The sequence below is a fragment of the Mesocricetus auratus genome, unplaced genomic scaffold (assembly GCF_017639785.1).
Source record: "Mesocricetus auratus isolate SY011 unplaced genomic scaffold, BCM_Maur_2.0 Super-Scaffold_6730, whole genome shotgun sequence".
Classification (NCBI taxonomy): domain Eukaryota; kingdom Metazoa; phylum Chordata; class Mammalia; order Rodentia; family Cricetidae; genus Mesocricetus; species Mesocricetus auratus.
In genome coordinates, this window is record NW_024429184.1 from 48,507,195 (window position 1) to 48,781,663 (window position 274,469).

The 274,469-nt window shown below is 38.7% G+C and overlaps 3 protein-coding genes across 15 annotated transcripts; 1 reads left to right on the top strand and 2 right to left on the bottom strand.

Annotated features, from left to right (window-relative positions):
* Positions 1–11,863: 11,863 nt before the first annotated feature.
* Positions 11,864–58,206, bottom strand: Cpne3 (copine 3). 10 transcript variants are annotated; one of them, XM_040741351.1, is made up of 16 exons: positions 58,068–58,206; positions 46,390–46,522; positions 45,528–45,707; positions 44,517–44,591; positions 42,696–42,767; positions 37,108–37,191; positions 34,664–34,753; positions 30,184–30,282; positions 28,819–28,905; positions 27,380–27,439; positions 26,760–26,893; positions 24,331–24,385; positions 22,200–22,251; positions 18,621–18,754; positions 16,983–17,219; positions 11,864–14,074 (listed from the first exon to the last, which is right to left on the bottom strand). In XM_040741351.1, the coding sequence occupies exons 2-16, from the start codon at positions 46,423–46,425 to the stop codon at positions 13,964–13,966; spliced, it is 1,506 nt and encodes a 501-aa protein (XP_040597285.1). In that variant the 5' UTR covers positions 46,426–46,522; positions 58,068–58,206; the 3' UTR covers positions 11,864–13,963. The 10 variants fall into 10 exon arrangements, with proteins under 10 accessions (XP_040597285.1, XP_005066868.1, XP_012966429.1 ...); XM_005066811.4 differs by having other exon boundaries at positions 46,383–46,522; XM_013110975.3 differs by having other exon boundaries at positions 46,383–46,522; positions 58,064–58,174.
* A 5,678-nt stretch (positions 58,207–63,884) lies between these two features.
* Positions 63,885–96,799, top strand: Rmdn1 (regulator of microtubule dynamics 1). Its single transcript, XM_013110940.3, has 10 exons — positions 63,885–64,090; positions 68,097–68,214; positions 77,657–77,744; positions 79,399–79,558; positions 88,092–88,181; positions 90,484–90,539; positions 92,032–92,119; positions 93,341–93,371; positions 96,009–96,142; positions 96,676–96,799. The coding sequence occupies exons 1-10, from the start codon at positions 63,965–63,967 to the stop codon at positions 96,712–96,714; spliced, it is 930 nt and encodes a 309-aa protein (XP_012966394.1). The 5' UTR covers positions 63,885–63,964; the 3' UTR covers positions 96,715–96,799.
* Wwp1 (WW domain containing E3 ubiquitin protein ligase 1) lies at positions 95,898–195,133 on the bottom strand. 4 transcript variants are annotated; one of them, XM_040741367.1, is made up of 25 exons: positions 194,995–195,133; positions 178,225–178,320; positions 165,982–166,075; positions 158,804–158,942; positions 158,123–158,247; positions 152,317–152,454; positions 152,154–152,220; positions 151,721–151,905; positions 143,417–143,744; positions 135,285–135,380; positions 134,218–134,392; positions 131,753–131,807; positions 131,581–131,665; positions 131,332–131,460; positions 130,049–130,124; positions 129,782–129,853; positions 126,393–126,481; positions 122,100–122,259; positions 118,846–118,979; positions 118,608–118,748; positions 115,660–115,780; positions 113,902–114,006; positions 110,222–110,318; positions 109,427–109,499; positions 95,898–96,151 (listed from the first exon to the last, which is right to left on the bottom strand). In XM_040741367.1, coding segments are annotated over exons 3-25 (2,661 nt in total). In that variant the 5' UTR covers positions 166,052–166,075; positions 178,225–178,320; positions 194,995–195,133; the 3' UTR covers positions 95,898–96,150. The 4 variants fall into 4 exon arrangements, with proteins under 4 accessions (XP_040597301.1, XP_040597299.1, XP_040597298.1 ...); XM_040741365.1 differs by having other exon boundaries at positions 95,898–99,132; XM_040741364.1 differs by having other exon boundaries at positions 95,898–102,673.
* Between the last annotated feature and the right edge of the window lie 79,336 nt (positions 195,134–274,469).

Below are 274,469 nucleotides of genomic sequence, written 5' to 3' on the forward strand. Positions count from 1 at the left end.
AGTACAAAAAAGCCAAGAGAACAACAATTTAGAGTCAAAAATTCTGAAAAGGAAAATTTGTATAGAACCGAGCATAGTTGCTATAATCCCAGCACTTGGAGGCAGAGGAAGGAAAATGGCAAGTTCAAAATAAATGAACACGTAAAAAGTTGCACAGAAGACTGGTGGTGGTGGTGCATCCCTTTAATCCTAGCACTTGAGAGGCAGAGGCAGAGACAGGAGGATCTCTGTGAGTTCGAGACCAACCTGGTCTATAAAAGCTAGTTCCAGGACAGCCTCCAAAACCACAGAGAAACTCTGTCTTGAAAAACAAAAAACAGGGCCGGGTGGTGGTGGCACACGCCTTTAAATCCAGCACTCAGGAGGCAGAGGCAGATGGATCTCTGTGAGTTACAGCCAGGCTGGACCGACAGCCTCAAAAACCAAAAAATAAAATAAAATAAAGAAAACAAAACAAAACAAAAAAGAAGTTCCACAGAAAGAAATTCTGAATATCTGGGGCTTGGGCCTCCCTCTGACGAGGCTGCTGCAGGCCTGAAGTTTGGGCCTATGTCTGACACTGCTCCTGGATCTGATGCCGGTGATTCCCTTGACGCTGCTCTGGGCCTGAAGTTCGGGCCTTCTGATTTTTTTAACGTATTCACAAATACATTTGTCTGAAACACAAAGGTATATTTTATATAGATTTCTCCAAGAGTCTTTATCTCCGAAACATTCACTAATACGACCTAGTTTTTGATACAGATAATCCTCCATACCTTAGTGCTCTACTCCCTCAGGGTTTACGTCAACCGAGGATTTATTAATTCCCCAAAAACATTTATTTTAGTTGTCATATAAGTATAAATATAAAGGGCTTTTCATCAGGCCAAAGGCATCTCTGTCCAATCTATACCTGGATCTCTCTGGTCAGAAGAAAAATGTACAAGCCTATAGTCCAAATCTGTAGTTTTTGCTAGGACTCAAAGGTGTAAGTATGTTCCTGCTGTTTAAGAGATACTCAAATATCTGTCTTTTCTGCAATGTGGATTGCAGTACAGATTGATAATGCTAAAACTTTTAGGCCCTTTTGTATAATAAACTTCATTTAAGATTCAGAGGATCAAAAGTCATAAAGCTTGGATCCACTTCTCAAAGGTCAAAAGGATTCCATCTGTCTGTTCCTAAGGATGGGATTTTCTCCCCTGGTCCCCCCTTTTAGTGATCAGGAACTCCCACCCGTCATGATCACTAAAACTATGGGTCTAAAGAGTTCCAATTAAATATGTTAGTTTTAACTTCTGTTCCCAGTTTAAACATGTCTCAAACGTGTTTCCACTTCTGGCAGATGCATCTGAGCATCAGTTACTGACTACAGTCTGCTCCTAGACTATGGAGCTCTGGATTTGCTGCAGGCATAAACCAGTTCAGCAGATGTGAACACTCCCTGTTTCTTCAGTAGAGTCTGCGAACCAGATGCTTCTGATAGATACCCTATTACCTGAATTACCTTTTTTGATTTTGACTAACATTTCAGCTTTCTTGGGTCCCTAGCTGCACCCCAAAGTCAGCAGGAAGTAGCATAAGAAAGAATATGTCACCCCCTTTCCCCTGGTTGACTTGCTAAGTCAAAAGGAAACTCCCTTACAACAGATGTAAATGTCACTCCCTCAGAAAAATCTGTCAGCTAATGGCAGGGCCTGTTACTGTGCCTTGGAGCCCCTAACAGGCAGGACTCAGGATTGTGTCCTGTCAGCGGTACTTCTAGAAGGGGAGAATGAAGGGACTAGCCCCTGCTTTAGTAGCCCTGATAGGCTACAGAAAAGACTCAACATGTGCTTGCCTGACCTTCCTGGGCCTGCCCTAGTCACCGGGAGGTCAGATGCCCTCCTCGTGGCAAGGAACCAATCAGAAGTCAACTGGGAGGGCTGTGCTTCACGGCTCTGGGTGTGCTTTATGGAGAGTGCACAACAGTGATGTGCAGAGCATAGCAACCACCCTGGGAGGGCCCATGGGCCATAACAACCAGTTGACCAATCAATACAAGACAGGTGGTCCATTCCCCAAAGCACACCAATCCTAAGACTGTTGCATACCACTAGAGACTCCCCTTATGTTGCTCTATAAGATCCCTTCCTGTGGTTCCCCTGGGTCTTTCTCCAATCAACCACCTCAATATATGGATGAAGGGCCTGAGCTAATGGGGATAGCTCATTAAACAATAAAAGACTCTTTGCTTTGGAATAAGAAATAAAAATAAATTCCCCCAAAGCTATTGACTAATTGTCTTCAAGATGGACGGTTTATCTTCCAATGTTCTATCTGAAGTCTCACTGCCATGGACAAAGACTTCCCACTGTTTTTGATGCAGAATAACCATCGATCATTATCCCCAACTTCCCATAACTGTTGCGCCAGTGAGCATGTGTGAGATAACTACGCCTCGATGGGCCTGACAGCTGACCTAGAGCATGCACAATAGATATCTCCTGACAGCCAGTTTGGGTCGGCAGAGGGCCAGATGAGAGATGACATGAACCTATGGACAGTGTACACATCACCTCAGCAGATGCCAGCACAGTAGATCTCCTCCACTGGGGCAGGGGTGATGGGTTTATAAGGCTCACCCCTTCCTGGAATAAACTGAGCTTGTTGTTTCAACTTGTTCCTGATGCCGGTTCATTGGTGTAGTGCCTACTTTCCCCCATGCCCAAGGGACACCCATCTAGATCCTGCAACAGGCATGTCTTGCCTGGCCAGTTATTAGAGTAATAACTAATCCACAACTGAGTACTATTGGTGGTGGGAATTCTGGCCCAGCAGCCTACTTAGCACTTTCACCATGAAAGTTAGCTATCAGAGAAGCAGCTTCTATTTCAGTTCCAACATGATTTCTCTATGTCCTAATACCAGAACATTTAGTGTTCTGAAATAGGGTCATACTATTTAGTTCTGTTTGGAAGACAGCCACAGTGGCAATTGTTTGTATTTGAAGGATCTACATGACCAAAACTCAGAGATGGTAGTCCATCCTGGCACTGGGACTTGCATCTATTAAGGCCATAAAAGCAGTGCGTCAAGGGGAAGAACCCTGGATGGCACCACAGGTCCAACTCATACCTCTTAGATGCTCAAAGCTGCTACTCACCCTGCCTTGGGATTTAGCCACCAAAATTTAGACTTTAAGAACCCACAGACCTCAGCTGTAGAATGAGATGGATTGACAAACCATCTAGTTCAGTACAAAAACTTCATTGTAGAAACGGAATCTGGAGTCACCAGGTTTAGCACTTATCTTAGCCGAGAGTCAAAACCCAGACACTCAAAATTTCCCAAAGATTTATTTTTTCATTCTTCATTGATCACTCACCCACATGCTTGTCTTTTCTGAGCCCATATAGTCTATGCTCATTAATCATTTGTCTAATCAATAAGTAGTCTACTGAATTCCTGGATAACTAATGATGCATAGATATTTGATAGCCCTTTCCCACCACACCCAAATCTGACCTCAGTGTAAGGCAGAATGGGCTAGTTAACTGAAATTTATACTAATAAGATTTTCAGAGAAAAAGAAAGCAATTATGCATTTAGCACAAGCAAAATATAGCTCTTTATTGAATTTTAAAGCTTTTAGACTTTTTATTTCATGTGCATGTGTGTACCTGAGTGTATGTATATACCCAGTGTACACGAAGATGTCTCTGGAGGCCAGAAGAGGGTGTCAAATTCCCTGGAACTAGAATTACAGGCTGATATAATGTGGGTGAAGACAATGGAACCCAGGCCTGCTGTAAAACAGCAAGTGTTCTTAATTGCTTAGCCATCTCTATAGCCCCTACATTTCTTTTACTTTGGACACAAATGTCTATTTCAATGAGTAATTTCCTTTGGTTTACAGAAGTTATTTCCATGTTCTTTACTCAAACTTGTAATACATAGTTATCTTCTTTATTATGTTTATCCACAACCCTTAAAGACTTTGCATAACCTATAAACTGTTCACTAGCCTTTAACAATGCCCAACTCAAGGCTAGGGATGTAACTCAGTAGAAGAGTGTTTGCTTTGGGTGGGCAAGGCCCTGGGCTCAGTCCCCAGAACATTGTAACAATCCTAGTTCTACCTTATGTTGTCAGCCCTTTAACTACTTTGGAGGATTCAGCCATCCTATTTGGGATCAACTTTAAAAACTCTTACTCCAATGAATTGACTGTGGTGACCTGAAGTAGAGCCTTATCTGACAAGAGGGCTTCTTTTTCTAATCCAAGAAATTTCTCACTCATTTATCAAAAAGTGAGCCTGGACTTGACAGAAGTACAGAGCACCAAAGACACAAAGAAAGTAGAAATGAGAACAGTCAGAAGCCTACACTCAGAGTTGGTACATCGATTGCTCTACCACAGTCTGGGGTGGTAAATCACCAGTGTAAGCCAAAAGACCAGCCCAGATTCACCAAGTTGAAAAATAATAACTACTTTCTTATAGGAGGACTCATGAGCCACATTGCAAAGCAACTAGATCTTCCTTAGGATTATGAGCATTTTTTCCCATCTATCACTCAGGCACAGTTGTCATGAAATACAGAAAGAATCCCTACTTAATGAGTAGTTTGGGGTACACATATTCCTGTTTGAGACAGGTCTACTTTTATAGGCCTATTTATGAGATTCAATTTTAATTTTTGTCCTGTATTTTTGTTTGCTAAATCTTGCAAGCTTATACTTAGGTCATGTTGAAAAATAAGAAAACTTTTCCTTCGTCTAACAGAGACAGAACTTTGTATTAGAAATTACTTTACAGCGTACTTCATAAAAGTTAGGTTAAATGGACCCAAGTCTGTAAGATCTAAAGAGAGGAGTCACATGACCCCAGTTCTGTAGAGAAAACTTCTGACTTAATACTGATATTAAATAATTCTAAACGAATATGCATCAAATGGATTCATTTTGGTTATACATTAGATAAAACACTGTGCACAGAACTCCAATAAGGAAAAATGTACTTTTGCAATTTGAACATGTTTCATATCTGCAATAATTCTGTTGCCTTCCTAGGAGAATTCTTTGTAAATCTTCAGCAGCTATTAATCATTACTCCACTTTGTAATTTATTATATCTAATCAAATCAAAGATACGTGAAATTCATGTTTTAAGCACGTTATCCATTTAACACTGTAGTAAAAGTTGATGTTTTTCCCTATGAAATTTTATGAGTGGCTATATTTTTCAGACTATAACTTTTGTGACTGGGACGGATGGTACAAAGGTCAAGCAAATGAGCATCATTAAGCAATACAATCTGACATTTCTAGGCAACAATTCCCTTGAATGAGGAAAGGGACAGATGCCTGAGAGATCGCAGTCCCTCACTCTGTCCCTTCCCGCCTCCAGTCATGCTCATTGGGAATGACTATGTTACAAATTTCTGAGAACTCTCTCCCTTGGAAATTGTAGGAATGTAGGCTGGAGTGTGTGGTGCCTTCTAAGGGTTACTAACCAGACTGGTGATGTGGTTTCTCACATCCAGCGGTAAATGCACTAACCTTATGACTGCCTCCAGAATCAGAAACTTGAAAGGAAATTCAGATTCCTACTCACACTCTCATTTAAAGGTAGAATGAGATCCTATAATCCTGTATTCTGCATTGTGAAAGAGTATAGTAAATTTCAAGGGCAAGGGGACTCATTTTTGTTTTCAAACATGAGGATGAGGGGGTGATAAATGTAGCTCATTGTAAAAGAACATTTTCACTTCTTGGGGTCAAATAATGACCAAGCTTACTTTTCTATGGCTTGTTTTTCTTTTGGCTTGTCCCACAAAAATGAACTAATTACAGATTTCACCAAAAAGTAGGACCATATGAAAGACTTAGTGTAGTTTTTAGTGTCACATTTCTAAGAGCAAAGGTATTTAGTTATAAAACAATGGCTGTTACAGCACACACTCATTCTTTATCCTAACATTGGCCAATCTGTTTGCCTGCTATCCCTTGGCACTGGTAACTCTCTGAAAGCCTCTCTTGTTTCTATACTATAACACCCTATGCAACCTTCACCCCCAGATGAAATGCCAAAAACCCATGCAGCCATCCCACATCTTCCCATTGCCTTCAGTGTGCCTGTACTGAGAGCCTGTCTGGAGGTTCTAGAAGGGAGGGTTTAAGATCATATTCCCTATTCAGAGGAAGAGTCCTTTTCTATCAGGAAGGCCATCCTCTTCTGCCAAGGGCACAGCTTCATGAGGGACATGCATGAAATGGTAAGGGAGGATGGGGGCATTTGTTTATCCAGTGGAATGACAGGTGTCACAGCCAGATCACCTTCACATTAGGTTCCTTGTACTGAATGAAAAAGATGTTCATGTTTTAAGTTGTGAAATTTTCTGAAAACAGTTAACTCCTATCATTGTTTATGTACGAGTCCCTCCTCCTATTATTCTTTTCCTTTAATTCTGTTTTCTTTCTTTCTCTCCCATTGCTCTCTCTGTCTGTCTTAAGACAGGCTCTTACTATGTAGCACATGCTGTTCTGATGGAGACCAAACAGATTTAGAGGGTCCAGGCAGCCTGGAACATTAAATGGATAGATTGAAAGTTTGTACATACAATATTAGAAAACACATCTATCAAGTTGCTGTTATAGTAACCATTTCTTTTCACTGTTACCTTAATTTGTGAAAACAAACTCTCAGTTCAGAAACACTGAAGGCAATAGAAAGGTGTGGGAGGGCTACATGGGTGTTTTGGCATTTCATCTGGGGTTGCATAGGGTGTTATAATGTAGAAAAAGCAAGAGAGACTTTCAGAGAGTTATCAATGTCAAAGGCACAGTAGGCACGTGTGGCAGGCTCTGCAAACACCAGGGCTGGCAAAGTAATGATACGTGTGAGGCAAGAAGGAAGTCTGGTTCAGCATGACTCAGTAGCCAGTCTTAGTTCAAACTTCCAGTGTCTGACACCAGGCAGTTTATTTTAGGCATATTTAAGTATAGCATAATTTTGGAGAAAAGCATCCTTAGGATAATTAACTTGTTCCCATGTGTACAACAAAGCTTAAGACACAATTAGATTGAAACTCTTTACAAAGTACTTATGATCTCTTCCATAAAGTTGGGTTCAATTGGCTGAGAAACACTGCTGAAGCTAAGGTGTAGGGAGAATGAATGAGATAAGCATAAAGCCAGATAAACATAAAGTCAGATGTGGTCAGACCCTTCAGATAACACCAAGGTCACGTAGGCTATTAACTAATTCTGCTCCATTTGTAAAGTACATGTGACATCTCTCATAAGAATGGGTTCTTTTGACTGAGAAACACTGCTGATGATAAACATGTATGGAGAAAGAGTCTGGAATAAACATAAAAGTTTCAGGGAGTCAGGTGTGGTCTGGCCCTACAGATAGCACAGGTCACCAGGCTAACAACTACATCCATTCCTAGCCTTCTGGGCAGAAGACAGGTCACACACCTCTTCCTTTCAAAAGACAACTAGTGTGTTCAACATTCCTAGTTTCACTAGTGTTTATCTGTGAGGACAAGGACCTCATGTCCTCTACAGGCAATAGATTGAGCATTTTTAGGATAAGAAGATAATTTCATGATCCTCCTGCCTCAGCATTCAGAGTATTAAATAGGAAAAATGTAAACAAAGTGGGATGGTGTTTGGCCATGGTGGTGGTGGTGGTGGTGGAAAAACTGGAAGACCAACTTCAACAAGGTGATCAGCAGAAGTCTCTGTTGGTGATGCTTGAGCAAAGACTTGTAGAAAGAGAGAAAGGAGCAAGGCACTCAAGTGACTGTAGAAGTTTTCAGGAAGGGGCAATGACAAGCTGGGCATAGTAAAGCAGGAACAAGGTTGAGACAGAAGGGTCAAGGCAGTGACTATCAGGAAAGAAATTTAGAAAATTAAGGAGCAAGAGGGGCCATGCCAAGAGAAATAATGAAGATGAAAGATGTGATGGAATTAGTACACCAAAGGCCCTGATGGATAAAGATTTGTTAGAGTCGTGGCAATAGAAGGAATGTGAGGGAAGGCAGGTTGGTACTGGAAAATGGAATACTACACCTAAACACAGGTATATTTTTGATGTGGGTGTGTGGAAATAGGGTGGAGGTGGAGAGATAGCTTCTTGGTATGAGTGTGCACTGCTTGTGCACAGGATCTGAGTTCCGTTCCAATCCCCACACCTAGCAGTTCATAACAGAGTGCAACTCCAGTTCAAGGGTCCTGACATCCCCTTCTAGCCTCCGCAGGCACTTACATTCACGTTAAGATACCCGCAGGAAGGCACACATATACACATAATTTTAAAATAAAAAAATCTTAAAAAAATATAGAGGGGTTTGTTATACTACTATATAGTTTAGGCTGAACTAGTTCACTAGAAGGAGAAATATACTGTAACTTATGATTAACATTCAAAGTTGAAAGCCTTAAAAAGGAGGGAAAACTATCTCAGAGCAGAAGGGATGGCCAGAGAAATTGCACCCCCAGTAGTAGAAAAAAATCAGGAAGAGGAGATAAGCCACTACTTGATAAGGCTGCGGTAGACCTAATGCATGTTCTTTATGAAAGACAAGTTAGGACTAAAAAAAAAATGGAGAGTTCAGAAAAAACACCAATATAAAGATTTTACTAACAAATGGCCTAGTTCCTGAGGGAGGAGGGTCTGGGGCTAGAAGGAAGTGGGATATTGGAGTCAGCTTTGTTTTTGCATAGCCCCTTCATTTTCATATTAGATCATAAGCTTTGGAGATAATCAGATTTCTCACTTAAAAAAAAAACTCTTTTGTTGGTTGCCAGTAGCAAGCAACTCAGTAACTATCTATGCAAGAGGAAAATAAATATGTTTACAGGATGGTGGAATGAGAGTGGTTTCCATATACACATCCTTGGTCTTCCATTGGTGAAATGTCAGTGAAAATGTTTGGTAAGAATTAGGTGTGTCGCTGGGCATTGGTGGCGCACGCCTTTAATCCCAGCATTTGGGAGGCAGAGGCAGGCGGATCTCTGTGAGTTCAAGGCCGGGCTGGTCTACAGAGCTAGTTCCAGGACAGTCTCCAAAACAATACAGAGAAACCCTGTCTCGAAAAACAAAAAAAACAAAAAACAAAAAAAAAAAAAAGAATTAGATGTGTCACTGGGGCTGGGCTTTGAGATTTCAAAGTTTCTCTCTCTGTCTCTGTCTCTCTCTCTCTTTCTGCCTTATTCCGTGGATCAGGATGTAGATTCCCTGCTACTAATCCAGTGCTATGCCTGACCTCCTGCTGCCATCATGGGGTCTAACCCTCTGGAACCATGAGCCCTAATAAATATTTTCTTATATAAATTACCAAATTACCTTGATTATGGTGTCTCTTCACAGATACAGAAAAGTAACTATGATGGGTGTGATGGTTGAAGAAAACAGAATATTCTCCTTGGGCTCCCTAAGTCCTAGAATTCTAAGTTCTGCTCTGAAGATCAGAGCTGTTTCTAAACTTGGTGCCTTGTGAATCTACTAATGACTCAAAGATCTAACTCTCTTAGCCCAAGCTGTACAAAAAAAAAAGTCACTTGAAATGTCTTATCCATTATTTCTTTGCTGGGGGTGGGGAAGCATAGGGAGTAATAGCTAAGACAATTTCCAAGGTACTTTACAACTCCTGTGATTTTTCTAGGGAATTTGACAAAACATAGTGATGAATAGTAACAAGGGTGATGATTTTGTCATAAGCAAGATTGGCAACTTTAGAGATCTGTGTAATTACCAGGTGTGTGCCAACCTCTGAACCATTGAAGGATCTGATGAGATGGCCCCTGTTAAGAGAAGCTTTTTCCTTGAGAGGGAGCCGTTCCGCCCGCCTGGTTCCAGATCTGCATCAGTCCCAAATAAACACACAGGAGGCTATATTCATTATGAAGCTGTTGGCCTTGCTTGTTTCTTACTGGCTAGCTCTGACTTAAGTAATTACCCCATAATTGTTAATCTAAGTATGTCTCTTACCAGAGAGGTTTCCGGGCTTCCTACCCCAATGGCGTTACATCTCGACTCTCTGTGTTTCTCCTTCCCAGAATCCTCCTGGACTCCTAGTCCCTCCTATCTAGATTCCCTATTGGCCAGACAGTGCTTTATTGGCATAAGACTTCCCCAACAGGCCCCAACTGATGATTTGATACAGAAGCAGCCGTGTAGGCAGGCAAAGAATCCAGAAACAGACCCAGAACCAAGTGTGTGATCTAAAAGCTGAGTCACACCAAAACACTGCCAACTCCCTGGCTTGTGTGTCACTGTGGTCAGAATTGAGTTTGGCCATTTTCTTTCAGCCCATCATATGAACTAAACCTCTAAAACTATAAGCCACCTCGATTAAATGTTTTCCCGAATGGAAGCCTAGGGAGGTCATTGTATAAACTGTGAAGGTAAAGCCTGCATTACCTTTGAGACCTCAAGATGCCACAGTGGTGGGATACCCGCTGAAGAAAACTGCTAACAGGGAGTGGAACCAGCCCAAGAGAAAGAGGTATGTTACAGTCAACAAAGCTGAAATGAGATGGAGTTCTGAAGAGCATTTTGACATCAGACATTAAGATGCAGAGTTTGGAGTTTGCCCACATGATTTCCAGTCTTGCTTCACTCCAGTATTTCCTCACTATGCTTCTTTCCTTAAGTTTTGGAATGGTAATGTATATCCTGTCCCAGTATATGTTAGAAGAATGTGATCTGTTTTTTTTTAATAGGGGATTATAGTTGAGGTTGCATCAATCTCAGAAAAGACTTTGAATTTTTATGCATTATTGAGAGTGTGATAGACTATGGGGACTTCTGAAGTTAGACTAAATGCATTTACATTATGATACTGTTATAACCAATAGGGCCAGGGAGTGGAATGTGAGTTTCGAATGAAGTTGGCCTCCATAAGCTCATAAGGAGTGGCACTATTAAGAGCTGTGGTCTTGTTGGAACAAGTATGGCCTTGTTGAAGGAAGTATGCCACTGTAGAAGTGGGCTTTGAAATCTCCTATGCTAAAGCTATGTCCAATGTGGACAGACTCCTTTTGCTACCTATGGATCAAGATGTAGAACTCTCAGATCCTTTTTCAATACCACGTCTGCCTGCATGCAGCCATGTCCCACCATGATAATGAACTAAGCCTCTGAAACTGTAAGTGACCCCCAATTAAATGTTTCCTTTGTAAGAGTTGCTGTGGTCATGGTGTCTCTTCACAGCAACAGAAACCCTAGGACAGCTTCATATTTGCTGCTTAACCTTTAATTATCAGTTACCATTTAGTTCTTGGCCCTACTGAGTTGTTAATACTTCCATCACAGGTATAGTCCAGTCGCATTGTGGTAGTGGGTTCCAGATGCAAAGGGTAAGTTCAGCTCAGTTTCTTCTCCCTGTCTCTCATGTGTTCACTGCCCTTCTACCATGTGATGGCACAGCAGAGGCCCCCTGCATCACACTTTTAAATTTCCCAGCCTGGGTAATAAGTTACTCAGTCTATGGTGGTTTTTCAATGGCATCCCCAAATTAAACTGATTTCCTATTTACTTCTAACTTTTTCTATTATTTTTCCTATATATGGTAAATTAGTGCACAAATAAGTGTGTGCAGGATGCACAGGCCAGAGGACACCGAGTGTTCTCTATTGCTCTCACTGAACCTGGAGCTCGCCAGTTCTCCACCAGGCTAACAGCCAGAAGTCCCAGCAATCCTGTATCTGTACCCTCCGGTGCTAAGGTTGTGACCATGCTTGCCTTATTGCAGGGGTAAAGGGGTCTGAACTCAGGTCCTCAAACTTACATAGCAAATGGTCTATCCACTGATCCATTTCCCTAGCTCCATTTTCTATTATTTTGGTAAGATGTAGAGAAAAAAAATGAAAACAAAACACAGCCATGTTACATCAAGAAGTAACTTTATCCAAAGGGAATTTACACAGAAGATATATTTGACATGAATTCATGTATTGGTAAGTTATACACATACTGTGCCATACACAGCCACACAACTGCTTACAACTTTCACCCAACTGCTAGCTTACCTTACACCACCTTCATGAAAAACAAACTAGAGAGTATTCTTGAAGATGGTTTTCTAGGAAATGTATGAATGGAGCAAAGCAGCAGCAATGAGGCCCTGAATCTGCTTTGGAAAAGCCCATCAAGCACTATCTAAAGTGAAGATATGTAAATCCCTCAAAGACTTAAAAGTTTTAATGGCCTTTAAAAAAAAATCAATCATAAACAGAAGATGAGTAGACAAGGCCAATGGAAACACTTTCTGAATAAATGCATGTGAGAAATCATGTCTATGCATGGCATGACCATGTATGTACCTATGTGGTTATAGAGAAATGAAAGTCAATTTGGTGATTTTCATTCTAGATTGTCACTTTAAGAATGAATGGCAGCCGGGTGGTGGTGGTGCACGCCTTTAATCCCAGCACTAGGGAGGCAGAGGCAGGCGGATCTCTGTGAGTTCAAGGCTGGGCTGGACCGACAGCCTTGAAAACAATACAGAGAAACCCTATCTTGTAAAACCAAAAAAAAAAAAAAAAAGAATGAATGAATGGCATTTGTTCAAATAGTGGCACAACAAGGAAAATAAATATTTGAATACAAAACACTATAAAATAGCATAGATTGAAGTTGAGTGCTGAAACTAAGAGTTGTATAAAATGACAATTTTATAAGTTGTAAATGCTCCTATTTCAAACTGCAACTAATACATGGATTAATTTGCCAGGATCACAGCTCTTACAAATAACATATCTATAAAAACCCAATAAAGTTGAGTCATTTAAAGAAAAACCATTTTAAAATTCTGGTAAGCCAGAATATAAAATGGTTAAAGACCAAATGGCAGGAAGATGGATGCCAGAAGCCTAATAAAAACACGAAGGGCCTATAGTTCTGAGTACCCTCTGGGGCTGAGCAAGCCAGTGAGCCCTGCTTCAGAGCCAGAGAAGCCCCTCGGCTACCACTTAACATACACTGAGAATCTGTAAGTCATTTCTGTATTGGCTCCCACTGTATACCAAAGAAAAGTCCTGAACACCACTGTGCCATGCAACACCAATAAACCTCAGGTTACTTAATGTACTATGAATTATAGCCATTTTACTACACAGACTAACTTTTTTTCTGAGAGCATGCAGGGAACCAAGACACAGGCAGCAGCAGAGGGACTCAGTCACACTGACAGGAGCGCTGACTGGTGCTGGACATCCACTTAAGAGTATGTAACGAATACACAATTCTAAATGTTAAAATGTTACTCATGATTGGCCACTGCACAGACAGGCAAAGTATCTGACATCCAGAGTTTCAGGCAAATGCTACAGAATCCATTCCAAAAAATGTGGTGGTCAAGAAGCAGTTCAAAGGGTAAAGTTGAGATAATTCTATTCTTCAAAACAAGCATATTAACTCCACACTATTTAAATGTGGCAGTTAGAAAAGGGTATTGTTTTTCTTTTTAAACATTCTATCAGGTTTTATGATTAACATAATACATCCTGGACTTAGGAACCAGTACATTATTGAAATGAAAATGGAATTGATTAATAAATAATTCAAACTATATGTTTAAAGAAAATGAAAATACTATTTTTAAAAGGCAAAAATATCTTTAAAAAAAAGAACTATACAAATCAATGCACAGGACCATAGCAAGAAAAGAATAAAAATGATCTCTCCCAATTATGCCATTAGATAGAGGAAATGGATTTCTTTTCCCACATCAAATTCAATTCCAAATAGAGCTCTGAAAGTTTCTATAAATCACTAACAATCACTGAATTTATTGATCAGTTATGGACTTGCTACTGTCCTCTTCAAAAAGTATAAAATGTTTTAACCAGGTAAAACACATATAAAAAGTTGGGTTTATATGAGGAACACTGGGGGTGAAATGCACATAAAGTAGATATATCATTCTGCATAAGAGATGACATTGTTCCATACAGCTTATGAATCCTGGAGTTTTCCTGGCTTCTTCTATTTTGCAGCTGGGTTTTTGGGAGGAAGGAGTTTGCATGTGTTGAAGTAGCCCACCACCTGCTGGGGAATCTCTGCCAAGACACTCTGAGCAAGTGCTTCTTTTGGAGCCTTGAGGAAAAACAAAATCACAGTTATTACCAACTAGAGACTTGCTGGCTTGCTTATTTGTTTGTCTCTTGTAGCTCATGCTGGCCTTGAACTCACTATGCAGTCAAGCAAGACTCTGAACTCTCCATCCTCCTGACTCTACCTAGAAGTACAGGCATACACAATCACATCTAGCTGATATATTGGCAGCTTGATTAAAAAAAAGGCTAAAGATAACTCAGCAGTCATTAAGATGTAGTAAGTAATTCCCAACTTCTAGGCTTGTACCTTAGGAACAGTCCACATAATATGGGAAAAGTAATAGATGCTATTTATAATTATCATGATTATCATTGCTTATGTGTCAAGTTCTTTGGTGCCGGCCATTTCATATTTGATAGTTCTGCTGTTGTTATGGCTCTTATGTTTTGAGGCAGGGTCTCATTATATAGCCCTGCCTGGCTTGGAACTCACTATGTAGATCAAGCAAGACTTCAACTTACAGAAATCTGCCTGCCTCTGCTTCTGCCTCCCAGGTGACCTTGATAGCCTTTCTGTCTCTGTTTGCTGAGTGCTGAGACTATAGGTGTGTGGTAACATGCATGGTCTATTTTTTTTAATGTATCTTTAACTTTTCCTTTTTCTGAGAGTCATGTTAAAAGACTGTTATATTTGTGCCTAAAGACTTTATGTCAGTCATACAAAGAGTGTATTACTTATTCTCATAATTACTAAATGCAATCCCCATTTTAATTACCTACAATACTATAAAATAATTTTAAAAGGAGTTTTGGGTATCAGCCACCATTCTGAAATGCATGTATCTAATATATTATGCTTTATGAAACACTGTCTTTGATTACAGGAAAGGCATAAGTTTAAACAACACTGATTCTGAATGCTTCTTTTCCCAAGCAATGTCCATGTAAGGCCTTCATATCAGCTTTTGTAAAGGCACTAGATACTGTTTTTAAGGTTTGTTCATGAGGATTCCATGCTATGGATGTACCATAGTTTTCTTCCTTATTTACCTGTTGAAGGACATCTGGGTTGTTTCCAGCTTTTATCTGTTATGCATAAAGTTGCTAAATGCATAAACATTCACACATGGGTTTTTATTTGATATGTATATATCAAATAATATATATATGTATATATATATGTGTGTACTTCATATGCCATTATCTTTAAATCCTCCCATGTTCCTCTCAAAATGGTCAGCATGGTCTACACTGAGAATTTCTGATCAACATGGAGACTGTCTCAAGAATTTAAAAACCAAACCAAACTAAAGAGGAATGCATGCAACAACCTGGGCTACTCTAAGAGGAATCAAGCTAAAAGAAAAAAAGCCAGTCTTATAGCTCATATACAGTATGATCCCATTTATGTAAAATCTTTTTTGTTTAGTTGTTTGTTTTCTGAAATAATGAAATAATAGAAATGAACACTTTAGTGGTTTACATGGGCTAAGGAGGCACAGGTGTATATGGGAAGTATATGCATCACTGAAAGCACAATATAAGGGCTCCCTGTGGTGCTGAATCATAATTAGAACAATGTACATATCCTGGCTGTGATCCTATAAAATATTCTACAAGGTATTAACACTGGACCAAGCTATGCACAATATCTTCTAAGAGATTTTTATCTGATTTTGTTTGTTTGTTTTGTTTTTGAGATGTGTCTCCCTATGGGACCCTAGGTAACTTGGAACTCACTATATGGTCCAGGCTGGTCTTAGAGTGAGAGAATTAAAGATGTATTAACATACCCTGCTTCTAAGAGCTTTTCAGCAAGCAAGCACATTCTCCTAGAGTTTCTGTTCTTACAAAGTGGGACTTATCTTGATTGCCCATTCAGTAGGATCTTGAATCACCTGGAACATAAACTTCTGGGCCTACCTGTTTCCAGAGTAGTTTAACTGGAGAGGATGAGTAGACCTCCCCCTGAGTATGGTGCTTTATACCAGGAGTCGGAGTCCTGGACTAAGTAAAAAGCAGAAATTGAGCTGAGCATCTGAGCTGGCTGGTTTGTGTTAACTTGACATAAGCTAGAGTGATAGGAGAGGAGAGAGCTCAACCGAGAAAATGCTTCTGATCTTACGATCAGGCTATAGACAGCCTGTAGAACTCACTCATTTTTTCTTCCTTTCTTTCGTTTTTTTTTTTTTTTTTTTCCAAGACAGAGTTTCTCTGTGTAACACTGACTGTCCTAGAACTCACTCTGTAGACAAGGCTGGCATTGAACTCACATAGATCATCCTGCCTCTGCCTCCCTAATGCCAGGATTAAAAGAGTGTAACACCAACACCCAGCGTAGAGCGTTTTCTTAATTAATGATTGACATTGGAGGGTCCAGCCCACTGTAGGTAGTGTTGTCCCTAGGTTGGTTGTCCTCTGTTCTAAGAGAAAGCAAGCTGAGCAAGTCATAAGAAGCAAGCTAATCGTCAACATTCCTGTGATCTTTGCTTCAATTCCTGCCTCCAGGTCCTCCCTGCATGATGGACTGTGATATGGAAATGTAAGCAAAATAACCTTTCTTCCCCACGTTACTATAGGTCATAGTTCTTATCACAGCAATACAACACCTAACTAACACAGCATCCAAATTCATCCTCTCTGCTTGACTATGGATGTACTGTGACCAGCTACCTTAGACTTTTTCTGCCATGCCTTTCCCACCAAAATGGACTAAGAGCCAAAGGAAAGATTTCCTTCCTCAAGTTGCCTTTGCCAGTAATTTCACAACTAAGAGGAAAGTAATTAAAACAAAAGTAACAAAAAATCTTAACATACTTATAACAATATCATTTTAAGCTTATCATATCGTTATAGCAAAAGCACAAAAGATACAAAAATGTCCAATCACATGCAAAAGCAAAAGCACCCTGAAGGTCTGTGTTTAAGTCAGAAGGAATGGTACTCACATTCTGGAACTGTCTGAAGGGCACGAACTGAACAATATCCCTTATGGCCACCTCTCCTGATGGAGAGCGGAGACTTCCTCCATCACCATCAAGGAACTCCATGGCACTGAAGTCAGCGCCCCCAACTCCCACAATGATGATTGACATCGGCAGCTTGGAAGCGTTGACAATAGCATGTCTGGTTTCATCAAGGTCTGTGATGACGCCATCAGTGATAATCAAGAGCACAAAGTATTGCTGCCAAAAAAGTAAATATGTCTACTGAGCAGGTGAAGGTCAAAGTGAAAGGAGTGATCGAGGTTAATGAGTCATGGGTCTCACTCATTTTCACTGCCAGCCTGTATCTAGGATACCATCTGCTTAAAATACCCTGTAATTCTCTGATGACAAGGATCAACTTTTGTAGAATCTGAAGATTCATTAGAAGTGCAACACACCAAATAATAGGTTGAAAAAAATACACAGAAGACATCTAAATGTCAAAGACAAACCTTTCAAGTAAGCAAAGGAATAAACATTCATTAAACTGAACAAGTCAAAGACTGGAGCAAGGGAGCAAATGAGAACTCCATTCTCAACAGATCCAAAACTCACAAAGAAGGATTATCTACCCGGCTAAAGCACATGCTTTAAAAAAAAATTGTCTTGTTTGATATTTTCTAGTGTAGTAAAATGTCACATAAAGTTGTGATTTTATTTTTTTGGGGGCCAGTTAAGTCTAAGATAGGAATAAGATTTATGACAGTGACTTACAAGTATGGGAATGTTTTCTCTAACCCAGGCACTGTGCACTTTACATGAGTGAGGCAATAACAGCAACTGATAAAAAGGCCTTCATGTGAAGTATGTTTCTTTTTCTTTTAATTTAATTTAAATTAGAAACATGCATGCTGCACATGTCAATCCCAGTTCCCTCTCCCACTCCTCCTCCCTTGTCCGTCCACCAACCCTGTCCTAGCCCTGGCCCAATCCCCACATCATTTCCCAGGGAGGGTGAGGCCTTCCTTGGCGGGATCTCCAGAGTCTGCCATTTCATCCAGGGCAGGACCTAGGCCATTCCCCATGTGTTCAGGCTAAGAGAGCATCCCTCCATGTGGAATGGGCTCCCAAAGTCCATTTGTACACCATGGTGAACACTAATCTACTACCCAAAGCCCCAGAGATTCCTGAGGCCTCCTCACTGACACTACATTCATGGAGTCTGGATCAGTCCCTGTTGGCCTCTCAACCATCAGTCTGGGGTTCAAGAGCTCCTCCTTTTCAGGTCAGCTGTCTTTGTGGGTTTCACCAGCACAGTCTTGACCCATTTGCTCATCACTCCTCCCTCTCTGTCACTGGGTTCCAGTAGTTCAGTTCAGTGTTTAGCTGTGGGTATCTGTCTCTGTGAAGTATGTTTCTAAAGGTTAAGTAATAGCCCTTCCTGCCTTTGGAAGAATCTAAGCAAATTACTTCCAAAGCCCGAGAAAAGACTCATAAATACAAGCATTATTTTTAGTGACCATTAATAACAATAGATACCTCTCCCCTAATTATACCGTCACTTCTTTCTCTTCACTTAGTATCCTAACAAACTCAGTAAACTGTATGACAAGCAAGTACCAACCACACCCTTCCTGCTCCTGAACCTAGAGCACTTACAGATGCTGTCTGCTGCTGTGTGGCTGCAGCTGCAAATCTGGCCACGTGATTGATAATTGGAGAAAAATTAGTTGGTCCATAGAGTTTTATCTGAGGAAGACAGGTCCGATAAGCCTCTATAATGCCTTGGATTCCTAGATCAAAGAAAGTAATATTAAAAATCCTCAAATATAATTTGTTAATCCACAGTACTGGGAAGCACAATTATATACATATCAGGTTTGGTAAATGATGGATATTATCCTAGATCTAGGGAGGAGGCAGTATCAAAATCACCTTGACTATATATAGTGAGTCTCTATCACAACTACAAAACAAAATAAATGAAGCAACAAAAAGTGTTTTGACTAGGGAAGAATTCCACATTCAAGAGTTTTTCATGGTTATACTTCATTATAAATAGCTACAAACAGCCTCTCAAAGCAGAAAGCACAGAGGGTACTTATACTCATGCATAACTTTGATGTTTCTGATGAAAATGGTGCAGCATCTTACAACTGTTAAGCAGAAAGAAAAAAATTATTGAGATGAACTCATTTGTACATGTGATCAAAGTTCTATAAAAATATAAGGTTATAAGGCTGATTAATTCTAGTTAACTAGGTGATACATGTAAAGGTCAGACATGGATGGTATAGTGGACAGCATTAGTTTTATTCGCATAAGTTGTTTCTTGCATTTTGCTATAGAAATAAAACAGTTGGGCCTGCCAGTCTTATGAAAAACAAGCTGGACAGGGCTATATATGACTCAAGAGTATAAGTGTGCAGGGCCCCAGAGTCTACACAGATGCTTTAAGAACCATTGCCTGCTTTCTCTAGCTCTTGTACTCTTTTCCTGGGTCACAGCAACAGCAGGTGAAGAGCTGCTCCTTCAGGCTGAGTCCCAGACTATGAAACTTGGAGCTGGGTGAGGTGATACATGTATAGTTCCAGTACTCAGGAAACTGAGGTAGGAAAATGCCAAGTTCATGGCCTGAACTACACTGCAAGACCCTATCTTATAAAAAACAAACTAAAAAAGAAACATGGAGAACAGTTGTGATCTAGCTACAAGTCAAATATTTCTGTTCAAACAACATGGCCTGGTGAGTTGGCTAGTATCCTGGTGAAAATGCAGTTTACAAATTAGTATCCTAGGTATGCATGTGTTGATTCTATCCTCAATGATGCTACAAATCTTAATTCCCTGCACTGCTTTGAAACCACAGAAACTTGTCTATGGTGTATTTTAAAGAAAGTTTTATTTTCTTACTTTAGTATTTTACATTTTCATTCACCTGTGTGCAGGGTATGTATGTGGTGTGTAAGTATGGTACACACAACTGAATGTGCAGGTATGCATGCTTGTGCATGCCACACAGACACCAGAACAAGGTGTATTCCTCCATTGCTCTCCATTTTTCACTGTGAAACAGGATATTATACGAACCATTTTGGTTAGTCTGGCTAGCCAGCAAATTCTCAAGATCTACCTGTCTGTGCTTTTTACATGGGTGGCTGGTATTTTAACTCAGGTCCTCATGTTGTGCAGAATGTACTCTTATTCACTGACCTATCTCCTCAGACCTGTAGAAAACTTTTAAGTCAAAACAGGTTTCTTGCTTTAGATCAAGGACAAGAATGAAACACCAGTTCTCTCCTCTTAAAATTTAAGAGTTCCAAAAAAACCTCATTTTGGTCATATTGAACTTAGAAACAAGTATAGTGTGATAATAATTCATAAATAGATGTGATTTTACATGTATAAATTGGCAGTGTAACTAGTAGTTAGTCCAGCAGTTATAACAATATTAACCATATCTAGCAACATCAGTAACTGCAGTGGAATACACTATAAAAACAGCATATAATTTCTGCAACAATAGTTGTAGTGGTTTAAAAAAGAATGGCCCCTATAGGCTCATAGATTTGAATGCTTGGTCACAAGGGAGTGGCACTATCTGAAAGGATTAGGAGTGTGGCCTTGTGGGAGAAGTCCATTACTGGGGTGGCTTTAAGGTTTCAGTAGCCCATGCCTAGCCCAGAGTCTCTCTTTCCCCTCTGCCTGCAGATCCAGATGTAGAACTCTTAGCTACCATGTCTACTTGCATGCCACCATGCTCCCCATAATGGACTCAACTCTGAAACTCTATGCAAGCCCCAATTAAATGCTTTCTTTTGTAAGAGTAGCCATCCTTGTCTCTTCACAGCAATAGAACATGGATAAAGACAAAAGTATTTTCCTCATTTGTATTATTATGCTTGCTTTGTACCCTGAAGGTTTTAACAATTTACTCTCTTCACAAATATAAAGTCTCCAACTACTCACCTAAAACTGCACAATACTGAACTCCTTCCTTGCATTAAAGCAATAAATGAAATGGTTTTTTTTCTAGGGAACTAGACTCAATGATATCTTTTAAAAAGGGAATTTAACTTTGGTGTCTTAAAATAGGTTACTTTTTCTATATAGCATATCTTTGATCTATAACCAAATTGGTTGTTTTTCCAGACTATAAACCTAAAGTGAAAAGGCTATTTGCTTGATGAGCTGACCAAGGATGGGTTCACACTACTTACAGAGCAAAAAACTTCTAAAATGACATAAGTCATCTATATTCCAAAACAATTCCAATCTCAGATAAGCACCAAGAACATTTCTTATTTTATTTTTAACAAATGGTTTTACAAACTTTATCATTAAAAACTTAAATAAAATCAGACACCAAGAAGAACACACTAACAAAAGCACATCTTTAAAATAAACTCAATTACAAATATCTAGACATGAAAGAGGTCACAACCATGTACCAAAAGTGCCTCAAAGGAGTACTGAATTAATTAGTATAGAAAAGGCATCTTAGAACAAAGAAGAAAATGTTTAAGAAAACTGCCCCCATAAGCGGCCCTGTGATCTTCCAACTTGTGATTATTTACAAAGAGAAGGAAAGAATACCTTTGTCTCTAAAAGCTATGCACTTCGTAGATGCTAAAAAGGGACCCTTTGCAGAATATCAATTTAGATCCTAGAATTTTAATTAGTGTCTCCAACCCCACACCTACCTTTCCTGCTCCGAAACATTCAGTCTTACATAATTTAGTAGGAGTCTTGGTATTTCAGGTTGGTTGTTCAATCTGACTTTTCAAATTATTTTAAAGAGGAAGCACTTGTACATCTGAAGTATAAAGTCAAACATGAAATGAAAGACAAGCACCAGCTTCCTGCTGTCGACAGAGACGTGTTAGGAGCTCAGCTCTGTTCTTGTCACTGTCCTAGAATACTGTGCAAGTGCAAACAATGTGAAGACTGACACTTCTCTTGAGAAGAGTGATTGCTGCTCTCAAAGTTCTCTCCAGTCTTCAATACTCAACTCATTTATGGAGTTTATTTTATAGTCAATTTACATGTGAAAATACCTTTACTTTATCATCCGAATACTGATTTGCCCCATAATTATCTTTACCACTGTAATCACCAAGCTGGGCCAATTTTTCTAGTATATACAACAGAAAGTTAAATTGGTCACAACCTGAAAGTTAGAGATGAACTGAGCAATTCTAACCTGAAAAAGTGGTCTGACTTTTTGGCTTTACTTACCATTACAGTAGGGATTAGATGGGTTAAAGTTTATCGGAAATTCATGAGACACCTGTCAAGAGAAAAAAAAAAAAAAAAGGCTGGTGAGGCCTCTGTTTTGCTAGTCCAGAAAAAAACTTTGAAAGGTAATTTCCTGTCAGCTCAACCCTATCCAGGCCTGAGCGGGTGGGGGACACAGATGACTTTTTGGTTTGGAGTAGCAAATCAACTAGAAGCCTGCCTAATGCCTCTGGCACAAGACATGCAAGAGACAAAAAGCAACAGCTCCACACCATGCCTCATAACTGGGGGAAGCAGGACTCAACCATGCCCCGCCCGTGACCCAACCAAGAGCTGTGGCACTGGGCAGTAGGGCACCATTATGATGAGCAAGTACAGGGTGGGGAAATGGAAGAGAGGGAGTGGGGGGGGGCAGGACAGGTGCAAATTTGAAGAGGCAACAGTGGTGAGGATGTGAATGGCCTGCTAGTCACCTGAGTGACATTTGGGCCTGGCTATACCCAAGGGCCAGATCTTTGTCTGAGGGCCTGAAGCACTCAAGGGGTCCTGAATTGATGTCTGTGGCTCCTGATATCACTGAGGCCTGTGAGGGGTCCTTCAGTCTGGGCCACCACCAGAAGCCATATTGGTGTCCAAGGGCCATGCTAGCACAGGGGCCACACCAATCTGGGTGGCCTTAGATATTCCCTAAGGCCACGGTGATAGCTTGGCCAGGGCTGCTGCTGACAACCTTGTCTGGGTCCATGATCCTACCACAGCTTGGGCATAAGTTGATGCACCTTGCCCAAAGGACCAGGGGGAGGCTTCGTGGATGCCCAAGGTCTGGGCCAAAACCTGTGACCACCTTGGTGTCTGAGGGCTGGGTCACTGCCAGGGCCAAGACAATTGAAGTCATCTGGGTCCATGGCCCTGGCTTAGCTGAGGTCTGTGTTGATGTCCTTGGTTCCTGAGACCACTGAAGGCCAGGCCAACAATCTAAGCTACCACCTGGGGCCATGCTTGTGTCCAAGGGCCACAGCACCATGGGGGCCACGCTGATCAAGTGGTCTGGGCTGCTGCCTAGGACTATGTCTGGGTCCGTGTCTAATCAGACAGGCCTGGGCCTATGGCCCTATCTGGGTCTGTGTCCTTGCAGTAGCTGGGATCTGGGGTGATGTCCATGGTTTCTGTTACCACGGAGGGATCTGCAGATGCCCAGGGTCCAGTCAGCTGTCTGAGACCATATTAGTACTTGACTGCCATGCGGCCACTGGGACCATACTGATCCCTGTGGCCTAAAATCCCTGTAACCTATGGTGACTTCTAGACCTGAACTGCTGCCAAAGGCCATGTCTGAGTCTATGGTCCTACAGCAGCTGGGGTGTCAGTGATATTCTTGGCCTGTGTTAGGGCGGAGGTGGGGGGGCATTGGAACTATGTTATGCTGAGCTGGCCCCACCCCTCAGGAGAGAGCTGCCCTCTCCACCATCATCCTCCAACCCCCACTCCCCACATCACCCCATCCCTCACCACAGGCATGCATCTCACCTGGGCAATACACTAGTGCTGGCCCTTTTGTCAGGAACACAGGTGAGCCAGTTTTGAGGGCAGACTCTTTGTCTGCCACAAAGAGGCATAGGTGAAAGAAAGATGCCCTTCCCACTTGCTACCTGTGGTAGTGAGAGAGCTGGCCCTAGGGTCACTAGAGTGAGAGAACTAGCTTTCCTCCTCACCAGCTGGAACACACAGGAGAGCATCCCATCAGAACTGACCCAGTTGTCAATGCACAAGTGGGCCTGCCCTCCAGGCATGAGAGTAGAAGAGCTGACACCCAGCCCCCACCCCACCACCTACAGCAGTCAGGAGACAGGGCCCTGCAACTTGCCTGGGCAAAACAGTAGAGCTGGCCCTGGTGGTGTAAGTGTGGGTTACCTAGACCTGGATCTGAGACCTAAGAGCAGGAGAACTGGCCCCATTCCTTGCAGTAGGCCACACTGGGTTGTTTGTTTTGTTTTGGGTTTTTTCTTTTAAATTTAACTTTGTTCTGGGGGGAGGTTGCAAGGGCAGATTAGAGGGGACAGGAGATAAGTGAGACTGGAATGCATGATATGAAATCCACAAAGAATCAGTAAAGTAAAAGAAAAAAAAGTACCTGCCACTGAGGAGGCACCTGAGCTCCAAAGCCGAAAGCTGGAAACATCTTGTCACTAAAAAAGAAAAAAGATCAAACAATTTTTTGCTAAAAAATGTATTTATTAATACTAAAAATAGTATGAGCTTTTATATTTTAAAAAATTCAAAGCCATAAAAAATTGTAAACAAAAAATTACCTAGCACTCCCTATACTAATGCCAATGCTACACTGGAAAACACTAATTTTCAATGTGCTTTTTTAGAAGGCTATGAAGCAAAAACAGCAGCTTCCCACCAACAGCACTCCCCCTTTAATAACAGACACTTGAGGCGGTGACTACTCTTACTCTAACCAGGTGGCTAGGTTCTAAGCCTAGGGAGATATGAGTAGAAGAATTTTTTTCAGCAGCATCAAATCACAGCTCTAAGACAAAACACATATGTACTTCTAGACCAATTTCTCCTCTTCCAAAGAAGAGCAGAGATCTTGTCACCATGAATAGAAACTATAAGTTGAGTATGGCAAAAAGTCCAACAGTCCTGAGCTTACTGCTATTTTGCAAGTTTGATTTGTTGAGGAGTTATCTACTTCAAGTTTACAATATGTGTGGGTTATCATATTTTGCAAGCATGAACTGTGTATTCAAATTCACTATGTAGCTCTCTGGCTGTCTTGCAACTTACTATGAAGACCAGGGTGGACTCAAACTCTGCCTCTGCCTCCCAAGTTCTGGGATTAAAGGTGTGCACCACTATGCTGCTGTTACAATCCCTTCCTCTTAGATGTTATTCTCACTAAATTCACATACATTTACACACAGGTCTATTTCTTAACCTATATGCTTGGTTCATTTGGTCAAGTATACTCTACATATAATATAATAAATTATAAAAGCTGCTAGAGCAGGACTTAGCGTTATTCAGAGATTAAAAGCACTTGGTTCCCAGTACTTACATGGTAACTCACAATCTTCATAATGCATCCTTCTTCTGACCTCCACAGGCACCAGGCACACACATGGTACACATATACTCATACACATAAACACTCATACACATAAAATTAGTAAATCCTTTTAAAAGTTTAAAAGAAAAACCAAGCAAAGAAACTGCTAAAGGAAATCCCTCTTGCCTTTGTCCCTCCCTCCCTTTGTTCCTTTAGAAAAGTGTCTGATGATTCTGAATCCTATCTAGAGAATTTTAAGACTCGTTTTGTCAGGATTCTACTGAAATTCTGATTTAAACTGATTAATTGTGAAAGATATTTCATTTCACATCATTATTTCTTCAGTACAACTTTGTAAATCACTAAAAATCTGAGCTATTTTACAAAAAATTCTATTCATTTCTATGACTTGTACTCTGATCTTTATTCACTGAAATTGTTAGTGAGTATAATTTACCTCATTAGCTTAATTTGACAATACAATTTTGTTGTGGCTAGTGAGAAATTAATTTTTTTCTTATTTTGTATTTGCCCCTTTTTCTGAACTCTGGATACTTTCTAATTTTTAAAACTTTACTCCTTTAGGTTTGAATTTATTAATTACACTTTTTTAAGAACTCATGTGTGAAACTACCCCGGCCTGGTACCCTTTTCGGGAGTGGTTCTTTGATGACCTGTTAATTGCCATCAATGGCTCATCATCTATTCAGACTAATAAAATGATCTCTGGCACAGGCAAGCTATTAAAAGAAATTTACTATCATTATTATTATTTTTAGTAGTAGTAGTAGTAGTAGTCATACAGTTCTATGACTGAGAATTGAACCCATGATTTTGCACAGACTAGGTACTAGTTCTACAATTCAAAATGCACCCAGGTCCCCAAATCTACTCAACGTCTACCTACTGAAAATTCATTCAGAATACTTTGTAGCAATTAGGCTAAGAAGCTTTTTAGTCTCATCAAAAGCTCCAGTTTAAAAATATTTTCAGCAGAGTGTGGGATGCACTTCTTTAATTCCAGTACTTTCAAGGCAAAAGTAGACAGACCTCTGATTTCAAGGTCAGGCTGGTCTACATACTGAGTTCCAAGCCAGGGAGGGATATAATGAGACTTTTCTCAGAATTAATAAATAAATATAATTTCATTATTGAGAGGAACATGTATATATTTTGAGAACAATTTTATTACTATTTATAAGATTATTATCATCTAGATTTTAATCACATATACAACTTACCCCTGATTAAAACTCCAAGAAATTAAATCCAATAAATGAGTCTTGCTGACTTCTGCCAACCATTAAGTGCAGAAGCTATATAGAACACATTATAACTAGTCACAGCAAGTGTGAAGTTCAAAGAGCAATAAAAAGATGAGACATTTGAGAAAGAATGCTGTTCTAACATCCAAATTGTCCCACACTAGCTGATGAAACAGAAAGTGCCCTTTCTAAGGAATTATGAAATATGTACTTGTGTATCTCCAAAATTATACTCACGTATCATAATCTTGGATTACCAATCCCACAGACCAGATGGCAGTCAGGTACTCATTAACACCATTAGGGCTGATGTAATGCAGGGAATCTGAAGACCTGGGGTCACCATTGGAGCCGGTGAAGTCCACTCCCACCTGCCAAGACAAAAGTTCTTACTAAAGTAAAGGGAGGGCTACCTGAGCTCGAGGTCCAAGAGAATGTCAGACAAGAGTTCAAAGCATCCCTGAGTCTCTATTGCCATCTCCTAACAAATGCCCACAGCATTTCTACAAACAATTCAACAGGCCTCAGCATGACTCTTTTACTAGACTGAAGAATCATGAACCACTGCATGTAATGACCCATATTTGGGGGCTGTTTTTCCATGTTTGTTTTCTATTCCTTAAATTGCTTCAGGATATGCATATCTGCTTTCTCTAAAGAGGGAGAGATTATTCATCAACTCATCAACCTAGTCAAAATTTCCATGATGAACCTAGATGGTCCATGAGGAAATCATGTTAAACAGATCATGTAAATTTCATAACAAAGGCAGCGTGACAGTAAAAGAATTCTGCAAAATGGAGGTGGGGGGCAGGCAACATCTAACAGCCAATGCTAGAAAACTCAGTATTACTTACAGTAAAATTCAGCTGGCACCCTCCCATGATGTAGTCAAGAAATGTGCATTCTACAGTAATCTAAAAACAAAAACACATGTATGTTAAAGCTAAACTCTGCCAGTGATGGGGCACACCTTTAATCTCAGCATTTGGGAGGCAAAAGCAGGCAGATCTCTGAGTTTGAGGTTAGTTTGGTCTACTGAGCAAGTTCCAGGACAGCCAGGGCTAAACTGAGAACAGTGTCTTGAAAACCAAAGGGGGAAAAAAATAAGCAGAACTCCCCATCTGCACAAGAGAAACGAAGGGCTATGTGGTGATATATTGTTTATGATCTAATAAAACTTGCCAGACGATCAGAATGCAAAGCTAGCCACAGCCATAGAGGCCAGGCAGTGGTGGTACATACCTTTAATCCCATTAGTCACACTAATTAGCCGTAGAGACTGGGTGGTGATAGTGTGTGCCTTTATTCCCAGCACTAGAGAGTTACATATAAGACAGTATCAGGGTCCCATGTGGCATTTAGTCTCAGTGAGTCTGAGGAGCAACTCAGTGAAGATGCAATATGAGGCCAGGATTGCCCTTTTGGTCTAAGAGGTAAGAGCTAGTGGCTGGCTACTTTGCTTTCTCTGATCTTCAGCTTGAACGCCAGTATCTGTCTCTGGGTTTTTATTATTCATGCTACAAGGCTCCTTGGTATACATATATCAGAGTTTGTAAGCTGAACATGACATGACATAAATACGTGGAATCAACCTCACATTTGAGCATATAGAACTCCTCCCCAAAATGTCAGGACTTATAAAGACTTTACTACAACTTAAGCAGTATTAAGGTTAAAATATCAGAAGAAGGGCTCACAATGTCTGGCCCTTCCTGAGAATTTACAAGCTGTTAATGACTGAAGGAGTGAGAGACACTTTATTCAGGAGTCACCACTGGTATGCTACTCATGCTCCTGTAAATAACCCTAGCAAAACTCACTGAGTTAACCACATACATGCATGCCTGTGTGCACAGACGCGCGCACACACACACACACACACACACAGTAGGGGGGCATGAAAGTAAAAGGAGACTAGTTGGGAAGATTGGTTCCCAGCACCCACATGGAGGCTCACAACTATCTGTAATTCCTGATCCAGGACACCTCATACCCTCTTCTGTTCTCAATAGATCGCTGCACACATGTGCATACACCTCACACATAGTCTACATTCCTACATGCAGGAAAAACACTCATATACATTAAATAAATCTATAGACATATATATGTTAAAAGTTTTCAAACTTGAAGCCGAGTTACTTGAAAATTTTATTATTTCAAATCCCATTTTTCCCCAAGATGATCACATGCTCATGAGATTGAGCTACTTAAAGTACTTGTTTGATGTAAAACCACACTGATACAAAAACTCCGAAAGTGAACTCAGTACAAGTGGCCAAGGACAACTGACCTCACAGTGCTTTACACTGATAACACCTGAATTCTTGTAGCTTTTTTTCTTTTGCCTCTTTTTTTCATTTATGCATTCATATTCAACCTGTGTGAGAAGAAAATGAAATGGTAAATTTTTCACTAGCAATAACCAAATGAATTTTAATGAACCTTTTCCCTTAAAATCAAATCTTAAAAGAAAAAGAAAAAAGGAACTAAACGTTAATGTTGTGAGCAATGCAAAACAAAAGCATGCTAAGGGAAAAAAATGAACAGAATAGAAATACACAAAGTCCATCCTGTGGTCACAAGAAATTAAACTTCTAATAAATAGAAACTTGATAAGAATGGCAGTCTCAGGTGCATGAATCTTGAGCCTAAGGTATTTCCTTACCAAAAGATACACTCCTCACAGCCTTTTGTTCTCTGTGGAAGTGTAACAGGCTCTCAGACCTTAGCACAACTGACTCCATGATGGAAGTACCGTTCAGTCCATAAAACTTAGCAAATAGACAGCACCACCAGCCAAAATGAAAACAAAGACATAATTTATCAAAGTCCATAGCTCTGGGAAAGTCTCTAAATGCACTACCCTTGCTTTTTGGCTTCTGCAGTTCTGCTGCTGGCTACCCACTCTGAATGAAGTATGTCAACCCTGAACATGTTTTTTGTGCTTAAAAGCACCAAGAAAGGTTCTGTGCCACAATGGAATCTCGAACACCCTGTGCGGTCACCAGTCCACTAACAAAGGCTTTCTATGGTTTAAATCCATGTCTGAGCAGCTTTCTCTGGTAGATTCCCCATAAGGGAAACCTTTCCAGGTTTCAGAATCAATGACTACCATGGTTTACTTAAATTAGTGCATCAACGACTTACCCCTAATTTTTATATTTTAGATGCTGCAAGGAAGGGTGAAGTCCTTCCATGAAGGAACAGGAAGGGTACACATGTAGATCACAGGACATATGTCCTGCTTAGTCCATCATAGAGAACTCACAGCTACCACTGAAGCTGATCGTGCTCTGTCTTCCCTATGTGGGCAAAGCATTGCTTCATCCAAGCCCTGGACTATAATATTTTCCCTTCCTAGACACAAGAGGAAAGGCTATTTCCACTCCTAGATATGATACACAATGGTCTTTGCTTTCTTCCCTGTAGTTTGGAGCCCTCACCTAGCATTGGTCACCATTACATGGTGACCACTCAATAAGACATATACCTCATGTAAGAATTTTTGATGACTGTTACATAAATGTTAAAGATTTTTAAGATTTAATGCAATATAGCACAAAACCATGATAAACTAATTGCCAAGCCTAAGAAAAGCATAAAATAATGAACAGGTAAACTATAGTGCTTCTATAACCGCAAACGTATAACTTACAGGGGAGTTTCTGGAGGCTTCTTTGAGTTTTGTCATGGTGGTTTGAAATGTTCCAATAAGATCATGTGATCCATCATTGTCATAGTCATAACACTCTACCTGGATTTAAATATAATAAAAGTATACAAAAATCAGTATAACTATATTAAAAAGTATTGGCTATAATAAAATGTGCTGTTTTAATTACAATAAGGGAAAAAACCCCATAATTTCAGTGTCTAATTGGAGGAACATCTATTCCTCCAATCTATCTAGAGAAGCAATTCTGAAGCATATTCAAACCACAGTTATCCAGAGAACAGGACCTAGATTACAAAAGATGAAAACCACAAATATGGACACCATTTCACACAGGAAGCAGTTCCCAGTTACTCTACTGTGCTCTCTGTAGATGCGGATAGAAGACTAAATGCAATTATGCCTAGTCTTTCATTTGCTTTACTTAATTATCACTGTATAAGACCTAGAAGCCACTATCCTAACAGCTAAAAATGACACAACTAAGTCCTAGATAATTTAGAGTTACAGGAAACATGTCTGATCAGCTACAATCCAAGGAGGCTGAGCTTATAATTATGAGTTAGACATGATAGTCAGAGTTGGTCTGAAGATTGGAAAGCTTACAACATAAAGGAAAACTCTAGGATGAGAACAGTCAGCTCACCAAAGTATCCACGCTAGGTCACACTTACTCTGATCCCATGTATGAAGGAAGAAATGTCGATTTCTAGAGATCTAACCTCAGATCTGAATCTTATTCAACTCACATTACTTCTTCCCCTTTTCTCCTTCCCACCCTGCCTGTCTCAGAAAAAAAAAATGTTTGCTCTTAGTAGGGATTTTGTTTGTTTGCTTGTGTGTGTGTGTGTTAATTGGCAGATGGAAGAAAAAGTAAATATTCACCAGAATGCTAGAACTTTCCAATGGGAAAATAAGGTGCTGTGTTAAAGGCAAGCTAAAAAAAAAAACGAAGACAGGGATGTGAACTTCTAACACATAATTTCAACACATCAATTCATTTACATGGATATTTAATGTATATACAGTGCATTTTCTCTAGCTAGACCAAAGAGTTAACAAAGAATGGAGATGCTGCTATTATCAGTCCCATTTTTCAGAAATGGGTCTTGAAGGAATTAAGGGCAAAAAGCCATCAGATGCATCTTGTGTGGTAAGCGACAGGGACAAAGTAAAATCTCACACCAAAGACACTTCTGGAGACTGCACTTCAAAGCAGAAGTGTCCAACAAGAAGAGTCTGCATCTGCCTTGGTGAGAGCTGCACCAGACTTCCCACCTCCATGAGGTTGCAGTGACCCACCAAAGTACGACACATTTCTTCTCAGTTCTACATACTGACTGCTTTTCATAAACTAGATGTCTTTGTTCGGGTTTCTGTTGCTGTGATTCAACACCAGGACCAAAATCAATGTGGGGAGGGAAGGGTTTATTTCACTTCCACATCCCTGTTCTTCATCAAACGAAGGAAGGACAGGAACTCAAGCTGGATAGGAACCTGGAGCCAGGAGCTGATGCAGAAGCTATGGAGGTGTACTTGCCTACTGGCTTGCTCCTCATGGTTTATCCAGTCTATTTTCTTACAGAACCCAGAACTACCTGCCCAGGGGTGGCACCATCCACAATGAGCTGAGCCCTACCACATCATTCATCAATCAAGAAAATGCACCACAGCCTTGCCCATACGTGAATCTAGTGGGGGCATTTTCTCAAATGAGATTTCCTCTTTCAAAATGACTCTAGTTGGTGTCAAGTTGACATAAAATAAGCCAGTACACTTAAGTCTTTCATTCATTACCTGTATTTTCATTATCTTTTAGAAACACTTAAAATCAATCAATCGATCGATCAATTAATCAATCAAAATGGGCACATTCTAGAATTGCAAAGTGCCTTGTTTAAGGAAATGTCTTATAGATATTTTTGGACATGACCAAATTTGACAATTTGACTCCTGTCCTACATATTCAATACCCAATTTTAAACCAACTACCTTTATCTGAGTAACACTGTCAAGGGAAAAAAAATAATTGATTTTTTTTCTTAAAGGAAGCAAAAGTTCAAGAAGGCAGAAAACCAACCATCTTAATTCTTGAATGAGATCACTTTTATCAGACATTCTTAAACTACAGCAAAATGAAACTTTATATTTTAGATTCCACAGAAATAACTAAGATTTGGTTATACCTTAGTAAGGACTAAAACATTAAAAGAAAAAGTTTAGACCAATTAAAACTTAAGGAAGTAGAAACTACATCTTTACACTTTACCCTCCAATTCTGATTACTCACTACAGGAAATAAATGGAAAAGCTCCTTCTTGTCCTTTCAAGGCCACCTAACATCCTCAATGCCCAAGTATGTACAGACCAAGGCTGAGGTAAGATGAGTCATACCATCTTTCTTTCTTTGCAGCAATTTAAACACCAGTACTATTCACTATGTAAGCAACAGTATGTGAAAAACTTGTAAAATTTAAATGTATGCATATATACACAAGAACACATGTATATATGTAAAAAAACTGCACACACCACACAATGTTCCTCACTTTAGGCAAGGTGGCAGCATGCATGATTATTTCTCTTCTCTCTTCATCTTTTAAAAATAATACATGCTAGAGTGACAACACAATGGAACCCACAGAAAATTCTGACTTTATTCTCTGGTCTGTAATTCTTTACCATATCTTTAAGTAATATCCAAGTAGTATGTAAATTGCAGATGTGTGCCTATCTGATATTGCAAAGAAATACAGAACTAGAGAACTAAAGTGAGTGATGATGGAGCAAACCAAGTGTGTATCACTAAAACCAGAGAGACTTAAGAATGGAAGACATTTATCAGACAAAGCTCAGAAAATCAGTTTACTTACTAGAGCAAATTGGCCCTGCAAGCATGCCACTGTGAGCAAAAAATGTTTTAGAAACATGGTTTTGTTATTAATTTGTCAGAAACAATCAAATAGTCAAGTCATAAACTTCTGTACTCTCTAGATTTGTCTTTAAGTTAGAATTTGTAGCTACTTTGATAACATATAATTCATAGTATATTTACATATTTATACCATACCTATATTTTCACTGCTCTTTGACACATCATACAAATCACACTTAACAATAACTTTTTAAATTCCCTATGAGCTAGGGACAACTCCTTCCAAAGCTCAGAAATTTTAGTGGCTTTTAATAATAGCAGCATCTCTGCTGCTGTTTTACCCATTACAATGTTTTCACTTTCAATATTCTATTTATTCTCGTGTACAGTAGAAATTACTATCTACTTTACCAGCAAGGAGGTTACGTGACCTACTCAACATCCTTTACCTGGTTAAACAGCTAAATTGAAATGTAAGCTATGATCTGACCCCAAACCATGCTGTTATGTTATCCTGTTTCCTATCATATTTCCTGGTTTTACTGTATTAATTACAATAAGGAACACCAACAAGACCTTCATCTGTTGAGGTGTAAAGGTAAGAAGTTTTTTAGAAGGATTTGTGTTAAGACAGACTCTCAGCTGAGTTTGATCCTCAGACAGAACTCATCTATAGAAAGGAAAGCATGTTGGTGGTTTACACACACACACACACACACACACACACACACACACACACACACAGAGTGCTTTAGTGTGTGTGTTCAATGACTGATTGGTTAGGGTTTTACTTTGTTTGGTAAATAGCTACCAATAAAAACATTTAAAGTAGCTGTAGAGACATGATTTGCTTTTCCTTTTCCCTAAATGCCTCCACTGTTTTTCTGCATAACAAGAGGAAGGTTCTGAGATCTCAGAATAACTAGCACCTGCTTTTATTTTTTTAATCAAGTTAAAATGAAAATTACGCTGCACTCTTAAACATTAAGTCAACATATTAGACAACAACTATAGTCAAATACGTATGCCTATAATATCATTTTTTAAATGCTACCTTACATATTGATTTTAGATAGTAGGTAAAAATTTATTCATTAGTAAGAGTTATATATAGTGTCTGAGTTGTTATAGTATGCCTTAAGTTTTTTACTTTACAATGGCGTAAAGGTGACACCATTCAGTAGACACTACTCTGGTGTTGAATTTTAATGTTTCCCTGCACTAGCAACATGTGATGATTCTCTTGTAATGCTGGACAGTGGCAGCAAGCCAAACCTGTAGTCAGTCAGCCACAGGATCACCATGGTAAATACCAACACTTAATAGTATATACTGGGTTGCTGTAATTTCATAAGTTAGGTATGTTAAATGTACTTCAAATATAATTTCTTCCCTGCTGTACTCCCTTTCCTCCCTTCTTTCCTTTCTCCCCGTCTCTCCCCTCAAACACAGGGCCTCAAGATCACTAAGCAATCATTAACCAAGCTACACCTTTAGTCTAACAGGAGGATTTCTACATATGATTTGTTTATTAGGACATAATCCCATAGTAAACTACATACTACCTGAGTAATAATTTCAAATTACCTTAATGGTTTTGTCCATATCCCCATAGCACAGAGAGTTAAGAGAAATTTTAAAAGGCTTCCACACAGGATTCAGGTTGTTTTTGATAACCTGCAAAGAATAAAGGATGTATTAGAACATGCAGTTCCTTAGTATCTTTCTCTGGGTTCTTCCTACATTCTTACACTCATTCCTCACCCTATCACTCAACTGTTTCCAAGAAAAATTAGTAGGATAACTGTAGTACATTCTGAGTAAAGAAGAAAGGTGTTTGGAAAATATCTACCTAATAACAATGTATACTTAGAAATGGTAGCACATGGATTTTTTGAAACAAGGCATTTCACCATAGTCCCAGAGGATTAAAAAATAGAGCCAGATAATAATGAACCTTATGAGTCCTGGGAAAATAACTCAGCAATTGAGAGATGTGGCACTCTTCCAAAGGACCCAAGTTTGATTCCCAGCACCCACATGGTGACTCAGAACCATCTGTAACTCCTGTTCCAAGCCATCCAATGTCCCCTTCTGACCTCTACTGACACTGTGTGCACATAGTACATAGACATATATGTAAATAAAACACCCATATACAATTTAAAAATATTAAAAAGATAACCTTGCTGGGCTGAACATGAATTGGAAAATTAAATATAAATATTACATAGACATACAAAAATGACATCCTAGTATAGATTAACACATCTAGCACTCAGATCTTGATGTCTACTTCGTATGATAAGAACTGGCCCCTATTAACTCCGAAACAGAAGAAAATATTAGCATAAAAATATAAACATTCTATCAATGCTGAAAAACTTAGGATCCATTGAAGAAGTACTCCTTCATCAAATTTGGATTTAAGCAGTACAAATATTAGTATATGATGACAATCTGTGATTTTAAAATGAAAAGGAAAAATGCTTGCTAATGTAGACATAATGATCGCAGTGGCTTAAGCAATATGTCCTCCACAGTCAAAGGTGTTTGAACACTTACTTTCCTCTTGGCACGACTGTTTACGTAGGTTAAGAAGGTGTGGCATTGCTAGAGGACATATGCTCACTGGAGGAAGGTTTTGATGTTTCAAAGACACAACATTCCCAGTTCACTCTCTCTACTTCCTGCTTGAGGTTCAAATGCAAGCTCTCAGCTTCCACTTCCAGTGGTCAAATCTCCACTCATATCCCTCTGAAACTGTAAATCCCAATAAGCCCTTCCTTCAATAAGTTGCCTTCATCATGGTGTTTTATCACAGTACTAGAAGAGTAATTAATACAATGGTGATTTGAGGAAAACAAGACTCACTACTGTATAGCCCCAATACAATGGACCAAACCAAGGATCATCAGTGGTTGCTGAAACCACTGGGAAAAGTGCTAGAGAAAAGCAATTCATGCATCCTCAAAGTATCACACCACAAGTACCTTACAAATTATAAACAGAAAACACAGGACTTCACGACTCTCAGAGCTGATGATCACTAGCTTTAACAAACTGCCTGACATCATCAGCACTGTGTAGTCTGAACACCATGAATGGAACATATGGAGCATTCTTGACACAATGTTTCATGTGGATCTAGTTGTGAGAAAATACTAGAATCCATTCTAGTCTCAATAATTTAAGCTGTTCCATGGTATCCAAGTATAGGCAGGTAAAAATAAGCTTATAACTGTGAGCCTACTGGGAAAATGTACAACGTGAGCCTTTCTTTGGACCTAGACAAACACAATCTATATAAAATGTGCTCAACTCAGAGGAAATCTTGGTATGAATGGCATTAGTAAATAGATGGCAATTTTCTTAGGTACAGTGAAACAGCAAGTCCTGATTTTTTTGAGAGAGGGTATCGTAGGCTGGCTGGGCTGGAACTTAATTTGCAGACAAAACTGGTTCATACAGCTCTGTCTGCCTCCAGAGTACTGAGACTAATGGTGTGTGTCCCCACTTCTGGCTGCTTTTACTCCTGAAAGAGTCTGATGCAACATTTAAAGGGAATCTAGATGTAAGCTTATAGCTTACATCAGGATGGTTTTCCAAAGGAAAAATAAATTGTCTTCGTGTGTGTGTGTGCGTGTGCGTGTGTGTGTGTGTGAGAGAGAGAGAGAGAGAACAAGCAAGAATATATTTAGTATTCTTTATACAATGTTAAGTTTTTCAAAAATGAAAACAATTAAGCATGGCAGTATGTCTTTTTTAAGAGAAAAGAGTAAGCAAATAAGAATATTGATATATCTCTGATTTCATGTAAATCTGAATTAAAATGAATATTTTCTGTGAGTTTGAGGTCAATCTGGTGTATACTGTAAGTTCCAGGACAGACAACCCTATAAGAAAAAACCATGTTCCAAAAACAACTGTGTGTGTGTGTGTGTGTGTGTGTGTAGAGAGAGGTTTTTTAAAATTCTTGTTGTAATAATGCCAAAAAAACAACATTTCTACTTTTAGATTCAAGTACTTACTTCTGTTCGGTGAACCATCAGCCAGTGGCCATCTGAGGTCTGCTTGTGAAACTCCAGGTATGGATCTGACTTTCCAAACAGATCCTACATTTAAACAAACAGCTTTCACTCTCTTATGAAACCACTTATACATGTTATTCATACAGACATACATGCATACATGTATGTGTTTATATAACCACTCAAGTCCAACTCTATAGTGCAGTTATACCAGTTGCAAATATCAATCCCATCATGTCTTAACACTAACTTAGAAATGTGCAGAAGTGGGCAGGAGCAATGACTAGGCCATTAAAAGCTAGACTCACAACCAAAAATACAAGAAATGCACAGAAGTATACTAGGGAGGAATATTAAGGCATTTGTGATGAATAATCCTGTGTATCAAAAACATGGCACTTTAAAATACATTAACAAAATGTGCTTTGGTTTAATGTCAGCATTTTAAGTGTCCATTCAGACAGTATTAAACATATAAATGATGTCCCAAACAGTAGCCATATCAACTCTAGGAGATACAGGGTAGTTAGCCATGGGAAAGGAGACCGGAGGGCTTTAGTAACTTTTCCAAGGTTACACACTTTATTCATTGATAGATTTGGACTTTAACTATGTATCTCTGCCTTCCATAGCTGACTCCCTTTCATCAACTCTAAACTTTTTTTTTCACATGAAGAAGCAGAGGTAGACATAGAGTACATAGTAGAAGTCAAAAGCACAAACTATCTTCTATACCCTGTGTACCTCACCACAGTATTCCTATACAGGGCTTAGGCACAGTGAAGACTCAAAAGTGCTTATTCCTTGTCTTCATCACATGCAGATACAATACTGGCATGATGGACAAACTCCTCTATCAGGTGATCACTCTTTGGCTTATCTTCATTTTGAAACATACATATTGCTAAGTTCATATTACTTAAGTTTTTCTGAAAGTAGATGGGGGCACTTCTTAATACCTCATGCTATACATGTAGATTTGTCACTGTACTGAAGATTTATTTAGTCTTGAACTAGCCTCAGTATTTAATTACAACCTAAGCTAGGGCTGGAGAGATTGCTCAATGGTTAAGAGCACCTGAAGCTCTTTTAGATGTCCCTGGTTTAGTTCCCAGCACCCCCATCAGGCAGCTGAAACCAGCAGTAACTCCAGTGCACACACATATATGAAGGCACTCAAGACATATACATAAACAAAATAAAATATTTTTCTCCAAAAGACCTTTGATAGGACTATTTCTCCCTTGAGCAAATTTAATGTCAAACAAATAACATATTTGGTACAGTGAGAAATAATAAGACAACTAGAGGGAACTTTTTTTTACCTTTTTTCTAAGAATCTTAAGTAAATGAAAGATACTTTTATGTGATCTCATTTTCTATAACTGATAAGAGTCTTAACAGATAAGTTAACTTAAGAAAACATACACATTACATGCTTTGTGACTTATCTGAAAATAATCCCATGAAAAAAGAAAACACACTTATTATATTAGCACTTTGAAGGTCAAAAAGCAGTCCTTGTTTGAAAGTTCATTAAGCTGTCCATATTGATAGTAATACAGGAGGTAAGTGGTCTTGACCGACTCTAGGACATGCTAATGTAAAACAAAAGGATGAAAGAAGCATGTGCGAACAGTGCTAGAATAGTCATGAAGGGGAATTCTGAGTGCTTGTGAGAAAACTCCAAGAAAACAAGGCTCCAGGTTCTTCATAAACACAGAATTGTTCTTGGAATGTTTCCATGCTCCTTCCAGATGTAGCGGATAGTAGTGTGTTGACTTTATATGCCTTTGTGCCTTGTCTTTGTGCTTGAAAACCTTAGGTGATTTTTATTAAGCCTTGGAGTATAAATTCTCTGATGCTCTGAATAATGTTGGGTATTGCATTTAGTCTGCCTAATTTTAGTCCCCACTCTACCAGGTTCACTCCGCCAACTAGAGCAGTAAACAGTATGAACCTACTAAACTAGATTTACTTCAGGGCTGATGAATGGATAATTAAATACAAACCCAAACACAACTATGTAAATATATAGAGAATATGTACAAACATGCAAGTATGTGTGAATACCTATGTATACAGTTATGTACAAGTTTGTGAACATCTATGTGTGTATGTACACATACACATATGTAAAATCTTAGGTTTTTATGAAATTAAAGCCATAAAAAATAACATTTAAAAAACATTAGAGGAAAGAAGCAAGAACAGAAAGGAAGAGAAGCTAAATCTCTTCAGTGTACTTTGTTTTATAGATGTAGGTTTGAAACTATGGGACTTGTTTCTTTAGAGACAGTTGCTCACTACGTAGCTCAGGAGCCTCAAATTTGTACTATTCCTACCTGTTTCCTGAGTGTCAAGTCTACAGTATAACGGCCACACTTGGCTTACTTAGAATGTAATGATCCTTTCTCCTTTTGTGTATTAAATTAGAGCTATACACATACAGATAGGCAAGCACTCTACCACTGAACCATACACCCGATTTTTCATGATTTTAAATCAAAGTTTTTTAAAGCAATTCCTAATATCAACTGCAAAATCAAATTATATGTCACTGTGATAGAAATTAATTATTTCATTAAAATGCAAGAATTTAACTACACTTGAGTGGAATACATATGTCTTAGCTCATGTTGTAATACAAGTACCACTGATAATTTATTCTGAAATAAGTAGTATCTTTAAGAATTGTGATTTTTCAGCATAAGAGAAAAGAAGTAGACTAGCAAAAGAAGTAAATCCCTCTGAGTCTGTATTTGAAATGGAAATATCTGTATAAATTATGATTTAGATTTTTATTTTTGAGATCAGATCTAACTATGTAGTCAAACTGGTCTTAAACTCAGGAGTCTCTTGCTTCTGATAACTGAGTGCTGGTATAACAGGCATATACACTATACCTGGCCATTTAGTCTCATTCAAGAAACTGTCAGGCATGGTGGCACATGCTTTTAATCCCAGTACTTGGGAGGCAAAAACTAGAAGATCTCTGTGAGTTCAATGTTAGCCTCGTTTACATAGTGAGTTTCTAGACTACATAAAGAGACCATGTGTCAAAATAAATAAATAAATAAACAACTACATACATACATACATACATACATACACACATACATACATAGAAAATACCTTTCCTATCATGCATGGTGGTTCATACCTATAATCTCAGTACTTGGGAGGCAGAGGCAGGAGGACTGCCATGAGTTTGAGGTTAAAAGAAGAAAAATGTTTAAAAACCAGTGGTAGGAGTTGGAGACATGATGACTCAGCAGTCAAGACTTGCTGTGCAGCTGTGGTCCAGAGTTAGGTTCCCAGCATACACATAACAAGTCAGGCATCTCACAGACATCTGTAACTCTAGATCTGAGGGATCCAGTGCCCTCCTGTTGCCACATTTGCATATAGGCACATATATTTATACACACACATAAAATTAATCTTAAAATGGACATTTTCTCTGGGTCTATATGCACTAAAAGTGCTAGAAACACACCCCGAATGACAGCACCAGCAAATAGTAAGCACCTCTACCCCAGTGTGGCCCCAAATATGCAACCACTAAAATGAGATCAGGCTCCTTTTAATGTCCCAGTCTGGGGCAGAAGTTACGTAACATTAACTGGAACCATACTGTTCTCTGACAGAAATAAAACAAGGGGACTATCTACAGATTCCTGTTTGTACCAAAGTGTCTCAAATCTGAGGCTGGGGTTGGGATAATTTGAATATCAACCAGAATTCCATGTTGTAATTAGCAGTTATTAATATTTAAATCCATGAATTTATAGTTATTTAAAGAATAAAATAAAACACAAAATACTTAGGGGCCACATCTGGAGGATGCTAGGGATCAACTTATTCAGGGAGAAAAAGTAGAAGTATATAAAGAGTAACAAATGTTTTGTCATTCCTGTAAACAACACACTTCAGGGATCAATAATCAACAGATAAATATTGGGGCTGGATAGAAGGTTCAGCACTTAAAAGTATTTGTTACTCTTGCAGAGGACCCAGGTTCAATTACCAGCACCCATGCAGCAACTCACAACCATCATAATTCCAGTTCCTGGGGAGCTGAACATCTCTTGTAAACCACCACAGGCTTGCTTCATGCACACAAATACACAAAGGCAAAAGACATACACGCATAAAATAAAATAAATAAATGTAATAACATACCCCTCAAATAAGAGAGGGGAGGGAAATATTTAGTTTGGGGAAATGTCTCTCTATAGAAGCATTTTACTAAGAAATGGAGTCCTGGTAGAGTAAGGTAACTATCATCAATAGACATTAAAATCACCAAATATACAAGCGCCTGGTAGAGTTATACATCACAATTGATGAAACCGTCTTTCCAACAATACAAAACACCATCAGATCAGCTTACTGAAATAAGGAAATAAAGAATAAAGCATGAAAAATGATGTCACAGGGATTTATCAAGCCATATGCTGAATGTACAAACTTCTATAGGACAATGGAATCTGCTTCCTAACTGTATGAATAGAGAGGTGAATGGAGGAATGGATGTGGAGTGAGGAAGAAAGGAAGGAGGAAGTGAGACAGGTGACAAGAAAAGACATAACAAAAAATTTATAGATCAAAACTTATCTTAAGAGGCATTTTAAATAATTACACTTTAAAGCATCTTTAGAAACACACCAAAATATTCATGCTCAAAATGGGAAGAGGGAAAATGGATAAAGACAACCAAAATTCACTAAGAATCAAAGCTGTCAGAGATGGGTGACAGAACGTGGTATTTGTTGGATGTTTTTTTGCTTGTTTGTTTGTCTTTTGTTTTTCTAGACAGGGTTTCTCTGTGTAGCCCTCGCTGTCCTGGAACTAGCTCTGTAGCCAGGCTGGTTCAAACTCACAAAGATCTGCTTGCCTTTGCCTCCTGGTGTTGGACTAAAGGTGTGCGCCATCACTACCCAGATTTTGGATATTTCTTTGTTTTGTTTTGAGACAGGGTAGCACCGTCATTATGTAGCAATGGTTGATCTGGAACTCACTCTGTAGACTAGGCTGGTCTGAACTCATAGAGATCTTCTCGCCTCTGCCTCCCAAGTGCTGTGATTAAAGGTGTACATGACCACACAAGGCAATATGGCATTTTTAAAAATGCTATTCTATTAATGTTATATTAATTTTTAAAGCTGCTGGAAACTAGTCTTAAGACACTTTCAAATTAAGTTCTAAGATAAACAAAAATGGTGAAGAACATTGTATACTATTGTGTATTCAGTATTGAAATGCAAATGGAGTTACTAATTTATAATTAATAGGCCATAGGCTTTTTCTTTCCCCTCCAAAGGTTATTAAAATACTTTCTGAAACTTTACTATAACATTAATGCTTGTATTCTTTTTTAATCTTTAATTGCATCTTCATGAAAACACTGAGGGAAGTAAGTGCTGTTTAAGCATCCCTCAGAGGAAAAACAGAAAGGGAAGAAGGATGAAGGAGAATGCTGTGAGCAGATGAACAGTTCGTGCTAATTGCATTATCTCAAAAAGGAAGCAGTGCTGAAAAAAATAGCCGATAATGTCCTTGTAAAATACACAAAACCTACCTACCTTATTGTCCAGTTTTCTGGCTTCCATTTCAAACAAGACCACTCTGTTATCCTTGATTTCTTCTGCTGAAATCTGCAAGTAGATAAGGTAAGTGAAGGAAAACGAAGCACTCATGAACTAAGTACTTTCTTTTTATTTTATTTTATTCCATTTGCAGTACAGATTGCAGCACAAGTTAGGCAAGCATCTCTCCATTGATAAAAGTCTCTTTTTTGAATGTGGTTCCTTAGTCAGCTGTTTTAGGGGTGTGTGTAGCAGGGGTGAGGTTTGCAAATTTTAATATACAATGTGTCTGTAAACACATTTTCATTGTAGATATGGTCAAGAATGTTCAAGAGTAAATGCAATGACCAGAAAAAAACCCATGGTTTTCTTATTATTCCTATTTCATAAAATAAAAAAAATTGTTGAGAAGAAAGAATAAATAAATCCTATCTAGAAAACTGTAGGCTGGAATATGAGGCCAGTATTTTTCATCCAGTGTAACTGAAGAGTCCCTCTACCCTAAATCCAATCCAGGCTATCCCAACTATCTTTGTTTTTAGCCTCCAAAGGGTTAAGACTTGGAACTGCTCCTCTTAGTGGAAACCCTTAGTAAAAGGCAAAAGACTTATATGATCTGAAGTGAAGCTAGTGTCTTAACTATTGATAAAGTTCTCTGTAGCACATAAGTTAACCATCTAAATACTGTGCTTCTAGAAATCTCAGCTAGAAACAGTTGCTGAAAAAAACATACCTGACAATTGTAATTGCCAGGCTACTGTGTTACAGAAAACCAATTAGAAAGATATAAGGTATTCCAATGCTTATTATCCAATAACTGGCACTTTTTCAGGGCCAGTAATGAGCAATGAAAACCTTGGGTGTGATGACATGCAGCAGAAGCAATGACAGGAAGTCATGGGAAAGTCTCTAGAGCTTTTGCTTGGTTTTGCTATTTATTTTATATTTTTAAGACACTTAGCTCTGGATAATCAGGAACTCAATGCATAGACAAGGCTGGCCTTGGATTTTTGGTAATTCTACTGCATCAAGCTTCTGACTGCCAGGATAATAGGATGCCCGGCCAAGAGTTTATACGTTCAATGGTCACGTTATAATATCCATTTAGAATGAAATCCATCATGGGAAGTTTGTGTCATGGTAAGAAGACCATGCTTTCTTTTCAGAGAGCCAAACTGATTTATGCAGTTTACTAAGCCTTTCCTCTCTAACTTATAAACTGACACATCCAAGCAAGAGGTGCATCTGACCTTGATGACAACTTAAAAATGCTGAAGAAATGAATTTCTACAACTCATTTGCTTTCTTTTGTTAGCAAGACAGTTTCCATTTCTGGTAACTATTAGGACCGGGTGAATGGAATGTAATATTCGAGATCAACTGATCAGGCATGGCTACAGATTATTTGCTTGTTATGTACTGTCTTATTAGACTTAATAGAGTGTCTCATTGTAAAGAGAAGCCTTTTTCTTTGAGAGAAGCCTTCCCGCCAGCCTGGTTCTAGAGCCGCATCAGTCCCAAATAAACACACAGGAGGCTATATTAATTATGAAGCTGTTGGCCTTGCTTGTTTCTTACTGGCTAGTTCTGACTTAAGTAATTACCCCATAATTATTAATCTAAGTATGTCTCTTACCGGAGAAGTTTCCGGGCTTCCTACCCCATGGCGTTACATCTCGACTCTCTTGTGTTTCTCCTTCCCAGAGTCCTCCTGGACTCCTAATCCCTCCTATATTGGTTCCCTATTGGCTCAACAGTGCTTTATTGACATAAGACTTCCCCAACATCTCATGAAGTAAAAGATTATATTATTTTTACCGTAATAGTCCCTTTCCCTGCAGGTCTGCCATTTTTGAGCACCAGTGGTCGAGTTAACTTCTTACTGGAAACAATCTGTCAAAAGCAAAAAGCAATACTTCATCATGTGAGTTGCTGAACCACATACTTAAAAAAAAAGTTGACTATAAAATCCACTTAAAGTCATTAGAAAGAGTGGCATTAAAACTAATCCCTTAAAGACATTTGAAATTCATCTTCACATTTAAAACCCATTTGAAAAGATCTATCTGGCAGCTATTTCTCCCTACCCATTAGGTTGTTGACTCATTCCTTAAGAATTTAGCTCCTTCCTCAAAATGGAAAAAAAAAAAAAAAGAGTCCAGATTTTCATCTCCCACATTGGCCTGAAAACCTCCTGAAAGTAAAGGTGGGCCCTTAGGCTCATATATTGGAAAACATGGTTACTAGGAAGTAGTACTACCTGACAGGGATTAGGAGGTATGGCCTTGTTGGAGTAGGTGTGGTCTTGTTGGACCAAGAAGTGTGCCACTCGGGGTAAGCTTTGGGGTTTCAAATGCTCATGCCAGGCCCAGTGTCTCTCTCTTCCTGCTGCCTGTGGATCCCGATGTAGCACTCCCAGCTACCTCTCCAGCATCACATCTGCCTGCATGCTGCCACGCTTCCCACTGTGACGATAATGGACTAAACCTCTGAACTGTAGGCCAGCCCTAATTAAACGTTTTCCTTTATAAGAGTTGCTGTGTGGTCATGGTATCTTTTCACAGAAAGAGAACACTGATTAAGACACATGTTTATCAAAAAACATTCAACTCTTTGGTTTAACTATGCGAAATAGCTGGATGTGATAGCACACCTCCGTAATCCCAACACTCTGGGGGCAGAGGCTAGAGGGTTACCATAATTTTAAGTCCAAACTATGCTACATAGTAGCAAGTATGAAGCCAACCCCTGCTAAGTAGTGAGATTCTACCTCAAAAAAACAAAACAAAACAAAATTCAGACAAAAGAAAAGGGAATGAGAATACTCACTTGTCCAAGAGTGACTTCAAATTCTCCTAAGAAGTCATCGTCACTCAACTCGATAGTTTTGTTGTCGATGTCATAAATTCCAAATTTCAATTTCTGAACCACTTCAAAGTAGTAATCAATAATAAATGTCTTAGAAAATTTGGGGCTTAAAGAATTCTTAATCCTTTCTGTCCGTTCAACCTATACTCACCCCAAAAAACATAAGAAAAGTTTTTTCAGATCCAAGAAGCACTTAGATTTTTTAAAATCTTTATTTACTAATTATAGTTACATGTAACATGAAGACTAAAGGAAATTTCTCTTCCTAAAGTTTGCATATATGTGGGAGAATACAGGCAGCATGTATGAGGTCAGGGCAGTTTGCAGAGGTCCCCTGAAAACTGAAGAGTCAGTTCTTTCCTACCAAGAGAGATCTGGGCTCAAACACAAATTGTTTCGTTTAGCCATCTAGCCATTGAGCCGTAACACCAGTCTATTCATCACTTATATTTTGGAAATTTCTCTATGAATATGCGGAATTGTGCTATCAAGGGCAAATATGTGGGGGAAACAGATGAGATGGTGCAGTGCTGTTGTTGTTTGTTGACAAGTATGGGTGTTTTTCCTGCATGTACATCTGTGTATTACATGGGTACAGTGCCTGCAAAAGCTAGACGGGGCCTTCAGATCCCTGGGAATGGGAGTTACAGGTAGGTGATGGGAATAGATCCCAAGTCATCTGGAAGATCAGCCAGGGCTCTTAACTTCTAAGCCATCTCTCCAGTTCTATAGTATTATCTTTAACATTTTAAAATAAACCCTTAACACTGTAAAATAGAAACCTGGACTGCTTCCACCTAAAGTACACAATATTACCTCATACCACTGTTGGCCACTGGTGTTCAAAAACAGCACACATAAAGGGTCCGACTTTGATGTTACATCTGTATCCAAAAGGTTGTCACAGGAAACATTTAATTCCACCTTGGTGACACACTGGGCAGCCATGTCTTGAGCTGCGGGAGAACCAATAAAAAACAATATCTTTAAGAAGCACACTCACTCTGAATGGAGACAGATGAATTCCAACTGCAAGCCGTTAGCAGTGACTTACTGAACATCTCTGCTACAATGGGGCTGCAATTCGCGCCTCCAGTGGATGGGGGTGTGTAGTAGCCCAATGAGATTTTATTCCTCTACTGAGTAAAACCTGCTTAGAATCTAGCAGCAAAAGCACCTTTCAAGACAGCACTTAATATGCATTACTCCCCTGCTCACACTATATTCTACAATATATACTGGTGAACTCCTGTTCTGTTTAGAGCTGAGTCTGATAGCAAGCTCTCAAACTCAAGCATGCATATCAAGTGTCCCCTGATACCCTCTCCTGGGACAGACTGACCCTTCACTCCAGTAACAGGGAGAAAGAAGAAAAGTAAACGCCTAAGGGTATTAAAAACATTCCAACCTTACAAACATAGAGAAGGCAAACCTTTACCAACAGTTACGTTTATCTTTGATTTTAAAAAAAATGAAAACTCAGGCAGTGGTGGCAAATGCCTTTAATCCCAGCACTTGGGAAGCAGAGGCAGGCAGATCTCAGTGAGTTCGAGGTTAGCCTAGTCTACAAGAGAGTTCCAGGACAGCCAGGACTGTCACACAGAGAAACCCTGTCTTGGAAAAAAAAAAATTAGGCGAGACTGAGAAACCAAAGAACATACATGGAGATGTTCTTCCTGGACTTTCAACTAGAAATGCCACCATAACAGCTTCTGGAGGGCTTCACTACTCATTCCTGCTAAACACTGTAAATGTCCAGACTGATTATGTTTGCCATTTGTCTGTTTTTTCTACCTATGTGGTTTAAAGTGCAACCTGGGCATTATCTCTAGATGATTACAACAACAATGTTCCACAAGTAGCATTCAGCAAACTAGTGCAGATAGTTGCCATGGCTTGCCAAGAAATACCAGTTAGTCTAACGCCCACAGCTTTAACCACCAAATAAAATACACTAACAGGACTGGAGTTGGGCAGAGCACATGATGGGAGCTGGCCTTGAGAAAGCATCCATAGCCTGCTTATTGGCACGTGCCTTTAGTTCCAGTACTTGGTAGACAAAGGCAGGCAGATCTCTAAATTCAAGGCCAGCCTAAGTTCAGGACAACCAGGTTATATGTAGGGCCACCCTGTCTTGAAAACAATACAAAAAAAGGGAGAGTAGGAAAAAAAGCCTCGAGTACTGAGAGTGAGGTGCTTTCCTCCATGGGCACTACACTTCCACACTGGATGTCAACAGAGCCAGCGGTATAACATGGAACATGAGTTCATGGTGCAGGCTCTGGGCTAGAAAGACACTTCCTCCCAATGTCCTTTGCATTTGGAGTGCTCAGTGCTCTCTACTTTTGGTATTTAGCTGAGCTGCTAGGCCAACAGGAGTAAGTCCACTCATCATAGTGTTTAATATTTAAAATGGCAGTAGCTTTAATGTGCTGTATAAAATGCCTTATCAATCACAAGCAAAAGGATAAGATCCTTTGACAATTTCAAAAAACCCACTAATTATTTTGTGTGTGAATGTTCATATAAAAGTATGTATGTGTGTCAATAAAAATGCATTTGGAGGTCAAAGATCAATGTCAAGTGTCTCCCTCAACTGTTTATTCTCATTTTTGAAACACTGAACCTAGAGGTCATCAGTTTGGCTAGGCTGGACAGTCACTAAGTTCCAGGGTCTGTCTTTCTTTGCCAGTCCCCTTCCCCAACAGCTAGGGACACAGGCACTTTTTCACACGGGCGAACCAAACTGAGTTTCCCATGCTTCTTAAGAAGTAAGCACTTTATTGTACTGACCGAGAGCCATCCTTCCAGCCCCACCCCCATTTACTTTCTAAAACTACCAAGAACCTTCAATACACATTAAAAATCAACACAAACTACTGCAACATTTACAAAATTGCACTTAACTCTGATGGTATGGGTACCGTGTGGTTTCTGTCATTCTAACGTATCAGAAGCATTAAGTACTGTATTGCTTTAATAGTGCATGCAAAGGCTGGAGGACAGCTGACTGTATGGGGCAGACTTACATTGTTTTGGGCCTTGAAGGATCCAATCTGAACAAAAGTGGCAGATAACACTAACACAGGAAAAGCATGACACAAGAAGGCAGAGAAGACACCAAAGTATGTGATATACAAGGGAACTAATTGGAGAAAACAAACCCAACAGGATACTGGACAGGTTTTTAGAGGGTCTAACAGGCCAGGGTGCTAAATGGATGGATCAAAAGTTTGTACATGCAGTGTTAGGGAGCACTTCTAACACGTTGACAGTAACAGTTTCTTTTCACCCTTACCCTAATGTGTGTGTGTGTGGGGGGGTGCTTGAAAATAAAACACAAGAGGCGTGGGAAATGGGTAGGAAAAGAAAAACAAAACAGTGAAACACAAAGACAGTAAATTAGAGGATATGTACATCATGGAAGCCTGACGTGTTAGCAATGGGACATCTTTTCCCCCTCCCACCCGAGAAGCCAAGTATGAACTAAGAATGTTATCTTAAGGCTAGCTGATACACACGGTGCTCAATAACCCTACCGCCCTCACCTGTGCCCTGATATGCAGGGTTATTTTCCCTCCTTTTTCATGTCTATTATACTCAGCCCTGAAGCACCCAGTACCCACTGCTCATGACCACATACCACATGCTCTGGAATCTCATTCTACAGATTAATATGTGACTAAGGCTAGATCCTTAACTGTCTCCCCACCTATTATACAAATGATTGTCCCTACCTCATGGGGCTTTTCTGAGTATTGTTATATTTTTAAAGTACATTAATGTTCACTATTATTATTTCAGCACTTCTGTCTCCACGCACAGTATAACCCTTTCTAATCCTACATTTCCTATTTTTATTGTTACATTCCATAATGCCTTTTCCTAATTATGCCCAAACATATTAAATTGCCCCCTTGAATTCCTGTAGCTCTCATAGTAACAGATTGGCACAGTGCTGGGAAACAATATCAAATTTTGAAAGTTGGGTGTGGTAGATACACATCAATCTATATCCATAGCATTCAGGAGGCAAAGAAAGGCAGATAATAATTGAAAAGCCAATCTAGGCTATGTCAAGATGCTCTGTTTAAAAACAAATACGAAGGAATGCACACCTGAGGTAAATTTAGTACCTAGATCCATATGTGTAACCACATGTAAATAAGTTCAACTTCCTAAGCCTAGATTTCCACATAGCAGTAAACTAAATCTGGAAGGCACCACGTTTATTGTTTTTCATCTCAGACACAGAATATGTGGGAAAAAAATGTTCATCATGTCTTTTCTTTTGGATAAGGTAGTTTTAGAGCCTTGTAAGTTACATGTCAACAGTAACCTGTTACAAACAAAATGAGCATGATTGTTAAAGAACACTGTTAGAGATCAGCATGTCCAAAGCATAAAAAATTCTGTAACACAAATAATAAATGATCCAGAGACAGACATCGGGGTTCAAGCTTCAAGCTGAAGGTCAGAGAAGCAAAGCAGCCAAGTCACTAGCTCTTACCTCTACTAAGGCGAAATGGCAATCCTGTCTCCATGAATCCTCAGAGTACAATGCCTCCACCAAGCATCTGACTGCAATCCTAGACTGCTATGCTCTCTTCAATGTGGCTAGAGACTAATTCCCACATGAGATCCTTTGCTTCTTCCTTTTATACTTCGTATGAGCTATTTCGCTTTTAGACTGGATCAATAGTGTAGCTCAGTGTGGCCTTGAACTAACAGAGATCCATCTTCCTGTCCCCTGAATCACTCTTATCACCCCAGTCAGAGGGCCGCCTCTCTATGCTATTTACCCATTTGCTTCCAGAAGCCCATTTTCGCGAATGGCAAATGGAAGAAATAAGGATTTGGGTGGAGAACTTTGCCAATATGAACATTCATATAAATACTCTTGACTGGCGCCCTTTTTATTCACTGTCAAGTACATGGTAAGTGAAAAAAATGTAAACCACGAACTAATGTTCTGCATTCTTTGAGGATAGAAAATTGGTCATTTTTCTGCAAAAATCAACCAATCAAGCAGAAGAATATGTGAGCAACTAAAGAAAATTCTACATGCTTCCTCCTAAGCAGGGTCATAGAAAGGATACCAAAGGAAACACTTAGGGTGGGGTGCTTGGCTAACAGTCTGTAAGCATACTGGGCAGAAACCATTCTTCCCCAAATCTGACCCTCTTGACTAACATAGAACAGACTACAAATCAAGTGAAAATTAACACATGAAGTGGAGCCTACGGTGAATCTGAAGTACATGGCCACTGACATACTCTGCTGAAACCTCCTGTTTTTTAGTGTTTCACAAGAAACAGTTTAAAGGAGGAAATATTTGTATTGTGTAATTGTTTCCACTTGCCAATCAATCATAATGCAATTCTAGGTAAAAAGGTTGCTATCAGAGTCATTTTCAGAAGGTGGGTGAGTAGTATGATAATATATTACTTATGATTCTTGATTGCCTGAAGTATCAGAATGCAAAGTCAGCTACAGTACTTAGCTATAGAAGTCAGGTGGTGGTGGTACACACCTTTAATCCCAGGACTCAGGAGACAGGAACATGGATCTCTATTAGTTCAAGGCCACACTGAGCTATACAAAATTGACCCAGACTAAAAGAAAAATAGCTCACACAAAGGAGATCCCAGCATTTGGGATCACACACCTTTTATCCCAGGATTTGAGAGGTAGAAAAGAAAGACACAAAGGATTTCATGTGGGAATAGGTCTGCAGCCACACTGAGGCCAGAACAGCCCTTTCAGCCCGAGGCAGAGGTAAGATCTAGTGGCTTGGCTGCGTTACCTCTCTCATCTTCAGCTTGAAGACTGAACCCCAATACCTGTCTCTGGGTTTTATTACTTGAGTTACAGGAATGACAAGGAATAAGTATCCTATTAGACCCAAATAAACAAAGATAATGGTTTGATTTCTGGTTCCTTAGCCCTGTCCCTTTGGTCCTGAGACAAGACACATTACAGAGGCAGCAGACATGGTGCAGGGGGCGGTGACTTCAGGGTAGACAGGAAGCAGAGAGAATAACGCCTATGCATTCTACTTCTTCCTCCCCTTGTACTACACCTGGGTCCCAAGTCCCAAGCACTGCCACCTGATTTCAGGATGGATCTTCCCACCTAGATAATCCTTTCTGGAAATGCCCTCAAGCACACCCACAAGTGTGCTAAACCAGATCTTAGACACTCTCACTACACTGAGAGTTTAAAGGCAGCCTGGGCAATATCAATATCACATCCTGTCTCAAAACGCTCAAACCAATTAACTATCAAACAAAAAGTGAGTTCCTTTAAAAATGTTAGATGAGGGCTGGGCATGTAGTTCAGTTGGTAGGACACTTGTTTACCATGTACAGAGAGAGCCCTGGGTTTAGTTCAACACCACATAAAACTAAGCCTGGTGGTCTATACCTGTAATCTAGAACTTAGAAAATAGAAGCAGGAAGATCAGAACTTCGAAGATGTCTTTGGTCATATAAATTAGAGGACAGCCTGGGCTAAGTAATAAACACACACACAATCCTTACCCTATAGTTACTAATGTAATACACACTAGAACAAAGCTAGAACCCAGATGTTTTATCTCCCCATGATAAAATGCTCCCAGGGCAATAAAGTGCCTCTAATTAATATTTGCCTAATGTGATAGTATTATTTAATTGATTCTGTAATTGTTGGCATATCAAATATTTATGATGATACAAATAGTGAAATAGGATCTCAAAAATTATAAGGTTAATATTAGGTTGTACTTGTTAACATCCTTCTTAAACAACTGTAACCAGAGTTATACCAATCTGTCAGGGAATAGAAGGAGTAGGGTGGCTTATATTATACAGCAGTTTCTCTTTGAGACAGTCCACTAGTCTGTAGATTGCTTAATGCTAAGAAAGGATTTTCTCCTTTCTATTTTATTTTTATTGGTATCTGATTATTTTGTTTACATGTCTAAGTGGATATGTACACATATACACAACACCATTAAGCTATGAAATTAATAAATGTATAAATCCTTCAAAAGGCAGAGGTAGACACATCTCTGAGTTTGAGGTCAGCCTGTTCTACGTAGTAAGTTACGGGACAGACACTCTCTATAGTGAGACCCTGTCTGAAAACAAACAAAAACAAAACAACAAATAGAGGTATGAACCCATTCAAAGACCTGTAATCCAACCACCTCCTAAAGCTTCACCTCTGACCACCACTGCCCTGAGGACCAAGCCTCTAACACGAGATCTTGGGGGACATTTAAAATCCAAACCACAGTACATACTGCTGCACTTAAAGCCAGATTCTGACGACGGGTGTAGCTTAGTGGTAGAGTACATTTTTTGTACACCTTAAGCCCTCAGGATCCAAATAAATAAATAAATAAATAAATAAATAAATAAGCAAGCAAACAAGCAAACAGACTCTGAGACTAAAAATCTTAATTCAAGAGAACTTAAAACTGGGTGCGATGGCACAAGCCTGTATCAGTACTTGGGGTATAGAGTTCATGGGATATGAGTTCAAGTCCAGGCTCCATTACTGGCCTGGGATACATAAGACCCTGTCTCTAGAAAAAAAAGGAAGGAAGGAAGAAAGACAGACAGACAGTTTGAATTTCAGAAGAAGAAAGTGACACCAAAGTTATTTCTGTTTGGCTGATGTCTCTATCCTTGCCACAGATATGAGAAATGAAAATGAGGAATGTCAAGTATAAAATCACCCATGGCAGAGAAGAGGACATTGCTTTCGCCTTAATATGACTCAAACAAGAAGGGTCACTGGAGAAGTAAAGAAAGCACACTGATTCTGGATTAGATGTGGCAGTGGGCATGTGGACAGGGGCTTACCTTCTCCAGGCCTTGCTCTTCCCAGTGTGGAATCTAATAGTGACTCAGTATCTTCAAATATGCCCAACATTTGTCTCTTCAAGTCTGTGTCCTTTAATTCTAATGTAATTACAGTGAATATATAACATGTGTAGGAAGTGCTACTCAAGGACTCACAAGAAACTATTTATATCAGCAAAAAAAGAAGAAATGGTTGGAAAAGGATGATGAAGTCCAGTCTCCATTCCCATCAGCCACTATGAAAAAAGGTGTAAAAATGTACATTTTTTATGTATCGAAAAACCAAAAAAAGGCTGGGCTTTGGTGGCTCACGCCTTTAATACCAGCACTTAGGAGGTAGAGGCAGGGAGAGCTCTGTGAGTTCGAGGCCAGACTGGTCTACAGAGCGAGTTCCAGGACAGCCTCCAAAACAATACAGAGAAACCCTGTCTCAAAAAAAAAAAAAAAAAAAAAAGGCTCCATTTCTTCCTTTCTTAGCTGGGTATTGGGCCCATTGTGCTGGATAAGATCAGAATTTCATTTGTCATATAGTGCCTCTCTAGTTCATAGTGAGCAGTGACATAAAAATCCCTTTTTGGCCTGATGGTCTTACATGCTAGGATTCCAGCATTCAGGAAGCTGAAGCAGGAGGAGGTGAGTTAAGGCCAACCTGGGACCTTATCCCAAAATAAGCAAACAAATTCCTTCAGTTTAAAGCTAAAACAACTACTACTTTCATTTTCAAAGTTTGAAAAATATTCATTTCATGACTGATTACCATATACATCGCAGCTGTTTTTTAACTTTCTGGCAAATCCTTTTATATTTCCCAGTCATAAATATTTAATAATATTATTATTCATTCAATACCTATTAATCAAATTACTATGGATCACCTGTCTTGTGACAGGCACTATTCTGAGTTGTTGGGGAACTAACACTGACCAAAGCAGCCCCTTGCACTAATGTGATTACACTCTACAGGTGAAATTAACAGTGTGTTACATGGAAGTAAACACTAAGGAGAAAGTGAAGCAGGAAAGGAAAATAAGTATTGTAGGTATACTGCACCTTCCAGATGTTTTACAGACTCCTTTTGACAATACCATCAGGAAGTATGTGTAGATTTTCACTTCTTTAGAAAAAATAATGATCCCAAGCCTGGCCGTGGTGGCACACCCATTTAATCTCAGTACTTGGGAGGGACTCAGGAGAGTTTCCATGAGTTTGAGACCACTCTGGTCTACAGAGCAAGTTCTAAGTGTACAGAGAGAAATCCTATCTTGACCCCCGCCCCACCAAAAAAAAGATGCCTAGCTGGATGGAAATGGACTTCCACTCCTTTTCACACACATATGAAATGATGCTTTATGTTCCCGCAAAGCAACAATGTGGGTGCAGTTTAAAGAGACATCCTACTACTTTAGTGTTTGTTTTGATTTGCTGTTTTTTTTCTTTCTTTCTTCAAGTCCTCCCACTCCTTTGCAACTATGAATTTTAACATTCAGTGATTGTCACCTTAATGTCCATAGTAATCGTAAAACAAAAGCATCATTACAAAAGCAATGAAGGACTTGGGTGTGGTTGCTTGGACAGGTAATCCCAGCACTTGATGTTTGGAGGAGGAACTGAAGGTCATCCTTGTCTACACTGCCAGTTCCACTAGGCTACAAAGACTCTTATCTAAAGAAAGAAAAGAAAAAGAGGAAAAAAAGAAAAAGCCAGGTAGTGATGGTACTCACCTTTAATCCCAGGATGTGGGAGGCAGAGGACAGCCAGGGCTATACCGAGAAGCCCTGTGTGGAAAAACCAAAAAAAGGAAGGAAGAGAGAAGGAAGCAAGCAAGCCAAGGAAAACTTGGGCAAAGCAAAAGAAAACACTACGGTAGTAGAAGGACACTTTAAACTGCACTCACTGTTGCTTTGCTAATTTCTACAGGAGCATGCCATAATGCATCTGTTTCATAAGATGCTATTTCAAAATAGTTTACTAAGATGACTGTAATAGTCCTTCCTCATGGAGAAACTACTAGTATGCTATCTACCTAATACAGTTTGTTAAGTGTGACCACAATATTGACTAATTTTCATGTCTTTTTAAAGGTTATGATTCCGTTTAGTTAAGCTGTTATATATAAAAGGAATGAGAAGCCTCTCCAAAATAAGGGGGAAAAAAATCCCAGCATCCCATTCCCAGCCATCTTCAAATACATTTAAACCAGCACATAACATAGCTACAGCTACAATTTACACATAGTTATCAGAGTCTTATCAAAATGTATATATAATAAGTTCACTTGGTTATCAGTATGAGAAATCTAGTATTAAATAAAATCTACGATAAGTGATTATTTAAACTCTTTCTTGATAGTTCTTAACAAATCTTTTTTACATGTCTTCTTCCCCATTCATTTCTGTTTTAACCTAGACATCAGTTCCTACGAGACAAATTTAAGAACATAAAGGAAAACTCTAGAAGGAAGTTAGACTGCAAGATAAAGGTAACAGAAAAGACTTGACAGCAAAGGCTTGGACTTAGAGAGCCCAAGAACTAATGGATGTGGTATTGATTCTTACTAAAAGATCCATCACAGAGCTCATGCTCTGACACAGAATAGAGCCTTATTATGAATATTTAAAGATCAAAATACCATGAAATCATTTTACATAGCCAACATTTTCTTTCTTAACTTGGCCGCCAAGCATACTTATACCATTGATGAGAGAAATTTTCAGAAAAGAGGTAGTTCAACAATAACAGATAAAACCCAGGGACAGCAATAGAATATTTCAAGAAACACCATGTACAAAAGCACAGAGAATAGACAGGGCCCAGGAACAATATGAACCTGAGCCCAAACAGATGGTGCAGAAGGAACTGCATTGTAAAGAATGTTCATAAATTTTTTAATTTTACATGTTTATTCCAGTGCTGAGGGACTGAGCACAAGGCCTCCAGTCCCATAAAATATCTTAAAATAGGTAATTGTTAGCTTTCTTACATGTAGTTATTTTATAGATCACGGTCTACAATTGTTCACAGTTCTAAGTAAAATCGGAAGATATGTTCAATTAGCAACATGCCTTTAGAAGCGGTGAATACTTTTGTTCCCCGAATTCTAGAACCTAAGCTTTTTGGGGCTAGATCAGAAGAGATTCTGAAAGAGAATATTTCATTCTTTACTGTGCCAGGCATCTTTTAATCTGTGAAAGTCAGAAATTCAGTTTTGCCTCAGCAAGAGAGCTTCTGCATGGTCCTGTTGCCAAAAAGAACTACCTCTGTAAAGAATCCTCATAACGGCAGAAAAAGAATAAAAATAAAAGGCCTTGAAAGGAGGTTTTTTTTTTTTTTTTTTTGGTTTTACGGGACAGGGTTTCTCTGTATTGTTGAAAAGGAGATTAATCCTGAGAATCCATTAACGTCACGACAACTATCGAATGCCATCTCTTCTCAGTTCCTTTTTCCTAAGCTTCGCTGCTTCCCTCTACCTATGTTCTAGGCCTGAACAGCTTTTATTTGGATGTAACTGGCTGACAAGACACGTGGGAGTATATGTAGTTTATCATTGTTTGTTTACCAGACACTTTGCTGAATGCTTTACAAGAAATTTACTTAACCCTCACAACAGCTCTATGACATAGCAGTGTTGTAGCTATTTTACAAATGCAGAAAAATGCCTTAAAGGGTTATGTATTCTACTCAAACGTTAGGCAGCTAACACAGAAAATACTTGAAACTACACAGATAACTTACCTATGAAATCATGTCTGTTTACATTTGTAAATCTTAGGCTATAAAACCCTCCAGACCTGGATCACTATCTAACGCTATCATTTGGCACACATACAGTTACGATATTAAGCCAATCCCAGTTTGCTGAAGAATGAAAAAGATAATAGTACCATTTAAACTGTGAGCTAACATATATAAAAACTGTCTGGCACAGTGGCTGTGGATCACTGCGGTCCATTCCTATTTTTAACTCCGTCCTACCCTCTGTTTGATTATCCGGAGGCGGCCACCAACGAGTGACAGAGAAGCACAAGCTGCATTAGGCCAAGTGCATTAGGTCCAGCGCTAACGGTCACTCTGCTCCGTCAAGTTTCTGACTGAAAAACAAATGCCACTGCCCTTCCTCCACGGCCAGGGTGCAGTGAGCCCGAAGCACTGGGCAGACTTTCGACGCCAGCACAGGTGCAGGGACTCCGAGGACTTCACGCAGTCCTGACTTTGCACCGAATTCGGTATCACCTTTTCCCAAACCATGCAGCCTCTCCTCCACCGTTCCCCCACACGACCGGTTCGTCTGGTTCACCAATCTCTGGCTGCTGAGCGGGGCTGAGATTTCGGAGAATGTAACCCTTCGCCCCACCCTGCCCTTCCCCCGGGCCCCGCGGTCCATCCAGGTGCGCGAGCTGCAGGCCCAGGAGGCGCTCGCGGCCCAAGGCTGACCCCGAGCCTCGAGCCTCGACTGGCCGCGGACCCGGCACGCGCCCCTCGGGAGCCCCAAGGGTGGGCACCGGAAGCCCGCGGAGCACTTCCAGCGCCCGGGCCCGGCGCGAAGCCTGCGGGCCCTGACTCTCTCCGCCAGAACCAGCCCGCTCCCCTGAAAGCTGCAGGCGTGGGCTGGGCCACACAGCTCCTGAGCTGGGAGAAGTCACGCACTCACGGGCGAGGTCGCCGAGGAAGCCGAGTGAGCGTGGAGACCCAGCAGACAGCACCGCAAGGTGGCCAGGACAGCGGGGGCTTCACAGGAACAGGAGGGCGGGCCCGCACAGGGGCGGGGCGCGTGGGCGGGGTCCTGGAGCGGCTCCCGGCGAAGGCGGGGTTCGTGGGTGGGACCAAGATTAAGTTTTGCTTTTGGTAGTGAACGCGTTCCCCACCCCTTTTCACTCCAGTTGTCTTGGCTGAGCTTCTGCCCGCGATGTTTTAGGACTTCTTACAAAATCCATAGTTGACTTTAGGCATTAAGATACCAGAGCTGGGGGGCTTGGAGGTTAAGAGCACTTGCTCTTGCAGAGTTCCCAGTTTGTGGCTCACAAACATCTGGAACTCCAGAGGACTTGATGTCCTCTTCTGACCTCCAAGGAGAGCAGGCATGTGTATATATACATGTAGGCAAAGTATTAATATGTGTGTAAAAGAAAACAGATCCAGACGAGAAGTTCTTGAAATACCAAGTCTCTCTCTCTCTTTTTTTTTTTTTTCTTTTTTCTTTTGGTTTTCGAGACAGGGTTTCTCTGTAGGTTTGAAGACTGTCCTGGAACTCTCTTTGAAGAACAAGCTGGCCTGGAACTCGCAGAAATCCGCCTGCCGCTGCCTTCTGAGTCTGGGATTAAAGGCGTGCGCCACCACCGCCAGGCGAAATTCCAAGTCTTAGCCATCCTTCTATACAGTGGTTTCAGTGTGCACATTCCCTGAGTCATTTTACGTGCTTGATTCATTTAAGCATCACAAAAGCCTTGTTTGCTATGTGTCTAGTGCCATGCATCGTTTCATAAGTGAGAAAGGTACAAGCAGTTAACAAAATGTGGCCGGTAAGTAGCTGTTCTATTTCATTTGCCTAAAGTCATCAGGCTGTACTAATCTCAAAAAACCTATGGGTACTCAATGTCACATCTTCTACTGCTCTAATTCTCTCAGCCAGGACCAGCCCACTCTGGTCAAGAATTGGATAAAACTTCTGCTCAAGAATGGGATAAAAATAAACAAAACAAAAGAGCAGTAGCTACCACAGACCTGGCAAAAGTTAGTTCACTTAAATTGATGAGAAAAAGTGGTTGGGAGGGAGTGCTCAATAGAAATGGTCAAAGAATGGAATGTACATGATATATATGCAACCAGAGGAGAAACGCAATCTCAGTCTTCCCCAGCAGTGAACCCTGGAAGTAATGACGAGCCCGGAAAGCCATTCCCACTCTGCAATAGTGGCAGGAGTATCATGGGACTAACCAACCACTTTCTGTTTGGATTTAAGTTCCACTTCACAAGCTGAAACTCATACCTGGCACCTTTATCAGGTCAAGAACTATGGCTGGATAGGCCATAGGCCATAGGAGGGAACCTGATACTGCTAAATGTTCAGAGTATTAAACCAACTCCTAGTGACTTACTGTTAAACCCATGGATGAATGCGGCTCTCAGCTCTCAGCAGTGACTAACACAGATTCCCACCAACAGCCGGAGCACAGAGAATAAGAGACTAGAAAAGTTCAGCCCTAAATGGGACAACTGTATCATACCCTCGAGGAAAGTGTTTTCTGGGCCATTTCACATGTGAACTCACAGCATGCAAAAGACCTGCAGGAGCTCCGGTTAGGCACAACCTCAGCAATGGAGACCGGCAATGGCTGAAGGCCTGGGAGATGGAGTTGGTTTCTTTTAAGGGAGTTGCCCCTGGTAGGTCTACAATCAACACAGAAGGACCCAGTATAAAATGTAAATTAGATCTGACCTAGTCACACAAAGAAAACCTTCAAAATTCTTAGTGTCAATGAGAAACTATAGTGCTGGCCACCCACCTGTCACCGATCTTTATCTCTTACTTCCTCCTTGCTGGCTGGTCATGAAAATTTCCATTTGCCTTTCCAGAGCAGGACTTTGCATGTTTATTTCACTCTCCACAAAATGCTTTGTCCCCAAGGATCTTCATGACTCGCTTCTATGGGTATTAATTCAAAAGTTTGGAGTGAGTTTTCTCTGGTCATTATCCAATTTAGGATTGTAATGTTTGGCCGGGGTAGTTGTGCAGTTAGAAAGTACTGAATGCCTAGCTTGAACAAGGCTCTGTGTTCAATACTTAACACTGAAAGGGAAAAAAATTAAATGAAATTGTAATGGCTCACAGAAATATACTTATAGTTCTTCCTCACTCATCTTCCTAGTTAGCATTTATTGCCATCTAATATTTTACAACTGTTTTTACTTTTCTTGGCACTAGAAGAGTAGGAGGCACATTACATGAATAAAAAAATGAGCAAATTTTTTGAAAAAAGGAGGACATGACACTCCTAGCTCCTGGTCATGGGTGGAGGAGAAGGTTTATTGTAGCTATGATAAGGCTGTGAAGAGCACAGCCAGAGGCATTTGAAAGTGTCCAGACTGAACTGGGCCTTGAGGGATGGGGAATGTGGGCCAGCAAGAGAGCAAAAGAGAAAAACCAGGAGTCAAGAGGCCAGGAGCAAACCAGAAGACCAAGAAAGAGGTGTAGTCAATATGGCTGGATTCTACAGGGAAGAAAAGCTGGGCTATAGTGTTTAGGGTACCAGGACAGGTATGCCAGGGAGGATGACCCTGTAACAGAGTCTGCTTTGGTATGTTAAATAGACACCTCAGTTAGTCATTTGTCTGGGGTTTGAGACCTAACATTATATGTACGTGGTACATATTTATTGAATGAATGGAAAAATTGGGTCATACCTTATTGTACATGAAAAATCAGAGTCATTGAAATTACAGTACAATGAAAGCATATGTTACCAATTCCTCCAAAATATACTCCAGACAAACAAATAATCACAAAAGTAAAAGTGAATTTATGAATTAGTAAAGTGAAAATATATTTAGGAGGAATCAAGAGATGTTTCTGTAAGGAAGTAACATACTGAGAATGGAAAGAAAAATTGAAATTAGCCAGATAAGAAAGTTTGATCATATGCGGACAGGAAGAAGGTTTGAGGTCGTGGAGCATGAAGAAATATTGGCAAAGGAAACATCATGTAGTGAAGGCTTCAGCTCACTGCAGGATCAAAAGGACACTGAGACAGAAACTTACTTAGGTACATGCAGTGTAGTGGGGGGAGGAGAGGGGTCAGGGAATGAAGCCAAAAAGACATGAAAAAGATAGCAGATAGTGTATTTTCTGTGTGCTGGGATAACATACCAATGACAAACTTGAGAAGGAGAATACATTTCTGATCTGCCTTTTATTTCCTTTTCTTACAGGGCCAGGGCCTCACACATTAGCACTCTACCACCAAGCTGCAGGATCAATTCTTCAAGTCTGTTTCTTAAGCACACCCATGCATGCTAGGAATTATAGCACATGTGTGCAAGGTCCTGGGTTCAAAACCATGTACAAAAGTAATCCTATCTTGCCAACAATAGGACAAAAATCTCATCAAAAGTCTCAGTATGCAACAGAATGCAAAGGATTTATCACATAAGATTTCTGTGCCCCCTACCAAAAGAAAAAACATGACTGGAGTTGACTCAAGGAAAATACGTAGTGCAAGAAACTGAATCTAGCATCCCATTCAGGTGAGACAAGCACTCTACCATAAGCTATATCCCCAGTCTCTAAACTTATGGTGCCTAACAATGGAAAACCGAGTAAGGCAGCCAGAAAAATTTAAGATGCTGAGCAAATCTGAATTTCAGATACACAAGTTTTTCAGTGTAAGTATGGCCAATCAAATATATTATTGGTGAGTGTAGGAATGAACCCCACAAAGCTATCTGCCCATGAAGGCGGGGACATGTAAACTGACACTGGTAGATATAAAAGGAAGTGAAAGGAAAAGGAACCTCCCTTTTCTCCTGGAAGCCAGCCACGCTTCTAACTCCTGGTTTGTGCGACTCTCTGTCTCTCTGGTAAATAAATATATTGTTTTCCTTATAGCATCGAATATCTTTGATATCTGGTGTCAGAAGTGGGATGAGGCCATGCATGCAGCTGGGTTACGGAGCCCTAGCCTAACAAGCACAAAGCCCTGGGTTTATTCACAAGAACAAGAACAACACACACACACACACACACACACACACAGAGAGAGAGAGAGAGAGAGAGAGAGAGAGAGAGAGAGAGAGAGAGAGAGAAACCAGAATTCACTGTAGCTGAGACATCAGAAATGGAATTTCAGCATGAACATGGCTTCCAATGGTTTCTAAACATATTACTTAGCAATATTTAACTAAGCCAGCAATAGAGATATGTAAAAGTAGTTCCTTCTATGGAAATGACTAGGATTCAATAGAAGTTGAGAAGGTTATACATATTTTTTATAGTTTCTTTTTTATTACTTTAATTTTAAATACATATTTTCAATATAATGTATTTTTACCATTTTTTACCATATGAAAGTTGACGAAATGATGTTGTGGCATATATACATGGGTATGTTATTATCATAAAATTACAGTTGATCTTACAGACAACTAGAGACCAATACAATAAAGTTTGGAATAAAAACTAGAATGTGGGACTGAAGAGATTGCTTAGCGGTTACCCCTTATAACTCCAGTTCCAACTCCAAAGATTCTCATCATCTCTCTCTGTCTCTGTCTCTGTCTCTGTCTTTGTCTCTCTCTCTCTCTCTCTCTCAAAAACAAATCAAACAGAACGTGTCTTGTAGATTTGTCACAGTTTATTGAAATCTTGCAGGCCAACGTCTCCTTTGTCACTGACATGAGCATGTTATAATAGAAAAAGCAACGTCTTATATCTTTGCAGCTGGGGGACTTGGCTTGAACATCAGTTTTATCCATTTTTTCATGGACATGAGTTACTCTGGGGAATTCAAAACCGTGCTGATGAGCACTTCTCATTCATAAAATTCAGATGCTATCTATACCTAATGATGATTCAAAGAGACAATTTAATGACATCATGATTAAATGGCATGAAAGGTCTCAATGCCACATAGCACCTTTAGCAAACAGGCATCTAAACAGTCTAATGCAGTAGATGTAAGTTAAATTATAATTTCATTTTTTTGCCATTTCTAGGATATAACCACTCAGAAAAGCACTGGGATATATATCTATCTGTATTGCTTAAATAAGGGGTTCTAAGAGTCATATCCTATATTTCAGGCTAGACTCATATTCACTAAGTAGCCCAGGCTATTCTTAAATTCAAGGCAATAGTGCTGGGATTACAACAACTAATAGATTTCACCCAACCAATTATATAGCTGAGGATGGTCTTGAACTCCTTGGTTATGCGTCCACCTCCCTAGTGCTGCATTATAGGCATGTGCTACCATTCCACTCCAGTCTTATGCAATGCCGGGAATTGAACCCAGGACTTCATGCAAGCTAGGCAAACACTCTGAAAGTCTGGTTATGGTAAGGGCCCTCCTCTTCCTAGTGTCTGTTGACTCAGACCCGGTGGGGCTTTGCTTTCCTTCCCTTTCCTGTCAGCTCCCCAGATTTAGTTTCCACTCTTCTCTGTATGTGGGACAAGTTAATTCATTCAAGCATTTATTTTCAAACAGGACCCTAAGTGCCAGGATTCACTTTCCTTTTGAGACTTTCGAGACTCACAGAAAAACTGCTTTTAATCACCAGACATTATTGGGTCTACTCCAGAACTTGCAGCTCTGCTCTGTTAATTTACACTTTGGCCAAAGGTAGGAATGCTCCGGCAAAAGTTACCACAGCAGCCAGCTCTCAGCGGAGGGCTCTGTCGCTCGCAGGAGCTGGCTGCGCGCATGCGGCTCCCCATCCCCTAGTTATTTCCGGTCCCTGGAACCCTGGAGGCCCGGAAGTTGCGGGCGTGGCGGAGGTGCGGGCGGGGACGCCGTCTGAGAGCCGTGTTCCCGACGGGCCGGTGCGCTGTCAGTCATGCTGTCCTCGCGGCTGTGGCGCCTTCTCCCTCTGCGGCGCGGAGCCCACGGCAGCGTCTGTCCGCTGGCGAGGCCCCGGGGCAGCCGTGGCCACTGTGGTGCCCGGGGATCCCTGGGCTCCGAGGTAACCCGCTGTCCTGGGCCTGCCCCGTCCTTGGCGGGCCGTCGGGGGTGACCCCATCGCAGGTCCGGGGGTCCCCGCAGCCCGGCTGTGGACGCCCGCGGAGCAGCCGCCTCGTCAGCCTCCTCAGAGACAGCTGGGCTTGGGGCAGAGGTGTGCGCCCTCCCTGCCCTTCCTGTCCGAAAACCCCACAGGAAGGTGACAGAAAGTCGCTCTCTTTCTGCCAAGCCAGCAGCTACTAGAGAGTCCCTGGCAGGAAGGTCGCAAAGGCAAGGTCGGCTAGGATAGCGGGCCAGTTCGAGGCTAGTCTGGGCAAGTCAGTGAGCCTCTGTCCGGAAATAAATAGTTAAAAAAGAAGAAAGAAAGAAGCTCAGTGTTACAGCCCTTACCCAGCCCCTGTAGGCAAAATGCTTGTGATGTAACTTTGAATTTTTTCAATAAATAAGAGAATTTATTTTTTTAAAGTAATTATCCTTGAGTTTCTTGATTTCTATATATGTTAAAGCTGCCTGTAATTTTTTAAATTATCTCAGTTCTGATATTTTTATTAGATTGGCATGACCATTTTTATTTTTGAAAAGGCATGGCATCAGTCTTTAAAATATATTAACTATTTAGTTATTTTAAGCCCTAAAATAAATTCTTATTATTTGTGATGTGTGTAAGGCAGGAATCTAGGTTAATCTGGCTCAATTGGCTGTCTAGAGTAAGATCTCTCATGAGGTTAAGTCTGGCTTCCAGCTGTTGAGGCCTCATTTAAAAATCTCAGGATTTTGTTTTGTTTTGTGGTTTGTTTGCTTATTTTGACAGGGTCTCCCTAATGGCTAAGGCTGGCATTGAATTTAATGTGTAGCCCAGGTGATTTTCTTGCCTTAGCCTTCTGAATGCTAGTATTTAAATGTGAAGATTACCGACAACTTACCTTCCTTCTTACTTTTTAAAAAAAAATTATGTGTAGGGGTGTTTTTCCTACATGTATGTCTTTGAACCTAATGCATGCCTAGTGCAGGTGGAGGCCAGAAGAGGGCATCGGATCCCCTAGGAACTGTAATTATTATTAATGGTTGTTAGCCACCCCATGGCTGCTGGGAATTGAACCTGGGTCCTCAGGAAGAGCCCAGTGCTCTTGGCCAATGAGCTATCTCTTCAGCCTCTTTTTGTTTGTTTTATTTTGAAAACACAGTTTCTGAGTTCTGAGGCTAGAAGGAGGAAGTTCTGCGTCCACGTTCGCCTGTGGCAGTAGGCAGATATTTTCACCACAAAGCTTCAGTTGCCAGAGATACTGCAACTGACTTTTCTTTCCTCAGGGCAGACAGGGGTCAAAGAGGGTAGCTGAGAGTATCAATTTTGTGGTCTTCCAACCACTTACTCTTGGAAAATAAGGAGGACAGTACAACCACAGTGTATGTAAAAGAAAAATATCACACAAGGGGTAAAATGCCCTCTTATGGGGGGCGGTGGTTCGAGACAGGGTTTTTCTATGTAGCTTTAGCTGTCCTGGAATTAGCTCTGTAGACCGGGCTAGCCTGGAACTCACAGAGATTCACCTGCCTCTGCCCCCCAAGTGCTGGGATTAAAGGTGTGCACTACGATGGCCTTCCATAAATTGCCTCTGACAACCACATTCAGAAAACCTTACAGAAGCTACTTGATCCTCTGACCCACTGCCGATAGAGCTGAGTCCCCAAAATTGTTCTCTGACCTCTATATGTAGTCATCTGGATTCACATCATACAGTAATAAGTACAAAATTTAAAAACCTTATGAACTGTTTTATTTCTGATTTTAGTGTAAGGGTATAGGAAATCAAATAAGGCATTTAAAACTAGGAAGTCATTTCAATAGGTTCTCATGGAAAAAAGAACAGTGTTTGGTCAGATTGGATATAAGAATGGTGTAGGAGAAATGTGGCTTGAGTTTTAGTGGGAATGTAAGTAAGTAGATGAATTCAAAGAGTTTTATTACAATTTCAGAGTAGAGGTTAGGAGAAACCCTGTCTCCTCAAAACAACAAAACCGAAAGAACAGCCAAGGAGAATTCTTTAGTTTTTAGCTGAAACAGCCTAACCAATGGCGGTACTACTTAGATTCTAGATATTTAGGTACTACCTTTGAGGGGTAAAGGGCAAGTGAGCTATAATTTGGATTGTATTAAGAGGGCCAAGTTGACATATGGATAGGCACATAGCTCAGTAGGTCTGCCAGTTACCTTTTGAACTTTTAGCATGTAATGATTTGTTTTTGAGAGAGTCTCTCTTTGTAGTGCTGGCTGACCCACCACAATGGGCTCATATATAATTGTATTTCAGCCATGGTAAAATATTCAAAATTTCTAATATTACACCAAGAAGGAGGCCTTGTATCCATCACAGGGGGATTCTAATGTTTAAGAGGAAGATACACTGGCAATAGTAACACAGAAAGGGGGAGGAATTGTAACATAGTCCTTTCCATCTAATGATTTTTTTTTATTTTGGCTTTAAAGTTGGTCAAATTAATATTAATGAAAAATATTCTGAGAGCATATTTCTTTTATGTAAGAAATGGTTTTAAAAATTGTAATTACATTTTACTTTATGTGGATGTATGCTAGAGTGTATATGTGGGGGTCAGTGGAAAATTTGTGGGAATCTGTTTTTTTCCTTTCATCCTGTGGTCCCCAGGGATTGAATTCAAGTCATAAGGCTGTGGTAGCGGGTGCCTTTATTTACTGAGTCATCTCTGTGGCTCCCTCAAAGTATTTTTGTTGTTTAAGAACTCATTATAAAATACATTACATCTTACTTTAGAAGTACAAGGTGAAATGGCATATTCTAGCTGTCGGATACATTCTTAAAGTTATCAGTGTCTTAGAGGTGTCCTGGGTCTTTGATTTTTCATCATAGAAATATTATTTTTATCTACTTTCTCAGAGATAACTAAGGATTGCTTGATATTAATTAGACTGATAAGAACTCAGCAGATGAACTCTCAGGTCAGTTTGTGAATTTACAGTGAGAAATATAGTCACTCAATGGTGATATATCTACCTTCTAAGAAAGTTGTGTATTGCTTCACAAAAAGTTGAGCATTCTAAATGTGACGTTTTTCTCAAATTACAGTAGTAAATACAACTTTTCTACTGTGTCATTACCTGTGGATTAGTAGGATACTAATACTTAATGTTAAAAATCTTAGTCTTCCCACTAGCATCACCCTTTATACACCTGGCATACCTGGGATACCTTCTCCCTACTCCAACTTTTCTTCTCCCCCCCCCCTTTTTTTTTGACAAGATCTTGTGGGTCCCAGGTATGTAGCCAAGGGTGACTTGAACTCCTGATCCTGGGCTACCAGAAACACTGTCTCAAAAAGACATAATCTATGGGTTCAAGAGAAAATGGTAACTAGAAAGTGAAACAGGGAAACAGGATGGAGAACTTTTTGAAAGAGTTGGGAATGGAGACTGAAATTAGATTTAAAATCAAGAGGAAGTGTGTTTAATTTTTTTTCAGTACTGAGATAAACACAGATCTCACAAGTACTTTGTCACTGAGGCACATATCTGGCCCAATGTTATTTTCAGAAGAAAAAAAAAATTAGCTGGAACCTTGTAATCCCATCTCTGGAGGCAGGGACAGGAGGACCAGGAAGATATTCAAGTCCAGCTTGGGCTATAAAGTAGGATCCTGTCTCCAAAAGATTGAAAAAAAATACAGGCTGCTTTTTAATAAAGGTAGCAGTTTGTTTTTATTTTGATCAAATGATTTGACAGAAAGGAGAAAATGATACTGTGTCAAAGTAATGGAAGAGAGAAAGACTTGTAGGACAGTGATATATGTTTGTTCTTGTAACTTGTCAAAATAATCTGGTGGTGGTCATAAATTAAAGTCTGTTTGTATATTTTGTTGTTTGAGATTGGGCCTCAGTTTTACTTGCTATGGAGGTGGGAAAAATGGATATGTGTTGTTTGGTTTGCAAATTCTTCATGATTTCTGCGTTTCATAATTTTAATATATTATTTTCTCTAGGTAATAGGAAACACAAGACCTTTCAAGAGAGGCCTTTTGTTCTCAGCCTTGTCTTATTTGGGTTTTGAAACCTATCAAGTCATTTCTCAGGCTGCCGTGGTTCATGCCACAGCCAAAGGTAAGAATAAGCTAAAGATCTTGGAAGATTTATTTTGTGGGTGGGAGAATGTGTAACTCTATATTGTTATGCCATAGGCTGATGTTGTGGCTTCCTCTTTGACTCTCCAACTTTACTATTATTGTTTGTTTTATATATATGGATGTTATGTCTGTATATATCTGCACACCAGAAGAAGGAGCCCGATTCTGTAGGGGTATAGTTATAGACTGTTGTGTGCCATCATGGGTGTACTGGGAATTGAACCCAGGAATTCTGGAAGAACAGCCAGTACTCTTAACTGCTGAGCCATCTCTCCAACCACCCCCTCCAACAGTGACAAAGTTGCTGAACCTGGAGCTCTGCTCCTCAGTGCTGGGATAACAGATGTGTACTGCCACAATCAGCTTTTTATATGGGTGCTAGGGATCTAAACTAAGATCTCCATGCTCATAGCATGTTCTTTATTCTCTCAGTCAGCCTACTAATTTTATAAGTTTCCTCATTAGCTTATTTTTGAATGCATAAAGAAACTAATAGTATTGTATGTTCTTCCTTGTCATTTTATATATATATATATATGTGTGTGTATGTGTGTATACATATACATACATACATAACATACATTGTATGTGCTTGTGGGGGTGCCACAGCATGGTAGCAGAAGTCAGTGGACAACCATTGAGAATTCTTTCCTTCTACTGTTTGGGGCCAGGGGATCTATCTTAACTTGTCAATCTTGGTGGGAAATCCCTTTATCCACTAAGCAATCTCACTATCCCTCTTTGTAGGACTCTTGAGCTAATTTGTTTGTTTGTTTGTTTGTTTTTGCATTTTGAAAAGTTTGAAGGTGTATTGTGTGTAGAATAAAACATGATAGAAAAAGACAATTAATGGCCAACAAACAAAAACTCTAGAGGTATATATAGTAGAGGTTTTGTCGACTTCTTTAGAATGACAAAATGATTCTTTTACTTCTTTAGTGCCAAGGTGTTATACTCTTGATATAATAAAGCAGGTATCCCTCTAGTCTAGAATTTGGAGAGGAGAATATTTTATTTATAAATAGAATGCAGCTTGGTATCAAAGATCAGATAACTGATTAAAAATGGGAAAATTCTATTTCATTTCTTCTTGGATATAACATAGATGAGTAAACACTTTAAGGCTTGCCCATTAAAAAAATGTATCTCATTAAGCCAGTTTATATAGCAAGGGGCAAACTTTTAGTATATAAGAAAAATACCACTTCAATCTATGAATTGATTCTTTTGTAACTCTAAAGAAGAATGTGATAGAGGAAGGTAAGTATTTAATATTGAACTGATATTTCTTTTAAAGTTCGCTTGAGATTATCATTATAAACTAGTTTTCAGGGCTAGGCATGATGATATATGCAGATCTCTGTGAGTTCCTGGCCAACCTGATCTATATAGTAAGTTCAGGACAACCAGAGCTATATAGCAAAACAAAACAACAAAAACCAGGAACACAAACAAAAAACTCTAGTTGTCTATTTCATTTATATGCGGCTATCTTGTCCTTAAGAGAAAGAATATTTGAGACCTGATGTGGTATACACCTCTTTAGTCCTAGTACTCAGGAGACAGAAGCAGATGGATCTTTGTGAGTTCAAGGCCAACCTGGTCTATCTAATGACTTCCAGGTCAAACGTGGTTACACAGTGAGACTCTGTCTAGGGAAAAAAAAATCTCTATATTTGTTACATTAAAAATATGTTTTCAGGAGATAGGCCTTCTTGAGGCCCATGAGCTTTGTGCATGTGTTGTAGCAGGGGTGAAGGTATATGGGAGGATATGTCTTCTGAGAGGCAATCAGCAGCTGGGATGTAGGAATCCTACATATAAATTACTAGTATTACAATTGGATGGGATTTATTCATTCATTCACTCATCCTTCCCCCACCCTTGCAGTACATACATATTTTGGTGGACAGCTAATTCAGTTTTTTACTTTATGATTGTGTACATGTTTTTTTTTTTGCAGCAGGGGGTAGGGAGTGTTGTTCTTTTTTTTTTAGGACAGGTTCTTACTCTGCAGCCCTGGCTGGCCTAGAACTCTGTATATAGAAGAGCCTGCCCATGCCCAACTAATTCAGCTTTAAAAAAAAAAAATTATCAGGGCATGATGTTGCCCACCAAAAAATCCCAGCACTCAAGAGGTGGAGGCAGGAAGTTCTCTTTCACTTTCAGGCCAGCCAAGTTACTAGTTAAGACACTGTCTCAAATTAATTAAACAAACTAAAAAACAAAAACAAAACAGTGGATCCCATAGTAAGGTATTTACAAGGATATGGAAATTAGGGGCAACACAGCAATGGTGCTTTGTCTTTTAGATGAATGTGAATTTAAAAAGTGCATTGTTTACAAACTCCTGTAGAGTATTTAAACAAATGCTGCATGCTTGGACTTAGGTTTGATACATGCTGCCTTTCCAGCATCCTAGAGACTGACTCAACATTCTGGACCTCGTAAGATTCATTTCCTTTTTCTTTTTTGGTTTAAAACCAGCTTGGGCTTCTTAGGAAACCACCTAAAACAACAACAACAACAACAACAAAACCAAGAGGAATAAAAAGATTCTTGTACTTGGTAATAAATAATGTTTATTATTATTATTTTTTAATAATCAGTACAATCCCTGGCAGATAGTTATTTGACCTTGGTTCTGAGTTCAATCCCCAGTACTACTAATAAAATTACTATCATTCCGTCACATTTTCCAGTTTAATGTAACAGGGTAGGAACCAACAATAAAAGTTGGCCAAGGAAATCCAGTATGTTTGATAAATTAATTCATTTCTAAATAATTCACAAGAAGGATAAAATATGGACTAACACTAAGTTAAAGTGGAAATTATTAGCCTTAACGGTGTTTGTTAACATTAGAGGAATAAAGCATCTAACTTAAGATACTAGGAGAAGACTATCAGAACACTCAAATTAGTAAAAAGAAGGAAATAACAAAAAATAAACAGAAATTGATGTGATGGTCTGGAAAAGTTGGGATGATTCTTTTTAACAGCTTAATAAAATATGGATCACTCAGGTAGGAAACATGGAATAAACTATTCAGGTAGTAAATCTCAGAAGTAGTAATATAATGAGCAAAAATATATTTTTTTGGTGGGACATTCAAGCAAGCACAGACTGCATAAGCATAAAAAGGCTGCCTTAAAGACAAAACCTGGTACATGATTATCTTGTTAGAGCCCATCCCCTATGGTGGAATGCTATGCTCAACCTTAATGCATGGGAGAGGGGCTTGGCCCTGCCTCGGTCTATTGTTCCAGACTATGTTGACTGCTCCTAAGGAATGAACTGGGAGTGGTATGAGGGGGAGGTGAAAGGGGCAGGAGGACAGGTGGGAGGGAGAACTGTGGTTGGATTGTAAAATGCAATTTAAAAGAATAAATTTAAAAGAGAAAAAAAAAAGAGATGGAAATATAATCTCCACACTTGAGAGGCTGAGCCAGGAGGATCTAGTATTTGAGGCGCCTGGGTTACACAGAGAGACTTTGTCTGAAAATTCAAATGAAAGAACTGGGTATGTAGCACAGTGGTATTGAGCTTGCCTAGCACTGCAAGGCCTTGGGTTGCTCCCCAGTACTATTAGAACAAACCAAAACAGCAAAATAAGACTAAAAAAATAGAAAGCAATAAAATGAGCATCAGTAATCAAGTTCAGAGGTATATTCCATAGGACAGTGATTAACTTCAGATATTTTATCTTCTTTTATATTTTGAAGTGGAGATTTACTATGTAGCTCTGACTGGACCAGAACTCAGTATGTATGTACACCAGGGAGGCCTCAAACTCACAGTGGTCCAACTGCTTCTACCTCCCAAGTTGTGTAAAGGCAGGACACCCCGCCTAACTTTCAATATTGTTAAATACAATATACAGGTAAAAAAAAAATAAGGGTAACTGTTTTATCCAGTGTTCTGTTGTCATGAAGAGACACCATGAACATAGTAACTCTTATAATAGAAAGCATTTAATTGTAGCTCAATTACAGTTTCAGAGGTTTAGCCCATTCTCATTATGGCAGGCAACATGGCAGCATGCAGGCCAACTTGGTGCTAGAGAGGTAGCTTGAGACTTCTACATCTGGGTCTGCAGGGAGCAGGAAGAGAGAGACACTAGGACCTAGCTTGAGTTTTTGAACCTTCAAAACCCACCCCCATTGACACTTCCTCCAATAAGGCTGTTATCTCCTAATCATTTGAAATAGGGCCACTCCCTGTTGACTAAGAATTCAAATATATGGGCCTGTGGGGAGCATTCTTATTCATTTCACCATAGATGACTGAAGAAAGAACAGATATAGAATATATTCAAAGCCAGTAGAGAAGAAAGAAAATGAAAATCTATTCCATACACCTTTGGGCAGGAAATAAGAAACAAAAACATCAGTGTTGCTAGTCTCTAAATTGGCTTCCTCTTAGATACCTGCCCACTTCCTGAGATGCCTGCCCTTGTGTAGTCCTCTTCTGTAATGAACTGGCTGGACTTTGTGGCTAGTTTCAGTCCTATGGCATATTGGCACAAATGATAATATGTTACTTCATACCTATTAGGGATTGTTTCCTGGGCCTCATAATACCAATTTCTTTTTCTCTGTTTTATCAAGGTACTTGCCTCTTAGCATGCTAGGCATACTCAAAATCTGTGGATTCTGAAATTGAATCTTCTATTTTTTTAAAATTTTAATTAGCTTGTTTTACATGTCAATCCCAGTTCTCTCTCCCTCCCCTCCTTCCGCACTCCCCCATTACCCCCAGTCTCCCACCCTATTGTCAATTCCTTCCACATAGGGGATGTCTAGAGTCTGTCATTTCACTCAGGGTAGGGTCCAGGCACTTCCCTAAGAGTCCAGGCTGAGAGAACATCCCTCTTTGTGCTATGGGCACACGATGACTGTATTCCAGGGATAGACACTGATCCACTGCTCAGGGCCCCATAGGTTGCCCAGGCCTCCTCACTGACACTCACATTCGGGAGGGTCCAGATCAGTCCCATACTGCCTCCCCGCTGTCGGTCTGGGGTCCAAGAGCTCTCCCCTGTTCAGATCAGCTGTCTCTACTGGTTTTGCCAGCCTATTCTTTGCCAATTTGCTCATCACTCTTCTCTCTCTGTCACTGGGTTCCTTGGGTTCAGTTCAGTGATTAATTGTGTGTTTGTCTCTGCTTCCATCAGTCACTGGATGAAGGCTCCCGGATGGTTATAGACATCAAGTTCATTATCAGGAATGGGCATTCAAGGTGGTCTCTCCACTATTGCTTAGCTTGCCAATTGGTGTCATCCCTTTAGATCACTAGAGGTCACTCTGGTGCCTCATCTGTCTTCTAACCTATGATTCCCTCTTCTCCCTATTCTACTCCCCCCACTCAACCTTCCTGTTCCCCCATGACCTACTCTCTCTTCCTCTTCTCCCCCTCTCTTCTTTCCAGCTCCCACTCCCCCCCAACCCTCGCCATGTTCCCCATCCATTCAGAGGATCTTGTCCCAGTCCTCTTCTCTTGGGTACTATGCATATCTTTTAGGTTCTTTCCTGTTTCCCAGACTCTCTATCAGTGGAAGTGCAGACTGGCACTATCCTGATCCATGTCTAAAATCCATATATGAGTGAGTACATACCATGTTTGTCTTTTTGCTACTGGGTTACCTCACTCAGGATGGTTTCTTCCAGTGCTATCCATTTACCTGCAAATTTCAAGATTCCGTTGTTTTTTCTGCTGAGTAATACTCCATTGTGTAAATGTACCACATTTTCTCTATCCACTCTTCAGTTGAGGGGCATCTAGGTTTCTTCCAGGTTCTGGCTATTACAAATAATTCTGCAATGAACATAGTGGAGCAGATGCCCTTGTTGTATGAATTTGCCTCCTTTGGATATATGCCTAAGAGTGGAATTGCTGGGTCTTGTGGTAGATTAATTCCCATTTTCCTCAGGAATCTCCATACTGATTTCCAAAGTGGCTGTACGAGTTGGCACTCCCACCAGCAGTGGAGGAGTGTTCCCCTCTCTCTACATCCTCTCCAGCACAAATTATCTTTGGTGTTTTTGATTTTAGCCATTCTGACAGGAGTAAGATGGTATCTCAGAGTTGTTTTGATTTGCATTTCCCTGATGGCTAAGGATGTTGAGCACTTTCTTAAGTGTCTCTTGGCCATTTTAGCCCCCTCTATTGAGAATTCTCTATTTAGTTCTGTACCCCACCTTTTAATTGGATCCTTTGGTGTTTTGGAGACTGGCTTCTTGAGTTCTTTGTAATATTTGGAGATTCGAATCTTCTATTTTTTTCAATGGTAATATCTGTGCTTACCACAAGGTGGTATCAAATACCCAGTCTGGCAAGAAGCAAAGAAACAGTAAAACTTCAAAAGACATTATTTCTTTAAAATGAGACACATTTAAACTCTGTGGGATAGATTAATATATTCACAGCATTCTTCTGCAGGGTGGAAGATTACTTGTAAACTACTATTAGTCACAAGTGAACAACCTAAAGGTTCTTTAGGTATCACTTCCCTTCTTTTCATACTTTTGAAACATTCCTCAAGGATGAATGAACGGAAAACTGTTAGTACTACTTAAGTAATATTTCCTAGTATTTTAAGTAGCATTGTTTTGTGTACTTGTGAAAGACACAGAATTACTGGTGTGAAAGATTTGCCTCACATCTGGATGATGATGTTATCTTGATCTTTGACTGTCAGTATGTATATTTTCCCTGTATTAAGCCCTATATAAAGCAAACACAGAAGTATGAAAATTTTGCTTGTCTGGGGAAACATATTTTTTGGTTGTGAGCCTAGCCTTTAGTTGCTGAGTCATCTTTCCATCCACCCACCCAGCAAAATGTGAGGAGTACTTTATTCTTGATGACTTTGATGTGACTGAAGTTCATTTAACAGCAGCAACAACAACAAAACCTAGAAAGCCAAAGTTTTCTAGTGCATATACATACCAGATTTCACACCATTGGCATTTCTTTGAAAAATTTTGCAGAAGTGTTATGAATTTGTACATATTCATTTTAGGTCTGGTTTAAGATTTTATTGTATATCTTTATTGTCATAATATCTGTATTGTCATAATTGAGTTTGCAAGTAATTTACTCTAAAAGTTTAGATTGTTTTATAGAATGTGCTTTGTCTGTCAGCAACATGGCTTATTTTTAAATATTTTCAGGACAGTGCAGAATATTAAATAAGAGAAAAACCAGTTTTCAGATATATACATGGAGTGGTCTGCATGCTCCTACCCGAGTACCTATATGAGCCTGTAGTACTGTAACTGTATTTTTTCTTATATAACACATTCTGTGTGGTTTTCAGAATTCCTTTTTAGAAACAGAAGAGATTACACTTATTTTTAAACCCTGTATATTATAATGTATTACACTATAATATTTAACAAATAAATTGGAGCTAAGTGGTTTGAGAAGTTATTAGAATATACACAAAAGATTCACTGCACTAATGTAATTTTTCAGTTACTGGCAGGATGAGATATCGAATTCCTGTTAAAAGCATTAATTAGTTTCAGGTATTGTACAGTAATAAATGAATAAAATTAACTCTCTGTTTAAACATTTTCATGTACCTATTTAGATTTACCAAGTAATATATTTTACTGTTGTATTAGTGTTTTTGTCACTCTTCTGGCAAGGTTGGTAACTTAATATAGTAAAAACTTATTAAGTTGTTCATTGTGATACTTGTCTAATCCTAGAACATGGGAAGTTGAGGCAGGAGTATGAATTCCCTATTATCCTGTACTACATATTGAGTGATAAAATATATATAGTTTAATATAATAATAATATATATATGGACTAGGTTAGTGATTAAGACCATCTAAGCGCTCTTACTGAGGACTCAGGTTTGATTTCCAGCACCCACATCGTAGGTATTAACTGTAACTCTAGCTCTAAGTGATCCACTTGTGTTCTGGCTTCTGCAGGTATTGTGTACACATGGTACAAAGACATACATGCAAGCAAGACACAAATAATACACACTAAAATAAAAATTAATAAACCTCAAAAATATGTTAACATTACTTAACTATGAGAATGATGAAATTGCTACTTATCCTAAAACTTGTGTCTTTAAAACCAGATGTGACAAATCAACTATTTAACTTATATAAATAAAAATGAAGTAGAATTTAAGCAAACTTCATAAATTAACTATCCAAATGAATATATTAGAATTCATCCTAACCAATCAGATGGAAATGCAATTAGTAAGAAAATGCCTTTAATAATTTTTAGTGTTTCTTTACTGTCGTCATCCAATTTTGTAATTGGTGACATTAACTTACAGTATAGCTATGCCATGAATTTCATGGTTTTGTGTTGGTCTAATATATTTTAATTTTTTAACTTCAAAAAACACTGTAACTAAAATATATCAAAATGGTACTGGAGAGATAACTAAGTATTCAAAAGCACTGGCTGCTCTTCCAGAGGACATGGGTTCCATTCCAGCACCCACATAGCAGCTCATAATCATCTTGACTCCAGTTTCAAAACATCAACACCCTCTTCTGGCCTCTTCAGTCACCAGGTACACACATGATACACCAACATAGATGTTGGCAAAACATTCATATATGTAAAGTAAAAAGAATTTAAAGTAAAAATATCAAATAATAAATTGGATACAGGCTTATAGGAGGTGTATATAATATGGTACCTCTATAGAAGGCAAATTTTAAATTAGTGTGTATCTTAGTAATAACTGAAATTTTCTGGGATTCAAACTTACTGTGTTTTCAGTAAACAGCCAAATTTGGGGGCATTAGATTGTAATTAAAGTTTTTTATTGTCAGTATTTTATAGCCATGTGTAATTGTTTTAAGAGTTGGAAGGAATACAGTGCCAGTAAATTATGTTTCAGATTATCTATAGTTAGTTTTGTCTAAGCTTGTGACAGGTTTGACTTTTTCTGTAATGGAATATATGTATAAGTTAGATAATAAGATAATATAGTAAAATAGTATTTTTATTTCTGCAAGTAAATAAAGTATATTATTTTCTTTAAAATGTAGTGTGTATGTGTGTAACAGACAGGGGGGTAGGATTGGGGATGGTATACATTTACCCACGGAGGACAGAAGAGTGTGTCTGATACTTTACAGCTAGAACTATAGGTGGTTGTGAGCCACCAGACAGGTCTACTGGGAGCCAAACTCTAGCCTTGACCACTGAACCATCTCTCTGGACCCTGTATCATCCTTTCATTGTTTTTAAAACTGTATTCATCAAATTTAGTATCCTATGTTCTCTGGGTTGTATCCTCTGTGGCTTCAGTAGATCACTTACTATAATTGTTTCATGCTTACTGCTACAATACTTTTATATTTCTGTGTCTGGTTTTGTTAGCATTTAACAGTGGTAATTCTTATTTTCATTTTATGATTTGGAAGTTGAAGAAGTACTTGAGCAAGCAGACTACCTATATGAAAGTGGAGAAACGGAGAAGCTCTATCAATTGCTCACACAGTATAAGGAAAGGTAAGGAATGTATGATTTACCCAGGTTTCAGGTTAACTCAGAAAGTTTTTGTTAACAATAAAATGGTTCTTGGTATTAAACTTTTTGTATAACTTTTTATTCAAAGTAGGTTTTCTTAGAATTCAGTTTATACTAAATCTTGGTTTAAAAGTAAATGATTGAAAAGTGATATTTAAATCTCATTGATTTGTAAAAATTGTTTTTATTCTTCTAGAACGCTGAAATATTTTTTCTATTATCCATTGGTTCATAAAATTATCACTAATATATTTATTTTCTCATCACCCATTTTTCTTGTTTTTTAAAAATGTAATTCCTAATTGGCATAAGATTTATACGATCTGAAGAGAAACCAGAGTGTCCTAATTGGTATAAGATTTAGATGAATTTACTAGAATTTTGGTTGGTTCTATGGTTGTGTTAGGAAGTATTCAAAGAAACACCAAGTACTTCCATTTTCTGTTTAGGTCTAGACTACATGTTTAGTATAGCATGTCAGTGCACACTCTTTCAGAGAGAAGGGAGGGGTGGAAACCTCAACCTTATGAGTTAAATATGGCTAAATGATATTTCCAGGCATTTATGTCTGGAAATATCAAGTTGCTTTTCATCTTCTTTTATTCATAATTTCACCCCCCCATCCCCACCAACGGTAGTTGCATCTTCTTCAGTTGTTTTGCCATTTGACAGTGCTTATTTGAAAAGTAAACGGTGAGCTATAATTATTCCATGTTACTGAATAATAAACATACTTTTTTGATACCTTTAGCTTCATCATTTTAAGTGAATGCTGATTTTTCATCCACAAAGAAAAAATACCAATTAGGCATAAGCACATACACATTTAATAAAAAGTAATTCAGGGTTAAAACATTTTTTTGTTTTGTTTTGTTTTTTACAAGACAGGGTTTCTCTGTATTGTTTCGGAGGCTATCGGTCCAGCCTCGCCTCGAACTCACAGAGATCCGCCTACCTCTGCCTCCCGAGTGCTGGGATTAAAGGCGTGCGCCACCACCGCCCAGCTAAAACATTTTTATCAATTGTGATTTCTAGATTATTAGCTATTTTTGTTTTATATTGTATTTAAATAATAGTACTTCAAGGAGTCCAGTGCCCTTACTTGATATATGTCATACAACTTCATATCAATGAAATTTAGGATTTAGTTTGAGATTGCATTTGTTCAACCATTCACTCATGTACAAATAAGTAACTATCACATATGTATTGTTTTTGCCAAATGTATTTGGGATAAAGGATTTGGCAGTTGCATTTTTACAGAGTATGATCCTGTCCATAAAGCGATTGTATTTTATGGTACTATTTGAACCAGCTAGGAGTTATATAAAGTACAATGTTAGTAAATCAAGCCATTCATGTTACATGTTGAGCTTCAGGACAGGTGTTCATGGAACTGAATACAATAACATTTTCTAAAGAAGTCAGTGTTTTAGATATTATATAAAGATAAATTAATGTTTGCAAGTAATTTGGAGAATTTCAAGATTTTAGCCAATAAGGACTTTTATGAAAGAATAGTATTAATAATGTGTCTTATATGATACTTGGTATATCCTAACTAATCATTAGTGATATGATCTGAAATAGTTTTTCAGTGTGAATTAAGATGGTTTTATATCTTGTCCAAAATTAGTGAAGATGCAGAGTTACTATGGCGGTTAGCACGAGCATCACGTGACATAGCACAGCTTAGTAGGACTTCAGAAGAAGAAAAAAAAGTTTTGGTGTATGAAGCCCTAGAGTATGCAAAAAGATCACTAGAGAAAAACGAATCAAGTTTTGCTGCTCATAAGGTGAGTTAAAATGTTATGTGATGAAGGCTGTTAGTCTCTACCTGTTATTTTTAACTTATGTGAGAAAATTGCTCCATTTTAGATAGGATTGCTAGTTTTGAGTTTGAATGAGTAGTTCAACTCCCTCAGTATGCTTGATAAAATACTTTTGTGAATGCTTATGAATGCCTCTTTTTAAACAAATGCTAGAAGTCAACAATCTTTGTAATTATTATAGCAAGCACTTGACATATTATGTTCAATGCTGAGCTTGTTGGTATGAAGCAAAGATGGGAGAATGGAGAGTTCCAGGAGAGCTTAGGCCACATTGTAAGACCTAGCCTGAAGCAACCCCAATACCCAGACCCCCTATAGTGTTTCTTTTTCTTACTGTTTCCAATGTATGCAGCAGGGGAACTATAGCAACTGGAAAGCTGAGAACTAATGTGAATCCCATATCTTTAGCTAGCTTCTGCATCTCCTGACTGTTTTACAGTGGGTTTTCAGTAATACAGAGAGATTGGTGGTGAGGTCAATGGCATCTTCGATTAGGACTTTTTTCTTTTAAGAAGAAAATTTAGACGGGTTTTGGTGGCGCATGCCTCTGTTTGGGAGGCAGAGGCAGGCAGATCTCTGTGAGTTCGAGGCCAGCCTGGTCTACAGAGAGTGTTCCAGGACAACTTCCAAAGCTACAGAGAAACCCTGTCTCAAAAATCCAAAAAAAAAAAAGAAAGAAAAGAAAATTTAAAAACAATTTTAAAAAACATTTGCTTACTTTATTTGTATGAGTGTTTTACTTGTGTATGTGTATGTGTATGTGTAGTCACTGTGTACATGCCTGGTACCCATGGAGGGTTAGAAGAGGACATTAGATCCCTTAGAACTGGAGTTTACAGACAATTGTAAACCACCTCATGGGTACTAGAAACAAACTAGGTCTTCTACAAGAAGTGTTCTTAATTATTGAGCCATCATTCTAGCCCTTTCTCTGTCCAGGAACTCACTGTGTAAACCACGCTGGCCTTGAACTTGGAGCTCTCCCTGCCTCTGCTTCCCAAGTGCTGGGATTAAAGGCATGTGCCATCACTGCCTGGCCATTTGAACACTTTTTAAATGACTTTCCCATCCCCAGGTACCCTGACTAGAATCTTAAGCACAGTGTTGAGTAGTAGTGACCCTTTGTCTTATTTCATATTATTGAAGGAAAGATACTATAATTAGAGAACATCCTTTGTAATGATCTCCATTTAAATTATCTGTACATGTATGTATGTGTATGTGTGTATGTCATGTGAGTGCAGGTACCCTAGGATCTTGGTCACAGAGGCATTGGATCCTCCTGGAGCTGGAGGGATAGGCAGTTGTTTGCTTTCCAACGCAGGTCCTAGGAATCCAACTGGGGTCTGCAAGAATAGTTCTCAAATGCTGAGCCATCTCTGTAGGTCAATCTCTCTTTTTTAAAAATAATTGACATTTATTTAAATTATTTTTCCCACTGTGCTGCTTATACTGGTAAAGCTTTTTAAATTGGTATACATTAATCATGCAAAAAAGGATCACTGTGACATTTTCAGAGTTGCATATAAAATTACCCTCACTATTCCAAATTGTTTCCTTGTACTTCCGGTTAGGGGAGCCCATAAAGATAGTATCATGGAATTTGACCACATTCACTTCCTATATACTTCCTCTATTCACTATCCCAATACTTTCCTTCCTCCACATTCCCTTTTTCATGTCATATACATGGGTTTATGTGTCTATACAGAATCTAGGCTCCACAAATGAAAAAAAAGCATAACTTTTCATGACTGGCTTATTTTGCTTAGTATGATATATCTATTTCCCAGAAAATGACATAATTCAGTTATTTATGATTCTTTTATGTACATATTAATATTTTCTTTAAAAATTTACTAATTATTTAGGTTAGTGTACAAAGTTATGGGTTTTATTATGACCATATTTTCACCATAGCATGGTGATGGTGACTAGTGCTGCAATAAACATTGAATGCACACATGTCTCTGTGATATGCTCACTAAAATTTGAGCATGTACCCCAAAATTAATTTGGTCATATGGTATCACCTTTTTATTTGTGTCTGTGTGTCTGTCTGTCTTTCTGCAGGCGTTCATATACATTGTCTTCAGCTTCTCATATTTTGTTGTCTATGTCCTTTACCCAGTCTACTAGTGAGTCTTTGCATTGAGATTTCATTTAACCTATCGATACTTTATAAAATTCTGTTTTTGACTATTTCTCTTTGTTGAATTCTTTTTTATCATGTTATTAGTCATTTATATTCTCTTTGAATTTATACAAAAGTCTCTCTCTCCCCCGCCTCTCTCTCTCTCTCTCTCTCTCTCTCTCTCTCTCTCTCTCTCTCTCTCTCTCTCTCTCTCTCTATTTTTACAGGAATCCATTACTTTGAATTGGTAACTTTTGGAGGAGTCATGTTGCCTTAATTTTTCATATTTCTTATGTTTCTGATGGAACATGGACATCTGGTATTATCTTACTGATTTAAAAGGGGGCAGGGAGTTAGGCATGGTGGCACTTGCCTTAAATCCCAGTACTAGGTAGGCAGAGGCAGGTCAATTTCTGAGTTTGAGGCTAGCCTGTTCTACAAAGAGAGTTCCAGGAAAACCTGAACTGTCCCCCCTGACTCCCCCCCCCAAAACTTGTACTTTCTCCCTGTATTCTTTCAGTTAACAAGTTTGTGATTTTCCAATGTGTAATAGAGTTATGTTATTTTTTCCTCATATAGGGTATACTCAATGGTTCTGTAGTAAAACCCTCAGTTTATGTGGGAATGATCTCAGAATCTTTCCAAGATGTTGAGGACCTCTAGAAAGTATAGTAATAACCTAATCAAAGTCAGGTTCTACTTCAACTTTGGGAGATTAAGGAATGAGGATATTATAGTATCTGATAATGCACTTATTGTCAAGAATAGGACAGGAAGGAAAATAAAATAGGTAAGCCTAGTAATCTGTGTAAGAGCAATGGAGAAATGATAGAAGAGGGGAGGTGTAAAGAAAATGGGGCCAAAAACAAGAGACAGGTAGCTTCAGATCCAAAAGAAACCTGGAACAAATGGCTAACTCTGGGGCCTATTGGTGTGCTAAAAAACATGCTGGCATCTAGGCTCTCTCAGCATTGCAAGTACCTGTTACAGAGTCTATGCTGGCATCCTGCCTGCCTCTTCTCAGTTCTCACCCCACCCATTTCCTCAACTTCCCAGCTGCGCTCTCTCTCTCTCTCTCTCTCTCTCTCTCTCTCTCTCTCTCTCTCTCTCTCTCTCTCTCTCTCTGTCTGTCTCTCTGTCTCTCTCTCTGTCTTCCTCCTCCCTCCCTCCCTCTTTCTCCGTCCTTTCCTCCCTCCCTCCCTCCTTCCCCTCTCTGCCTCTCTCCCTCCCTCTCCCTCTGCTCTTTCCCCCAAGCCCTCTTCTCAGATCCTCATGTATAAGGTACTAATTTCTCTCCCTGCCTTGGACTCTTCCCGATGCTTCTGGCTATACTCTCCCTCATAGATACAATAAAAATCCTCCCCTCAACCATACCTTGGAGCAGTTATGTCCTCACTTATACAGGTAACAAGAATAGTGGAGTGGATAGAAACTTGTACCCATACAACCTAGAACAGTCCCTGTGCCTGAGAGACTGAGGCAGGGAGATCTCCCACTCCAGGACAACCTGAGTACTTTGGGAAAAACTGTCCCCAGAGTGAGAGAGAGGGAGAATGGGAAGGAGTGAGAAGAATTGAAATTTGATAGAAAATTGTGTTTGTATCTATACAGTCACTGTCTTGAGTACAGGTGTAAACTATTTAGTGCCGTGTGTGTGGGAGCAGAGTCTCTCTGGTAACTTGTAAATGTACAGATGCATACTGTCTCTCTGCGGTCATTCACATGTGCAATGGCTCTATTCAGTCACTTGCTTTAGAATAGATGCACACTGTCTAGTATAGTCTCTGGCATATGCACAGGTAAAGATTTTCTTTATGTTAATGGTTATTAACCTTCCTAACGCTATGACCCTTTAATCCAGTTCCTCATGTTGTAGTGACCCCCAAACAGAAATGTGTTTCATTGCTATTTTATAATGGTAACTTTGCTACTGTTATGAATTAAAATGTAAATATTTAATATGCAGGATATCTGATATGCAACCCCCAAAGGGGCCATGACCCACAGGATGAGAGGCGCTGCTCTATGCAGTTACTTGACTACATGTACATTGTCTCAGTGCCATCGTTTGTCTTAGTGAAGGTGCAGGTCCTATTTCTATGCTGTCTTGCTTTTTCTTCTCTGGCTACAGGGGATGGAACATAGCCTTTCTGGTATACACTTTCTGTGTTGATTTTTATATTGTGTGCATCTCAACCACAGCGTGTAGTCTGGATTAGGCAGTGGGTCTTTACTAGAGGTGTGTTTCAGTCTCTAGGAATTGGACAGGGCTGTTTAATAATTTTACCAATGATATGAGTCTCACTCCTACTGTATGGCTTAGACCAGGTTTCCATTGTAGAACACTGCATACTTCTGCCTAAGGTTTGCTTTAGAGGTGTCCTGCTTGCCAAAACTCAGAGAATCCATCCGTGACACTCGCCCTAGGTTCCTAGAAAGGCTGGTATAGGGAGGGCATTATGCATTTAGAGTCACCTACCTGTCAGCAGAGGGGCTATCACATTTTTTAATCATTAAATATGTTTCAGGTAGGTTGAGTCGTTTGCATGTGTTAAATCTAAATGGTTTTAAGTATTCAAATCTGTTTCCCTGGTGGTTTTCATCTAGTGTTTCTATCCATTCTTGAAAGTGGGGTGTTGAAATAGCTGAATGATACATTTTTCTCTTTCAGTTTCTTTGCTATTTTAGTATTCTGTTATGTGTATTTTTTAACAAATGTTGTATCTACTTGACTGTGTTTTTCATCTGTACTTTTCTTTGGTCTTTTAGTCATTTTGTCTGTTAATAGTGTAACCATTCCATCTCTTCCTAGTACTTACATGCTCTTACCCTCATTCTGTGTTTTTTTGAATCTTGGTGTTATGTAACATATAGATTCATGCTTTTAAAGTATTCTACCAGTTTCTACCCAATAATTGGATATATATATATATATATATATATATATATATATATATATTCAAAAGCTGTATTTACTTCTCTTCATTCCTTTTCCTTTACTCTGACCAGACAGGATAATCTCAGTGGATATATCTTCATGTTAGCCGATGTTTTTCTTTAGATTGTTCCCGTCTGCTGATAAGCTCTTGCTATCGAATTTTTCTGTTCAAATAATATATGTATAAATTGTAGCCTGTAGATTCCCCAAGTATGTAACTATAATTCTATCTAGCTCTTTTACAGTATGTTCACCTCAAAATTTTGTTTTTACCCATTTTGAATCATTGGTATTTTTATAGTAAAACTTTATTCTCATACTTTAGTTCCTTTTTTAAACAAATACTTTATTTTGAGATTTTATATGAGTCTTTTGCCTATGTGTATTTCTGTACCACATGTGTGCATTACCCCGAGGAGGACAAACAGGGTGATAGATCTAGAACGGGAGTAAGCCCTAGACAGTTGTAAGCCCTTATGTGGGTGCTGGGAACTGAACTTGGCTTCTCTGAAAGAGCATCTTTACTGCTGAGGCATCTCTCAGACCCCTTTAATTTCTGTTTTAAAAAATAGATTCATCTAGTGTGTGCATGTGCACACATGGGCATGCCACAGCCTGCCTGTGAAGGTCAGAGGACAACTTGTGGGAGTTGGGTTTCTTTCTACCACATGGTCTCTGGCATTGAATTTGGGACATCAGGCTTTGTAGCAAGTGCCTTTACTTGCAGAGCCATCTTGCTGGCTATAGATCTAGCTTTAGTTCTTTAGACATAGTTTCTGTGTTCAAATATGAATAGTACATCCAAGAAACTTTCATCCATGTCATGTGATGTTACTGTGGACTTGTTAGATAGGACCTTAATGATGTTCTGTTACATTTCTGCTGTACCTAGTTTGTTCAGATTTCTTGTCATGAATATTAATTTTTTTGTTCAGCTGTTGAAATAATTATGATTTCTGCATGTTGATGTGTATCACATAATTATGTACATTGAATGATTCTTCATCTCTGAGAGGAATCCTTCTTTGGTAAATATTCTGCTTGGTCACTTATTGATTATTGTAAATAATCTTTAATGTGTTATTGGATTGATTGCTAGTATTTTCTTGGAGTTTTGCACCTTTTCACTGGAGATACGGTTGTACTCTATAACTTTTTTTTCTTGTCTTTCTTTGGTTTGATAATATCCATCCATTTGTGTCTTTAATAAAGAGACTTTAAAAAATAAAGTAATAACTACATTAATGCATTAAGAAGTAATGGATTTTACTTTGGCAGATATAGTGCTGGTTCGTAAATCTAAAGGCTCGAATTGATTACCTTTCCCTACTTTAACCAAACAGGAGGGGTATTCTCCATGACATGCTATCTGGAACTGGGGGCAGCATATGCTGGCAAATTTCTCCCTCTTCCTTTCTGTAGTACTTCTTATTAGAATGCTGAAACCAGGTATTGTAATCTTGTTGATTTATTTTCTTGTAAGGGATTTTTCGGGTTTCAGATATATAAAATTGATATTTCAGTGAAGAAAAAACCCTCCAAGAGTCTTACTCTATTACTGCTCTCTTAGTCTGTACCCTGCAGGCAGTACTAAAATTAACCTTGTGATGCATTCTCAAGCATGGTTGAGTTACCCAGAAACAATGTGATGTTTTAGGGACTTGTCTTAAGGTCTGTTAGTAAGGTGATAACAATGTGTATATAGTTCCAGTTTTAGTGTATGTGCTTCCCAAGTGAGCACATCTAGGTTAATTCTTCCCATCATTGATGCAGAGCCAGATGGGGTGGCTTACAACTGTAACTCCCAACACTCCTATGGTAAGGTGGTAGGTGGAGGCAGGAGAATTTCCATAAACCTGGCAGCTGGCCAGCCTAGTATATGAGAACAGAAGAAACGAGATTCCTAGTGCCCCCCAAAAAGGAGAACCAACTCCCGAAAGTTGCCCTCTGGCCTCCATACTCATTCTGCAGCATGCATACATGTACACACAGACACATACACACACACAACAACAAAATTTTAAATGCAAAATTGTAGATAGTGGACATTTTAGAAATTGAAATGTGTGGTGATGTAAATAGAAGACACTAGCATAACCCCTGACATCAGCTCTTGCTACTATTAGCATCAAGGAACAGTCTTGTAAATGGTAGACTAATCATGGAGAAAATGGTTAGGAACTACCATGATTGTTTTGTGTATGAGTAATAAATGCATACAAGACTTTCTGGAGGCTGGAAAGATGGCTCACAGGTTAATATCACCTGTTAGCCTTGCAGAGGATCCAGGTTCAGTTCTCAGTACCCACATGGTGAATAACAACCAACCACCTGTAACTCTAGTTCCAGGGGATCTGACACCTGACTCTGTCCATAGGGTACTGCACATACAGTACACAGACATACATGCAGACAAAACACCCATCCATATAAAATAAATCCCTTTTTTAAAAATGCAGTTTTGTGTTTGTGGTATAACAGGTGGCATATGATAGCCCAACACCCTGCCATTGAACTGCATTCTTAGCCTTTCACTAGAGATTATTTTATTCAGTAGCTCTGATATGTAGGAGAAGATCTGAGCAACAAGGTATAAATCCTGTGTAATCCTTCTAATGAACTAATTTGTACAGCTGGTTAACAATAAAGACTGGATGATAATAGTCTATAGAGAGGTGTGTATATATGCGTATTTCAAATTTTGCCATTTTATTTCCAGGAAATGTGCCAGAACACAGAGTTTCTGTGGAAAGTAGATTTGAATAGATGTATATCTTTTTGTTTTGTTTATTAGGATTCTATAGCTGTAGCTCATGCAGAGGGGGACTATAATAAGAACTGTTGTATGCACCGAATTTAAAGGCATGTCCCCAAGAGAAACTATCTCAATTGCTCCAAGTCTTCACAAATAGCTTTTACTGTGGACAATTTTTCCCAACTCTACCCTAAATCTGGTGGCTCTCCATAACACCTGAGTTTATGAAGGTCAGATATTTTAGATGTCGTTCTTGATAGAGAAACTCAGATTGTCTGTTTGGTTCCATTGTCAAACAGTGGCTATGAAGGTGATGTCATAGTTTGCAGCTGTGACTTTTGTATTAATACAGATATTGAAAAACAGATGAGGGTACAGTGAGCCATTCAGTTACAAACATATCTAAAGGTATATTCAGATCTTATTTCTCTATTATATTGGCACTTGTCTTAGATTTCACCACTTTTTACCTTGTATTGTAACTCTGTGTGTCTTATCCTTTCATTCCTAGGGGCCATGTCTGCTTTTATTTGTTCTTAATTCATCATTACGCTCAGTAACATTTTGCTATATGAGAATAACAATTGAACTGCACTTATGTAATTTTTTATTTGCATTAGGTGGAATATTAAGAGCAGTATTCTCACCTTTTATTTTTTCCTACTTTCAGTGGTATGCAATCTGCATTAGTGATGTTGGAGACTATGAAGGCATCAAGGTTAAGATTGCAAATGCCTACATTATCAAGGAACATTTTGAGGTACTGATTTAAGTCATTAATTTAAAAAGTCAATATTTCCCTGAGTGGATATGTTTTAGTTACCAATTATTGTATACAGAACAGGTTACTTCATACTTGTAGGCCAACTTCTTGAAAGGCAAAGGTATGAGATTACTTGAGCCTAAGAGTAGGGGGGCCTATATGAGGAAACAGAACAGGACCTATCTCATTAAAAAAGCACAGTCAAAGCTCAGTGGGACAGAGCATTAATAGTTTATTATTTCTTTCAATTTTCTGAGTCAATTTAATGTGTTAGTGCTCTGTCTTGCTAAGTAGAGCTATAGCCATTTATGTGCTTTACTTAGGATGGGAAATTCAAGATGGCCCCTCATCTATCTTAGTTTTTCTTTACTTGTCCTATTGCTTAGGGGTGTAGCCCAAGTTTCTCTACAATATGAGAGATGGCCTTCAAGAGTGAGTGCTCCAAAAGAAAAGTTCCAGTGTGCAAACTCTTTCAAACCATTTGTAGAACAACTGATAACACTGAATTGAATTTAAAGTTTGCTATCTGTAGTGGCACGTGTCTTTAATCCACGAACTCAGAAGCAGAGATAGCTAAATATCTGTGAATTCAGGCCATTCTGAGAGACACTGTCTCAAAAAAAAATCACAGTCTAAGCCAGTTTCTGTGAAGGTAGAATGCCCAATGGTTAAAATATAACAGTCTAATCCAACTGATACACCTTTCTTAGTAGTAATCATTTTGTTTAAGATTATAATATGTGTATTTTATGTTGTTTCAAATTTCTCCCTAAAGTTAATTTACTTGCTATAATAATTTTTAATAATTTTTGTTCACTTACACAGATATATATTTTTATAATCTATGTGCACACTATTTCATTATTCTTACACAAAGAACAAAACAATCCAAGGAAATGTTCAGAATAAAAATCTTTTATTATTGTAGATCATCTCAAATTATACAGGAACAGCACAGATAGGAATGGGCTGGGTAAGCTACCTGGTAACTCTTCAGAAGCTGACAGCTACAAGTTCCAGTTTCTAGCTTATATAATTACTAGAGGAAAAATTACACTGAACTAGGAATCAGGACACCTAACTTCTTAAGCAAGCATCATTATATTTTACAAGTTGTTTAGATGTCCTATATTTGAATATATCTGAACTAAGGTTGTACCACAGAATTAATGTTACCTTATAGTATAAATTGGAAGTATAGTATAAATAAAAAAATATGAGTGTTTTGTCTGTGCATATGTATGTGCACCACACGCATGCAGTACCCAGAGGAGTCAGAAGAGGGTGTCACAACCCCTGGAACTGTAGTTACAGATGGTTGTGAGTAGCCACGGGGGTATTGGGAACCAAACCCAAGCAAGTCCTTTGCAAGAGCAAGTGCTTTTAACTATTGAACCATCCCTCCAGCTCTGGAAGCAGTATTTTTATTCTTTTTAATGCAGTATATAAAATGATTTTGTGCCATATTGATGGGGGGAGGTAACAAAAAGGCTTTTTTTAAACATTCAGTTAAATTTGACAAAAAGGATTTATTTATCCTTCATCTTAAAGAAACAATAAAAACTGTACTTAATTAAACTATTTTCTGAATTAGTTTAATTTGTATATTTTATGGGTTTTCTCACCTCCTAAACCAATTTCTGAAATCTGTAAAATACATCTTTAGCATAAATATTTAATAGTGTATCGGAATTACTTTAACTGATTAAGAATATGGGGGTGATGAGCTGGATGTCTATAAAATATTTGTCATACAAGAGGACTTAAGCTTAGCTGTTCAGTATCCATGAAAAGTATTGGGTGTGGAGGTGTGTACTTTTAATTCTAGTGTGGTCTGAGGAAAAGGCAAGAGGCTTGCTGGTCAGCTGGTGTAGCCAGTCAGTGAGCTCCAGGTTTGGTAAAAAGACCCTGTCTATAAAAACAAGGTGCAGAATGATTGAGGAGACATCTGGCTTTAACCTCTTACCTAAATACATAAACACACATGGGGGATGGAGGCAGCGAAGAGTGGTAGTTTATCTCGAGGCAATAAACTGTTCTTGATTACAATGCAGGTTTGGGGCTAGAGAGATGGTTGAGAGTGCTGAGACTGCTCTCCTGAAGACCCGAGTTCAGTTCCCAGCACCCACATTAGATGGCTTCAGCTCCAAATGGCCCAACATTCTCTTCTAGCTTCCATGGATACCTGCACATATATGGCATTTACACATACACACACACACACACACCTTTAAAATGCAGGGTATTTTTTTTAATTCACTGCTTCTCTGGTGTTTAGAAAGATTTTATTTTTTAACAGAAAGCAATTGAGCTGAACCCTAAAGATGCTACTTCAATTCACCTTATGGGTATTTGGTAAGAAAATTTCAGTAATTTTTCTGTCCTATTTGGTGTGATCTTATTTCATAGTATGTATAAGCAATGTTTTATTTTATAACATATCTAAGCAAAATAAGCCATCTAAAAACTCTATTTAATAGAGTTGAGTATTAAATCACTAGATAGCACTTGTATGTGTGTCTTGCAAACATCATAAATGTACTAGACATGGTTGCACATGCCTGTGATCCCAGCACTTAAATAATAGCAGGAAGCTCAGGAGTTCAAATTCATCTTCACTTATATAGTGAGTTTGGGGCATCATGTTTCACATGACACCATCTCAAAACCCTCTTTCTTACCACCAGAAAAAGAAAAACCCCAAGAAAATGAAAAAGATTTTAAGATTTTTTTCCCTGTGGAACATTAAATTTCCTTTCTTAGGAAAGACCTCATTTATGATACTAAGTAATTTTTTTTTTTGTTTTTCGAGACAGGGTTTCTCTGTATTGCCTTGGAGGCTGTCCTGGAACTTGCTCTGTAGACGACCAGACTGGCTTCAAACTCACAGAGCTCTGCCTGCCTCTGCCCCCTGAGTACTGGTATTATAGGCATGCGCCACCAATGCCTGACTAAACTGTATTCTTATAAATAGTAGGTTGCCACAGGAGGTCTTTGTATTTTCAAAACATCAGACTGAGATTATTCTGAAGAACTATGTAATCATTCTCCCAGTTTCAGTGTGATCTTGTGTCCAATACGAGGAATTATTTTGCTGGTATGAGTGCATTTTTTGCTAGCATAAAAGTCGGTCAAACTCTTTTACAAAAGAAATACTTTTCAGATTAAACTACCCACTGAAGATTAATAATTATCAAAGGACCACCACTTAGTCAATAAGCATACGTGATACCGTCTGTGCCTCAAGGAGTTCAGTCCCTAGTAAAAAAATCTCAAATGTTTTTTTTCCATATTTCAGAAAGGTCATTATTTTTGGATGCTAATCATTGATGTCACTCTTTTTTAAGTGGGCATAAATTACTGGCTGTTATTGTTACTTATGTATAGTACATTGAGTTTTGTCATTTAAAAAAATTCCAAATTTTCATATGTCAAAACTAGCAGTAAGCCAGGCATAAGCCTTTCAACAGTGATGAGGAGGCAGAAGGACTAGGAATTCATGGCTAGCCTGGGGTATGTATAACCAATCTCAAGAGAAATCTTAAAACAAATTGTAATAATGATCCTGTGTCATTTAGTTGTTCTAAAGAACAAATAAGAGAGTAATATTGGTCCAGTACCTGGCACAAAGTGACCACTGTTAATATTTAATCACAAAACAGACCCAACTCCTTAATAGGTCAGTCTCTAGATAATTTAGTATGAATATGAACCAACTATGTATTGTGTAAAGTTCAAATTACTTAAAAATATAATAGAGGATCCCTTTTATGTTTATCAAGATATTTGGTTCTGTGGGAAAAAAGATGCAATTTCAATGTATAATGCTATCTATATTCCCCTGTAGGTGCTATACATTTGCTGAAATGCCTTGGTATCAAAGAAGAATTGCTAAAGTGCTGTTTGCAAATCCTCCTAGTTCCACCTATGAGGAGGTAGTATGATGTCCTTTGTTAAGTTAGTACCAATTTCTTAACTACAGTCCCATTCTACAGTGTCCACACATATGGAGATCTGAATCTGTGAGGGATTTGAGCAAGTTTCTAATGATCCAATTCAACAATATCACAAAGACTTAATACTTACTGTCCGGGACTGGTGAGTGGTTTTTTTTTTTTTTTTCCTTGTTGTTTAGGTGAGTGGCTTATAATTCTGGTAAATTGCCAGCTAAAGTAGCTCATGGCTAAAATAAACTTCTATTTTTAATTGTAACCTATATCATACAAAAGCCATAAAATAGAATAAGAAGTATAGTGATTGTTACCCAGCTAGTTTTAGAGATATTTTATATAACAAATCATTTAGCAAAATGAAGACCATGTAAGAATTGATTTAAAAAATTCTTGAGTGTGAAAGGCTCATATTTTAAAGGCTGTCTGATTTTCCTATAAAAATAAAATTTGAAAAGATTTTGTACATAAGCTTTAAAGCCCCCACCTACTTACCCTTTGGATGCTGGGGTTTGAACCAGGATCTTACCCATTGACCCACCTTCTGAGCCTACTGGATGAAAATCTTGAGTTTACTTAGTTCTCAAAAATGTAAGGAACTTTGCAGATGAAAAATTATCCTAATATTTCTCCTATTGTAGTAAGGAGTATTGGTGTTGTTTGCCCCTAAGAATCTGTGGTATGCATTCAGATGTTGAAGAACCTGGTTTCTTTCTCTTCCCAGCCAAAACCAAACCCCAAACACACACACACACACACACACACACACACACACACACACACACACACACACACACACTTCTATCTCACAAAGTAGAAGCAGTGTATAAGCAGTGAGTGAATTCACCATTTAGTCATATCTAGTTTGTGCGAGAAGTGTTATTGTCATAACTTAAGAGAAAGGTAACAGCTGAATTCCAAATGATCAGTTCCTTAACTTTGTGCCAGGATGGTTTGGTGCATACTCTTAAGTAGCAACCAGGTAATTACTAGAAGTGGTCCTCGGTATTAAAATCCTACTTTTTAGTGATTTAATAGTATTAAATTGAGCCTATGTTAATCTCCCTACTGAATTCATCATTTAATAGTCATTTACTTTCTGATACCTTTAATAATAAGAATAAACCTTCAAGAAAATGAGTTTTTTTTCTTTTTATGTTATTGATTCTAATCCTTTCCATTCTATTTTACTCTTTGTATTAACAGGCCTTGAAATACTTTCACAGGGCAGAACAAGGTGAAATATTTTTACTTCAACTATCAGATAATATTGTCTCAGTGCTATGTCATAGAAAATTTTAAATCAGGATAAATATATATGTGCTGTATCTTTCATACTGGGTAATATAAAACACATTTAAATTGAAAATTTATGTGCATGGGTATTTCACTTGCATGTATGTCCATGCACCATATGTATGTCTGGTGCCCTCAGAGACCAGAAGAGGGCATCCCCTTGAGGCTGGAGTTAGCAGATTGTTGTGAGCTGACATTTTAGTGCTGGAATTGAACCCAGGTCCACTGGAAGAGCATTCAGTAATCTTAACAATGACATGAATCCTCTCTTCAGTCTCAAAATTTAACTTAGTTTTTAAAATAAAGATCACCTAAATTGGAATTGCACTTAAATTTAGAGTTCTAATTCTGGATTGTTCCCTTCATTTAATGTATCTTTTTTAAATGAGGAATCTAGGACAAATGTTCTAACTTGATATTTTATAGTTAACTAGAGGCACTGAAATGGAAACAATTTAAAACCAAGCTAATTTGTTTTGCACGTCGCAACATATTGTATTCATTCTATTGTGACAGAGTTCATTTTTCTTAATTTGATTGAAAATACTGGCTACTGCTATAACATTGTTGCTTGCCTGTCCTACATATTTCTCCTTAAAAAAAAAAATCCTGGCACTGCCTTTGTAAGTTAATGACACAGTGCTTTGCTGACATGCACAGTCCCCAAAACTAGAAGAAATAGGAATACCTTTTATTTTCTTTCTGACAGTTCTCACTGTATAGCTCAAGCTGGCCTTAAAATACCAATCCTCCTGCTTCAGTTTCCAAACAATGGAATTTTATAGCATGTGGCACCCACAATTCTTTATAACAGAAAACTAAGATATTCTCTTAAATTTAAGATCCTATATAAAATTAAGCAACTTGGTGATAATTTTTAAAACTTTAAATGACTGAATGTTAAATATTTCTAACTCTTGAAATTTTGTTTGCTCTTCATTTTGATATTTTCCTGATCATATGAATATGAACTTATCATACTCATGAAAATGCATCTAAGAATGAAATTATCTCAAAGGGGTTTGAAACTATAATGCTAAAGCAAAAGTTAGACTTTTTACGACAAGGTTTGGCAGTCCTGAATGAAGTTGTGCTGTCTGCTCATGGAGTTAAATCCTTGGTGACTCCACTTGCACCTAAGATTTTATATGAGCAGTCACTTTCTCTAAGCAAAAGGATGCCTAATTCCAGTCATTCACACCTCCCACATGGGCCTTCTTATTCTGCTGTTTGGGTATGTAAGACTGTGGGGGGGGGGGTAGGTGGATTTTTTTTTTTTTTTTTTTTTTGCTCATGTTACAGTTCCATTGCTTCACATATGATAGTTGACCAACTCCTGGATGAGGAAATAGATGGATAAATCAGCATACTTAACCTCAAAATGTTTAAATCAAAGCAATTAAGTGACTGAGTCTTAAGCAAATGCAGTTAATCGTAAGTTATATCCAGGAAAAAGCAGGTTTTGTTCTTTTTTAAACCTAGTGCCTGCTATGTGCTAAGCATGTGTTCTATTACCAAGCTCCATCCCTGGCCTCAGAAAGCATGCTTGTAATACAGAGAGGACAAGATTATTAGGATGAAACTATGTGAAGTTAGAGCTGAGTGTAGTGGTGCGTGCCTGTTGTCACCAATACTTCGGAGGCTTTGGTACTGTGACATTGCCTTACAATGAATTATTAAATTCCAGGCCTACTTGGACTTTCTCAAAAACAAAAAACAAGTTAGTGAGAGGATTGTTTTATACTTGCATTCATAGCCTTCTTAAAATATTTTTATTTAACATATAATTGTACATATTTATGGAGCATTGGTAATTCAGTATATTCATACACAATCAAAACAAAGCAGTTATCTCCATCTTATATATCATTTTTGTATTAGAAAATACTGGAGTCTTATAAGTCTTCTAAAAATGTATAGTAAATTATTAAAAGCATTTCCCTAGTCTTGTGACCCCCTTCCCAGCTCCTGATAACTAACATTGCTAGGCTCTGTCTGCACTTTTCTCTCAACCAAAATATTCTATATTTTATCTGTTAAAATTCTGTTCATAGTCCAAGATACTTATCTCTCAATTAGTTTTTTTTAAATGTGGCTTCTTGTAGCATATAAAGCTTTTAGTTGTGTTCTTGTTTCCTTCTCTGTGCCGAAATATAGGAGACATTTAGCAAATTGATCAAATTTATGTTAACCATGATTTCATTCATGCATTCTCACTCTCATTGGACAGATGCATCTAAGTATGTTACTTTCCCTATACTTTTCTGGGAAACTGGAATACAATAAGGATGGGTGGTTTAAAAAGAAAATGGTTCATATATAGCTCATGTTCTATGAGCATGAAGATACTGTATATTATTGAAATGATACCTTGGTATAGTAATGTACAGAGCCCATAAGTATATTCAATACATCATAATTATGTTTTTAAATATAACAGTTAAACAAAAGAATTGTATTAGCCTAATCATTGTTTAATGACACAATTTTATTAGAATTTAGACCAAAAAATTTAAACCTATAAAAATAAAAACACTATTTCTCTGGAGCTGACTTTGTTTCTCCTCCTTATGTACAGTGGATCCAAACTTCTACAGCAAAAACTTGCTGCTGTTAGGAAAGACATACTTGAAGCTAAACAACAAAAAGCTTGCTGCTTTCTGGCTGGCAAAAGCCAAGGGTTATCCAGCACACACAGAAGAAGATAAACAGGTAAAATATCTGTAATAAAGTAAGGCAGATAGGCTTTCATTGAGACATTAGTAAATAAATGAACTGAGAACTTCTTTTAAAAGCATAATTGTTTAAATGCATACATAGAATTATGGAAAGAACAAGTGCCCATTTGTATATTTACCTTTACAGTTAAACATTAGAACTCCTTAGTTACTATCACCAAATGTTATAAGTTGCTTAATGCATGTAGAGTTGATGTATATTTAATTGAGATCAGGTGTGCTTTTTAAAACATGAAAGTCAGCTCAGCCAAAGATCTTACCTGTCATGCACAAAGACCTGGTTCAGTTTCTGACACTGTGGGAGTGGGGTGTCGGGGATGGGACGGAAGGTTAAGTGGTATGAACTAGAGTATTATCTAATCACCACTATCAAGAGACCTTACTCTTACCATGTCCTGTCTTTTATATGTTGAAACTCTTAGAATCCAGTCTACTTTATCAACTTCAGTGTGTAAGTTAGGCTGCACTATTTATGTGTAATGTATTTTTGTTTTGTTTTGACTTTAGATACAGACAGAAGCTGCTCAGTTGCTTACAGGTTTGTGACAGAACTGAAAACTTTTTGGAGAAGGCAACAGTGTACTTAACACTTTGCATTTCATTGATTTATAAAGATATATATTAACCATGATTCTGTGGCCTTTTTTCCAGTTCTTTTATGTGTGACCATTTCACAGAATAAATGTACAAAATTCTGTGTTTCTTCATAAGTAAATGGGTAAAAGAAACTATCACATTGCTCTAAGAGTGGCAACAATACATTTCTCTGGTTCAGACAGACATTTTCTATTTGAAACATCAATAGGAAAAAAAATGGTATGGGATATATACATATTTATCACATCAGGATGAGAAGTTTACCAAGGAATGCTTTGTGAACAGATGGCATATGAGGGAATGGTTTTCATGTTGTAATTGACTGGACGTTGTTACCTTAGAGAAAAGGTCAAATGAGTTAGGTGTTTATGATGTTGAGGGTTCCTGGCATAGAGAATGTAAGTGATATGTCTTAGAAGTCAACCTGAATAGGGAAAAATACTATGGATTGACTTTGCTTTTTAAATGTGTTACAGCTTCATAGATGGCTGAATTTGTCACTTGACAAATTGTAATTCTGTATAGAATGGAGGGACACAGATTTCAGGGTGAAAAGGAAATAGATGTATTTAACAAGCAGGGTACTATCACAAGAGTCTGAGGCACCACCACAACAAACTTGTATTTCGTAAACTGAAGCCTGGATGCCTCCTACACTGAATAAATGTGAGACTGTATAGGTATATTTTTCCCCAAAAGACATGAGAATTGTAATGTTTTAATAAATTACAACAAAATGTGTAGGTTCATGCTGTTCGTTTTACCACGTAAATTTTCAAACAAACATTAGAAGTACATCCTGTGCTTGAATTTAAGCTAATATTTTGTTATATCCTATTTATATGTGTATATTTATTCATATATAATGGATTTTAAACCTCTGAAATTACAAATATTATCATACCCTTAAGTATCTTAGCTGCTCTTCAGAATAAGTACATTTTCCAAAACAAATACATTACCACATCTGTTACATTACCTCATAACAAGACATACTCAGATTTCCTTAACTGTCCAAAGAAATTGTGCTTTTTGAGAACAGAATTTGATTTGCAGCAGTTGGTTTTAGTCTTACAACACAAACTTTTTGGAGAGACCAATCCAGTTTTTATTATCAACTGTCCTTCATTCCAGATCAACCTGAGAATCATGTTCCATCTTGTCTTCTGAACTCCAGTTAATTATATTTAGTCTTCTTGGGCTTTCATATTCATCACTTTGAAATTAACTTCTGTTTCATTTTCTAACTTCATTTCCATTTTTGGTACACTCTGTTTTGCTTTAGGAGATTTGTACTGTTTAAAAACATGATTACTGTCTTCATTTGCAGGTTTTTTGGGTTATTTTTTTTTCTTTTTGTCAGCAGCTACTTCATATCTTCATTAATTGTCTAGTTAGGAACTTTAGCTACTTTTCATCTTCACATTAGTATATTATGCTAGAGAATTTAAAATTGTTTTTACATTATATCCAGGTCTTTTACCATATATGTATCCTTGCTGCTTCTGTGGTTATTCATATACAAAAAAATTATTTCTGAAAGTTCCTTTTGTGAAATGAGATATTTTCCAGTAAAGGCTTTTATGGATTGGAGGATCTATCTTTTGATGCTTTATAGACCTTTATTTTAAAATAATTAAGATTCACAAGAAATTACATAATGTAGTACAAGCAGGTTCTGAATACCCTTCCTGTTTGCCCTTGGGTGAGATAACTATGGTATAATACCAAACTAAGAAACATCCTGGTATTTGTAGACCTTAATTTATTTATCACTTTTAGATGTTCTCACTTCATGTCTAGTTCTTAGTAACTACTACGCAAATTATTATAACTACTACCACAGGCAAGATACAGATTTTACTCAGACATCTAGTGCTCTGTATAATCATACCCAGCCATATTCAGTCTCTCTAACATTCCTGACATACCCTACAACTAATCTGCTATAAATTTGTCATTTCAAGACTCTTAGGCAAATGCAATCTTCTAGAATACCACCTTTTGTAACTGTGCCATTTCATTTAGCCAGATCCTCTTATAACAGCTAAGTTCAGTCAATAGTTTTTCCTTGTATTGTTAATATTTTATTACGTGGATATACCATTTTATCCATCTATTGAAGGTATTTAGTTTTTTTCTAATTTCTGGCTATTAAAACTAAAGGTGTTTTACATTCATGTTTATTGTGGCATTGTTTACAGACAAGTTATGGAATCAGTGTAGATGTCTATCAAGTAGACAAATAAAATGTACATATTAACAAACCAGTTTTATTCAGCCATAAAAAGTGAAATTACCTCATTTGCAGCCAAAAGGATGGAACTGAAGATGATCTTGTAAAGCCTATAGAAGCTCAGATGGATACTGCATGTGGATCCAAATTAAACAAACAAACAAACAAACAAATAACATGAAAGTAGAAGGCAGATTACTTGGGAAGAGGAAGGAGGTAATGGTGGGCTGGAAATGTCAGAGCACATGTGAAAATATCACAGTGAAACCCATTATTTTGTATAGTGAATATATGCTAATAAAATTTTAAAGCTAGTATGACCTAAGTTTTATGTATACTTATTTTCCTTTATGGAAAAAACGACCAGGAGGACACAAATTCTCTGTATTTTCTAAGTCCTTGTTTTCACTTCCAAGAAGGTGTCACCTTGGTTTTTGATGTGTGCTCTAGGGAGAGACCACTTCTCAGCTAATGCAGCCTTTAATGCCATTATTTCACCTTCCCATAAAATTGCTATCTGACTCTGTTTTTGTGTACATTTCAGACCTTACTTTATTTGAAAAGGCTGATTTCCCCATATACAGAGTTTGTAGTATTCTATATACTAAACATATTACAGATACAGGCAATGGGTGATTTTCCTCTCCTTATGTGTGTCTTCTACCTTTAGGATTGTGTGAAACCTGAATTTGGATTTGTCTATTTGTAGTGCAGTGGATAGGGAAGCCTAGGCCTTTAAGCACACCAGGGGAAAACTGCTTATTTGGTTGTCTCCTTTTCCCTCATATTGGTAGTGAACTTGTCACTTTTTGATGACAAAATATTCCCAGTGTAGATCATCAACAGGCAATGGATGGTACAACATAACTTGTCAGATTTGTCTCATCGTTAACAAGGACCAAGAGAATAGTTCATGGGAAAGGCATAGAATTAGTATTTTAAAAAAATACTATCATCATTTTAACTGCATTCTCCTTGGTTGAATTTGGAGTAGAACTTTTAGAGTTTAGGAAATAGCACTTTTAAGCTTATGTCAAATTACCAGTTGATGTTAAACTTGATTTCTATATTCAGCAGGTTAAGAAGTAGGGCATGTTATATGAGAACTTTTATTTCATGTTTCAACAACTGATTTGTTTTGCTAGATCATGTTAATGTTTAATTAAATGTTAGAAGTCAAGAAGCCTACAATAAACTCCATTTGTTTCAGTTTACTCAGAACACTGTAGTGTAGGGAATATGAATAGCCACAGGGCAATGTTGGGCCTCATTTCAGAAAATGAACATTTAGCAGTAATGTAGCAGGTGTATCCACATGGTTCTGCAAGAACTGGAGTCTCTTAAAGTGACAGCTCAGGGCATGCGCCTGGAAGAGTTTTCAGATTCAGGGAAACCCAGTTACTTCTCCCTAATATGCATCAGGAGCTTTTTCAGTTCAGAACCAGCTTACTAATTAGTGTCCTTTTCAACCCCAAGTGTAAGCAAGGTTGTCTTCAATGGAATGATAGCTACACAACACCTAATTTATTTAGTTTTTAGGAGAACTAGGTGGATAATTGAAGTCAGCTGGAGCATTTTCAACTGCTTAGGAAGTATAGAAAAAAAAAGACAAAAGATAAAACAAAAAACCAAATAGTTTGTTTTCCTAAAGATAGATGGCTGAGCTGATTGGTAAAATTCTTTTAAGCTATTCCCTAGGCTCAATTTCTTGGTGACGTTGGGAACTGTCACTATTAGAAAGTATCATTAACCTGTCTCTGAGTTTCCCTCATCTCCCATTTTCTTAGAATAGGGATGGGAAGGACAGAAGAAGGCAGAACATGAACACATCTCTGATTTTTATGTTTACTACTGAGAAGATATGACAAGCCTGTATGTCTTAAAAATATAACTGGGTATGATTGAAAGAAGAGCCTGATGAGGTCTGCAAGCTAGTTTTCCCCCAGAAAACTTGTTTGGTCTTGTGGATTGTGTGAGGTAACAACAAAAAAGGTCCAGCTCCCTGAAATCCTACCTGACAGCCACCTTGAATCATATCTGCAAAATGATAGTCTCAGATACTTACACTGAATGAAAGCTAATCGTTTGGACATAGCAAGTTTATTATTTTACAGAATAATTTATGCAGTACTTTTGAAGACTGGCCAGCCTCTACTATGTAACTTGCCATATATTAGGAATAAAAGAAAAAATCTTTAAGCCTGAAAAGTAACCAGATTTTCTGTAGTTTATCCAACTAAGTAAGTTAATGCTTTTATTGTTTTTTGAATTTTGAATAAAACTGAACATAATCTAAATATGTAGAAAAATAAAATCGTGGCAAAACAATTAGTGAGAAGTTGTAATTCTAAGTGAATTTCATAGTTACAAAATTTTAAGTATATGAACTTCACAGTGCATATTGAAAGGATAAAAATGGAAAATATTTTATTAATTAGGAAGCCCAGTTTGCTAAAAGTAGCAATATCATTCACATTAGATTTTAATTTTTTCATACACCATGAATGCCCTTATAGTGAAAATCAGTGTTATTTGGAGAAAACTTGAGCTATATAAAATGGGGGGCACAAATAATTTTTTTAAATGTACTTACTAAATTTAGAAACAATTTTCATGAATTTTAAAGGAAGGGGGATATTCGAACACTAATAGAAAATTCTTAGTGTGAGTGTTTAAATACTTAATGCAACTTTTCAATCCATTTAGTTTAATTACATCTCTAATTTCATAAAACTAAACCTTGAGCACAAAAGCATCAAAGTTCAGTACTATTTATATACCCCTAAGCATTAAACTATTGATTATTAATTAAATTTGAAGAACATTACAAGTTTAAAAATGTTAAGTATAGAAATGCCTGATTCTTTGAAATTCCACAAATATCCAGCATCCTAAAGTAACATGTAAATAGACCTCTGCTTCTCAACAAATCAATTCCAGCTGCTCCTAGACACTACTGGATCTACTACATGACTTCTGTATTTACTGATATAACAATGATGGGAAATTTTTTTTTTATCTATTCATTTAGAACTCTGTAAGTTGAAATAATTGTCTTCAGAAAAGCCAGCAGCATTTTAAAAATACACTTAAAGTTAGAGTTGGCCTAAGCCCTAAATGCCTTCCTGAACAGCCATGCAACTAAAAACAACCAGATATCACCTAGGGAGAAGAACATGGAACATTTGCACTTTCCCCTGGATAACAGGAACAAGGCAAAGCAAATCCAGAGCTTTGTGAATGAACGGCTGCCATGTTTAATACACTTGGCGCTCTATAAAACTAGAGCCACTGTCATATGCCTATATAGATATATACTTAATAAATTCTCTTGCTTGCTTCAAAATTTAAGGATGATTTTTTTCCTGGTCAGTCATTTTAAGGGAACAATAAATAAAGTAGAAAATGATGAAATGTGTTGCATATTTCTGTGGAAGAACAGAAAACATTTATACTTTGAGAGAATCAGAAAATTAACTGTACAGAATGAACAGCTTATATACACTATCTGTGCAATTTTTCTTGGCTGGGGTATTTAAATGCAAGAGCTCCTCCAAGACAAGAAGCCACATTCATTCTTGTCCAAATCCCTCTGTCTCTTCTATTGCAAAAAGAAGTTTTTCCTTTAGTTGTTCATAACTCTTATATGGTGGTAGATCCAAGCGATTAAAACTGAACAAAAACAAAAACAAAATCAGACGTTTTTAATAAAATAAACTGAATAGATTTCTAATACAGTATTCTTTAACAGACATGAAACCTGAATATTATGTATGTAAAAATTTTGCCAAAGGTATCCTAACAATTTAATGTAATATTAGCATATTAACACATCTAAATTTCATAAAGAATCTATTCAACTTTAATACATAAAATACCTATATATACGAAGAATAATGAAATCACAATATAAATATGTATAGATTGGGTTAGAAAATGGGTTTCCTTCTGCTATTCCTGTATCATAGGTCATGAGTCTCCATAACTTTTCTTAGGTTAAGAATTAATTTCATCCATTTATTCATTCACCCATTATTTATTTTCTGAGAAAATTTTGTGCAGTATGTTCCAGCAACTAGTAACGTAGTGATGAAATCCTAAGTCTCTTCTCTCATGGAAGTTATGTTCTGAGTAGAGACAGTCAATGAATAGATAACATACATTTGACCCTTAAATAATCTCACCATATTAGATTGTAATCTAATCTACAAACTGAGCATTTTCTAGCCCTTCCAAGATCATTTTTTTTAGAATGAATAATGAAAAGAAAAATACTAAAACTAAAACAGAATGATATTCTATTTCTAAAATATGGTACTGACCAATTTCATTAGACTCAAGTGCCCATGGTTTTGGCAGCTTAATGCAGCAACATCCAGGAAGGAGTAAAAACCTGTCTGTTCCTTCATTTTTTTTGGTAAACACTTCTCATCTGTCCTGTCCCACCCCATCACCTGTGCAAGTTAGGAAAGCTGATAATTAAGAATCTTAGGAAGAGCCGGGCGTTGGTGGTGCACACCTTTAATCCCAGCACTCGGGAGGCAGAGGCAGGCAGATCTCTGTGAGTTCGAGGCCAGCCTGGTCTACAAGAGCTAGTTCCAGGACAGCCTCCAAAAGCCTCGGAGAAACCCTGCCTCGAAAATCAAAAAAAAAAAAAAAAAAAAAAAAAAAGAATCTTAGGAAAAGGCAGCCAATTTCAAGTTATGAAAACCATCATTAACAAGTTTCTTCATACTAAAAAACTTAAATCTATTTGCAGCAGCAATTTAGACTTTATATTGGTTGCCTTTCATTTTAAACTACATTCCAAGAAAAAGACTCTTAATGGTAATTGAGGTGAGGAAAACAACAATAACAAAAAACTAAAACAGTCCTGCACACACCCTTTGCCAAATTTTGTCATTCTACTAAATCCTATTTTTCCTCCCTGGTAATTTTCGTTGTCACTATACCCTTGTGTATACTTTTCTGTCACATGTGGACTATTAAGTATTTGTTGCTCTGCTCACTTTGCATCACTTATTTTCTTCACTCCGTATGTTTCTTTACATCACTGCCAGAGTCACTCTGCTGAAAAGACACACTAGCTTACACCATTCTTAGAAACACTTTGCTGCTAAAGCTGCAGAAGATGTAGGACGATAGATGGAAGGCTAGTATCAATTTACTTCGTACTTTTTAACGTAATACACACTCTATAGTCATGTCCTTTGTCTCTCTCTGGCCCAGAATAACCTTGCATGTGAAAGTCTCACAACAATCATCCTAAATGCTAGAGCTTCTAAGAAGTTTACCTACAGCAACTTATATAGCTCTTTGTTTCGATTTTAACATTTGTATCATGACTGACTGTTTTCCCCATTAGATTAAGTGCAGAGGCATCTCTGAATTATTAGTAAATAATTAATTTAGGGAAAGTTAAGTTGACTAACGGATAACAATGGATTATTTGCAAATACCCCAAAGAGATCTCTGTTTCAAGAAACATCATTTTTGTACTGCTTCATAAAGGACAGAGACATACTAATAAAATATGGGTATTGAGTATGTAAATATGGAAGTACTGGTTTTTAGGTATGGCTTTGAGTTGATGTACTCAAAAACAGACAAAATCAAATTTGCTACTTCTCTGAAAAAGGGAAGAGACTTGCCCATGTATTTTTCATGTAACTTGAAAAACTCATATGCTTATTATGTATTGACTCTCTAACTGGAGAACTTTAAAGTTGCTACCTCACTATGAAGATGACAGGAGTAGTCATGCCCATCTTACTGAGAGTCACTAAGGCTAACTGCATTCCTGATGAGATCATCATTTACCTTAGTCATTGTTGTTACAAACTGAACACTTTCTGATCACCTATTTTTTATCCAAATTCTCATCAAAGTACTCATCTGTATTTCCCCTTCTTTGAATTAAATCCCAATCCCATCTCAGACTTCTTCAGGTCTGGTCTGAGCTTCTGTTTCTTTACTTTCAGTCTCTTATAGTTTTAACTCTTCATCTCTTGATATAACTGAAATCCAGTAAGGTGGAAAAATGTCATTTCCTCTGAAGCCAATCAGTAAAAGTGTTCCTTTTCTGATGTACACCCTGCTCAGCCTTGTGACCTTTCTTAGTTTCTTACTAAATGCTCTTGGTTGGGTTTCATTCACTGAAGACTTCAGCTTGGAGGACTTTATTCAAAGTATTCATATGGATGAGAAACAATGCCATGGTCTCTCATTTCCTTGCCCTTCTTACTCGAGTGTTCTGTTGTTCTATTTTCTTCAGTTACTGACCTCAATATTGTATTTTTAATATTGTCACCATCAATGAAGAATATTTCTTACTTGATATTTTTTCTGATCATGTCTTTCAAGTTTATTTCAATGAAAACGCAAGCCTGTTTAAACCAGTACTCTTACCACCATACTAAAATTATACCAAGAGGATATAAACAACTTTTAGTAGATTAAAACTGTAACCAATGTTGCCCAATTTAAAAAAAAAAAGGTTTAAATGAACTCACTAGTAAGTGCCACCAGCCTTTTAAAGAAAACTAACACTAGCATTCTTCAAAATATTCCACAAAATAGAAAGGGAAGGGATTTACCACATTCATTTTAGGCTAGTATTACCCTAGTACCCAAAGTGGATAAAAAAAAAAAAGAAAATTATAGACCTTTATCCATGATGAACACTGACGTAACAGTGTTCAAGAAAATAACGGTGAATCAAATTCAAGAACACACCAAAAAGATGGCCATGAAGCTGAAGATGGCTCAACAATGAAGAACACTGGTCTTTCAGACGACCCAGATTCATGTCCTAGCAAGTATCCACAGTGGCTCATCGCTTACTCCAGTTTCTAGGGATCCAAGGCCATTTTTTTTTTTTTTTTGGTTTTTATGAGACAGGGTTTCTCTGTATTGTTTTGGAGGCTGTCGGTCCAGCCGGCCTCGAACTCACAGAGATCTGCCTGCCTCTGCCTCCTGAGTGCTGGGATTAAAGGCGTGTGCCACCACCGCCAGCCCAAGGCCTTTTAACCTCCAATGGCACACACATGGAGTACAGACATGTATAGGCAAAAAACTCATGGACATAAAATGGAAAGAAAAATATTTATTCATCATGACTTGAATTTCATTTCAGGAATTCAAGAATGGTATAAAATATGAAAACTACCTTATAGTATTACACAAAGATCACAGAAATCATCTTATATCAACAGATGTAGAAAAGGCCTTTGATAGGAGATAATAGGATATCCCCTCAAGATAAAAGCCCTGAAGAACCTAAGAATTATAGCAAAAAGGGCATATATGACACCTATAATCAACATTGTGGTGAGCAGGAAAACAAAACAAAACAAAAAACATGAAAGCATTTTCACTAAACCAGAAAGACAAAGAACACTATTTTCTCTACTCCTATTTCTTATAGTTCTTTTAGTCTCAGCTTGAGCAATAACAGATGGAAACAAGTAAGAAAGGAAGAAGTAAAGTGCCTTTATTTGCACAGGATAATTCTACGTCAGAGACTATAAACTTCACCAGACTTTAGAACTAATAAACCCTTTGAAGTAGCAGGACACAAAATCAACATATAAAAAATACTATCTTTCTTATACCCCAATAATGAACTTGGTAAGAATGAGCTTAAGTAAACAGTCCCATTCACAATAATTTTACAGTAAAACAGAAACCCAGCAATGAATGAATCTAGCCATAAAAGTGGAAGACCTCTACACTGAAATTATTAAAAATACTCAAGGTAGACCCGGCCCAGATATGAACAGGATTGACAGATTGATAGCTCTTTCTAAAATAAAAAAAAAAAAACTTAAGATAGAAACAGAAGACACCAAAAAAAAGAGGCGGGGGACTTACATGATTAGAATTAATATGACCATATTACTAAAAGAAACCTATAGATTCAATGCAATCCCCATTACCATTCCAATGACATCTTTCACAGAAATAGAAAACTAAAGTGTTAATATTTATATGAAAACATAGTTATATAATCCCTTAGGTACATACCTAAAAGACTCTAAATAACATGCCACAGTGATTCGTACAGTACATGTTTCAAAAGATTCCAAAGAGCAAAGCAATACTGAGCAACAAGAACAATGCTGGAGATATTACCTTACCCAACTTCAAGTTACACTAAAAAGCCAAGGAAACAAAACAGACAGATCAACACAATAAAATAAATGTTCCAAACAGCTAAAGCCATTTGACTTTTAACAAAGATTCCAAAAATATATACTAGAGAAAAAGATACCTTCTCCAACAAATAGTGCTGGAAAATGGATGTTCATGTGTAGAAAAATAAAACTAGATCGATATTTCTCCTATACCTATCATCATTTTAAGATAAAGTCAAGCATCATAATGTTAACACTTGAAACAGCTGGAAGAAAACATAGAAAAATACTCTAATATAGAGGATTCTCTGAAAAGGAGTTCTATATCAGGAAGTGAAACCAAGAACTGACTTACAGGTTAGCATGAAATTCCAAAAGTTCAGCACCGCAAAAGAACAAATGAGTGAGCAGACAGTCTAGAGAGCAGGGCAAGAATCTGCCAGCTATAAATTTGACAAAGCACCAATGAACTAAAAAATTAAATACCAAAGCCAAGCAAACCAATCAGATGGACTAATGAAATGAATAAGCAGTTCTCAAAACAAAGAAATGGCCAATAAATATGAAAAAGAAATGTTCATTGTCCTCAGTCATCAGGGAAACACAAATCAAACTACACTGAGATTTATGCCATCCCAGTCAGAATGGCTATCATGCAAAGAAAGAGAAAGACACAGAGAGAGAGAGAGCATGAGAGAGCGAGAGCACATTAGCACATGCTGGTGAGGATGTGGGACCCTATATATTGCTGGTGAAAATGTAAGTAGTCTATCTGCTATGGAAATCAGTATGCAGAGTTGTCAAAAACCAGAAGTAGTGCTTCCATATAACAATGACATAGTTATGCCATTCCTAGACATGTACCTAAAGGACTCTAAATCATCCTGCCACATTGAATCTTATATTCTATGTTTCAACAATATTCACAAAAAGCAAGCTATGCTATCAGCCAACAGGTCTGAAAACAAATGAATGGGCAAAAAATGTGGGGGTGTATATATACACTAACAGTTTTATTCTGCCATAAAGAATGAAGTTATATCATCTGCAAGAAAATACTCAGACAGATAGTCATACTAAGCAAAGTAAGACTTAGAAAGACAAATATCACATGCTCTCTCCCATTTATGTATCCTACATTACAATACATGTATATGGGTCATGAAAGTAGAAGCAAGACTGTGGGGGAAATGAATGGAAATAATGGGGGAGGGGACAAGGGTAGGAAAGAGGTAGAACTTGGTTAAATGTATGAAATATTTGCATGAAGATGTCTGTACCAAACCCATCACTATATACAATGAATATATATCAATAAACTAGAGTATTAATGTTAGATAAGGCATATATTCAAACATCAAGAGTTAATAAACAATGTTTAGTGCTTCATAAAGCACTGGCTTTATTTATTTTGAAAAGTACATGTTTTTGAAGTGTATCAAGGAACAGCTTGGCATTCCTGCTTTTATTTGTCATAAGGCACTACCATTTTAGCACTATTGTTTCTGCACATGTAGAAATACCAAGGCAACAAAAAGCCAAATCATGGCTTAGGATGGAAATAGCTCTGAGCTCCTGAAAGAGCTCCTTATCATTTGTGCTGTGGATAATGTAACATTTCCCTACATTCTCTTTCACCCACCTCTTCTGTTGTACTTTTACTACATGACTTCTCTTAAATCTCATTATTTGTTATTTATAATTCTTTAAGCTTTTAAATTTCCTTATAAGGAAGTTCAAATTACAATAACAATATGGGCTAAATCATGTATTTCTAATTGTATTCATATTTTTTGACTCACTATATTCCAGTCACTTTAGTCAAATTCCAGTTCTTACTTCAGGGGTTTTGCTTTCTTCAGCATTTATTCCAAGAATATTCTCTTTTTCCCCATAGCACGCTCTCTCTTAAGGTTAAGTTAAATATTGCACTTGCCAAGGAATCTGGCGCCTGCTGCACAGCCATACAACACACTCAAATTGTTGCAGCACTCTTGTCCTTTTAGCTAGCTGTTTATCTTTTCTGCCCTACAAAGACTTCACAAAAATGCAAAGAGTCATTCCATCCTACTTGCTACATAATGGGTACTCTAAATATTCATTAAACATTCTATAGTATTTCTATTAAAGCTATACAAACTCATTCTAGAGCACTTAGTTATGGAACACTATATGACTGTGCTCACAAAGTATAATGAGGAAGTAGCTATAATGGCTCTTACCTGCAAACAAACAAACAAACAAACAAACAAACCCTCTCTGGCCCTCACCTTCCTGTTTAGGAACTTACCAGGTATGGCTTCTTGGTAACCAGGTGTCTTTGCCAACTTTTTCAATACAAAACTTTTGAGGCCCATTACTTCCTGAATCAGGAACATAAGAGAAGATAATGTTTATCTGGTTGGTCCTTTAAAACTAACAGAAGCATAACATATGGGTGATACGGAGGAAACTGAAGATTTCATAATATAGCCTACTTCTGCACTGAAAAGCTTTTTGGTACTGCGGAAATACTGAAGTAAGAATTACATCTGTGGAGAGAAAGGTAACTATTTTTACATAATTTTGCTTCCGTAGCAATTACACTATGAAGTAAAGCAGTAGCTATCTCCTTTTTGATGACACTTTCATTTTATTTCACAAATTGTGGTGGTTTGAATGAGAATTTCTGGCCCCCACAGGCTCACAGATTCCAATGCTTGGTCAGCAGGGGGTGGCACTATTGACAGGGATTAGGAGGTGTGGCCGTTTGAGAGGAAATGTGTCACTTTAAGGTTTCAAAAGCACATGACAGGCACAGAGTCTTTCTCTTCCTGCTTCCTGTGGATCCAAATGTAGAAATCTCAGTTACTGCTCCAGCATCATATGTGCCTACAAGCTGCCATGCTCCCTGCTAGGACCCGGTGTATCTTAAGGACAGAACAGTGGCCAAGACACAAATGCTTTATGTATCAATGGCTAATTTTTCTATTGCAGAAGCCTTACATATGAACCAGAAAAAAATAGTCATTACATTTAAGTCTACTGTATTCATGGCTACCTTACAAAATGAAGTTCAGAGAAACTGCAGTGAATCTGCATTTACCCATGAGCTCAGCAAATCCTCCTAGAGGTAATCGGCAGGTTCCAGTGACAAACTGCAAGAGTCGCATTCTTACTTCATTATCAGTCTCTTTCACAAACTGTATGACAAAATCAAATGTACTTCAATATAAAATGAGGGCCAACATCCTATCAATAATGAACAGTAAACAGGCGAAAATGTTAAAAAAACAAAACAAAAGCATTAACAGTGAAACTAGTCGAGCAATAATGCAACAAAAAAGTGTTTGTAGTACCACTTAGGTACACTGTAGATCTCACTTCAGTCAACCCGAACACTTACAATACATGCAGCCACTATTACAACTATCATACGAACAGAAAATAATTGAGTTTAGAAACCTTAAGTCACTTGCCTACAGTAATGTCTCTTAGAAGTACACTTGCCTCTTACTGAGGGCTGGGGTTAAGCACTGTACCACGTGCTTACTTAGGTGTCACAACAATCTCTGAGGCAGCTGCAATCACTAGCAATCTTACCATACATCCAAGAAAAGGAAGGCCTACAGAGTTTAAGTAATTTGTCTATTCAAACTGCTAAAAATTAGACCATTTGAACTCCTGCCCCATTGAGTATAAACCACTAGGGGTTGTTGGTTTGTTTTTCCAGACAGGGTTTTTCTGTGGCTTTGGAGGGTGTCCTGGAACTAGCTCAGGTAGACCAGGCTGGTCTCAAACTCAGAGATCCGACTGCCTCTGCCTCCAGAGTGCTGGGCTTAAAGGAGTACGCCACCACCGCCAGGCAAGCATAAACCACTGTTAAACTGTGTCAAATATTCCCTTTTAAGCTACAAAAACAAAGGAACTCTTCCCCATGGCTTTTCTCTGTGGTATTTTCTGCTATTAAGCATTTTCCAAACTTTCTATGCCCTTAACTAGTACCTGAAAAACTAAAGTTGTCTCTAAAATTAACAAGTTTGCTGACAAGTTCTGTTGAAGAGGAATGTGAATGGCAAAATATGATAAAATATATCATGGGTTGATTTGAATAGAACAGAAAGCTAGCAACTTAATAGGGCAGTTTGAGAAAAAAAAGGCTTCTTTCAAATACAGAATATACACGTGGTGGCTAATTTTCATTGTGAACTTGACTGGGTTAATTAAAAGCCTAAACTTATCGAGGCACAAGCTTTGGGTGTCTCTGAGGTGTTCCAGAGAGGATTAATTCAAGGAAGAAGACTCTACCCTGAATGGGGGAGGCACCCGAATGCCATGGGCTAAACTGCAGGCTTAATAAAAGGAAATGGGAGTAGGCCATGTCTACTTCCTGATCTGTATAGCTATGAGCAAAGGTCACTGCTATAGCTGCTTCTAACATCATGCTTTCCTGTGATGGCTGGTACTCTTAAAACAGTAAGCCAAAATAACATTTCTTCCCTTAAGCAGTTCTTGTCAAGAATTTGGTCATAGCAATGTGAGAGTGGCTAATGTCACAGCTTACACATAAGATATTTAGCTAATCCAAGAGGAAAACTTTGCATAGAATTGTGCTGAGGCACAGTCCATTGTGAGGATGTGACAGGCAGCTCTAATCTGATGGCACTGTGTTTTCTCCTCCAGAAATGAACTGCTCTATCCCAGTCATTAAAGTGCTCAGACCTGCGTAATAATTTACACAGAACCCTGGTGATGACTAAAGAATCTTTTTTTTTGGTTTTTCGGGTTTCTCTGTATTGTTTTGGAGCCTGTCCTGGAACTTGCTCGGTAGACCAGGCTTGGTCTCAAACTCACAGAGATACACCTGCCTCAGCCTCCAGTGTGCTGGGATTAAAGGAGTGTACCACCACCACCTGGCCGGCCGGCCGGCCAACTAAAGAAATTTAATGTGGAGCCACGAATCCCTTAGAATTGTTGTCCTTTTAGCACTGGGACACCTGGGAGGTCCTAGTGGCCTGCAGGTGAGATAAGAACAGGGTAATGGGCTGTGAGGTCTTAACAGCTGCTGGTTGCTATGGGAAAGGGATGATACGGTCTTTTTATAGTAGGGAATGTAAGCACCAACTGGGGAAGTAAAACAATTTTCCTGCGCAGCTGTGGATTCCATGGATAGTTGTAATACACACCTTTCTGATGGTTGCCTTAAAACCCCACCTTAACCCCTCTTTGGTATGGCATGTTATTTGGCTCTAAGGCTGCTGTCCTTCTGCTAGCAAGAAGAATAATCTCCAAATTTGAATTGAGTCTAAGTTTCTGGTTTCTTCTAATGGATTCAAATGGGAAACACATTTTATTACTAGCTCTGACCTAAACCTCACTATTTTATCTAGGTCAAACAGTTCAGAAATACAAATACTCATTTGGATTTCTATGACCTTAAGCTCATAGGCCCATATGTCCAAATAAAAGGTCGTTAAAGTGCAAGGAGATAGCAAAGGATGCAAAGAGGATCAGTTGTGTACACTGCCTAGGATGCATTTCTGTATTAGAGCTTGAAAGCAGCTCCTCCTGTGTAAACAGCAATAGACACTAGTTTTTAAATGCTTTCTCAGCTTGGCCTCCAACTACTGAGCTCCTTTCCTATTCTCTTACCCTACTCTTCCTACCTCTCAGAGATGGTATACTCATATGCTGTAGAATACACATGCAAAAAGTAAATGTTATAGTTCATTCAATCCTTTCCTGGTAGACATTTGAGTTCTGTTAGCATATAAACATCTACTGTATTAAACACTTCGGTGTATGCCATTTTGTATACGGTGAATATTTAAGATAGGTTCACAGAGGGTCTACATGTTAAAATATTATGCAATGAACTAATGGGAATCATTCTTATAAAAAGATGTACATTTTGGAAAATCTCATGATAATACAAAACCCAGCTTTTCACTTGAGTGTAAAAACTATCAGAAGTCCAACCATTAAGTTACTCGGATGAGCTGTAAGTAAAATATTTATGGAAAGAATATCCCAGGATTTAAGATCTTCAACATAGAGAATAAAGCAAAACAAAATGGCTCTTAAAATGTGCTTAAATAGCTGGCAGTGGTGGCATACACCTTTAATCCCAGAACTCAGGAGGCAGAAGTAGGCTGATCTATGTGAGTTCGAGGCCAGCCTGGTCTACAGAGTGAATTCCAAGACAGGAGGGCAACATAGAGAAACCCTGTCTTGAAAAAACAAAAGTGCTTAAATATAAGTGTGGCTTACTTGTATGTTCTGAGACCTACCTGATCACAGTTAAAGGCAAAACACAGTAAGAAAAAATAGTTATTCTTGTGTATTGTCTGAATTATCCCAATTACTTAGAAGAATTACATACCCACATTGACCACATTGACCTTATCATTAAAAAGATACACTTGGCTGGAAGTGGTGGAAGATGCCTGTAATCCCAGGACTGGATGAGCTGATGCAAGATGAAAGCAAATTCAAGACCAGCCTGAGCTATTCAGGCAGACCCTTTCCCAATATACAACCCCAGCAAATCCAAAACCAACCCAACAAAACTCCACACTCACTCACTTCTAGAGACATGCAGAATTTGTAGAATACTTGTGAAACCACTAAAGACTATTCATACCTCCATCTAGAAAATAGTGGAAGAGTTGGAAGGCTAAAACACAGATCCAAAAGCAGTTAAAAAATAATAGACTACTTTGAGACTACTTTTTATGAGAAAACATTTTCTTCAAATGATTTATCTCAAAAAGATAACACAAATACCTGCCAAAACCAAATGATTTGCTTGCTGTTTCTTGTATAATGTCGGTAAACAGTGTTTCTCTGCCAGTCTGCCAAGTCAACCTCTTGCATGCCACACAGCATAACCTGGGGAAGAAGCATGGTATCAGCCACAATAAAGCACAATAAAGACTGGGGGCAGGGTTGTGTTTGTTTATCTTTTTATTATTCATAGACGTTTCTGAAATATATTCTAGGTAGAATAGTTGGTCATGGTAGGTTCTGCCAGTGTTTTGGTGTTTTCCTTTCGCCCCTTTCTGAGGCAACGTCTCACTACGTAGTCCTGAGTTGGGGGTGAGGAAGTGGGGGGGAGGTCCTGGAACTCACCACCTATACCTGGGTAGCCTATAGACCTAAAACTAATGGCAATCCTCAGTTAATCCTCCCAGTGCTGAAACTATAGGTATCTACCACCAAGCTTAGACTTTGTATTTCCTTAATGGTACCTTTTAAAGAACAGAATTTTTACTGTTAATGAAGTCAAGCTGTTTTCTTTACAGTATTAAAAAATTGTAAGCAACTTCTATATCATGAACACTTACATTTTCATGCAGGTATTTGTATAAATATGTATTTCATTCCATAGGTAACACCTAAAGGATAATTTGCTAGAGCATAAGAAGACATACATTTAACAGTATAACCCCGAGAAATTGCCAACATTGTACAAAGTGAAATTTCATTTAGGTTACCATTCTCTTGTTTTATTTTAGGCTTTCATGTTTATACTTAATATTCATCTAAAAGTAATATTTGTTTATTGGCTGAGGTAGGGGCCAAAGTTAACTTTCTTTCACATAGATATCCAATTGTTTCAACATTATTAGTTGAAAAGGCTTTCCCTTTTTTCACTGAAAATAATCTGACAATGCATGTTGTGATCTGTTTTGAGATCTGTTTGGATGCCATCAATCAAAATTTGTACATTTGAAATATGCTACATTGAGGACATAATGGTAAGTGAAATAAAGAGTCAAAATAATGAAAATAAAGTAGGGGGACTTGAGGCTTTGTGTTTAATGTGTGTAGAGTTTCAGTTTTATAAGATGAAACAGTTCCCAAGACTTGATGCATACCAATGCAGTCATACTTAACATTATTGAATTAAATATTTCAAAATCAGTCTAATGGTAAATTTTATATGTATTTTACTCTATATAAACAAAACCGCTTCTGATATATGCCTAACCTTACTCACATGCAGTCAGGATCACTAATTAATTAAGATTTAATTAAGAATCTTATCTTTCAAGGTAAGTCACTATTAAATTAAGATTTCTGAAGCTTCCCTAAATTATTAATAGCGATCAAATCACTCTTTATGACCCTTAACAGATGACACAGATTAATGATATTATCCTTGTAACATTATTGTTCTTAAAACATCACAAAACATAAGACACACCCAATGCCAAATGCATTTAGACAAATGAGAAGAGTCAATATGATACTAAAACATGGACATAGTGTAAAATTGTAAAACAAACCAAACATGGTAGACTACTGCTGGCATGTGAAGCCTATGCAGGCTGAAGTAGAAGCATCAGGATTTCAAGGCCAGTCTGAGCAGAAGTAGACCCTGTCTTAAACAAAGGAACAAACAGCACTGAACCTGCAGAGGAGAGGTGAGTTGTGTTGGTGTGGAGGGGGGGAGGGGAGGAGATGGATGGATGGATACAAAGTCCACCCATTCCCACATCAGTATTTCCAGCTATCAAATAATGAAAAAAATAGCCAAACCTCCAATTCTTTTTCATCAAAGTATTGTAGCCACTGAAGGGGAACAACTTCATTAAACCCATCAAGGAAAGCTTTGGTCTGTTCTTGTACTCCTCGAGAAAAACGCCATTCCGTCATTAAGCTGCAAATAAAGACAGTATTGGAAAATAGGTCATCTATATATGAAACTAAGGGAAAAAACACGAAGAAAGCCTTAAATTCCTTCTCTTTTTTCAAACTACACTCCCCAAATATATGCACACAACAAGTATGTATGCATGTATTTTTGTGATTTTAGAGTTAATATGATTTTCCATTAAAAATTTCATTCTATCTTTTGTAGTTACTTTTATTTTTTTGAGATTATAGTTTAATTATAACATTTCTCCCATCCTTTTCCTCCATCCAAAGCCTCCCATACACCTCTTCCGTATTCCAATAAAATGAAAATCCATAGGAAATGATGTATTTCTTGACACATATATTTACCACAATTACATGAAAAGTATATAAATAAGTAGATCTATAAAAAGCAGTGAGGTCAAAGCAGTAATAAAGAATCTTCTAAGAAACTGACTCAGACCTACACATACTCACACAGAACTAATATTAGTGGTCCTCAAAGTACTCTATAAAATAGAAGAAATCCAGCAAAGTTATTTTACAAAGACAGTTATCACCTGATATCAAAGCTTCACATGGATGGCCACACTAACAGATACATTACCAAACACACATGAGAGAGACACTGATACTCTGAGACTATAGGATAGAAATCACATGAGATTTCAAAGGATAGAGAAAAGGCCTTTGGCAAAGTATAACCCTTCAAGACAAAGGCCCTGAAGAACCTAGTATAATGCAACAACATAATGAAGGTTGTATCTGACAAATCTATAACATTGCAGTAAATGCGGGAAAACCTCAATGTGTTTCTGAGCAGGACCAAGACCAGGTACTTACTTAGGATACCACTTGAAGTCTTTACCAAAGTAACGAGGTAAGAAAGAAACAAAGGGCACAGGCTAGAGCAAGTCATGTTATTTCTATTTGTAGGCTGACAAATGCTAAAGACTCCACACATCACAAAACTTTTAGAACTAACAAGCATGTTCAACAAAGTAACAGGACAAAATCAATACAAATATATAAATCAGCTACTAATAATTTTTATAGAAGTCAGCTTACAGTTTTTCTATATACCAGTAATGAACATGCTGAGAGAGAAATCAGGAAAACAATCACATTCATGATAGCCAGAACATAAATCTTAAAAATAAATCTAATCAAGAAAGTTAAAGACTACTGTAGTGAAAATATTAAAACACTAAAGAAGGGATCTGAAGAAAACAGAAGATGGAAGTTGCCCACACTCATAGAGCAGCAGAAATAATAGCATGAAAATAGCTACACTTTCAAAAGCAAACTACAGACTCAATGGAAACCTCATCAAAATTCCAATGCCACTCTGAAAAACTTTTCAGAAGATTTGTAGAGAAATACAAAATACCCCGGACAACTTAGAAATCTAGAACAAAAAGAACAATTTAACAAAAGCACAGTGTGCAAAATAAATGACCTGGCTCAAAAACAGACATGTGGATTAATTCAATAAATTACAGGCCCTACAGTTACATAGCCACTTAACTTTTGTCTAATGAGTAAGCAGTTCTTAAAAGATGAGGTTAAAAAAAATACAAAAAGTTCAACATGCAGAATGCAGAATGGCTACCACAGAAAAAACAACCAATGCTAGCCAGGAAGTAAAAAGAGAATCCTTACACACTGCTGATGAGAATGTAACCTGGCTTGCTACTATAGAAATTAGTAAAACCAAAAAATAGAACTATTCTCAAGGAAGAGTGTATCAATTGTTAAGCCAAAACCAAACAGTCCTGAAAGTACACATATAACTAACAGCATACAGACTGAGCAGATTATATTTAGGAATATAGATGTATATACATATACACATAAGACAACAGTTAGTGAAAAAAAAGGTGATCACGAATTTGAAAGAGAGCAGAAGTACATGGGAAAGGATTTGAAGTGAGAGAAGGGAAGAGGGAAATTATGTAAATATATTATAAACTCAATTTGATGACAATGGGTAAAATTAGAGATGATTAAGTGAATTAAAGAGTTCCACAATATCCAGGGCTACACAAAGAAACACTATCTTGAAAAACCAACCAACCAACCAACCAACCAACCAACCAAATAAATAAATAAATAAACAAACAAATAAATAAATAAGTAAAATTATTAGAGTGGGAATGCAGCATGGAATGAAATGACAATGACAGCATAGTTTCCGGACATGATTTTGCCCATTCCTAGCATAGCCTCAGTTCCTGCATCTATAAACGAAGAAGCTACACAGTCTTTGCAAAAAACTTTCAACAAGGTTCATATCTTCCTTCATGATTCAAGTATCAATTACCTACATTCTAAAGTAAGTAATATCTACCCTTTTCTGTTCTCCTCTTTCCACATTATACTGTGCCTGCATGTTTACATCACACATACACATTATATAAGTTATACATAACTCCTGATACATACATACATACATACATATATATACATGTATGTATACAGACACACACACACACACACACACACACACACACACACACACTACAATAGGTTCCACATACGAGGTAAAACATGAAAATCCCTTTTCAGCACCAATATTCTCAAGCCTTCTGATCTAGGCAAAAGGAAATGCCTAGTGGAAATGCAAATGGGAAGGTGAAAGACGGCACACATTTTCTTATTTCAAGGAAATTAGAAATGGGAGATGTGGATCCGCTTTAGAGCACAAACATCAGACCCCTAGCAGAGAAAGAACCTGATGAGAATTTCCCAATATGTAAAAACTAATAAAATTAAGGGTGTATATATAGATTTCCAGTTAGACTCTGTAAATTCTACAAACTTGAGTCCAATCAGCTCTATGTACATACCCAATATATTCATCTTTGTTTTCTTCAGTCACCAGGATGTTGGAACCTCCCAACTTCAGATCATGTGAAGTAACTTTTCCCAGAATCTCCATGTCAACAGAAAAATACATTTCTAAACCACATTCTTCAATGTTGTTGTCTCTGGATAAAAAATAAAAATAGCATGTGAATATGCATATAAACAAAGTATATAAATGAATTTCAAGTAAATATCTCAATGAGAAAGAAATCTTCAAACCTTATCCAGATAAGGGAGTTATAAAATTCAGTGTCAATAGATTCCAAATCCTTAATAGTAAGTTTTTTACTTAGCATACGTTTGTAGAATGGTAAAGAGAAACCTGTGTCAATAAACTTTCCATGGAATAGTGCCTGTTGAGAAAAACAAGACATTTTAGTTAAAATTACAAAATAATCTTTAGGAAATGATAATAAAACAGAAGTCAAGACTTTACATTTTAAAAAGCATTACTCAATGGTATAAATTGTGAAAATTAAAATATAAAATGCAAACCACAGAAAACAAATTTGAATGAAAAACTTATAATGTACAATCCAAACTATATATAAGACAATATGGGACTTTATTACCAACTTCCCATAATTTTTAACTTATTTTTAAATAATTAACTACACACAGAAATGAAAAGCCCCATTAATCTCTTTCCAATCTGTAGGACCTCCATGTCTTCATGCTTATGTACAGCACCAAAACAGGAAGAAGTATCAGTGAGTTTTGATCCTATGGATATCTAAAACCACTCACTGAATCAATTATATTGACCCTCAGCCCCTTATTCAGGTTATATTCAGTCACCAAGTCATTGAAATTATCCTCTTACACAAACCACCCCCCCCCACTGTATTTCAAACACAATCCCAAGCCTAGATGAACATGCTAGAAGTACATAAACTAAGCAAGCTAGTAGTACCCAGGAACATCAGAAGGAACATTATTTCTTTTCTATGCCGAGTTTCCCTATCTCAGATGACTATTCACCAGTGTGCCTCTGTCCTCAAATACTTACTATACTTAATGCACACAGGAAAGAGCAACCAGGAAAGTTTTTTTGTGCAGTCCACTCAGTCTGCTCATTACTAGCATCTGAACTCCCCTACTTTTTTTTTTAACTGCCCCCCAGAGAATAAACTAGTGGTCTTTCTGGTTTCCCTCTCCCATCTCCTCTCTGGGGGGCTGAGAGGCCATTAAACGTGGAACTCCCATACTTTTATTGCAAGTAATCTTTCTATTACTTTGTGAGCAGTATAGACTTCTCCCTTTTATTCAAGGTCATTGCTCTTATATTCCTTGTATTATTGATTTCAGCAAATTCTTTGTTCTCAGCTGGGCTTCATGGCACATGGCTGTAATCCCAGCACTCAGGAGGCTGAGGCAGCAGGCTATCAGCCCAAGCTACAATAACAAAATACTACTCACTGGCATCAAATTCTCTATGCTACCTTACTGCAAACTTTTCTAAAGTAGATGCTTATATTTTGTTTGAATGCACACCAGTCTTTCTATCCTACCACTTATAAACATTTTTCACCATGCTAAATGATTGATGGTAGACCCATCAGTAACATATGAAAGGGTTAACCATGGTGTCTTTGGAAAACACCTCCTTCCATTTTCTTCTAGGAACCACTTACGTGATTTTCTAATTTCAAGTAGTTTTGTTTATTTGATTAAGTTTTTCACTCCTTTTCATCTCCTCAGCTTATAAATATCCACATAATTCCTTAATACAACCATGAACTTTTGTTATTTTCTACATGATTAGAACCTCAAATGCCTCTTTCTAATCTAGACATCTCCCCAGTGCCAGATTTGGATACCTACTACACCTCCACTGGATGCCATACCTCCAGTATTTATTTGCTCTTACCATCAAGTCTTATCTTAGGATATAGCAATTTCAAGCAAATGTACTGGCCATGCATTTTGGTGCCTCACTTTACTCTTATGTCTTGCCATTAATCTCCCAGAAAACCTAGTTCTTTCTAATTTCTGAATATATCTTGAATCCAAACCACTTCTCACATCTATTACTAAACGATTTAGATCCAAAATCATTATGAGCCCTCACTGTTACCTCTGAGTGGTCTTTATGTCTCTACCTCTGCTTTCCTCTATGCACAGTTAGATTCCTTGTTGGTCTTCCCAACTGACCCACTCAAAACCTTTGTATGACTTTCCTAAAAGTCCTACATGGTATTTCTCAGTCTCACCTCTTACCATATTTTCTTCCATATACTTTGCCCCAACCATGTTTTTTCAACTAATGAGGCATTTCTAAACCCTGTAGCCTTTCCTTAGCTATTCCATGAGCACTTATGCTCTTCCTGAAGGAATTCAAGTGACCCAGTCTCTTGTCTTCTTCATGTTTCCATTTGTGTTCAACCTTCAAAGGTCTCCTTTAACCCATTATATGAAAAAGTAACACCCCTTGGCTCCCGCTTTATAGAATTTAATTTCCAACAGTAGGAACTCTACCATTTTGTTTTGTTATTCTTTAATACCCAGTGCCTAGAAATGAGCATGGAATTACTTTAGACTCTCAGCAAATCCTTGCTAAACAAATAAGTTGATAATGTAGTATAAACATTACAAACACCTCTCAAAATACAACAATTCACAAGGGCAACTGCAAAGCTCTGAAAATTTTAAAAGCACTAATTCCCAGTGTATTTATTCAGAAACTCTGGTTTTCCCTTTGGCTAGATAACTACATACACTACTCCCTTTTCCTCCCACACAAGGTGAGTAACAAAGAAGGCTTTTACTTTTTGCTTAATTCTATTTATTCTTCCTACATTTCATCCACACATATAATGTGTATCTTTAATCGTATTCTCTTCATCATGTTATCCCCCCTTCCTCTCCCAAAGAACTTTTCTTCTTCCCAACAAATTCCTCCCCCTCTACCTTCATGTGTGTGTGTGTGTGTGTGTATGTGTTTAAGCACACACATCCCATTGTAACTAATCTGGGTTGCTTGAATGAGCATGAGTAAAATACTGCTTACAAAAGAAAGGAAAGTTTACTGGTGGCTCCATCACTGAGGAATGTGACACTTCCCCCAACAACTGAGAATTGCCTGTAAGTGTTCAAGGAATTTACAAAGTCTCTTTCAAAAGAATTTTATACAATACACTTTTTTTGCACATGTCTGGGTATGTGATATGCACATGTGTGTGAAGGCCCAAGAATGATGTTGAGTCTTCCCTAAATTATTCACCACAATACTGACACAGAGTCTCTCAATCAGACCTGAAACTTACAGTTTCAACAGATTTACCTAGCCAGCTTGCTCTGAAGATCCAGTATTGCTTTCTGAGTATTGGAATTATAAGCATGTCACTGAAGTCTGAACTCTAGTCTTTTAGCCTACTTGGTAAGAAATTTAACATTTAGATATGTCCCTAGCTCCTAGAACACTTCTGAACTAAGCAACACAGAAATAAAATAACAGAAAGTTGGGAACTCACCATTGCAATAAAGCGACCAATAAAACAGAAGTATGAAAGATGATCAGGATTTATGGTTGATGCTGGATTTATCTGTAAACAATAGTTATTCTTGCCTGCATACTCAAATAAGCAATACATTGGGTTCAAAACTTCATGGGAAAGCAAGAAAAACCATTCTCTATAAGAAAATAAGTCAAGATTACTTTTAGTATTCACATATATGTGGATTTTTAAAGGTCTTAAATATATTAAAAAATAAATGTGTACATGCCCACACATACATGGGTGTGCGCACACACGCACGCACACACACACACACACACACACACACCTACTCATTTCTTAGCCCTCCTCCATTTATATTTTATGATCTGGCTTTCCTTTCAAAGCCACAACTAGTTCTAAGCAAACTACAAACTCAGGTTTCCTCATGGGTATGTTCTTTTCTACATCAAATTTTTATTTGGGTATCTTTCTTCAACTTCAATTCAACTTATGTAGATTACACTTTTTCTCAATTCACACTTCAATCCTATCTCAGCAATTTTTGAAGCAATTTCAGAGTATAGTACATATCTGTTATTGCATTTATTGTGCAAAAACAATCTGAAAATATATTTTTATGCATATTAACCTCTAAGGCAAAAGCCATGTCTATATATTTCAGTATTCGTAACTCTTATAGGCATTCTATAATATATATTTAACAAGCTTTTTGTTATGTGTTGGGATTTTTTTTTTTGGTTGATGCTGGAAATGTAATCCAGGACTTCATGCATGCTAAGCAATGGATGAAGCACTGAGCTATACTCTGAGCCTCCATTACAGGTTCTAGAAAACATCTGATGGTGACATTCCAACACATACACTGCTGCTATAAAACAGTGAGGTGTTGTTTTTTTTTTAAAGTTAAGGTCTTACTTCACAGTTCAGGCTAATCCGGAACTTGATACATAGTCCAGGCTAGATTTGAGATGATAGCAATCTTCCTGACACAGGCTCCTAAGGGAATATATATGTGCCTTTTACAGAACAAATATATTTAAAATGTTGCAAAAATTAAAAAGTGAAATATTTAAATGTGCTTACTAACTTTTAACTGCCTATTATAATAATTTTTAACACAAAATAAACACTTACAAAATGTTCTAAAGAGGGATTCCAAACTCAAATATTTACTATGATCATTGTGAGTTCATGAGGCTTTGCCTTGCCACAATCCCAATTCTTCATTATAAACCTGATAATAAATATTATTGGCTTTAAGGAAAGAAAACTTTTAGGCACAGTAACAGTCTTCATACAATGGTTGTAGTAGACAGTGTTGGGTACTATCTATTGTAGTGAGTGCATGCTATCCTAAAGGACTCAGCCAATCAGTTCCAGTAAAAGCATAAATTTGAGTATACTGTTGTTAAAGAAAAGCCAGAATTGTTGTTGTTGTAATGGTATTGTTCTTTATTTTATATCTTGAGATTGGCCTGGAACTTGTTAGGCAGACCAGGCTGGTCTCAAATGAAAACTGTCTGCCTTTGCCTCCTGAGTGCTGGGATTAAAGCTATCACATTTATCTCAAGAAAAGACACAATTTTAATTCTTCATCTCAATCTGGTAATTTGTGTGATACTATCAAGCAATTTGAAAGATTTTAAGTCATCACAGGTCACGTCTATGCTGGTTCCTATAGTCTCCTATTTTGTTAAATGTTTAATAGAGCTTTTAAAACATTCCCTGAAAACACCTGAAGGGTACAGAAGACAATCGCTAAACAAAATCAACTATGAATTAATGTTAATTCATAGAATTAAATTAAGGCTCAAAATATTAAGTGAACCAAGTAACTTCACTTTGTGATTGGACTGAAGTAAGATATTTTCCTCAAAGAAGAGAAATAAGTAAATCTAGTAAGAATTCTGTGTGCACTCAAGACACACACACACACACACACACACACACACACACACACACACATTTCCAACTGCTCCAGATCACTTTCAGAAAGCAGCAAACCATAAAAAACTATATTGATCTAAAAGAAGAATGGATACATGATAAAAGCCTCTACCCTAATACCAACACAAAAAAGAAGTTCCTAACTAGCAAGAGGCAGAATTGACTTTCAACACAAGCTCAGCTCTGCACTCTCAAACTAGACACATGAGGCTGAAAGAATCATGACCCAATACATAAGAGCTAGCATGGCCTAGAGAAGACAATGAAGAAAACAGTAACACAGCAAATGAAGAAAAATCACATGAGAAGCAGCAAAACATAGGGCAATTCTGCAAATGGTGACATGAAGACAGGTTCCAGAAAACCAAAACAGGAAAAGCACTAGGATCAAATGATAAGTGACAGACACGTAGAGAAAAAGATGTGACACATAAGACTGACAAAGGAGATTCCACATACCCATGACTGATGTTCCTGAAGAAAGAAAAGAACAAATAGAACAGAAAAAAAATATTCAAAGATAAAATAGAAGAAAACTTCCCTGAAATTAAAGTTCTTAATATGTTCCTTTAAAAAAGTCCAAATGCCAGGTGTGGTGGCGCACACCTTTAATCTCAGCCCACTGAAGGGGGGCAAGAAGCAGGTGGATCTCTATGAGTTCAAGGCCAGCTTGGTCTACAGAGTGAGTCCTAGGATAGTCAGGGCTATGTGGACAAACCCTGTCTTGGAAAACAAAACAAACCTAAAGCAAAACAAAACAAACTAACAAACAAAAATCTGTAATGAAACTAGTGTACTTTAAAGACAGTGTGACACCCAGGGAAATTTTCTGACAAAGGTTTGGCCTCATACTGCCTAGTGCTCACATTCAATGCTAAACCAACAGTGAAGCAACCCCTAAGAAAACTGGATAGACAGTGCTGTGCAAGAAATGTCTTTCTAGTGAGGTTGTTGTTTACATAACCAACAAAGAAAATACTTCCAAATATGTAACAACTACAGGAACATATCCCCCATGAACTCTTGAATAAGTACCTCAATGATGAGTCTAACCAATCAATGCATGATCAAGTCAAATTTAGGAGTAACAAACAATGATACACAAGAATCGATTACATGCATTTAAACTGTCCAAACACAGAACTGGAACCAATAACTAAGACAAACAATAGTTCACAAAAGAATGTGAATGTTATCATGTTAGACACTGAGGAAAATATATGTTCTCTCTTTTCTAAGATGTACCCTTCTTTTCAATGTCTGGGCATTTCTGAAATTGAGAAAAACACATTCACAATGCACATAATATGAATTTTCTGGATAGAAGGGCTTACTGAAAATGTATAATAATGTTTTGGATAAAGAAAGAGGCTAATAGAAACACAGACAGACCGACAGCAAGGCTGTGTATCTACTTCTACCAGTTGTGACCTGGGTCTGCATTTCTGTCAGCTATACTGAAATTGTGACTTTCTAATTCTGCAAAATTCTATGAAAATCTAAATTCTTAGGAATACTTAATGCAACTGTTAAACTTAAAAAAAATGCCAATATAGATTTGTTTGAAGCAATTAAGGGAGAAAACAAATAAAAAAAGAATTTACATTAGCTATTACTTCACAAGTATCTCTTAACAACACTGTTAACTTTTCAGTAAAAGCAGAAAATTTCATTTCCAAATAAACTCAGATCAGGGCAAAAGCACAAATAAAAGTGATATGCAATGTTAAAACAGCAAAATTAATAAATAACCTTCTGTAAACCCATTAATTATGCTATACCCATATGTACAACATTATACAATCATCTAGTAAAAGCTTTAGCATGTACAGAAGAAAAATCATAATAGTGGGACCCTGTGATGGCTCAGTGCATAAAGCACTTGCCATGAAGGTAGAACACTCTGAGTTCTCTGATCCCCAGAACCCATGTGTTCTGGGCATGTGGTCATGTGGCCCACCTGTAATCCCAGTACACATGGCATGTGGAGATAGGAAATCCCAGAAAAGGCCAGCTAATCATACCAGCTCAAATGTTGAATTCTAGATTCAGCAAGAGACCATGCCTAAACATATAAGGTAGAAAGGGATAGAGGAAGACACCACATGTCAACCTCAGGCACACACCCCTAGAAAACATTCACCCACGTACACACAAGTGTACCATACTCATGCAAGTACACATACAAGCATACCACACATATATACATATGCAAAAAAGTTGAAATAATGGTTACCCAAAATAACTCTGGTTCCTACTGGAAAAAGTAAATTAATATATTCATGTATCTTTTAAAGAACACACCCACTGCAGATGACAAGACAGATTTATTACAAAGCATTAACTTTTTAACTTTACCTTGCAAGGCCACCATAATCAAGGCCTTCTTCTCCTCTAAATATTACATATAGTCGCCTCCTTAAGTCATATGGTTTTAATGCCATGATCTAATTAAAGACAAAAGTGTGAATATTTAAACATTTTTACACTGTATAAGCTACTTCCAAAATAATTCAATTTAGATTTAATCTGTATTTTCAAAAGTATACACATTTCAATATCTCATATTTAATTCTGCAGCTCATCTGGTTTGTTCCATAATCCAGCTAAAAATGGACATTCCTTCAAGTTTCTCTGACTCACTTTCATATATTCTTCCCTGTTCTACTATTAAATGGTTCTACTTAGAGTTAGTGGTAGGAGAGGACAAGTTAGATTACATTTTCCCTCCTTCCCCTCCTTGAGCATTATACTCTTTCAACATGTGGCTGGTAAGCTTTTCTCTGCAGCAATATTCTAAGGTGAAAGGTCTTTTTGAGTCCCACCTACTCCACATCTTCTAACTCTCAAGAGGATAGAAATTCAACTGCAACTCTTACACAACGATATATGTGTGTGTGTGTGTGTGTGTGTGTGTGTGTGTGTGTGATATACATACAACAGTAGGTCTTAAAATAAGATCAAAATAATTGCTATAATCTATAAGTTTCTTGGGGATAAAAATTTATATCTACTATTATTCATCAGAACTGCAGCCAAGACAGGCAGGTCTGAGTTCAAACACAGCTCACTAATAGGACTCCCTAGGAAGCAATTATGAGCTTACCCTATATGTGAACAGACTAAAGACAGGAAAAGTAAAACAATAACTAACTTGAACTTAGATACACAGTTGCTAAAAGCAATTCAAATACAGCTCCAAACAAGCCATTTGTAAAAACACACTTGGAAACTTGACACAATTATTTGGCTCAGATTTAGTCACTCATACACAAAAGCAGTTGTGATTATAGCTACAACAGCTATCTTTTCTAAGGCTTAACAACAGCTAGTAAAATGAGCGTATGATATTAAAAATGTCTCTAGAATTTCAGCATTACTATTCCATTTTAACCAGTACAAAAAAAAAAAAAAAAGAATAATAACATCAACCAAAATGGCGTAATAACCCATAGGGTGCCAGTAGTAGCAAACATACCTTGATGGTAACCAACAGCTCTGCAATTGGACCTAAGACTGCCTCAACGAGAGGGATATCATACCTGGTACTGGAAACCTAGCCAACTACCGAGCACTCATGAAGTCACAGATCCCGGAAGAGAACCTCTCCACTAAACCAGCATAATCTCTAACTACATTATAAATATTTGTTCTAAAACCTACAGGTAAGTGTAGTTCTCACCCTTCATCCAAGAGTGTTCTTTTTTGCAACTGAGACTATTACAAAACACAACTACTTAAAATGTAGAGTGGTGGAGCCCAGTCCCAACTGATACGTTTACAAAAAAACTTCCACACCTAAGACACAGAGAAGATTTCAGAAAAGGGGTCAGAAAGATTTTAAGAGCCAAAGGATCAAGGAGTATATTGTGAAATTGTTTCTCCTAGAAATCTTAGCAGCTACACCCATGAGTTTCAAAACATGAGTGCCTAACCATGAGTTAAAACAAGGAGGACACGAAGGGACATGCTATTATGAACTGGGAAGGTTCTCAAGGCCTCAGAACTATACAAAGAACTACAGGCAACTAAGGAATGTGGAGAGCAGGATAAATAGTCTTCCCTAGGGAAGAGCATACCAATTGGCTATTTAATACCATATGCTCATCCATAAAAACATATACATTCCAATACCATTATACAAAATAAACAGTTGCATTCATGTATTTATGGTGATATACTGTTTATGATTGATTAAGGCTTGCCTAAGGATTCAGAAATGCAAGTCAACCACAAGCTATAGAAGCCAGAAGCTTCTCAGCAGCCAGAAGCTAGGAGGTGGTGATACACAATTCCTGGGTCTCAGGATTAAGAGAGAGATGCGCTCCGTGAATTCAAAGCCACCCAGATCTACACAAGAGTAATCAGTCTAAAAGAGAATTATAGCTCACACCTTTAATCCCATCATTAGGGAAGTACATTCTCAGAGAGGCATTCATTCTCCAGCCACTCTGAGGAGAGGCAAGCGTGGTGAAGAGCTTATGCGTGGGTCAGTCCTTTCAGCCTGAGCTTGAGGTAAGAGCTATCGGCTAGCTTATTTGCTTTTGAACCCCAATATCAGTCTCTGGTTCGCTTATGCTTTATGTTACGTGTATGAATATATGAATATTATATAGCAATTAGTGAAAAAAGAGGCCATAAATTTGAAAAAGAGGCAGAAAGAGTATGAAGGGGTATATGGGAGAGTATGGAGGGAGGAAATGGAAGGAGAAAATGATTTAATTATAATCTTAAAAATAAAGGAAATACCGGAAAAAAATTAATGACTCATATTTGTCTACACAAGAAAATTGACAGTCATTACTTTAGCGAGTGAAAGGTCATGAAAACTTCTCGACTTCTCCATTGTACTGATTCATCAGTATTTACTGGATAACTGTTCATGAAAGGCACTGTTCTAGGTACTGACAAAGGGTCAAGTAAACCAATAGTTTATATCCTCATGAAGCAAAATTCCATCCAGTAAGGGAAATGGGGAGCAGGCAGTGTCATGAAAATGAAATGACCGTATGAGAGAAAAGCAGGGACGGTTATTTTAAACAACATGCTCAGGCTAGATGAAACACAATAGAGCCTAGATGTCAGAATGAACATAAGAGTTACTAATGGAATATTCAAATGGATTTATAATATCCATCAAATTGATTTGTTAGCATTTTACAAGTTTTACAGATAGTAAAACAGACTTACTCCAAATGTTGTTCAAACTTTATTTTAGTAATACACCTAAATTATTTCATTTATCTATTTATTTGTTTGCTGGTTGGTTGGTTTTTAAGACAGACTCTCACTATGTCACCTTATGTGACTAGGAATTCAGAGATCTACCTGTCTCTGCTTTTAGAATGCTGAGATTAAAGGCATGTGATACCACACCTAGCTACTCCTAAATTCTTCATTGTTCTAGTCTCCCACCTTTACCTATAAAATGGAGATTGTGGTAGGAGTTCTCTCACAGAGATACTGTGAGGAGGAAAGAAAAAGCAATTAAAAAATTGTCAGCAAATGTCAAACAATCATGACTTATTATATGGTAAAGTCTAATTTAAATTTATGTATATGAATGCTTTAACTCCATGTATGCCTCTAGCCCACATAATAAAGTTTAGTATAATTACTAATGTAATCACTCAAGAAGTAAGGCCTATTATAAATGCTTAAAGACTCAAATGCTTTTAACTCCCTTTAGAAGCACAGAATAAAATAAGACAAGTAGTACTGTTTGGTTTTGGTAATACCTTCCTTACCTGTTGGAAGGAATCTTCAAATAAGGTCTGTCGGGACACATTGATCTTTACATGACTGGGTAGTGCATTAGACTAAAAATAAAAATATCACAGCATATAAGCCACGGCATATATATTCCGTAACTATCAGACTAAATGATTATAAATGAGATTTATTTACCACTGTAGTACATGGCACAAGTATCACAGCATATAAGCCACGGCATATATATTCCATAACTATCAGACTAAATGATTATAAATGAGATTTATTTACCACTGCAGTACCTGGCACAAGTAACGGAAGTGAGCAAGCTTCCACCTAAAGCTGCGTTCGTACGCAATCTGTGGACCACCTTTAGTTCTAAAAAGAAGCATAACAAATAACACTGTAATAAGTATGAAACAGTGTGTGTCACATTATAATATGACTAAGGAAAGCTGTCTACTGGCAATAAACACAGGTGTATTCATTAGGACAATGGAGGCTTGAGACATGAACGTGGTCCCATCAGCAGAACACATGCACAGAGAGACACTCCAAGTAGGGACAGGTCAACTGAGAAGTCCTTAGTTTATAGAATGCCTAGACTACTTAAAATTATGTTGGATAATTCTTTTTTTTTATTTGTAAAAAACTACAAGCAGAATTCTGATGATTCTTAAAGCTGAGGAAGTCAAGGATTCTAGATAAGGGGAACAGGAGGAAAAAAAAAACCTAGACCTTATCTTAAATCTGATGTGAACAAAAACAAAGCAAAGCATAAATAAACAGTTCTTGGAGCAAGTTACATGTAGATCATTCGGCTCAGCTTGTGAGGCAGACACCAGAGTCAGCTGAAAATGAGGCCCGCTTCTCCTGCCTAGAGCGTCTTAACAAAAAATAAAATACAAAGAACTTAAGGAACTTTCATGGTAGAGTGAACATAAACTTCTGCTGTCACACTCAGGGAAGTTCATTCATCCAGGAAAATTTACCAAACACTTAACAGGGACCTGCTATTCTTCTAGACAGTGAAAGCATTACTTGCTAAAAACATGGGAAAAAGTGGCTGTTTTATGTATAATGCACCACCGAAGGAAATAGATAAGAATGAAAAGGTAAGCTATATGTTGTGTGTTTTAAGAAAATGAATGACTTATTACTTCTTACAGAGGACTTGTTAAAAGAAAAAATAAACAGGAAAATAATAATATAATACCTCTCTCAAAGGACATGGGAAGATAAAAATGAGCTAACATATCTAAAATGCTTAGAACAATCTTTGGCCTATAGTAATTATTACACACATATATGCCATTGTTATTATATAAAATAACACACACACACACACATATATATATGTATGTATATACATATATATAAAATGTGTATATATTATTAAATTAAGGAATGGTATACCACAAATCCATTCTGGAATTATACAGAGCTAAAAAAGTTATAGTTGGATATTACTTGTGCATGTTTTCTTGAACCAAAATTGGCTTGCTTCTAAATTTGGGAGCTGCATTAGAGAGTAAATCTCCTGTATTCACTAAGTAATATTTTTAATGTTTGGGTTTCCACTTACACAGATGATTTCCCATTGCGAGGATCTTTGAATGTTGTTGTTCTTGTGTTATGATCAACAAAGTACCTAACACCTTCCCGAGTATACCTGATTTCCCAGCCTTCTGGCAGGGGTTCTTCATTTGGTAAGCTGTAAGATAAAAAAAAAAAAGAATCACAATCATATAGTGGGTATGTTTCAGGTACTTACAGCCCACTGATTCCATCCATCCATCATGTATGATAACTTAAGACTTTACTATACACATACCCTTGAGTTCTGGGGTCTTCCCATTGGGTTGTTTTTGTATTATGATTCACAAAGTAAACTCTGTCTGTTGAATCCACTCTTTTTTCTAAAACATAAAGCACAAATAACATTCAATCACAATTTGATACCTATATACCTTACATATATTTTTATAAATATCATATCAGCTTACCCCAGCCTGGTGGTAAAGGTCCATATGGATCATTTTCTGCAGCTAACATTGAAGCCTGGTTGAAAAAGAGGTTGCAGACAGAGATTAGATAGCAGTTTTAGCCAGAAGTATACTAATACACTAAGCAATTAACAATTATATATATTTTTAAAAAACATTATAAAGGAATATGAATACAATAATTTCAAGAAACAGAGTCCAAAAATATGAACAACAGTCATGAGCTTATATAATTATTAGAAAATGATTTAGAAATAATGTAGTAATATCAATAAGCAATTTCCTAGTCCTTTCTAAGGAGTGAGAGGAGATAGGTGAACAGTATATAGAGATTATGCCATTTAAATGAGACATTATTATTTGTTCAAAAACAGAAAAATCATTATAATATAATTATTCTGCAAAATAATTATTCAATGGTAATATATACACATCTTGATGAATATTTGATAGTACTGCCACAGACAGTGCTAATTGTATTCATTATCCACCTTTATCTTGTTTTTCTTGATAATATAATCACTAGCTTTGTTTGAGGTAAAAATGTGCCCATAAGGAGTCCACGGAATCTGTGACCAATTCTGGCCAATGAGGCAGAAGCAGGAAGGCTCCCTTTGCTAAACTGCTAAGCAAATATGCAGGTGCTTGCTAAGTACAAGGGCCTGCTACAGAAAAGCTCTCCCCTTTCAGTTTACCCTTCCCTTTCATGGCAGAGACGCTGGAAATCAGGCCAAGGGCAGCAGCCCTTTATGGTCAAAAAGCAGACAAAGTGCATGGCAATAGCAGCTGCAAGAAAGATGCACGGCAATTGCCGGAATAGACGGTGAAGGTAATGAGGATGACAATGGATGGTACAAGGAAAGACGCACGGTAAAAGATGGTACTCGTAAAACGCAGTGGTGGTGCAGGTAAGGGGGGTGATAACAGACAGTGCAGGTAAACTGCATGAAACAGATGGTGCAGACAAAGTGCATGACAACAGATAGTGTAGGCAAGAAACATGATAACAGATGGTGCATGCAAGATGCATGGTAATAGACGATACCCTAAAAGGCAGAATTCAGCTGCTTGATGGCACTGCAAGCCAGAGAATGATTCTTTTTTTTTTAACTTTAATTTTTTTATTTCAAACTTTTACTATTTAAAAACAAAACCACACACCAAAATTAATATGATCCAAAAACTATAGATCTCAGTATACATCTATATAGTTAGAGTAGTCTTTTGGAACAGAAGCTGTAGAACTTCACATTAGATTTCATTTTTTCACTATCAAATACATTTTATTCATTTACCCAGCATCAAAAATTAAAATATCTGTGAATTAGAACTAGAAAAACAATGATATTCTATTTCATAATTCATGTTCATTACTGAGTTCAATCTTCACCCCCTAACATTTAGCTGTTTTTATCTTCATGTTTGTTCATGTCATGCTATACCCCATGTACATCTGTTTACACCTATACATATATTATTGGCTAGATGCTACACGTGACAGAAAACATGTGGTTTCACTTAGCACTAAACATTCTAAGTCCATCCAATTTCTTGCAAATTAACATTTTTACAATCACTGTTGGAAGTGTGTTTTATCACTTCTATCATATGCTTCTGGTTACTAGAATGTGAGTACTGCTGAGTATTGACCACCAGAGAAAATCTGGAGACTGGTTTCACAGAATGCTCAGCAGTAACCAAACATCAGGCTGAAATTTCCTGTGAGGGCAGAAAGTTCCTGAGACCATGAAGGGACTCTGGCTAGCCTGAGCATGGCGAGTTGACTGTAGCAGGCCTTGCCCTTCTCCCCCCTGCCCTCTACCTTGCTAAAAACTATTAGATTACTTTCCTAAAGTTAGCCACCAAGGGCTATTCCCTTATTTGGCCACTCCCTTCTCCCAAAGCTAACTACCAAGGTCCAGCAATAAAAAGCCCCCTTTTGATTGAGAAAAAAAAAAGCTTCCTTTGTGTCACCTAATTAACATACCCAATTACAATGAAACACCTCATCCTACCATGGGTTTCCCCTTGTACCTTTATTACTTTATTACTATCTGTTCATTTTGTTGTCTTTTACTGTTCATTTCCAGAGAGTGATTCTTGTCCCCACCCTGGTATTCTATTGAAGTAGCTTAATTTGCATCCATTAAGAGGATGGTGCTACTTAGCAGAAAGTACTTTGATACATACCCAACCCCTAATTTTGTCCTGTTTACAAACTTTCATGCACATAAAGTCCTACACAGAACAAAACAAATGTACTAAATACAGGATGAGCACCCTAATCCAAAATCTAAAATATTCCAAAGTCAGACAAATTTCAGGAATACTTATTCATTTAAACAAACCAGAAGTAATATTAAAGATTAATCAAAAATAAAATGAAGCAAGCAAACCATTCAAATGTAGTCTACATATTTTAGTAAGGAAAAGGTAGCATTAACACCTCGTAGTTTGCTAATTACCGAATAGAGGTATCGTTGGTTGAATTGTTGCATAGCTCCCTGCAATTGATTCCGCTGAGATTGCCACTGTTCAAAATTTCGAACAGATTCCATGGTAGGCCTCTGCCAGGTGGTTGTTCTGGTGTTATGATCCACATAATAAACTCTTCCACGATCATCAACTCTTCTTTCCCATCTACCACAAATAAGCAATAAAAATCAAGCAATGAGTCATCTCCTGATAAATTAAAACATACATATTTTTACTTATCTACTGGCATGGCTAGGGATGGATCCAGGCAAGTGAGCACATTAGGTAAGTTCTCTACCTGCTGAGCTACAACCCAATCTTGATCTTTTGAGACAAGGTGAAGCTATGTAGACCACACTGGTCTTAATCTAGTGAACCAGTTGGCTTTCAACTCACAATTCTCCTGACTCTCTCCCTCAAGTGCTAGGATTGCAGGAAAATGCCATTATGTCCGGCTATTTTTATTCTTCAAAAGTGGACATGAATCCATGAAGTATTTATCTTTGCTAAATTCCTATTTTATCACAGAAAGACTTACTCCTTGCTTCTTCCCGAGAAACAATTTTCAGGGATGCTGTCAGAAGGAACTTATCTACCTTTTCAGTTTCATTTCCCATAGTCTCTCAGAGGCCTCATAGGGGAACCCAACCAGTGAGCTGTTGGTCCCCAAGCGTGCCTTGTGTGCCATCCTGCCAAGCCACTCTTGTAACTCCAGAAGAGCACAGGACCTGTTCTACATCTCTTATCAACCAGAAGGAAAGAACTCAGTACTTGGTCCTATGGAATTAATTGAGAACTTATCACTGGAAAACGTAAATGTGGTGTTTCAATATAGCACATCTGAAGGCTCATTTTAAATAAATAGGATTACCATGTTATAGTCATTCATTTAATCCATCCATTGAGAACCATAGCATAAAGTCTATTTCACTAAAACTATTGTCAAAAATTATAGCAACTATTCTTAAATTCTTATTTATAAATATTATATTAAATTTAAAAGTTATACACAATAAAAAATATAGCAAAAGACACATAAAGGCAATGAATGTATTACCCTGGAGGCAAAGGCTGTGGTCTCTCCCATGTGGTAGTTCTAGTATTATGATCCACATAATAGGTTCTACCATGAGGATCTTTTCTCTGTTCCCACCTATAATAAAAGTATAAAAACAGAAGTAAAAAAATCTGAAAATGTTCTAGAATCAGGAACATTACAAACAGGCTCTATTTTACAAAGTCCACACATTCATAACATATAAACACACACACGCACACGCACACACACATACTTTTTTTGTTTTTGTTTTTTTCCCCAAGAGGTTTCTCTGTGTAGCTCTGTCTGACCTCAAGCTCACAAAGATCCACCTGCCTCTGACTTCTAAGTGCTGGGATTAAAAGCATGAACCGCCACTGACAAGCAATAAATATATTTAACCTCTTAATTATTGCTTCTTCATAATAGAACTGGATAAATAACTGTAGTAAAAAAAAGAGTATAGAATACTTAAAATTTTAAATTTTTCCAATTTACACTCTTCCAAATTAGCAGAAAAGAAAAATAATCAAGAATGAAATAATCTCAGCACTAAATGCCAATGAATAATATCCATTTTGTCTTTGGCTTTAAAATTGTACATCTAAAAGTTGTTTTTGCAGAAGCACCTTAAACATGTGATGGTACTGTCCCTGACAACTCTGCCACCTCTGTGCACACAGGTCACTGTGCACACAGGTTACTGTGCACATCTATCCCACTCCTTATTTTGGTAGTCCTTTGAATGAACATTACAAACTTATCTTTTCCTGAAATCCTCTCAATCTATTTTCCCCACTTTGATTTTCTTTCTTTCTTTCTTTTTTTTTTTTTTTTTTGGTTCTTCATTTCTTCTTCTCTGCTATTTTCTCAATATGATATATAGGAAAGTAAAAAAAATTAAAATTAAAACTTTAAAATAAAAACATAGTCCTAACAGCTAGTTTTCATGGTGCTGGAAACTGTCACGTAGGTTGCTTAAGGAGAAAAGACATCAACAGTCGTACCCAGCACTGGACCCTGAATGCTAATACCAACCTGCCAGATAAAATGTGCCCACTGGTCGGACAGTGTTAGACCATTTATCAGCTATGCTCTTGATTGGATTTCAGGCTTGCTCTATTGAAGGGAACTCATGCCTGGCATTGTAAGCTGGTCAAAACTCATGGATAGGACAGTCATAGTCCCTAGAGAAGAACCCACTGATGCTGTTTGTAACAGTATCATGTTGTCTAATTGCCTACTACATACCTATATTTACGTACATAAACTTGTACTATTTGAAACTGTGACCAGAGAAACTTCTTAATGCAGAGTGTAATAGTTACACAAAGCCTTATAGCCATTCAAAGTGCTAAGTGACTTCTCAGGTGTAGAAGGACATCTCTATCAACCCCTCTTGTTAAGGCTCAAGGAACATTATGGAAGGGGGCACATGGGCAAAGAGTGCTTTGAAGTGCTATCCTCTGGATATGTCATGGCTGTTGCACACACTAAACTCAGTGGCAAAGTTACCTGTTTAATATCTGCACAAGAGCAAGTCAGTGAAAACTTTAACATGGAATGGGGCGGGGTTTCCAAGGTTCCACCCCCAGTTGGGGAACTACTTGTAGTTGACAGTAAATCTATAAAAAGTAGGTTGAAGAAGCCATGTTGAGCAAGGCAGTAGGCAGCACCCTCCAAGGCCTCTGTATTAGCTCTTGCCCCATGTACATATAGTCAGCATTAACTGAACTCAGTGGGGTAATAGAGGAGAAAAAGGAGGACAGGAAATTGGGAGGGAGCTGTACTGGGAGGATGGTAAAGCTAGAGGGGGGTGGGAGGAATATGACTAAGGTGCATTATATACCTGTATAAAACTTTCAAACAATTAAAAATTCTCATGTTTCTGCAATTCACCTTCATTCCCAATTTTAAAGTAAAACAAATTTAAACACAGGAATCCAACTTAATTTTAACTGTCAGAGAAGCCTTCAGTTATTCTATTCATTTACTTTCCTTCTGCTGTCTTCATATACCATATAACATAGTTATTTCCTAAGACTAGATCATGTCTATACATTCATACTTAAAAATAACATAAACACAAATTCATTCAATAATTATTTGTCACAACTAAGAAAACTGTCATAGAGACCATTCTACATGGAGGGATGCTCTCGCAGCTTGGACACAAGGGGAACGGCCTAGGCCCTGCCACAGATGATATGACAGATTGGAGATTCCTCCATGAAGGGCCTCACCCTCCCTGGAGAGTGGAGTGGGGATTGAGTAGGGAGCTAGGGGGAGTGGGAGAGGAGGGGAGGGAAAGGGAGCTGGGATTGACATGTGAAGCAAGCTTGTTTCTAATTTAAATTTAAAAAAAAAGAAAAAATGTATAAAGTTTAAAAAAACTGTCATAGAATGCTCAGGTAATACCCATGAACAATAAAGATCCCCAATTTTCTACTTACACTAAAACCATAGAAATTATCAAATTATCAAGGCATATAATACTATACCAACATTCATGCTATTCTGCATTTCAAAAACACAAACTCTTGGAGCATATCAATAAAATAAATGACATAAAATTTTAATTTGCTTATTTTGTTCCTTTTTAGAAAAAGTTCATAGGAAATATTTAAATAGAGAACTTAGATTTCACAGGCATTTCAGGAATACCTAAACATACACCTCAGGCCATTTAACACTTAACAACCAAAACTAGGGGCATTTCAGGTGACCAGTCAGCAACAGTACTTTTGCTATTTTTTAGTAATGATTTCTAAAATCAGTCCTTTTTGCAATACTCTCTGGTTTCAAAATGCACACTTTATTGTTTTAAATATAACTTTGATTTTTATCAGAATGATATACACTTTCAAATAGTTTACAATACCTTCAGAGTTAAATGAACTCATACAGTCTATGGGTCACACAGCTCAAACAAATACACCTTCTGCTCCTCCCCCATCACTTTATAATCTCATCTCCATGACAACATTTTCAAACCATTTGTACAAGCTCTGGTATTTACCTCTTTTCTTATTAACATGCTTAACTTCACGCTACTTAATTTCAAGTAAAATGTATTGACTTCTAAGACCACAGACCTCTTTTCTGAACACCTAAAACATTTAACACCTTCTTCCAACCACACTAACATCCTTCCAACTATACAACTGGTTACTGAACTCTGGTTCATATGCAAATAACCTAATAAAATTTTTAATAAATCCTAGTTTCCTCAGCACTTATGGTAAATTTGTTTCCAGCTTCTGTTGACTCTGACAAGTTTTTCTGCTGACTCTGACAAGCTTGTTGCTATTCTCATTGGCATAACACCAGATTTGTTTTGCCCTTTAACAAAATCTCTGGGGAGTGGAGAGATGGCTCAGCAGTTAAAGGCACTGGTTCAGGACCTGGGTTTGATTCTTAGCGTCTACATGCTGGCTCATGATCATCTGCTAACTCCAGTTTCAGGAGATACGAGACTCCCTTCTGGCCTCCACAAGTACTGCATGTATGTATTGTGCACATGCAAGCAAAACACCCATGTACATAAAGCAAAAAAAAAAAAAAATCTCTGGAAGAACTTGAGATTTCTTTTGGTAGTAACAAGAAGACACACTATAGAATAAAACACTCACAGTGAATAATTTAAAATATGCCTCTTTCACTTATCATCAAGAGTTTTGGTAACTCTTTTCTCTTAGGGTTTTCCTGAAACACCTAATGTTTCAACTTGATTTGTATGTTACATACTTAACATTTTGTTCTATTAGCTGGCAAGTTTACCTTTATCAACTAAAGCTTCTACTGAGTTACTTTTCCTGGGGGCCTTAAGTTCTTTAAGCATTCATTTTACACAATACCTGGCTATGCATGTGACAGCTTTTCTTATCCTCTGACAATATTAAAGTAGCCTCTTTTCTTCAAGCAGCACTTTCTTTTTAAATTAATTTTTAAAGTTTATTATATCAACATTGTGTGTGTGTGTGTGTGTGTGTGTGTGTGTGTGTGTGTGTGTGTGTGCAAGCCACTGGGTGCATACGGAAGTCAGAACAGAACTTGTGGGGGCTGCCTCTTTCCTACCACCATCAGGGATTTCTTGTTGCCAGGTTTGGTGGCATCTGTTAAGCCCTCAAGTAGCATTTTTTTATACTGACTATTTTGTCCCCTTTTCACATTACAAGGTTTCCCTCACATATTTAATGAGTAAGGTTCTAAAACACAGATTATGGGTTACAATATTAATTAAAGGTGATAAGAGATACTGCATTGTAGCTTTGTTAGAAAACAACAGGCATTTACAGTCTTCAGGGGCAGGCTATCTTGACTAGAAGTCACTTCAAATTTCCTGGGTAGCAAGGTGAAATCCTACTTCTAAGTGTACTGGGATTTCTCTGAGAAAGACAGGAAGCATGTTGGAAACTTGGTAAGTTTCTTTATTCATCAGCCTCATAAAGTTCTCGTCCATCCTGACTTTTTCAATGCACCTGGTATTGCCAGAAAAGAAGCCCCTCTACAGAGCAGCAGACCTAACTCCAGGGAGGAAGACTAAAGATTTTCTTCTTTAACTTTTCTTTCTTTTTTCATTCTGTAGTATAAGGATTAAACCTAGGGCCTAGCAACACAGGTGCTCTGACATTGAACTATGTACATCTCCAACCCCTTTAAAATTTTATATTTTAAAGGCTCATCTTAACTTCCAATCTCCTGCCTTAGCCTTCCAAGAAGATGGGACTAGCAGGCTTGTGCCACAAAACCCAACTGTAAACTGACTTGACTCTGGTTCATTGTTTATAATGTCATCTCCAGCACAATATGTCATGGTGATACTATCGGCTGAGCCTTCTCTAAGAGCCTGTGTTCACATGGAGCTTACTCACCAGCAGCCCCGAGATCAGTAGTGTTGGGGTGCTAAGTCAGGCACATTTATGAGTCAGCCCCCACTGGAGCTTCAGTGTCAGTTCAGAAGGACTCTAAGGAGAAGGACCCTGATAGGCCATTTCCTGATCTCTGGTCATCAGACTGTGGTTTTAAACTGCCAAATTTTGAAGTACTTATGGCTTACAGCCAGCTTAAGAACACCACTGTAAGTGATTCTGTAAAATATGCTTTACTCTCTGTTGCCTTAACTTTGGATCATTTTATGTAGATAAGTAGTTGACCTATGCATTGATCTGGGAAGTTTGGCAAGCATGCTAATATTTGTATTACTTCCCCAGAGACATTAAAACTAAGTTCTGGATCTCTTCTTGCCCTCAAATAATACTGTATTTAAGCACCATGGTAAAGATGTATTTGAAGAAATGACTAGTAGTAGTAATAATAAAAATAATCTGGAGCGAAGGGGTAACCTCCAGCAAATGAAAGAGTTTATTGAGTCTGGTCAGCTCCACCTACCATTCTTTTTAAAAAAGGTTTTACTATTATTTATTTAAATGTATGCATTTGTGCATGTGTGCATATATGTACACCTGTGTGGAGGTCCCCAAAGGGACCAGAACAATATGTTAATGACCTGAAGATGGAGCTATAGGTGGATGTTAGATGCCTGATATGGGCACTGAAAACTGAACTTGGGTCCTCTGGAAGAACACAGTGCTCATAATCACTCAACCATATCTCCAACCCCTCCCCCCCAAAAACTCGGAATTGACTTTTTACATTTATTTGTGCATGTGGTTATGCATGCATGTATTCATGCCTTCACCCACCATGCCATCTTGCCCACCTAGCACTTCACCACTTCCACAGGATACATGAGTATAAATAACTCTATTTGACTATCACTGTGAGTCATGTAGACAAAGCTAAGGCATCCTTCATTACCTTATCTTACCCTAAGTACCTTCTTTATCATTCCCGAACACACACTCTGGTCACCAGCTGCAGAGGTCACTCTCGGCAACTCTCAGGTTCCACTGGTAGAATCTTACCCCTAAAATGGTAGCTCCGCAAGTTGCTTCCCCTGGGACCCACTGACAGAAGAGGGAAAAGGAGCACACTAGGACTTAGGATGTCCTGGGCAGTTAGTGAAATTGGCCAGGTTCTCCTATGGGCCAGGAGCTCTTTGACCTCAGACTGTCATCTGAAAGGGCAAAGAAGGGAACTGATATCCAATACACCCACAATATGTAGTGTTCTACCCCAGGCAGAACGGTTGAAGCAGTGTAGGTATTTTATCTCTTTTTATGTCAGTACCTAAATAATATTCTTAATTATGCCTCCTGACCCTCAAATCTTAAACTAGTTACTATTTAGCACTGTACCAGTTTGCCCTGATGCATAGAATGTACAAAATTATAAATAAATCACTCAAAGGTGGTTCTTTTGTTTTGTGTGGCAAACAAATTAGTTTAAGGAAGATGGACTACAGTGGAAGACAGTGATAAGATTTTTTAGACCGCCTGACTTTTCTCTCTCTCTCCCCTAACACAGGCCAGGCCCCTTTGCTGCTTTCCCTCTCCAGTGAGGCACAGGCTACATTACTGATGTACTATATCCTCAGCTTGGGAGGCTGAGGGAGAAGGGCTCTGTGTTCAAGGTCAACTTGGGCAACACAACAAGTAAATTACCACAGAAGGGAGACAAACGACAAAGCTTTCTGAAGGAGGGGTAGAGAACAATGTCTGCAAAAACATGAGAGGTCTATGCAGAAGGCACAAACTAAACTGAGAGCAAGTTCTGACCTGCACATAACGGTACAAAAGCTAAAATGATAAGATTTACTATGGAAGCACACGAAGATCATGGTCTGAAACCACAATTACACAATGTTAAAACCAAATGAACCTGTAAAAGCACTGAGAAAAAAGTTTCAAAAATAGGAAAGAAGTCTGAACACAGTTCTGTGATGAGCAATCAAATGAATAAGGAAAATCAGAGCCAGCTAGGTAGTTTCAAAGGCTAGAGTCAACATTCTAATTACTGACACTGTGTTGAACATTGATGTGGTGATTTGAATGAAAATGGCCCCTGTCGGCTCACATATGTGGATGCCTGGTTTTCAGTGGACTGTTTAGGAAGGATTAGAAGGTGCAGCCTTGTTGGATGAGGTCACTGGGAATGAGCTTTGAGGTTTCATAAGCTCACACCAGGCTCAGGTTCACTCTTTTTCTGCCCACTGCTTATGGATCAGATGTGAGCTCTCGACTACTACTTCAGGGCAATAGTCATAGACTAATCTGAAACTATAAGGAAGCCCCCAGTTAAATGCTTTCTTTTATAAGCTGCCTTGGTCAGGGTGTCTGTTCACAGCAACAGAACAGTAACTAAGACAAGTGTTATATTTTTATCACAGCACTTTCAAACTATATTGGGCATACACATGGTATCAAGTCTAAGTCTAAACCTGTGTCTTAAAGGTAGAAAAATGCATGAATAATTAATATAATTATCATCAGTACCAAAAAGATATAGTAAGTAAGGAGAAAGCAATGTTTAAATGAAGATGATGAATCATTCTTTAAAGAAAACCATTGGGAGTTAAATAACCATACTTAAAAGAAATTAGGAAACTTACAGGACATTAGGAAAAACTAAGATTAGGAAAATCCAAGCTTGTAACGGAGTCCTTTGGAGACTGGCACCAGTATTCACTAGTATTGGAAATATTATCAAGAATGCAAGGTCACACAGAGAGCTACAGAACTGGAGTATGACAAGTGTGTCATGGTCAAGTGAAAATGAAATCAAAGGTCTTGCAGATTCACATAGGTCTGCATGCCATTTCATACAAAACATATTTTGATCAGATAAGTGATGGTGTTTAATTCCAAAAAGTAGTTCCACTGGAGCAAATAAATAGTATGAATGCTCCAATTTAAAGTTAATTTTTAAAAGATTTATTTTAACATTTTTAATTATGTATGTGTCAGTGTGCAGAACTGGGATATGTACGCACATGAGTGCAGGCACCCACAGAGGTCAGAGGCATAGTATCCTGGAGCTGAATCGTGAACTTCCTGACATGGATATTGGGGACTGAACTTGAGCTCTCTGCAAGAACTTTTAACTGCTGACCCATCTCTCCAGCCCCTAGAAGTTGTTGTTTTGTTGCTTTTACAAAACGAACATTTCAAATACATATTCAATAGTCATACTTCATCATAAAATTTCTACTTAAATAGAAGACGAATATTAAAAGCATTTTGTTGACATACCCTGATGGCAAAGATTCTGTGTTGGCATTTCTAGACCGTGGTCGCAGAGGTTCTGCAAACCCTTCTGGCTGCCTGACTTTGTCAAAAACAGAACTGTTTCTGGAATCAGAATCAGTGTCTATGAGGCTCTGAGCTTCTGGTCCCACTTGGGCACTGGTAGAAGGAATACATTCAATGTGTTCTGAGGATGCCAGGGGTTCTTGTACAGGAGGCTCTTGGGTGGTGGTGCTAGTGCAATTGGAAGTCGAAGTGGTTTCTTCAGATGGTAGTGGAGTACCCATGGTGGAGCTATTATCAGCTAGGACAGATGAAGATGATTCTCCATTAACTACAAGGGAAAAATAGCAAAATGAATTATGACCCAGGCAATTTATCACACTTCTTCAATGCCTATTGAAACTGAGCAATGTACCAGATACTGGACAACATAAAACAAAAGTTGTTTTTGGAATCAATTTTTAGGAATTAAGTGAGTAAATAATAAAAATTTTAGGAATTTTAAGAATAAGTTGGAAAATGATAAAATTTTAAGTGTATATATTAATAACTTTAACTTCAGGAAACACACCAACATTAAGAAAATAAATGTTTCTCCTCCAAATTATCAACTTTAAACCTCCTGTCAATATATAAGTGGTAGTCTCAAAACAAAACTAAACAAAAAACTTTCATTTAATAAGAAATACATGATTGCATTAATTCTTAAGATAGTATTATAGAGAAGTATAAATAGAATCCAACAGTCTACACTTTTTACTACACTTTCTACTACTTTTTAACTTTTTAAGATGTCTCACTGAGTTGTCTAGGTAGATCTTAAACTTGAAATTTCTTGCCTCAGCCACTTGAGTAGCGAGGATTACAGGCACACCATCAAGCCCAGCTTCCATTTGACACATAAGAAATAAAACACTGCTGAGACTTACTTTTTTTTTTATTTCAAGTGTAACTGATCCATTTAAACTATATGTACACATAAAATTGAGTCAAACCTTCAAGGAAGAAAATTCAATATGATGGATTAGAGTTTATAAGCATTTGCTTGCCTTTCTCTGATGGTAAATCAACACACTGGAAACACTGAAGGACAACAGAGGACACAGACATGTAAAATGGAAGAGAATGAGGAAAGTGTGCTTAGTAAGTACCAAGTGTAGCAAAGACAGATAGCAGTGTATACACAGTTGTGAGATCTGCAAGGCAGGTGGATGCAGAAAAGGTCTCTGTACTTCCTAGCATTTATCTCTCATGCTACAGAAGGGAACTTATATTGACAAGGTAGCATGTGAGCTTGCTACTTGGTGAAACAAGTCTCTGCATTTTCTGTCTCCTAGAAACTTGGAGGAAACATTGGAGTACTGCTTCAATGAATGTCTACCTTCAGACATTCTAGCCCCACTGGACTGTCCCTGAAACAATCCATGGACTCCATCCATGTGGTAAGAAATTGATCAAGACAAGGTAAACCTTATTTTCTCTGACACTGGTGGCTTAAGTGACCGGCAAGCTTAAGAACTTTGGGAGAATAGGCAGTCATCCAAGATTATGCAGGGAGTGAGGACATGAATGTGGTTTACAGGGTTGCCAGACTCACGGATGGTGTAATGTATGGGACCTATAACCACCCCCCCCCAAACGGCTGCCCTATCCTCCAAGTGGATTCACAAATGGCCCTGGAAACCCAAATGCATTGCAATGTCTACAATTATGTCCCAGAAGTGCACTGAACAAATTTCTCCACTGTGAATTTCCGCTCAGTGGGTTTTGCATCTGCCATTTTACTGGCTAGTAGGGCAGCTGAGGCCAAAATGAGTAGCTTCAGTCTGAAACTACTGCACTGGCTACCTGGTAGCAACACAGAAGGTTGGAATGAATGACATTCAGCTTTTGCTTTCTACAACAGGCTCATATATTTTAGGATAAATTTATAGAGAACTGTCTGGAAATCTGTATTTTAAATATATTACCCAATGACTTTGTAATCAGGAAAAAATTTTAAAAATGGTAATATTTGTAAAGAAAAACAAAATTATTTGAGTAAAATCAGAATTATTGAGTAAAATACACAGAACTTTATCACAACGAGTCTGACATGTATTAGGCAAATGAATGAAATTAAATGACCAGAGATGAAATGGAAAGGCAATGGGAGAAACGGTTCCCTCAAACACAGGAGCTAGACAGGGTTTGAAAATTTCTTTTAAGCTTTATAGACAATTTTTGCATTATTTAAATTGTTACATTCTATTAGGAATACTGAAGAACTTTTCGCCCATATAAAACATCCCCAAGATGTCATTGTTCATTAACGCTGAGTATTACTCCATTGTGTAAATGTACCACATTTTCTTTATCCATCCTTCAGTTGAGGAGTATCTAGGTTGTTCCAGGTTCTAGTATTACAAATAATGCTGCTACAAACATAGTTGAACAGATGTCCTTGTGGTATGAAGGTGTATCCTTTGGGTATATGCCTAAGAGTGGAATTGCTGGATTTTTGCGGCAGACTGATTCCTATTTTCCTGAGAAACTGCCATACTGATTTCCAAAGTAGCTGTACAAGTTTGTATTTCCGCCAGCAATGGAGGCTTGAAATTCACAGACAAATGAACAGAACTGGAAGAAACCATCCTGAGTGAGGGACCCCAGAGACAGAAAGAAAAACATGGTATGTACTCAATCATAAGTGGATATTAGACATAAAGCAAAGGATAACCAACCTACAATCCACAACTCCAAAGAAGCTAAGAAACAAGGAGGACCCTATGAGAGACATACATGACTCCTGGAGGTGAAAGGGAAAAGATATCCTGAGCAAATTGGAAGGGATAGGGAAAGTAGGAGAAAGAGGAGAGAAGGAGAGGGGGAGAGGAGAACATGAGGGAGTTGTGGGAAGAACAGAGAAGGAGAGCAAGGAAAGAGATACCTTAACAGAGGGAGTCATTATGGGCTTAATGAGAAATCTGGCACTAGGGAAATCTTCAGGGATCCACAAGGATGACCCCAATTAAGAATCTAAGCAATACTGAAAAGGCTACCTTAAATGCCCTTCCCCTATAATGAGATTGATGACTACCTTAAATGCCATCATAGGGCCTTCATCCAGTAGCTGATGGAAACAAAAGCAGAGATTCACAGCTAAGCACTGAACCGAACTCCTGTAATCCAATTGTAGAGAGGGAGGAGTGATGAGCAAAGGGGTCAAGACTGGGCTGGGGAAAACCACAGAAACAGCTGACCTGAGCAAAGGGGAGCTCAGGAATCCCAGTCTGATAGCTGGGGAACCAGCATAAGACTGAACCAGGCTCTCTGAACGTGGGTGTCAGTTGGGGGGGGGCGCACTAGGCAGTCTATAGGGCCTCTGGCAGTGGAACCAGTATTTATCCCTAGTGCACAAATGTGCTTTGGGATACTCTCTCAGCCTAGATACATGGAGAAGGGCCTAGGTTCTGCCCAAAATGGTGTGTCAGGCTTTGATGATCCACCATTGAAGGCCTTACCCTCCCTGAGGAGTAGATGAAACGTAGGGTTGGGGGGATGGTGGGGGGAATGGGAGGACAGAAGGAAGAGGGAACCGGGATTGGTAAATAAAATAAGATTGTTTTTAAGTTAAATAAAAGTTATTTTAAAAAATCCCCCAAACCACAGGGGATAATTCAGTATTAGTAAATTGTGTTAGGAAATGCATCACAGTAACTGAGCAAAGGATAAAAGAAATAATATTTTCAATACTAGCTAAAAAAAAGTATTCAACAAAATAATAATGAGCAAAGTAAGGGTGATCATAGTTACTACTCCAGTTCAATATTGCTGGTTATACTTGACAATGTATTAAGACTGGAAAAACCAAAAACACTAAAAAGGGTAAAACTCACATATAAAGGAGATTGAAGAGCCTTAATTTCAAAATCAAGATCATATTCAAGGTGTGTTAGAAAGAAAACAAAACAAAAATACTGAACTGGTGTTTATTGTTCTTGTTGTTGGTTTGCTTGTTTTTACTCTAGGCAGGCCTGGAAACTAATCCTGCTGAGGGCTTGGGAATAACGTCATGCACGATCATGGCATAGACTAAGAGCCATCCATAAAAATAAAAAGACTAAGAATAGATAAAAAATACCTTTAGGTGAGAAGGTTGGAAAATACAACTCTGCTTAAATTGAAATGCAATAAGGATGAAGAAAAACAGGAATTCTCATTCTTTGTTGGTGAAGATGTACAGCACAACCACCTTGGAAAATGACTGGGAAGTTTTCCATCAAGCTATTATACATTCTACTTATCTCATTTGTCAACCAAAATGAATTCAAGGCATATGACCACACTAAAAACTGGTACACAAATATGGACAGAATCTATATTCCTAATTGCTTATAACTCAAGAACCCAGGCTGTTTCAACACGTGACTGGATAAGAAATGGTGATACCACAATAAAGAAAAATAATAAAATTCACAGACACAGAAGAACCTGAGGTATACACATTCCTAAGAGAAAAGAGTCAATATGGGACAGTTGCATACTCAAGTCTAGCCATAAGATCTTCTGGAAATGACAGAACTATGAAGACAACACAAAGATCAGTGAGTCTTGGGGAAGGGGAAGAGTGATTAAAGTGCAGGAGAATTTTAGAGTAGTCAAACTTTTCCGCATAGCACTGCAATGGCAATATGCAGTTCTTAACACCCACCTAATAGTACATCTCAAGAAATGAAACTTACATTATACATTTCCATCCAGTGTTTCTATCTAATACTTCTTATAAAAGTGATATTGTTCCATACTTTCTGATTATATATGTTTATAACTCATGATCCCTCTTCTTCATTACTAAATTAGTTTGGTTTTGCAATACACACACACTCACACTCACACACATTTTGGTCATTAACAATCTAGTGATAACAATTTGCTGGTTATAACAAATGTACCATATGTTACTCGGAAACTTTAAATACAATAGGAAAGGCAGATATATAAGATTTCCATCAGTGTCCACCTAAGTTGTTCAGGCCCTAATGTTCTGAATTCAAAAGATCCTTGTACGTTGTACTCATCCAAGTAGATAGGTCTCTAGGCATGTGATACCTGCCCCCAATTTGCCTTAACAAACAGTCTTAATCACTTTCAGTCACTAAGACTTTGGGGTTACAATTCTTTCAAATAAAGTTTTAAAGAAAGGAAGAAATACTAGAGTATTTGATTTCCACTTGTTATGACTTTTTTATGGTTTAAGTGTGTATATATAATATTTTTGAATGAGAGAGAAATAATTAGATTATTGGAGCAGTTGCCCTTGGAAGGATTGAAGTAGTTCTCGTACAATGTCAAGTCAGTTCCTAAGAGAGTGAGCTGTTATGAAACATTAAGTCTTACTTAAAGGCATTCTCTGACTGTCTGTCCTATCAGATCATCTTTCTCTTTTACATATATGCCAGTCATGAGCACAACCAACAGGAGATCCTCACCAAAGTTCCAAAGGAACCGAATGATTGTGAATTTTCATACTAGAAAACAGGCAATTAAATATCTCTCTTAGCAACCTCCTCAGCCCCAACCAACAGATTATCACTATATAGCCCTGACTGGCCTCAAATTTACTATACAGTTAAGGCTGGCCTTAAACTTATAGGGCAGCCTGCCTCTGCCTCTCAAGTGCTAGAATTAAAATATCTCTTTATTTGTAAGTTACACAGTCTTTGAGCATTTTGTTATTTTAACACACACACACATCTCATGGTACCATTTTAGTACTTTTCAAACTATGACATGAAAGCTGGTTGCTTGCTTATGTAATTCCCTTACAGGTAAATCATTTTGGAGTGGCTATGTCTACAAAGAAAAAGCCTGTGAAACAGCCCTGTAGGAATAGCCCAGCTCTGTATCTAATGGTAGTTAGATAAAACACACTGTGAAGCAATTAAGCACTCACGCACAAAGCAACAAGGTAGAACTGCTCACAGTGACTAACTCTGAGCTTGATTAGCACCAGTTTCTTGACTGGTGACTTACAATAGTCACAGGCCTACTTAGTGTGGGTAGAAGCCAGTACACAGGGCCTTCCCCAACATTTCCCTACAGTTTTCTGAGTATTTATAATTCTTAATAAAAAATGGGGGAAAAGTATGACATACCTATAGGTTTGTCTAATACCTTATCACACGTATCTATTATACATATATAGAATACTAATACATTAGCAAAAGTTATCTCATATTGGAAATTAGAGGATTAAAGTGGAAAAGAATATTTTCGTAAATACCACTTCCAAGAACTATGATAGGTGCCGGGCGTTGGGGGGGCACGCCTTTAATACCAGAACTCAGGAGGCAGAGGCAGGTGGATCTCTGTGAGTTCGAGGCCACTTGGTCTACAGAGCGAGTTCCAGGACAGCCTCTAAAACAATACAGAGAAACCCTGTCTCGAAATACACCAAAAAAAAAAAAAACTATGATAGATACTTTTGATTTACTAGTTCATTTAACCTTTACAAGTGAATTATAAGACAATTAATTAATAATATCAGCCTCCTCTACATAGAGATGCTAACTTTGAGGATATTTTTGTCACTTTTTAGCAGGTTAAGTCTACTCTTTTTGGGTTTACTCTATTTCTCACTATCTCATCTTCTCCCTGAAATTTAGAATAAATATTTATGGCAACTAAACTTGCCAAATGAATCTTCTCAATCAATAGAGAGAAAAGGCCTTCATGAGCAATACTACCTCTGGTGGGAAGTTATCATTTCTCTGAATTCCTTAGAATTAGCCCACATCCATTATCTGAAACCCTTGGAGACAAACGTATTCCAGAATACATGTTTTAGAATTTAGAACAGTAATGTGGCATATGCATTATTATATATCATACCAATACCCAAGCAGAAACCAGTCATGGCAGAAACTACAAATACCCTTGTGCCAGTTCACATGAATTTACAAAACACACACACACACACACACACACACACACACACACACACACACACACACACTTTCTCTTTTTGGTTTTCTGAGACAGGTAGCCCTGGCTGTCCTAGGATTCACTCTGTAGACTAGACTGGCCTCAAACTCATAGAGATCCACCTTCTTCTGCTTCTGGAGTGCTGGGATTAAAGGAGATTTCATAAACTTTGAAATGCAGGTATATTAGAATAACGTCTTAGAGAAAAGAGGTTTACTGAGCTCACAGTTCAAGATCTTCAATAGTGTATTCCAGCATTAGCTGGATCTAGCAAGGACTTGGTGGAGAATGGGAGAGCATGTGGGGCTCCAAACTCATCATCACAATTCCAGTAACAAAAGCTAGCTCAGAGTACTGAATTGGAAAAAGGAATATCAGCTATGAAATTCAATGAGAAAGTACTTTCCTCCTATCTATAAGAACTTTTGGCAACACCCAGCACCCACCTCCTCAAAGGGGATTGGGGAATTCTACTTGGCAACTATACCTTAAAGGAACAAGAAATACCCACTTCCTGAAAAGATATCGGAATTAATTCTATGAGTAAGGATTGAGCTATCACAAAAAGACATCACCTAAGTGGTTGCCACCAACACAAAAGCCCTTTAAACTAAATGGAATGAGAACAGTTACACTATTTTTAAGACAATCACAGCAGGTGAAAAGGTTGGAAGAATAGTCTGTGAAACCTATCTCAATACAGAAGATAAGCATCAGTCTTTTGAGAAGTTCTATGTAACCATATGTGAACAGGAGGTAGTATAAAGCTGAAAGCCACAGAGCTGGATATTAATTCCTGTGACCCCTCCACACTTCAATTCCTTGAGAGAAAAGAGAAACTACTAGTACGTATCCCAAAGAATGACTTGGAGAGTAGCTGGTAAATAGATACTGGACATTTAGCACATGCACAGCAGATGGTAGCTGTAGAAGGAATTTCTGTCCTGCCTGGTCCTGCAGCCCTTTAATCCCAAATAAACACACAGAGACTTCTATTAATTATAAAATGTTTGTCTGATGGCTCAGGCTTTTTATTGACTAGCTCTCTCTTAATTATTAACCCATTTATATTAATTTGTGCATCTCTAGATGGCCTTAGCTTACCTTCAAAGCAATACTTTATATCACTAATTAAATGTTCTCTTGTGGCCTAAAGACCAAGAATCTCACATCATATTAGCACTTGCTTAGTAAAATGTTGTGATTTTACCTTCTTAAATAATCCAGAAGACTTTAAATTTAGAAAAAATCCCAAGTATCATAACTTTTTACTTCATATTACAGAACATTAAGAATGATAACATAATAAAATAAATGGAGGCATAAGTTTGACTAGGTTACCTGTGTCACTGGCAGGCTCAGGTGCGAGTGGTTTTGGAGCTGGAGCATTTTTGGGTCTGGCAGCAACCTGAGACGGGGATGAAGGTGTGTTTTCTCCATTAACTACATGTGAACAGCATGAGTTGGCAACAACAGTATTTGTTGGTACATGATTATCTACTCCAATAGTACCTTCAACAGCCAACCTTAAGAAAAAAACATAAAATAAAATTCTAACTTCAATGAGTTAAGTACAATAAAACAATCTGTCAACCAAGTTTACATTAAAAAATTTTCCTGACTTTCTAACATTCAGGTGGAGTGCTAGATAGAGCAGAGAAAAAGATACAGCCTGCAGTTGGAGCTAACAGAAAGTAAAGTAAATTAAAAACAAACTCCATGCCTGGGAAAAACTGTAACATGTTGCCACAAATAATAAAATGAAGCACTTTACCTGGCAGCTGTCTGTATTGAAGGGTGTCCATCTTCATGTAAGGCATCACCATTCTGCTGTACTTCTACTAAACATCAGGAAGGAAAGCAGCTCAGTTGCAGTTGTTACATATTTCTTGTCAACTTTGTTTACTTAAATTTAAAAACACATAAGCACAGCTTACTGGTTGGAGAAGAGTTGTGGTTTGTTAGATTTTCTTGGTCAATCACTAATCCATCAAGCACAACTGTCAATTCACCAGTTTGCACTATGCCATTCTTGTTTTCCAGGGAAAGTTTTAATATTTCTTTCACTTTTTCTACTAGAAAAAAAAAAAAGAAAATTCTAATTTAAAAACATTTGCCACACACAGAAATATGTTGTAGAGATACCTGGATTCAAGAACTTCTGTATTTCAGAACCTGACTGCTATATTTGGAAGTAATTCTTTACACATGTATCTATAGACCGTGAATAAACTACAATAGGGCTAACTCTGTTCATGGGCAGTTCAATGACTCTGGTTCCTCCACACCTGTGACATCATCTTTAATTGCGTTTGTGCGTTAATTAGAGGATAGGCTAATACTATTTACACACTAGGCACAACAGCTGTGTAAACTTGTTTCTGAGCAGAAGCCCAAAGACCCATGGATGAGTTACAATTTCATCCTGAGAGTCAAATGCCTTTGTTATCAATTCCATTTCTGCCACTTACTAGCCAATATAATACTGTTGTTCAAGCTGTATTTAGCCTTGGTTTCCTCACTTTTCATTACAAAATGGAACAATGAGAACATCAAAAGGGCACACACCTTTAATCCCAGCACTCGGGAGACAGAGGCAGGCGGTAAGTTCCAGGCCAGCGTGGTCTACAGACTGAGTTCCAGGTTGGCCAGGACTGTTCCACAGTCTCAAAAAAACCCTTTCTCAAAAAACCAAAAACCAAAACAAACAAAAAAATAAAATAAAAAGGAAGTAAAAGCAACTTCAAGCCCAGCCGAGAGTCATAAAGACCTACTTCAAAGCTGCACAGAAAGTTAGGAGACCCAAACCTAACAGAGTTGTTATTCAATATGCTACATGCTGTGAAGACAGCTTGGCGGTGTTTTTTTCTTACAGAAGGCCACATGCTTCCCTTCCATTAAATCTATTCTGATTTAAATGCAAAGCCACTTTGATTCAACTTCCATCCCACAGAATATATATTAAATTTACTTGGAAATTAGAAGAATTTGTAAAGACAACAGTGGAAGACTATAACACTTCAAATACACAAAAAGGATATGGGTTTTCATATTTGAAATACATTATGGTGTGGGGAATTAGTAAGTAATTATGTACTATAAAGTTCAAAAATCACTGAAAGTTTAAACATGCATTACAAATAAGGATACTTGAACAGATATATTAACTAGCTTTATTTGGTTACTCAATTTTATACATAAACCATAAAATGACTTTTTACTCCATAAATATAATTTGTCAGTTAATAATTTAGAAAAATAATTCTCCTTAAAACTCATTAGTGATCATCTTATTATCCAATATGGAGACAATTGGATTTTCTTTTTTGTGATTGTTTTTTGGTTTGTGTAGCACTGGTTGTCCTAGAACTCACTATATGCACCAATGGCCTCAAATTCATAGAGATTTGCCTACCTCTACCTCCCAAATGCTGCCCTATCAGTAGAAATTTACTACATAGACATATGCATCAGAGAAACTATATGAAGACACAGGGAAAGCATGGTTATCTACAAGTTAATGTAAGAAGTCTCAGAAGAAAACAACCCATCATCACCTTGATAAGATTCTAGGCTCAAGTGAGAAAAAAGCCTCTAGTTGTTTAAGATGGAACATGACTGCGTTTTTAGCACTCAAGAAGCTGAGACAGGAGGATCATGAGTTTAAAGACAGTCTGGCTACATGGTAAGACCCTGCCTCCAAACAAAACAACAAAAATTTAATGACAGGTACGTAGGATACTACTGGCTGTTTTTCTGAAGCCCTCCACTTACTGTACAAATGTTTATAAAGAATTTTTCACTTAAGCACATTCTGCTCAAGTATATCAGATACTTAAGTTTATACAATTCATTAGGATTTCTTCTCAAATTATACTGACATTATAAGTTTCCTCAAAGATGACTGGATAAGATAGATACTTTACATGGAGATTAGGTGATTAAATATTTATATGAGGTGTTGAGCACAGTCTAACTTTAGAACAGAGTCAGAAACAATCTAAATGTACAGCAATAGGGACATAGATGATGATATAAGAAAGAATCCAGGTAAGAAACTATACACTTACAAAGCCTATTAATTTCTGTACCAAGAAAAATGGCATGTCCAAAATAAGTCAAGCAATAGCAGATACAATTAAATTAGCACAAAGTAATATATTTTCTTCTTTAAAACTCATAGTTCAAATAAACTTTCAATTACATGTGCATTTTCAGAAGGAATTTTTTTTTCTTTTGAAGCTAAGGGACAATATTATTAGAGTTTCATAGAAACACATCCCAGGGCAAGCAAGTTGTAAATCTCAGCAGTTGTCCACAGGAGAAGAATAGAGGCTAGAAGGAAAAGTCATGTTGTTTGCATACCAGCATGGAGGTCTCTGCCTAAGGGCATAGGAAAGCAAGTGGTGGGTAGGGAGATTTAGAGAAACAGTAAGGAAGTCCAAGAGTATAGAAAAACATCCTTAGGTGCTGATCAGCATCCAAAATAATGAGACAGAAAGAAGAGAAAGGAAAAGATGCAAAGGAAGGGACGACTCAATGACATGGCAACTTCAAGTTAGTTTGGAGAGGCTGTGTGGGATTGGAATTCTGGGAAGGAAAAGTACTGTAATAATTAAAGTACAGTACTTTTAAAGGGGTAATAATTCCTTAAAGCAAGCCTTAGAGGAAATACCTCCTTCCTGAGGGGTGGTACCTTGGCTAAGGGGTTGACTGGCCCAACTGATAAGTAAGTAGGTCTCTATCCAGATCAGAGATTCTATTCTACTAACCAGAAATGTTTTCCAGCCGGGCGTTGGTGGCGCACGCCTTTAATCCCAGCACTCGGGAGGCAGAGGCAGGTGGATCTCTGTGAGTTCGAGGCCAGCCTGGTCTACAAAGTGAGTTCCAGGACAGCCTCCAAAGCCACAGAGAAACCCTGTCTTGAAAAAAAAAAAAAAGAAAAAAGAAATGTTTTCCATTGCTACTCTCACACAGCCCTCTCCAAGGAAGAAGTAACCGTAAAACTATCTGGGCACCAACCAGATCAGGGATCTGAGTTCCTAAACACTTTTGCCATCTCTGGCCTATGGCAAAGATGATACTACTAAGAAGCCCAAGGGCAGTTCCAGCTTTTACTCAAGAAAGAAGCAGGTTATCTAGAGGCAAGGGAGAGTCTTTATCCTCAATGGCCTAGCCACTGTTCCTATCTCTAAAGAAGTGACACCAACTGCTACTGTGGAATTGGGGCAATAACTTGACTTTGTGAAGGAACTTTAAAAAAAAAAAGAAAGAAAGAAAAATCATTTTAAGTACTGACATTTTAAGTTCAACCTAGCAAACCAATGTTTAGGAGTTTTTGTTTTTGCCAAAGTGCTGGAGATTGAGTCAAGGACCTCGCACATGCTAGCAAGTATTCCACTACTAGCAGACATCCGTAGTCCCGAGTTTGAGGAATTACTGAAAAAATAGCTAAGAAAATGAGGCAAAGATCACAAAGACCCACAAATGTCAACAGAGGTATTCTTTCAAGCGGACTGTTGAACACTGCCTAATATCAGGAACAACAATGCAAAAGCTCTTGCACTGGAGAGAAGGTCAGCCACTAAGTGTGTGCACTGCTCTTGCAGAGGACCCGAACACCACATCAGGTCTCACAGTTGCCGCTAACTTCACAACCTCCAGCCTCCTCGGGCACCTGCATTCACTTGCACATATTCTCATTACAAAGACACACACACATAGAACTTAAAATAATTTCAAAAAATCCTCAGCTAGTGTCCCCTTCAGTTGTACTTGTGGCACAATTCAGAGAAGACGAATGGACCCTGTGCCAAGGAGACACACAAACTTGTGAAATGCTTCCTTAAAATATGTCATGAACTAGAATTCTGGTTTTTAAATCTTCAACGAAGTACTAATCTAAGATTTGATTAAAACCCACAAACTGTTTCTAAAGAATTATAAATCTATGTATATACACCCAAAATTTTGTATATACTGACAAGAGGCTTAGCATTACTGTAGTCTGAACTGCCTTAAGAAACCCAATACCAAAAAATATTAATCATGAAACTATAGAACTTATAGCATAGTGTCGATTTTTTTAAAAAAGTGAAGTAGGAAAAGTATGTCTAAGAAGAAGGAAAAAAGAACAAATTATTGAGTGATTATCTTTAGACAGAATTATAATTTCTATAATCCTCTGTGATTTTTTCTGTTTTAAAAAACTTTTTATTGATTCTTCAGAAATTTCACATCATGCATCCTGATCCCATTCATCTCCCTCTCCCTTTATATCTACCCTCTGTTCTTGCAACTTCTCACCAAAATAAATTAAAATTTAAAAGAAAAAAAAAATCACACCATAGTGTAAAGAGAAGCCTTTTCCTTGCCAGCGGCTTGGTTTCCCCCCCTTCCCCACCAGTCGCGCGTTGTAGTCCCCAAATAACACACAAGACGCTGTATTAATTATGAAGCTGTTGTTCTTGCTTGTTTCTTACTGGCTAGCTCTGACTTAAGTATTTATCCCATAATTGTCAATCTAAGTATTTCTCTTACCAGAGAAGTTTCTGGGCTTCTTATCCCTATGGCGGTTACATCTTGACTCCCTATGTTTCTCCTACCCAGAGTCCTCCTGGACTCCTAGTCCCACCTATCTTGCTTCCCTATTGGCCAACAGTGCTTTATTGACATATACACATACACAGGACTTCCCCAATACCATAGAAGCTGTAGAGTGACACAGTACACCCTTTGGTCCATACAGCTTTACTTGCAAGTGTTCATTGCAATGAGTCATTGGTCTGGTTAGAGGCCTCTGGCTTCTGTTACATTATCAATACTGGGCCTTCACTAGGACTCCTTTTGGACATCCTGTTGTCAACATGTATCAGGTAGATCCTGAAGCTGCAGGACTGGCCTTTCACATGCTCTATAAGAGCATAGATGAGATGGATGTTGGGGGTGGGCCAACTGTTCTGGGCCTGGGTGGTAGCTGGGTATGCCAGCCCACCAGCTCTCCCCCATCCTCACCACTGGAGCGAGCTCTCTAGCACTGCCCCAACTAGACACCCTATGAAGCAAGCAAGGAGCAAGAGGCAGGGCCCGTTCTCCTGCTCTCAGGTCCTAAGGGTGGCTCACCTGCACCCATACCATGAGGGCCAGCTCTACTTAGTTGCCCAGGTGCTCCTCTGATTTTTTTCATTTCTCCACATTTTTTAGAAGGAACTGGTTAACACTGAAAAATTATAATGCTAAAATATTATATCTAAATAAAGTTGTCATTGTCAATGAAAATAAGACTATCCTCAAGGGCCAGTAGTGAAGAGGCAAAGTTCCTGCCTAGTATGCACAAGGACTTGTGTTTGATCCCCAGCATCAGAGGGGAGGGGTTGTCTTGTTTGAGGGGAGGGAGAGGACATGCTATTTATCTATTCACCCTAGTCTAACCTGGACTTCACAATTCTTCTGCCTCAGCCTACTGAAACCTAGGATTAAGGGCATATACCACCATGCTTGAACTAGGTCTTAAAGTTCACAAGTAAACAATAAATGAGTGGTGGTAATTGGTAAATGATCTACACTGCGGCAAAAGGATGGGGAAATACTGCCCACTGTACATTGTGACACAGTTCTGAAAGCAACCACCAGCAATTATAAGTTCTTTATAAACACACTATACCTCATTTCTGGACTTTAGAAGGATATGTGTAAAGTCTCTGAAATAATGTGTAAAGAAACAAAGGTTAGAAGGCCACTTACATTTCCTGTTGTGTGTTAACAGCACTTGTTTCAAGTCCACTGTTGCTCTTCCTAACAGAGCATCTGCTTTTAAAGTATGGTGACTCCAAACTCTAAACTCCAAGGTGGTCTGTGGGGTCACATTTCTGCATGAATAACATTATAACAAAAATAAACATAGTATCACTGAGTGTGCTAATTCTTTTAAGTTATCTATTTCAATGGTTTTCCTAAAACTGAATTCAGTTTGATACTATATGAAACAGTAAACTGACTGGATCAGAATTGAATATAACTAATATTTACAAATACATTAGGACTTTAAAAACTACTTCAGGATTTTTATAGTTAGCAACCCACTGAGCAGCACAGCACTGTTTGTCTTGCTGAGACCTCAGAAAAACCTCTCCTGTGAGAATACATTTCTAGAACTGTTCAGAATGACTGGCAGTGGCAAAATGCTTCTATTTTATTACTTTATCAAACATTCAGAGAATTAGGGCCATGTGGAAATAACTGTTTGTAAAAAAAAAAAACACAATTATTGTGCTTCCTCTCTGAAAAAAAGTGAAATTAAAACTTTCATCTGTTAAATTCTTTCTTATATAAAGAAAAAAACTTGTTACTTGAAGTCATTCTACAAAATACAAAGCATGGGACATGCGATTTGAAGAGTTGGTAGCCTTTACATAAGATACTCACACAGCCAGCTGCTCATCCCATTTTGGATTAGAAGAACTACTGGATTTTGCTGTTTTCTTAATTTCTCCATCTACAACAACTTCAGTATATATTGCGGTTCCAAACCAGTTTTTTTTTCTTTTTAGTTTGGCACTAGAAACTAACAGAAAACAATAATTACTATGTAACAAAAACAAGACAAAACAAAACACAGCATTACCAACTAATAAACCAACAAACACACAAGTCTTCTTCCACTTCTAGTATATGTCTCACTAGCAAAACAAGAAACCAAGAGTGTCTGAAAGCCATCTGAATTTCTCAGTAACAAATTTATTGAGATAATTCATCCATTTGAATAGGATAGCTAATTTTTTAATAGATTCAGACTTGTACAAACATCCAAATTAATTTGAAAACAGCTTTGTTAATTCTCCCAAAGATCAACTGATCATTAAGTAGTAATTTTCCTATCTTCTGCCAGCATGCCCCAGCCTGTTTGTATAGATTGCCTGTTCTGAAAATCCCATGTTGTGGGATCATATACACAGTCTTTCACGACTGCCTTCAATCACTTAGCATGCGTTCAAGTTCCACTACTGTAGCATTCATCAATACTTCACTCTTTTTACTGCCAAAGACCATTCCATCATTGACATGCCACATTTTATTTATCTATTACTTCAAAAACACTTAACTTACTTTGTAGCTGTTGTGTCTAAGACTTCTATAAACATTCATGTGCAAGTTTTGCTGTGGACATGTTTTCATTTGCCTTGGACAAATTAGAACTGCTGGGTGGCACAGTAAGTCTCCATTGAATAAATGCCAGACTATTTTCCCAAAGTGGTTTCATCATTTCACACTCCTCTCAAAGAACAGTGGCATCTGATATCTGTGTGTCTATTAATTTATATGTTTATATACATGTGAGATAACGTTCTCCCAATGTAACCCAATCTAGACTTGAATTCATGAGCCCTTTTCATCTGTCTCCCAAGTTCAGAGAGCCATCAGTGTGCACTATCATACCTGAATGGTTTCTATCTTTACCTGTTATTTAAATATAATTTCAAACTGTACCAAGGACTGTGAGAAAAGTAAATGCCTTCATCAAGGTGGTATTTGCTACATAACTGTGGCCCATTTATTACAAATTATTGAACGTTTTACCTGGAAAAATAGTTTCAATTAAAAACTTATCTATTTAAAAATTTTGAAAATTAAAATGTCATCATGAGATAAAAATTAATCATAACCTTTTATAGAAAATGAATTAATTTACCCAAGATAATAAGGAATTAATTCAGCTTAAACGTGTGCCTTTAATGATTGAAACTGTTATTCCAAACACAGAACTGTCCAGTATTCCAGGACAAAATACTGACTACCAACCAGGGAAAACAGCACATATGATCACCTCTGTAACCAATTCACTGTAACTATTCTGGGTCTGAGATGACAAAAGAAAAGCACCCATGTCACACCCATGAATTGTTAAGATAAGAAATAAAGCAACATACATATGCTTCCATTCTGCTGAGAGAAATTAGTCAAATAAACCAAAGCAATACAAAGTGAAACTGATGGGACAGGGGTAAAGTGTGAAATAGTTACCACTCTATTAATATGTAAAGAATAACAAAAAAGATTTTAAACAAATGTTTATTAAAATACTGGCAAGAGTGCAAACCATGTTTAACATTATGTGTGAAGTGCTACTGTGAGGGTCTTAGTAAAACTCATTCTCATCCTTTGATGTTGCAAGTTGCTCTAAGTTTACCACCAAGGGACTGATATAAGAGGCCAGATTTGTTACTTCTCAAGAAATTACCCATATAGAAGGTTTCATTCCAAATAAAAGTTATTTCTTTGATACATACAGGTCCTGTCTTTCCACACATTGTAAGTAAAGGAAGGCAATACAGGATCATATTAAAAGCACACAAGAGTAATTTATATCTGGGTTCAGGTTTTAATTTTGCCATGACTAGAATCCTGACCTGAGGGAGGTCAATTAACGGCTCTGCCCCTCCATTTTCTCACCTGAAAAACAGGGGAACAATAATACCCAATTCTTAGGATTGGTGAGTGAAGGCATGCAAAAGCACGATCATCAACAAATTCCCCGCATCCAGTATGGCGACTTTACCTATGCTATTACTATGAGTTAACTGCAGACCCACTCAAAATATGCCCACTGTGTATCTTTATTTGGCAAAGTGCTTGATAGTACTAAAAGCTGCTAACAGACCACCCCAACAGATTTTTTAAAGTATCTATTTTAATCTCATGGAAATTCATAACATGGTGGCTCAATAGTACATATAAAATAGTTTTAAATAAAGTAAATACTACTATCTTGAACAGGAGTTCTAATTAGTGGAAACAGGATAAATTAAATTTTTCCATTTGTTGGTTTACCTTTGGTGTTACACTCAAAATGCCCTTCACAGTAACACTATGTAAATACTGGAAATTAGCAGACATTGGACGAGGTTCCTGAATCAAACAGTAACACCCCTAAAAACATTTGGCAACTAATGTCCACATGAAAATTATCATAAAACTTGAATGATAGAAATCAAAGAGGAAGAAAATGATCTGATATAGTCTTACATCTGGTAATTTTAACATAAAAGTTTTAAATCATCTCCAACTTAATATGTCATTTTACAACAAAAACACCAAATTACTGAGCTTGAGTGTTTGGGTTAGACACAGAGAAAAATGGGGGGGACCTTAAACTCCTGTAAGGGACAAAAGAATATAGAGAACAGGAACAAACATACATAAAATAGGAGCTAATTAAAGACTTTTACAAATTTATATACTATAAAATGAAAATAGACAGTATGACAATGATGTAAGCAATAGGAATAGAGTAAGATAGAAAAAATTGAAATCAACAAGAAAAAATGGTTAGCCCATAAATAATTACATGCTTGAGAAAAATCACCGAACTCTAAAGACACAATTTAAGTGAAATTAAGGGCAGCTGGTGTGGCTCTGTAAATAAAGGCATTTGCCACCAAGCCTAATGACCTGAGTTCAATCCCTGGAACCCAAATAGTAGAGAGATTCCCATAAGTTGTTCTCTGACATGTACATGTACCATGGCTCATGTATGTGCACATACATAAATGTAAAAATCAATATATTTTAAAGTATAATTGAGGTATCATAAAATACTATATATACCTTACAAACTTTGCTTCTGACCCTTTCATGTATGATCTTAAAATCTACAATACTGAAATTACTTATCTCTGCATGCTACTATACTTACGTTTGTGGTATAGTAAATTATCAAATTACAGTGAGTTACCTTCTGTTTGACTTTAGATCATGGTTTTCCTACTTCTAGGATGTTTATTGGTTGACTAGGTGGTTGGTTTTTTAGAAGCTGATATGAAACTCAAAGCCTCAGATACACAAGGAAAACACTAAATCATGGAGCTACACCCACAGCACATTGTTCTTGTATGTTTGTCTCCTTCAATCAGCTATAGATTAAGAGCAGACTTGAATCCCAGACTGATGCCTGGGAATCCAGCATGGGACTGATCAAGACCCCCTGAATGTGGGTGTCAGTGAGGAGGCCTAGGTAATCTATTGAGCCTTGGGTAGTAGATCAGTATTTATCCCGAGTATATACATGGACTTTGGACTCCCATCCAACAATGAGAGATGCACTCTCACCCTGAACTCTTGGGGGAGGGTCTAGGCCCTGCCCTGGATGAAATGACAGACTATGGACACCCCCATGGAGGGCCTCACCCTCCCTGGGGAAATGAGGGGATATATTGGGGGGATTGGTGGGAGGGCATGGGAGGAAGGGAGGGAAACGGAAAGGGACCTGGAATTGACATGTGAAGCAACCTTGTTTCTAATTTAAATTTAAAAATATATAAAGAGACATTGACACAGTAGCACACATATGTAATTCCAATGCTTAAGGGGCTAAAAGGGACTAAATCACCCTGTCTCAAAACAATAACAACAAAAAAGAAAAAAGGAAAAAAATATAATGGACATGATAATAGTACATGACTGTAGTCTCAGCACTTGGGAAACTAAGGCAGGAGGAATACAAAGTGAACACTAGCCCAGGCTACAAAGTTCCAGAGCAATATAAGCTTGACTAAAACAAGAAACCTAAACTAGTTCTCTCTTCTTTGTATTTACATTTGAAGATAAGCGATTAGCTTTTTGCTCCTGATGCCATCCATGCCTGTCATTTGCTGTCATGCTATTCTCACTACAATGGATTCCTGCCTCTTACTAAGCCCAAATAAACTGTTTCTTCTACAAGTTGCATTGACCATGATGTTTTATCACAGCAACAGAAATATGATACAGAGGTTGGTACCAGAGAGTCAACTGTGGCTGTGAAGAACCTGACCAGGTGGTTTTGGAGGATTGTGGAAAAGTTTGAAACTTTGCTAGAAAAACAATTGAAGACTGTAAGCAGAGTTAATAAGCCATGCTAGCAAGACTGTGGAGACAGTGGTGCTGAGAGCAATACATGTCATGGAAGCCCAGCTCCAAATGTGGTTCAGAGGGGAACAACATTAGCAACTGGACTTAATGGCCATTTGTATGGAATTTTGGCAAAGAATTGAACTGCTTTTTGCTCTTGTCCTAAGAACTCCCCTGTATAAAAAGTAATTAACTAATTTCTTTGGTGCAGGCAATTTCAAAGCTATTGTAGAATACTGTTTTAAGGCATGGTACATTTGTTTATGCTCTGGAACATTCATTTAACAATGTAACCATGTGTTGCTTTTGTTTATGCTGCATTTGTTTAACTCTGTGAAGCTGTGATGCTTTGCCTGACGGTTTAATAAAGAGCTGAACAAACAATATCAAGGCAGGACAAAGGATAGGCTGGGCTGGCAGGCAGAGAGTATAAACAGAAGGAGAAAACTGGAAGGTGAAGGAAGAAGAGAGAACAAGGAGAGGAAGACGCCAGAGGCCACTTACCCAGCCACCCAGCCAGACACCGAGTAAGAGTGGGAGTAAGAGTGAAAGTAAGGTATACAGACGTAAGAAAAGGAAAAGGCTAAAGGTAGTCGGGATAATTTAAGTTAAGAAAAGCTGGCAAGAACAAGCCAAGCTAAGGATGGACATTCATGGGCTAAGAATACATCTCCATGTATTCATTTGGGAGCTCAATCGTGCCCCGTCACCCCTGCAAAAGCAAAAAGAGTAAAGAATAAAAGGAGTAAAAAACCAACAATAAAAAACAGCATAATAATAAATTTGTGATGTGTTTATTATTAAAAATTCTTATTTGGGTCTACAATGAAAAAGAGTACATTAGGCAGAAATAAATGCAAAATGTACAGTTTGGGGAATAAAAGAACAGGAGACATGACACAATCAAGGTTTGTGTTGAAAGAAGAAGCTTCCAAGGAAATAAAGAGGACCCTAAAAGAGACATACATGGTCCCCCAGAGAAGGAGGAAGGGACAAGATCTCCTAAGCTATTTGGGAGCATGGGGGGAGGGGAGAGGGAGTTAGGAGAAAGAGAAGGGGAAAAGACGAGGGGTTAGGAGGACATAAGGGAAGAGGAAGATTGAGTCAGGGAAAGAATAGAGGAGAGCAAGAAAAGAGATACCATAATAGAGGAAGTCATTGTACTGACTTCCAGAAATCTGGTACTAGGGAAATGTCCAGAGATCTACAAGGATGACCCCAACTAACAATCTAAGCAATAGTGGAGAGGCTACCTTAAATGCCCTTCCCCAATAATGAGATTGATGACTACCTTGTATACCATCCTAGAGCCTTCATCCAGTGGCTGATGGAAGCAGAGGCAGACACCCACAGCTAAACACTGAACTGAATTCCTGGAACCCAGTTGCAGAGAGGGAGGAGTAATGACCAAAGGGGTCATGACCAGGCTGGTGAAACCCACAGGAACAGTTGACCTGAACAAGGGGGAGCTCATAGACCCCAGACTGATGGCTGAGACCAGCATGGTACTGATCCAGAACCCCTGAACATGGGTATCAGTGAGGAGGCCTCAGGTACTAGATCAATATTTATCCCTGGCATCCGAATGGACTTTGGGAGCCCATTCCACATGAAGAAATGCTCTCTCAGCCTGGACACATGGTGCCTAGGCCCTGCCCTTGATGATATGACAGACTTTGGAGATCCCCCATAAAGGGCCTCACCCTCCCTGGAGAGTCCAGTGGGGATTGGACAGGAGGTTGGTAGAGGTGGGGTGGGGGATGAGGGGTGGAGGGGTGAGGGGGAAGGGAAGGAGAGGGAATTGGAATTGGCATGTAAAACAAGCCTGTTTCTCATTTAAATTAAAAAAAAAAAACCCAATAAGTAAAAAAAAGAAAAAGAAGCTTCCAACTTAGCACTAGATAAAGGGAAGGGTATGACTTCAGGGCAAGAACCCATCCAACTAAGCTTCTAACTGGTTTAGAGTAAGAGGCATTTCCTGCTCCTAGAAAGCAGCAGAAGAAAAGTTCTGCTGCTAATGACATGGTGTCCATCCCAAGCTGGCAGTCTGACCATTCAAGGCTGCTAGCTGTGGAGGAATGAACATGCAAAAGCAAAGGAGTTATGGATTCTCCCAGTTTACAGATAGACAATTGCCAGACTCCAATACTAGAGGAGGTTTTGCATGACAGTGCCTGATTGCTTGAAATAAAAGGGCTAGTGGAGTAAGCTGGACTGAGAACATAGTTCAGTGGTAGAATGTTGGCCTAGCACACTCAAGGCACTGGTTTCAATATCCAGGACGAAAAAAGGAAAGAAAGAAAGAAAAAAGACCTATACAAAAAAGACAGTTTGTGATAAAAGGAACAAACTAGATTATTAAGACCCCAACTGGCATCCTCATTATTAAGAAAAGGCAGTGGTTCCTCTGCCCCTCAGTCTCCTACTTCATGTCAGAAGTGATAGTTTTTATTACTCAAGCTATTGAGAAATCAAGATCATGAATTTACAAAGTGATTTTTACTTGAAAAATAGAGACAAACAAAATAATAAAGTCAAGGCAAGACAACAGAATAGATAGAATATGAAGGCCAGACATTAAAACCTAGTGCCTCCTAACATCAATCACTGTGTATGTCTCAAGGGCATTACTTATAGAATATATTTGCCTAATTAGGTATGTAAAATCCATTTTCATCTACCCATCACAATACTACATTATTATTAAAATCACTTACCAGTTACCTTTAGCTGTAACCTTTCATTGTGGTTATCACTAGTATCAGACCTTGGTGAAGCAGTGGCCATGTCCCAAAATTCACCTTGACTCTACTGAAAAAAAAAAAAAAGATAATTTGTTTACATGTCAGAGAGATTTCAATTTTCAAGATGATTAAAACTGTGCATTTAAATCAATGAAAATTCATCCTCATCACAGGTTCTCAGTTGTCTTTTTCATTGAAAATTAAGACAGTATAGAAACATTATATAAGAGTGTGGCCATTTAACCATATCTGAATCAATGTGAACAACAAAATAAATGATAACATTAAGAATTCAGGATCATATGTTCATTAAAAATGAATATGTACATGAATATGCAAATACTATATATTTATGTATTACTGAAATCTCCTGGGGATATAGCCCTTTTATTCTTGAATACTTCAGTGTGTATTTTCTAAGAATAAAAACATTCTCCTAGATAATCACAGGACAATAATTAAATTAAGGAAAATTCAAACTGTACACTTAACCAAGAACTTAAATTTTGTTAAAAAAAAATTAAAAAGCACAGCTAACTATAGCTTTCTTCTACAGACCAAATATCTCAAGGCTCAACTTCTATTCACCTTTAATGTACTGAAGATTAAAATGGGCTATTCTGAGGAAAAAAATGAGAAATACTAATGTCATCTTGATTGCCCCTTAATTTGTTGTCTTTTCTGTGCTCTACTTAGATCCATTCCCTAAATTTAGGGACCAATATTCTGAAATCATTTCACTCTCTTCACTTGCTTAGATTTGTATAGATTATGTGTTGGGATATGCACAAGTGCATATGCTGACACACATAAACACAAGAGTTGCTTAATCTATGATCAAGACCTCATTCAGGTCAATACTCTTATTCTACAGAGAGGAAATAGTTTTATAAATGATGTATAATTAAGTACAATCAACTGTCATATTCATATAAGAAAAACAGTCACCCCTAAAAACTTAGATACAAGTAACATTATATGGACAGAACAAATTATATTTAGAAATATATAAGTATATACCTATACATATATACATGCAATAACAAATTAGTGAAAAACAAGACCATGAATTTGAAAGAGAGTAAAGAGGGACATATGGGGGATGGAGGTTGGCAGGAGGAAAGGGAAGGTAGAAATATATTTATAATAACCTCAAAAATAAAAAATTAATTTAAAAAAAAGAAATCAATTGAAATGGAACTCTTAAATCATCCTTGAAGGGAATAAAGTCAATGGAAATTGAAGGTTTTTTCAATTTCAAGCAGTCTGGCATACTAGATATTATGAAAGACATTTCTTCCTGCTTTGACATAAACACTTCCTGCATAACTCAAAACCAATTGTCTATTTTCCAAGTTCTGTTATGTTCTTCAGTGTGGATATCATCAAACCTATGCCATACTTTGGTGGGGAATGTTTTTCTGTGTATAAGTTTGTCTTATGAATAAAGCACTGTTGGCCAACAGGGAAGCAAGATAGGTGGGACTAGGAGTCTAGGAGGGTTCTGGGAAATGTAGTTAAGAGAAGTCATCATGTGGTCCAGACAGGATGTGACTTAGCAAGGCAGAATCAGCATATAAGCAGGGACAAGCAAGAAGTCACTCTCTCTTTTTCTTTTTTTCCTCAATATATGTTTTTATTTAAACTAAAAACATGCATGCTGCACATGTCAATCCCAGCTCCCTCTTCCATCCCTCCTCCCTCTCCCACCAGCCCCCCCTAGTCCCCCACACAATCCCCAAATCATTCCCCAGGGAGGGTGAGGCCCTCCTTGGGGGGATCTCCAGAGTCTGTCATTTCATCCAGGGCAGGACCTAGGCCCTTCCTCATGTGTCCAGGCTGAGAGAGCATCCCTCCATATGGAATGGGCTCCCAAAGTTCATTTGTATGCCATAGTGAACACTGATCTACCATCCAAGGCTCCAGAGATTTTTGAGGCCTCCTCACTGACACTACATTCATGGAGTCTGGACCAAGCCCGTGTTGACATCTCAGACATCAGTCTGGGGTTCAAGAGCTCCCCCTTGTCCAGTCAGCTGTCTTTGAGGGTTTCACCCCTTTGCTTATGACTCCTCCATCTCTGTCACTGGGTTACAGGAGTTCAGTTCAGTATTTAGCTGTGGGTATCTGTCTTCTCTTCGGAGATGCTGAGCAGATGTAGTAATAAGAGGCCTGGACCTTTTCTCCGGTAAGAAAAGGCCACAAAGAAATACATGGATTATTAGGAAATGGGTGAATAATTAAGACTGAGCTAGCAAATAAGAAACCTTAGCCAAAGGCCAACACTTTTTTATAATTAATATTGCATCTGCATGTTTCTTTGGGGCAGAGAGGGGCAGGCGGACCCTAGCCGGGCCAGAAAGACAACCCCATTACGAAAATACCTAGATTGTTAGAAATGAGCTAATTTAGACAGAGCTAGCCTATAAGAAACCATAGCCAGCAGCCAGAAGCATTGTAACTAATAGTCTCTGTGTGTTATTTGGGAGCTCTGAAGTGGCGATGGGACCCAGGTAGGAATCCCGTAACAATACTTATATAATGGTAGACTTAAAAAAATAAATAAATAAACAATAGTAAGAAACAGATGATTCCGTGTATAAAAGCACCTGCTGCCAAGGCTAACAATATTAGTTTAATCCTCATATCCTACAAGTTGTCCACTACCTTCCACATTTTATTAATTCTGTATAAATAAATAAACTTAATGATAACTAGTATAGACAAGCAAACAACATGTTATCCTGGGTATCCATGCTGATAGTTACAGTGTATGGTCAAGAAACAAAAACTGGGCCTGCTGAAAGATGAAAGAACTGAGATCTCATTGTGAGGACCCATGACAAAATTGCATCAGAGCACCAGCAATCCACTGACATATACTCTTAGGATAATACCCAAACTTAGCCACGGGGTTTACCCAAAATGAAGAAGAGCCTACCATGCGCCAACAAGTAAGAGTCAGTAGAAATACAATACAATAGTTTCTGACTGTAAAGAACTTTTAAAATTCTTTAAGATTCTAGTTTTATTGATGAATGATGAAATAAAGGATGGCCAATCAAGAAAAAACTATAAAAAGATAATATACGGATACCAGTCAGAGGAGTGGTTACATGATCCACCTGTAGGCTGAATAGCCCCACTCCCTGAATTCTGTTCCCCAAGACCCATTCTGCTGCTCAAGTCTTCCTACCTCATCACCCTCTCCATGACTAGCCCTTCCTTGCAACTCCAGTAGACTTTATTGGCTCAGGTCCAGTCCACACCAGCCAGAAGAACAGGTGAGTGACTTGCCTGCCTGCCAGCCAAGCTGACCCACTCCCCAGATTCTGATCCCCAGGATCCATCCCACAACCCCAACCCCACCTCATCACCAGCACCTGACAAATTCCCACTAGTGCACACCACACCAGTGTGAAGAGCAGACTTCATAGGCTCAGGTACATACCACATCAGTTTTGGAAGAACAGGTACAGGTCAAAGCAGTATGAAAAACAGGCCACACCAGTCAGAAAAACAAAGGCCTACTACTCCAAAGGCCAAGCTAGCCAACAGAAGACCAGTTCCCAACTTGGAAAGAGATTCCCTACTAGATGAGAGATCATGCTGGCCACCAGAAATTCAGGCCATAAAGAACAGAAGATGAAAAAGGAAACAGAAACCAAGATACAAAACACTCATCCAACAAAAACAACCTTAGACATCAGGACCTAGACCTATAAACATCATAAAATTAGATATCTAAAAACCCAGCTTAAGAATATAATCAACAACAGGCAGGGTAACATGGCACCACCAGAGCACAGCTATTCTATGACAAGACCTGAATATTACTGGGCAGCTGAAACACACACAAAAAAATATTAAAACAACTTTATGAAGATGAGGTCTTAAAGAAGAAATGAAAACTCCCTTAAGGAAATCTGTAGGAGATCTTACATACCTGTACAACCCGTTTGGGTGTGGTCACAGGTACACAGTAGGGACAGGAGATAAGAGCTGGGGAAAAGGAGACATGCTCCCTCTTGGGGTTCCAGTCGGAGTCTTGGAGACTGCTGACCTTTGATTCTCATGTAAGTGACTTCTCCCTCAATAAATATTATATAACAACCTACATTGTGCAGGTAGGTTGTCATATTCCCCGATAGAAATCGAAGAAAAGATAACCAAAAAATGGAAGAAATCAATAACTCTCTTAATGAATGCCAAGAAAACCAAGAAAAAAACAAACAGGTGAAAAAACTATTCAAGACTTGAAAATTGAAATAGAAGAAATAAAGAAACACAAATTGGGGTAATGAAACACCTAGGAACTACAGAAGCAAGCATCACAAACAGAATTCAAGGGATGGAAGACAGAATCTCAGGCATTGAAGATACAATAGAAGAAATAGATTCATCAGTCAAAGAAAATGTTAAATATAAAAAAATACAATCACAAAACATTCAGGACATCTGGACACTATGAAAAGACGAAACCTAAGAATAACAGAAATAGAAGGAAAAGAATCCCAGCTAAAAAACTCAGGGAATATATTTAACAAAATCGCAGATGAAAATGTTCCTATTCTGAAGAAGGACATGTCTATAAACTTCCAAGAAGCCTACCGAACATCAAATAGATTAAGTCAGAAAAGAAAATCCCCCAAGCTACATAATAATCAAAACATTAAACATACAGAAGAAAGAAAGAATATCAAAAGCTGGGAGGGGAAAAGTTCAAGTAACATATGAAGATATCTGCGCTCCAAATGTAAGGACCCACATTTGTAAAAGAAACACTACTAAAGCTTAAATCACACAACTAAGCTCACACACATCCTTCAGCACCCGATTCACAATAGGAACAATAGAAAGGTTGTCCAGACAGAAACTAAACAGAGAAATAACAGAACTAACAGGTGTAATGACTCAAATGGACCTAATAGATATCTACAGAACATTTCACCCCAAAACAAAAGAATACACCTTCTTCTCAGTATATCATGAAACCCTCTCCAAAATTTACCACATACTAGCCCTGAAGTAACCCCGTGTATCTTATCAGATCACCATGGATTAAAACTGGATTTCAACAACAACAGAAACTGCAGAAAGACTACAAATTCATGGGGGAAAAAAAAACTCTCTGCTGAATGACTACTGGATCAAGGACGAAATAAAGAAATTAAAGACTTCCTAAAACTCAATAAAAATGAGTGTACAGCATATCCAAAGTTATGGACACAATGCAAGCAGTGCTATGAGGAAAATTCATAGCACTAAATGCCTACATAAAGAAACTGAAGAAATCTCATACTAGCAACTTAACAGCACTCCTGAAAGCTCTAGAACAAAATGAAGCAAACACACCCAAGAGGTGTAAAAAGCAGGAAATAATCAAACTCAGGGCTAAAATCAATAAAATAGAAGCAAAGAGAACAATACAAAGAATCAATGAAACAATGAGTAGGTTGTCTGAGAAAAATAAACATACACAAATCAAAATTCAAACTAACTATAAAAGACACAGAAAGAAGGAATATTCAAATTAACAAAATCAGAAGCAAAAAAGGGCATATAACTGAAGAAATCCAGAAAATGACAGTAAACCTTAAAAAACCCATACTCCACATTATTGGAAAATCTAAAAGAAATGGCCAAATTTCTTGATAGATATCATTTACCAAAATTAAATAAAGATCAGATAAACAATTTAAATAAACCTATAACCCCCTAAGGAAATAGAAGCAGTCATTAAAAGTCTCCTAACCAAAAAATGTCCAGAGCAAGACTGTTTTAGCACAGAATTCTACCAGACTTTCAAAGAAGAGCTAAGACTAATACTCTTCAAATTATTCCACAAAATGGAAATAGAAGGAACATTAATAAATTCTGGGGCCTTAGTCACTCTAATACTCAAACCCACAACGTCTCTAGAAAAACAGAGAATTACTGACCAATTTCCCTCATGAACATAGATGCAAAAAGAGTCATGATAGAAAAAAAAAAAAAAAGATCCAAGCACACATCAAAAAGATCATCAAGTACTCTTCATCATCCCAGATATTCAGGGATGGTACAAAACGAAATCCTGTCAATGTAATCCACCATGTAAACAAACAGATTAAAACACCACATTATCATCTCAATAGATGCTGAAAGAGCCTTTGACAAAATACAACACCCCTTCATGATTAAGGTCTTAGAGAGATCAAGGAAACAAGGATCATACCTAAACATTATAAAAGCAATATATAGCAAGCCGATTGCCATAATAAAATTAAATGAAAAGAAATTCATGGCTTTATTTATTTAGCCTCAGTTTCCTCACTTTCCATTACAAATGCAACAATAAGAACATCAAAAGAGTACACGTTCTTAACCCCAGCACTGGGGAGAGAGAGAGGCAGGCATATCTCTGTGAGTTAAGGCCAGCCTGGCCTATAGAGTGAGTTCCAGACAGCCAAGGCTATTTGTTACACAGAGAAACTCTGTTTAGAAAACAAAACAAAACAAAACAAAAAAGGAAAGAAAATCACACTAGATACACAGCAGCAAAAAGTTTCACAGTATCAAAAGATTTACATTAAAAGTAACCAGAGAGGATTGAGCTCACAATAAAAAGGAGAGTAACATAACATACTCAGTAGCAGCAAGTATGTTTAGAAGGCAAATTAAACCCTTTCAACAAGCTGAGCTGATCTACAATTAATTATTTAACAGGGGCTGGAAAGATGGCTCAGTGGTTGCAGAGGACCCAGGTTCTATTCCCAGCACCCACACAGTCACTTACAACCATCTGAAACTCCTGGTTAAGGAAATCTAATATCCTCTTCCGGCCTCCAAAGGGTACGAGGCACACATGTGGTGTACCTACACACATTCAGGAAAACACTCATCTGAATAAAATAAAAATTTTAAAATAATATAACCACTAAAAGTCCCTTTGGGGAAATACAGAAGTCATGAAAAAATGCTTAGAAAACCAAAAAGCATTATCAATAGCAAGCCTTTACTTCAAGAAATGAAAAGAAAATTATCAGAAGGATTATCTGAGGTGTAAGAAGAGAAAGGTGAACAAAAGAGCTAATAATCCTATAAATATGTCTAAAATATTAACATTTAATTATGATTTTAATTATATTTTAAATGTGGAGACTAGAGAAGAGATAAAAATACTGCCCAGAAGAGGTACTATATAATCTGGCTAAACATTATACTGTAAAGATTTCCTGGCAAATTTTCAAGGTTGGTTATTAAGAGTTGGGAGGATAGCTTCCAAATTATAAAGGAAAAAGAAGGTTAGAAAGCACAAATTAATAATTTAAGTATAGAAATAAATACATAGAAGCAGATTCAAATGTAAGATAAGAAACATAAAATAGAGACACTGATTAAATGAAAGCAAAATAATCACACAAATAAGAAGGTTCGGAATCCAGAAAGAAAGACAACAGCACTATTAAGGAAAATGATACGAGGTTCTATTCAGTTAGAAGACATAAAGTCAAACTGCCATGCTTTAGAAACAAACAAACTCACATATTTCCAACATGATGATCAGCAAGAAAATAAACCAAAGGAAATTCTACTTTCTGATAGATGCCCTGCTAAATATACCTCAAACTAATACAATGAAGTATAAGAATGGATGACCTCTCAAAACAATACAGAGAAACCCTGTCTGGAAAAAACAAAAAAAAAAGGAATGGATGACCTCAGCCCCTTGGCACAGTGATGAAGACAGTACAGTAAGCACTGGGCATCTCCAATTGACTGCTACATCCTGCCCATGGGTGGTTTAAGGATTTAATATTAGCCAGTGTCATCTTCACAAATTTAGACATTACACTGCTTTCTAGGGAATGTGATTTGTGATGTAACAGAAACCTCCATTAAAGAATCCTTTGGAGCACTAAATATCAATCAATTAGCCACACAAGCCCAGCAACCTAGAGAAGTCAGAAGGCTCTGATTACTTCAGCTTTTTCTTTTGTGAGACAGGGTCACACTGGCCAGCCCTGGCATTCCTGGCCTCAAACTCAAGAGTTCATCTGCCTCTGCCTTCTGAGTGCTGGGATTGAATGAATTAATTTTAATGACCAGGATTCTATCCTCATTGTCCTTAGCATCAAAGAAGAGTTTTTAAGAAAGAGATTAAGTTGATATTGCTGATCATATACAGGAAAAAGACAGGGACAAGCGATTGTTCTTTTGGCCAATACTGAATTCAGGATAATGATTAAACAGATACAGAATGGGCAACCTATCTTGCCAAAAATAACCTAGAAGAGACAATGATCTCAAAACTTAGAAGGCAAATATGACTGTTATGGAAACAACAGATACTTAACCCTAACCCTAACCCTAACCCTAACCCTAACCCTATTGCTATGACTAAGGCTGTAAATACTAAGATACTAGGGTTGACTCCAAGAAAAGCACTTGGCAGGTGTCTCCTGTAGAAAGATGGGTTATGTTGTTAAGGGTGGACCACTAAAATGCCTATGGCAGATGACACAATCACTTGTGAAACTGCAAAGACAGTGACCCATGGGATGATTACAGGAATGGTAGCATTTCAGGTTTTTTTATAGTGTAACAAGAACTCTCACCACACAGTTGTTCTTGATGCCAGATACTGTTACCAAAAAAAAAAAAAAACCTGGAAGAATTGCTCGTGAGTTCATTCTCATACCAATTATGATTAAAGACATACATACTCAACGGAGAAAGCAAAGCAAAAGCAAGCTTTATTAAAACATACTGAAGGGATTTAAGAACATAAGGGTAAATAAGAGAAATTCCAAAGAATGGAAAGATGCCAAGAAAGAAAAACGCATTGAACTTCTTTGTCTAGTGATTTATGAATTATGTCAAAAACTGGCCAAAGGCTGAGAAAATCACTATGAGACTGTCTATCTAGGCTATCATGGGCTGAGCCACTGGAGGGCTCACATGCTCTATGTATGTCCCCTGTCCCAACCAAAGAGATGACTGTGTACTGCTCACATGTTTACCAGTATGTGTAGTCGTATCCCCCTAATTCTGCTTTGTCCATCTCTGACTCCAGCTTTGTAAGTTGTTGACATTGACTGTCTGCTAGCTATTAATTATCAATTACTGGTTAGTGTTGCTACCTTCAATCTTGTAGGTGTCTATGTGCTGTTAATCATACTAAGCTCTCTTTGTTCCTCAGAGCCATCAGAAAGTAGCTACAATAGTTCTTATTAACTCCTTATTTACAAAATGGCTTGGGTCTCTTTTCTAGAATAGGTAGAAGCTTTCATATTACTTCTCCAGGAGAATCAACTAAGAGAATGAGAAACAGTAGGCCCTTCATTCATTCATTTGTAGAATGAATGAAGACAGCATGAGAATTCTGAAAGAAAGTAAGATCAAGATTCCAGATCCACAACTCAATCAAAGAAAGCTGAGGGACATCCAACTGCAGGCTCTATGCTGCTCTCCAGCCTGATGGTGAAGAAAAAAACCTTGCTAAATAGATGCCATCACCAGTGGTTTCTCCTTCTTTCTCCCTCCCTCTACCTCGCTCCCTCCCTCCCTTCCTCTCTCAGAGAAAATCTCTAATCACAAGTCAAAACTCATCATGTATGAAGAAGCTTCAAAGATTATTAAAACCACAAGAAGAAAACTGACTAGTGCTAGAGATCAAATTTCTCACATTTAATCACAGGTGAAATGAACAAAAAATGAGGAGGAGTTAATGAAGAAAACCAGAAATTTATATCAGTTCTAATTCTTAGTAAATAAACATTCTTCTAAAGGACTCAAAGGAAGGGTAAATGGCAATGCAATAATGAAAATCTCATTGAATTTCAAATAATCTAGTTTCCTGTTCTCTGACCATAATAAATTCAACTAAAATTCATAACCAAAAGGTAATTTCTTATGCAGACAGAATTAAAAGCTACTTTTAAGATATTTTTTTAAGAATTATTCATTTAATAAACCTTCGGGGCAATTTTCAAATGAAAAGGAACTAAATGCCACAAAATACTACATATAAAAGTTTATGGAATACCAAATAGTTACGCTTACAAGCAAGTATCTGAGGAAAACAGAAGTCATGAGTTAATTAGGCATAATAAACCTGAAGAAAACAGTAAGGAGATGATAATGAATTAAAAAAAATAGTGACCAAAAGGATCTTTAAATAAAGGCAACCCACCACCACCCCTTTTTTTTTTTGGTTTTTCAAGACAGTGTTAACAGCCCTGGCTGTCCTGGAACTCGATTTGTAGAACAGGCCAGCCTCAAATTCACAGAGATTTACTTGCCTCTGCCTCCCAAGTGCTGGGATTAAAAATCATGTGCCACCACACCCAGCTCTAAAACCTATTTCTTAGGAAATAAAAGAAAATAAAATGCCTGTTGCTTAGCTATTTCCTCTGAATTGAACTATTCCCTATTGGAGGGAAGTGGGAGGTTCATAAGACTCCAGAAGCTAAGAAAAGGTAGGCTTAGAAAATAAGACTCAAAACTTCAGACATTTTTAAGATTCATGAGACCCCTTCCCATAATTACACAATCAGTCAGCAATCACTGAGGAGAACTGCCTGAAAATTGGTCAGGGAACTAGTTCTAGGAATGTAGTTTTTGTGAGTTGTCACCCACATGAGGGTGATGCAATATTCTTCAACCAATTAAACTTTCTTTTGTATGTTACCCTGGTCATAGTGCTTTATCACAGCAATGGAAAAATGACCAAGACAGATAAGTTAAAGGGCATTTTCTTTTTGTATTGAAAAAGAGACAAAGGGAGACACAGTGGCACATAACCTCTAAACTAGCACAGGAAGGAGCAAGCAGTAAGAGCCTGAGTTCAAATCCAAGGCCAGACAGAACCACAAAGCCAGGCCTTGTTGGGAGGTGGGGGGGAGTAACAAAAGCCAATTCAAGACGGTAGCTTCAGCAGAGATGGAAAAAGAAAGGAATGGGGAGTATGGGAATCGATCACCCTTTTATTAGTGATTTAGTTTTAACTTTGAAATGGCTGACTCACAAATAGTTATGTTACTACCATATGTGACACATAATCTGACATGTTCAAATTGTATTTTTCCTTTTTTTGCATGTGTGAGTATGGCATGCACAAGTATTTGAGAAGGTGGTATTATATGTATGAAGGCCTGGAGTTGACTTCAAATGTCTTCCTCGATTGCACTCATTTTATTTTCTGGCAGTTTCTCACTGGAACCCAAGCTTACCTTTCTTGTTAATCTAACTGCCCAGTTTGCCCTCAGGAATCCCAACTCTACCTCCTTATGCTGGCATTATAGGCAGTTGCCAAGTCTGCCCAGCTTTTACATCGGTTCTGGGGATCCAATGGGGTTCTCATGCCTAGACAGCAAATGCTTTATTTACTTAGCTACTACCCCAGCCATAGTAATTTAAACAATGAAGTCAATAAAGTAGACAGAGGAGAGAGTAAATCACTAATCCATCAAGTGTGTTTTCCATAGTCTATGATGGAAACAAAGGGAAAGATATAGCTTTCACCCATTTAATTAGTCTTCCAATAAAGACACTTCTTCTTCTGGGCATTAAATAACATATAGGCTAGAAAGTACCTTTTATTTGGAGGTGGACTTAAGAAATAAGCAACAACAATAACAAAAAAAAAACACAAAGGAGTTCATTATTTCATGAGACAGATATTTGCTGAGACTAAAGACAAGCAAGCATCAGGTCAGTTTTCTGAGAAGAAATTTGTAAGTTTAAACACTACACAGATAGGGACTTGTCAACCTTTTGTAAAACTGCTCGTTTTCTCCATATTGATTAATTTGTCGATTTATTCTTTGTTTTATATAAACCCTCTATACAATCCTTAGACTCAAGAACATATACATATTAGAAAACATGATGAAATGATTCAAAAATTGAACCTCAGGAAATGTTTAAAGTGTATAACTTCACTTTGTAAAATTTTTTTATTTCTTTTGAGACAGGGTTTCTCAAATGTAGTTCTGGCTGTCCTGGAACTTGTTATGTAGACCAGACCAGACCAGACTGTACTCAAACTTAGAGAGACCCACCTGCCTTTACCTTTAGCTGGAGCTAAAGATATGCACCCTGCAAAAGTTTTATTTTTATAAAGATATATTAATTGATTTATATAGGTATAAATATTAACAATCAGCATATACTTAGTTTGACTACTAGCTACATAATTTTCACTTAAAACAATAAGGGTCAAATACTTACTGTGTATCAGGAATTGTGCCAGACACTGAGGATACAAAGAAGAGAAAGACACGATTTCTTCTGTCAAGGAGCTCATAGTCTGGTTAGGAGACAACCCTGCAAACACAACAGTTTTCAGTGTGACCCAGAATGCTGAGCACTTCCTCTGAAGTACATAATGAAAGCAGATGACCTTCAGTCAAGGAGCAGAGGCATCACAAAGAAGATAACCTGCACGTGTAACCTATCTGTAACATACATTTACTTGTTTGTTTATTTGTTTGTTTGTTTATGAGAAGGCTTGTGCCAGACATGGTGGCAAACACCATTAATCCCAGCACTCAGGAGTCAGAGGCAAGCAGATCTCTATGATTGTGATTCAACCCGGTCCAAAAAAAAAAATGATGTGTATGAGTGTTTTGTCTGTGTGGTGGCTTAATTAGAAATGGCCCACATAGTCTCATGTTTGTAAGCTTAGCCCACAGGGAGTGACATTAGAAGGAGGTGTGGCCTTTTTGGAGGAAATGTATCACTGTGGAGGCAGACTTGAAGGTCTTATATGTTCAAGCTAGGCCTAGTGTGATAGTCTTCTTCTGACGCCTGCGGATCTAGATGTAGAACTCTCAGCTCCTCCAGCACTGTGTCTGCCTGCATGCTGCTATGCTTTCCATAATGATAATGGACTAAATCTCTAAAACTGTAAGCCACACACAATTTATAAGAGTTGCCAGGGTACAGGTGTCTCTTCACAGGAACAGAAACCCTAAGGCAGCCTGAATGTATATCTGTGCACCACATACAATCCTGGTGCTCATGGAGTTTAGAAGAGGATCCCCTGAAACTGAAGTTACAGAAAACTAAGAACCACCATATAGGTTCTAAGAATAAAACCTGGGTCTCTGGAAGAGTATCCATTACCCTTATGGGTTGAGCCACTTCGACAGCCTCACAATTATTTAAAGATATTTTTACATATATGCGTATATGCCACATGTACACAGATGCTTGCAGAAGCCAGAAGTGCTTCAAATCCCTGGAACTGGGATTACAGGTGGTTGTGAGCTGTCCAGTGGGGGATATTAGGAATCAAACCTGGATCCTCTACAAAAGCAGAAAGCACTACTGCCACTCACCCATCTCTCCAGCCCTAGAAGTACAATTCTTCAAGATAGGACCACAGAGAGCAGACAGTATAGTATGGCTGGGCAGTGGAAAAAGAAGCTAACAAGGAAAAAAAATCCTAATTACATTGTGCACAAAACTGTAGGTTTATGCTCATATATACTAAGGAACTTCAATAACGAATGATAACTTTGACAGCTATGAAGCTACATTCAAAGGAGTGAGTTTAACTAAACAAGCACATTGGCAACATGAAAAAAAGTACTGGGGTAAAGGAGGACTATGCCATAGCTGAGGGTTCATAATAAAAGTGTAACTAAATCTGAAACTAAGATGTTCCGCTTCAGTGTGGGTAGACAATTGTGTCATAGCAGCAGAGGGAGAAGAGGAGCAGATGTGGAGACACAATACATCACAAAGTTCTCCAGAGACAGTTCTGCAGTTGAACAATGAGGACTGCATTTCCAGTCCTGCCACCTGAACTGTGTTCTGAGCTAACTGTATCGCAGAACAAGAAGAGCAGAGCCATCAGCTCATGCTACAAGGAGGACTGACACAGAACACACAGACCTTAGGACTTTGCATGGTGCAAACCAAACACCTATTAAGAGCCAGCTGCTACTCTACTTTTGAGAAGTTAGACAGTTTTCATTGGGGTATGATGTTCAAAGTAAACCTGTGAGTATCTCCACATCAGAGACAGCTAGGCTTAGGTCAACGTAGAAGACATATTTGGAGTAAGTTCATCAGAGGTATTAATTATAGAAGACAACAGGCTTGCTCTGGAGGGATATTCTGGAACAATTTCCTAGAGTACTAAGAAAAGGTGCTAATCAACCACAGCTAAACAATATTAATACGGTGTTTTCCATAAACCCACGGGGACAACAATCTGCATGTTGTTATGACCATTTCCCAGTAGTACTTGATACCCAGGATATGAGAACAGAGAGACTATAGGGTCAATTCAGATTCAGGAACTCAGAGAGTAAATGAGGCAAGAGAAATCACAAAGTCTGACTTTCACCAAACTTTCCAACAAAGTGGATATTCAGCCAAATAAGACTGGGTTAAAATCTATGTGTAGAGGAGATGGCATGTACACCTAAGCTGATTTTGTCCAGTCCAATCCTTTGAAAATACCATAGTTTTTATTCAACTGCAGAGAACATGAGGGAATCCTACTATAGGCAATACACTGTTTTTCTAGTACTCTGAATTTAGAGACCTATCAAACCCTCATTTAGAAAATGTGGGAAGGAAGCTAGGTGAAGAGGCAAATGGATCTTTGTCAGTTCAAGGCCGGCCTCGGCAACATAGTAAGTTCTAGGACAGCCAGAGCTACACAGTGAGAGCTTGTCTCAAAAACAACAGCAAAAAGAAGGAGGGTGGGGGAGAAGAAAATGGGAAAGGGGTTGTTTGTTGTTGTTTCTGAGAATGGGTCGCACTAGGTAACTAGGTAGCCCAGACTGCCCTCAGATCTGAGTGCTCGAATTACAGCAGGCACTGCCAGCTCCAGAAGATGTACCTAACTGCCTGCTTCCTTCAGGATGCCACTGTAAAGTCAGAGCAATAAAATAAAATAACAAACAACACTCCCCTAGCATAAAAACCTGCTTAGAATGACCTGAAGTGTCTGTACACTCCACATATACTCAATATAGTATTAAGGCTTTGATGACCAGTGAAATACTGTCACAGCTCCTTAGCCCTGGATCAATCAATAAACACAAGCACTGACTGTCTAATCTGTAAAGAACAGCACAGATAGAAAATAACAGAAGACAGAGTTCAAATTCAACAACAGGGAATCTAGTTTTGGAGGCAAGATTAGAAAAAAGGAAACAACGCAGTGACAAGACAGGGAGAGAGCATCAAGTGCCAGGGAACTAGAAAGTTACAAATCTGAATCGAGACCATTACTGTATCAGCAGCACAAAATCTAAAATTCAGTGAATGTAAAACACCATGGGATGAAACTAATATCCAATTTAGCAACTGTAAAGCACACAAAAATTATTTTATGAAAATGTAAACTATAGAATGTGAGAATTAGCCGGGCATTGGTGGCGCACGCCTTTAATCCCAGTACTTGGGAGGCAGAGGCAGGCGGATCTCTGTGAGTTCGAGACCAGCCTGGTCTACAAGAGCTAGTTCTAGGACAGCCTCCAAAGCCACAGAGAAACCCTGCCTCGAAAAAACAAAAAAACAAAAAAGAATGTGAGAATTAAAATAAAACAAGAATGTTGCTTCTACATTAAGATAATGAATAAGAAGATATTGTTTGGTAGTTTAGTAAATTTGTAATACATAACAGTGAGAGGAAGGTAGTCTTGCTTGTCCAGGATCATCCACATTCTAGTTTTCTATCCTTGGAAACTTCTCAATACTGTGGAAAGTGGGACATTTTAATAGTCTTAGTGACCAAGGAATGTTCCACCTACATTAGCTGTGACAAAGCAATTTCCTATTACTCTGTTTCTTAAAACTGTAGAAAGAATCCCAGATCAGTTACATGCAGAACAAAGCAGGCTCCCAAATGCTCTCTTAGCTCTCAGAAACATTCTTAAATTCTAGCTCATTACTTCTTTAGCTCCCAGAGACTGATTCCTGAATAATAAACTTCTTACCACTTAATCCACATGCTCTTCCCATCCCAGGCCTTCATTCCTACTGTATGGCCCCTTGACAAGGTAAGGTCTTCATTTCCACACTGGTCTCTCCCTCACCATCTTGCAGTGTGCCAGTCTTCAACATTTTGATTAACACAAACGACCCTCTCATCTGATGGGCCCTTGTCTACACACAACCACACAGAAGCTGTCTCCTACTCCTCTGCCCACTTTTCTTCTCAGGCATGCCCCTCTTGGTCTTCTTTTACCAAGACAACAGCAACAGTGCCATTGAGCCTTTACTTTATGTACTCTACCTCTGGGCTACATTTCCAGCAGTCTTCTAGGTGTTTTTTCTATGGTAGTATAGTCTTCTTCTTCTTCTTCTTTTTTTTTTATCTCTTTTTTTGTTTCCCTCAAAGCCATCATCAAAATCACCTTGCATCTCCCTCCCATACTTGCCACAATTGAGTTAGAAGGGTCTCCTGAGCCCAGGAAGGAGTTCAAATGAAGCCTTGGCAAAACAAGACACTACATCAAGGGGAAAAATTAAATTATCATTGGATTTTATAAAGTATACAAATTTATGCAAAAAAAACAAACCCTCCAAGAGTCATCAGCTTAGAAGGCACTATTTTACAATAAAATAAATTTAAAAGTCCCATTAAATAGCTAAAATATAGTACTTAAATTTTTCTGTGTCTTAGTTTCTTCTTAAATAAGAAATGGATAACAGAACAGATTTTTTTTAAGTTTGCAATTATTTCACTGAAAATACTACTTATCTCCTAAAGTAAGAAATATTAGTAAAGCACTCATAAATTTTAACTCATAACAGTTTCATTTTATACTATTATTTTCCTCGATCACACTTTTATGTTTAATTCCATTTGCAAAAATTGTCAAATACACATCTGGTGGAATCCTTGGTTAGCATCAAGACATCAAATATGTAATTTGGTTCATGTTTGGAAAATGTTGGAAACAATATTCTAAAACACCACAAGATGGTGATATTGCACCATTAAAAGGATGCTTTAAAAAGTTACATTTTTTGCTATCAATTTCCCCATAACAAAATAGCTTAACTCTTTTTGAAGAAAGGACATAAAAAGTCCTGCATGCTTTTTTTTTTTTAACTAGAGAACAATAATCAGAAAGGAAAGCATTCTCAAATCTGGCAGCAACCCTTCCAACCTTTAGCCCAAATAGGTTAAAAACCCTAGACTAATAAAAATTCAAGACTGGTGGCCATGCCCACACTGATCTCCTTCCCTCACCAACTCTTCATTAAAAATTTCAATTCAGCATGTGTTTTATTTGCTATACCTAAAAATTTCTCCTATACTTAATTTAAGAAGTGATTCCTATTTTTTCCCTTCTTTCTTTTGTTTTTGTTTTTTGGGTTTTTTTGTTTGTTTGTTTGTTTGCTTGTTTGAGGTAGGGTCGCAAGCTCAGGTTGACTTCAAAACTCAGAAATCCTCCTACTTCAGCCTCCAGAGTACTGGGGTCACAAGTGTGAGCCAGCATGCCCAGCTCCCATCCATCCATCCATCCATCTTAAAAACACTGGCACTAAGCTTCAGTTATAGCAACAAAGGATTACACCTGAACAGTGTTCAGCACTGGAAGCTAGGTACTTCCTTTTTTCCTAATGTGCTAGTTCTCATTATCTTATAATAAGCAATATTATCCTCAGAATGGGAAAATACTAAGTTTAAAGCAAAAATAAATTGTGCATTTAGTAATTTTTTCCTCTTATTGAACACTGTAGAAAACAGATTTCCTACTCAAATGCTGCATAATATTAATTGAAAAACTACTATTCAAGACTAAATGCATCAAAACTTTAGTTCAAACCCTGAGACTGAATCCCAAATGACACACAGAAAATCCTGCCTAAACACTATTATTCCCCCCGTAGGGAATACCTATATCCACAGATGGGGTGTCAACTAAATGGAATGGTACAATATTTGTATAAAATTACACACATTCTCCCATATACTCTAGAAACTTGTAGATTACTTTAAAAACACAATGTAAATCCCATGTAAAATACATTGCACTGTAATTGTTCTGAAAACAAAAGATGAGGGGGAACTTGAATATGTTCAACACATACAGGAAATTTTTTCTCAAATATTTTCAGTGCAAGGTTGCTTACGCCTGTGAGTGCAGGACCTAGCAATACAGAGGGCCAATGCATTTGCTGCAACACGAAGCAGCAGAGAGCACAGTCATGAGGAGCTGCAGTTGAAGAGGAGTCACAAGCAGATGAAGAGACTCAGGAACACAAACCCTGACTAGCCAGCAAACCCACTCCTGCTAAAAAGGTTTACTCTTCCACCCTGCACTGGACCCTTGGCTATCACAACCAAAGCTAAAATACCCTCATATATTTTATGAATTCTAAATACATTACAAATTCTAATTTACCACCATTTTCACAGCCACGGACATTTCCTAATCTCAAATTCCAAAGTGACTATCTTTCTTTTTTTTTTTTTTTTTTTTTTTTTTTTTACTTTCAGAAGAGCAGGTTGGGGTAAGTTAACACAAAAAAACAGTTTTCAAGTCAGACAGACCTAAGTCTAATGTCAGCTCTCCTACTTGTATGTATTTAACCCATTTCTTTTTTAATCTGAAAAAAGCAAAGTCACCACCACAAAACTGCCTCTTAGGTACTAACAATAACCCTAGGAAAGTGGAGAAACTCTTTCTAGAGTCAAGAATATAACCAATGCCTAGTAGGTAGAAGAAGTGAGATCAAGACCAGCTTTGGCCTGCATAGCAAACCCTGTTGAAAACAAACAACAACAAAGTACAAACAAAACAATTTCAAAGTAATTCAGAGCTAGTCAAATAATAGATATGCAATATTATTTTAAATGCAATATATTTTAAAGCACGGAGTAAGATATAACTTCTCATTAAATAGTCTTCACTCTTAGAGACAAAATACACAGGAAATTTCAAAATTATGTAACCAATTAAAAAGTTAAAACTCAGTTCCTAGATAATGTAATCTTTACCAAGCTTAAATCTAGTAAAAATACAACTCAAACAATTCAAGTCAATCAGCCTAAGACTGAAAGTTCCCGTCTCGTACTTGCTTGTCTGCACTTAATGTTAGCAGTAAAGCCTGGCTAGTTGTTGCTTATTCACACTTCAGCATTTGCTGAAGCACAGGTACTGCCTCAGACCAAGCTGTACTGGATGTGGAGTAAGCTTGCTTGCCTTCATGCTTTGGTGGGGGAGGGGATTGAAGAGGGACGCCATATGCATGTATGTACATGTGAATGAGCACCCTTTGCCAGAAGACATTGAGTGTTGTCCTCTTTAGCTCCTCTGCCTTATTCCCTTGGTTGTTTTCAGCTACACTGGCAGACAGAAAGCTGCAGAAGTCCCTGGGGTTAGAGATGCTCATGGGTAGGTCTTTCTACATGGGTGATTGGAATCTGAACACATGTCCTCACTCTTGCACAGGAAGGGCTCTACCCTACTGAATGATCTACCAGCCCATCTTTCTAAACTAAATTCTGAAACAGATCTGAATCAATGAATGAAAATAGAGTACAAACACATCCCAGAGCAATGTTAAAAGTCAGGCTTAAGTCAGCATATATGTCTATAAATTGGGTGCTATTTTTCTCACTTTCCATATAATAGCTAACAGACACACAGTAAAACTCAAATTATGTTTATACAAGCATTGTCATCAGTAAAATGTGTACCAGAACTCAAATCTAGATTTGTATTCTTTTATATAAGGTCTAGGCTTTTATTAGATTACACTTTAAATAAAAATCTAAATTATAAATTAAAGAAAATTTAAAAATTTTATTAACCTAGAAAAATAAAATTTCCAAATATAATGCATACCTTGCATTTTGGGTATTCACATCTAAATACTAACATTATATTCCATATGTCACAGAACAAAAAGAACAGTCTATTGCTGCCTTTTCCTTGGTGAAGACAAGCACAAAAACAATGGGCTCCTCCAACAGAAATGCCAGCTAACTAATTCCAATTCACAAGGAAGCAAGAGTTTGGCATGTTGTTTACCATTATATACTTGCAATGACCTGTTTATTTCAGCCATACTTTTTTTTCCAGGAACTGTCCCCAACTTAAAGGTCTGCTATTACAACAAAAGATCTGCTTAGGGTTACAGAGACAGACAGCTTAGCAGCAAGAGCACTGCCTGCTCTTACAAAGAACCTAGGTTCCGTTCATAGCACCCACAATGGTAGCTCACAGTTTCCAGGTGATCTGACATTCTCTTCTGATTTCTGTGAAGAGAAGGTACACATAGTACACACACATACAGATAGGCAAAACACCCATTCACATAAAAGATTTAAAAAGTCTGCCAGGAGAGATGGTGCACACCTTTACTCTCATCACTTGGAAGGCAGGATTCTGTGAGTTCAAGGCCAGCCTGTTCTACAGAGTGAGTTCCATGACAGCCAGAGGTATAAGATAAGACCCTGACTCCAAAAGCAAACCAAATTTAAATCCGATTGAATTCCAGAACTGAGGAACATTTAAGCAACAGAGAAGCACAGAGCCATCACCAGCAAGTAAAACGTATATGAAGTTAGTTTGTTTTTTCCATTTTCACTGATTTTACATTTAAACCCCTTTTCATGATTTTCTTCCCAAGTAAATGTCCTTATGCTACAAAATGGCTTTTTCCCAAAAGACATACCACACCCACAGTTAACCTACTTTCTATCCAAAAGCCCAAATACCAAATCTGACACATTTCAATCAATGTATCTATTTCTGAGTTGCCTTGCCTGAGATAAGTAAAATACAATAGGATATCTAACAGATTATTATAATATCTAATTTAACTCTTCCAAGACCACATTTAGAAGAAGAAGAAATAACTTCATCCAAAGGAATTCCCTTGGTAGAATGTTTCTGAACAAGGAAGCCGAGGCCACTTCACTCGGCTGTAAGCCCTGTACACCAGCTTTCCGTACTTGGTTTGTATCCCATCTTTGACCTTAAGCCTTTTCAAACATCTGGAAGGTTCAAATGTTACACTTTCTTTACATTTACCTTCCACATGAGTAGTAAGGAATATTTTACCTACAAAAACAGTCACATTCGGGTCCCAAATTAGAGACACAGTTTCTGTCAACAGTTAATCAAATTAACATGGATAACATCATCTGAGAGGTTTACTAAGGTGAAGAGTCCCAAAAAACCTTCTAGGGACCAAATACCCCGGGCCCTGAGAGACAATAATAACCTATATGCTTAGCAAACACACTCACCCCACACCCTGTAACAGTTAGGCAGAGGCTAAATCTTGATCAACCAGTCTACACCACATTTAACCTAATGACGATGTAAACAATTTTTGGCCCCCAGGTTGTACAGCCTTAATCACTGCCAACTGATGTACCACCAGTCTGTTGAGTGGATATCTTTCCCAGGATAATCCTGACTCTTTTTACAAGTTATCTGTACAACTGAGAGGAGAGATTTGACCTTGACTTTCACTTTTGTATACACCAAAAAGAACCTCTCACTGTCCTTAACAAAATGAGTGGGCCACAGTAAACTACCTACTGGTTTGAACTGTCAACTTAATAATTAATTAAAAGAAATAAAAATGTATGGGCTTATAATATTGAAGCTACTATGATTCCTCAATGAAAACCCCCCAATGAAGACATTCTTTGTTTTGCAAATGAACGAATTGAGGCAGCACCACAAGTAAACAGCACATACAGAAGCCATGGCTCCTAATTTCTAGGTCAAAGACAGGCGCTGGTGGCGCACGCCTTTAATCCCAGCACTCGGGAGGCAGAGGCAGGTGGATCTCTGTGAGTTCAAGGCCAGCCTCGTCTACAGGGTGAGTTCCAAGATAGCCAAGGTTGTTACAAAAACAAACAACAACAACAACAACAAATGTCTCAAAAAATAAAACAAAACAAATTCCGAGGTCAAGAGAGTTTTATTCTTAAAGGCTGCACTATGGAAGCAATTTACTTTGCCTCCTCTGTGGCTGTTTTGCCGTTTATTTATTTTTTATCAGATACGGTTGTGAGAGTGAGAGAGAGAGTGAGAGAGAGAGTGAGAGAGAGTGAGAGAGAGAGAGAGAGTGTGTGTGTGTGTACATATATATGTATGTATGTATCATGCTGGCCTCAAACTGGAAATCCTCCTGCCTTGACCTCTGAGTAAATGACGATGCCCGATTTAACCTTTTACAGAGAGAAGGCTCACTTAACTAGTTCTCCCCACTCTAGCTTACAGGGAACAAAGAGTAGTGCACATTGGCAAGTTAGGACGGATTTATGCCAAAGTATCCTACTTCAAGTCAGGACTCAACTTTTGCTTCCACCCACCTTAATAATTACAAGAGTACTAAATAGCTATCCAAAGAACTTATTTCCTTTATTGAAACAAAGCTACAATACTAGCAATTCTGTTTCTGCTGGGACTTTTTTTTAAACTATCTGTGTAATTAAGGGGCAGGAAAAATGCCAAGAAACACCTTAAGAAAATTCCACCCATCCCGCCTGCAAGCCAGCCTTTCCTAAATCATGTTTCCCAGCACACTCAATCACCAAACCCCTTCAATGTGCTACTTTCAGAAATCTGCAAGGTTATTTGCTATAGGCTGCAGGCGCAGGTTTTAAGTATAATTGTTTCAATTAAATACATTACCTCATTAATCTCCTAAGATACAAAGTAATAAAAACTAAACATTCATTTTTTTCACCTCAGTTAATCATGCCGTTACTTAGTAGCTAATTTGAACAATACAGAAAAGATATGAGAAAACTAAGACAAAGCACCTACAGGGTCAAAATCATGAGAGAAGGCTAACCAACAACTGATCACCTGTACCAGGAAGAATGTGACACTGACTACTGGCTTCAGTCCTGCAGAAGCCTCCAGTACTCTAGGATCCTACAGTGTATTCTCTCCACTGGAAAGGTTCACACAAACTTCTTTGAAGATATTTCAAACAAAAAATAGATCTGTGAGGTACATATTGTTCAAGAATGATCAAACAACTCTGTTCCCTTGGGTCTCACATTTAATCATAAGGGGCGAAGGGATAGTGGCCTCTGCTCACCACAGATCACTCTCTACATGGGGTACTGTCTGACCAACAAATGACCCTCCGTAAGTCTTTTCTCTCAATCAATCTGGAGTCATGGGGCCTGCACTTTCTTAAACCCCATTGTCCTCAAATAGAGCTGCAGATCTCCCTGCTAACCTAGCATGCCAGATGTCACTGCAGAGCACCCTACTTCTGTGAACACAGGGATTCATATACACCAGGCAGGCATTCTCTGAGTGAGCTACATTCTAGCCTCTAAGGGTTACTTTTCTCATTTGGGGGACAAAAGGCCTTGGGGCAGGCTTTCACAGCAGTATCAGGAACAGGCAGCAGCTGGTCACATTGCACCCAAAGTCAGGAGGCAGAGAGCTGGAGCTCAGCTACTCTCTCCTTTTCAGTCAGTTCCCAACTCTAGACCCTGGAATGGTGGGGCACACACTCAATGTCTTCCCTCCACAGTTAAAACTTTGCAGAACAAGGCCACAATGAAAGGCACGATTCTAGATTCAGAAAGGGTGATTAACTAGCACACAGCTCTTTTGCATTCCTATCCAGACAGAACCAAAAGCTTCTATCTATCTGTGCAGTAAGCCAAACAGTCATTTACACTTACTTGCCCTCTGGCACGCCCAGCTCAAGGTTTTGGTTGGGGAAATCAGTAGGCAGTGTAAGCTTCAGCTTCCAAGCAGTCTTCCAGACTTGTCTTTACATAACATAATTGATGCTGTTCTTATGCAAACTCTGCCATAACCCAAATGGTTCCAAGTGCATATGTAGTAGTAGTAGCTCCTCGTCCAATATAGGCCAAACCTGTGACTTCACCAGCAAGAGGCAGAACTGATTTTGTGCCAGTCCCAGGAACACGCCTTAAGAAGGCCAGGTTCCTTGAGCTTTTGGACTATTCAGAGCTCTAAGCTACGAGGAAAAGCTCACAACCCTGTTGTGAAGGCCACAAGGAGATAAAGGACTACAAAAGGAGAGTGTGAACTGCCCCGGCTGGAATGCCAGTTGAATACAGCCAGTTTAGTAAGGATGAACAAAGCCAGAAAACACCCGATAGGGACAACTGTAAGCAAATAAGACAATTGTTTTCAGTCACTTGGTTTTAGGGTTGTTTGTTAGAGAGCAATAGATAGCTGAAACAATGCTACTGGGCTCCTAATGTTTCTGCTAATTTGCCCGAATACCACAGGAAAAGAAGGGGTATCAGTAATCTTACTTTCCCAACAACAGCAGATAAGCTCTATGCTTTTCTTGATGCCAAAGATTCTAATGAGCTCTAAGTTCTGAGAACAGGCTTTGAGTGTATTGTCACAAAACCCCAGCAGCTAGCACAACAGCTGACATACAGTAACATACAGTACGTGTTGTAAACGAATAGTATACTTAGGAAATGGCCAGGCCAAATCAGCACATGCTATTCTTCACTGTAACTTAGAAATCATCTGACACTGCTTTAAGAACAATCTACAACACTAAAAATGTTTATATATGAATTCGAAGTGAACTAAGAGTTTTTATACATGGAGAGGGGTGATATATAAAGTTAGGTATATAATGGTAAAAATCATAGAACATCACAATATCACTTTGAAATAAGATTCTGACTTCTGTGCTACACACACACACACACACAAATAAATAAATAAAACTTTTTCAAGGCTATGTTTTTATATAAGATAATCAAACTCCATCTTCAAAAACAGAAATTTAAAAAAAATCAACAAATTTTCCAGAACAAATTAATGTCAACATTTTACCAGTGTTTCTTCCAAGGAGGATATTCATCTTCTATATCTTTGCTTTACCTTTGATTAGAGGTTAACTATTTGGTGCTAAAATATTTATAAATTTCCAAATTACCAAACAGTAGCTACATCAAATGAGGTTACCAATGTTAACACAAAGAAGGCAATAACCACTTCCAACAGGAAGGAGCATGCTTCAACTTCAAAATTCCACTGTAGGCAAAGGATCAGAAAATTTGGTGAAAAAAAAATACTGAATTAAGAACAGAATGTAGGTTTCAGTTCTAATTCTAATCTGGGCTGCTAACAAGTCATGCAGGACACTTAACCTTTAAAACTTCAGTGAACCATCTAGATTAGAACATGATGATTTCCTCTCTACCCACCTAATTCTCAAATGTCACAAGAATCACATAATAAAGTGTAAAAACTATCATCATAAAAAGAATGAAAAACACCATGGTTGTGCCATGAGATATTGTCTCCATATCAGCAAATAAGAAAATCCATGTGTGTTTTTGCCAGATAGTCTTCTATTTATATTAGGAACTAGCTCCTTGAATACTAATTATAATAGGAAATTTATTGGGTTTTCCACTGTTCATTATAATTACATCAGACATTTGCCAGGTGTGATGACACCGGCCTTTGGTATCACCACTTGAGAGGCAAAGGCAGAGTTCTGTGAGTTCAAGGTCCACACAGGGAATTCCAGGCCAGCCAGGGTTCAATAGTCAGACCCTGTCTAATAATAGAAAGGAAACCAACTAATAACAGGAAGAAGATCCCTCCCACCAGAGAAACAATCTTATATGGGTGCAGAGAAGCCAACGAATCAAACTATGCCATAACTACCATAGTGAGAATTAGCTACTTAATCCTTTTCAGAAAATTCACTGAAAATGAATGAATCCCTATTTCACTTCTTTTGTCACGTACAGCCTCCAGGATGAAAGATGGGCATACTCCTAAGCAAGGAACAGAAAAGACTAAGATGCTCTCCAAGTCTCTTCTTCCACTGGTGGTGCCTCCACCATCTCTTCCATGATTCCTAATTGAGAGCCACATAGACAGTGTGTGAACTGATACTGCTATCTGTTCTCCACCCACCCATATCATCCCTCAGTCTCACCAGTTCTCAAGTGTACAGAAGGATAGAGGAGTACAGATGTTCCAATGAAAACCTAAGCACCAAGAATCACAAAACTGTAACTGGAAGGAATCTCCTAGACTCACCACTTAAAAGATATTAACTATATCCAATCAACAGCAAATCAGTTGTGTTCTCTTCATACAAAGAAAGAAGGGAAGAAAGGAAGGAAGGAAGGATGCAAGGAAGGAAGGGCAGAAAGAAACCACCATTGTCAACAAATTCCATATTCTATTTTACCACTTGCAACTAGACTTGTGACAGACATTTAAACTCTTAGGCAAGTTTGTTCCATAATGTAACAAATAAAAGACAATGCTATAGATAGAAAGTATGAGCACAGTGCATCATTCTATCTCTAGGTACTTGCACAATATACTTCTACAGTCAGGGTCGTTAACTTTGCAGTTTCTGAAAGCTGCCCCCAGCATAACAGATGGCTTCAGATCCACAAAGCATGGCTGCATATGGCCAACAGATTCCTTTAGTTTCAACAAGGATTAGTAATTTCCAACAGAGTCTATGCTACCACTAGTCTCTCTACAGACCTGAGTCAGAACCTTCATTTTAACTGTCTTAAAAACAATTACTTTAGCTGAGCATAATGGTGCATACCTTTAATCCCAGCACTCAGGAGGCAGAGGCAGGCAGATCTCTGTGAGTTCAAGGCCAGCCTGGTCTTCATAGTGAGTTCCAGGCTACATAGTAAAACCCTGTCGCAAATAAATTAAAAAAAAAATATATATATATATATAGCGGAGGGAGGAAGACGCTGTGCTTGGGTCACTGTGCAAGTATGGAGATCCGGTGAACAACCTTTGGGAGAAGATTACCTTACTATTACCCAAATTAGGTCATCAGGCTTGGCAGAAAGCACCTTTACCCACTGAGTCATGTTGCCAATTATTTTAACTGTCTTCATTTACTTGATCACCAAATTCTATCCTCCTTTCTCTGTCCTCTCCACATGTTCACACCCTGGCTACTCAAGATGATGGAAATCTTGAGGGTTATGAATCTTCACGTTCTTCCTCCCTCAATTCATACTACACAATGCAACTGGATTAATTCTTCTAAAAAAAAAAAAAGTTAAAATGTTTCACTCCTCACTCAAAATCATGTGGACTCCTCACTGCCTACTAACCTAGTCATTAGTCTGACATTAACCATACTCTAAATTCAGAGTGGTGGCACACCCCCTTCCAGGGCTCTGAAAGCAGAGGGAGGTAGATCTCTATGAGATCAAGGCCAGCCTGGTCTACACAGCAAGCAAGTTCCAGGCCAGTCATGGCTGCATAGCAAAGCCTTGTCAAAACAACACAAAACAAACAATAAAACTAAAGAAAACAAAAAATAATTGTGTTACTGGTCTAGATTTTTATTTCAAGATTTCTTACCCTATATCCTAAGCAAAAATCCTTTAGGTTTCATACAAATCCTCTTAGATCCTTCTTCTTGAATTATGAATTACTGTTCCCTGTTTATGAAAAATCAAGTCATCCTTCAATCCAGCAACTTCAAAACAAGAAGCCTCATCTGAGAACTACCATCTCTGAACTTGAATTGAGAGAATGTTTGTATTTATGAAATCACACACACACACACACACACACACACACACACACACACACAGAGTATTCAGGCATGGGGGCATAGGCCTGTGAGCTCAGGTCTGAGGCAGAAAGATGGCAAGTTCAAGGCCAAATTGGGCTGCATAATGAGATCCTGCCATTTATTCCCACATACATAAAAGGAGCATTTGTGTGTACTAGGCTGTAAAGACAGAAGCTGCTTATCATTGCATCCATATATACCCAAAAATAACTTCACACTGTCACACAGTTAATGCTTAATAACTGTGCAAGGATGTAAAAGAAATGTCAAACAACTGAAGACATTACATCTCTTAGAAGAGACCTGATCAGCCATGTCCTGTTCAAAAGCAGTGTCTTAAAGCAGCTGTACATGTTATATGAAGACCTATTTGAAAATGTTTATAATCTGTGTCTCAAAGAACTAAGCCACAATCTTTACACATCTCAATTTCAACGGCTCCCAACACTTGGCCACTATACTTTGAATTTTAAATGTTAACTAGTTATTAAAAAGTGGTAGTTTTCAGTCAAAGTATATTACTTCATGGCTAAAGTAAGCCAGATAACTGAAAGAATGTCTTTTTTAAAGGTGAGTGTTACTAACAGTTACAAACACACTTGGTGAGACATGTCAAGTGGATTTGTACACAAGCATAAACTCTTACAGAATCCTACAGACAACTGTGAAAGAGGTATTTCATGAGAAAACAACAATAAAAAACAATTTTTTGCAAGCATTTTAAGAATAGAAATTCAATCTTACTGCACACAAAAAGATAAAAATCTAACAGAAAAAAAAAAACCAGACATCTATGAATTGTTTCATGGTGTGAGAGTAAAATATTTCAAAACTATAATAGATACACCTTCCTTTTGGTAATAAAGGTTTCTTATGATCGCTTAAAGCGGAGGAACTCCAACTCCAAACCGATGAGTAAAGGAAAGGGACTCATAGTCTTTAGGCACACAAAACTGATAATTTAAAGACAGCAAGGACGATGAGCAAGGTATCAATCCTAACAACACTTAAATTTTAAAAGAAGATTGAAAGGAAAGGGCCCGAATCACAAGATGAAGATTAGAAAAATTTGCAAGGTCACTTGAACCTACCAGGTCACCAAAGGTAGCGACTGGGGGTGTTGGCGGGAGGAGGTGCGGAGTCAGTGAAAAAACCTGAATGCTAAAAACATGTCAGAAAAGGAGGTTCTGAGGCTGGCGTCCCGGCTCGCGCCGGTGGGATCCGGGTGAAAGTCAGGGCAGCAGTTCTGAGGCAGTGAAGCAGGAACGCCAGCGAGCCGCCGGCTAGGCGGCTGAGCACTGCAGTCCCCGAGACACCTCGCCTGGCTCCGGTGTCACCGGTACAGGCGGGTGCCAGGGCCAGCCCGGGGCAAGCCCAGCGACCCCACCCCAGCGAACTCCGGCCCGGCCGCCCTCCAGGCTCCCTCCCGCGTCCCACCGTGCTTACCCGCGCGAAGCTGCGGCTCCCGGGGCCCGCGGCCACCGCGGCGGCGCCTCCTCAGCCCTCCGCGCCCAAGATCGCCATCTCGCAGCAGGCGTCGGCCGGGCAGCCCAGGCCGCCCGCAGCCACCCGGATCCCGCACGCCAAGCGCGCCGACACCCGGCCCTCCCCCCCACCCCACCCCGGCCCACACCTCCCTTTCTCGGGGACGCGCAGCGTAGTCGCGACGCCGGGGCCGCGCACAGGCGCGCCTCCCCGCCGGGGCCGCTCCGAGCCTCTCTAGTCCAGACCCGGAATCCAGCTGCCCTCGGGCATGCGCAGCGAGCGCCCGCCGAGCCCTCCAGAGGACTGATCCGCTCCTCCGGGTCTTCGCGACGGTCGAGCGGAGATGCAAGCCAACCAATAGGAGGTAAGGGGCCGGTCCCGAGCCGGAAAGGGGGGGCGGGGCAGCCCGCGGGAAGCCGGTGGTAGCTTTGGAAGCTGGAAGCTTACTGCTACCTGGCCTGTTCGGTCAGCTGCAGAGCCTCGTGCACAACCTCAGGGAAGATCCTGAGGTCACCTACGTGCTTACTCCAGCACTTCACAGCAAAAGTAGGATGTGAGTGAGCACTCCTTGACCTCGCTTAACATTTGATTTAGGGTCCATTAGCAAATGGTTGAGAAGACTTGCGTTTGTTGTTGGAAATCAAATTTTTCCCTTCCCCCCCCCCCCCCCCCTTGGCTGCACGCTGGCCCAATCACAAAGCTGCTGATGATTGAGCAAAGGCAAGTATCCGTGTCCGCACAGCAATCCTGAAAGGTAGCTTCTCTTGACTCCATTACACGATGAGTCAACTAGTTAGAAAAGCTCTGTGGATAATTTACATTGCTTTTGCGAGAAAGGTCACACTACAAATACAAGTCAGTGATGACCACTTAACCATATGGCCTGCTGTTCTAGTTCAGAAAGAGATCAGACTTCTTCAGCATTGTACAGTTGTTAGCCAAACACCTCACCTAGGTCCCACAAATGGTGTACACCCACCCCAGAGCCTACTAGTTCTCTTGTTTCAAGGGTCCAGAAATCCTGTCCTCTCATCAAAGACCTGTCCACTATCGCCAGTGACACTTTAGCATACCTTCAACTGCCCCATAGGTAACAACTTCTCAACATAAGTGCCTTTTAAGACTTCTGCCCCAAATTTTTTGTTGACCTTAAATCACCTATCTGATTCACTCTTTGTTGTCGTTGTAACTTTTGAAAGAACAGACTATCAAGAACACTGAGACTTGATGAGTATTTGTAGAACTCAGTAAATACCTTTGGGATGAACAGATGTACATTCGCTTCCGCTCTGACACATTAGTTTCTGCCCCCCCCAACTTCACATATAAGTTAGGTGTGCATGCGCACATGATGCACAAAAATTACTCAATAACATACATGACAATTTGACTTGCCTTCATTCTGTTTCTGTTGCTGTGGTAAAATGCTGACGGAAGCAACTTTAGCGAAACGGGCTTTATTCTGCCTGGTATCTGGTGGCAGGAGCTTGAAGCAGCTGGTCGTAATAAATCAGAGGTCAGGATGCAGAGGGAAACACATGCTCATCATGCTTCTTCCTTGTATGTAGCCCAGGATCCCCTGGCCATGAAAGAACTCTGCCCACGCTTAGGATTGCTCTTCCCACCTCTGTTAACATAATCAAGATAATCCTTCACAGGCAGTGTCAGAGGCCCAGGTCAGTCTAGATCCTGCCACGTCGCCAGTGGGCACAACCATCACGTCACTCTACTGGTTAAACTCATTGGCTCCTCAGCTCTTATGACACTGCTTTTCAAAGCTCCTTCAAAGCTCATACGCTGTTTGGAGATCACTGAATATGCTCACTTGGCTCTTGGCTCGGTGTTTGAACAGTGTTGTCTTAACATGTCCTGGACATTTTTTTTGCCACAAGATCTCTTTAAATAAATGCAGTAACTGTTTCAAAACACCCTTCAGGGGGTTGCCTTCCTCAGAGCGTCTTGCTCTGCCTCACTGCCTCATGGCTCCGATGTTCTGGAGCTTCCCCTTTGCCTGTGGCCCTATAAGACATCCCTAGGGCTCTCCTATCCCTAAATGGGCATTTAATATCAAATATTTGTTTTTATTAACTATTTCCTCAGTATCTTTTCATCAATCATTCCCCATGTCCTTGGTTACTGTCTCAGTTAACTCCTCCAAAGTAATCACAGAGCGTGAATAACTTTAGCCCTTTTGAAACACACTGGCAAATTGCCTTGCAGGAAGAATGTAGGCTCAGGTGACACATTGCTGGGATCAAAACACAGCTCTGCCACTGCAGGTGAATTCTCATTTCCAGGACCTTAGAAACTACCTGTGAGGCCTCTTCTTTCTTCTAAACAAACAAACAAAAACCACTGTAAACTGTATTTTCTTGTTGCATTGGTCCGTGGAAAATGTGTTGGCATTATACTTTACGGTGTTGTATTTGATATTTACATTTTTTTCTTCAATCTTCATAGGGTTTAAACTAGTTTTCCAGGCTCTGAAAATATTGTGAGCCAGAACCATTACACCTATGCTGCCTAATTGCATGAGCCAGCATGGTTGCCACCATAAGCTATGAGTTTTTTGATCTGATTATACCTAAGTGATAACTACATGATATAGTAAATAAATTGCTACAAATGCAATACTTACAGCCACCTAACACATAGGCTAGTCAACAAACTCCTGCTGCTGTAATATTACCAGTTTTCCTACATGATACCACTATGCCAAAGTGATCACAGTTCATTCCATGTGAGCAAATACGAGTTTATTCATCACCATTCACTTTCTTCCAGGACTATTCACTGGCACTTCATATGATACAGATACCGATGTAGGTGAAACATTTGTCTTTTTTATTTTTATTTTCTTTTTCACTTTGCACATCCATTTCATCTTAGCAGCATATAATCTGTGTGTCTGTCTTCCACTTGCTTAACAACTTACTCCTTCATTACACAATCATCTAGCATTTGTGTTAGAATGATGAATTAATTATTTTCTCTAAGTAGCTCACAGTAGTCTCCATTCTATTTGCTAAAGAACTTTTCTCTAACAGTAGTGGTCTTTAAAAAAATGTGTTCACAATTTGTGGACACTTCTTTCCTCGAAAACTAAAGCCTAATTCTCTTCCAGTATGGCCCACAGATAGCAACTTGGATCTAACATGTGTAACGAAGCTGAACTGCCATTTCTGACACTGGGTCCTAAAAAGGTGTTGAGGAATATTATTTTAACTAGGCAAAGATATGTTATCTTTGCTTATGCTGCAGAGTATTACTTTAACTATGTGTTATTTACTTTTGTTTATGCTACATTTGTTTAATTATGTAAAGATGTGTTACATTTGTTTCACCTTGCCTGCCTAAGGCATCTGATTGGTCTAAAGCTAAGCAGCCAATATCTAGGCAGAAAAATGATAGAAGGGGCTGGCAGGGAGACAGAATAAATAGGAGGTGAAATCTAGGCTCAGAGAAATGAGAGAGAAGGAAGAGGAGAGAACGAGGGAGACTACCACAGCAAGAAGCCAGGCAGCTGGCAGCTGGTACCCAGCAGACGCAGAGTAAGGTATACAGAAAGAAAGTAAAAGACCCCGAAGCAAAAGGTAGATAAAGAGGAACAGGTTAATTTCAGCTATAGGACCTAGCCAAAAACGAGCCGAAGCCAAGCTGAGCATTCGAAATTAATAAGTCTCCATGTTATGTTTTGGGAGCTGGTTAGTGGCCTAAAAGAAAAGCCTGGTACAAAAGGCATACCCCTGTCCCCTCATATCATTAGCAAGTGGCAAGGACATACTTGGATCCTTGAGAAGGGACCCACATTGTAAGGAACCCACATCTTGTCTGAGACCAGGAAGGACCTAGGCCTCCTGCCACGTGAGTGACATAAAGAAGCAGATCCTTCAGTACCTCAGAGGATATCATCTTGACCACAGCCTCACAGAGATATGAAACCAAAACCACCCAGTTAAGTCATTCACATGCCTGTCCCTCAGAACAATGAAATTAATGGAATGGCTTTGTTATAGTTCTAAGCCATTAAGTCTTGGGACATAACTTGGTATCCAACAATAGAGAGAGAACAAGTACTCTAATCCAGTGATTCTCAACCTAGGACAACTTTGCATTGCAGAGAATTCAGTGACACCTTGAAGTTTTGAAGAGAGAGAGAGAGAGAGAGAGAGAGAGAGAGAGAGAGAGAGAGAGTGATGATTTTTTAGGAAGGTGGTTTTGATTGCCATCTAGAGGGTTGTACTAAACATCCTATAGTGAACACCACAGCTTCCATTCCTGATCAAACACCAAGTTGCCCAGCACTATGCTAACTGCACCAACCTGTCAGCAGTGCACTATACCCGAAGTTTCCTCTTCCATGTGTGCTGGTGAGTACGGACAGCTCTGCTTCACATCTGATATTCACTTGAGTGCTTCTACCGTTGCTAGCCTTTCCTAGTGTTTTTGTGCTTTACAGCTAGTGAAAGCCTCAAGCCTGTACTTGGCAGTGCCACTTAAAACCATCTGCTGCTTCCTTCGGGACTCCTCCTAAGGCAGAGAAGTTAGCTGAGATACCTGCCTCTGAGCAACTCTCTTCTGCTTATTGTCAGGTAAGACACAATGCTGTCAAGGGTATTAGACTTAAGAGTTGATAATAGGCAGGCCTGGCACCACACACCTTTAATCCCAGCACTTGGGCAGTAGAGGCAGGTGGATCTCTGGGACATTAAGACCAGCTTGGTTGACATAATGAGTTCCATGGGAGTGAGACAATGAGACCCTGTCTCAAATAAGTAAATAAATAAATAAATAAATAAATGAGTTGATCATAAACTGAAGCAACTGTATCTTACAAAACTGTATCTTTTCTTCACTGTGTCAGGGTTCTTCAGAGAATCAGAATGAGCAACACACACACACACACAGAGATATTAGGAAATTGACTCATATAATCACAGTAGCAGAAGAAAAAAACACACCATCTTCAGTGAGGAAGAATCAGAATGAAATCTGTACTTCTTGCGTTTTCTGTTCTGTTGCCCTCCAAGAATGATACTCTCTCACACTCAAACTATGTCTTCCCCACTTAGCTCATGAACCCATAAGCCATTCCTGTCTGGAAATATCCTTCTAGACAAAGTCAAGAAGACTGACCCTCCACCTATTCCTGTCTCTCCCTCCTCTCCTTCCTTGTTTCTCCTCTTCTTCTCTTTCTGTTTCTTTTTAGGTTTTGGGGGTTTCACAGAGACAGGATTTTATGTAACCTAGACCGACCTTGAACTCACTACATAGCTGAAGCAGTCCTTAAGATTCTCATCCTTCAGCTGGTCAGTGGTGAAGCACGCCTTTAATCCCAGCACTTGGGAGGCAGGGGCAGGCATATCTCTGTGAGTTCGAGGCTAGCCTGGTCTACAAAGCTAAACAGAAAAACCCTGTCTCAAAAACAACAACAAAAAGATTCTCAGCCTCCTGTTTCTGTCTTCCAAGTGCTGGGGTTATAGACAAGACTGCATTTACAGCCTGGTGGCTATGATAGAGTTAGCTCTCTGCTGTGGTCAAGGTACAAGTTGGTTATGTAAGTATGAGAACAAAGAGAGCTTAGTTTAATTAACCATCAGCAAGGCACCTGCACAGTGGATACAGGCTGTGCCAGACACAGCTAACAGCCAGCCGATCGTCAAGGTCAGTTGATGTGTTAGTCAGGAATAGTCAAGGTTCTCTAGAGTAGCAGAATTTATAGAATGAATCTCTTATTCTGGATATAGAAAGGGAATTTATTAGAATCACTGAGAAGAGGCTGTGGTCCAACTAACCCAGCAATGGCTGGTTATGGATGGAAAGTTCAAGAATCCCAAAGTCTGTCAGTCCACAAGGCTGGATATCTCAGCTGGTCTTCAGTAGACATTGGAATCCCAAAGAAGTAGTCTTTACTGCCAGTGAAGGAATGGACTTGCTAGCAAGGTGAAAGCAGGCAGGCAAACAGCAAAAACCTCCTTCTTCTTCCATGTTCCTATATAGGCTTCCAGCAAAAGGTGTGGTGTGTCCTCCCAACTCAAGATCTGGATTAAAGATTAGGTGTGCCCTCCATTTCTGGACTGTAGTTCATTCCTGATGTAGTCAAAGCGACGACCAAGAGTAGCCATCACAGCTGCTAAAAAGAAAATGTCAAGAGATAGAGGGAAGTGTTGACCACTCCTAACTGATTGGATAGTGTATGAACAAATGGCAATGGTCTTCCTGGTTGGGCCAAGAGGGCATAGAATGTGTGTGCCCTCCTTTGACTCAGCCCATCCTAATGCAGAGAACCAAGCATCTCATAGTAAACTCAGCCTTTATCCAGTTTCTGTAAGAGTCCATAAAAATGTAAGACAAGCAAAACAAAACTTCTTGTTTTTAATTCTCCCTCTCTTGAGCACCCCTTCTACTCTCAGGAGTTTCAGTTTTTCTCAATTCTTACTTTTCTTTAATTCTCATGAATAAACCTTACTTCTGTCTTGCTTACTCCTAGAGTGTTCACGTCTTTAATCTTCGTTGGAACCACTATCTCATGTCAATCCTTGGTTTCTGTGTCTGACACCCCCAGATTCTTGAATTAACCACAACTGGATCCAGAAGTGTCCTGCCTCACCCAAAAGGCCTGTATGACTCCTAATACTTTGTGAATTTCTAGACACTATGTGGAGGCAGAGGATGAGTTTATCTTATTTGCTCTTGCCTGGCATTTTGGGTGGATTTAATACATATTTTTAAATAGATTACTAAAATCTAAATTCTGCAAAACCACCAAATTCTTTATCACTTAATTTACTGTTTTTCCCAGACAGGGTTTCTCAGTGTAGCCTTGGATGTCCTGGAACTCACTCTGTTGACTAATCTGACCTCAAACTGACAGAAATCCTCCTGCCTCTGCCTCCCAAGTTCTGGGGTTATAATTTACTATTTTGATTTACTTATAAAAACTTAATTTCTTAAATAAGTTGCCTTGCCCGGATTATCTTTGGTGACTGATTGCTTAATATGTGTTTTACAATTCTCCCTATTTGGAGATTCTTTAAAACATGCTACTCTTCTAAAAATATTTTTATCAATTATAATATGTATATTTAGAAGGGTGGTAGGTCATTAATGTGGTAGATCATTAATGTGGGCCAATATATCTGTGTGCATGGAGGCCAGAGGTCAACATTTGGCATTTTTCTCTATTGCTCTCTACCCTGTTTTTTGTTTATTGAGATAGTGTTTCTCACTGAACGTAGAGCTCTTGGCTAGGGTAGTCATCTAGCAAAGCCCCAGAGGTCCTCCTGTCTCCACCTTACCAGTGCTAGGAATGCAGGCACATATGAGTACACTACTGGCTTTTTTGAGTGAGTGCCAGGGATCTGAACTTCTTATAAGCATTTGGTGGACTGAGCCATTACTCCAGCCCACTTTTGACTTTATTGCATTACATTTATAATTAATGTGTGGCAAAGAAAAAGTGAGAGTTGCTTTTCATGTTTTATTATTTTGATGCAGCTGCATAAAAGCACTGATTATGGTGATGTAGATATAAGGAATCTTAAAGATATATCTGTTAATTGAGAGAAATGATCCTGGAGATAATACAAGTGATCACATTGTGGATGTCTTAAAAGTAATGTGAACCATTGATCTTGTGCCTGATCCATAGATTTTTTTGCCTTACTTCCTGCATATAGTGAGACTGTTAGCCAATGTACTTGGTTATTTGATTTTGATCATTAATATTAATTTAAAATCCATGTAAATTTTGTAATAGATGTGGATGAAAGTTCAAAGAAGAACTAAACATGATTCTTGCCATATGGACTTTGTATTTCAATTATCCATGGCCAAAAAGAAGGATGATTATATATGGCTATCAAAATAGACTCTGTCTGAAAAGGCTTTCTAGACATGATTGTTAATCTAGGTTTTTTAAGAGCAAATACAGTTGTGTAAAAGATAGAATGATTTACAAAAAGGGGGCATGCTGGAGAGAAGAATCAGTGTGTACAAATGTAAGAAGGGCTGCCACTCTAGCTTATTATAAACTATTTTTGATGCATGTTCTTCTTTACTATTGCTTCCTATTTTGCTGTGCTGATCCTGGTGCACTAACATTTTTCAAAATGTTTGTCTTTTTGCATATATACAATCATATTTCCTCTTGGGAAATATTGTTTTAAGATGCCTTACATTTGCCAGGCAGTGGTGGCACACGCCTATAATCCCAGCACTCGAGAGGCAGAGACAGGCGGATCTCTGTGAGTTCGAGACCAGCCTGGTCTACAGAGCGAGTTCCAGGACATGGTCCAAAAAAACAATACAGAGAAACCCTGTCTCAAAAAACCAAAAAAAAAAAAAAAAGATGTCTCACATTTGTTTATGCTCTAGAATATATGTTTAATGATGCAAAGATGTGTTGCATTCTTTTATGTTGTGTTTGTTTAGCTCTGTGAAGCTGTGTTGCTTTGCCTGTCTAAAACACCTGATTGGTCTAATAAATAGCTGAATGGCAGATAGCTAGGCAGGAGAAAGGATAGGTGGGGCTGGCAGGCAGAGAGAATAAATAGGGGAGAAATCTGACAAGAAAAGATGGAGGAGTGGGAAGAGGAGGAGAGGGGGACATCAAGGGCCAGCTATCCAGCTATCCAGCTATCCAGCTATCCAGCTAGCCACAGAGTAAGAAGTAAAGAAAGGTATACAGAATAAAGAGAGATAAAAACCCAGGGACGAAAGGTTGTTGGGATAATTTAAGCAAAGCTGGCCAGAAACAAGCCAAGCTAAGGCTGGACATTCATAAGAAAGAATATGTTTCCATGTATTTATTTGGAAGCTGGGTGCCAGGCCTCCCAAAGAGTAAAGAATAAAGAGTAAAAAACAAACAGCTACAATTTCCCTTTGGAAAAATGAACACATTTTGAACTATATGCTGCTCTTGTGATGACAATCCTCACATTTATAAAAGGAACTTCCATCTTAGGCAACTACCTACCAAGACCTGCACAAGATGAAGCTGTTGCCCCGCTCTCCCAAAGAGTGTCCTCTTTGGTAGCTGTGGATGATCACTGAGTTTCATAGCTCCGCCAAGCCTCTGTAATTTCCCTCTATAGTAATCATTGCCTTTCTTCTAACCCTGCCCACTGTCTAAGTAAAACTCCTCTCTTAACATACCCATGGTTACCATTTACACCACAGGGTCATATACTCGCCAGCCCCAAAGGCTTGCCACATAGAAACCGTGGGATACAAACTCAAAGTTCACTGGGTCAATCAGATTATCTTTCATAAGAATTTTAACTAAGAAACCTGAAGTTTTCTTCACTGATCAGTCGAGAGTGTGGAAGTGGCAGTATCTGGCTAGGCTTGTGTCAAATAGCATCATAGCAACTCCAAATTCTCAGGTTACCTGGAAGTCATTCAAGAACAGAAACCAAGGACCTTTTGAAGAAGCCCAGCTCCATAAAGAAATTAGTATGCAGAGAGGTGCAGAAAAGGGAAATGGTACTGTCTGAAGGAGAAAGAGAGAGAGAGTCAATTTTCTGCAGATTTTCAACATTTATGGAGCTCTATCATACTATTTGTAGTTGGATAAAATAAGATTCTCACTTATCCTTTAAGTAAATTCTCTTTTTCACCTTACTTATTAAAGTCCATTTTGGAGATTCTCAAACTAATGATTTGGAACATACATTGACATACAGTGTCTTCATAATGGCATCCTCCCCAAAGGTTCGTGTGTTAAAGGTTGAGTCACCACCCTCAGTGTTCAGGGAACATCATGGAAGAGTAGGTAGAAAGACTGTAAGGGCAAAGGAGTGGACAGACTGCATTGGGATGCAGACTCCCGGATATGACGTGGCTACTGCACTCATGACCTCACAACAGCTGTGGTTATTAGCACAAAGCTGCATAAGAGCGAGCCAACCTAAATTCCAGTACTGATGGTGGAGCGTTTCTAGAGGTTCCACCCCTGGCTCAGGAGCTACTAGGAATTGATGGGGAAGGGAGAGTCACTTTTATTTGAAGGTGTGGCCACTGCTTAGTAACCCTTACCCCAGTGGATGGACCCACACCCCTGCAGATATAGGCAGTATTAAGTATACTTGGTGAGTTAGAATTTTATAAGTTTTTAAAGAAGACAGAGGATATATATTTAGGAGGTTCTGGGAAGTTAGAGATGACAGTTAAGGTCAAAATGCATTATACATCGGCATAAAACTGTCAGAAAATTAGAAAAATACTATATTAAAAATAATAAAATGTTAACACTTTACTGTCTTCCAGACATCTTTTAGTTACACTCATGAACTTACAGAATCTGCAGTTATCTGCACAAGGTCAAACTAGTTGATAATTCCAGCATGGATGAAGAAGAGGTTTCCGAGGCTCCACCCCTCACTGATGAGCTGTTGGCGGTCGATGGGTGCTAGGATAAGGGGGGTCATTTTTCTTTGAGGGTGTGGCCACTGGTGGGGTGCCTATGTGTCTGTGTTTTCAGGCAGCTCTAATTGAACTCAGTTGGTTAAGAAAGAAATGAAAAGAGGAGGACATGAAGAGGAAAAAGGCATGTATTGAGGCAAATACCCTAGAGCAGCAGAAGGGAGTAGTTGAGTGTGATTATGATCAAGATAAATCATATATGTATGAAATTATAAATAATAAAAATATTTTAATTAAAATTTACATTTTAACTCTGTGAAAAGATTTCATTTCCAGCTAGATGATCCAATCCCCAAGTGGAGATTGGGTTATGAGGGCTCCACCCTAATCAATGGACATGTTCCTTGAAGATGTCAGAATATGACATTATGGAGCAGTAGAGAAGTGTGCCTAGGTGGAAAAGTAGGTCAGTGCCTTAGAAAAATGTAACTTGTCAGCCGGGTGTTGGTGGCGCAAGCCTTTAATCCCAGCACTCGGGAGGCAGAGGCAGGCGGATCTCTGTGAGTTCGAGACCAGCCTGGTCTATAAGAGCTAGTTCCAGGACAGCCTCCAAAGCCACAGAGAAACCCTGTCTCGAAAAATGGAAAAAAAAATGTAACTTGTCCCTGACACCTCCTAATGTCTGCCTCATTCTTGGCCCAGTATGAGGTGAGCAGTTTGCCCATGATTTGCGGCTTCACCACAGGCCCAGAAACAGTGGAAGCAGCAAAGGCAGACTGAAACCTCTGATCCTGTCAGGAAAATAAACCTTGTCTCTATTAAGTTCTTTTTGTAGGTATGTTGCCATATGATGAAAATTGCTTGACACAGCCCTTCAAATTGTTTGCCAGTGTGATCACAAAACTGGCCTCCAACCACAGGTCTTGGCCAGGTAGGTATCCCCACCTGTGTTTGCCCTACCTCTGACCACCTACCTAGACACCTCTGACAGTTTTAGAAACAACTGGTGAAGTTTTCTTAGCAAACAACCAGACCTAGAATTTAGTTATCTCCTTTAAGATCTTTTGCAACCAATGTTTAAAATACAATCGCTTACCTTCAGTTGGCAAACCTTTCTAATCTAATATAGATTTACAAGACACCATGGAGCTAGAGCATAACTCAGTGGTTGAGCATGTGTGAAGCCATAGATTTGATTCTCGACACTGGAGAGGTAAGATACAAAAAACAAAAACAAGCAAACAAAAAAAAACAGTTGAGCGTTTATGAGAATAGACATGCTGGCAAAATTCCTGGTGTTGACACAGGGAAGGGAAAATCAAGTTCTGCTAGAATCACTTTTTTGTGAAGCATGTTGCCAGCAGGTTCCATCCAAGTCACACAGTTAGAAAGGGTAAAGTCCTGGGTCAAATCAAGTAGTTTTGACTTGTCTCTGCAAGCAAGCAAGCAGATTGTTCCAGATATGGTAGTACAGAAGAGGTAAGATTCAAGGTTGAGTGCAATCTGATATCAATGGCATTAAAGCAATCAGGAAAAATAAACAAGCTGACCATAAATCAGGACATGCTTGGAGGGATAGGTTATTTCAGTCAAGGCGTGTCTGCTGAGAGAGGCTCAAGCTACTGGAACAGCTCCAGGCTACTAGACAACATTAGTATTTATGGATATAGCAAACATTTAGTGGCCAGAAAAAGTTCCAGGACCCATCAGAGAACTTCAGGGATGTTGTCTCATAGGATGACTGCAGTTGCAGACTTTGTCTGGTCCACAAATCCATTAAGGGCCCTAGGGATGGGGGAATCACTGGAAAAGCTTTGGCGCCTTGGAGAGGATTTTCTTTCTGAATGTCATTGTCAGTCTTTAATCTTACCATTCTGGCTTAATTTCTTCATTGCCCTTCTCATCTGAAAATCCTATTTATTTGCTTGTCTGTTTGTTCATCAGTGAAACCCAAGTTTATCTATAGCAGAGAGTGATCTGCTTCTCCCTCCTGCCCCATTGCTGTGTTCTTAGTACCTTGACCAATGTCTGACTCTTGTTATGTTCTTAGTAAATACTTACCCAAATAAACGAAGACCATGAGTCCAGTGGCATGGGTCAAGGGCATACAATCCCAGCATGGTGCTCTGATTAGCCTTGTCTAGAATGCCTGCATGTTAAACACTTCTAAAGAACAAATGGCATTGATCTTCACCACTTCATACTTGGTTCTCTTCTCAGTTCCAATAAGGCAAGTTTTCTAAGAAGAATGATTTGTGTAGCTGTCCTCACTGTTGCTTCTGCTTTGCAAGCCCTCAGCCATAAATGCTTCTCTCTTCTCGACCGCCTCTGATATGTTTCTCCGAGGCCCCTAACTCCAACTCTTATCTAATGCTTCTCAATAAATGAACTCCCCAATTCTCACAGCTGGTAAAACACACGTCCCAGGGGAGTGTCAGTGGGCACTGTTTTAGGAAACAGGTGAAATAGTTCATGTACTTTGCCCTTTGAATAACAGCCACAAGGCCCAATGTGTAGACAGAGATTGTTTACTAATTAACAAACTGCTCTCCACTGAGTCAGTCACTCTTCCTCTCTCTATCTCCTTTCCATTCTCAGAAAATTGTATGAGTAAGTACAGATTTGGCCCAGCTCTTTCCAACACATATGATGGTCTTCGTATTAGCCTGGACATTATCATCAGAGGCAGGCAGATCTCTGTGAGTTTAAGGTCAGTCTGGTCTACAAGAGCTAGTTCCAGGACAGCCTCCAAAGCCACAGAGAAACCCTGTCTTGAAAAACCAAAGAGAGAAGGGGGGGAGACAGAGAGAGACAGAGAGAGAAAGAAAAAGAAAGAAAGAAAGAAAGAGAGAGAGAAAGAAAGAAAGAGAGAAGGAAAGAAAGGCTGGCCCCATTTGAAAGTGAATCCTAACAAGGTGGGAGGGAAAACGAAAATTGGAATGCTAGCTGACTTACCTCTCTACTATACCCACACCCATACCAGTTAAGCCAACACTCTGTAGCTTCAAAGGCAATCCAGGATTTGACCACTCCTGGTTGCATCCAACATTTTGTATAATTTTTTCTACCTGAGCATCACATGTAAGCTTCAAACTGTAGGCATGCTTCAGTTCTGCTCTGCTACAGTGGAGTCTGTACGTTACATCCAGAAGACAAAACACACAAACAAAATCTTTTTTTAAAATATAATTTACCTCTGAGCTATATCCCCGTGCTTTTTGTCTTTTTCTTTTCTTTCCTTTTTTACTTGTGAGCATTTTATCTTGAGATTGGCTCTCGATAAGTTGACTGTAGCTTTGAACTTGGTACCTGGCTGCTCATCTTGGGTTTACAATTCTACACCAACAGTGATACTTTTCTTTCCTCTTTTCCTGTTTTTGTTTGTTTGTTTGTTTGTTTGTTTTTGTTCTGGAGACAGTCACACAATGTAACCAAGTTGGTCTCCAACTCAGAGAGATCTGCCTTCTTCAGCCCCTCAGGAGAGCTGTGACTAAAGGCCCGGTTTTTGTTTGTTTCTACAAGATCTTGCTAAGTAGCTCAGACTGACAATTTACATCCAAGTCTAGAGGACTGAAGAAAGGCTTTTTGAAGTATCTGACACTCACTCCACTATTAATTTCAAACCTACTATCCAAGTAAGCATGTTGGCATACTGCACCATGGGATGTATTAAATTAGAAGCATTTGTTATTATTGGCAGTATAATACACAGTCACTTGCAAAGCCCTAGGGATGCCTTAGAAATATTTGAAATTTGTCTCAGGTATAATTTCTTTCCTAGTGTGATCTTCTCTGTGGCTTCAGTTCTCTCGCTTCGTTATTTAGTAATGAATTCTCCTTAAAGTGTTAATTGATGCATTTGCTTCCCCCAAGTGTGTTTTCCAGTCCCAGAAGGCAACCGAACACAAAAGCTCCTTAGGGGAAGAAAGAATATAATTATGGGGTGCAAAATCTGAGACTGACTGTAGAGATATTTTGGGGTAGTAGAGAGGGCTTGCTTCTCTCAAATTATATATCAGAAGTGGCTGCCTACTTTTCCCCTGAGTTGCATGCGTTATTCCAGACTCCTCAGAGTGCTAAATCCAGGAGAGAACAATGTTGAAGATCTATTTTTCTCCTTGTAGACTTCAAGGAGAATTATTTTGGCCAGGTTTTCAAATCCCTGTCATATTCTCCACTACTGCACAGGTCTGAAAGTACACCATTTAGTGTTGATTTTTTTCCAACTGTAAATAATAACCATCTCTAAGATGTTATTTGTGTCTTTTATTGTGGGCATTCTCTTGCCTTGAGAATTGTCAAATGAAACATTGATAATTTGACTGGTTCCATGGACACATTTCATTCTACTTTGCTTAGCAACTTGTTCATCTTTAACAACGTTGTTCTAAAAGTAGGTCATTGATTAATCAATCTAATTCCTACATGACAAGCATTAGCTATATCCTTTAAAAATAAGCCTACAAGCCAGGCGTTGGTAGCGCACGCCTTTAATCCCAGCACTCGGGAGGCAGAGACAGGCGGATCACTGTGAGTTCGAGACCAGCCTGGTCTACCGAGTCAGTTCCAGGACAGGCTCCAAAACAATACAGAGAAACCCTGTCTCGAAAAACAAAAACAAAAACAAACAAACAAACAAACAAACAAAGCCTACAAGCTCCCTTTGACAATTAGCAATGGCTAAATACTTAATTTCAACCCATTTCCCTTCATGAGTTTGCCTATTATTTCCTTTATTGTTACAGAAAGATATGTAAAACTATGTGGAATGGGCTCCCAAAGTCCATTTGTACATTAGGGATAAATACTGATCCACTACCAGAGGCCCCATAGACTACCCAAGCCTCACAACTGACACCCACATTCAGGGAGCCTGATACAGTTTTATGCTGATTCCACAGTTATCAGACTGGGGTTCATGAACTCCCACTTGCTCAAGTCACCTGTTTCAGTGGGATTCCCCAACAGGGTCTTGACCGCTGTGCTCATCACTCCTCCCTCTCTACAAACGATTCCAGGAATTCGGCTCAGTGCTTATCTGTATGTCTCTGCTTCAGCTTCAGTCAGCTACTGGATGAAGGCTCTAGGATGGCATTTAAGGTAGTCTTCAATCCCATTATAGGGGAAGGGCATTTAAGGTAGCCACTCCACTATTGCTTAGATTCTGAGTTTGGTTCATCCTTGCAGATCTCTGTACAATTCCCTAGTGCCAGATTTCTCGTTAAACCCATAATGGCTCCCTCTATTAAGTTATCTCTTTCCTTGCTCTCCTAATCTGTTCTTCCTCCAACTCGACCTTCCTGATCCCTCATGTTCTCCTCCCCCTTCCCCTTCTCTCCTCCACTTTTCCCTACCTTTTTCCTCCTCCCCCCTGTGCTCCAGATTTACTCAGGAGATCTTGTCCCTTTCCCCTTCTTTGGGGTCCAAATATGTCTCTCTTAGAGTCCTTCTTGTTTCCTGGCTTCTCTGGTGGATTGTAGGCTGGTTATCTGTTGCTCTATGTCTACTATCCATTTATGAGTGAGTACCATGTTTTTCTTTCTGTGCCTGAGTTACCTCACTCGGGATGGTTTCTTCTAGTTCCATCCATTTGCATGTGAATCAAGATGTCGTTTTTTTTTCTCTGCTGAATAGTACTCCATTGTTCAGTTGAGGGGCATCTAGGTTGCTTCCGGGTTCTGGCTATTACTAATAATGTTGCTATGAACATAGTTCAACAGATATTCTTGTGGTATGAATGTGCAAACAAGTGAAAGACCTGTATGACAAGAACTTTAAGTCTTTAAAGAAAGAAATTAAAGAAGATATCAGAAAATGGAAAGATCTCCCTTGCTCTTGAATAGGTAGCAATAACATAGTAAAAATAGCAGTCTTACCCAAAGCAATGTACAGATTCAATGCAATCCCCATCAAAATCTCAGCACAATTCTTTACAGACCTTGGAAGAGCAATACTCAACTTTATATGGAAAAACAAAAAAACCCAGCATAGCCAAAACAACACTTTACAATAAAGGAACTCTGGAGACATCACCATCTTTGACTTCAAGCTCTATTATAGAGTTATAGTAATGAAAACAGCTTGCTATTGGCACAAAAGCAGACCAATGAAATAGAACTGAAGACCCTGATATTAATACACACACTTATGAACACCTGATTTTTGACAAAGAAGCTAAAAATATACAATGGAAAAGAGAAAGCATCTTCAACAAATGGTGCTGGCATAATTGGAGGCTGCACATAGAAGATTGCAGATAGATCCATATCTATCACCATGCAGGAAACTAAAATCCAAATGGATCAAAGATCTCAACATAAATTCAGCCAAACTGAACCACTTAGAAGAGAAAGTGGGAAGTATCCTTGAATTCATTTACACCACTTCCTGAACATAACACCAGTAGCACAGACACTGAGATCTACAATTAACAAATGGGACCTCCTGAAACTGAGAAGCTTCTGTAAGACAAAGGACACAGTCAGCAAGACAAAGCAGCAGCCCACAAAATGAGAAAAGATCTTCACAAGCCACATCTGACAGAGGGCTAGTTTCTAAAATATACAAAGAACTCGAGAAGCTAGTCACCAATGGAGTGCAGATCTAAATAAAGAATTCTCAATAGAGGGATCTCAAATGCTGAAAGGCACTGAAGAAATTATTCAACATCCTTAGCCATCAGGGAAATGCAAATCAAAACAACTCTGAGACACCATCTTACACATGTAGAATGATTAAAATCTAAAACACTGATGACAGTTTATTTTGGAGAGGATGTGGAGGAAGGGGAGCACTCCTCTATTGCTAGTGGGAATGCAAACTTGTACAGCCAGTTTGGAAATCAATATGGCAGTTTCTCAGGAAAGTACCTCAAGATCCAGCAATTCCACTCTTAGGCATATACCCAAAGGCATGACTTGCTTTGCTGGAGGAGGTGTGTCACTTGGAGATTTGATATTTTGGAGTAGTACCATTATTTGAGCTAGTTCTCACTGCCTCCTGCTTTCAGATCAGATGAAGATGTGAACTCCAGCTGCTACTTTCTCCTGCCATCTGTCAGAGTCTCAAAGCCCCTGGAACAGTAAGCCCAATTAAATGCTTTATTTTATAAGTTGCTTGGGTCATGGTGTCTATCTCGGATATAGATCAGTAACCAAACAGATTCATACCAGCTGCCCTGCCTTTCCCTTCCACAATGAACTTTATATGATGCAGATACAAAGTTACACCCATCAACAGTGTTTCAGATTCAAGTGAGAAGTTATCTAAATTACAAGGTGGAAGAATTACAGAGTCAAGGCATCTCCAGATTAGCAGGAACCTGGCATGTCTATGGCATGTCTAGTTTGTACTATATCCCCCTAGTGTAGAATTTTTTAGGAAAACAAACTATCCCTGTACCTCTCTCAAATCTATGATAATTTAATGAATCCAATAGCTACTTCATTACATATTTGAAAATAGTCATAATCATGTTTGCTAACACAAACTTCTTTAGGCTAAGCACTCCAAACATACCTGTCAAACATTTGGTTTTGATCAGGTTTTCCAAATGTAAATACTTTCTAAAATATGCTATGCCCCCAAATGAGTGTAGCTCCTTCATCCACAGTTTTGCAAATGTTATGTGGAACAGAATTGTCTCCTTATAAAGTGTAAATATTTTTAATGTTTCAATTAAGAGTTCACACACATCAAAAACTATGCCTTGAGAATTACACTTACCAAAGGTAGTAAATAAAAGTTCCAAAGAAACATATTCCTTTAAAAACAGATAAGGTGAAACTAGATAACAGCATCAAAATGACAAATAGAAAATTTATAGTGAAAGGAAGTAAAATAAATTTACAAGATGAATTGTGTATTGTAGGGTAAGTCAGGATGCATAGAAAATTGCCCAACACATTTCGTGCTTTCAAATTCTTTCTGTACAGACACTGCATATCCATGTTTTCTCAGGGAACCATGAGTGGTGTGAAATTTACAGCTAAGATCCTTTAATATGCCTCGCTTCAAGGAAATGATGGAAGAGATTTAACATCTAGAATGTGGCTAAAACTATTTCCAGCAATACATATAATTGTTATGTAAATTATTCTACTGATATGTACACTATCCTTTGAAGATAAAATGCCATAGACACCATGACTCTGGGTATAGTGCTAAGCAGACCTTTGATGACTAGTTGTCAACATGTAATCAGGACTTTAGGGGCTCATAATTTTATACTTCCTTAAAGGAGACTAGAGACAGAAAAATGCTTTCTAATTATACTTTCCACTTCTTAAAGAGTTCCTTGGCATTACCAATGTGTGCATAGGAATTAACAGTAAAACCTAAATTATAAATCAAAATCTTTCAGACGCAGACTTAAAGGAAAAAGAATATTAACAATGTGTCCAGAAACTAAACCTAGCTAACTGAGGCAAAATCTCAATAGTTATGAAAAAATTTAAGACACTTGGGCTTGAAAATGGGTATGAACTGTAGAAGATGGGAGGGCCACCTGACAATGTTCTCGTGGCAGGGACTGTCGTTTCAGGACATGACAGACTCCAGAGGTTGTTATTCCATTCAGCCTTCTGCTCAAGAGTCTGCAAGCCCACCAGAAAACTCTTTAGAAGTAATAATCATTTCCAGCAAAGCAGCAGGCTGAAAAATAAACACACAAAAGTCAGAGGCTTTTCTGCATACCAACTTGAGTTTACAAAAAGAAAGAAAGAAAGAAAAAGAAACCAGAAAGACACCAAAGAAAAAAATTGAAGAAGAAACTAGAAGATGAAAAGAACTTCCATGCTTATGGCAGACAATATTGTGAAAATGATGTCACTAAGTGTTATCTACGAGTCAATGCAAGTTTTATCAAAATCTTTATCACATTCTTTACAGTATGAGAAAAACCAATCCTACAGTTGATGTGGAGGCACAAAAGACCCTGAATGATGAAGGCAATCTTTAGCAAAAAGTGAAATGCTAGAGGTATGATATGTGGTCCCAAGTTGTATTGCATATCCATAGTAACAATTCAGAATGGTCCTGGCATATAACCTACCATGTAGAGCAAAGGAATGGAATAAAGAAACCAGAAATAAAAGCACATAGCTACATCCACTTAACTTTTAAAAATAAAGGTATAAACATACATTGAAGAACAGGCTGTCTCTTTTTCAAATGGTGCTGAGAAAACTAGATCTCTCCATGTCAAAGGCTAAAACTATATTCGTACTTTTCACCCTGCACAAAAATTAATTCAAAATGGAACAAAGACCTTAATGTAAAACTCGAAATATTGTGCTGGGCATTGGTGGCGCATGCCTTTAATGCCAGCACTCAGGAGGCAGAGGCAGGTGAAACTCTGTGAGTTTGAGGCCAGCCTGGTCTACGGAGCAAGTTCCAGGACAGTCTCCAAAACAATACAGAGAAACCCTGTCTCGAAAAAACAAAACAAGACAAAAAATTGGAAATGTTGAAACTGATAGAGGAAAACATAGGTAAAAGATTCAATATACAGGCACAGAGAAAAAAATTCCTGGAAAGGATTGCAATGACATAGGAAATAATCCTAGAAATGATTAATTGATTGCATGACAAAATTGTACTCACCTAAAGTTCTGATTACATGTTGACAACCAGTCATCAAAGGTTTACATAGCAAAGAAAGAATCGTGAGTACTAAGAGATAGTCCATGAAAACAATTCATGACTGACCTGAAAACTGAATTTGTATAAGACATAAAAAATGAGTGAGACAATTCCCAAAGAGCTGTAAATCCAGATTCACTAAACTTGCTTACCTAATGCAGTCTTTGTAAATGGTGTTCCAATGAATAGGTAGTTTTACTTCCTGAATGTGTTCTGTTAAAAATGTGACACAGTTGGGCATGTACCATATGAAATGAGACATCTGCTATGTCTCTTTAGGAACAGTACTGGTCCCACTTCCAAGCCTGTGTCAATGCTTACCTACATAGAAAGCCAAATTACCAAGCGAAAATGGTGTGCAACTTTTGAAGACAGTGTACTGCTTAGCATTTAGTGTCTGTCCCTTACAACTGAGGACCTTCTACAGTTGTCCCACTCACCTTACTAGACATGTCTGTGGCTCATTTGGTAGAGAAATGTTAAGTACTGTAGGAAACTGATTTTCTTGCAAGCATTGTACCAGCCTTTAAAACAGTGAATTTATACACTCATGGACATTAGTCTCAATAAACCGGTTTTGTTAATCATCATCATCAAAAAAAAAAGAGAGATAGATAGTCCAAGGAATGGGAAAAAAGTCCTGTCAATGTATGAGGTGGGGATTTCTAGAAAACCAAAACTGGTGTGTGTGCGTGTGTAGGGAAATAATTATATTGGCTTCCAGGATGTGGTCTGTGCAGCCCAACAATAGCTGTCTCATACTGGAGAGACCAAGAATCTAGTAGTTGTTTATTTCATCAGACTGGATGGCACTGAAGGTCTGGAGGATTCCTGGAGAGCTGTTGGTCTTCACCTATGCTGGAAGGTTCTACTATCAGTGAAGGAATGCTTCAACAGGAGGAGACATAAATTTACCAGTAAGAGTGGGGACAGGCAGATAAAGAGTAAGTTTACTTCTTTCATGTCTTTTTATCTGGGCTGCCACCAGAAGGTGCCTCCCATATGTAGGTTGAGTCTTCTTGCTTCAAATAACCTGATCAAGAAAATTCTTCACCGGAGTGCCCAGCAGCTTGCATCTTAGTTGATACAATCAATTTGACAACCTAGATCAGTCGAAACAGGTACACATGCATACATATCTGAAAAGACCCTAAGCTGATATTCCACAGAGAGGCCTTCACATTCATATTCATTTCTGTACTTCTCACAATAGCTAAAAATACAACCAGCCTAGATGGATGAATAAAAACAATATGTATATAGGTACATAAATACAATGGGCTTTTGTTCAGCTATAAAGAAAAATGAAATCATGACATTTGTAGGAAAATGTATATCCAACAAAATAAGCTAGACTAAAAAAGACAAATATTATATATATTATACATGTTTTCTCTCCAGTGAGGAACCTAGTTTTAAAGTTGTGTGCTTGTGTGTGTGTGTGTGTGTGTATATGTGTGCAAGCATGTACACCACAGTGAAACCTATCACTTTGTATGCTAGCTTATCAAATTAATTTTTAAAATACTATGTGGGTTTAAGATGTAGCTCTGTGCTAGAGCCCCTTTGTGAAGACCTGGGCTTCATTCTCAGCACTGGAAAGAAAAAGGTTTTTTTGTTGTTGTTGTTGTTGTTGTTTTGGTTCAGCATGTTCACTGGAGGGATAGGGGCCTGAATGATATCTGTGAATTAGTGTCTCTCAAACTTTTTCTTTAATTCCAGACTTTAATTCCAGCACTTTGGGGCAGAGACAGGTAGAGCTCTTGTGTCAGAGACCAAACTGATCCACCGAGCAAGTTTCAAGACAAGGGCTGCACAGAGAAACCCCCTCTTGAAAAAGAAAAAAAACTGGAATTTTTTATTAATGTAGGTTACATTTACAAATCCATATGTATTTGCAGTGTTAAAAGCTATAAAAGGACCTTTAATCCCAGCACTCGGGAGGCAGAGGCAGGCGGATCTCTGTGAGTTCGAGGCCGGGCTGGACCGATAGCCTCCGAAACAATACAGAGAAACCCTGTCTCGTAAAAACAAAACAAAACAAAACAAAACAAAAAGCTATAAAAGGAAATTAAAAAACATCCACTAGTTAAGTTTAAATAACAATAATAAACATACAATATAAATAGTACATTTATAAAATAGCTATTGATTCCCCAAACAAAAGTTGTTTCACATTTTGCAAACATATTTAATATTTAACTTGTCAGTAGAAAGCTGAATTATCAAATTTACTTCTGTGTTTACTCAGTTGAAGTATTTTGAAGAAATATCTGGCATTGTACAAATATACAATAACAAAACAGAGAAGCATTTTAGTTGCTTTTCTCAGGTTATCACGAATGAATAGTGATAAAGTTGAAACAAAGACCATAGCCTCGAAGCCTGAAGACTTGGCTGATGGAACTGCCCCTCGGAAGAGGAAATAGAGACCGGAGGAAGGCCAGGGGAGGGGCACCTGTCTTCAGCCTCCCTTCCCCATTTTCATCTTACGTCACTTCTGAAGGTAAGATAAGATCAAGAGAGAACGTAAGTTTCTACCGACTGATACAAAACTCTGAATGGCTGGAGTTTTCTGGAGAGGAAACAGTCATTCAGGTTTCCAGCTGTCTAGAATTAACCTCGAGGCTGCACATTCCCCCTCCTCTACTAATTTCCCAAGACATATCTGGCATCTATATATGGTTTAATGTGGGTCTTGAGTTTATTCAGTCTTCCAGGACTGACTACAGTAGCACCCAGAGAGTGGATAAGGTCTCCAATATTAACAGATTCTCTCTTAATTAGGTTCAGAGTTCATTGCCCTTGATCCTGTTCCTTCTAGATACAATCACTCTCTCGGTACCTGCCCTTGAGGAACCTGAGCAAACAAAGTAGTTCCTGGGCCCCTGAGGCAACTCTGAATTAGGGGACTCTGTAAGTTGTTACCCATAGTAATAACATTTAAACAACGAACAATGCACACAGATTCTTAGACAGATTGCCACATCGCTGATGCCAAGCACTGAGTGGAAAAATCACTGTCTAATGCATTATGCATCGCAGGATTCGGAAGGTCATCTGGCTTGAAATGGCTTCTCCTCTGTTTTAGTTTACTCCACATGATTGTCATGGACACCTCTGCACAGGAGCCGAGCAGACAGTGTTATTGTATAAACATTCAGAGCAATTTTTTATTTTTCTCATCATTGGCCTTCCCCCCCTCCCGTTCAACATTATTGTTAAACATTACTCTATGGAATTCTGTCAGTAATATTTAATAATAAGAAAAATACTTTTGCCCTTTCTTCCTTGTTTTCCCACACTGCATCTTTCCGCCTTAAGCTCTCTCTATTTTTCTTTGCCCTTTCTTACATTCTCTTCTTCCTTGTCTCCTCCACTCTTCTGTCTCTATTATCTGATGTTCAGTCTTATGCTATATACACATCACCGCAGAGACATTTTTTTTTTCTGGAGCCATGCATCTTTGTATCAGACAGGTATTTCCCTCATGCAGTCAGGGATTCTAGTTAGTATGCTATGGAACAGATTGGGGAACAGATGAATTTCCAGATTTTTTACTTTTAAATGCTTTTTAAGAGTATCTCCCCTAGAGAAAAGTAATTCTTTTTGGGAACATATGCTGGCTGCTGCAATTGTGAATTTTTAGTCTAAGTGAAAAGGAAAAGAAAGAAAAATGAGTGACCAAACTTTTATCATGGAGAACTTTATTTACCCCTAACATTAAACAAAACCAATATCTTGCTGTAATTCTGTGGTTCTGTCTCTTTTTACTGGGGCAGCTTTAAGAAAGTACTACAGATTAGGTGGTCTAAAGAATAACATTCTGTTTCTAGAGGCAAGAAATCTAAGATAAGGGTGTGAACAGGTTGGGTCCTGTTGAGAAGGAGACCTTTCTGACTATGAGACAGTCATCTTTTTCCTGTATCTTCACATGACCATCCTGTTCAGCCTGTGTTCCAATCTTGCCTGAAGAGGACCTAGTTACACTGTCTCAGGGTTTGCCTTCATGTTGTTGGTTTAACTTAATTAGCCCTTTAGAGATATTTTACTTTTTGGGCATTGATTTCAGCATTTTTACATTGTGCTGAGACAAAGTCTCTGTATGACTCTATGATACAGTCTAATGTTTCAAAATTCCAAAGAGAGGACATCTGCTTCCTCGAAGATGAAGTACACATACTTTTCCACACTCTTCCTGTTGACTATAACAATATGACATCGTATTTAAAACAACAAAAATGTTCTGGAAAAGCACAGAAGAAATTGGACCAGTGAGGGAGACTCGGGATTCTCCGGATGGTCCTCCCCTGCCCAGAGGGACAGCAGGCACTACAGGGCACGGTACTCAGCACCTCTCCTGAATGACACAAAAGCTGGCCGTTGTTGCACCCGAACATAGCAAATGTGGGCTGGACTCTGAGGTTAATTTTTCTCTCCCAAGAATAGTCTTAATTGTTTTTAGTCAATGATAGGGGAAAACATAGTGAAACAACGCAGAAAGCTTGTAAATAATCCAGCCAAACACCACAGTGGGCTAAGGACTTGGTGGAGTCCCATGCTCACCCTTCCCGCAAGGCCTGCTGGGTAGTCCTGGCTTTACCTTTGTCAGGCTGTAATGAGCCACCCTAACTCCCCACCCTTTGATTAAAGGCTGGAACTTTCTTGCTTTTCCTCCCTGAGAGTGTGGGCCAGTAGGCAGACTGGAATTCCACTGGACCCTTATCGTGGAAAGGCACCGCTCCTCTTTTCCCTGGAGATTCAGGATTTTAGCTCCCCTCAGCCTGCCAATGGGGACCACGTGGGAAACAATGAAGTTGACTTTTTCCTCCTAGCCAGGGGGCATCAGGAAAGGCCTGGTGAGGAGTTTGAATTCTCATCCCCTACCCAGGAGTGATGAGAAAGGAGCTAAGAGAGTTTGCCATGACATCATTCCTTGCAGAACAACTCAAAGGAAACCGACACAAAGAAACCTTACCCCTAAGTAAAAGAAGTATCTTAGAATATCATGAAGAAATTAAAACACACACGCACGCGCGCACATACACACACAGACCGGGGGGGGGGGGGGGTACACACAGAGACATACACAGAGATACAGACACACAAAAACATAAAACAAAGCAACATCAATACATCAAGCCTTGGAGTTGGAGAGATGACTCAGTGGTTAAAAGATGACTGCTCTTATAGAGGGTTGGGTTCAGTTCTCAGCACCCACACCAGGAAGGCTCACAAACAACTGTAACTCCAGTTTCTGGGTATCTAATGCCCTTCTTCTGGTCTCCTTAGGCACTTTCACACATGGTATACATAAATTCATGCAGGTACATGGGAACACACACACACACACAAATAAATCTTAAAAAAAATAAAAACACAAAACTGAGCTAAAACATAGTTAAGTTTAGTAATGGTTATGCTTCTAAATCCACAAAGAGGAGATGTTTCAGGGCTAGAGGTATAGTTCAGTAGTAGAGCTCTTGCGTAAATCGTCCATGGCCTGGACATTTTGATCCTCAGTACAAGAGCAGGGGGAAAGAGAGAGAAGTGAAAGGAGGGGCACCTGGGAGATGTATAAGGGCACTCGTTTGTCAACCCAATGCCCTGACTTACTTTCTGCCTTTGGGACCCATATGCTGGAATAAGAGAATTGACTCCAATAAGTTGTCTGTACACCTCCACAGGTTCACCCCCAGCAAATTAATTAATTAATGTAATAAAAATAAAAAATTAAAAGAAATATAATACAAATGGCAGAGTGTAATGAGATATAAAGAAGGGTATGGTTTCTATACTGTGTTAGAATTGGTAAAACATCCACTCAAGAGATTTAGTAATTTATACAATACTTGTAAATTAATATACTTCACATTAACTAAAGTTTTCTAGGCAATAAGTAATTGTGTGGCTGATAGATTGGGTAGGTAGGTAGATTATATTGCTTTTTCTGTGTGGTGTTGTCACCTTTTGTATAGAAGGCTAGTGCTCCAATATTGAGCTTTATTTCCATACATCGATATTTTAAAGAATTGTCTTGTATGATTAGGTAGGCTGTCAAGTTTTACATTTTCAACCACCAGTGAGCTAGTGTTGTTGATGTATAGTTATTTCCTCTGAATTGAAAGCCCCCTACCCCCCCCAAGAGAGGAAGAAGACTTAAGGCTGAGGAAACACAACTTCCAGGTAACAAAGTAGATCCTGGGTGCTACAGGGTCTTCCCCATCATTATATAAGCCTTTACTGGGGAAAAGAGACTGTGTCTAGAGTGAGCTGCCTGCATACAGGTCATGCAGACAGTTGTAAGGATGAGCTTTTTCCAGTCCTTGGTGCTGGCATCTTGGACTGCTTGGCGATTTCTGTTTTGGTGTCATCTGTAGGCAACCCCTCCCCTATTTTCCTGCAAATAACCCCATAGACTCCCTGCTTCACTAAGCTTGTCTTGGGTGGAATCTTTTCTCTAGGCTGTCATTAGTGCTTTATCCAGGGCAAAGAGAGACACCTGTCTTCCAGGAAAAGTCACACAACAGCTGCATTTTAAGTCCAAAGGCCTTTGTTGACAGGATAATAATGCTCTTATCTAGGAAACTCAGTCTTCTGCTTCATTGAGTCTTTCATCTGATGGATAAGGCCCATATATTAAGGAAGTGGATCTGTTTGATTATTTTAATTAGTTTTTAGATTTTATGTAGAAAATAATGAATTTCATGATGAAATTTTCATGTCCTTTTTCTTTTCTTTTTCTTAACCTTGTTTTTTAATATCAGTACCATGAAATCACTTACTAAAACTGCAAGGTAAGTTTTAATGAATAATCTGAGAGGAGGTCTTCTCATGTCCTTTTTCTTGTTGCTCCCCCCTCCCCGTGCCGAACTGTTTCCTTCCTCTATCCCCTTCTGTTTTCTGTATTCTATTACTCTCTCTTTTCCCATGTCCTGTCTCATGAATCATTTTCTTAGTTCATAATTCCTGCCCTCCACATATACATACATATAAAATTAAAGTCTAAGATGCAAGTATGAAAGAAAAAAAGAAAAATATTTGGTTTGTCTGAGTCTTGTAGGGAGAGATCAGGTACCTGCAGCTGACCACACCCCTTTGGGTATGTGGGAAGATTCAAGGGATAAAAGAAGGAACAGGTGGGCGCTCTTGCTCTCTTGAATCCTAACTGTGGTTCGGAGACCATAGAGCGAGCAATGACCGGGTTTTTCATGTAAGTGACTGCTCTCACTAAATAAATATCTAGACCTCCTTTACAATATTAGTTGTGGATCTATTCCATTGTCAGAGTCTGGCTTATTTCAGTTAACATAATGGTTTCCAGTTGTACCTATTTTATATCAAATGTGATGACCTTATTTGTTTTATGGCTGAGTAAATGTTCACTGTATATATGTATCACCTGTTGAATTTATTTACCTCCAGTGTGTTGTCTTCTTCCTCCTCTCTATTCCCTTTTAAGTCAATTTCCCCCATAGTCTTCCTTCTACTTTCTTGTCATACATACACACTATATACAGAATATAGGTATAAATATATTTGTGTGTTATATTTGTATTTATGGGTTGTAAGCCAGGGGAAATACTACATAAATAAGTGCAGAGGGTTCACAAAACTTAAAATTAGCATATAACCCACCTATATAGTCTTAGGTTATACCTAGGAATTTAAGTTCCTCCATAGAGATATAGGCACATCCATGCTGATTGCAGCACTATGCTCAAGAACTAAGAAATGTAAAGTTCAAACTCTACAGAAAAACACATCAGAATGAATAGTGGATTTTTGTAAAGCACAAACGGTGAAACTTTGAGAAGATAACAGAAGTGAAAATCTCAGAGCTGAGAGGTCATAGTTATTATACAACATACTTTAAATAAGTCTCATAAAAGCAAAAATTAATAAATGGCTGTAACAAAATTCAAGTCCTTTGCTCTGTGACAGACATTGTTGGGAGAATCAAAGGACAGGCTACAGACTGGGAGGACCATTTGTGTTCTATGTCTCTAGGAAATACAAAGAATTCTCAATTACCAACATTAAAGAAATGAATTCCAGTCTGAAAATGACCAAACATGAAAATATTTCTTGAGAAGATACACAAAGGCAGTGAGTGTATAAAATGTGTTTAACATCACCAGTCATTTGGGTAATGCATACCTGTTAGGAAAGGACTTTTTCTAATCATGAAAATATTAGCTGCTATATGTAAAATGACACAGCAACTCTGAAAAAAAAGGTACTCTGCTAAAACAATTAAGTGTACACTTAAAAAATGATCTAGCAACTAAATTTCTCATAATTTGCCCCAGGGAAATGAATACTTATTTATATTCAATTTGTGCCAGTTTTTTTCAGAGCAACAATTGTTATAATAGTTAAAATATGGAAACAACCAAAGTGACTATTTATGAATTAATAATTCCTGTCTCCATAGAATAGCGCCATTGATAACAACAATACCATGTATAGTACTTAGCTGAAAAAGGAAATACAACACAAATTTTTTATATATTTATGTTAAGCAAACAATAATCTCAGTAAGTCACATACTATCTAATCTCATTTACATGTTTAGATAATAGTCTGTAATGAAAAAATTATGGGGATGGAAGGCTGATTAATAGTTATCCAGGATAGCTATAGTAAGGGAGAGAAAAGAAATGGATATGCTATAAAGAGATACCATGGGTAGGAATTCAGTAGTGATGAAACAGTTTTGTATTTTGACCAAAGTAGTGGTTTTTATAAATGTACATTTCCAATTAAGTGATAAAGAAATATTCATATGTATGCTAATATTTAATCTCCAGTTTTGATATTACACTGTAGGCATATAAAATATTGTCATTTAGGAGAACTAGATGAAAGAGAGACACGGCGCTTCTGTAATGTACACGGGACTTCTGTATGATTTCTCTATTTACTAACAAATTTAGTTATTTCAAATGATGACCTTAAATATATGACTAGCCTGATTCCGATAAAATGCTAGTTATGAGCCAAACAAAATTCTTTGTTTAATTGCCCAACTATTTCAAGAGTGATTAGATCAGAACTAGCAATGAGGAATGCAGGCGGCTGGTGAGTGATGTGATAGATGACTCCTCTGTCAGTCAGGTCTTCATTCAGAGGTTAACCCAGACATGAATTTGCAAAAGTAGTGTTATCAGAACGTTAGTATAAAATAATCACTTATAGATGTAAATTTTTATCTCCAAGCTATGAACTATTACAAAACTGCAAACCAACAAACAAAACACCTGCAACAAGTCCTCTGCATTGCCATTGCATCCTGGTTTTTCCAAATGGCTTGCTCACCAAGTTGTGCCACTAATTGAGGCAGGTGGGAATATTTTCATGTTTCCGAAGATCATGGTGAAATTAAAGATTTGCCTGACCTTGTTTATTTTTCTTTATTTCTTATAGTTTAAAATTAGAGGCTCATTCCATATTCCTTCTTGATCTGCATTTTCTGACTTTGGTAGCTGGTGGTCACTCATGCTTATGGAGCCAGGAAGAGCCCAGTCACTGAACATACAACAGGATGCTGTCTGTCTCATCTCAGATGCTTACTCAAGTGAGTGACTTTCGAGTCACTTGAGACACATTTTTATTATCTATGAAGTGGGTTAGTATTTTATCATATATCTGTAATATTGGTTGTCTATAATGCCATGAAATGGCTAATTCCATGAAAGGAAGGGCACTGTGAAGAGGACAAATGAGAAATATCTCATAAGACTGAGATATTTCTACTCGTAGGATCATACAAGATCCAGTCAAGAATCTAGAAATCATGCTCAGGAAACTCTAGCCAACGTTGACACATCAAGCATTTATCAGTTGAATCATAGCTCACAGATGAGTGCAAAGGAAAGAAAACATTTATGGATTGTTTTAAAGTAACTAGTGATCTCCCAGAAGGAATGATGGATGCAAACACATCACATTGATTCTATGGAGCCACGATACAGCTATTTCTGTTGCATTAGAGAAAGGCTTGACAGGATGGTAATCTGAGGGGGAAGGCTGAATAGAAAACCTCCACATTGACAGTAAACCTTCTGCAGGTATCAGCTGTTTTCATTTTGTTCCTCTGTTGAAGGTGGGTTTGGTAGAGTTGGTACTTGGAAAGTACTCCTTCAGGTCTCTTGCCACTAATGGCTTTGCAGATTTCAATAGTGATGATGTTTACATTTAGGACAATGTCGCCGTGGTCACAGGCAGCACTTACAGCACTTATGTTTCTTGTACATGAGTTATTTAAAAACTTTTGAATTGACTTGCATGAAAATAATTTATTCTGCTGTCTCTCATGTCTAAGCTGAAAGGATGAATGATAAATGCATCTTCTTTTTAACTAACATAGATTCTAAGCTGTATTTCTTTGTATGAGTTTTATTTCCTGTGGGTAAAAATAATGATGTCAGAAAGAAAGCAACAATCTAAATTAGGCAGTTGGAACAAAGAGATATGGGTAAAGAAGACATTATATATCATAAAAATTTCAGAGAAGTTAGCCATTAAGCAGGAGTAGCACATTCAAGGATGATGAGGACAGGTCCAAAAGACAGGGCAGGGGGCAGTTAGTAATTTTTGAAATAAAGCAATAAACTTCATTTACTTATTTACTATAAACACTAAGAGCAAATTCCTTCCATTTTTGAGTGTTTCCTCTGTCATGAGTGCCTAAGGGATTTGAGAAAGTTTCTGAAAGGCTTTAATAATTTCTATAGATTTATGTGCTTTTAAACTGCACTGATGATGTCGAATTTTAACTAAGCATGTGTTATCCAAACAAAAGCAGGACTGATTCTTTTTTAATGGTGGAGGATAAACCAACTTGAGGGCAGTTGTGTATGAATAAGAAATGATTAATTCATCTCCAGTACATTGTATGCATGCATTGTGAAAATAGTGGCATTTTAATGTAATACAAGAATTGTGCTTATATGACTTACTTTTTCTAAAATGCTGCCTCTAAGATGAATTTAATTTTCAGAAGTTTAAAATCTGCTTTTTGATTCTACTTCTGTTTATTAACTCAGAATTGCTATTGGGTGCCAACCATATGCTACAGATTACCAGGTACTTGGAGTGTATAAATGAGAAAAAGAAAGTTAAAATTAGTTTGTAAGGAACTTAGACTTTAGCAAAGGAGGACAATGAAAAGTACACATTAAATAATGTAGGCAATATACTAGATGTTCTTCTAGGAATAAGACAAGAGGAATAAAAACAATGGGGAAAGGACAGTTTGGGCAGGAGTTTCAGAGAAATGATCGTGAGAGGCTTCATTGTGGACCCAGCATGTTAGCAAAAATTCTAAGAGGAACAAAGTCATCTCACAGGATAGATTGGAGCAGAGCATTAAAAATAGAGTGAAGGCAAATATACTGTTTCAGTTATTGTTCTATTGCTGTTAAGAGACACCACAACCAAGGCAACTTGTATAAAAGAAAACATTTAATTGGGCCCTGATTATAGTCTTGAGGTTTAGTCCATGATCATGGTGAGAAACTGACAGGCTTGGTGCTACAGCAGTCACTGAGAGCTTTACATCCACAGGAGATAGATAGATAGATAGATAGATAGATAGATAGATAGATAGATAGATAGATAGATGTTTTCAATTTATCATTTTGCATCCAGTTGCTCTGAGTTTGTATCCACAAATCAAGAAATCTTCCATTCACATTATAGATGAAGTATAATTTTCATCAATCTTGTGATGTGAGTTTCACCTTGTGGCTTGCCTTGACCAAATAATGTCAGTCGTCATCAGGTGAGTGGAGGCTTTAAATATGCTTGGTTCTTTATTTGGCTTGGTCCTCAAATGCCATGAAGAAAGCATGTCTTAGGTAGCATAGTGCATACAGACCAAACCTGAACCCAACACAAACTCTGAAGGAGAGTCATCTGACAGAGTCCAGTTCAAACAAGTAGATCTGTATTTGACCCAGATCCTAGAGCAGAATGCTTCTGTAAGCCATTTGGTTTGCTCCGTTTAATATAGCATCATTGCAGCAGTAACTGATGTGTAGACAGTATTTTGTTATCATTGAAGCAGAGTTTCATGTATTCCAGGCTGCCATCCAGCTCTCTGTATGAGAAGATGACCTTGATCTCCAAAGCTTCTTGCTTCAACCCTCCTGCTGCTGTGATTACTATAGTATACCACCACACCTAGTTATATACAGTGCTGAAGCTCAAATCCAGGGCATCATGGTTGCTAGGCAAGTCCTCTACCAACTGGGCCACACTCCCAGCTCTTGGGTTTTTCTTGACTAACAATTAAAAACATACCCAAAGCCAGACAGTGGTGGTGCATGCCTTTAGTTTCAGCACTTGGGAGGCAGTGGCAGGTGGATCTCTAGGAGTTTGAGGCCAACCTGGTCTACACGGAGAAACCCTGTCTCGAAAAAAAAAATACCCAAAACTATAATAAAGAAGCAGGGGATGGAAGAGGGAAATTTAAAAAGAAATCATGATTCACATGGCTCAAGATTTGAACTCTGATTTGTTCACACATTGTTTACCCAAAGGAAATGGATATCGATCTAATTCCAAAGAAAATTCCTGTAGCAAATGTGCAGATTATGTTTAATTAGGACAAAGGTACAGGGAGTCCCTGTGGTTCCCAAGAATCACCTGTGTGCTAGGGTTCTCAGCACTGCAGTTTAACTTCTGCACCGGGCCAATCCTGCTTTCCTTATCTCCCAAGGGTGTTTGTATTTCTCAAGTAGGTTAACTTAAAACAATGAACCGTATGTGGAATTATATCTTTACATGTTAGCAATAAGCAGTGATTAGGCACACTTTGTTTTTATACCCATTTGTAAATGCTTAACAATTCCCTGAAATGATATACAAATTATTACCTTAAATTTTACACTCTAAAGAATTTAAACTTAGCTAGTTAAAACAATACTCTTTAAATAACTGGGTTTTATTTTGTTTGTTTGTTTTATTTTATTTTATTTTTTTGTTTTTCGAGACAGGGTTTCTCTGTGTTGTTTTGGAGGCTGTCCTGTAACTCACTCTGTAGACCAGGCTGGCCTCAAACTCACAGAGATCCACCTGCCTCTGCCTACTGAGTGCTGGGATTAAAGGCGTGTGCCACCAACGCCTAGCTAATAGCTGTTTTTTTTAACAGTTTTTTTCTACTTATTTTGTGAAGTTATATATTTACTTGACTGACATTCTAGTTTTTTAAATAAGTCACCATGAAAATGTATATGTTAAAGATATAATCAGTGGTCAATGTTAATATTTTGAGAATAGATTTTGGTACTATATGCTTATAGCCAAAGCCTCCTGAAGGTTAAATATAAGTAAAATGCATTTTATAAGGGTATGTGTCATACAAAAGATCAAATAGAAAGTTTATATTGTATAATTTAGCAAATTGTTAGTGATTTAATAGTTACCTTGATCATTAGATTACAAATTCTTGTTCTCAGAGTAAAGTATTCTACATTCTTGTTTTTTGCAAAAGCTGGACTAGTGAAAAGTTACAAGTAAACATAACTTTGAAAACTTTGATTGACCAGTCTTATTTTAAAAGGAGAGCCATAATGTATTAAGACTATAAAAAGAAATATTACAATGGAAATGAGAAATGGGGAATTGTCATTGAGAGGGTTTATTTCTCTTGATATTTTTTTCTTTGAAATTTTCTGAATTTACACTGTTTTTCTAGCAAAGAATTTAAAAATATTTGTCAGAGATAAAAGGAGATTTGGTATAAAGAAAAAGAAAAGCTCTTCTACACTCTGCTAAGGTAGAGAGCAATCAAAAGAAGTAGCAACCATAAATGAGGTAGCTTTGCCATGGATATGTTGTCTACAGTTGTATAAAAAAATTTTCCTTCGTAATTCACCAGCAAATACATGTCTAAATTTCTTTTCCCTTTGCTGTAACACAAAACCGTGACAAAAGAAACTCAGAGGAGGAAGCATTTATTCTGCTCACAGGTCAGGGACATAGACCATCATGATACAAAAGTCAGGACCACAGGAGCTTAAAGTGAAAGATCATTGTACCCAGAGTCAGGATGCAGAGAACAGTGAATGAATGCTGCTGCTCCATCCTGTCCTTCACAGATGCAAAACCGGAACCTAGTCAGGGAATAATCTAATCGTGTGGTGCCAACCACGGTGGGTGGGAATTGAGGATAATCCTGCAGAGCATATTCAGAGGTCCATCTCCCAAGTCATTCTGTCAGGTTGGTGGTTAACATTATCATGATACTTGATGATGTAAGTCTAAAATATACAGTAGAGATGTATAGTAAACACATTTTCAAGGAGTATTATTTGCTGTTTTAATGTTACAGAATAATATGAAGAAGGGAAGCAATGATAAAATTTCAAAAAGCATTTAAAAGTTATTGCAAAGCCATACAGAAGAAACTTTACTCCATAAATCAATTATTCAGTCAACCAGCCAGTCAGTCTGTCTATCTATCATCTATCTATATTCATTGTCATTATTATCTGTCAATCATTCATTCATCCAGATGGAAACATATATTTATAAAGTAGTTCCATTAATTATAACAAGATGACATTCTAAGTAAGAATTTTTATATATAACTATATTCGATTTCAAGAAGATAAAATTGAAAGTATATTAGTTCTAAAAGATTTGCTTTAATTATGAAGAAAGGGACAGTGAAAACCATTAAGAAATTGAATTATTCTTAACCAGGAAGTGTGGTGCATGCCTTTAATGCCAGCACTTGGCAGGCAGAAGCAGTGGATCTCTGAGTGCAAAGTCAGCCCTGTCTACAGACTGAGTTCCAGGATAGCCAGGGCTACACAGAGAAACCCTGTCTTGAAAATCAAAATCAAAAACAAACAAACCAGTAACACTTCTTGAGCAGTTAGTTTTTTAAGTATAATTCTAATTGACTCACATGTATATACCAGCATCTCTAAAGCCCTGTCAAGAAGTATTTTCCCAATTTTTTTTTTAGGTGAAAAACCGAGGTACCAAAAACTGAGATGATAGCCTAGGATCACTAAGGATGACGCTGGCCAGAATTCAGACTTAAGCCCAGAATGAGGCAGGCTCCTGATGTCACAACAGAACCTCTTTTCAGTTATTACCTTCATCCTCACTGGTTAGCTCAACTCTTATAGTCAGACCACATATTGCTTGATTGTCGTTAGATCACATTAGTTTAGCATTTATTTGATGCTTCAGTGGATTTGGTGCTTGTACTCGGTTTTCTCACATGGTTTTCCTGATACTTGCTTGATATTCTGACATCTTTGAATATAATCTTTACTAGCCTTATGCTTTTTTTTCTGCTATTGAAAATTTGCTTCATGTACTTCTCCCTTTGGACTATATTATGCTGTGAAAAGACAAAACAGCCTAATTTTTGCTTTCTTTGTTGCAACTTTTCTTCAGCCTGATTCTTGATGAATATCTGTTTTCTTCTCACCTCGTTTTTTTCTCCTTCTTACCTTTTTTTCTTTTGTTTTCTTTACTTATAAATTCATTTGCGGGCTGGAATGAACGCTCATCAGTGAAGAGTACTGGCTGTACAGCCATGAGGACTGTATCCCGGCATTCACACTTACAAGGCAGGAGTCCTGCATCTGCCTATGACCTCAGCTTTGGGTGGGTGAAATAACAGGAGGAAAGTTGGGACATGCTGGCTTCTAGCCTTTTCAAGGGAATTTTAGCTCCAGGTTCAGAGGAAGATCTTCTCTCAAAGGAATGGGTGGCTTCTGCATGCACAGTCATACACAGATGCTCACACTTGTATGTACACAGGCGTGAACACATCCACACACATAATAAATAAATAAACAAATAAATAAATTAGCATATATGTCCTAGTTAGGGTTACTATTGCTATAATGAAACACCATGACCAAAACAATTTGGGGAGTAAATGATTTGTTTGGCTAAAACTTCTGTATCACTGTTTATCACTAAAGGATGTCAGGACAGGAACTCAAGCAGGGCAGGAACTTGGAGCATGATTTGATGCAGAAGCCATAGAGGGTTGCTGCTTACTGGTTTGCTCAGCCCGTTTTCTTACAGAACCAAGGCCCATCATCAGCCTAGTGATGGCCATCACCCACCATGGGCTGGGCGCTCTCCAATCAGTCACTAGTTAAGAAAATGCCTTGCTGCTGGTCTTAATGAAAGTGTTTTCTCAATTGAGGTTCTCTCCTTTTACATGACTCCTCTAGCCAGAATAATACATTTTATTGTTTTAATAATTCTTTTATTTGTGTGTGTGTGTATAGGTGTCCACATAGGTTAGAAAAGGGAACCAGATCCCTTGAAGTTGACATTAAAAGGTAGCACCTGTATGGGTGCTGGGGACTGAGCTCAGGGCCTCCACAAAAGCAGGACAATCTCTTAACCATTTAGCCATGATGAATATATATCTAAAAATATGATTTTTGCCAATGCGTGTGTTAGTGTTGTTTATTAAATGAAGCATCTTTTTTCAAGTTTGTATGGATGCTCAATCTACTGGAATGATTTTTTATTTGAAATGATCCCTTAGTGGTAATTCCTTGGGAGTGCTTGTTTTGCATGGATTACATTCACTAGTTTCAGAATGATCACTGTGGAGCTGTGGAAATCTGTGCTTCATATTTAGTTGGCTAAATGTGATGATTTTAAGAACAAACTCCCTTTCTAATATTTTGGTAACTATTTCTTTTTTTAATTTTTAAATTTAAATTTAAATTAAACCATCCTGAGTGAGGTAACGCAGTCACAAAAAGAGAAACATGGCATGTACTCTCTCATATATGGAATTTAGACATAGATCTGGGGAGTGCCAGCCTACAATCCCATGGCCAGAGAGTCAGGGAAACAGAACCTTCATTCAGTGGCAGAGGCAGACTCCCATGGCTAAGCACTGAGCTGAACTCAAGAAAGCCAGTAACAGAGAGGGAGGACTGATGACCAAAGGGATTAAGACTGGGCTGATTTAACCCCCAGAAACAGCTGATCTGACAAAGGTTAACTTTTGAATCCCAGGCATCAGCCTGGGAATCCAGCATGGGACTGATCAAGACCCCCTGAATGGAGGTGTCGGTGAGGAGGCCTAGGTAATCTATTGAGCCTTGGGCAGTAGATCAGTGTTTATCCCAGTATACAAATGGACTTTGGACTCCCATCCAACAATGTGAGATGCACTCTCATCCTGAACTCTTGGGAGAGGATCTAGGCCCTGCCCTGGATGAAATGACAGACTATGGACACCCCCATGGAGGGCCTCATCCTCCCTGGGGAAATGAGCGGATATGGGGGGGGGGGTTGGGGGAAGGACACGGGAGGAGGGGAGGGAAATGGATAGGGACCTGGAACTGACTTGTGAAGCAACCTTGTTTCTAATTTAAATTTAAATTTAAAAATAAATAATAAAAAAAGAAAAAAAATTAAATTAGAAACAAGGTTGTCTCACATGTCAATCCCAGGTCACTCTCCCTTTCCCTTCCCTCTTCCCACACCCTCCCACAACTCCCCAATACTCCCTCATTTCCCCAGGGAGGGTGAGGCCTTCCATGGGGGTATCCATAGTCTGTCATTTCATTCAGGGCAGGGCCTAGACCCTCCCTCAAGAGTCCAGGCTGAGAGTGCAACTCTCATTGTTGGATGGGTATACCCAAAGTCCATTTGTATACCAGGGATAAATACTGATCTACTACACAAGGCCCAATAGATTGTCTAGGCCTCCTCACTGACACCCACATTCAGGGGGTCTTGATCAGTCCCAAGCTGGAATTTGGTGACTATTTCAAACCTTGCTTTTATATTTGTAATTAAATTTTCACCTCTGCTATTACACTTTGAATAGCACAATGATAACTTTCTTTGTCTGTAATATTTGGACCTTTGGATGATTTCATATAATCGTCAATTTCATTTATTTTCTTTCTGTTCTTTTTTATCAGGTAAGAGATTCTATCAAGCATCTCCTGCCACTTAGAGACTAGCTACAGATGTTACAGCTAGTCCTCTTGAGACTTTCCATTGCTTTAATTTTTTCCTACAGGATCCTGTGGAGTCTTCTTTGCCCCATTTCAGCAGGAAGTAATCCTAAGAAAATAACACCCCTTTTCCCTACTGTTGGCATTAAGGATATTTTGGGTTTTTCTTCTTTTCTCCCATCGCTAAAAAAGGGATAATTATCACCTGCTTAGGGTTTGTTTTAAGATGTATAGGGTTGGGTATACAAGGCGATGCTCAGACTTGGGTATATCTTTTAGATAATTTTAAGGGTCTGGATGGGAAGTGTATAGTTAGTATGGGACATAGGTAGATTAATATTTCTTCTTCTTCTCCTCCTCCTCCTCCTCTTCCTCCTCCTCCTCCTCCTTCTCCTTCTCCTTCACTCCCTCCTCCTCCTTTTGGTTTTTCAAGACAGGGTTTCTCTGTATTGTTTTGGAGACTGTCCTGGAACTGACTCTGTAGCCAGGCTGGCCTCGAACTCACAGAGATCTGCCTGCCTCTGCCTCCCGAGTGCTGGGATTAAAGGTGTGCGCCACCAACACCTGGCAGATTAATATATCTTCTTGTGAACTAATTTTAGCAACTGTTAACTATAGGTAACCTAAATTGTTAGATTATTGTATGTTGCTTACCATGTTTTGCATACAAATATAAAACTATCTTGATGTTTATGCATTTTGTGTATTGATACAACTTAGGATATTTACAGTTCTACCTCTAGTCAAGTAATTGCTCTGGCTCCGACTATGTCCAAGAGAGAGCAAGAGAGCTTGTAATCCCTTTCCCTCAACTCTTAAACTGTCATGCATGCAGACAAGACCTCACCCTGGGGCTTGCTGCCCTAAAAGTAATTGACTAGACAGATTGAAATCCCACAATACTGGAGGTCTTAGTGCACTGAATTACCTAATTTTGTCCCCTGTTTTTGTGGGGTTTTTTTCCTCATAATTTTTGTTAAAAATATATTAAGTGGTAGATCACTTAAATGTTACAGGAAGACAGTTTTGAGGTAACCTTGTTTTGCTCTAAAGTTGTTTGCAATGATTTCATAGGGAAGAGTGAATGGACAATGTGTAGGGGTGTTCAAGAACTTCCAGCACTGGGATCATTAAAGAGAGGAACAATACAGAAGAGGGAACTCTGTGGTGAGTGATCTGCTCAGCAGGTAAACGTGCTTGGAGAGTAGGCCTGGTAGCCTGGATTCAGTCCCTGCTGTTCTCTGACCTCCAGAGGTGCTCTATGTCACACGTGCACACACCACACACACATGACAGGAAGCTATAATAAGAATGAGGCTAGTTATAGAGTGACATTTAAAATGAATTAAAATAGTATATAAGCCATAAAAGTGGACTCACTGAAGCTATTAAAGTGCTTAAACTAGATGATGTCATTTTAATTTCATCATGCTGAAATCCTCATTGTTTTATGAGCAACCAATAATGTTGTTTCCATCCAAGATAAACTATGGCTACTGAGTTCCAAAACAACTTTATTTCCCAGGAGACTGTATTTGGAGGCCTAATTCTACTTTTAAAGTTTAAAACATCTTCATTAAAAACTTTCAGAATTGATCTACATGTCCGCCCAGTACCTTGTGGGTCAGGCAGTTGAAAGACACCACAGGAAAGCCTGGGTCCTCAGGGTCCAGTTTACCCGAAGCATCCACATGCTTGCCCTGTACCATCTGGTGCCTGACAGTCAGGTGCCAATATGATGAACAAGTGTGTGGTGGTGAAACTGGAGAAAAAGAGAGGCGGAATTGTTCATGTGCTGTGGTAAGAGGCAGTTCTGAAGAAGCGAGGGCTGTGAGAAATGGGCTGATATTGGAGGCCTGCTTGCCACCCAGGACCAGGGTGATATCCAGGCCCAGGCTGCTGTCTATAGTCATATTTGGGTGTGCAACAGCTAGGGTGTATATTGATGTCCATGACCCATGTTGCCACAAGGCCACAGGGTTGCCTGGGGTGTGGGTGGCCATCTGTTGCCATTTTGGTTTTCAAGGGCTGTGTTGATCTGAAGGGCCTGTGCTGCCACCAGGAGACATGATGACATCTGGGCCTGGGTTGCTGCTGGGGGCCATGTCTAGGTCCATGGTCCTGCAGCATCCAGGGCATGTGTTGATGTCCATGGCTTCAGTAACCACTGAAGATTGTGAGGATGACTGGGTTCTGGTCAAACACCTGAGTCCATGTTGGTCTCAAGGGTCACCCTTTTTCTGGGGCCATGCTAATCTGGATGGCCTATGCTGCCACCTAGGGCCATGGTGACATCTGAGCCTGGGCTACTGCAAAGGACCATGTCTGGATCTGTGGCTCTCCTGCAACCAGGGCCTGGGTTGATAGCTGTGCTCCCTGATACCACCGAAGGCCATGCAAATACCTGGAGTCTGGGCCATCACCTGAAGCCAGGTGTGGCTCTGAGGGTTATACTGCAGCCAGGGCTATACAGATCTGAGTGGCCTACTCTGCCACAAGGTGCATGGTGATGTCTGGGCCATGGCTGCAGTTGAGGAACCATCTCTCTCTCTCTCTCTGTGACCCATCTGCAGCAGGGTCTATGTTGATATCTGTGGTTCATGATGCTATCAAAGTCATGCTAATGCCAGGGTTCTGTGGCCATGTTTGTGTCTGAGTGCCACACTGCCTCTGGAGCCTTTCTTATCAGAGTGGCCTGTGCTGCCACCTCGGGCCAAGGTGACATCTGAGCTTCAACTGATGCCTGGAACCATGACTGAGTCTGTGGTTCTACCACAGTTGGGGTCTGTGATGGTCTGTGGTACTACCAAAAGCCACACAGATGCCTGGGGTCTAGGACAAATCCTGTGGCCATGTTGGTGTCCAAGGGCAGTTCTGTCTCTGGGGCCATGATGTCATCTGGGTCCATAGCCCTACTGCAGCCAAGGTCTATGTTGATGTCCTGATACCACTAAAGGTGATGCTGATGCCAGTGGTCTGGCCTGCATGGCAACATGGGGCTGGATCTGGACTGCTGCTTATGCTGTGGACCATGTCTGGGCCTGTGCCCTAACAGTAACCAGGATCTGAGCTGATGTCCATGGCTCATGTTACCACAGGGGGTCATAGGAAGCACGTGTGTTGAAATCCAAGGGCTGTGATAAGACAGCCCTGTCTCTCACTGGCTCTGGTTAGCTGGCCCTGCCCCTTGCTGGACACATAGCAGGAAGTTGGTGCTGCCCCCCATGGGAGAGCTTACTCCAGCACTCTGGACAGATGGCTCCATCCCTCACCACAGGTGTAGGAGAGCTGGCCCTGATGGCATGGGCCTAGGAGAGCTGACTGTGCCCCTTCCTTGAGGGGTGGTTCCAATGGCCCAGGCCAACCATCCCAGACACCACCATGACCCACATCCAAGGCCTTGGGTGGGCCCACCCTAACAACTGCCCACCTAACAGCTGCCCATCTATGACCTGCTGGAGTGCTGAAAAGGACTGATCCTCCAGAAAGATAGCTGTAGGATCTCCATGACTCAGGCAATAAAAAGAGGAGTTTCGATGAGGGCCCAGTGATGATTGTGTACCAGAAACCAGAGGCCTTGAGCTAGATAAATGATTCATTGCAGTGAACATTTGTGGGTGGGGCTGATTGGACATAAGGTATACTTTGTGTCACTGTAATATCCAATGCCACTAGGATGAATGAATGGGTGTTGGGAAAATGGATTGAGATGGGTTTTTAAAAATTAATTTTGTGGGAAGCATACTGCAGGGGTGAGGGTCAGATGTGGTGGGACTGGCAGGTGAGCAGAACTGGGGTACATGATGTAAAATTTACAAAGAATCAATAAAAATTATGTTTAAAAATTTAAAACTCCAAACAAAATAGTTTCCCCATCAAAGTAAAACTCTTAGAATTAGCAAAATAGAATTATATTTATTTATGTGTGTGTGTGTGTGTGTGTATGTGTGTGTAACAACCTATGGAAGTCAGTTCTCTCTAACATATAGGTCCCAGGAATTGAATTTAGGCCTTGAGGCTTGCTGGAAAGTGTCTTTATCTGCTGAGCTATCTCACTGGCTCAAAATTTTATTTTTTATAAAGCAATCTAAGTTGTTTTAGAATGTCTTAAGTTCTTCCAATAAAATAAACCTTACTTCTTTCTTTCAATCCAGCTTAGTCTCAAACTCTACATCTTCCTGCTTCTGCCTCCTAGTGCTGGGATTACATGTGTGAGGCTCTGCTCCGCCAGAGTACTGTTGAGGTTCTGTCTTCATATACCTCAATGTAACAAATCGTGACTCTCATTAGTAGTGAATTTTTGTCTCTACAGACTTCCATGAATTTGGCAATTATAAGGACTATCTTTTTACCTATGCTTATGTTTGGTATTAAACTTGATGACAAGCCAAATGCGGCTTCAGTGTTGAAAAAAGCTTCCATCATCCACAGGGCCTATCACTCCCACCCGAAGACAGAGATCTGGTTTCTTCTCTTCCACTCTTTTGTGTTTAGCTTTGCCCTCCTCCTGTTATTCTGGCTTTCTTTATTTTGAGAAGTGTGCTTTGAACTTTCCCATTGTGATTTTAGCTATACTACAAAGTCAATAAACCTCAAAAATGTTAATATATTCATTTATTCAGTGATGTTTTTAGATTATCCTATGACCAAACACGCAAGAAAAGCAGCTTATAGAAGTAAAGATTCCTTTTTGTGGTTTCAGAGGATTCATCATGGTAGGGAGGGCAGGACAAAGAAAGGCACTCTTTGGTAGAGATGAATCATTGGAGAAATTACAGGAAGGAATGAAGGCAAATTATAGCCCCAGAAACATCTCCCCAGTGATTCCGCTAACTAAGCCCCACCCCCACTCTTCACCATCACTTGTTAAGGATAACATATTATAAACTTAACAAAAGATTGATCCATTGAGTAGAGTGAGACCTTACAATCTAATTGTCTTTGAAAATCTATCCCAGACACAACAGATACATGTCACTACTCTACTATTTATCTCCTAATCTGATCAGATTATGTGAGGAACCAAGGCAGGTACTAGTTTCTAGAGAGTATGACAATGCAACTGGACTTTAAAATGTTCAGAATCTATAGTAGGGATCATAATCAGTGGAATAACGGATATAAATGAAGATCTTTAAAGGATACAGAAGAGAGGTATCCATTACTTTAAAATTCAGTAAAAAGCACAGCAATATGTTTAGTTGCTCACAGGAGAGCTATAGCCAATTTGAATCAATAAAACATTTCCATGTCTGGAGATTCCTCCCATATGTATCATCTGCATTATGAGATTCTTGTAACATGGCTTGGTAGAAGTATTTCGGAAGTAAATTTCATTTTCAGACATTTTTCCAAACACGCTAGTGTTTACTTTGATGTAGCTGGAACATACTGCAAGACGAGAGGACCAGACACCTTTGCTATTCCCAATTCATGATGCTCCACCCCTCTAGTTATAAATGTGACAAGAGTGTTGGTTTCAATCAAGTTCTTTAACACAAATCTGAACCTCGTTTTTCCTAAATGGGAAACTATAACCAGGAATGGTAACAGGGGAAGAGTTTCTCAGGTCACTCTACATTGCCCTGAAAGAAAAATGCTGCTATCTTTATCTGGTAGGTGTGTAGATCTTTGCCAGATCACTGAGAAATCGCTCAACAATAATGTGTTCTAACTTTCTAGTTTGCTACTTTGCTTCTTATCTTGTAGGTGTTACTTAATCAGAACATTCAAGTGTCCTTAGGCAAAATGATCCCTTGTTTAGAGACAGGGCCGGCAGTTCTTACAGGCCATTACTGACCTGAGGAAGTATGGTCTGTTTAAACAATCATGCAGCTAGTCATGTTTCCATGTTTGAAACCACTAATGGCTCATTTATGATCTAGCACTCTGCCCTTCTTAACTGAACAGCAAGTGACATCTTAAAGTGGTTCTCTGTGGATGATCACATGAAAATGTCAACCTACCATTTACAACTTCTTAACCTTATTCTTTTAGATGATTTTCAACACTTCAAATATAAGGTGGACGCTGAGAGACAGAATGAGTGTATATCATTATTAGTTCAGAAATTGTTGGACAAATATTTATTTCCTTAAAGGACCATTTCAGGAAAGATGCTGTAATTTTAAGATGCTATGTACTTAAGATGGTGATGATGGTGATGACTGACAGCAGCTATTATGCATGTAGCACATTTCTAAGAATGTAACACGGATTATTATTTCTACTCATATCACAAAATGTCATATTTTCATTGCTTGCATTTTACTTTTGTGTTATAAATATGGCGAGGATTAGGGAAGTTGAGTAAAGAGTCACAGGTATACAACCCACATGCTGCAGACAGTCTAGACTAAGTTTGGATTTAGGATGACAATTAAGTCTCTATAATGCATTCTTAAATGTTGAGATTGCAGTAAAGAAGATTTTGAGTAATGGCTACTTAAGGGGATTGTCTTCAAATTCTTTTCCCATTCTAGATTTTTTAAAATGACTTATTGTGTGCTTCAAATGTAGCTCAGCATTCGCAAAAGCTCTGGGTTTACTCTCTCTCTCTGTCCCTCTCTCTCTTTCTCTCTGTCTGTCTGTCTCTGTCTCTGTCTCTCTCTCTCTCTCTCTCACACACACACACACACACACACACACAAGCACACGAGGTGGGGAGGAGTCTAAGGTTCTCTCAAATTCTACTTTAATTACTAATGTATTTGTTCAGCAGCCACTTAGTGACCAACTGTCTGGGTACTGTCCTTAATACTATGACTGTCAGAATAAAGAAGTTAGTTACTGTCATCAAGCAATCATGATCCAGTGGAAAGTCAGAAAACAGTTAAGAAACTGAACTGAGGGCATAGCTCAGTGCTAGGATATCTTCCCAAATTGTCCAAAGCCTTGGCTCTGATTCACAGAGAATGGCACAGGGCCAATGAAGAAATGCTTGGTTGAGGGGTTGGGGGGGAGTTGGTCATGCCTGGCAGCAGTGTTATCACCTGTGGCTTTCCTTCTTTGAAAGGTCCCAGGTAGTCCCTCTCTCTTTCCTCTTTTTCCCCCACTTTTGTTTTCATCAAGTAATAAATATAATGAGATAAAAACAATCATGAGAGCCACCCAATAGTTATGAGAAAAGTCCCTGAGGGCAGGTTCTGTTTCTTTTTTTTGCATATTTTTTTATTTTAATTTTAAAAAGCTTGTCTTACATGTCAATCCCAGCTCCCTCTCCCTCCCCTCCTCCCGCACTCCCCTTCCCCCCCCCCACCCTCCCACCCTATTGCCAAATCCTTCCACATAGGGGACATCTAGAGTCTGTCATTTCACTCTGGGTAGGGTCCAGGCACTCCCCCAAGAGTCCAGGCTGAGAGAGCAACCTTCTTTGTGCTATAGGCACACGATGACTGTATTCCAGGGATAGACACTGATCCACAGCTCAGGGCCCCATAGGTTACCCAGGCCTTCTCGCTGACACTCACATTTGGGGGGGGTCCAGATCAGTCCCATGCTGGCCTCCCTACTGTCGGTCTGGGGTCCAAGAGCTCTCCCCTGTTCAGATCAGCCGTCTCTGCTGGTTTTGCCAGCCCAATCTTTGCCAATTTGCTCATCACTCCTCTCTCTCTGTCACTGGGTTCCTTGGGTTCAGTTCAGTGATTAATTGTGTGTTTGCCTCTGCTTCCATCAGTCACTGGATGAAGGCTCCCGGATGGTTATAGACATCAAGTTCATTATCAGGAATGGGCATTCGAGGTGGTCTCTCCACTATTGCTTAGCTTGCCAATTGGTGTTATCCCTTTAGATCACTCGAGGTCACTCTGGTGCCTGATCTGTCTTCGATCCTATGATTCCCTCTTCCCCCTATTCTACCCCCACCCACTCAACTTCCTGTTCCCCCATGACCAACTCTCTTCCTCTTCACCCCCTCTCTTCTTCCCAGGTCCCACTCCCCCCACCCCTCGCCGTGTTCCCCATCCATTCAGAGGATCTTGTCTCAATCCTCTTCTCTTGGGTACTATGCATATATGCATATCTTTTAGGTTCTTTCCTGTTTCCCAGACTCTCTATTAGTGGAAGTGCAGACTGGCACTATCCTGATCCATGCCTAAAATCCATATATATGTGAGTACATGCCATGTTTGTCTTTTTGCGACTGGGTTACCTCACTCAGGATGGTTTCTTCCAGTGCTATCCATTTCCCTGCGAATTTCAAGATTCCATTGTTTTTTTCTGCTGAGTAATACTCCATTGTGTAAATGTACCACATTTTCTCTGTCCACTGTTCAGTTGAGGGGCATCTAGATTGCTTCCAGGTTCTGGCTATTACAAATAATGCTGCTATGAACATACAAAGAAGCTAAAACTGTACAATGGAAAAAAGAAAGCATCTTCAACAAATGGTGCTGGCATAACTGGGTACTGGTATGCAGAAGACTGCAGATAGATCCATGTTTATCGCCTTGTACAAAACTTAAGTCCAAATGGATCAAAGATCTCAACATAAATCCAGCCACACTGAAACTTTTAGAAGAGAAAGTGGGAGATACCCTTCAACGAGTTGGTACAGGAGACCACTTCCTAAACATAACACCAGTGGCACAGGCACTGAAATCGACAATTAACAAATGGGACCTTCTGAAACTAAAAAGCTTCTGTAAGGCAAAGGACACAGTCAACAAGACAGAAAGGCAGGCCACAGAATGGGAAAAGATATTCACTAACCCTACATCTGACAGAGGGCTAATCTCCAAAATTTACAAAGAACTCAAGAAACAAGTCTCCAAAACACCAAAGGATCCAATTAAAAGGTGGGGTACAGAACTAAATAGAGAATTCTCAATAGAGGAGGCTAAAATGGCCAAGAGACACTTAAGAAAGTGCTCAACATCCTTAGCCATCAGGGAAATGCAAATCAAAACAACTCTGAGATACCATCTTACTCCTGTCAGAATGGCTAAAATCAAAAACACTGAAGACAATTTATGCTGGAGAGGATGTGGAGAGAGGGGAACACTCCTCCACTGCTGGTAGGAGTGGCGACTCATACAGCCTCTTTGGAAATCAGTATGGAGATTCCTCAGGAAAATGGGAATTAATCCACCACTAGACCCAGCAATTCCACTCTTAGGCATATATCCAAATGAGGCAAATTCATACTACAGGTTCTGTTTCTATAGTCATCAGCTGAGTGACCTTGAGTTAGCTGTGACCTTCTCACAGGCTCATGGCTTTCATTAGTACTTCTTATAAAACTTTTTAAAGACAAGGTCTTACAATGTTGCCTTGGTTATCCTGGGATGCTATGTAGATCAGGCTGGTCTTGAACTCTTAAAGATCTGTCTGCTTCTGTTGAGATCAAAAGTATATGCCACCATGCCTGGTTTTCATTTGCATTTCTTAAGCTTTTGTTTTAAATAAGGTCACACTTTCTCCATTCCTTCCCTGGGTTGTTTCCAGCATAGCCCTCTGATATATTCTTTTTTGCTTTTCTCTTTAGTATGTACATTCTATGAAAGCAGGAATATTACTTACTCTTTTGTTCTCTTAGCATATGTATAACAATGACATTTGGCAGTTAGTAATTGAGCAAAGCTCTGAGCAGTGCCTGCTTCATAGTTAACGAAGTGCATTGTCTTGACTAAGATTATTGCAAGACACATTTGCATTTTAAAGTTGGCAAAGATAGCCTTAATTACAAGGGAAAATTGGCTAACATTGGTTTTTGTGTGGTCTATTCCATTGTCTTTTGTCTATTCTTGTTTTTCCATTATTCTTAGTTATTTGACTAATTAGTATCCTAAAAGTTGTAAAGCACTATGTTTTTCCTAAAGACTAGTATTTAAGAATTAAATAGAAACATTGGGCCTAGGAGTGCAGCCTGAAATTGCAGCTTCACAAGAGGCTGAAACAGGAGAATCATGAGTTCAAGGTCTGCTTAAACAGCTCAAGGAATTTAAGGTTAGCAACTTCATGTGATCCTGTCCAAAAACAAAAGAAAAAATAGGATTGTGGAGTTAGTAACTCAGTGATAGAACACTTGAACAAGGCAATCAGTCAAAATAGATTGACTCAAGAACAAAAGAATGAATCCTTAATTTGGGGAGTTTGAAATCTTTTTCTTTTTTAATTTGAATTAGAAACAATCTTGTTTTACACATCAATCCCAGTTACCTCTCCCTCCTCTTCTCCTGCCCTCCAACAACCCCCTATTCCATTCCCTTTCTGCTCCCCAGAGAGCCTTCAGTGGGGATCTTCAAAGTCTGTCACATCATTTGGAGCAGGGCCTATGCCCTCCCCAGTGTGTCTAGGCTGAGAAAGTATTCCTCTCTGTGGAGTGGGATCCTATCAGGGATCATTTCTATGGTTCGTTGCTATTGATACTTTTAATTCGCTCCCACCCTAGCTATCTGTTAAATCCTGCCATTTAATCTGCTGTATTCTTGCACATATCCAATATGTGTTGTGGATTTATGGGACCCTTTCCTACTCTGAGATTTGCTTACCTGTGTTGCCCTGAGAAAAACCTGAATCACTACCTATAGCCCTTAATCCTGCTGCATTCAGGAGGCTGGATGAGTCAGGAGTATGTCTGCCATTTGACCAGAGTCCTGACACATGCCCTCTTAGGTCATCACCTCCATTTGTTTTAGTCTACACTTCAGAGAATGCTTATTGTTACAACATTAACTCATCTGTTGTTTTCCGTATCATTAGAGAAATATGCAGCAGCATTTTATGGGGCTTCATGGTAAACCACATTCCAGCACTGGCTTGGTCATGTCATCTTTTCACACAATTGTACCGGGTGTTCAGTGGGATCCCTGTTTTTCTAAAGTAGTCTTTATATTTCTTTTTGTTTATTTAAACATTACAGATGTGTAATTACCATCAGATTTTTATGCCATGTATTAATGAATAGATACAGTAGCTAGAAACTATAAAAACAATAGAAACTTCTTAAGCATATTCCAAACAAAGAGGGGATCATAATAAGCCAAGAGCGCTAAAAATATTGTAATAGCTTTACTACCAGAATGAAGTGCTGGATAAGTATTCCTAAGTTCAAAATTTGAAAGTAATGTATTATGGGTTGATACTTTATTTCCTCTCTCCTGTGTGTGTATACATGTGCAACTGTGCACATCTGGAGGTGAAAAGACAGGTTGCAGGAGATGGCTCTCCTTTGCACCACCTGGGCTGTGGAATTAAGAACAATAATTCATAAAAGGAATTAAAAAGCTTTTGGACATCAAAAGACACCATAATTAAAGTGAAAAGTCAGCCTACAGAAGGGGGGTAATATTCCCAGCTACTCATTTGAAAAGGGTTATTATTTAAAACAGTAGTTCTCAACCTGTATGTCATGACCTTTGGGGATCAAATGACCGTTTCACAGGAATCACCTAAGACCATTGGAAAACACAGATATTTATACTACAATTGGTAGCAGTAGCAAGATTCAGTTATGAAGTAGCAACAAAAATAACTTTAAGGTTGGGGGGTCACAACAATATGAGGATCTGTATGAAAGGGTCACAGCATTAAGAAGGTTGAGAACCACTGCTATAGATTACACAGAGAAAAAGAAACCAGCCAAACAAAATGAAACAAAAACTAAGCATCAAGAAAAATAAATAACCCAGTTTAAAACTGGGCCATGGAATTAAACCAAGAGTTCTCAAAAGATGAAACATAAATGGTCGAGAGACTTTTAAAAATGTTTTGACATCAAGGATATGCAAAAGAAAACTACTTTGAGATGACATTTTACCCCAGTTGGAATGTCTAGAAGCAAAAAGGAGTGGGGTCTGGAGAGATGGCTCAGTATTTAAGGGCACTGACTTCTCTTCCAGAAAACCCAGACTTGACTTCCAGAAACCATGTGGCTGTGGTATCTTGCTTGTACAAATAAAGCCTGTCTGAGGGTCAGAGAATGGAACTTGCCACTAGCTAACCCTAGAGGTCTGGAGGTCTGTATAGACAGACAGGAAGTGAGGTAGCTGGGTAAAAACAGGATGTAAGCAGGGACAAACAGAAAATTGCTCTCTCATCTGCTGAGATGCTAAGGAGGTAAGGTGTGGCTGTAGTTTGCTCCTTCTCTCTGATCTCTCAGCATTTTCCTCTATATCCGACTTTGGGTTTTTTTTTTTAATTTAGACCAATTAAGAATTCCATTTACACATGGAAGCTCACAATCATCTGTAATTCAAGTCCCAGGTGATTTGACATTTTTTATGGCCTCCATGGAAACTGCATACATGTGGTGTACAGATATAGCATTCATGTACATAAAAAATCTAGGAAAAACTGTTTTTAAAATGATGACAAGTTTTGGTGTCGATATGGGGAAAGGAGAACACTTATTCACTGATATTGGAAGTGAGAACTGGTATAGCCACTATGGAAATCAGTTTGGAAGTTATTTAAAAAGACAGATAGAGACATACCACACTATGCAGCTATACCACTCTCAGGCATATACTTAAAGGAGTCCATATTGCACTGTAGTGATACTTGCTCATTAGTGCTCATTGCTGCAAGCCAGAGCATGGAAACAGCTTAGGTGTTCACCAGCCCATGCATGGATAATAAAACTGTGGTATATTTACACAATAGATAATTATTTGGCTGTTAAGAAAAGTAAAATTGTGGACATTTTAGGTAACTGTATGAATCTGGAAATAATCTTTCTGAGTGAGGTAGACCAGACCCAGAAAGACAAATATGGCATGCCTATCATCATTTGTGAATGTTAGTGTTGAAACTTCAGATATGTGTGTTTCATAGCAGTCAGGAAATTGGTAATGGACCACAGCTTTAAAGAGAGGAGAAGTAGAACACAGTGGTATAATGGATTAAAGGGAAATAATAGAACAGGAAGGGTTTAAGTTGAGCTGGCATATAGGAGGGCAGGGTAAAGGATGGAATTTAGAGTAATGAATAACACTGAGGACCTTTAAAACAAAGTCATATGAAATCCTACCTACTGTAAAAGCTTCCATATATTCAGTCTATATATACTTCCTAGATATATACTACATGCATACACGCATATACACACACACTAGTTGAGAGCTACTCTACTAGATATTATGTGCCTTTAATACTAGCACTAAGGAGGCAGAAGCAGGTGGATCTATGTATGTCTGAGGCCAGCCTGGTCTACAGAGGATTCTAGGACAGTCAGACCCTGTCTCAGGGGGAAAAAAGTACAACCACACTCTAGCAGAAGGCCATATATCCAAGAATATAGCGGTAGTATAAATTATACTTTAGTGTAAAAAAGTGAGAGAGAGAACATAAAGTTGGGTGGGAGTGAAAGGGGGTACATCTCAGAGGACTTGGGGGAAGGGTGAATATAATTAAAACACATTATACAAAACTAATAAAGTGTTTAAAAATTACAAATGAGAACAATCAGATAGCAGAATTATCATCCTTTCAACTCCAGGCATCACATTTCTCTTGAGTTCCCTTGAAAGCTACATCATATAATTAAATGACATGCCACACTATTTTACAACTGAAACAAGTTAATCTTTTATGGAAAGTTGTGACATGAAACCATACTTTCTTGATTAGGACCAGGCAGGTGAAGAACACCCACATGCCCTCCTGGGGCTGCCTGCCATGACATGAGCAGGTAGAAGAAACCACATGCCTGCCTGGTACCACGGGGTGGTTGGGCACTATTATGGTGAACAAATATATGATGGGGTATGGGAGAGAGAGTAAGAATGGTTTATGTCCTGTGGAGAGGCAGATATGAAGAGGCCAAGGTGGTGAGGAACAGGCTGATGTGGGTAGCATGCTTGTCACCAAGGGGCCATGGAGCTGACTGGACCTGGGCCTCTGCCAAGGGCCATATCTGGATCTGTGGCCCTGCTGTAGCTGTGGTCTGTGTTGATGTCTGTTATCACTAAGGACCATGAAGGTAGGGCTGCACAAACTCAGCCCTGTCTCTCACCAGCTGTAGCAATCGGGAAAGCTGGCCATGCGCCTGCATGGGCATAACAGTAGAGCTGATTCTATTGACATGCAGAGGGTGGGGGCACAGATGATCCAGCCCGAGAGCCTAAGAGGAGGAGAACTAGCCATGCCCCTTGCTGCATAGGGTTAGCTAGCTGGGGCTTTGTTGGAGAGCTCGCCCTGGTGGTGAGGTAGAGGGAGAGTTGGCAGGCTGACCAACGCAGCTACCTACTACCCAGGCCCCAAACCAGGGCTACAAGTTGGCCCACCCCACCATCCACCCCATTTATGAACTGATGCACCACACAAATGGAACAGACCTGCAGATCCAAAGCTGTAGGATCACCATGACATGGGTCAACAACAATATCCAAGAGGAGTCCCAGTGAGAGCCCTGTATCAATAGTGTTGCAGAAGCCAGAGGCCTCTAACCAGACCACAGTTTCATTGCAATGAACACTTGCAAGTAAAAATGTATGGACTAAAGGGTATAATGTGTGACTAACTGGGCTACACACAGCTTCTATGATGAGACCTTTTATTCTTTTTTTTTCTTTTCTTTATCTTTTTTAAAATTTAAATTAGAAACAAACTTGCTTCACATATCAATACCAGCTTCCTCTCCCTCCCCTCCTCCCTACCAGTCCACCTAGACCCTCACCCAATCCCCACTCTGTTCCCCAGGGAGGATGAGGCCCTCCATGGGGGATCTCCAGAGTCTGCCATTTCATCCAGGGCAGGGCCTAGGCCCTCCCCCATGTGTCCAGGCTCAGAGAGCATCCCTCAATGTGGGATGGGCACCCAAAGTCCATTTGTATGCCAGGGATAAATACTGGTCCACTACCCAAGGCCCAATAGAGTGCCGAGGCCTCCTCACTGACACCCAAACTTAGGGAGTCTGCATTTGTCCCATGCTTGCCTCTCAGTCATCAGTCTGGGGGTCCAAGAGCTCCCCCTTGTTCAGGTCAGCTGTCTCTGTGGGTTAAACCAGCCCGGTTTTTGCTCATCACTCTGCAACTGGATTCCAGGAGTTCAGTTCAGTGTTTAGCTGTGGGTGTCTGCCTCTGCTTCCATCAGCCATTGGATGAAGGTTCTAGGATGGCATATAAGGTAGTCGTCAAATTCATTATCAGGGAAGGGCATTTAAGTTAGCCTCTCCACTATTGCTTAGTTTGCCAGTTAGTGTCATCCTTGTAGATCTCTGGAAATCTCAAACCTATAATGACTCCCTCTATTATGGTATCTCTATTCTTCCCCCAACTCAACCTTCTTGCTCCCCCATGTCCTCCTCTCCCCTCCTCTTCTTCCCCCTCCCTTTTCCCCAGCTCCCTCTTCTCTCCCCCCATGCTCCCAATCCTCTCAGGAGGATTCCCCTTTTCTGGGGTACCATGTATATCCTCTTAAGGTCCTCCCTGTTTCGCAGACTCTCTGGCAGTGGGATTGTAGGCTGGTACTCCCCTGGTCCATTTCTAAAATCCATATATGAGTGAGCACATACCATGTTTGTCTTTTTGTGACTGGGTTACCTCACTCTGGATGGTTTCTTCTAGTGCTGTCTATTTGCCTGCAAATTTCAAGTTTCCATTTTTTTTTTTTCGCTGAGTGATAACTCCATTGTGAGGGGCATCTAGGTTGCTTCCAGGTTCTGGCTATTGCAAATAATGCTGCTATGAATATAGTGGGACAGATGTCCTTATTGTATGAATGTGCATCTTTTGGATATATGCCCAAGAGTGGAATTGCTGAGTCTTGTGTTAGACTGATTCCCATTTTCCTGAGGAATCTCCAAACTGATTTCCATGGTGGCTGTACGAGTTGGCACTCCCACCAGCAGTGGAGGAGTGTTCCCCTTTCTCCACATCCTCTGCAGCATAAACTGTCATTGGTGTTTTTTTTTTTTAATTTTATTTTCCAGTTTAAATTTAGATAAGAATCAAGGTTGCTTCACAAGTCAGTTCCAGGTCCCTCTCCCATTCCCTCCCTTCCTCCCGTGCCCTCCCCCCCCCCGTTATCCCCTCATTTCTCCAGGGAGGGTGAGGCCCTCCATGGGGGTGTCCATAGTGTGTCATTTCATATAGGGCAGGGCCTAGACCCTTTCCCAAGAGTTCAGGGTGAGAGTGCACCTCACATTGTTCTATTGGAGTCCAAAGTCCGTGTGTATACTTGGGATGGGTACTGATCTGCTGCCCAAGGCTCAATAGATTCCCTAGGCCTCTTCACTGACACCCAGATTCAGGGGGTCTTGATCAGTCTCATGCTGGCTTTCCAGGCTAATGCCTGGGATTCAAGAGTTGACCTTTGTCTGGTCAGCTGTTTCTGGGGGGTTAAACCAGCCCAGTCTTAATCCCTTTGATCATCAGTCCTCCCTCTCTGTTACTGGCTTTCTTGAGTTCAGCTCAGTACTTAACCAAGGGAGTCTGCCTCTTCTTCGATCAGCCACTAAATAAAGTTTGTTTCCCAGACTCTCTGGCCATAGAATTGTAGGCTGGCACTCCCCAGATCTATGTCTAAAATCCATATATGAGAGAGTACATGCCATGTTTCTCTTTTTGTGACTGGGTTACCTCACTCAGGATGGTTTCTTCTAGTGTCATCCATTTGCCTGCGAATCTCATGATTCCATTATTTTTTTCTGCTGAATAGTACTCCATTGTGTAGATGTACCACATTTTCTCTATCCACTCTTCAGGTGAGGGACATCTAGGTTGCTTCCACGTTCTGGCAATTACAAATAAAGCTGCTATGAACATAGTGGAACAGACATCTTTGTTGTATGAATGGGCATCTTTTGGATATATGCCTAAGAGTGGAGTTGCTGGGTCTTGTGGTAGGTTTATTCCCATTTTTCTGAGGAATCTCCACACTGATTTCCAAAGTGGCTGAACCAGTTGGCACTCCCACCAGCAATGGAGGAGTGTCCCCCTTTCACCACATCCTCTCCAGCATAAATTGTCATTGGTGTTTTTGATTTTAGCCATTCTGACAGGGGTGAGATGGTATCTGAGAGTTGTTTTGATTTGAATTTCCTGGATGGCTAAGGATGTTGAGCACTTTCTCAAGTGCCTCTCAGCCATTTTAGACTCCTCTATTGAAAACTCTCTATTTAGTTCTGCAGCCCACTTTTTAATAGGGTCCTTTGGTGTTTTGGAGACTTGCTTCTTGAGTTCTTTGTAAATTTTGTTGATCAACCCTCTGTCAGATGTGGGATTAGTGAATATTTTTTCCCATTCTGTGGGCTGCCTTTTTGTCTTGCTGACTGTGTCCTTTGCCTTACAGAAGCTTCTCAGTTTCAGTAGGTCCCATTTATTAATTGTTGATCTCACTGTCTGTGCTACTGGTGTTATGTTCAGGAAGCTGTCTCCTGTACCAATTCGTTCAAGGGTACCACCCACTTTCTCTTCTAAGAGTTTCAGTGTGGCTGGATTTATGTTGAGGTCTTTGATCCATTTGGACTTAAGTTTTGTGCATGGCGATAGACATGGATCGATCTGCATTCTTCTACATGCCAGTCTCCAATTATGCCAGCACCATTTGTTGAAGATGCTTTCTTTATTCCATTGTATATTTTTAGCTTCTTTGTCAAAGATCAGATGTTCGTACGTGTGTGGGTTAATACCCGGGTTTTCAATTCGATTCCATTGGTCTACCTGTCTATTTTTGTGCCAATACCAAGCTGTTTTCAGGACTATAGCTCTATAATAGAGCTTGAGGTCAGGGATGGTGATGCCTCCGGATGTTGCCTTGTTGAACAGGGTTGTTTTGGCTATCCTGGGTCTTTTGTTTTTCCATACAAAATTGATTATTGTTCTTTCAAGGTCTGTGAAGAACTATGCTGGGATTTTAATGGGGATTGCATTGAATCTGTAGATTGCTTTTGGCAGGATTGCCATTTTTACTACATTGATCCTACCTATCCAAGAGCATGGGAGATCTTTCCATTTTCTGAGGGCTTCTTTAATTTCTTTCTTTAAAGATTCAAAGTTCTTACGATACAGGTCTTTCACTTGTTTGGTTAGCGTTACCCCAAGGTATTTTATGTTGTTTGTGGCAATTGTAAAGGGTGATGTTTCTCTGATTTCTCTTTCAGCCCTTTTATCATCTGTATATAGTAGGGCTACTGATTTTCTTGAGTTGATCTTGTAGCCTGCCACTTTGCTGAAGGTGTTAATCAGCTGTAAGAGTTCCCTGGTAGAGTTCTTTGGGTCATTGATGTAAACTATCATATCGTCTGCAAACAGTGAAAGTTTGACCTCTTCCTTCCCAATTTGTATCCCCTTGATCCCCCTTTGTTGTCGTATGGCAATAGCTAGGACTTCAAGTACCATGTTGAAAAGGTATGGAGAGAGTGGACAGCCTTGTTTTGTTCCTGATTTTAGAGGAATTGCGTTGAGTTTCTGTCCATTTAGTTTGATGTTGGCTGTTGGTTTACTGTATATAGCTTTTATTATGTTTAAGTATGTCCCTGTTATCCCAGATCTCTCCAAGACCTTTATCATGAAGGGGTGTTGGATTTTGTCAAAGGCTTTTTCAGCATCTAGTGAGATGATCATGTGATTTTTGTTTTTCAGCTTGTTTATATGGTGGATTACGTTGATGGATTTTCGTATGTTGAACCATCCCTGCATTCCTGGGATGAAACCTACTTGATCGTGGTGAATGATTGTTTTGATGTGTTCTTGGATCCGATTTGCCAGTATTTTATTGAGTATTTTTGCATCAATGTTCATGAGGGATATTGGTCTGAAGTTCTCTTTCTTAGTTGTATCTTTGTGTGGCTTGGGGATCAAGGTTATTGAAGCCTCATAGAAAGAGTTTGGCAAAGACCCTTCTGCTTCTATTGTGTGGAACACTTTGAGAAGAATTGGTATAAGCTGTTCTTTGAATTTCTGGTAGAATTCTGCACTGAGGCCATCTGGACCTGGGCTTTTTTTGGTTGGGAGACTTTTGATGACAGCTTCTATTTCCATAGGGGTTATAGGTCTATTTAAATTGCTTATCTGTTCTTGATTTAGTTTTGGCAATTGATAGCTGTCCAGGAAGTCATCCATTTCCTTTAAATTTTCGAATTTTGTGGAGTACAGGTTTTCAAAGTATGACCTAATGATTCTCTGGATTTCCTCAGAGTCTGTTGTTATGTCCCCCTTTTCATTTCTAATTTTGTTAATTTGCGTGTTCACTCTCTGCTGTTTGGTAAGTTTGGACAAAGGTTTGTCTATCTTGTTGATTTTCTCAAAGAACCAACTCTTCGTTGCGTTGATTCTTTGTATTGTTTTCCTGGTTTCTACTTTATTGATTTCAGCCCTCAATTTGATTATTTCCTGGCGTCTACTCCTCCTGGGGGAGTGTGCTTCTTTGTGTTCTAGAGCTTTCAGCTGTGATGTTAATTCTCTGGTATAACTGTTCTCCTGTTTCTTCATGTGAGCATTTAGCGCTATGAACTTCCCCGTAGCACTGCTTTCAAAGTGTCCCATAGGTTTGGGTATGTTGTGTCTTCATTCTCATTGAATTCGAGGAAGTCTTTAATTTCTTTTTTATTTCCTCTTTGACCCAGGGATGGTGCAGTTGAGCATTATTCAATTTCCATGAGTTTGTAGGTTTTCTGCAATTTGTGTTGTTGTTGAATTCTAATTTTAAAGCATGGTGGTCTGATAAGATGCATGGAGTTATTCCAATTTTTTTGTAGCTGCTGAGGTTTGATATGTTGCCAAGTATGTGGTCGATTTTTGAGAAGGTTCCATGTGGTGGTGAGAAGAAGGTATATTCTTTTTTATGTGGATGAAATGTTCTATAGATATCTGTTAATCCCAGTTGGGTCATTACTTCTATTAGCCCTTTTGCTTCTTTGTTGAGTTTCTGTTTGGTATTCCTGTCTAGTGGTGAGAGTGGTGTGTTGAAATCTCCCACTATAACTGTGTGGGGCTTTAGATGAGATTTAAGTTCTAATAATGTTTTTTAACGAATGTGGATGCCTTTGTATTTGGGGCATAGATGTTCAGAATAGACACTTCCTCTTGGTGGGTTTCACCTGTGATGAGTATGTAATGACCTCCTTCATCTCTTTTGATTGATTTTATTTTAAAGTCTAGTTTGTTAGATATTAGGATTGCTACCCCGGCTTGTTTCTTGGGTCCATTCGATTGAAAAATTTTTCCCAACCTTTAATTCTCAGGTAATGTCTGTCTTTAAGGGTGAGGTGTGTTTCCTGTATGCAGCAGAAGGAAGGGTTCTGTCTTCGAATCCAATCTGCTAGTCTGTGTCTTTTTATGGGTGAGTTAAGGCCATTAATATTGAGGGATATTAATGACCAATGATTGCTCATCCTTCTTCGATTTGCGATGGTTGTTGTTGGTGGAATTATGTGTGGAATTTCACCCCTTTGTTCTTTTGGCTGTTGGTAGAGAGAGATTCTCTAATGCTTATGTTTTTCTGGTTGTAGTTAGCTTCCTTGGGTTGGAGTTTTCCTTCCAAAATTTTCTGTAGGGCTGGGTTAGTGGACACATATTGCTTGAATCTAGTTTTGTCATGGAATATCTTGTTTTCTCCGTCTATAGTGATTGAGAGCTTTGCCGGGTATAGTAGTCTGGGCTGGCATCCGTGGTCTCTTAGTGTAGGTAGAATATCTATCCAGGACCTTCTGGCTTTCAGCGTTTCCATGGAGAAATCAGGTGTAATTCTGATAAGTCTGCCTTTATATGTTACTTGACCTTTTTCCTTAGCTGCTCTTAATATTCTTTCTTTATTCTGTATGTTTGGGGTCTTGATTATTATGTGGCGAGGGGATTTTTTTTTGTGGTCCACTCTATTTGATGTTCTGTAGGCTTCTTGTACCTTCATTGGCATGTCTTTCTTAAGGTTGGGAAAGTTTTCTTCTATGATTTTGTTGAATATGCCTTCTGCCCCTTTGAGCTGGATTTCTTCTCCTTCTTCTATACCTATTATTCTTAGGTTTGGTCTTTTCATGGTGTCCCATATTTCCTGGATGTTTTGTGTTAAGGATTTGTTGGATTTAAGGTTTTCTTTGGTTGATAAATCCATTTCTCCTAGCGTATCTTCAACACTTGAGATTCTCTCTTCCATCTCTTCTATTCTGTTGGTAATGCTTGTATTGGTAGTGCCTGTCTGTTTGTCCAGCTTTTCTATTTTCTGCCTTTCTTCAGATTGTGTTTTTTTTAATGACTCTATTTCAGTTTTCAACCCTTGCAGTGTTTGCATTGCTTCTTGCAATTTTCTGTTTATCTGTTCGTCCGTTTGTTGCCTTTTATGAATTTTTTGGTTTGTTCTTTCTTCCATTTCTTGCATTTTTTGGTTTGTTTTTTGTTCCATTTCTCGCATTTTGTGCTTTGTTTCTTCTTCCATTTCCTGCCTTTTTTGGTTTGTTTCTTCTTCCATTTTTTTCATTTTTTGCTTTGTTCTTTCTACCATTTCTTGCATTTTTTGCTTCATCTCTTCTTCCATTTTCTGCCTTTTTTGGTTTGTTTTTTCTTCCAATTCTTGCATTTTTTGGTTTGTTTTTTCTTCCATTTCTTTGAGGGATTTTCCAATATCCTCTTTTAGGGCCTCTATCATTTTCATGAAAGTGCTTTTAAGGTCGTTCTCTTCTGCTTCGTCTGCATTGGAATGTTGGGGTCTTGCTGGTGTATAGTCTCTAGAATCTGGCGGTGTCATATTTGTTTTTCTGTTGCTGACTGTGTTTTTGTATTGTCTCTTTCCCATCTCTTCTTCTAGTGGGTGCAGAAAGAGCCCCTTACTGGTCTGGGGACCAGAGTTCCCTTTTGGTGGGTGCTAGCAAGTCCAATAATCTGGTGGTTCTTCTATTCCTTGTCCGAATGCTGGAGAAGAAGAACAGGAATCTGGGGCGCTTATCCTCTTACCTGGTCCCCTGGACCCTATGCTGGGTCCTGTTGTACTTGATCCAGAACAGCTACTCCCCTGGTCTCCCTGGGTCGTCTGGTTTCCTGGTCTCGTTGGTGGGAGAGAAGACCTGGGGTCTGGGTGCTTGGCTCCTGCCGGGATTGGGAGCTCTGTGCAGGTCCCAGGCGATCTGCAGGCACTGGAGCACAGGCCGGGAAGCCGGTCTGTTTACCTGATGCTGCTGGAAGAACCGGCCGCTTCCCTGGACTCCCAGCCTCCTCTCCTTTCCTGGTCTCGTTGGTGTGAGCAAAGATCCGGAGTCTGGGGTGCTTGGCTCCCGCCGGGATTGGGAGCTCTGTGCAGGTCCCAGGCGACCTGCCGGCACTGGAGCACAGGCCGGGAAGCCGGCCTGTTTACCTGATGCTGCTGGAAGAACCCTCATTGGTGTTTTTGATTTTAATCATTCTGACAGGAGTAAGATGGTCTCTCAGAGTTGTTTTGATTTACAGAGATTTTTGTTATTTTAAATTTTATTTTATTTCATTTGTGTGTTGGGAGGGGAGTTGAGAGGGTAGAGGCGGATCCAAAGGGATGAGGAAATTAATGGGATCAGCATGCATGGTGCAAAATCCACAAAGAATCAATAAAATTTTAAAACAAAATGAAACAACAACAAAACCATACTTCCTCCTCCTGTGCTTAATGACAGCAGTCCTTACATGAAACTGGGAAGGGTATTAATACCAGAAAATGAAGCAGTAAGAACTATCTTCATTAGTAGAACTCTTATTGCATGAATTGTAATTGGTTTTAATAATAAAAACCCAGAGTCAGATATAGGGGTTAATGTTGAACGATCAGAGAAGCAGAGCAGTCAGCCACTAGTTCTTACTTCTACTGAATTCTCAGACCAAAGACGCCATCCTGTGTCTAATGCAATGAGCTTCTGTATCTTCCCGAGTTACAATCCTCTCTCCACCCAGTCATAGCACTCCTGTCTCCACCTCCCTAGTGCTGGGATTAAAGGCATGAGTAGCCCAGGGTGGCCTTGAACTCACAGAGATCAGTCTACCTCTGCCTCTGGGGTGCTGGGATTAAAGGTGTGTGCTATCACTGCCTGGCCTCTATGGCTAACTAATGGCTTGCTCTGTCCTCTTTCTTTAGGCAAGCACTATTTGTTAGAATACAAAAAAGATATCACCACAAACTATTTTTCTTCTTCTTTAATGCTTTGTAATTTTATACCCAATGTATCAATGAGAATGTACTTTTGCATTCTGTCCTGAATCTACTTTCTAGGTTCACAGGAACTAATGATAGAGTCCCTTGTCCCAACTCTATGTTTTTAGTGACATGGGTTTGGTAGCCTGTAGGGTTTGGTAAATGTAGGGTTATTTATGTCATAGGAAATAGTGGAATTGGGCAAAAGCTCAAAGTCTGACCTGAATAGAATCCAATACTATTGCACCTGCACTTGCCCAAAGAGAGAGTGTTATGACATTCAGCAAGCGTGTCAGAAGTAGTAGATCTGACTGACCTGCTTGCACGGTTGGCAGCAATGGGAAGAATTACAGCAAAGGAGAGAGAAGATTAATTATTGATGGGATGGCCAGAAAGAGAAGGCTTTGCATTCTTCTGCACTAGTGGAGATGGTTACCATGCTACTTTACAGGCCACAAACTTGGGAAGGAAGTTGGGAGACAGGAGATCAGTTGGATTTCTGACTGCTGGAACAGACTTCTCTAGTCTATGTCCAGTCCTGAAAATCCAGTTTCAGGTGTCCAAATGCCAGTGGATTCTGGAGGCTTTCCCTGAGGAATAACATAGGCACTGTTATTGAAGGAATTTACATCTGGGTAATAAGCACTGTTATCTAAGGAGTTTACATCTGGGTATGTCTAGATCCTAACTGGTCTCAATAGTTGATACAACAAACCAGGGTTTAAAAGATAAATTAAGTAAAAGCATGAATAGCTGGTTGCTAAGAATTCACCAGCATGCCACCTTCAACCATCAGCAATTTATCAGTTAAACTTAGAATATCGGTAACTTTAGTAAAATCATTCAAGGGATCCCTTATTTCTAGTAGATAAATGATGAAATATTTTCAGAGAAAGGGTTTATTTTCGCAGCTTACTTTCAAGAAGTTGGGGGACTAATTTTTATACTCACTTATAAGCCAGATATATATCACCTGAAATATATTTATAAAACATATAAAAAGAATGAGAAAGAGACAGAGCAAATAAGAATAGAAGACAAATAGGATGGTGTCAGTGCTGGCAAGGGTGGGCTGGAGACCTGCTGCTGCCCACAACAACAAGAGAAATTCTTTCAGTAACCTCTCCTCAGGTAACTTGGATCCTTGAGTTTGTTATAGAAAAGAATTTCTGGATGAACCAGAATGAAAAGGATTTGGAGTTGATTAAAGGGGCTTTAAGATGGGTGTGGTGGTGCATGCCTTTAATTCCAACTCTTGGGAGGCAAAGGCACGTGGGCCTCTGTGAGTTTCTGGCCAGCCTGGACTACATAGTCAAACCCAGGCCAGCCAGAGCCATAGTGAGACCCTGTCTCAAAAGAGGGAAGAGAGATTTTTTTCTTATTTTTTTTTGTTAAAATAAATTATGTCTTAGAAACATGCATGCATGCTTCACATGTCAATCCCAGCTTCCTCTCCCACCCCTCCTCCCTTATCCCTCCAGCAGCCCTCCTCCATCCCCCCACCCAATCACCACATCATTCCCCGGGGAGGGTGAGGCCCTCCTTGGGGGGATCAAGACAGGAGATTTTAAACAGATTTATTCATGGAGGATTTGGGGTGGTCATTAGTAGGTAGGTGCTCACTTGGAGAATGAGTAAAACACAATCAAAAGGACTGTGTGAGCTTCTCAAAGAAGAATCTTCCCTCATGATCTTTGCAGTACCCATGTATAGGAGTTGGTGAGTTCAGAAAATTTGAAACTTAGATAAGGCTACAAGGTGTGGCAGAGAAGATCACAGTTGATAAAACAAAATTCTAGGTAATGAGCTTCGGGAACTTGGATATCTTCACTGTAAAAAAGAAAAAAGTTCATCCCTTGTTTATTGGATTTCTGGAAGATACCCAGAAGAGTTAGCAGGCACAGGGAGGGGAAGGATCCCCTCACACTGGAGTCTTCAGAAGGAGAAATTCCAATGTGATTAATATTTTCCATGAAGGTTGCTGACAAGAAGAACATCTCTTTCATATATATAGATAGTTTATGTTCTGATAAACAGTGAAACAGGGAGAGTGTCTGAATGTATGTTCCTTGGGTAGGGCCTCATTCTTTACCCAGCCCTTTTCTGGGAATCTCAGGCTGTCAACTTGACACAATCCAGAGTCACCTGGGAAGAGGGAGAATCAACTGAGGAATTATCTAGATCAGGTTGGGCTGTGGCCATATCTGTAAGGCATTTTTTAAATTGCCAATTGGTGTTGGAGGGCCTAGCCCACTGCAGGCAATATTGTCTCTAGGCTAGCAGTCCTGGGCTGTGTAAGATAGGTGACTAAACAAGCTGGAAATAGCATTACTCTCTGATTTCTGCTTTGGTTCCCAGCTCAAGGTTTCTGCCTTGAGCTCCTGTCCTGTCCTTTCTTGATGATGGAATGTAACCTGGAAGCCAAATGAACCCTTTCCTCCCTAAGCTGCTTTTGGTCGGTGTTTTTTGAAGCAATAGAAAGCAAAGTTGGACAACTATTAACCCCATTTGCATGAAGATGTCCTACTTTCCTTCATGTCTGTGATCTAGAATTTACCTTACAAGCTGTAACCTCTGGGAACTACCCTGCTTTCTCATTTAATTCTCATCAATCTATTGAAGATAACAGTTAAAAAAAAACCCACTAAAATCCTGCATATGACAAAGACAATAAAACATGATTTCTGGCCGGGTGGTGGTGGCACACGCCTTTAATCCCAGCACTCGGGAGGCAGAGGCAGGCGGATCTCTGTGAGTTCGAGGCCGGGCTGGACCGATAGCCTCCAAAACAATACAGAGAAACCCTGTCTCGTAAAAACCAAAAAAAAAAAAAAAAAAAAAAACAAAAAAAACAAAAAACCCATGATTTCTGTTTTAGAGAAACCCACTGAACTCTGTTATGTGTGTTAGTTTCTTCTAGGGACTTCTCATTCTTTTAACTCTGGCTCTTCAAATCTGTGTTAAAACACATCTAACAAACCCCAACTCTGCCAATGTAGCTAATCCTGAAAGTGGGGAATCTTTTCTGTGTTGGAGTCAATAATCCAGTTTTACCTGAGTAGAGATCCCTACATTGACTGCTTGACTGCCTGGAACTGTTTCTTTGTCCCTGTTGCCATTTTTGCACACAAACTTGTATCCACTCAGGCCTGAATTCTGGTTTATCACTATTTTAATACTTCTCATTTGAAAATATTTCCAGATAAAAGAAATATCTTCTCTATATTGGCAACCTTCACAGCAAAAGTTGCTAACTGTGCTGGATACTTATTCTGAACTGGCAAGAAACTTCAAGTAGGTCAAGGGGTGAGAGGCACCTTTCTCTTCCCATGTTCCCTTAACTTTCCTTGTCTATCTTGTTTTAGTAGCATATTATCCTTTGCGGAATTTGGATGATGGTTGTAAATAGGTTTTTGAACTCTTTGTATTCCCCGCTGCCCATTTTCCTTCCTTTCTCCCTTTCTCTATTTCTCCCCTCTTCTTCACAGTTTCCTTCCCCTCCCAGCCTAGCTTTCTTGGTATTGCCATTTTATATGTAGTTCCTGCCACCCTGTAACTTATTAAGTTAGTATTGAACTAGTGACCCTTCTGCCTGTCACTTTTTTTTTTATTCTTGTGTAACTTTGAAATTACCTTATGATTTTCTTAAAGAGTTTGGCTATTTTTGTGCAGTTTCTTCTGAACTGAAGCATCTCACCTGTAGAGAGGACAGAGGCTTATAATATGTAGGGAGCCAAAAATCTTGAAAGCCTCAGGATGCTTCAAAAGTTATGATTTCCAACGGCCCCTCCCCAAGGTTAGAAATACAGTCAACAGCTGCTGGGGGGAGGCTACCTTCTGGGGCTGAATGGGAGCCCTCTGGGTATAGCTTTTGTGAATCCTTGCTTATATTGGGATGGACTTTTCAGGGATGATGTTACTTTTGAGTCATTGATTCACCTGTGCATATGATTCTGGTCCTGTAAGTAATCTTAGTAAATCTATGGGTTCAGTAGACTAAATCCAGATAGAATTGATTCTTCAATCTATTGTTGATATCCTGAATGTTTTTACTACACATTTGTTTATATTGCCTCAGAGAGGTCACAAAATACAATTGATGACCTAGCAGGAACCAACTAATTGTGAAACATAATTTCACAGCTTTTGTGATGAGTTATAACACATGTAACTGAAACTGAACACAGAACACACAGCAAGGCAATTCCCATGTGGCTACATCTTTCCCCATGGGATATGAGATAGTGTGTCTCCTTGTAGAGGCAGTTGAATTGTTTCTATGGAGGGGAGTTTGTGATAGAAGAATGTTGTTTGAAGTAATTCCATGGGTCCATTGTAATCTATTTTGTGTCATATCTCCTTAATGAATGGTGGTCCTCTCACAAATTTGGTGTGCTTCTCCAAATGACTGATGGACTAAGGAACATATTTCAAAGTATGTATACATATTGAAAGTAGTGCAGATGTGACTGGAATATGAGCAGGCAGGGTTGTCTCTTTGGGTCTTTTAAGGTGTTTCAATTAAAATGTCAGTAAAGACTACAAGCATTTGAAAGTCTGGATACCATTGGAAGGTCAATTTCCAAGCATATTCAATCCTCACTGACAACTGGCCAAAGGCCCAAATTACTCAATATGGTCACAGATAAAGAATTACAGATAAAGGATTCAGTGTCTACATATCTGTCTGTTTTTAGAATACTGACGTTAGCTTCCAGTTTACACAGAGAAAAATTGGCCAGGAATAAATGGTATGCATAATTAAGCAGTCTTGGTCAGGTGTTGATATGGTTGATCATTGTCTAACCCTGATTCTTCAAGGTGGTTTGAAGAAGTTTTATTGCATCAGGAGAGCAGTCTGGTTCCTATATGAGCATTAATTCTCTTCCACAGTACGTCATTGGCATCCTTGATAATTAGCTTCATTTGAGTATTGGTTGTCCTTTGAGGCTTGCATGACTGGTAGCTTTTGAGAGTAGCTTTTGTCCCTTGTCATTAACATATGTATCAATTAGACTTATCGTTACAATCAATGGTAACTTGAGGTTTAAGGACAAAGAGAAGAACTTTAGGTGCCTTTCATGGTCTGAAATAGGACATTGTAAAAGGAAAATGAGGTAAAGGAGAGGAATATAAAATGAAGGTAGGGATGCCAGGCTTTTGCCGCTTAGCCACCTTATGAGCCAAGGTGATCAATGTTTTTTTGCAAAGCAGTTTCAAAACACTCATTATAGGACAACACGAAGCAAGGTAATAGATTACTTTACTAGCTTGGGTCATTTACAAGAGGCATAAAGAAAGAGGCCAACCACTGAGTTCAGGCAGACAGAACTCCTCTACTTTAGACACAATTAAGATAAAAAAGGCAGCACTAAAATATAGATCCTTCATCCCCTACAAATATGTCTCTCTAAAACCTAAAATAATCTTAGGGATTTTTGTTTTAGGAAGAAAGAAGTAAATGGGGAGAGAAAAGAGAGTTATATCTTTAGTCTGGTTTTATAAACTAAAAATGACTAAGACACCTTGAATTGGCAATAACAAATTTTCACCACAGATAGAAATTTGAGTTAGAGAATAAAAGCACTTTCAGTTATAGAGAAACAAAGTTACTTACAAATTTTGTCCAGTCAATATTTACATTCCCAGTCTTCATGTTCACTATCCCAGGTTTTATAGAGACCTCTTCTAGAGCAAGAACAAAGAATTAGACCAATGGTGATATAAAACAGCAATTCCACTTTTCTTTTATTAGAAGTTGTAGCTTTACATTCTTTAGAATGTGTGGGAATAAATCTTAATGGAGAACAGGATCCCTACATTGGCTAATGATACCAAGTCCCACTGACACACTCTCAGAGTCCCAGGGAATGGGTTTCATCATTTATAAACTATTAAGCTCATTCTGATCTCATAGCAAATCTATGAGGTTCTTAGTGCCATCAACGTCATTTCAAATTAAACAACCAAGACGCATTGAAAATGGCGCTACATGTCACAGCCAGTCTGGTTCTGGAAGCCCTGAACTTAGGAACTTCCTTCTTGGGAGATTATATTTTAAATATTTCATTTCCAATAAATCAAACTCACCCAGATAACCTTGACTACATTGAAAATGTGCTAATTCTGGTGATTATTCTATTCTACATGGCCTTCCCTTTCAAAGTGACTGGCATCGGTTGTGACATCGGCTGTCCTGGCTGTGGAGTGGGAGACTTGCAAACATGTAATTGGAAGAGCTGGTGTCATCTGAGAGTCAAGAGTGGGTTTTAAATAGCTCTCAGGGACCAAGCTGATCTTTTCAAGGCCAAGTTATCAAAAATAGTCTCTTGGTTTGTGTTTGACCTTTCCTGATCTCAGAGGCTGAGTTTGAAGGCCATTCTGTTTATGACTTTCACTGGAGGCAGAAACAGACAAACAAATGCCATTCTTATTTATGAGCTACAACAGAAACGATCTATATAATATCAAATAGCATGGTTGTACAGAGTCCTGGGAGGCCCACGAGTGTCCATGAATTTTGGAGAATCACGTTTTCTACCAAATCTCTCAGCAAAACAGGGCTGTAATCAACCACATCCTGTCTTTTCCAGAACATTAAGCCAGAAATACAGTCTGATGGCTCTGCTCCCTTCTCTCCATTAATTCCGATTTGACCATTTCTAAATCTATTTAATGAACTTTCCATTAAGAAACAGATCAACACCCGTATGTAAAGTCAGTAGGGAAGAAGAAAAGTAATTTCTATGTAGTGGTTTCTGTATTCAAGAGTTCTTATATGGGGATGTTTGACATGTGAAGAGTGAATATTAATAAAGCTAGAGTACATTCAAAGTAATTTGGGAGCCAACTTTTAGTTTTATTTGCCATTTAAGAAATTGAATTGTTGGCCAAGGAAGTCCCATGGAACTCCCCAAACAACCCTGGCTGATGCAGTTTGTTTTCTGCAAACTGACACTGGGGACCCCCCCCCATTGCTGAGGACAACACCCACACAACTCATTGAACATGGAGAAGTTGAGCTGTTGTCTACATGGATCCTTCACTCCTATGCTCTAGTGTCTTTGGTGGAGGAAGACACTCTATAGCCTATCAAAAGAGAAACATGGACATCAACCCAGTCATAAAACCTTTCACCTACAATCTGTCCTGTAGTTGAAGTTTTTCTCTGTTTTACCCAGTCCCACTGGACCGATTTCTTTCCTGCCTGCTGGACCCTGAAGCCACTTATTTAAAAATTTTTTAAATTAAGTTAGAAACAACCTTGCTTCACATGTCAATCCCAGCTCCCTCTCCCTCCCCTCTTCCCCCTCCCCCCTCAAATCCCACCCCCATTCCCCACCCAATCCCCACTCCACTCTCCAGGAAGGAAGAGGCCCTTCAAGAGGGATCTCCAAAGTCTGTCATATCATCCAGGGCAGAGCCTAGGCCCTCCCCTATGTGTCCTCAATGTGGGATGATCTCCCAAAGTCCATCTGGATGCCAGGGATAAATGCTGATCTGTTACCCAAGGCCCCAAAGAATGCTGAGGTCTCCTCACTGACATCAACCTTCAGGGGGTCTGGATCAGTCTCATGTTGGCCTCTCAGCTATCAGTGTGGGGTCCATGAGCTCCCCCCTTGTTCAGGTCAGCTGTTTCTGTGGGTTTCACCTGCCCATTCTTAACCCCTTTATTCATCATTCCTCTCTCTCTGCAACTGGTTTCCAGGAGTTCAGTTCAGTGTTTATCTGTGGTTGTCTGCCTCTGCTTCCTTCAGCCACTGGATGAAGGCTTTAGGATGGCATACAAGGAAGTTGTCAATTATATTATCAGGGAAGGTAATTTAAGGTAGCCTCTCCATTATTGGTTAGATTGCCAGTTGGTGTCATCCTTGTAGGTCTCTGGACATCTCACTAGTGCCAGGTCTCTCTTCAAACCTATAATGGTTCCTTCTACTGTGGTATCTCTCATCCTGCTCTCCTCTATTCTTCCCCCAACTCAACCTTGTTGCTCCCCCATGTCCTCCTCTCCCCTCCTCTTCACCCCCTCTCTTTCTTCCAGCTTCCCCCCTCCAAATTCCCTCAGGAGATTCTGTCCCATTTGCCTTCTCTGGGGGGTACTATGAACATCTCTCTTAGGGTCCTCCCTGTTTCCCAGACTCTCTGACTGTGGGATTGTAGGCTGGTACTCCCCTGATCCATGTCTAAAATCCATATATGAGTGAGTACATACCATGCTTGTCTTTTTGTGACTGGGTTACCTCACTCAGGATGGTTTCTTCTAGTGCCATTCACTTGCCTGCAAATTTCAAGATTCCATTGTTTTTTTCCACTAAGTACTCCATTGTGTAAATGTACTATATTTTCTCTATCCATTCTTTGGTTGAGGGGCATCTAGGTTGCTTCCAGTTTCTGGCTATTACAAATAATGCTGCCTGAAGCCACTTATTAAAAAATAATTCTGAATCTTAATATTAATTACAATTGTTTGGTCAATGACTCAGGCATATTACTGACTAGATCTCACAATTAAATTAACACATTTATATTATTGCACATTTTACTACAAGGCACATGGCTTGTTACCTCCCATCTTGTTTCCCCAGGAGGGGGCTGCATGGCATCTCCCTGACTTGGCCTTCTTTTTCTCTGTAACCTTGTTTGGATTTCCCTCTGAGCTATATTCTGCCAGGCCATTGGCCAAAACAATTTTATTCATCAACCAATAAAAGCAACATATTGATAACATACAAAAGGACATCCCACATCACTGTTCTGCCTGCATAAAATATTAGGGCAATGGTGGCATAGAACTTGTGGGAGTAGTCAACCAATGTTTGATTTGACCCAAGGCCCCCTCCAAAAGAAGGAACTCACACCTGATTCTGCTTGGGTAACTAAAAACCAGAGACTGCATAGCCCAGAGATCTAGGAAAAAAATATGACTAGCCAAACAAACAAACAAACAAACAACAACAACAAAAATAAAATGATTCCTAAAGATATTATATTATAACCTTCCACGGCCCTGCTGGAGCCTACAGAAGCCAGAGGACTGTGCACTGAGGAACCCATCCCAGCGGGTCACCCCATCCAGAGCCTGCCAGCATTCTAGTTCTGCCTCCACCGACGGGAGGAGTAAGCCTCCACCCATGGGAAGAGGAGAGCCATTGGAGTATTAGACCTGCTAGCACCCACCAGAAGAGAACCTTAGTCCCATACCTACCAGGAAAGGGACAGACCCCACTGGTACCCACTGGGATGGATGGGAAGACAACAGTGTAAGAAAACATTCAACAACAGAAAGATCAATATGACACCACACCAGCAAGACCTCAACATCCCAACACAGATAAAGCAGAAGAGAATGACCCTAGAAACAACTTTATGAAGATGATAGAGACCCTCAAAGAGGTAATGAGAAAATCCTTTAAAGAAATGGAAGAAAAAAATGAACAAAAAATTCAAGAAATGGAGGAAAAGGCAAACCAAAAATTGCAAGGAACAATTCAAACAATGCAAGGGTTGAAAGCTGAAATAAAGACAATAAAATAAACATAGTCTGAGGGAATGCTGGAAATAAAAGTTGGATAAACAATCAGGAACAACAGATGTAAGTATAACCGACAGAATACAAGAGATGAAAGAATTAATCTCAGGCACTGAAGATACACTAGGAGAAAAAGATCATCAACCAGAGAAAATCTGAAGTCCAACAAATCCATAACACAGAATATTCAGGAAATATAAGACACCGTGAAAAAACCAAACCTAAGGATAATAGGTAGAGAAGAAGGCGAAGAAACCCACCTCAAAGGTGCAGAAAACATATTCAATAAATTCAAAGAGGAAAACTTTCCCAACCTAAAGAAAAACATGAAAGTGCAAGAAGCTTACAGAACACCAAATAGAGTGGACCACAAAAGAAAGTCCCCTTGCCACATAATAATCAAACCCCCAAACATACAGAATAAAGAAAGAATATTAAGAGCAGCAAAGGAAAAAGGCCAAGTAACATGTAAAGGCAGACCTATAAGAATTACAGCTGACTGCTCCATAGAAACTCTGAAAGTCAGAAGGTCCTGGATAGATATTCTACTAACATTCAGAGACCACAGATCCCAGCCCTGATGACTATACCCAGCAAAGCTTTCAGTCACTGTAGATGGAAAAAACAAGATATTCCACGACAAAACCAGATTTAAACAATACATATTCACTAATCCAGTCATACAGAAAGTTCTGGAAGGAAAACTCCAAACAAAGGAAGTTAACTACACACACAAAAACATAGGCAATGGATAATTCCACTTTACCAAAAGCCAAAAGAAAAAGGGGTGGAAATCCACCCACAATACCACCACCACCAACAAATCCAAAACAAACAAAATTGAACAATTAAATGTCATTAATATCCCTCAATATTAATGGTCTTAACTCACCTATAAAAAGACACAGGCTAACAGAATTGATATGAAGACAGAATTAATTCTTCTACTGCATACAAGAAACACCTCAATTTCAAAGATAGAGGGTACCTCAGAATTAAGGATTGGGAAAAGATTTTCCAATCAAATGGACCCAAGAAACAAGCGGGGGTTACAATCCTATTATCTAACAAATTAGACTTTAAACTAAAATCAATCAAAAGACTTCCTAGAATTCAATGAGAATGAAGACAAAATATATCCAAACTTATGGGACACTTTGAAAGCAGGGCTAAGAGGACAGTTCATAGCACTAAGTGCCCACATTAAGAAAGTGGAGAATAGTCATACTAGAGAATTAACAGCACAGCTCACCCAGGAGGACTAGATGCCAGAAAATAATCAAATTGAGGGCTGAAATAAATAAATTAGAAACAAATAAAACAATATAAAGAATCAATATAGCAAAAAGTTTGTTCTTTGAGAAAATCAACAAGATAGACAAATCTTTATCCAAACTTACCAAAAGGCAGAGTGTGAACATGCAAATTAACAAAATCAGAAATGAAAAGTGGGGCATAACAATGGACACTGAGGAAATTCAGAGAATCATCAGGTCATACTTTGAAAACCTGCACTCCACAAAATTTGAAAATTTAAAGGAAATGAACAATTTTATGGATAGATATCACTTTCCAAAATTAAACCAAGAACAGATAAGCAATTTAAATAGACCTAAACCCCCAATGAAATAGAAGCAGTCATCAAAAGTCACCCAACCAAAAAACGCCCAGGGCCAGATATTTTCAGTGCAAAATTCTACCAGAAATTCAAAGAACAGCTAATACAATTCTCCTCAAAGTATTCCACACAATAGAAGGAGAAAACTCTTTACACAGCTTCAATAACCTTGGTACCCTAGTCACATAAAGGCACAAATAAACAAGAGGACTTCAGACCATGAACATTGATGCAAAAATACTCAATGATATACTGACAAATCTAATCCAAAATCACATCTACCACGATCAAGTAAGTTTCATCCCAGAGATGCAGTGATGGTTCAACATTAGAAAATCTATATATGTAATCCACCATATAAACAGAGAAAGAAAATCACATGATCATCTCACTATATGCTAAAAAAGGCTTTGGGAAAATCCAACACCTCTTCATGATAAAGGTGTTGGAGAGATCAGGGATAACAGGGACTTACCTAAAGGTAGTAAAAGCAATATACAGCAAACCAGCAGCCAAGACCAAATTAAATGGAGAGAAACTCAATGCGATTTCTCTAAAATCAGGAGCAAGACAAGCCTGTCTACTCTCTCCATATCTCTTCAATATTGTACTTAAAGTTCTAGCTAGAGCAATAAGGTAGCAAAAGGAGATCAAGGGGATACAAATCACAAACAGAAGTCAAACTTTCACTATTTGCAGATTATTTTATAGTTTACATAGGTGACCTGAAAAATTCTACCAGGGAACTCCTAAAGCTGATAAACACCTCCAGGAAAGTGGCAGGATACAAGATTAACTTAAAAAAATCACTAGCCATACAATATACAGAAGATAAATGGGCTGAGAAGGAAATCAGAGAAACATCAAGTTTTAAAATAGCCACAAACAGCATAAAATACCTTGGGGTAACACTAACCAAACAAGTGAAAGACCTGTGTAAGAATAACTTTGAGTCTTTAAAGAAGGAAATTAAAGAAGATACCAGAAAATGAAAAGATCTCACATGCTCTTGGATAGATTGAATCAGCGTAGTAAAAAACGGCAATCTTGCCAAAAGCAATCTACAGATTCAATGCAATCCCCCATCAAAATCCCAGCACAGTTCTTCATAGACCTTGAAAGAACAATTATCAACTTTATATGGAAAACCAAAAGACCCATGATGGCCAAGATAACCCTGCTCAACAAGGCATTGACCAGAGGCATCACCATCCCTGACTTCAAGCTCTATTATAAAACTATAGTGTTGAAAACAGTTTGGTATTGGCACAAAAGTAGACAGGTAGACCAATGGAATTGAATTGAAAACTCTGATATGGACCCACACTCCTATGAACTCCTGATTTTTTGGCAAAGAAGCTAAAGTTATGCAATGGAAAAAAGAAAGCATCTTTGACAAATGGTGGTGGCATTACTAGATGCAGGTGTATAGAAGACTGCAGATAGATCCATAGCTATCGCCATGCACAAAACCTAAATTGAAATGGATAAAAGTCCTCGGCATATATCCAGCCACACTGAGCCTCTTAGATGAGAAAGTAGGATGTACCCTTGAATGAATTGCTTCAGGAGACTGCTTGTTGAAGATAACACAAGTAGCATAGACAATGATATTGACAATTAATAAATGGGATCTTCTGAAACTGAGAAGCTTCTGTAAGGCAAAGGACACAGTCAACAAGACAGAAAGGCAGCCCACAGAATGAGAAAAGATATTCACTTATCCCACATCTGACAGAGGGCTGATTTCAAAAAATATACAAAGAACTCAAGAAACTAGTCAAAAAACACCAAAAAATCCAATTAAAATGTGGGGTGCGTAGCTAAATAGAGAATTCTTAATAGAGGAGTCTAAAATGGCTGAGAGGCACTTGAGAAAGTGCTCAACTTCCTTAACCATGAGGGAAATACACATCAAAACAACTCTGAGACACCATCTTGCTCCTGTCAGAATGGCTAAAATCAAAAACACCAATGACAGTTTATGCTGGAGAGGATGTGGAGCAAGGGGAACACTCCTCCACTGCTGGTGGGAGTGCCAACTCATACAGCCACCGGGGAAATCAGTATGGAGATTCCTAAGGAAAATGGGAAATCAGTCTACCACAAGATCCAGCAATTCCACTCTTAGGCATATACCCAACAGATGCACATTCATATAACAAGTACATCTGTTTAACTATGTTTATTGCAGCATTATTTGTAATAGCCAGAACCTGGAAGCAATCTAGATGCTCCTCAAATGAAGAGTGGATAGAGAAAATGTGGTACATTTACACAGTGAAGTACTACTCAGTGGGGAAAAATGTAGTCTTGAAATTTGCAGGCAAATGGATAGCATTAGAAGAAACCATCCTGCGTGAGGTCACAAAAAAGACAAACATGGTGTGTACTCACTCATATATGGATTTTAGCCATAGACCAAATGAATACCAGCCTATAACCCACACCACCAGAGAAGCTAGGATACAAGGAGGACCCTGAGAGAAACACACATGGTGCCCCGGAGAAGGGGAAAGGTCTAATTGGGAGCATGTGGAGGAGGAGAGAGAGAGTTAGGAGAAAGAGAAGGGAAGAGGAGGTGAGAGGAAGACATGAAGGTGCAGGAAGATCGAATCAGTGGTGGGCAAGGTAGGAGGGGATGGAGAAGGAACTGGGATTGACATGTAAAACAATCTTGTTTCTAATTTAAATTAAAATTTTTTTCTGCTATGCTGATAGATCAGTTCCTTATCCAGTCATCATCAGAGCAGCTTCATACAGCAGCAGAAGAGAACAGATATTGCTAACCACAGCCAGACATCATGCAGAGAAAGAGTCTAAATTGAAGGTCTCCATCAAATCTCTCCCCCAAGAGCTCATGGAATCTCACAAAAGTGGATATGGAAAAATTACAAACATCAGAGTGGATGAAGAGCATCAGGAGAACACAGTCCTCTGAATCAGTCAAGAATGCACAGATGAGCTCACAGAGACTGAAGCAGAAAGCACAGGGCAAATGAGAGTCTACACATGGTCATCTGCACACATATTGTAGCTATTAACTTAGCATTTCTATGGGACTCCTGAGTGCATGATCAAGTATGTCTCTGACTCTTGTGCCTGCTCTCAGGACTCCTTTACTCCTGTTGGTTTGCCATGTCCAACTTTGATATGATAGTTTTTGCTTCATCATATTATATTTTTGCATGTTTGGTTATTATCTCTTAGAAGCATGTTTTTTCTAATGCTAGACAGAAAGGGAGTGGATCCAGAGAAGAGGCAAGGAGGAGAAGAACTGGGAACAGTATAGCGAGGGCAAACTATAATCAGGGTATATTGTATAAGAAAGGAATCTATTTTCAATAAAAGAAGAAAAATATAAAAAACAAAAAGCTGCAAACCAACTCTAGCAAGAATAATATAGATGAACCACTGTTTGTGTTACCATTATCATATAAGTCTCAGTCTTTTCTACCCACAATTCAGCTATATTTATTTTGTTTAAATTTCTTTTTCTATAGAAAGAAAAAGTAAGGGTGATGTCATGAGTTTTCAAATGCTAAATGGTTTCCTAGTATTATCAATAAAGTAGAAATGTACTTATCTATGCCAAGAGTCACCATATGCAAGCAGATATAAATATGGGTTATTTAATACTTTAAACTTCTTATACTGAAGATATGAAAATAATATTGGTCTCAAATATGCACCAGTCCGATTTTATTTGTAATTTCCCTTCTACTTGATAATTGTGTTAATTCTTTTATTTTAATTCCTTCTTGGCCTTGACAACAATCAAAGAACCAAACTTTATGTCTTAACAATTCCTTGGTCAGAATTCATACACCACCTTATATTCTCTTTCTTTCTTTGGAAATTTTCTTACTATATTAATTATTAATGATATCTGCTGACTTAAAAATTTTATGGAAGAATTTTTGTTAAAATAAAATAGACCCTTCCCTTCTTTTTAAAAAATAATATTATGTAACTTTATCATTTTATTTTTGTGACAAAGTACCTGACACAGACAACTTAAAGAATAAACGGTTTGCCGGTTGTGGTGGTGCACGCTGGCAGGATTTGCTGAAGAATAAAAGGTTCATTTTGGCTCACTGTTTCGAAAGTTCTTAGTTTCATGGTAAAGTGTAGCTGTGTGGAAGATATGTTTCTGTGGTGACAGGAGGATGTATTAGCAACTGTTTCCTATGGCGCAAACTAGAAGGTCAAGAAAGCAGGCTATAATCAGAGGCCAGTATAGTTTTCAAAGGTTTTCATCTGCTGACCTATTTCTATCAGCCAGGCTACATATTCTAAATGCACTATAGGTTTCAAAACAGTGTCACACACTGAAGGGACAAGTACTTGAGATGCAAGCCCATTGGGAAGAGTTTAGTATCAAACTATAACAGCTACCTTGGTCCAGAAAGAAAAAAAAAAGTCTTATTGTTTTCTTGTGTGATGGGATGTCTAAGTTGCTACCTGTAAAATTTGTTATAATTGTGTGAAATTTTAGCCGTGACTTTTATGGCGATTTGAATAAGAATAGCCCCCATAGGCTTATATATTTGAATGCTTGCTTATAGGGAGTGGTACCGCTCAAGCGAGATTAGGAATGTGATTTTGTTGGAGTACATATGGTCTTGTTGGAAACTGTGGGTCACTGGGAGTGGATTTTAGGTTTCAAAAGCCCATGTTAGGCCAAGAGTCTCTCTCTTCCTGCTGCCTACTGATCTAGATGTAGAACTCTTAGCTACTCTACAGGACCATGTCTGCCTGTGTGCGGTCATACATCCTGACATGATGATAGTGGTCCAAACCTCTGAAACTGTAAGTAAGCTCCAATTAAATGCTTTCCTTTATGGCCATGGAGTCTCTTGACATCAATAGAACAGTGGCTAAGGCAACTTTCAAATTTTGTTAATGAACAAATCATTTGGCTTAATTTTCTTGGAAGAGTGAATGTAACCTAATACTGCTTATTTTATTTAGACATGATTGCAAGTCTGGTTTTATTCAAAGAATGGGAATAGATGACATTTTATTTTCCTTATAATAGCTATATAAATGAACTACCTATTTCTTGGAATCTTGCTGTTCAAACTCATGACTAATGTAGGTGCATCATTAGGTATTGGGTCTAAAAGTTCCCCAAAGAAAGTGATTGAAAAAGTCCCCCCAAAGAACAATGTCTTAAAGGTTAAGACTCCAGTTTGGTGCTACTGAGAGATGATGGAAAGTAGTAAGTAGACAATTGCACAAGACACTTTTCAAAGTTTTAATTAGAGCAATTAAGTCAAGAGAAAGAAATAAAAATACTACAAAAAGGAAAGGAAGAGTTTATTTTCATATGTGAACACCATGATCCTAACTTGAGACTCCAAAAACTCCACCAGAAAATTCAGACTTATTAAGCAATTTTAGTGAAGTATAAAGATAAAAAATCAGCATAAAATTAGTAATATTCTATATGACAAGAATTTGGTAAATGGTCCTATTCATAATGACTTCAGAAAAAAATCATAAATACCTAAGGGTAAATCCAACTACAGAGGTGAAGATCTTTACAATGGATACTGTGAGACACTGAAGAGAGAAATTGAAGAAGACACCAGAAGATAGAAACACTTTCCATACACATGTATTGGCAGAATTAATATTGTGAAAAATGACTATAATGCAGAAAGTAATCTATAAATTCTCATCAAAATCCCAATGATATTCTTCACAGAAGTGGGCAAAAACTTCCCTAAAAATTTACAAGGATGCAAAAAGGACTCTGAATTATCCAGTGAATCCTTAGCAAAAAGAGAAATGCTGGGGTTATCACAATACTGATCTCAAACTTTACTTCAGAGCCATAGTAATTGATATTGGCATAAAAGCAGACATGTAGACCAACAGAATAAAATTGAGGACTCAGAAATAAAACCATGCAGCTACAGCTGCATAATTTTTTTTTTCGAGACAGGGTTTCTCCGGAACTTGCTCTGTAGACCAGGCTGGCCTTGAACTCACAGAGATCCGCCTGCCTCTGCCTCCTGAGTTCTGGGATTAAAGGCGTGTGCCACCAATGTCCAGCATAACTGCATAATTTTTAACAAGGTTTCAAAAACATATATGGGAGAAAGGAGTCTTTAAAACAAATGATACAAGGAAAACTAAATTCCCACATGTAGAAGAAAGAAATTAGATCCATATCTGTTACCACACAAAAATAATCAATTCAAAATGGGCTGAAGGTTTAAATGTAAGAAATAAAACTTTGAAACTGCTAGAAGAAAGATAGTTAACTATTTAAAGGTAGATCTGGAGAGATGTCTTAGCAGTTATGAGCACTTGCTGTTCATCTGGAGGATCCAAGTTCCCAACTCACAATTTCCTATAACTCTAGCTCCAGGAGATCTAATGCCATTTTCTAGCCTTCGCTGTCACTTGTATACACATAACATACACCCACATACACATAAATGAAAAAAAAATCTTTCAAAACACTTAAAATTATGGGCATAGGCAAATACTTTAGGAAAAAGAAGGTTTCCAACTAAATGGAAAATAATTCTAAGAATAGACAAACAGTGTTATATGAAATTAAAAGCTGTGTGGCAAAGGAAACATTTACCCAAATGAAGAGATAGCCTATGTGAGAGGGAAAGATTTTGACCAGCAAGAATATACAAAGAACTAACTTCAAAAATAAAAATGGAGACAACATCAAATGATCCAAAAAATGAATGAGCCAGTGAACTGAATAGACAGTTCTCAAAATAAGTATATATAGCCAATAAAATATTTTTCAAAGTGTTTTATATACATCAGGAATATTTAACTTAAAACTACTTTGAGTTTCCATTTCACTATAATCAGAATAGTTATCACTAAATAAACAAATAGCAACAATTCTAGTAAGGCTATGGGAAAAGATAACTTATTCATTGCTGGTGGGAATGTAAGTTTATGTAGCCTCTATGAGAATCAGTATGGAGATTTCCCAAAAGACTTAAAACAGAAATGCTATATGCTATACTCTTGGGTATATACCTGAAGTACTCTAGTCTGCTATGCCACAGAAACTAACATCCATGTTCATTTGCTTCTCTATTCACAATAACTAAGAAATGGAATCAACCTAGATGTTCATCAACAGATGAATGGATAAAGAAAGTATATTAATATGCACTATGAACATTTACTCTGCCAAATATAAAAATAAAATTACATTGGTAAGAAAATAAGTGAAACTAGAAATGATTGTGTTATGCAAAATAAGATAGAGTTTCAAAGGCAAATCTCATTT

What these genes read in the sequence shown, in the direction of transcription:
- Wwp1 (XM_040741364.1), bottom strand. Translation starts at nt 166,051, where the DNA reads ATGGCCACTGCTTCACCAAGGTCTGATACTAGTGATAACCACAATGAA. An exon ending in GTTACAGCTAAAGGTAACTG is followed by an intron (nt 158,943 to 165,981) that starts GTAAGTGATTTT and finishes GTTTTCTGTTAG; the next exon opens with TTTCTAGTGCCAAACTAAAA. An exon ending in CCACAACTCTTCTCCAACCA is followed by an intron (nt 152,221 to 152,316) that starts GTAAGCTGTGCT and finishes CCTGATGTTTAG; the next exon opens with TAGAAGTACAGCAGAATGGT.
- Cpne3 (XM_005066811.4), bottom strand. Translation starts at nt 46,514, where the DNA reads ATGGCTGCCCAGTGTGTCACCAAGGTGGAATTAAATGTTTCCTGTGAC. An exon ending in GTAATCCAAGATTATGATAC is followed by an intron (nt 24,386 to 26,759) that starts GTGAGTATAATT and finishes TTTCTTTTTTAG; the next exon opens with TGACAAGATGTTTCCAGCTT. An exon ending in AGGTGCCTCCTCAGTGGCAG is followed by an intron (nt 22,252 to 24,330) that starts GTACTTTTTTTT and finishes TTCTCTTGACAG; the next exon opens with GTGTCTCATGAATTTCCGAT.
- Rmdn1 (XM_013110940.3), top strand. Translation starts at nt 63,965, where the DNA reads ATGCTGTCCTCGCGGCTGTGGCGCCTTCTCCCTCTGCGGCGCGGAGCC. An exon ending in CTTTCACAGGGCAGAACAAG is followed by an intron (nt 93,372 to 96,008) that starts GTGAAATATTTT and finishes CCTTATGTACAG; the next exon opens with TGGATCCAAACTTCTACAGC. An exon ending in ACACAGAAGAAGATAAACAG is followed by an intron (nt 96,143 to 96,675) that starts GTAAAATATCTG and finishes TTTTGACTTTAG; the next exon opens with ATACAGACAGAAGCTGCTCA.